Source organism: Columba livia, chromosome 7 (assembly GCF_036013475.1).
Source record: "Columba livia isolate bColLiv1 breed racing homer chromosome 7, bColLiv1.pat.W.v2, whole genome shotgun sequence".
Lineage (NCBI taxonomy): Eukaryota > Metazoa > Chordata > Aves > Columbiformes > Columbidae > Columba > Columba livia.
Window position 1 is genome coordinate 2,529,275 of NC_088608.1, and position 288,358 is coordinate 2,817,632.

The 288,358-nt window shown below is 40.9% G+C and overlaps 3 protein-coding genes across 17 annotated transcripts; 1 reads left to right on the top strand and 2 right to left on the bottom strand.

Moving 5' to 3' along the window:
* Positions 1-24,271: 24,271 nt before the first annotated feature.
* MBD5 (methyl-CpG binding domain protein 5) lies at positions 24,272-151,579 on the bottom strand. 10 transcript variants are annotated; one of them, XM_065070214.1, is made up of 16 exons: positions 151,099-151,578; positions 107,119-107,216; positions 86,333-86,468; positions 82,031-82,206; positions 77,414-77,471; positions 66,943-67,045; positions 66,365-66,499; positions 62,185-62,287; positions 61,549-61,729; positions 56,636-58,774; positions 43,103-44,131; positions 41,218-41,432; positions 38,309-39,517; positions 32,120-32,232; positions 27,017-27,092; positions 24,272-24,874 (listed from the first exon to the last, which is right to left on the bottom strand). In XM_065070214.1, the coding sequence occupies exons 7-16, from the start codon at positions 66,475-66,477 to the stop codon at positions 24,803-24,805; spliced, it is 5,250 nt and encodes a 1,749-aa protein (XP_064926286.1). In that variant the 5' UTR covers positions 66,478-66,499; positions 66,943-67,045; positions 77,414-77,471; positions 82,031-82,206; positions 86,333-86,468; positions 107,119-107,216; positions 151,099-151,578; the 3' UTR covers positions 24,272-24,802. The 10 variants fall into 10 exon arrangements, 9 of the variants coding, with proteins under 9 accessions (XP_064926286.1, XP_064926284.1, XP_064926285.1 ...); XM_065070212.1 differs by having other exon boundaries at positions 66,928-67,045; XM_065070213.1 differs by having other exon boundaries at positions 66,365-66,794; positions 66,928-67,045.
* ORC4 (origin recognition complex subunit 4) lies at positions 151,096-169,192 on the top strand. 5 transcript variants are annotated; one of them, XM_065070227.1, is made up of 15 exons: positions 151,096-151,160; positions 152,754-152,916; positions 153,614-153,685; positions 155,639-155,715; positions 156,940-157,030; positions 158,858-158,933; positions 159,313-159,398; positions 161,486-161,534; positions 162,428-162,579; positions 163,777-163,950; positions 164,276-164,362; positions 167,596-167,704; positions 168,111-168,206; positions 168,298-168,365; positions 168,878-169,192. In XM_065070227.1, exons 3-15 carry the CDS (start codon positions 153,629-153,631, stop codon positions 169,064-169,066), a joined length of 1,311 nt encoding a protein of 436 aa, XP_064926299.1. In that variant the 5' UTR covers positions 151,096-151,160; positions 152,754-152,916; positions 153,614-153,628; the 3' UTR covers positions 169,067-169,192. The 5 variants fall into 5 exon arrangements, with proteins under 5 accessions (XP_064926299.1, XP_064926296.1, XP_064926298.1 ...); XM_065070224.1 differs by lacking the exon at positions 151,096-151,160 and adding an exon at positions 151,688-151,813; XM_065070225.1 differs by lacking the exon at positions 151,096-151,160 and adding an exon at positions 151,763-151,813 and having other exon boundaries at positions 152,757-152,916.
* A 564-nt stretch (positions 169,193-169,756) lies between these two features.
* On the bottom strand, positions 169,757-230,845 carry ACVR2A (activin A receptor type 2A). Of its 2 annotated transcripts, XM_021297749.2 has the most exons (12): positions 229,088-230,845; positions 196,348-196,555; positions 193,988-194,097; positions 192,492-192,646; positions 184,687-184,710; positions 180,275-180,418; positions 178,865-179,008; positions 177,436-177,581; positions 176,601-176,715; positions 175,159-175,297; positions 173,898-174,028; positions 169,757-173,020 (listed from the first exon to the last, which is right to left on the bottom strand). In XM_021297749.2, the coding sequence occupies exons 1-12, from the start codon at positions 229,140-229,142 to the stop codon at positions 172,826-172,828; spliced, it is 1,566 nt and encodes a 521-aa protein (XP_021153424.1). In that variant the 5' UTR covers positions 229,143-230,845; the 3' UTR covers positions 169,757-172,825. The 2 variants fall into 2 exon arrangements, with proteins under 2 accessions (XP_021153424.1, XP_005499160.1); XM_005499103.3 differs by lacking the exon at positions 184,687-184,710.
* Positions 230,846-288,358: the final 57,513 nt, after the last annotated feature.

The following is a 288,358-nucleotide window of genomic DNA, read 5'->3' on the forward strand; positions in this document are numbered from 1 at the left end:
GACAAGAAGGACTTTCTGCTTCCTTTCTAGCAAGAAAGATGCATTTTACTTACTGCCGTAAGATTTTTTTGCTTTTTCAGTTAGCACAACAGAACAAAAGATAATACCAACCTTCTCCCTTTGTGTGCATGCTCTGTTCTTTCTCACTGCTTAAATAAAAAGAAGAAAGAACAAAACCGCAACATATTTACCCTCAAGGCGGCTCTTAGTCCTAAACTCATCCCGTTATTTTATTTCTACAAGCAATGCAATTTTTTAAAATGATGCCCTGTAGGATCCTGAGGTTTTTTGTGTAGTCAGAAAAGCCATTGCACATACATGAACATGGGTAGGACTAAAGTTTTGACTTACGTTACCTTAGCTTTAAGCCAGAACCATGCATCTTTTCAGTACATACTCTAATCTCTTGTAAAATATTACAGGTTTTCTGAAGAATTTCAACTGTAGAAAAATGCTGAACTATATTTGACCTACAGATAAAATAACTTACTTTGATGCCCAAATCAAGAACACAATGTCTCAAATGAAATTATTTGCTCAGTTGTTGATTTTTGACTTGTCTTTGTATTTTCTGTGTAAGATAATGCAACTGAATATGCACACACATACTGGATGGACCCAAAATACCGAAATTTCATCTGAACACGTATATCAATGGAAATATTAGTGTTACATGGGCTCAGGTACTTTGTCACATCCTTTCTTTTGGTTCTGCTTCTCCATAGTAGCATTTATTATAACACAAGGGATGCTTGTTCTCACTGTAGCCGCCTAAAGCCTGGGTCATTTGTGATGGTCTTTTTGCACGTTTTTCCATTGTTTGTTTTGTTGTTTTTGTTGTCATTTTGTTTTTCTAATAATACACATCTCCCTACATTAGTCTTACACCAAACAGAAGCGTCACTTATGGATGGTTATGTGAAGAATCCTCAATGTACATTATTGCAATCTGACAGGTCATGAGCATGTAATTGTGTGATGTTTCCTTATAAGTACAAGAAGTATTTTTAAAAAAAATGCATGGACAGTATAGAAACATAGATTCCAGAAGTGGTTAATAGCCTCTGAAAAAGCACAGTGTCATCCAGCCTTGGAGGTTGTTTGAAACCTTAATTGTATGGTGTTAAAAGATCACTAGAATTTTAGAGCACTGATGACTTGACCGTGAATACCCCAAAATAATCATCACAATATGATGCGTATAGAAGAACCGTCTTTGTCTTCTGCAATGTGCCAGGTACACGCTGCACGGGGGTTAGAAGATGCAATTAGGGGAGTGATGCTGATGGCTCTCTGCTAACAAATATTTCCAATGTCACTGCTACGGCCACTGTACCTTCAGGATTCCTGCCTTGATAGCGGAAGCCTCATTATAGGGGGTTTTGATCTCATGTTTAAGCAAAACTTCACTCGAAGGGAGCCTGAAAGTAGCCAGGAGGCTGGCTTAGTAACTTCAGCACAAGGGAAAGTGCTGAGCTTTCCAGGAGATATATGAATGGACGAGGGGAGTCTTTTTAAAGGTTATGAAGTCCTTCTTTCTCCCTGTGTCTGAGAACCCCTATTGAAGTGAAAGGAACCTCTGTCCTATTCATTTCAAAGGGGGTTTTGTCAGGAAAAAGAGCTTGATCAAAGTAGCTACTAAGCATGCTTAGTGGCTAATGTTTGGAGTTCAATGTATCAGCTGTTCCAAACCATTTCTATTTCAAATTATTTAAAGGGTTTAGGGGACTGGCAGCCTGTGCGTTTTCCTCTTTAAGGTCACCAAAACCTATCAGCCAAAACGTGACATCTAGTATGGTGTAGCTTCTGGGGAGATGTAAAGCTCTGAACGAAAATTATAGAAGTTGAAAATGAAGTTAATATCTTGAGTCCAACAGTAACAGACACCATATAAAACTAAATTAAAATGCAGCTATGAAAATAGACAATTCCCTAAATTATAATGGGAAGGTAAAATGATGAAAAATGCTTGAGCTGGGAAGCAGCAGGAAGCTCCTGATCTAAGTTTTATACCAAAAATATCCATGTCAAGAAATACATTTAAAATGAAAGGAAAGCGTGCTTGGTGTCTGAATGGTAACACAGGCATCGGAAGGGGGCATCCGCTCTTTAAAGGAACCTGGTGCTGCTGTTTCCTATTGTATAAACTCTTGGATTCTTAGTCAAAAGATAAATCAACTCTTTGACTGTGACTGCGCTCTTCTATGACACAATTCAACAAGCAAGTTAACAACAAAGCAATTACAAAACCAGATCAATTTGTCTTAGAATTATATTCCTTAAACCTGCAGGTTTATATGTCAGAGTACTTCCTTATGTCCTTATATGACACAGATACCAGTCACTGAGGCTGCAAAAGCTTTTTCTATTACGAGATAAAGACATTCAGTTTTACCTCGTAGGCTGAAGTTTGTTCTTCATCAACGTAGACATGCATACATGTACATATTAATATGCCTCACATAGTATTTATGCTGAGCATATGTGGAACATCGAGTAAAACCAGGCACCTGTACGAGTGGAAAACAGGAATCTGGGGTTAATTTTTAAAACAGGCAGGACAGAATATGAAGCAAAAATGATGTATTTGATAACAAAGTGGTAGTCTAGAACAGCAATAATTTTCACGAAGGGGTATGTAATAATAAGGATACTCATAGCTCAAATATGATATGTGTATTCATATTAAAGAAATAACCATCTCAAGAGAGACATCCGCTGAAAATCATAAACATTGAAAAGTCTACTGAAAGCATTTTGAACCTATTTGACATCGTTTAATGTTGAAAATGGTGAGCATAGAGGGAATCGGTGGTTCTTTTGGTATTTGATGGACAAGATCAGACAGGAGATGCCAGCGCAGCATCCTCGATGTCACAGTGTGTGATCTTGCAGACGTCGCAGCGAAAGTGTGACCTGAAATCACGCCGGGGCAGCTGGTTCAGTGACTCACATGTGGGTTTGGCACAACGGCCTGGGGCTTCAAAGCAACAGCTTCTTCTGTGTCACTAAAAAGAATTTATGCAAGTGAACGGAAGGAGATAACACCAAAAAGTGTGAAATACCAAACAGGTGCATCATAAAATCTCAGATTTTTATTATTTCTCTTTCCCACTCTCTCCCCTTCCCCCTCAACCAAAAGAAACCCATGTCTTTTGCACTAAACAAAACCAGATGATGCTCGGCAGGGCAGGGGCTGGTCCCTTCCTGGCCATTCTGAGCGGCGCTGCAGCTGCTTCTGCGCACACATGGCTTGTGTGAATGCTGCATGGTCATTTGTTTTACCACCAGGAAAAAGGCAACTTTACAACACAGTGGCCAGTGAAGAGGAAAAGACGGGTTGTGACTGGAGCTAGAAAACTACTGTCATAATTGGTACATAGCATGGATTGTATTTATACCATTACGTTTTGGGAAAAACATTAGGTCTTAAAAAGAGTGAGATTTACTCACCTAGAAAAATCTAGCCGAGAAAATAGTGAAAAACAAGTTTACAAATATATACAAATTTATCCCAAAGTCTCACACCTCAGGAGGCAAACACAAGATTTTTTAAATTTTTTTTTTAATCAATGTGTTGATTAATCAATGTGTTGGGAGCTCCTCAGCTTGTGTTAAAAAACAATACCCATCCTGCCACTTAAAGTGCCAATATAGTACGAATCACGGATCATTAAAAGCTGTCACAGTTTTTATTTGGAATTCTGTGAGAAGCTCTGCCCAGCAGTAAGAGCTGCTCCCTTTCCTCTTCAGAGCTTCACAATTCTGCTGGATTTTAGAGCAAGGGTAGAAGTGGGTCCGCTTTCTAAAAATAAATTTGCAGGCAACTGTAAAAGTAAGAAATCAGGAAATACCCAAGGCGTAACTTTTTATAAATACACTAAAAACCACATGCTTACCTCAGAAAAAAAAGAAATTGGTAATTGCTGTCTTCTGGAACAGTGGCCCAGATATAACGACTTTTCTTACCAATTGACAATGGCAACATTTTCCCTGCTCACCTAGTTCTGAGGGAAGCAGGAAGAGCTTTTTAATGGCTTCATACAGTGAAAATAGGAAGCAAGGTGCAGCTGGCAGCCAAGTCTCTCACCTTTGCCAGTGCAGTGGACCTTTTTTTTCCATCATAGTGGGGTATCTTTATTTGTAGCTTGATGTCGGGGTGCCTGGCTGAACCAAGGTGATCCCCCAAATTCCCCTACCACACATCATTGTTGTGTGTTGCAGTCTAAAGGCATTTCCCCAGGAGGAAAGACTGTACTTTTATTTGATGCTAATCAGAGGGGAGTTTATCATCACTTGTATCAGAGTAGCGTTGTCGTGTGTTCTGTAGTGTTGTCGTGTGTTCTGTACTTTCCCCATTTTTCAGGAAAATTGGACAGAAAGCAATCACAGAAAAAAGCAAAAGTCTTTCAGCAACATTGCTGAGCATCAAGAAACAAAAATATTGGCTTGATTGCAAGAAAAATCAAAAGGAAGTTGAAGCATTACAATGGCAATGAATAATGGTGCTACCGTTTGTAGTACACTGTCAGCACATAAATTCATAGTAATGGAAGTTTTTAGTCTTCTGTTGTAAGTTATGCAGTCAACATTCAGACTTTAAAATGTATTCAAGCTTCACGTTTCTCTGCTTCCTTGAAAAGAGGATTTTTTTTTAAAGAAAACAGTACATAAAGAAGATACTTTTGTCACGCAGACATCAGTCCTGGCAAATCTGACACAGCATTTCCTCTTCCAAATTGCTATTGATCACCATTCATTGAAATATCTTGTCATGTATACAATCATCTTGATAAATACACAAATGCTTTGGAAGACCTGCTTCCAGGAAAGTCACACATTTATACCTGTGATTGCTTCCTCAGAATCAATATTGCAAACTATGCTCAGCTGAGCAATTTATTCTTATTTAAGTGACTAATGATTCCACGCTGCTCCCTAAAAAGAGGGAGAAGTTCACCTGTCAGCACATTCGGCTTGTTCACTCTTTTGCTTTAGGTTCACAGCCAAAGTCTTTTTGGAAGGAGGAGCAATGTTTACAGTCGAGGTGAACCTCAATGCCTCGTACCCATCGCTCGGTCCTGCCCTGGAAAGCCCCACGTCAGGGATTTCATAGAATCACAGAATCCCAGGTTGGAAGGGACCACAAGGATCATCTGGTCCAACCTTTCTTGGCACAAGCCCAGTCTTAGACAAGCTGGCCCAGCACCCTGTCCAGCTGAATCTTAACAGTGTCTCATGCTGGAGAATCCACCACTTCCCTGGGGACATTATTCCCATGACTGATTTGAGCTGAGACTGATAGAGCTGAGAGGAGGCCAGTTTGGAGTAGGCACCAGCTCAATGCTGGGGGAAGGCTGAGGAACCGAGAAGAGGGAAGTTTGGTGCAAATGCAGATCTGCAGGCACTCTCGCTGTATAATGCCAATCCGAGAGCTTTTCTTTCAGTTATCTTGAGAGGATATTTTGACACAGCCGAGTCTAACTACATATCCCTCTAAGACTGAACTTGAACCTGGATGTGTAGAGCCTCCACCTTGTGTCCTGCCCTCAGGTTTGGAGTATAGACAGAGCAGTACCTGTTCACGACATTTCTCTGAACTTCACTAATCAAAAAAGGAAGAAAAGAGAAGTAGGAACTGAATTGTGGGCATGGGATAGAGCAGACATGGTAAGAGGACACTGGTGACAGTGAGGGGAAGGTGATGCCTTCAAGTTTGAGTTGCCATGTATAAGCCTCGGCAGCTTACAAATGCAAACAGTGGATGCATCAACGTAATATTTGTGGAACTCCAGTGAAGATATGTAGCCAAAGAGGAATGAGGAAGGCTGAAAAATGGTAAGTTCGTCATAAATATTTTAAATAAATTTTCATTGTGTGTAGAGATATAGTAAGAATGTTCTTTGCCCAGTGAATCAAATAACTGAGGAGGCCCAGAAATGCCCAGGCAGCCACCCAGGGTCTCCTAGACCTGCCACAAAACCAGCTGCAACTCTTTCACTTTCTGCCCAGGTTACCCTGCTGTGAGGCAACGCAAGACAAACTCCTGCCAAACTTCATTCCTTGCTGCTGAGGCTCTGAAGGCTCTAGTAACATTTATGCAACAGGTCCCATGCTTGGACATAGAAAAATCAAGGAATGTCATGGGCGTGATGGGAATTTCTAACCCCAAATTCCTGAATAATGCATATGGGATTAAAAATCAGGTCAGCAAGTGCTTCTGGCTACTCCAGGTGTAGCAAAAATCTTATAAGACAAAAGAATGACTGCGTTTGGTAATGTTTCTGGAAGTACCTGGGTAGTGTCAGTAATTAGTCATACTTAAAAACGAAAGAGAAACAAAAGAGTGAAAAATACTGCCATTATGTAAAGAGAACATTTCATCAGAGTTTTAGTATAAATCTTCAATTGAAAAAAATGCCAGTGCAGTAGTTACATTTTCAAATTTCAAAAAGTTGTTACATTTTCAAATGAATCCATTCCTATTTCCCTCCAAATATTCCGTGGTTGTTTGTAAATTAAAGTCTTTACACAGTTCTTTTATTGTTTTAAACATGCAGATATTTTTTTGAGCTTTTCCTGAAGTCACAGGTTAATCCTTTAGAAAACGATCCATAAAGCCTAAGAGTTGCAAGTAGTTTTGACCCCAACTAGTCTGTTTTATCCAAACTACATTTGTAAGCTACCAAGCTTTTTCCTCTGAGTGAAATTATAATTCAACATGGGCTGTGCTTTCTTTGATCAAAAAGAACAACAGATTTAAGTTTTCCTCAAAAGCAAAAAACTGCAGTAGAAGAGATAAAGAGATATTTCTTTGTAGTTCATGTACCCATCCATCTGGGATGTTGCCCACTCGGGGAACTTGATGAACAGCTTGTACTCAAAATTTAAATAATAATAAACGCACACAAAGTATTGTCTACCACTGACCCACGGCAACCCGTAAAGCAAAAGAAAACACTTTCTAATTGATTTCTTGTTATATTCAACACTGAGCCAATGAAACTTTTATGTGGTGGTTCTAGCAGGAAAGAGGTATATTACTGTCAAAGCAGAAAAACAAATGCATAGATTTAGCCCAATAGCAATTTTTTTGTTTAAAGCTTCGGGCTTATTGCAACGTGTAGCCTCCTCAGGTTATGAGGACATAATCAAGCTTTCTCTGTACTGTTTTACTGCTTTCCAGCCAAATATAATACCATATGGTAAATGAAACAAAGCAGTTATTCTAAATTACTGTTAACAAAAGAAGTAGAGAGGGAGAGAAACAATAGTTTGATACTGAGGATCAACATGGTGTGGAGAGAAGGTTTAGCCTCAGATTGTGGTAGTAATACTGAAATTAATCTACCTGTCAACATATTGGATTTGTCCCGTGATCTCAAGGACCAGCAGTTCTGGGATGGGTTGGGAAAGCTGTGAGTTACTGGAGCACTTCACAGGAACTCCGCAAACCCTTTCATCTTGCTCTAAGACGGCCCTTCTACTGTCCCTCTTCCCCTGGAGAAATTAGGTCTTTAGAACTTTCTAAGAGAGAATACTGAAAGATTGAAGGTGTCAGAGCACTCAACCCTTCAAACCATTCTTCAAAACATTTCCATGTGAAAGCAGATGACATGTGTCTCCAGGAACACCCCGGTCAGCCCAGCAGCATCAACTCAGTTTTAAGTCCCCTTGTGCTGTTAGCCACAGAGCTAAATATTGAAATACAGATTTTGAACTATTTAGATACGAGGAGGTCTGCTAAGTCACAACTAAGATGCAGGCGAAAGAGCTGTTGCCAGCGATCCTGGTTCAGTGGAGCAGGATGAAATCCAGCCAGTCCCCAGCTTCCAGGAGCTCAAATAGCTGCAATGCAATCTGAGGCGCAATCCTTCTGCTATGCTGGGCCACCTGGTGTCCTTCCAGGAAGAGCTGTTGAGCTTCTACCTGGACCCAATAGCCATACCAGTTCTTCTTTTAGAAAAACGGGGCATGGAAAATCCCATTTCTGCTTCAAATCATCACGTGAACATCATGTGGGTCAAAGCGGTGGCTGGTAACAAGCTGAAGTTAATTTGGAAGACTGAATTTCGTGCTAAGCACGAAAGTGATTCCTCCTCTGTACTCTGTGCTGTGATACTCCATCAGGAGAATTTTGACGTATGGGAACCAAGTCCAGAGGGCTTCTAAGATGGTCAGGAGCTGGAGCATGTTCAGAAGGAGGGAAGAGTTACAAGGGGCAACAACGGAAAGTGATTAATAATAAGGAAAAAAAAAACAAATCACAGTGAGTTTGGTTAAACTCGGCATCCCAGACAAACTGGAGAATCTTTTCCACTGGAGACACTTAAAACCCACTGAACAAAGCTTATATCAACTAGACCTCATTTCCAACGTGACCTTGCTCTGATTAGGGGTCACAGCTGCTGTGCTCCAGAAATCACTTCCAACCTCATTTAGTCTGTGATTCTAAACTGTGTTGCAAAGCAGAAGGAAAATCAGCTGCTCGGGCTCTCAGAGATTACCTGTATTTTATGCTGACAAATGGGAATAAAAGGAATAATTTAATCAAAAATACACATCTTGTTTGATAGGCACTGAAGCTCCTTCTCTTTCTCCAGGCCCCCAATCCCTGCAAAGACAAACTCCACCATCTCATAGCTCTGATCCTCTACCAATAAATGACGTTGTTTTCAGAAGTGACTAGGGTTGAATTCTCAGCCATGCTGATCTCCAGGGACTGGGAACTGAGGCTCCTCATGTGTCAAACAGCTTCTATGATTGAAAAATCTATTTTAAACGGCTTTTTGGTAATTTAGGTGCCTTTTTTGGTTCTTCCTTTTAGCATGGGCACAACTGATGTCAAATTAGCAAAAGCCAGTCCAGGACCTTAGCAATGCATTTTTCAGAGGCTTTCAAAGCAGAAATTTGTTAACATGAAATAAATCAAACATCAATTCAGTTAATAATTTAGACCCTGAATTTCTTGTATTTCTTGGGGAAACTGAAAAACACATTAGAAAAATATTTCTGCATGCTTTTTCTATCAAACTTTGCAGTACTTCTGTAAAAACTTAGTTTTACTCCCCAATATGGATAATCTAGATCTTAGCAAAGCTAAACCAGAAATTTTCTTATCATCTGTTTTTACCTAAAGGCTTCCCTAGGCCTCATTAGATTTCTGACAGACAGTATCAGTTTGGAGTAGATACGCATGGCAGCATATGTTTTGAAATAGAAATAGGAAATACGCAGAAAAATCCAGACAGGCAAGTCGTATTTTTTAAAAATTCATTCTTTAATATGACAAATTTGAAGGAGGAAGAAAGAAAGATTAATTATTGTTTTGGTTTTGAAGGCTTCTAAAGCTTCCTCTAATTTTTAGCTAATTCTCCTTCTTTCAGCCACTCAGCAATTTCGCACTGTCAGGTGTGGCTGAGAAAATTTGGTGTTATTGAAATACATTTGCCACTCAGTATCCGAGACACAGGTGTATCTTGCTGTGCCAACAAAATGTCTTTGTTTAACTCTATTTTTGCTGGAGTCTTCTGTGTGAGCAGATGTGGAGCACGCCCAGGAGTGCTCTGTATGGAATGTGTGATTGATCAGGAAAACCCAGCCTGCCCGTGCCTGCAGGTCTGTTTTACCTGTTCTAAAGGGTAATAAAAATGCAGCTGAGTTTGACCAAAAATAGGATGTCTTACCCTTTGATCACACACTACTTGCATATGAGTGTAGAATGACAGAATCACAGAGTCATTTTGGTTGGAAAAGACCTTTAAAATCATCAAGTCCAGACGTTAACCCACCCCTGGCACTGCCCCATGTCCTGAGAACCTCATGTCCGTCTGTCCAGCCCTCCAGGGCTGGTGACTCCAGCACTGCCCTGGGCAGCCTGTTCCAATGCCCCACAGCCCTTTGGGGAAGAAATTGTTCCCCAGATCCAACCTCAACCTCCCCTGGGCAACTTGAGGCCGTTTCCTCTGCTCCTGGCGCTTGTTCCTGGGGAGCAGAGCCCGACCCCCCCCTGGCTCCAAGCTCCTTTCAGCAGCACTGTGGAAGCAATGTACCTTCTCCTCAAAGAAACAGCCATTACGGGAGTTTTTACCATTGTTTTAAGCTTTCCTTTTTTATTTTCTGTCTTTGCTTTGGGAGTATCTGTGGTTAATGTGCAGGAAGAAGCCGGGCTGAAGTGACACTGAAATCCACAGCGTTACATGCTCAGCTCTCCAGGTCCTGGCTGTTGGGGGGTTCAATGAACACCCCCTTTTCCCAGGGGAGAATGGGGCTCTCCCAATCCTGCTCCCAGATTTGTACCCCTGAACTCACCTTTGAGTTGTTATGTGATGGTGAGCTTCAGACTCATGGGTTCCACTCTAACTTCAGGTATCTAGATAACCAACTCGAAAGATTTTTAATAAAACAGCGGCTTGCAACGTATTAAAATATTCTAAGTTGGGAAGTTATGGTTCCATGTACATGGCCTTCCTTTCCTGCTGACACCTCTGTAATAACACGTTTTGTTCTACTCTGTTCACCAATGGGAAAGGGAACAGATTCTCCCGATGACCAGACAGCCACAAGGAACCGCAGGTTCCTTAATAATCCCCACATCGCTGGGGTTATTAAATTCCTGATGAACAGCTCCTCAGGTCTCCATTCCACCGCGGGCAGAGACTTGGTCGTGTTTAACCAGCGCTGCAAAAGCATCTTGCTTTTCTCCAGCTCAGAAGGCGCGTGGAGCCCTTGTCTGATGCGGCACCGGGAGATTTGATGGTATTTTTCCCAATGGATCATGCTGTGGTTCGGCTGTAATTTGCCAGCCTCACTTCTGCATTTATCCTATTCCCTTGGACACATCAGCATTCAGCATATGCTTTGAATATATTAGAAGCTATGATTTTTTTCCTTCCTCTTTTAACTATACCTTTTGTCTGTTAGCAAATACACTTCCAGAGTTCATTTCCGCTTCAATGTTTCTGCATGAGCCAGAGCCATGGCTGGATCCAACCAAACCCCACTTCCATCTGCCCTGTGATTTATAATCTGAACATTGCCACCTCAGTTCCTGCCTTCCTTTATATTAAATTTTGCAAGAGCTCTGTTCAAAGTAGTTTTGGAAATGGTTTTATTTACATTACTCATTCTCTGTTTAGTTTTTCATTTCAGGTAAATTCCTGTTATCCTCATTCATGGCTGAGCAGAACGGCCCTGTTAATGTAAAGAGCTATTTGGTGACAGTTCAAAACATTCATTATAAATTTGATATTGGCATAAGAATAGGAACAAACAATATACACTTCCAAAAGCCAATATTTAAAATTAATTTAGAAAGAGACCTGACAAAACAAGTTTAATTTCAGATTGTGTAGGTATCTTGCTAACAACATCCATTTGTATTTTACCCACGCTGTTACTTCTCTCTGTTTTGCTTTTGTTGGGTGCAGAAGGACCCGCCTGGGGACTCCTGTCTCCTCTAGCAGCAGCTCTGCAGTCTTGCTGCTGGAGCTCAGCATGATGGCCCTTGGCCTCACCTTCCCCCTAAATAATTCATCTATGTGCAGATTAATACAATGGGCAAAGAACAGTAAAGAGCAGGATTTGAATTTGCTTAGTGCAAAACAGTCTAGAATAGGTCATTTTACTTGCAACTCGTGCTTTTCAGCAGTTAATAGTATTATAAAAGAATAGGTCAATATTCTTGTGCTTAACAGTCGTAGCTCATTTTATTTCTGTCCAAATGATAAAACCTAAACTAATGTATTTTGGGAATAAAGACTGGGCCTATACCTTGGACACAATTTTTCATTCTCTAGCTTTGCTTTGAGAAGTTCTCAATATAAATCCTACCCATACAAATCAGTATAAATCTTACACGCAAACTTTCCAAAACATATTCCAAAAGTATGGGCTTTAAGCAAGTGCTTAATTTAAGACTGACATGTGATTTGCCAAACAAATTATGACTAAGGCAACACATAGTTTGTTCAGTAGGACCAAAATTTGTTGCAGTGTGATTCATCAATGAGTAAGAGTGATGCTATCTAGAGTTTTAATCTAAGTGCAGATTTGAATAATGACCTGAGTTTTTGGAAGAGCAGCTAGCTAAGCAAGAAAGGAAGAAAACATAAAAATCTGTAAAGAATTCTGTGCTTGGTATCAGCACCTATTTTCAGCTAGATGAGTCAGTGAGCTATCACATGGATTCGCACAGAAATATCAAAGCAAATCCCACTTCAAACCCACACCACTTCCCAATATATACCTTCACTCATCGATTCCAGCAAACCGAGCAAACATATATTTGTCTGAAATTAAAGCGGAAGAGATCAGACCTACAGCAATAATTATTTTTTTAAAAACAAAGACTCTAATTTTCTGTGAAAATTCTGCCCAGGCTAATTTACAGCTGAACTGAGTAGAAATATGCAGTCAACAAGTGACATTTGCCGAGCTCAATAAGTGGAGCCTTTATGACATATCCAGAGATCCAGGGACGCAAATTGTGTTGCAAAATTGCAAAAAAAAAAAATTGAAAATTACAGAGATAGGAACTTGTGCAAATATTCTGTAATAATAATGATTGAAAGAACTACAGCTGTCATGCAAGGACTGAAACCCAACAGATTTCTTCAATATTATAAGCTTATTGGGATATAAATATGAGATACCTCTGGATACATGAGAGAAACATCATTTGTAGTGGTTCATATTTTGAAACATGAAGCCAATTACTGTGCTAGAAGAAAACATAACTCAATCTGTTACAGAATATTACTGCTAAATCACATCCTAGGAGAAGATGAAGCTTTGACAGACTTTCACTTTTCCAGAATATTCTGCAAGGTATTGCAAGTTGCTGACAGATGTAAAGTCCTCTGGAAATTAAAAGAAGGATTTAGGGCATGTTTTTAATGCCATATTCAGAACTGCAACATTTACACACTGGAAGATTAAAAACCATATTGTTTGACCAAAAACCCCTATGGACTTCTGCATCCTACCATCTTAGTACATCCTGCTTTTCTCCTACAGTTTATAAAACCCTATGACTAAAGATGTTTAGGACCTCCCTGCTATAAAGAGGATTTACCTGTGAATTCCAAGCAAATGAAGAGGAAAACTGAAAGAAGACACTGGGTCACCTCATTCTTTCTTTTATTTGCTGTGAGGAGATGAGTTCAGCTTTGGGCTTTAGCCGCTAGTCTCCTCACCAGGGAGCGAGTTTTCTTCAGTGCCGGACTAACGAGAACAGGTGATTAGGAAAGCAATTAAACACAATGAGAAATTGCTGCCTTAGAGAAAGCGATGTAGAAAAATCTCTTACTGGTAATGTCCTGGACGACAGTGAGAAGAAACAGTGGTTTGGTACAATCAATACCTCCAGCAACACAACACCAAAAACCAGCTCATCGGCATCTTCTGATTGTGCTTTGACTTGAACAAGCTCACACAACAAAGCAAACAAATTTATAAAATAAATTCCAATAACTGGAAACAAGTGACAGCCAGCTATACGCATGAGTTGATTCCAACTGGCTCCAAGTTTAGCTCAGATGATTTACAGGTATTTAGGAGAGAAGCGGCCATGTATGGGTGTTATCAGCATACTGCTGAGATGGCTTATCAATTACCAGGTGATTACCAAATTTGGCAACAAATGGCTGCCAAAATAAACAAGTGATTGGAGAAATTGCCACATGGAAAGAGAGGAGAGGGGTGCAGCTTGCACGCTCTGACAGAGCAAAAGCCGAGGAGGGACACGGTCACTGGCTGTAGATGTATCAGCGACTGAACATCCAGAGAGGCAAGCTGAACAACTGTGTCAGAACAAGAACAGATGGAGGAAAAGGAGCCGTGTGCAAACTCAGGTTGGAAATCAGAAGACGATTGCCACTGTGGGATGATGTCCCAGTCAGAGCAATGGGAGGAAAAAGTCAAACACGGTCTGATGGAGCTTGAAAACTGCTAAGGCTTGTTCAATGTTCTGCTTAGCATCGCTGGCCAGGGCTTTCCCACACACAGGAGCCTCAAGCCACTATTTTGGGACCAAAGGTTTTGTTTTTAAGCATAGTTTGTTTTAGCATTAAATAAACAAATATAGAGTAAGTGATGCATGCAGCTTGGTGGATTCCTCGATAAGAAAGTCACGTGTGCAGATTAAGAAATAATTTTCCTTTGGTGAGGGAGCCAAGGTGCAACGTCTCCTCCTGGTACAGGGAGCTGGAGCTGCACGGCGGTTGGGAAAAACAGGTCAGTGAAGGGAGAAATACAATTCCAAATTCAACATTGGTGGAATGGTGATTTCAATTTTCATGGACTATTTACATCCATTAAGCCCTGACACAGATGTACGAGCAGTAACTGTGGCGAGAGTCCCAGCTCAGGTGGTTGAGAGCAGGAACAAATTTAGCTCGGTTTACGTTGGAGACCAGACTGTGCTTATAACAGACTGCTTGGAAGATGCGCTAGGAGAAAATATTAGAGAAACACCATGTTTCTAAATTCCCTGAAAACTTGAATAGATGCAGTTGTCTATGGAGCTGAAGTAAGAGTCCATTCAAATTTCAAAGAAAGAAAAGATAATGTGCAACCTCAGTTAAAAGCAGCTATTTCTGAGCATTACAGACATAAAAACTTCAGCTTCATGGTTACTTACTTGAAAACACTGGGCCCTAATGCCTTTTTGCAGCAGTAACATTAGAGGTTTTAGAGGAACCTTGTTTTCTAACTTGCCTTTTTCTGAGAAATGTAAACTTCACGACTTTTTACTTATTCTTTGGATCCAGAAACAAGAATGCAAACTTCCTATAAGGAGGCACATCTCACCTGGGTTTTTTTTTATTGAAGGACAAAGCTGAAATAAACCTCTTAGATTTAGGAGGACTCTTAACTCATGGAAATTTTCAAGAAGAAATCTCCTTTCATCTTTTAAGGATCATTAGCAAAACCCAGCTCTGTAACACATTATTAGTCATGTTTCGGGAAGACCCTGAGTATTATCCATTCAAGATTACCTGAACGATGCCCTAACAGCTGGGCTCAGGGGGATTCGTACAGATGTCTGAGATGTCGTGATAAAATCTGCTTTCCATGTAAACAGGAACAGCGTGGGGCTGAAGGTACGGAGCACAAAAAACACTTGTGTGCCCATGGCAAGTAGTGAATGAATTCCTTGTTTTGCTTTGCTTGTGTGCGTGGTTTTTGCTTTACCTGTTAAACTGTCTTTATCTCAACCCATGAGATTTTCACTTTAAATCTTTTGATTCTCTCCCTCATCCCACCGGGGTGAGTGAGTGAGCGGCTGCGTGGGGCTGAGTTCGGCCCCAGCGGCAGGGGTTAAACCACAGTGTGCTGCATAGCCCAAACCTGCATGCCCCAGAGGTTAAACCCACACCAGCGCACACTCACATGCCTGCGACAGCCATCGTTATTTACATTTCCCTGCAAGTGCTCCTGCCAAACACCCCCCCGACGTGTGAGCATCTGAATCACGCACTTCTGTTTACAGCTTCTTTAATTAATATTCATTGATCCTTTTTGGAAAACAAGACCTAAGAATAGGCAGCAGCAGGATGGTGGGTAAGAGTAGAACAGCCTCCGGGCCGGCTCCTTTCCCGGGCTCGCTGCCCCGCTGGTCAGCAGCTATTTTGGAGAGAGGCACCACTCCAGCCATCCTCACCGCTCCACTGGGCTCTCACTTGCTCTCTGACCCCCTTCCCCAGGGTGGGAACGGTCCCTCCTCACCCTGGCACCCCTGGTACTTGCACACAGTACTGAGAAGGCTTCTGGTTCCGACTGGCTTGTGGAACAGGTACATTTGCTCTTCTGAAAGTGCTTGACATCTCCAAGGTGTACATCTCCTAAAAGTTCCAAGATCAAAATTAATGAACCTGTTACGCTTCGCTTTCATTTAGTAAACAATTGTGTTCATTTTGCTGCAGGTTTATCTATCCTCATGATACATTTCATTCACTCTGGCCATTTAATCCATTATTTTAGTAGATACTTAAGTCACACTTATCACACAGTTAATAAGAGTATCACTGTAGATAGTTAATTGCAACATCTTCATCTGAAAACTAATTAACGAAATGCAACATTCATGTCCTTTGGAATTTGGCTCAGTTTAAACCTCTTGCTAACAAAGCACAAGAAATCATTAAAAAAATATGCGGAGATGCTTTGAGGTTTGTTACAAACACACTTTGCTCATTGTACATTTAGGTGTTGCTTAATTTGAAATGATCTTTTTGGCCTCAGCTCTGGAAGAAAAATGCACCTTTTTAATCACACACACTGTGAATCACCTTCGGTGTGCAAAGGTGTTTTTACAAGGCTGAGGCCCTGGCCGGGCCATGGAAACGCTCCCAGCTCTGGGTGGGATCCCATCTCCAGGTGGCATCTCCTGAACAAGCCACCCGTGTGCCTGATCTGCTCTGCTGGGCACCTCTTGGCTTCGGGGACGTTCAGCCTAGATATAAGATATTTTTGCCCCTGAGGGTGGTGAGAGCCTGGCCAAGGTTGGCCAGAGAGGTGGTGGATGAACCATCCCTGGAGACATCCCAGGCCAGGCTGGACGGGGCTCTGAGCACCCTGACCTGCTGAAGATGTCCCTGCTCATGGGCTTGGATGTCCCTGGATGGGCTTGGAAGGTCCATTCAACCCAAATCATTCTGTGATTCTATGATTAGGAGGTTGAGAATGCAGGAACAGCAGAGAAAGCTCAGTTTGGGGGACAGACGTGATAACATCTTGTTGTACAGATTCCATAATTAATTTTAATTTACTTAATTAACTATTTAGTCTTCGGGGAAGGAAGATGAAAAGTTGCTTCATAAACTGACAATGGGCGATTGTTCTTGCTTTCTTATCCTGGAGGTATGTGGGATGATGAGAGCTATAGAAACACTTGGAGAGATTGATTATACGGAGTCGACAGGAGTCCCCCAGCGCAGGCTGCTCACGCGTTTGCAGAGAAATGGAGACGTCCTCGCCCCTCTGGAGTGCGACACCGCTCCCCGACTTCACAAGAAATTCAACTGGCTTTGTCTGGATGCAGCTACTGGGGGACAAACATGACAATTTTGAAATAAAAGAAACGCAGAAGAAATCAGACAAACTGGACTGAATTGCCCACGTCTTATGTTGACAAGAGCGATGCAATCCAAAATAAAAATTCAGAGACCAGTAATTTCTGATTTGAGGGCGGAATAGAACAGATTTCGATCCAGACCGCGTTCTCCCCACACATGGAAGGATTCTTATGGAGTGACTCAAATAAATGCCCAGTTTAAGGTCACTTAAAAGCACCAGATCAGGAGGCGATGCTCTGGAAACAGCAGCTCGTTAAACTTCTTCTTGGGTTCAATGTGTGGAGGCTTCATTTCAGCACTAAAATTTCTCCACAAAAGTGTATTTTTGTTTGAAGACTTACAGTTTGGGTAGTTAATAAAGCGGTTATGGATCTAACTTCTGCTAGGAAAATCAGCCCTTCATCAAACGTTAAATCAACAGACAACAGAAATTGGGGAAATTATGTTAATAAAATTCTAATGTGGAAATTCTAAATACTTTCCCCCAGCATACATAAAAATAAAGTGATATAAATATAAAAGAAAGCCAACAGATGTAGCGTCATATGGACTTGCTTAATGGCAACGCTTAGCCTTTCAAAAAAAGGATTTACATCTACAGTCACTACTAAAACTTGACATTTGCTTTGAATAATTCATCATTTGTTGCTTGCTGTGCTTTGCTGCCTTCCTTATATTCCCAGGTAATATGAGCTCCGCTGTTAGTGACCAGTTCTAACCAATGCAGATATTTTTGTTGGCACTCAGTAAAGGGTGACTATTTGTGTTTATCTCAGCCCATGTTCACAGTCCCCCAGCAAGAACCCTTTGCCTAGAATAGAAACAAATGCTCTGTACAGGTTTAATTTGTGCCATTACTGGGCTTCAGCCTAATTCTCCCGCAACTATTCCAAGTATTTTGACAGGAATCGTGTGTAGTTTGGACGTGTGTTTCCGTGCCTACACGTGTCTCATTTCAAGACAAACTCGTCCCACCTCACTCTTTCTGTGGATGCAAACGAGGTCTCTGTAGGGGCTTTTTCTCCAGAAAGTCGCCCCTCACTGCCCCCTGGCCCCAGGATAAACGGAGAAGCATTTGAGATACATCTGGATTCAGCATCTGCACAGACACTTGTCCAAGGGGGTGCCCTAATGTACAATATCTGCAAACACTATTGCCCTGTCGCAGGTGTTATTTAGGGTTGAAAATACCACGCTTGTACTTTCATAGATCTCCCAAAATTTTTACAATCTAATTTTAATTCTAACATTTTCCTGTCTATTTTAATTCTTCCATCATAACCAAGTTTTAATTCCAAACATTTAGGTCCTTTCAGGTTTCTTCTGGCACTTTGCAATTGTGAGAGAAGCACCTGATGCTGCTGTGGACCCGTTGACTCTCTTCCCTTTTTCTGCCTTTTTCTAAGGGAAAAGTGAGTTTATTCATTCACGTTAATGGGTCCCATAGCAAAACTCAAATTCATTTCAGTACTACAGCACATGCTGAAGGGCCTAAAAACTATTTCTTAATTAATTTAATCTTGCTTCCCTCTCCTGGAGACAGAGACTTCTGTGTTGTGCCCTGAAGACTTCACAAACTCAAATTACGGGTATATCTAGTAAGCCTTTCAACTATTTTCTATTCTACATAGTTTATCCTGCTTTTAGTTCAGCTTCCACTTAAAACATCACTTATATGATCAGGTTTTATTATGCAAAAATAGTTCTTGCAAAGCGTGCCAATGCAGCCTTAGGACTGTGGGATGAGAACGTAAAACTCTTATGTTTAATAACTGGAGTAGAGGAGGTGTCAGGGATACTCCGTGCTGCACTATCACCAATTATGGGTGTTCCTGCCCATCAACAGGGTGTGTAACGACGTCAATACTCGCCTCATAAGGGCCAATAACTTCCCTCATAACTTAAAAAGCCAATTAACAGAAAGGCTGTCATGACATTATCTGAAATGCCAAAAGCCTCAAATATCATCATTTATATAAGCTTCATTTTTTTTTGGTAAAAGAAATTTTTGAATTTTTGTTATATTGGTTGATGAAACTCTTGAAATGTATGAGACCAAGTCAAGGAACTAAAGATTGTCCTTTCGGCCATAATTAATCAAATTAGAATAGAATTTTTTCTTGATTTCTCAGCTATAAGTCTTCACTTTTTCCTCAGAGAGCAGCTCCCTGGATTGAGAACAGATAATGGTAAATCCCAATCCTTGTTGCTTTTATGACTTTTTATCAGAGAAAAAAAATCAGTGAGAGAAGCAAGAAATTATTTTCCTGGAACTGAAGGCGAGGAGTATTTCTACAGGAGTTAAGAATTGCTTCTCTTTCAAAAAGGCCTAAAATTATTGTGACCCGATGGGATGGAAACTTCTGAAGTGGGATGAAAAAGGTCTATTCTATCAACCTGGCTTCCATGGGAAAAGTTGGTGGTTTCCCATAGCACCGACTTGGCAACACCCCCCCCAGCCACGTTCACAGCTACAGGTACATGTGAATCAGAAACCAACTGTTTACATTTTTTTTATATATATATATATATATATATATATATATATATATATATATTTGAACCAAAAGCATTTATTATTTTATTCTTCTGTACTTTTAGGATTTTTTTTGGCAGCCTTAATTCTGGCACCTTGACATCTCCTGAAGATGAGAACGCTTATTTTTTCCTTATCCATACAGTCTCCCACGATCCCCGGTTTTAAATAACGGTTAATAGGTATTAAGGTGATCAGTGAAGTGAAATCATTAACTCCGGCAGGACTTACCTGCCCCAGCGCCTGGGACGCGGCTGCACCAGATGTTTCTTGTCCCATCCCACGTTGTAGCCAGGTCAGCCCACACAAAGCCGGACTCAAACTCAGGCCTGGCTTGCCCAGACCCGACTCATCAGTGTCGCATTCTGTCAGTAATTTTGAAGTGCTGGCTGATTCTGCACGTTTAGGGCTCTTTTCTGTGGCTTGGGGCAACCTGCATTAATGTTTTTTTGGGGTTTGTGCACAGGAATAAGCGTACAACTCTGTTTTCCCCACATTCTACTTCATCCAGGCTAAGTACATCAAAACCCTCCCCATTGCCTACATTTTTTCCAAAATAGGAACTCCCAGAACGAATTTATATATATAAAGATACATATATTTTTCTGTTCTAAATCCAACCCCTTATCTTCTCTTGGAATGGCAACTCAATTACGAACACTTATCTCACAGCAGGTAAAAACGTGAGAGATTAAATTTCTCCAGAACATGCTTTTGCAGGGATTATTTCAAATCATATCTGATATATATATATATATATATATATGTTTTTAAAGCAACAAGAAAAATCACTTTTAAGTGTTCCCAGCCAATAAATAAATTGTAAAACCCATCAGAGAGAAATGAACTTACGCAGGCCTGACCTCCCGCTGCTTGGCTTTCAAATGCAAAGCAAATATAATGTACGACTGTTCTGTTTCACTGTGGTTTACTCCGTTTTGCACCAAACAGCAGCTGGCAAAGGGTCACCAGAGGCTGGTGGGATTTTTGGGGTTTGTGTATTTGGGCACCATTTATTACAGCAACACAGAACCAGTTCCTGATGTCACCCCCAGCGTTATTGTACAACATGAGTGCAGGCTTGGTGTTTCATTGTTAGCTGCTAGTTCTTGATAACGCTAATCGATATACAATAACCAGGGGCAGAAATGGGCTCCCAGAGGTTGGGGGGTTCTCAGGAAGCCCCCAGGGAGATACATTTCTTATTTGTTGAAGTCTCCAAGTGTTTTTCTAGAGTTGATTTGACACCAGTGTGAACGGGGCTTGCAGTGAATTTTGGACTAAACGATCTGTTGATGTGCTTGGGGTTTTGTCCATCAGTTTAAAGCAATGGGTTAATGGTATATTTTTTGTGGAATCCTGAAATGTGAAGGTCAGCTTGCCCAGTTACACAGGTAGATACACCCACAGTGAGATGAGAGGAATGGATTTAACTGGGACGAGAAGGTCTTGGGTTGTGCGAGCAAAACCTTCAGCACCATCAGCTTCCTCAACTTACCCATCGGACGTCAGTGCCAGAACCTTTGGGGCGGGCGCGGGAGGCAGGAGACGGACAACAGGTGATGGGATCTGCAGCCTGAACTGGGAATTCTCTCAGCTTTTATGTGTTTTAATCAACCTCCACCTTGTTGGTTGCTATTTAACTGGACAGCGGTGCCTGCGGCCCCGTTTAAGACCGGGCACCCTGGGGTGGCATCCGGCAAGTACAGAGCAAAACGGAGTCCCTGCCCCGAAGAGAACATCACAGGAGCTGGTTTTTCTGGTGATTTAATCATCATATTGACAACTTTATCAAAAATTACAAAACTGATATTAAAAAAATCTCTAATTCTTAGTAAGACTAGAATGGATTTTGTTTTTTTTTTTTTTTTTTTAAAAATAGAAAAGCACTTTTCTGCTACTGCTCTTCTGGAATTCTCACATTACAACCCTACATAGCAAAATACAAACTGTAGCTAAGAAAGGTAGCGGTGCTACGGTCATTCAGTCACCACGAGCCCTCTAATACCTCTACACCATCCAACTCAGGGATTCCAAAGGGTATCACATTGCTCAGAAACCTTCTGCAAAGCCTTAGGAAATACCTTTAAATCTTAGCTTCTTTTTAACCCCTAAAACCTTAGACTGTGAATATAACAGACCTGGGACATAAGAGGTGGGGTGTTCTTTTGAATTTTTTTGTTTTAAACTATGCGGATGTTATTTTTGCAGCCAAACTTTTCCTGTCAGAAGTGAAAATAGGAAGAAAAGCCACTGAAATAAATGAAAATTGTTTGTTTGTTTGTTTTATGGTGTTCACAAAACGCTCCATAATAGAAAGAGGAGTATTTCCTTTAATTTGAACGTCATCCGAATGACTCAACCACATTGTCACCCACTTCGCAAAAAGAGAGCATAATAAATAAATAAATAAATAGACAAGAATACGTAACACTTTACAGCCTCAACGGATCGCGCCGTTCCCTAACCTGCCGAGATACCGATGGATGCCGTGGGCTCGCTTTACTCAGCCAGCTGGGTCTGGGCTGATCGTGCCATATTAATGACAAATAGAGTGCTGTTCCACTTTCCGCAATGGAGTATATTTTTTTACCTTTTAAATATAGGAATTCTCTCTGAAATTAGAAAGTAGGCAAAAAGTATTTTTTAAACTTTTCATTTTTAAGTCTTCCATTAGAAAAAATAGAGATTTATTAAACAAAAAATAATAGGGTAGAAAGAAGGGTTGGGCCTCCATCAAAAAAGTATATTATGCTTTAATGCAAAGAGAAAGAAATGGCTCTATGGGCAAAATTCAAGTACGAGCGACCAGTTTTTTAATCGTAAAGTAGGTGCAACATTTTTTTAAAATGTCACAACACCGCATGACCTGTAATGCTCACAATATTTACATTGACTGCTTACATGGATCCATAAAAACTCTAAAAGAGAGAAAAAAAAGTCGGTATGGACTGAAACAAACTACTCCTAGACCACAGCAACGCCATTAACCCAGGAAATCAAGTGCACTAAAATACTCTCCATAGTCTACTGATGTAAGTCTACATCGGTGAGAAAGTACAAACCTAAGGAGCCCACGTGCCTAAAGAAGGGTCGGTCAATACAAACTCGGCTCTAGGACAGAAAGCAAAAGGAGAAAGAAACGAGCTGGAGCCGGGCGCCCGCACACCTGCACACGCGCGGCACCGCGGAGTGAAGCCCGCGCTGGGAAACCCACACCAGCGACTCTCGACACGCACACAGCGACTCGGGACGGGAAAACGGGAGCGGAACTACACCCCCCCGCCAAAAAACAATAACAAAATGAATTTTTTTTAAAAATGAGGAAAATCGATCGCTTCACACGAGCTTGCATGGAGGACGGTGGCGTCACGGAAAAGACAAATGAACCCCACGGAAGGAAGGAGGGAGGGATCCAGGCGCCGGAGCTGGCGTAGCCCTCGTGATGTCTGGGGCCAGAGGAGCGAGAGCCCTCGGGCTGAGGTGTGACAGCCCCGGTCACCCTGGGGGAGCCAAGGGTCCCCATGTCCCCAGGACAGTCACGTCCTTACGCAGGAGTTGGGGATGGAAGAGGAGGAACCAACCGGGATGCGGGCACTGGCTTCTTGGGATGCTGGTCACTGCCAGGGAGCTCCAGAGTTGGGAATTCGGGGGGGAAAATAAAAAGAAAAGGGAAATCTGAGGTACGTGGTTGGTCCCGGCTGCCCAGGTCGCGGTTACGGACGCCACCGCGGCACCGGGAATGGTGAGCTCAGAGGTATTTTTGGGAAGCCTTGAAGACAGAGGGTGCTGCTGCTTCCATCACCATTGCACCACCAGCAGTGTTAAAAAGATAAATGAAATAAAATGGAAATAATGTTTGTGCTACACTTCCGTTCATTAATTTTATAATGGCTCATAGCTTTAGACTTTTAAATCTGTAGTGTATTAATTTTTTCTACATATGTATCACATTTCTCACTTCATATAACATAAATAATTTGGTTAATAGATTTAACCTGCACATTTCAGCCACATTAATATATATAAGAATCTGTTAATGGTATAAATAATTCTTTTTAAATAAAATAAATCTGATATGTTACATAATACTGATAAAAATTACTGTTGCTAATAGTTTTGTAAGCCACCCTTGATTATTTGTCTCGATACTGCGAGCTGGACACTGGAATGCAGTCTGTGAAGGCTGCCGACCCAAACTGCAATCAGTGCTGATCACACTAGTAGGGCAGGGCCTCTGCCCCCTTCAAAGTGACCACGCTGCTCAACGACCTTAGATAACTTCAGCTAATAAACCTAGGGGGCTTGAGGGGTCAACGTTATGGTGTTTAATTTATCAGGTGGCTATGAAACTTTACCTACAGAAATGGCTGACTAAAATAGTCCATCTACTTTTTTTTTGTTTGTTTGTTTTCTTCTTCTTTTTAATAAAATCTACAGCATTCTACTTGAAAAGTTAAGTAAATAAAAACGCAACCGGCAGTTGCAGCCTTTGAATTCTGAATTAAGAGCCGCGATCCCACACCCCGTTAGGAATCTGCGAGGGTCATTCCCAACACACACTGTCCATGGACACTCGGGGGCGTGAAGTGGATGCCATAATTAAGGTATTACATAATCATGCCTTCTCTCTGCTGTTAAATACAAAAACAGCATCTTTTACATTATCATATAAAAGCATTTAGGCTGTATTTTTATTTATCACTTTACACTGGTAGTCTCTTGTATGTGTACTCAATAGAAACCAAAGAATTTTGTACACTATTTTTTGTACAATAAAAGATAAAGTGTGCATTAGGTACGCTTGTACATGACAATATTGTACAATATTTACATTTCAGATATCACCATGAAATTCTGTATTATCTATATACACAATGAAAATTTCTCAGAAACATTTGGACTATTTCTTATAATCACAATTTTAGTATTATAGAAAAAAAAAATTCAGTAATCATCTGACATCGTTACTGCAACCATTCGAGATTTCTGATTGGCTTATCCAGCAACCGCTATCCCTCCTAATCATCAAAAATATTGTACCACTAATGCGCGTAGCACCCTGGGATGGTGTCTATCTGTCTTCATATAAATATTGATATAACCACGTCTATATCAATACCTACACACAGACTTATGTGCACGTTCAGTTTGATAAGTACTGGACCAGTAACAAGGACATTCAATGTTATCTAGAGATCTTCCTCCTCTTGGGTTTTGGAGGCTTCACTTGTCTGTCTCCCTGGGGGATTTGGTGGACCTAAAAATAAGTATATTTAAAAGTTAGCAAAGAATATTGGTCAAAGTAACCAGCCAGTAATACACGAGTTACAGGATTGCTCGAGGTGCTGTTATAAAACCGTTCTTATTATCTCATGGAAACATGAATTCAAAGGAACTTCGAGAACTTTAAGGCACTGGGGAGGAAAAGGTTGATGCTGCAGTCGGTGCATCTCAAACCTCTGCTGCCCTGGGGCTACAGGAGTTGTGAAACCGCACAATCGGCAACAAAACTGCAATTATGTCACATTATTAGAGAGAAAACTTCATACATCATTGTGACAAGAGCGATAAAGTAGGTGGTGAGAAAACAGTGCTCACAAGTGGAAATCGGAGCAGTCAGACGCGGTTTGCAGCAGCATTATTCAGGAACGAGCTGTGCTTGTGTAAGGAACAAACTCTGTCTTCACCTAACTATTGAAAGGAAATACTCAATTTCGAGTTGAACGCCGGATTAACCTGCGCTTGGAGCAGCTTTTGGCCACGGGCAGCTCGGTAAGAGCGCAGGCGGAGCAGGGCCGGGTGGAATGTCACCCCCATCTGCCGGCGGAACGGCCGCGGTGCCGGGAAGGAGTTTGCAGCTCCCAGACTGCAGCCGGCAACGGGCACAAACCCCAAACCGGGCAGAATTCCCTCCTGGTGACCAGCCCAAATTCCTTCAGACCGCTACATTTATCACGTGTTCACCTGCTCTTACCAATAACGCTTTAATTATCTGTTTTGCATGCGCTTTTCATTTAAAACGTAACTGATGTTTGAATAGGAGTGGTTAAAAAAAACTGCAAGCGACTAAAAAGATAACCAATGATTCCCTACGATTGTTTCTAAGAATCATGATCTTTATGGAAATAAACCCTGATCACCAGTTTGTGACCAGATAATTAAAAGATAAATCAAGGCTGTGCAATGACACGCAGACTGGTGCATCACACAACTACCAGATCAGCAAATCCCATCGCAGCAGCTTCCCCAGAGCCCCTTTATATCGCAATAAAACGCACATCGCACCGTTTTTAGTGTTAGTGGATTTAGAGGTGAAAACAAAGGTCCAGTGCAAGGAGAGCGGGGGTGGAGCGGACACGGGAGCTGCGTGTGCCAAACACATTCCCTGTGTTTATTTGGGACAGACCTGCAGACAGATCCTGCTGCACTTGTCCTTCCAAAGACAGGAGGACAACACGTTTTAAACCACAACTCAATCTCATTTTGTACAATTCCCAAGTTTAAACAAAAGACTTGATCTTGTTATGACTTATGGCAGCCATTAAAGCTACTGAATAATTATTTAATATTCCTTGGTGGCTCTGAAAGCAGCTCTAAGGCTGCAGTTCTGGGCACGTTTCCTTTTATGTCGCTCCAGTAGTTTCCCCAAAGTTTTACCACTTCAAAACTAGCCCATGTATGAGCATCTTCAGTACTGAGCGTCAAGGCATTCTCATATATTCAAGTGTTTTATAATTAATAATTTGAATAACTCCTACTATGATAGGTTAGACATGCTGTGATAGACTTTTTTCATTTTAAAATGTGCTCCAATTGAATTACAGACATATATGAAAATGAACGTATTACATAAAACAAATTTTGTATTAGAAAGATACTGAGACGACACAGTAACAGTGTCAATATTTCAGAAAGAGCACTGTTAGACTTGATATTTAAAATAATCTTACCTTACGTGGCAGTATCTTTCATTTCACCTAAGGAAAGCTTTACTCGAAGAGTTTTACATTGGAAAGAATGATGCTTTTAAATGTGCTTTCACTATCCCGCCACTCAAACCGAAACACTAATGAGCCTGACTTTGTGGCACTGGCCAGAGAAAACCCTTGGAATATGGGCAGGACTGGAACTGATCCCAATATTATCAGGTTGCATGAGTGACAGTATGTCCTTTGTAAAGTATAATGTAACTGAAATTCTACATATTTTCCTATTTTTCAGAATATTTGCAAAAGTTTTTTAATACAGGAGAAATAGTGAAAATATCACATTCCTTAAGAAAACATAAACAACATTTACGTTAGAAAGCACCCCAACCCAACGCCCCCATCATCTTCAACTGACGCACATGCAGAACCACAGGAAAAGCAGATTATTGCTAACGTGAAAAGAGACTTACATTCCCAGACATTTTGTCTAGTTCGCTCATGGCCTCGTGTATAGCAGCTTCTAAATGGTTATTTAGCTTTCCACTTCTAGGAAGAAAAAAATAATGCCATCAGTTCATTCTTAGTAGCAGAAGAAAACTTTAAAAAATTCATTATAAACACATTGGATGTATTCAAGTAGCTGTAGAGCCTCCCAGCTTGTTACAGCACAAATCAAAATATCCATGCGCGAGCTGCAAAGATTTCCTCTTACCCAAAGCACAAAGTTAAATATCCCTTCTAACTTCACATAACCAGAGGAAAATAAGTCATATTAGTCCTCAAAAGTGTTGCTAGTTTTGCACGGAATGACAGCACATCAAGGGCAATGGTCAAGGTACGGAGATGACTTTCTTCTTCCAAACAAAAAGCGGCCCCAGCTCACGGGGCAGCTCCGCGCACATCTGGTTTGACAGGGACATTTTTGATGTAACGTGTATTTTCCAGCGAGCAAAGAGTACCTGAGCATGCGTTACTACTGTTTATTGACAGCTTGTTGAGGATCTGTGCTTAAAATCAGATATAGATATATTTATGTATATATATATATATATGTATATATTTAGACAGGCCTGCAGCTGAACAGGTACATTTAGAAGAGCGATGAATGTGAAGAGAAATGGCTGAATATGGGATGAGCAAGAGATCATCCTGGAGATGAGAGGCGTTATGAGCATATACATATATATTTATATATATATATATTCTCAGCAAAAAACCAAAGTGCAGTTATCTCTGCTTTGGAGCTGCAGCAGCAAGGGGAGGAGGAGGAGGGAAAGGAGGGACAACAATGGCAGAGAACAGCCCATCCCACCCTAGCGAGGCCGCCGGGTCACTGGGACTGTCCCACACAGGAGGAGACACTTTCTAAAACCTTCCCTTTTAATCCAGAAAGATCATCACATCAGCTCGGACATTCTTCCCCGGACTTCAAGATTCATAGCAACTAAAAGCGCTGGCAAAAGGAAGTAGCAGAGCTGCCACCCAGCCAGCTCCACGCTCCTTCCGCCCAGAGTTCAGCAGGATGATTGTCCCACCATGGGCACAGCCGGGAGAACAAAGCCAGCAGATCAGAGGGTCTGGTGGTCGTTATTCTGGTGACACGTTCCCTAAGAGCGTTTTGCATGGGGCAGCTGTGCTAAACCAGGGCATGGGTTGCACAAAAAAATCCAAAAATCAAAAAGCCTGACTGACCCGGCTGCGCAAAGCGAAGAACCACAGGGCTGCAGGCGCTGGTGGAGCTGCACGAGTTTATAGAAGGCTTTGAATGGTAAAGGGGCTTCTGCAATTTTAAAACTACATATCCTGTTGTAGTTTAAATCGACTGGAGAAATGATGAGATAAACCGAAATAAAGATTCTCATACAAAGCCTGACGTCCAGCTGGGTTTCTGAACTGCTTGAGCTACACGGCTTGCGAACCCAAGCTTTAGCTATGCAACTCGGCCAAGTGAAGGCAGCCTTGGATATCATAAATAATGAACAAATATTGTTTAGTGGCAGCATAACTTCCTAGAAAGGTAACACAACTCTATTTACAACACAGCTATATTAATAACTGATAACATCACTGACCTGCATGTCATTTAGAAGCAGATTTCAGATGTCAAGTCACCTATACGTGATGCAAAGTTATTAAATCAACATTGTGCTCTATGAGCAACCCACTCTCGTGGTACCTATGAAATTATTGCTACTAGTCAAACCAGACATTTCAAAGTATTTAAAATACAAATAACCATTTGAATTGTAGTCTCAAGACACTGCTGCCGTGTTCACTGTCCTGTGAAGACGATGATCAGCCCTGAGCAAATCAAAGTTTCCGAAGTGCCCATCACTGAAACGCCCGTTTACTGCAGACAAACACTGCCGCTAAAAGCCTGAGAATTTGACATCAGAGGAACATGCGCATCGGGTCTCTAGTGATCCAAAGCAACCCGTGTACATCCCAGTTTTTTGTCAAATTGCATCTAGAAGATTCTAGCACCAGTCTGTTCCTCTCATTAAAAAGCAGCTTATTATCTCTTAGAAAACCTCTCCTGGCCAACAGCTCTGGAGAAGGATTTCAGTTCCTTCCCTTGGGGAGGATAACGAGTCACCTTTTGTCAGAAAGGTTCTCTTAATCCTCCTCTTCCCTACTCGGGCCTATTCAAATTTTACCAAATTGGCTCATTTCAATGAAGTCCGAGCACGTGTTGAGCTGAAGCTCCCCCTCCCAGTGGACATAGCCCCGGTGTCACCTTGCTGCTCTGGGCAGCTCCCGCAGCGATAACGGGGACATGTGAGCGCACCCACCCTGCTCGACCCCAACGGGACGGGACAAGCTGCTACTGGAGTCCCACCAGGAGAGTCCCACCAGGACTGGGTCAGGATGGAGAATGATTGGGGCTGGAGGTTGGAAAGGTGCTGGCAGAGATGTCCTTCCCTTACTGGAGTCCTGGTCAACTCTGAACACTGCTCATGTCCAAGAGGAAGGAGGTCAGAGACAGAACTCCTCAACTCTACGAAGCCACCGCCCAAACGTCATTCTGAAAGAACTCGGGACGGATGGTAGAGGTGGGGACGGCAGGGATGGTAAATGGCACATGCCTGACAAAAGAGAAGGTAGGTGTGGGAAATGCCACACAGAGGAACCAGAAACCACAGCAGGAGACACTGGTGCTGGGTGTGACCCATGGAAGGTGCTGGGACGGGAGAACACTTGTGGACAGAGCAATACAGATAACTACAGAGCTTGGAGAGAACAAAGAGTAGAGCAGACAAGGCTGTGCTAAGGGAAGACCAGGTCGCCAGCAGATTGTCTTCTAGAGACCATGACCAGACAGGTGAGGAAACGGCCACACCGTGACCTGCTGGAAGCAGGAAGAGCCGGCTTGGAGAAGAACGGAGCGGCTGAGACGAGAGGGAACCCAGCGGGGCTGGGATGGCTCAGCGGTTGGTTCCGACAAGGCCCAGAATAAATCCCAGGTTACGGATTAACCCCCCGGCTCGGAGGTAACCCCAGCAAACACCTCATCACAGCTACACACAATGCGCTGGATCACACAAAGCTCCGTGCGACACAGAGAACGCTTGTGACTGTGCTGACCACATGTGCTACTGTGACTTTTTTGTTTTCTGTTGCCTTGTTTAGAAACCTGAGAAACTAAATAACAAACATTTAAAAAACTTAAGGTTAGGTTAAGATTTACAATTCACAAATACTGGATTTAGGGTGCAACTTGATTACCTGCTTATTATAATACTGGTTTTAGCTTTGCACATATTTTTCATCTTTGATTTAGTTTTAATAATTTTATGTTTAATATATATTACAGGAGATGGAGTTAAGACTGTGCAGTGAAGGAGATTACTGCAGTAGTCCTGTTGTAACATCTGCTGCCAAAATTGGGCAACATACGAGGGCTGAGAGACAAACTGTAGGAACGCAAAGGATAATTTCTGGGGTTAAGGTATCTGAATGTCATTTTGAGGACCTGGCCGATCACCCTGCTCTGCTAAAGACTCTGGACCTGTGTGATGCTCGTCTACTCTGTCTCAACATAAATCTCTCCCGGGTTCCTTTACCCCTGTCATCTTCACTACAGAAGCGTTCAACTCTGTGCCAGTACGCGGTACGTGTACATGCTGAGTACTTACAGGTAGGAAATAGGAGTATTAGACGTGTAGCAACTAGACCTAATGTTAAGTGTTTTAAAAAATCTGGACCTGTGTGTAACAAGATGCTACAGAGACACATACCAGAAAGAGACCATGGGAGAGAGAGAGAACTTTTTTGATGAATTGAACAACAGTACACAGGAAAAGGAGGAAGAGTCCAGGAAGAAGTAACAAAAGATTCGAACTATGAAATAAGCACAAGTCGAAATATGGAGAAAAAACCTGTCTGGGGTATTTGTTTTCTCGTGTTTCCTTATGGGCAAGAGATGGGGCAGAAGCAGAAATGCCACAAAAAAAGGCGGCTGTGTTCAGCGGGTCTGCAGACCACCCTTGCAGTCTGCTAAATGCACAAATGCAAATCAGAGCATGGGAATTTTTCTTAAATTGTACTGGTTTTTAACACCTCTTTACACTTGCTCCTGGTGTCACCTCGCTTCAGTCACTTATTTCGCTTCAGGGACGCGAGCAAATAACTGGGGAGGTGCCAAAAGCCCTTTTCTGTTCTCCCCGCGTGCCCTGAAATGCCAGGAAGATATTTTGAGGACGATCTTGGAAAAAACAACCAGCGACATCGTCTCATTGGCATAAAAAGATATTTCTCTTAAGCGCCGCGCGACATATAAATAGCAGAAAAGCTTACGCCTTAAAAGGAGCTGAAGACAAATAATTATTTAATTCCTTTAAGCCTGTGCTTATTGTGCTGAAGTATTGCAGCTGACTTTAAATTCTCCCACACAGTGACACATTTTCACTGCCACAGTAAATAAGCAACAGCAACCCCAGCACAAATCCAGACCATTTTTGCTCTTCTATCCTTTCACAGCTGCCCGGGACGTTTTTCTCCTAAAGTCAACGCTTTCCTCTTTCTGTCTGTGCTGATGCTTCACGTCCTAACACTTACTGTTTCACAGTCTCTGTATCCTTGTATATTTGTAAGTAAAAGCTAAAAGGCAAGATAAAACCAAGCAGTTCATAGTGTCTGACACAAAGCTCTGGATAAATACAGCCAGACCCCACAGACTCCAAAACGCTTCTCGGTAACGCGAAATAAAGGGAATTTATCTGAATAAACGTGTGCTCTGCCTGCAGGAGCTGCCAGAGGGACAGCGGAGACAGAAAAGCTGCTTCGGTCACAATAGTTTTGATAGAATAACTTTTTCTTCTGTAAATTAGAAATCCTACACTTGAAAGCTCTAACAAGCAGGCTGACATTTTACAAAGGCTACTGTAAATATCAGAAGATGCAATAAAAATGCAGATATCAAAGATCACAGATGATTATCATAAGCAACAGGAGGAATGCAGAAGATGAGCTCTTCAGTTTGGTGGACCTGCTAACTCTCCAAAATGAGAGTCTTGGGCAGGAAAAGATTTTAATTAATCCGTTTCACCGGTAAATAAATGAGTTTTCCTTACTTTCTGTTCCTTTTCCTGGCTCGGCTGTAAGCTTCCAGACCTTCTGTTAGTGTCTTCAGCTTCTCCGGCTCCACCTGAGTGAAGGTATGAACACCAAACCACATTACCCAGACCTGCAATTATTAAACACCACTTTTACTTTACTGCTAGACATGCATTAGTATGGAGCCTAATTTTTGCTGCATCCATAAGACATTAACCTTCCCAGCAAAGAATAAATTAATGTACGGCCATATACGCCCCCTCACACATATATGTATAGGATTTCTCTACACGTCCACACCACTAGCAATAAAAATACAAAAACCCCAAACCAGGACACTTAAGAAAACAAAACTAAGGAGGAAAATACTATTTTTTAAGCTTTGTCTTTATATTATTAACACTGCTGTTGAAATCCGATGTTTTGTACTCACATTTTACAAATGTATTTTACGCCTGGAATGCATTAAAACACCAAGTTGCCCAGTACACGATGTGATTTTTACAGATGGGGTCAACACAAAAACGCTTCGTATCACCTCAGATCTTTGGGTAAAACATTTAAGGCCCCATTTCAGCGACGCTGCTGGTGCCACGGCCAAGTTCATTCCCGTCTCCGAAAAGCCACGGTCCGCGCTTAAGTTAAAAAGCTCAAGGCCTTAAACAGGATGAGCAGCTTTATTTATGAGTTATGAGTCTGAGTCTTAGCTAGAGCTCGCCTTAGCCAGCTGATTTATTGCTCCAGAGAAATGTCTTTTTAAGTTTTCTTACTTAAGGATGGTCTTTAGCGACTTGCCGAGTCAGGAATGAACTTGAGCACGTGCTCAACAGGGCTGCTGAGCTGGGATTGAAAATGCTTTAACTGGAACTTGACCTTCTCCTGAAACCAAGCAGAATTATCACCTTTTAAACAACTTGTATACAAAGCACTGCGTATAATCGCGGGCACCACTGGGAAGGCACCTGTCGGCACTCGGATAAACAACACAAACGTGAAAGAAAACTAATTATATCGTCCATATGATCTCATCATTTGCATTCTCAACACATTAGTCCACTTAACTCTGCTTGTTATTTTGATTTGGCTCAGTCATTTCTGCTTGTAAAAACAACAAAAGGCATTGAAACACATCAATTTAAAGAAAACAAATGGACAGACTCCTTTTTCTTGGTCATTATTGCTACATTTTGCTTGGCTTATTTTTTAATCTTTGCATAACTTAACAAGAACCTTATAATATTTCATTAAAAAGCACAGCTTGTATTCTGATACAAGGAAAATTAATTCAATAAATACAAATTTATTAAGCGGGCCTGTATACAACCCAAGAAACAAATTTAAATGCAAATTCCCTTTAAATGCAGCCTTTCGATTACTAAATCATTTATCTTCACAGCGAAACCGCATTTCAGACGTGACAACGTGAAGTTAATGAGTGAGCAAGATGTCAAAACCTCGTGAAATAAGGCCTGATATAATAAATGTTTAGACCAAATTTCACACATCTTGAACTTACGCATCCGATAATGAAACTGGGGAATTACTGGCGTTTCAGGAACTCACAGGACAAGAGTCATTATTGATTAAAATCTGCAGATGGAGAGGCAGGAATTCTGTTTTCATTAAATAGATTCAATTATGCCGCAGACGGCAGCACTTTTCCCTTTTCCCTTTTACTTACTGTTCATGTAAGAGGGCAAATACTTCAAATATTTCCAGACTTTGGCAACATACAAACACTAAACGGGAAACTTATATTTTTCAAGCTGAACAGAATTAAAGAGCAATAACATGAACATCTTGATCCTCTACCAAGGAAATTCTACTACGTGTCAGAGTTGTCGTGAATGCCAAACTGTACATCATCCATATCCACGAGATATATATATGTGTATACAAGGAACAAACTTTTTGAAGGGTTGTATATACCTGCTGTGAGATATGTAAGAAAATTCAATGCAAAATATTTTTACGAAGAGCTGATATGTCTGGGTAACAAGGGACTTAAGTGACAAAAAGGAATCAGTAGCATCATTTTGTTAATATAACACCGTATTGGAAGCAACTCTAATGGATATATTGGAATTAAGAATATAATCCGCCTTCATTTACAATAAGCCATTACAACACTAAATAATACATACAAAGGGGATTTCCAGGCCACTGATAAATCACACCTATTGTCATCGGTAGAACTAGAAAAGCTGCGTTGACACAACCTGATTTAATCGATGGCAAGTCCTGTTGCCAACAACCCTTGCCCCATAGGAACCCCCATGGAATGCACTAATGACAGCAACTGCTCCTCACATGAACCCTCGCACTGTTGCTCTCAAAGCCTTGTTTTCCTGTTTAGGTGATTTGTATAATCATCAAGTTAATTACTTAATGAAATACACATCCTCTGCTTTGGGATGCACGCAGCTCCAGGCTTGCTTCTTGCCTTTGCAGACACTGCTGCTGCTACCGTTGCACTTCCCTTGGGTTCTGATTTAATTTTCCAACCCCAAAAGGCGGCGTTCACGAGGAAACGAAGGTGCCGCGTTCCTCTCTTCTCCTCGTACGGGAACACCGTTCTAGCTGCTCTTCAAACAGAAGCGTTATTACACTTAATACCCAAGTCTTTTAAAGGGAAACAAAAATCAAATTATGCACAATATAAAGAGCAGACAATATACAAAGTACCGAGAAATCCCAACAGCATAGCACAACTCATCTTACAATATAGGTTAACATTTGATTATACAAATACTTTAAAAGTAGTTTTAAGAAAGCTCTGCAGAAAACACAATTTTCACAAGTAGTGCTTGTGACTCGCAGCATGGACTGTGACCTGCCGGGCTGTTTCTGAAGAGCAGAATTTCTGAACACCATTTGTTTCCGTGTTGTTTCTTTTTGGTTTTCAAGGGTTTTTGTTGCTCCTCCCTTCCTGTTCCTTTCTTTCCTTTCTTTCCCTTTTTTTCCTTTCCTTTCCTTTCCTTTCCTTTCCTTTCCTTTCCTTTCCTTTCCTTTCCTTTCCTTTCCTTTCCTTTCCTTTCCTTTCCTTTCCTTTCCCATTTCTTCCCTCTCCCCTTTCCTTTCCTTCCCATTTCTTCCCTTTCCTTCCCTTTCCCCTTTCCTTTCCCTTCCCATTTCTTCCCTTTCCCCTTTCCTTTCCCATTTCTTCCCTTTCCCCTTTCCTTTCCCATTTCTTTCCTTTCCTTTCCCATTTCTTCCCTTTCCCCTTTCCTTCCCTTTCCTTTCCCCTTCCCTTTCCCCTTTCCTTTCCTTTCCTTTCCTTTCCTTTCCTTTCCTTTCCTTTCCTTTCCTTTCCTTTCCTTTCCTTTCCTTTCCTTTCCTTTCCCATTTCTTCCCTCTCCCCTTTCCTTTCCTTCCCATTTCTTCCCTTTCCTTCCCTTTCCCCTTTCCTTTCCTTTCCTTTCCTTTCCTTTCCTTTCCTTTCCTTTCCTTTCCTTTCCTCTCCCCTTTCCTTTCCTTCCCATTTCTTCCCTTTCCTTCCCTTTCCCCTTTCCTTTCCCTTCCCATTTCTTCCCTTTCCCCTTTCCTTTCCCATTTCTTCCCTTTCCCCTTTCCTTTCCCATTTCTTTCCTTTCCTTTCCTTCCCTTTCCTTTCCCATTTCTTCCCTTTCCCCTTTCCTTCCCTTTCCTCTTTCCCTTTCCCTTTCCCCTTTCCTTTCCTTTCCTTTCCTTTCCTTTCCTTTCCTTTCCTTTCCTTTCCTTTCCTTTCCTTTCCTTTCCTTTCCTTTCCCATTTCTTCCCTTTCCCCTTTCCTTCCCTTTCCCCTTTCCCTTTTCCCCTTTCCCCTTTCCCCTTTCCCCTTTCCCTTTCCCCTTTCCCCTTTCCCCTTTCCCCTTTCCCCTTTCCCTTTCCTTTCCTTTCCTTTCCTTTCCTTTCCTTTCCTTTCCTTTCCTTTCCTTTCCTTTCCTTTCCTTTCCTTTCCTTTCCTTTCCTTTCCTTTCCTTTCCTTTCCTTTCCTTTCCTTTCCTTTCCTTTCCTTTCCTTTCCTTTCCTTCCCTTCCCTTCCCTTCCCTTCCCTTCCCTTCCCTTCCCTTCCCTTCCCTTCCCCCGAAGCCCATGGCTGTACAAGGTGCTATAGGAGTGTTTGAACACGTATACATTGTCACCATACATGGGCGTTCCTGCCTATTTTCACCCCAAACCAGAACTACCAGCCGGCACATCCCCACCTTCACCTCTTGCATTTTCTTGCATCCCACCTTTCAACCTCAACTCCTGACCTTGGAACGGTCGTTCAATCTCTACTTCTTCATTGGCAAAAATTAGATATACTTGTTTTATTTGGAATTTAAAATGATGAACTGAGGCGATCCATTCCGCGAGGCTTCCCGATGAAGAACCTGGCACAGTCTCTCTTGCTGCCTCCATGAGTGCCTCGGCAGCATGTACAGCAATGTATGGATTTCCACACAGCAACCTATGGACTTCCACAGTCTGCTTCCCCCTCCTTTGTGCTCCAGTATACAATAAAGTCCGTGCCACTGCATGTAATATTACACAATGCTTGTATCACGTATGTACAAGGCACAAAATTAAAGGCGGCAGGTTTGCACAAAAGCAACTCTATATTCTGGTATCCACGAACCAGGGAGTAAACTTAAATTGCTAAGGAATGCAAATAAAACAATGTCACGCCTTTACAGAAGTTATAAAAAATATGCTCTTAAATTGTACCAAGACAGTCATATAGATACACAGTTTTGTGAAGTTAACACATAAATGCACACTTGGAATGTACGGGCGGTGTAATGACTGTATTCCTAATTCACACAGGATGGTAATACTGCGCACCTCCTCATTTTCCTGATTTGTTTAATCTTTTATAGTCTGTGGCCTCTCTCGTTTGCCTGTCCTTTATAAACTGAATTGTAATTTGGGGATTTAACCTTTATAGGGAACAAACTTAAGCATTCAAATATTGTTACTGAAGTACAGTGATTTCTCTAAAGTGAATACTTTTGTTACTCAGACTCTTTAAAACCTTTGTGACCAAGAAGATCAACAAAGAAACCATCTGTGAAGAGAGACTGAAGTTCTCTTGAAGTTGGGTTGAAACCATCCTGGCCAAGCATCGTACCAGGTATTTCCAGTACCGATGGCTCTAAGACCTGTTGCCGTGCTTGGGGAACGTCCACTTGCCCGTGGGGCTCAGGTAACCCCGCGATCACGACCGTAAGACCAGCGGTGGTTGCACCAGAGACACCAATTCCAGCTCCAGAAGGTCCTGAGCTGGTCCCTGGTGGTGCAGGAGGACCCCTGTACCTGCTGTTGGCCCAATTTGGGGAAAACAAACACTTTGGTCCAACTCACTATCTCCACTTTGTGTTTCTATGACTGTGTTGTGCAATATCCCCAGCAGGTATATGGGGAAAAACGCATAATTTTAAAGTGATTTGATTTGTGTCAGAGGTAAAATGTGATTTCATTAGACCTTTCCTTTCTGCTTGAATATTTTGAAAATCTGCATTCTAACCCAGCACTTTGCATATGGAAGAGGTGAAATATTTTCTAAGAACTACAAAAATATGTTATACAAGTAACAGAGATCAGAATTTGAAATACTTATCTTAATAAAATAACCAATAACTCCTTGATAACTGTGTTTTCTGTGTATTCTCCAACAAGCGGGTGATTTGTCACCAAAAAAAGAATGGATTTTACTACAAAAGAACGCACTGGAACGCGTTCCTCACTACTAAAAGATGGTCAAAACCTCCTTTCCAGGTGGAAATGGGCACGCATTTCCTCTTGAAGAGCGTATGCGTCAATCACCAAACTTTTACTTATTACAGACCCCTCAATCTGATTCGATCAGTTTTCAACACTTTCAGGTATCTCCACATCAGGTTCTTTGGACACAGCCAGAATTCCAACTAAATACACCACATAAGTTATACAATTTTTGTTAAGAACATTTTTTCTGTAGCAAGTCTTTTGTGCACAAACCAGTAGAGCATAATCGGGCCAAAACAGAATCTGTTTGAAGGCACTGGTAGAAGTTAGATAACTACGGGAAAAATTCAGTTCTGCGAGCTATAGTTATGACAAAAAGCAATTTGTACTACTAAAATAAGAGACAAAGAAAAATAAAGAACGGACTGAGATAGGTTTGAGAAAAATTGGCATGGGCATAGGTACATGTGTGGATAGAGAGATATATAGATATGTGCATATATATATAAATATACCTTCCCCTCCTCAGCGTTTTGTTGACATGAATTGTGAACTTCTTCTTCTCTGACTAGTTTCCCAGGCCATGAAGTCAGTCCTTTGATTTGGCCCCAGACCAAGTCGCCAACGTTAAACGTCCTCGGCCTGTAATGGATCAGCTCGTTGGAAGAAGGGGAGTCGGGGTTCCTTAGGTCATCCTCACTACTGATGCTTTTAGCATCCGAAGGGCTAGGCACACACCCGTTAATGCTTTTGGCATTAAAATCTCCATTGTAATGGATGTAGTCTTTCACTAACGAACTTTCCAAGCTGTTTGAGGAACTTGGAGATTGCTCTTCCAGAACCAGGTCTTGTTTGGAAGTGTTCAGCAACTCCCCAAACCCCCTGTTCTGCTGAGGCCTGTTTCCGTTGATGTGTGCACATCGTTCCACAGTGTTCTCCAGTCTTTCCTTAAAACTCATCATAGTTCTTTTGTAATTGTTATACCTGAAATTCTCCTCCAACATTTTCTCACTCTGACAGTTTCGCTGTGACAACAGAATCTGATGCTGCTCACCTTGCAACAGCGGCAGTGTGGAGATGTTATTGGGCCTTTCGTGACAAGGACTGCTATGGATGTGGGTAGAGTGCTCTAGAAACTCATCGCATTTCCACCTATTTATCTCACTGACAGGACTCTGCTCCCCTTCCCACTGTTTTTTGGGCGTGTTACAACTTGTTGATTTGTAATATTCATACCCATCCCCTTCGCTGGAATTTTTACCGTGCTCTGAATTCTTCAGCACTCGCGGTCCTCTCGCGTTCCTTATCCTACCTTCGTGATCAGAAACGGCGACGTTTCTTCCGTGGATTACCGCACTGACAGCACTGGAGAGATTTAACGGGTCGCCAATTGAGGCTGTGAAGGCACTCATGGCACTCAACGCTGGAATGGGACTCATCTGCGTGGTACTGCTAACGGCGGTGGTGATTACCACTTGCATTCCTTTGCTCGCAGCATCTACAACCGCTTTGTAGATGGCGTCCACCGCCGTATCGCCCTGAGCAGCGATGCTGAGGTTGTCCTTCGCCTGTTGTCCGAGAGATGGTTCAGTTCTTTGCTGCAAATCACAAGATGTTTCTTGGAAAGGAGGAAGCATAGTGCCGGAGCTCTCAGGAACCGGGGCCATTCCCATCTGCGTGATCATCCTCTTGTTCAGGACAGCAGCGTCTTCCTGCATTCTCACCTGGAAAGAGTGGAGGAGAAGATGCAAATTGCTATTCTGCCTCAAGTTCCATTTCAATAGATGGACTTTGTTTCATTTTAATAAAAAAAAAAAAAAATCAGGATGGCCAGGGTGATTATTCGTTACAGTACGTAATTTTGCGTTGGTTATGTATCAGTTATGAATTGTAATGCTGGACAAGCTAGACAGAAAACAAAACCCCCGTAATATAGCAGAAAACAAAACCACTGGCTGTCGGGCTTTGCCTCATGGATCAAAACAGATGCCTTGCATGAAACAATATAACCTAGCAGGCACTGCTGAGACTACATGACCATCTCTTTCAGAGCATTTTCAGGGGTTTCCTCTCCTCATTGAAGCAGAGCACTCTCCTTTTACCTCTCAAGACCTAAACAGCTCCACCAAGGTCAATATTTTGGTTCTCAACCATTCTCTTTTGCTCCTTCCCAGACCCTAATTTTGCTTCTTTCCTCCCTACCGACTGTCCTTCTGGGCTCTTCGTCTGATCCTCATTCAATTTCTGGACTACAGACTCATCGCTCTGTCCTTCTATTTTTCCCCTTTCCGTTACGTGCTTCTCTCACGGGATCTTTTTGTGCTTCAGTCCCTCGTCCCCCACACCCGCATCCCTTTGCACTGCAGCTGTCCTGTCGGGCACTGCCCCGGTAAACCCCAACCTTCAGGTTAAAGAAAACGTGCTTTTGATATTTCTTGTCACAGACGAAGGCAGTGAAGACGATGTCAATAATAGCGCTACAACAAAACACTGTAAAAAACAAGGGCAAATCATTTCTAAAAGCTCCTTTGAATACTTATTATTACTACGCATATAACTGAGAATCTGAAGAAAAAATAGTGATGAAGCTACGAGAATTCATTCAGAACTGAAGAGAGGCAACAGGCAGCCAGAGGACTGTGATTTTGCACCAGCAGTGAAACATCTACGCAGAGAAAATGACACGTCGTCTGTATCTTAAAGGGTAAAAGCCCTTTCTGGCGCTACCCGCAGGCTTCTGCCTTCACGTCTGCAGCAAGCACCGCAATACCGAGCGAGAGCAAGTACGCATTGTAACTCTGGTTTTATTACTTATTTTGGTTGCTATGCTTCCTGCCAGCGTTAGTACAACAGTTCAACTTGCATTAGGAAGAATCGTCTATTCAGGTGGACAGCAGGGAGGTCCCATTTTTGCTCAGTTTTTCATTGGATTTTCATTCTAATGCCTGTTTTCTTCAGTCTGTACAACCCACATCACAGCCAGCTCCTCAACAGCAGTGGGAATATAAAAGGACCGGTACATACAGCCACCTATAATCATTTATTAAGTTTCTAATTACTGTAAAATGGTCTGAATATTTATTTCTCATCACTGAATCATTTCACTGGTCTAAACGGGAATTTATGATCATTTCTGTGGAACAGAAAACAACTTTGCTAAAAATGTATAATAATTGTCAGAACATACATAGCATATTGTTTTCCAACACATGCAGCATAATGACTCTTCCTATACCAAATTTCTAAGGAAGAAGGTATAAAATTTCAGTAACAAATGGTACTGATTTGCTGAAAGAGGCAAGTGTTGTATATACCATATTGTTTTAATCACTCAGGAAAAAAATAAATCAGACTCTGGAGGATATAATTTTACCTATTGAGAGTTGCGTATTTGTTTAAATATTGATTTCATTTTGCTTTCTACCTGGAAATTCTGGAACAGACACGCCATGGGGTTGGGGTTGTTGGCTGGGCCAGGAATTGGGGGCTGGCCCGGGAAACTCTGCATGTTCTGGTAGCCCTGGAGAAGGTGCTGCTGCTGCTGCTGATTCGAAGGAAACATCTGATTGTTGTTTAATAGCGACTGGAGATGACTCAGCTGATGGTTATTCAAAGTAGTGTTTATAGATGACATGTCACCTGGAATTCAAACACAGGGAAACACAAGTCAGGAGAGGTTTTAACACTCTGGAGGAATTTCCTTGACTCTAATTTTAAGCGGCTGCTAAACAAATGCTGTAAAACAACACTTCTCCCATCAGTCTCCTAAGGAACGGTCCTCAAGGCACGTGTCCCCTGCTCTTTATTCCTTCATTTCTCTGGGTTGCTTCTTTTGCCTCTGTCTGGGCCCTTTCTAAAGGTTCCTGACAGGGCTGCTCTGCCCTTGGGACAACCAAGTGCGGCAGGAGGAGCCTCTAGGATATTTGGTTCCTGGAATCAAAGTTTGCAAAGGGCGACTGTGTCCAGCAGGGCTGGGGGGGGGATGGGGAGCGGGGCAGAGAGACAAAACCAGTTTTAAAAGCCACAAAACTAGTTTGTCATTAACTACACAAATGAGCTGAGGCTTCCTGGAGAAACATTTTACATTCCACAGAAACATCTTGTATTACACGAAAATCTCACTTTACGTCAAAATTCTAGTTCTAGCAAAAGAAATACACTGGTGAACCTGACTTTAAAATGATAAAGTTTATAAGCATATCCACTTTCTAGGATTTTTTTTTTTTTAATTTAAAAGCTCACATTGTTCTTAACGTTTCCATTTGCAGAATCATTGGTTAGTCGTATGTGACATGGCAAATGTAAAGTCGAGTTCATGATAGCCACTTAGTAGGTAAGTATGGGGTAATAAGTTAAAATCTGATCTTTGCCACTATTTAACTCCTCTTACTAGTCCATCTATTAAACTACGTCGTCCAAACACCAGGAGCACTAACTATATTACCTATTCTTGGCAAAATCATCAAAAGAGCCAGGGAGAAAAAACTTGTATTTCATGGCTTTTTAATCACTCGTTTTAGAATGTAGGTGTTTGTTAAGTGAGATACCCTGCGTTTCTAAACTACGAGCTAAGGTAAAAAAAAGATATATGAGAGAACAGAAATACACAATAAAGGCCTCGAAGGGCGACCTTCCTCTTTGGACTGGTGCAAGGACCTACCTTAAGTGCTCTATGGATTATTTTTCGGGGATTGTGCTCACAGTTTGGGCACTTGTGATTTGTTTGGAAAGATGCACTTGGCCATTTTTCCACTTTTCCCCTCCTGCGCAGCTACTCGTACTAACCCTGTGATGCCACACGCGCTGCAGACGGAGCAGTGCAGACGGAACACTGCAAACGGAACACTGCAAACGGAACACTGCAAACGAAGCAGTGCAAACGAAGCACCGCACCCCAGGTGCACCTGTGCTTCTACTACTTAAAGAATGAGCCAAGTCCAATCGCTTACAGAATGTCAAGGTGTATATAGTATGTCTAGGTGGCATCTGAATTAAGGATGGAATATAAAATAGTTTCCAAAACCGGTATGAAATGTTACTGAATTTAATTAGGGGTTGGACTAGATGACCTTTGAAGGTGCCTTCCAACCCAAACTATTCTATGATTCTGAATTAGAATGTATTTTAGATTTCTTACAACAATCCTTGTGTTTTTCCTCAATAAACAAGCTGTACCATACAAAATCCTTACAAAAAAATAAGTGTGATAAAGCGGAGTCTTAAAGAATAGAACCTCGAATGCAAAATTGCCCCTCCCCAACCCTCTTATATTTTTTTTCCTTTTATATCTGTGAAGAAATCGAACTTACCAAGCAGACCTGTCCCCAGCAGAGGGTTAAGTAGCTGTGGCACCACAGAGTTACTGTTGAGTTTAGCTGGACCGGATGCGTTCCCAGCATTATTAGATATGTTCAGCAATGTTTCTGCCATGGACACCACTGCTGTCCCACCACCCAGGGTGGACACCGACAGTGCTGCCACCGCGGAGGATGTAGTGGTTGTGGTGGTGGTTGCTGGGGAGGAGGTGGCTATGGAAACCTCTGGATGATGAGCGGTGGTGCCCGACGCAGAGTTCAGGACACCTCCCACCAGTTGGGGGTTCAAGGCCATTAATGCTGAGGCCCCCGAAACGGCCGGGAGGAGCAGGGGGTTAGAAGTAGTGTCAGAGCCCGCAAAGCTGGGGAGAGGGTTGCCCAAGGGGTTGGGGACAAGGGTCTCCACCCTGCTGCCTTCTGCCTGGTTGCCGGGCAGATGGTCGGGAGGGGCCGTCATCTGCGGGACGGAGGGCAAAGGGTTATTCTGCTGCTGTAAGAGATCTGAGATGGCGAGGTTGAAGGATGGTAGGGGAAGCATGGCAGCTGCTTGGGCTTGGTTCTGAAGGAGGGTTGCTAGAAGCTGAAAGTGGACAGGCTGTAATACCTGCCCGTCCACATCACTGGAGAGAAAAGCTAAAGCAGCATTTACATTCGGGTTGAGAAAACCTAAAGGGTTGAGGTTGACCTCAGACTTGCCTTCTCCTGCTGAAGGCTGTAGTATATTTAATAGATTCTGGTTTAGGAGATGTTGCTGATTCACTGGCAAAGAGATAGGTAGAGAATTGAGGAGGTTTTGATTCAAAGAATGTGGAAGATTGTTGTTTGAAGAGCTGTTCTGCGGAAAATGAAGCGAGTGTTCGTGGCCAGCAAAGGGGAAATCGCTCCCGACGGGCAGCTGGCTCTGAAGCGGGTTTCCAGCCGCCGTAGTGACGATAACGCCATCCTGAAGCACAGATGTTGTCTTGGTGATGGCAGGTTGGCTGGTGCCAGCTATGGCTATCGATGATGATGGTCCTGAACCCCCTGCAATGCCAAAGAACAAAACTGTTAACAGGGTATTGCCTGTTAGGAGACAATGTTATGAAGTAACATGGTTAATCCAAAACACTCATGTTTGGTGCCCACGTGCAGGAGCAGCCGCACTGGAGTACTTTTCAAATATGAATGAATCTGCCACCAGCCGCTTCCGACACTCGTGCTGTGCTGCAGCCACCAGAAATTGTTTAACTCTACATAAGTATTTCCCTTTCATTTCTTTGTGTGGGGACTCAATAGGATTTAATTCATCGCATATTTTGATTACCATAAACCTAAGAGCAACCATAACTAATATGGTTAGTTGTGGACCTGTATGAAATAACTCCTGGGAAGAAGGATCAATGGGAGACATGAATGATGTTGGGTGACAGGCTGTGAGTACATGATCTAAACGCAGATATGAACCTTATGCTCTTCCATTTCCAGCTCTATTCCATTCAGAGAATTATTATTTAAAGCATTATTTTGGACTCCTGAAAAAAATAATACAATGATGGCGATTACATGTCATGATGATGCCTACGATAAAATCTAATGAGCAAAATGTATTACGGTCCAGTTAGGTTAGCAGACAAAAAACCCAATAATTGATAAAGTATAAATAATTGGGGTGGTCTCATTGTATCCATCACTTGCAATGAAAAGAAAGACCAAGTGGGTTGATTTACTGTGAGGGGGTTACATGGAAAGGGAGAGAACAATAAAGTTTATTTGGGTATTCTTATACCCCTTTACCAAATGTGAAGTATAAAATAAATGATTCATTGTCTTTTAGTGAAGGCAGAGATTTGAACTGACAGTGCTCATACGCAAAAACCATCGGAGAGGAGAACAGGAGAATCAAGGCGAGTGAAAACACCTTGAACTACGCCTGTCTACATTATTCATAGTGATTACCTGCAAAACATTCAAGTATCAAAATTATACACTGCCTGCATATAAGAACTGTGGAATTCTAAATGCATTTAACTATGGTTTCGACGCAATAAAACAATCTTCCATTCTCAACTGCCCAGCAAATACAGCTCATACGGTGGGGATCAGAAGGTATCGATTATCAGAAAGTATCAATTCTCATTTTTCTAAACTAGTGCTATTTGCAGAGGGATTTGCAGCTACTCTGTTGTGAGAACTGAATCAAATCTTGACATCATCCGTGACTTAAAACACCAGTTTTCAAGCACTGTAACCTTACAGTAACTCCAAAAGGTACAAAATGAACACGCTACATGAGCCATCATGTTGAATTTAAGGGAGGAAAGATCACACCTTCTCCCAAGTACCGTTATCATAATTCAGTACAGAAATTCAAAAATAAATCAACAAAAGATAAAGCACAAATTGTAATAAAAAAGCAGAGGATAACCTGCTCTGCTGGGGCGAGAAATACATTAACAAAGCAATAAAAGCGCTTTCATGACAAGTACATTTCTCTGGGCAGCAGTTTGGAACAACAGGCCCAGCAAATACCTTGAATATACCTGGGAAACTGAACTAAACTCAAACATAACTCCACATCTTCCTTTTTTCCCACTAGTCTCTGATATATTTTAAGTTGCGTTTCTAGAAAATAGAAGAGTCTTTACAATCTTTGTGGCTAAAAGCAAATTCTTTTTGGTTCGCTGGAGAAAACGCTCAGAAGAGCTTCAAACTCTTGTGCTGGGCGGTATCGGTCAGTATGTCACGGAGCCCACAGCCACACACATCATTGACTACCCCGTTTCCCCCAAATATATTAATTTTTGCTCCAAAACATATTGCTTTTTTACATGCGTAGCTGCCTGGACACTATTTAAATTGACTTTTTAAATGAACTGTAACTAGGGCTTATTTTTGGAGTAGGGCTTATATTTCGATCACCCTCAAAAACGCTGAAAATCATGCGAGGGCTTATTTTCAGTTAGGTCTTATTTTCGGGGAAACGGGTTATCAGGTACCTGTTTGCTCACAAGAAAGGTAACTTCCACTTTTGTTTTGTTTTAATCACTATCAAGAACTGACACTCCAAGGATTCAAATATTAGGAAAAAATCTCCAAACTACAGATTTAAGAAATACCGTAATAAAGTCATTTTGACCCGTTTTAGCGGCAGAATCAGCTGTCCCACTCGCATGACGTGAGACGGATGCCCACCCTGGTTAAAAATACATACGGCCTCTTCAATAATGTTGGCTGAAAAATTGCTCATTGAAGCAAAACTCTGTCGCTGCACTTAAGGCGAAGCTCTCTGGCTGTATTCTAGTTGAAGATGGAGCAGGTAATACCCGGACATCCTCAGATGGCTATTCCCCCATTTATTAATGACGTTAAGTAATAATAAATGATAAATCAGGCTGCCATCCGCTTGCTCCCTGCAGGAATAGCCTGATACACTGGACTTCCAAAGCATGAGTTCATTTCAGGCACTATTTTTTTGGAAACTCTTTACTTCTGTGATAGGGGAAGGACAGATATACAAGTTTCTTTCCTTGGTAGCTAAAGGTTTCCCTCACTAGTAGAAATCACATTTGATGTGTTAAGCAGCACATTTTTAATTCAGACATGAGGCCACTATTCTATATATAGAGCTCTCATGAATATAAAACCAAATTTTGGCAATTTGGACCTAATCTCAATTTCTAATTTATGACCCTGTTTTCCACTCCGCTCAGGTAAATGACCACACAGAAGAGTATCTGGTGTGAAGGAAACCTCAAACTTGGAAAACTGTTGTTAGGTTTTGCCGAACAGTGATTTCTACCCCCATCAAACACAACTGCTGGGGACAGAACCTGGGACATCTAGAGCAATGGGCACTTGTCCTTTCTCCTAATTAATTAGGCAATTAACTAATTGGGGAAAAAAATCTCTTGATGAATTCTGAGTAGGAGGAAGAAAACGTATCCTGATTTCCATCCACACTTGAGAAGTTTGGGAGTTGAAGAGGTGATGAGCAGCCAGACTTCAGCAGGGAAACGAAAACCGGGGCAATATTCTCCCAGGTTCTGTTCAAGCCGCCTCACAGAAAGGAGTCGGTGTAGGAAAGTCCTCAGCTAATTTACAACTGCATTCTGGACAAATCCATCTCCAGCAACAGACTGCACTGCCAAAGTATGTTTTCTGGATCTCTTCCAAAACACCATCTCCAACAAGTCAATATTCTAGATGAAAAAACGCATGCAAACCCATTTGCATTAAAATATAGTGCTGCCAGACATCTTCTGAATGCTTGGCCCCGATCCCAAAGACAAAAATCTCCATTGTTTATTCCTTCCCCTTTATAAAACATGTAGAATGTCCATAACTGTAATTGATAGAGCTGCTACAAAAAGGTGCAGAAGGCCACCTGCCTCTGGGAGGCCCACGAGAGCACTTTCCTGCTCCACTTTCAAAACCACATCTCCAAGATCCAGGATGAAGATGAGCGGTCCTGGCTTTTTTGACTTGCGAGGGGACCAGGTGCAATGAGAAGACGGGGATGCACAGCGTCAGCAGCGTGACGATGAGGAGAGTTCTGTGAAATAGCTTGGGAAAAAGCAATGGTTTAAGCTGCACTGAGCGTACAAGAAAAGTCCTTAGCAGGGACCTGTTGTTTCAAACCAAAGCGTAGCGGTGGTGGCTGAACCATCCCTGGAGACATCCCAGGCCAGGCTGGACGGGGCTCTGAGCAACCTGAGCTGGTGAAGATGTCCCTGCTCATGGCAGGGGGGCACTGGATGAGCTCTGAAAGTCCCTTCAACCCAAACTGTTCTGATTCCATGATCTGGAAGTGACTCTGGACGTCCTTTGAGGTCCGTCTTTTATTCAAAGTGATATCTAGACCCACATATTGTATTTATTAGAACTTTCAAAGAGGGCAGGATGACAGAGGAAACCCGCTGATGGATGCCAGCTGAAAAAGGATCCCCACACAAACAGGACCACAGTTCTGACCTGAGTGTGTCCGTCAGGCCTGGAGAAGGACCAATGCCAGAAGAAAAGAAGATGCGCCGCAGCACCAAAGAGTCGAGACAGTGAACCAGCTCACCCAAAACCCCAATACAAACCGGTCCGTTGTTGCTGTATCCAGGCTCCAAGATGACATTTCGGTGGCTTTTGATAAGAAATACGAAAAGGAGTTGAAAGCTAAAAGGAAATGACGAGGTTTTTTTAACAAGTTTCAAAAACCGTGGTATTTTGAACCCTGGAAACCCAATGCATCATAAATGTTGGCTCAGTAAACAACAATCCTTAATAATGAGAAGCTCTTAAGAGTAAAAGCAGAATGAAAAAGAGATGAAGGAGTTGGACTAAGAGTCACGAGAGGCCAAGGCGAGCGCCGGTTCCAGCTCCGGCAGACCCAGGCGCTGCCAGCCAAGGGAGCCGGCCCAGCGCCCTGGGGAGGAGACACACCAGAACGCGCTCAGTAGCTCTGCTGTTCTCTTAGAGGGTCAAATACGTGTTTGGGGAGCAAATCAATGGAAACTGATAGGACAAAAACTTTAAAAACTATTACTTTGTGGGCTGTAGTGCTTTATTTATGAGCATTTTAATTTTGTTTTCTTTTGAAAGCTAATTTATTTTCCTGTGTGGATTTTATCTGTGTTCGTATTTTTTGCAGTATGATCTATGTATTTTCCTAAAATCTCCAGTTAAATCATACCAATCAGAAAACAATACAGCAAATAGTATTTTACACTGCGTTTCTCTGTAAGAAACTATTCATTATGTATTCTATTATTTCAATAACTTCAACAGTATATTGTTGGAATTTGTGGATAAAACAGGTGCCTTAAGCACTTGGGAATCTGAAAGTGCAGGACTTGCTCATTAGTCATTAACACTTAAAACATTTTAAGAGCTGAGAACAAATAGACATTATAGATACCACTTTCTCAATTCTTACTTTTCTGCGTGTTCAATAAAAATGCAACTAGCTTTATTTTATAGTTGATATTTTCTTTATTGCTTTTAAATGGAGAACATTTGAAGCTTTTGAAAGCCTTGTCAGAAACTCAACCATTAACTCCATGGTCATGTAATGAGTTTCTCCAGCGCCCCATCCTGTCCTGGGCAAAACCCAGCGGCTCTGGCACAAAATCTCTGTGAGATCCCTCGGGAATGGAGAAAGTTGCCCCGTTTGCCTCACCCTGAGACGATGAACGTGTGAAAGTACAAACGATCACTGGGCATTGTCATTACAACTATACCTGAAACCATTTGTGCAGCTTCCAGCCCGCAGGGTCACCAATCACTGCGGGAAGCCTCTAGAAGCTACTGCAACACTAATATGAAATAAGAATTAGTATCAACTTAGAGATACGAACAGCTAGTTTGGATTAGTGACAACATTGTTATACTAGTGATTTTAAGAGGATTAACTTTCACAGCAGTTTAATCGCTGATGGAAATGATATGACCTCATATTCCTTAAAAACTGGAGACAACATGTTCTTTAACTATGTATTCCATCACTTACGATAAACTTAGAACCAAGAGCTATAAATTTTTATAATTATATTCTCCATTTTCTTTTTGGAATGGAAAAACACCTAAGATATTTATCTGGTATCACATTTACTATAGTGCCTTCCATTCCAAAGAAACCGTAATTCAGCAGTTAACTGCAAACCACTGTCAGTTACTCTCCTTATGGAGATCGCGCATTCCCTCGAGACAACAGAGAAATCACAACGGACCCAGAAATGAAACATGCTCAGCCCAGCAGAACCAGTTAAGAACGTATCTGCGCAGGATGTAAACCAGACCGAACCGCCTGCAACATCCCGCTGATCAGGGCAGAACCGGGGTGTATCGCTGCCAATGGCATCCTGTGCACCACCACGTTTCCCTTCTCTCCACTTACAGCAACCTGTAATGTTGGCCCCGTTCCAAACAGCGGTTTTCTAACTCTCGCTTTAACTGATTATTTAAGGATGGAAATCGGTGAGCGGTACAGCACGCATCCTGCATCTTTTGAGAAGTCACTTAGCCACAAATGGGTCTGGCAACATTTTGGGAGAAGGGTAAAGAGCGCAAAGCAGTTTCCAGAAAGATTGGGAGCTGCCCACTCATTCTGTTTAATATTTTTCAGAATAATATGCGGAGAGCTAAATATGTACAGGAAATCTCATAGAATTAATTCAAGTTTTCCTTCACAATCATAACTTGGCTCAATGAATCACAGAAGAGTTTGGGTTGAAGGGGCCTTCCAAGCCCCCCCAGTCCAACCCCTGCGACGAGCAGGGACAGCTGCACCCACATAAAGCTGCTTAGAGCAAACAAGACTATTTTTTCTGCATTTTTATTATTTTTTACAAATCCTCCAACTGTTATTAAGATAAATCCCTAGAAAAACGTATGGCGGTTAAAACACTAACCAGAGAAGAGTCTGGTCAACTAAAAGACTGTGAGTTACCGGCAAATTCAAATTGTAAGAAAGAAAATAACACAAGAAAAACACAATAAACATTGATAAATAGATGTAATTTAAAAAGAAAAATCTATTCCACTTCCTAATTTTTCCTGTATTGTAAACCTCACAGTTGCAGGTATGTTTACGTGACCCTATAGAAGTCTATAATGTCAACAATTAAGCTTTACCGAATATGATTGTGGACGCCTGCTAAGTCAGCGGTTCCTTTATGGTCAGAGAATGAGAGTGGTTTTGTGCATAAATCTTCTATACGGGGTAAAAAGAGCAAATAAATGAGAATATTCATTTCAACGGCAGGGTAGGGAGCAGACTCGACATGTCTCATACTTGGAAATCTTATTCTTCATGTAGAACATCTTCCCCATTCTTTACAGTTCTCACTTGAATAGGAAACTTTTATCTCGCCAAAATAACAACACAGAGGAAAATAAGGTACAATGTTGAAAAGTAGTGCCAGATTTGAAATCACAGTGATTCCTTACGATCACATCCCACTCCCAGTGGAGAAAAGTCCCTCTGTATGTTTCTAGAAACACCAAAACCCCAAATCAATACAACATTTCAGTCAACTTCATAATTAGGAGAGTAGGTGGTTGGCATCCTGTCCAGGGGTGATTTCAGTTTAATGAGACTTTTCTCAGATGGAACAGGCCCCATAAAGGAGGCCGGCCACATACTCTTCTGAATGCGAAGTCAAAAAGTTTCTACTCTGTGATATATAAAAGTAATTTTGAGGAGTAAATCCAGAGGCTCGCAAACTAGAATATGCCACTTTGTTCATATTTAATGTGATATATTCTAAAATACCCCATTTTCTTTGATGCATAGGAAAGAACATTACATATAAGTAAGGGCCTACATTATGCTGATGACTGCCACTGCATCCGACAGCACTTTTAACCTTTTATTCATGTAACATTTTTTGCTTTAGGTTCCTTACTTCATCAAAATCCAGCTGCAACTGCAGCATCGCTCCTTTCCATCTACAGCATTTACAGTCACAGCTCTGCCACAAGATAAGGGACAATACTTAGCCCAAACTAAAAAAAACAAAACAAAAAACCAACCCCAACCCCCCCCATGTTCACACAAATTATAATCTGAAGCAATAATGTTCATACCACAGCTCAGTCTCTGCACAGAAGGAGATTCCACAGCCTCCCTGGGCAGCCTGGGCCAGGCTCTGCCACCCTCACCCCAAACAAGTTTCTTCTCATATTTAAGTGGAACCTCCTGTGTTCCAGTTTGTACCCATTGCCCCTTGTCCTGTCACTGGTTGTCACTGAGAAGAGCCTGGCTCCATCCTCCTGACACTCACCCTTTCCATATTGATCCCCAGGAATGAGTCCCCCCTCAGTCTCCTCTTGTCCAGCTCCAGAGCCCCAGCTCCCTCAGCCTTTCCTCACACGGGAGATGCTCCACTCCCTTCAGCATCTTGGTGGCTGCGCTGGACTCTCTGCAGCAGTTCCCTGTCCTGCTGGAACTGAGGGGCCACAACTGGACACAAGATTCCAGGTGTGGTCTCCCCAGGGCAGAGCAGAGGGGCAGGAGAACCTCTCTGACCTACTGACCACCCCCTTCTAACCCACCCCAGGTACCATTGGCTTCCTGGCCACAAGGGCCCAGTGCTGGCTCATGGTCACCCTGCTGTCCCCAGGACCCCCAGGTCCCTTTCCCCTACACTGCTCACCAACAGGCCGTTCCCCAGCTTACACTGGATTTCATTCATTCAATTCATTCCTCAGGAGACAGAGCTCTGTGCTACAGGCAAAAAGCAAGACAAACTACAACTTTACAAAGGGCAGAGAAGTGGGACACGTCTCCACGATCATACCCCATGCTGCTGAAAGAGAAAAAAACAAAGGTCGGTCTGATTTGAAGGTAATTTTTCTCTGAGCTGTAATACAATTATTAACAAGACAGTTTCCACTCTGCGAAGGGAAGGCAGTCCCGGATCGCTCCAGCCAACTGGGCAGAAAAAAAGCCTGTCTTTGGGAGCTGAGCCTGGCTTTGAGGGGCTGAGCCTGGCTTTGAGGGGCTGAGCCTGGCTTTGAGGGGCTGAGCCTGGCTTTGAGGGGCTGAGCCTGGCTTTGAGGGGGCTTCTTGCCTCCCGGGCTTCCATCCTGAGGTCTGAGCACAATCACCCATCGCAATTTTGGGGCCATCCTTTGAAATCTCTAATATTTGTGTATTTTTCACAAGGAGCTATAACCAGCCACAACACCACATCCTAATTCTGGTTTTCCCAGCTGCACAAGGAACCAGAAGCATCCTCAGTTCTACTCCGTATTCCCATTTTTATGTTTCCAAGGATCCACCCAGCTTCTGTTTATTTGTATTTGTTTGCAACATCACTGATCCGACAGTTCGCATTATGTCTGTTAAATCACAGCCTGCTCAGCTCCTTCTGTGAGTCACCGTTCTCCAGGGCAATGTTCCATTCCCAATTACATTACACTGTACTTGCCCCTATTAAAATTGGTATTGGTCCTGTGCACTCCTCCCTATTTAATTCTATTTCACTATTTTCTATTCTGTAAATTTAACCAGTAGAAATTACTGTTCTGAGTGTATGGAAGGATACAGCCTTTGTTTGTCAAATCTACCCTTTATTTGTCAATACGAATATTCTAGACCTTAAGTTAATCATATTTCTGATGTTCTGCTATTTGAGACAGCTTATCTTTATTTCTATTTGCTACGGGTATATTAGCTCCCTTGATTTCCCTTATCAGCTGTATAGAGCTTTTACTCCCAAACATTTTTCACTTGTTTGCATCTCTCCCATCATTTCTGCCTGTTGCATTCATAGCAGGATTTCACTGTTGAATATTCAACACTCACACAGAGATTTTCTACGCTGTGAACTTCTGGACTAACGGCACATTCTGACAGCAAGGAAAAGAGAATAAATAACCAGATTCTATAATAAAATACATCACACAACGACGCAGTCCATTTTACAAAAACAACAGACACATCCACAGAGAAGCAAAGTGGCTTAATGAATAAATATAAAAGCTGGCAATCTGGATTCTACCTTCGGTTTATGTTTGAGGGCTCAATTAATGAGGAATACAGCGCCAAAGGTTAATAGAAATATCAACATCGCTCATTAGAAAAAAGAAGAGTCTAGAACCCAGTCTGCTGGTAGAAAATGGACTCTGTTCAAAGGAACAGCCCTAAATAATATGGACAGACCTACTGCTAGCTCTTCCTTTAGGACAGCTGTTATTGATGGGTGTTTGTAACCCAAATACAACAGAGAGATTGAAATTCTTAATAAAAATTAATTGAGCATGACTGGTTTTCAAGGGCTCAAACGTGGAAAACGGCAAAAGCTTTCTACTGCAGAAACAGAAATGTTTATTTCTGTATTTATTCATTTTTAATTCCATCACACTCATACTGAAAATCACCTGGAAACTGCGGAAGAAGAAAACAAAAGCTACAACAATAAAATTTGATCCATGTGGTTAAAATATAATTAAAAGCTTCGGCAATAACCAGCTCTCTAATTGTGGTGATTCTCAGTATTTTTTCTCTCAGGAACTATTTTGATTAGTAGCTATTCTGAGTGCTGGCACAGCAACAGCAAACAGATTTAGCAATTAAAATACTTTAAGAAAAAAACCCCCACAAACTCCAATACAAATGGATTAGATTAATTGTGATGAGAGGAATTCAGCCCCACGCCGCTGTGACGACCCAGGCAGGAGCGGGGACGAAGGGCCTTGCTTTGGGAATAACACAAAGATAATGGAATCAGAAACCTCACCTTAAGGAAGAAAATAGGTCTCGAGGCTTCTAGTCATCACAGACATTACTAAAATAATTAAATGCAGGTTGGGTGTGTTTTGCAAGCAGCAAAACTAAAGGAAAAAAAACCCTTCCGTAGTAAGGAACGGAATATGATCAAATGTGTCTTTGCCTATGCAGAACTACCATTTATCATTTAGATTAGGAAAAAAGTGTCAGTTTATGGCCCTATAATTATATCGCTATACCTCCAGGGTATAAAAACACCATTTTGTAGAAATAGCAAAGCAAATCCCAGGTGGGGTTATATCCATATTACTATTCCTATACCGATGAGAACCAAACTGGCTGTTTAGGTGGAAACCTTTCTTCACGGGGCTTTGACGCGCACAGATTTGTTCTGTCGCGTTTGTCTTCTCAAGAGGAAACCCAGTTTGTCTGAAGACCAGGCCTGGCGACGCAAGGGAAGGTGCTGATTAACTTGTCTTTCTCTGGAGAGCACGTTAACGTGCTCCAGTGCTGCTCCCCATGGAACTCAACAGAGGTGGAAACCCACCCAGTTCCTGCATGAGGGGTTCTGAGGCTGCTTAGTGGGACGGGGAAGCGAGCTGAGGGAGAACCAGACCTCTGCTCTGTTCCAAAGAGAGTACAGAGTCTCAGAAGAGACAAACTGTGCCAGGACGACTGGTGAAGGGACTTGAACACAAGCCCTATGGGGAGAGGCTGAGGGAGCTGGGCTTGTTTAGTCTGGAGAAGAGGAGGCTTAGAGCTGAGCTCAGCACTCTCTAGAACTACCTGAAGGGCAGTTCTAGCCAGGTGGGGATTGGTCTCTTCTCCCAGGCAGTCAGCAATAGGACAAGGGGCCATGGGCTTCAACTCTACCAGGGGAAATTTAGGCTGGAGATTAGAAAGCAATTCTGTGCAGAGAGAGTGGTCAGGCATTGGAATGGCTGCCCAGGGAGGTGCTGGACTCACCGGCCCTGGAGGTTTTTAAACTGAGATTGGCCATGGCACTTAGTGCCATGATCTAGTCAATGGACTGGAGTTGGACCAAGGGTTGGACTGGATGATCTCTGAGGTCTTTTCCAACCCAGTCCATTCTGTGATTCTGTGATTCTGTGAAATCCTCCTCTTCGTCAGTGTGACAGGGCAGACCAGCCACACTAGGATTAACAGCTGCTTGCTTGGGACACGAACCAACAACATAGCCAAGGAAAAGAAAATAAAAAGATCTTATTTCCCCAGGAATGGAGAGAAATCCTTAAAAGTCACCAGAAACTGTGACCGGCATGATATTAGAAACTTCTTTTTATATAATTCAGTTTTTATATTATTCTGTTGTGTATTTTAAAGAATAAACAGCTCTCTTGGAGGAAGCTCAAGAACATGTAGCAGGTTCTTTCTTGGGCCAATGAGCCAGACCACTTGCACGCTTACAGTCGCTTTTCTCTGACCTGCTGCAGCCCAGCTGTGATTGCATCGAACACGCGCTTTGAAAGTTAAGCAAGCCCAAAGACCGAAATACCAAATGGAAGGTTTTCTTTCCACTTAAGAAATCAACGTTGTACCATCTTTCAAAACTGCATACTTTGTTCAACCAGTAGCAGTTAAATCAAATATAGGTTTTTGAGCTGCCTCCCTTTCCTCTTTAAACAGCAGCATACCTGTTTCCTCTCCCAGTCTTCACCGATGAATAAACCAGGAAATCTCTCTACCTTCTTCCAACCGAATATACATTTCGTTCAACCATTTAATTACCAGCTTAGTAAAGTTATCGTGACAGAGGCAAACACAGACTTGTCGCTCCCTTGCGCTGTCCCTGAAAAAGGTTATTTTGTAAACTTTTGTACTCCTGGTATCCGCTTCGATATCTGATAACATGGGATTTTTAATGCGAGCAGCGAAGAGCACATGTGCAGCCTGGCCACGGGCTGCCAGCTGAGCCACAGCTTTCTATGGCTGAAGCAGCTGGGCATATTGCAAAGAAAAATGAATTTATTTGGGCAGCTGAGCAAAGCTGAGGCCTGACTATGTACAGAAGTGCATGGATTTTATATACACAGAGTGTGTAAGAGTTACTAAAAGCAAGGGTTGTCATGGGAAGGAGGCATGGGTGAGTTTGTTCAGGAAAAGGGAGATATATTGTAGTCTACCCCTGTCTTTTTCTTATCCATTTTATTTTTGAGTTTCTGGATACCAGCATGAAATAGGCAGATTTTTCATGTTGGCAAACTCGAATTTAAAAAGTGGATATGTAAAAGGAACCCATTTAAAAATAGCCATCATATATTTCCAAGCAGTCGGACATAGGGGTACCCTTTTAGAAGGCAACGTACCTGCTTCAGGACTGGTTTGATTACAGCTGCTAACAATGCTGTTTGGTATCGCTGGAGTGGAGGACGCCTGGACTCTCGACTGAGGTGGGTTCGGATGTAATGAGTTTCCTAAAGCCATTCCTGACTGCCCGAGCATCCCGCAGCTCCCGCTGGCCTGCATCTGATTGATCAAACCTGCCAGATGGTTGGTCGTGCCCGGGCTGGTGCCGTGCCCAAAGTTAGTGTTTGCGTTCTGGCAGTGCACACCTCCCCCTCGCAGCGGCAAACCCTGCGCCAGCGAGTTCTGGAGGCTGCCAGAGTTCATACCGGTGTCTGCAAAATGCATCTGGTTACCAGAGCAAGGTATTTGAGTATTTGAGCTCCCACAACTGGTAGAACTATTGCTGCTCACGTGAGAGCTTTGACAACTCATGGACTGAAGTAGCTGGGACATAGAACTGATGGGAAAGGAGCTCTGACTTTGCTTTCTTATCAAATCAGATCCAGCTTTGGAAACCCCAGAACTGTCCAACTGAGACTGTCTCAGCAAACTCAACACCGTGGTGGTCGGCTGCTTTCTTTTTCTCAGCGGGTCTTTTTGCTGAGACATCAATTTATCTCTCAGTGCTGCTCGGCCGCTTTGCCCTTCAGTCGTTGGTAGAAGCACGTTGGCTGCAGGAGGGAACATGGTATTTAAAGTGCTGTGTCCTTCGTTGTTGCCACTGCTGGCAACAGGTCCAGAATTGCTACTGCTATTATTGTTGTTACCAGCAAGTTTATTTTGATTTGCTAGCTGTGCTTTGGCTGCTGCTGAGAGTAAACTACTTGCTGGAAAAGAGGCAGCGTTGTGCTGGTTCAAGATCTGATTTAAAGGCATTCCCAGCAATCCAGGCTGACTCTTCAAGGAACCACTTCCAGCCGATGCAGTAGAAAAAACTGCATTGTTTGGAGGATTTAGTACATTACTCATTCCAGCAATTAATGGGTTAGGGATGTCCTTGTACTGATTAAGTCCGTCATGCTTGGTGGAAGGGCTAGATGGCATAGATGGTCTCGGTGACCCTATTGTTGACCTTGGGGACCTGGGGGGAACTTTAATACCACTACAAGATGACTGTGGTCCTACTGGAGGCAGCAGGAAATTTCCATGATCTGATGATGTGGAAGAAGAACGCGATCTTTGGGGAGAAGCCTCGATCCTTCCGATCCCAGAGCCCATCATATGAACTGGGGACGTGACTGGCGAAGGAGAGAGGGAAGTTGAAGCAGAATGTTGAACTCTTTGAACATGAGTGCCGTGGTTCATGTGACCGGGTTTGACAGTTGGCAAAGGAAGGTTACTCGGCAGAGGGACGACAGCAGGAGGCATGCTTACATTCATCACAGGTACCTGAGAGTGGACGTTTGAATGGAAAGTAGTTGGGTTAATGATAACGGGATTCTGATTCACCGGTTTGCTAGGAATAGGGTCAAGTATGCCAAGTGGATCCTTTTCTGATGTTAATGGCTTTTTCTGAAGAGCACAAGAAGGCGGTGGAGGAGGCGGGGGTGGGCCCTGGGGCGGTTTATGGTGAAACATTGCTCGCGGTATTTCCATACCAGTCGAAAAATTACACATGGGTTTTTTCATTACTGGGCTTTTTGTGGTCAAGGTTGGGGAAAGAGGTATGTTAGTCCTTCCAGCCATTGCGCAGGATGACTGTATGGGGGAACCATGTAGCATTACTGACGGTGGAGACAGAGGTGTCCTGTTCATGTGAATAGGGCTGGAGTTGGGTGCTCCATGAAAACCGGGATTGTTCCTTGTGAAAACATCAGGGCTTCCAAGCGGGTCAGTCCTAGGAGAGATTGAGCCATCTCCGTATATCTGGGATCCCGATGAAGCTGGACTGGGCATCCCACCATGACTGCCGCGATACGGAGACTTCTGTCCAAGTTCATTACTACCCAATCTCTGCCTAGGATAGACAGAATGAAGTTCTTGTTGCTGGCTTCCAGCCATTTCTTGCACATAAAGCCTACCCATGGCATTAGATGCCCCTATCATCAACTTGAAAGGAGTCTTACATTCTGGCATCACAGAATTTGTAATTCCTTCATGTGATTTATTCCTCATTGATCTTGGAGTTGCCGCTCGAGTAGGAACTACTGGAGTTGCACCTGAGAGCAAAAACACAACAATTACCATTTTGAAATCCAATATCACGCATTCCAGTGCAAAACTACAGCGTGTGAACGTACTCAAAAAAGCCAGAAAGCCTTTTGGCTAAATAACACCCGACTCACCAAGAGGTTGCTGGACCGGTGCGTGCTACCTTACTACAGAGCGCAGCTGTACAGACCTTAACTCCACAGCCCTTTTTAAGCCAGCATAAATACGGACAGCTTTCAGTCTTGTGTTTCTTAAGTCTCAAGCACACTTGCTACTTGCTACCTACATTAATTTATTTTAGCGTGCTCCTTCTGAAACATCAATTCTTGTACATTTTTTATAAAGCCCCTTTTTGTCTTTTTCTTCTACCCATCTCTCCTCCAGCGTCCTGCTCCTGCATCTCCAGCATCACTGCTGCTGTCGCAGGGAAAAGGAGCCTCTGGCACCATCTATTGAGTACAGGAGGAACAAAGCCCAACAAGGCGTTAGGCTCATTTCTCCTGGCCCTACAGAGAGGAGGGTCCTGCCCCAAATGCCGGCCCTGGGGGGGATGGATGGGGAGCTGTGCCACACGACCTTGGCCCTGCTTCAGTTCAAAAGGTGAGGACATACATTATATTGTGTCCTGTATTACTTTATCAAATTAAGGCTTTTCCTGCAGCTTTTGCACCAAGCTTTGCTTGGGCGAAAACGCCGAAATTAAGAAGGGGCTCTGCCTTCTACTTCTGGTTTCACGATAAAGGCCCTGGGGATATTTGCATACGCAGACATGTGAACTCCTCTGCAATTGAAAAATTCCCTGTAAATTCCAGTTTTGAGACTAGAGCTTCCTACAAGCACAAGACGACTTTTTCTGCCCGCTAATTTTAAAACATTTATTTCAGTGCTTTGCTTTAGGAATAGCATCACGAGCAGCGCCCAGCCTGGCGGCCTTTGTGCCAGTTCTGCTGCTCTGGGAATCCGTAATTCAGCTTGCAGAGCGAGCTCAGTAAAGGAAAATGAATGTGTTCCCGGCGTGCAGGCTCTGAATACGCAAACATAAACCTGAGTAACGAGCTAAAGATTTCATGTTCAAATCAGTTCAGAGGTTCCTTTAAATACCGCTACTCACAAGAACCCGATTCCGTTCTTCCCTTCAGCCCGGCCCTCGGCCACAGATGGCACTGACAATCCTGCCTTCATCCTATTTGCTCAACCAGTTACATCACGACAGAAACAAACATATTACCTTTCCCAAAATACAACCAAAGGCTCATTTAGGGGACAAAGCTCGAGACTGAGCTGTAAAACAAAATATGTACGAGAACTCTCACCTTGAATGCTGGACCTAAGCAAAGGGTCAAATGTAAATGCGCATAAATGAAAAGGCAATTTATTGGGAAATTTTCCTCTTCTCTTAGCGCACAAAATTCTGATCAACAGAGAAGGCAAAAACACAAAAATGTGACTTGTATTTCTAATATTTAGCTGATTTTCCCTCCTTCATTTTGCTAAGTTTTTGAAACTATTACTAAAATAGAACACAAAATAAATAACATGGAAAATGCATAGTAATGTTGGATATAGCACTGCTCATTTAGAAAAAAAAACCTGCATTGCGAGAAACAATTTAAACAAAGCTTTAAAGTCATGAATAGCGATTTCGAAATGCAAGAGCCCATCAGTACTATGAACAGCACTGGTACCACAGCATTGTCTACACAGCTGAAATGTATTATTTATGTTTGTACTCTTCAAATGTTCCACTTTGAAGCCAAGCTCCAGAGCGGTTAGCAGTTATTATCACAGCAGTACAGGGGCGCAAAAGATCTCCCAGATTATCAGGGGCTGTTTCCCAGAAGTTGCACACAGAACATATCACCATAAACTTGCCAAGCTCTGTCTTAAAAGTAACCTTCCCTCCTTTGGCCTAACCATTTGGATTTGTAGCACTGCTGCAGAACCTGTCCCTGTAATCCTTACAAAGTGCCTCATTTTCAGTTTCTATGCAACTTCATCAGCTACTCCTGCTCCATCTAGGTCTCCTTTCTCACTAATGTACAGCTGACAGCTTTTTTCCCTGGTCCCCAGGTGAACAACCTTACAATTACCAGGATTTGTTGCTCTACCTTTTCCTTCACTCTGGGTCTCTATGATCCCCCCAGGTTTTCAAGATGTTTCGATCTTGTTTGATCATTTTTTGTCAACTTCGTCCATCAACAAATTACCTCATTTTTTGTTGATATGGAAAATTAAAATGCTAATCCAGGTTGGTGCCCAAAAATAATCCTTGAGAAATTAGGGTGGAGATCTTCTCTAGCTGTACCTTCTGCCTTGCAACACCATTTCCCATCTAGCCAAGTCCTCAGCCACATTCTAATCCCGTTATAATCACTTTATTCTGCTTCTCTAATTTCCCATGTGACAGAATATCAGACATATTACTACAGTTCCAAAAGATGAGAGCTAATGTATTTTCTTTGTCTAGAACAATCTGCTATCTTTTCCAAGAAAATCATGCTCTTAGTCTGGGATGATCTGCTTTTTAGACTCCTTTTCTATCTACCTACATCTCTAATTACTACCTTTGTTTTTTCCTTTAATCTGTTTACTATTGCACCATTGATAAACAAGACTTATGGGGGTGTTTTCGTAATGATGTACGTTCAAAATTAGGTAATTAAATGATCCTGCATGATTGTACTTAGTGCCATGATCTAGTAAATGGACTGAAGTTGGACCAAAGGTTGGACTTGATGATCTCTGAGGTCTTTTCCAACCTAGTTGATCCTGTGATACTCACTTGTTCCACCACCAGGACTAGTTAGAACGAGCGAAGGATGCGGTGCTTCCATGCTTTTATGAAGTGCAGCCACAGCAATAATTTTCCTTTTATGTATGCATAGTTTGGTGACATCTTCGTCCGCTTTAACATCTTCGGCAGTTCTCTGCTTCACAGCAGCTCCAGGATCAAAATTAAAGACCTGAGAGGAAAAATTCTCATGTTTAAAATAATGATTCTAGGCAGCAAACTCACCAAATATACCTGAACCAGAAATGTGACAGAAAGTTGGATTTGCTTGTGTTTCTTACAGTTATCTGACTGCGCCTACATCGCTCAAGAGATGAAACAGAAATCAGCGTCTTGTTCTGATTCTCACATATGATCATGTGAGAATGCACTATGGTGGTGGTGGTACGTTTCCAATTTAACAGGAAAATGTTAAAACCCCATAAAAACCAAGTCAGGTCTTTCCCCTGAGGGGAGAAGGCAGAGGAAAGATTCATTTAGTATTTTAAGGTAAATCTTGGGGTATATACCACTTATCTCATTTTATATATATGATCTGAACAACGATTAAGTCATAGCGTAGCACATCAGCTGACATAACTGATAAGGATTATAGCGCAGTGATCCCAAAATGAAGCTTTTCGTTACCTTGGGAAGAACGAGAGGACATTCTAGGCCACACTTGCATGTTCCATCAGTCAGCAAGTAAGTCTTCACCTGCTCCAAGCAGGATAATAAAGACCCACTGGGACTGCAAAGGAACAGAAAGATGAATACAAGCTATTTGATAGGCCAGGAATTCCATCTACCATTCTAACAGTTCACGTAGAGTGTTCAAAATAACATAGCTAAGATTTACTATTTTTTGTTTTAATAGTATTTATTGCTTCTAGTGAAGAACTGAGATGATACTTACCAAAAACAGCCCGCAAAACAACATTTTAAAGGAAGATTTTACTATAGAAAAACAAACACTGCAAGTGCAGAGAATATAAAGGAATGGGGATTATCGATATTTACTGATCACATTACAGTCCTAACTACACTAAGATTAGTTTTCTCCCTCCTCTCTCCTATAAAGGCACAACAGTCACTGGTACTTTTTAGGACTGAGACCTAATCTTAAAAGAAAACTGATAGAGAAAAGGCAGAACAGGAACAGAACTGATGTTGCACCTCTTGGTTGCACAAACAATTTGGTGTCATTCAGCTAAAATTTCAACCCTCTCACTGAAAGCAAGAAAAATGACACCAAGAAGCCCGTCCAGTGAGGTTCTGATCAGCTGCACTCGGATTTCTCGATCTCCCACCAGAACATCATTATCTCCATAGCCAGAAATAGAACAGTGGAAATTCTGTTACACCAAAATCACTAATTCATAAGATGAAAAAGTTGTCGTGTCACGAGCCTCTAACTTCTGGATTGCTCTTTATTACTGAGCCATCTAAACTGTTCAACAGGGAAAGAATACAGTAATTTCTGAGGACTGGCTAAAACCCTGGTTCTTAGCGGCAGCAGTAATAGCCCTTCTTTCACAAAACCAACTTCAGCGCGACAGTTTGGATCAAGAAAACAGCCACGAGCCAGAATTCCAAACTATGACAAACTTTCCTATGTAAAACCCAACGGGTAAACACCTAATTCTGCACAACTAAGTCACATCTAAAGCAACATCTGCAAGCGACATTTAAACTTACGCGGACAGTTTAAATAAGTCATTTATTTGCCAGGCCTGCCCTGAAATAATTGTTTTACTGAGAACTGCCCAGGTCGAACACGTGTAACAGCGACAGTTCTGAGGATAAGCAAGATAAAAGAGCGATCTAAAGAGAATGGTGTGGGCATGATAGGTAAGTCAGAAAGCCAAACCTTCACTATCTTAAATTAAAATATGTAGGAAGCAGGGGGAAATTACTCTTTATTTTGTTGATTTATTTAAATTCCAGCTACAGTCTGGTTAAACCATGGAAAACATTGGAATTTGCTCTACACCATCCCATCTACAGCCAAAATCCCTACGGCCGCTGTGTTGAATGACTTCCCTGGGAATCCGCGCTGTGCTTGGGATGCTGCTGTATTTGCGTTGCTAAAAGAGGCCTGCAGAGCAACGAGAGGAAAGCTGCACCTCACACTTCTTTTTTCCCCCTGTTTCTAGAATTAAGCAATCTCCAACACCCCTCCTTGGTGTGCACTTCGCCTGGGCACACGTAACCACTGAGTCTGTGGCACGTGGGACTCAGCATCCCTACTGCATGTATGTGCAACAGTTATTTGTCCACAAGAAACAACCACATTAAAAAAGAGGCCGATTTTTCTGTTTCTGCCGTGTTCTTGGGCAGACCTGCGTAACTACAAAGTATATTTTGCATGTAAAGGTTTTCTCGTATTTCTATACTGCAAAGGGTAATCAGCAGCTTCTTTGGTAAGGTACTACCACTGAGCTCATCCAGATGTGTGTGGATCGCAAAGAAAGAATAAATTATAAAATATACTAGGATGTGTTACTGACAGTTCTGAAATCTTTTTCTATTATTAAAGAGCGTTTCTCAGTTTATTCCACTGATGACTAAGCTCTAGAAGAGATCTAGGTTCTACTTTAAGGCTGTAGCACTTTTTTTACTAAGAAAAGCACCGAGACTCAACTCAATGCTTTTACCAGGTAATAAAAACTAGTTAATTAATGGATTTAATCCAAAGCAACTGCGGACAGCTGATGGAAAAGCATTCCTGTTTATAAGGAAGCACAAACACTATGAGTCCTTATTCAGCTGGGATCATCTATTCTTGTTAAATCATGTCGGATCTTAATACCTACACTAATTTTCCCTGCATAGCTTTGGAGTCAATACTGTCTGACCTTTCGTTCTCTCGATAGCCGCCGTGCACCCTTTCAGGCGGTTGTTGCTCCAGAAGGGCAGAGCCGCCCTGGAGCAGGTTACCCACGGGGGCTGTGGAAACGCAAACCTGGAGGTGCAGCTGGGGAAACCAAGGGCTGACCTGAGCCAGTGCTGCTGCTATCGCTGGATTATTGACTCCCGTCCTTTCCAACCACCACGTCCCTGCGCCTTTCAACAAATAAGAAGGTAAGAGCCACGGACCACACCAAGCGCATTGTCTATCGTGTTCCCTTTCACCAAAACAGCGCGGAAAAGGTGAGCAGAAAATTGACCATTGGATTACAGAGAAAAAAAATCCATGGGCAAAGCTTGGGAGGAGGGCAGAAAGAAAAATATAGAAAAGCAAATGACTGTCAGAATGATACCAACATTTACTAGTCGATACACATGAAAGATATCTGCTTGAAGCAGCAGCACAAGCTTCACGGGCTGCTTCTTACAGCCACGCAAGACCAAATTCGGATGCAGGTAAGATCATCAGGTATATAAAAACACCAGAGCATTATGCGTTTTGATGCCTGGATATAGAGATGATAGGGAAAAACGAAACAAAAAAACCCACAACTTTTTTTGTTGGTCATTGATTTTTAACTAAGGCAGAGGCCCAGTAAATTACAGCTTTAATGAGAAATACAAGGGGAAGGCAATTTATCTTTAACGTGCGTATCGCCGGCATGGATTTTGTTTGATTCTGCTAATTAAGAATACAAACAAGAAATCCCGGAATGCATTTGATCTTTTATGGTAGAGCTTAGTGTAAAATCGGGGTATGTTTTGACTCATTATTTGGTATTGGTAATACATAAAACGTTGTGAAAAAGTGGTTCTTTTAATCACAGAATAGTGGAATAAGACTAAACAAATAACCGACTGGTAATTGTTTAGGCTTCTGTGATGTAAACCTGATGTACCCGTATTTCGTTAAAGCTGACTTTGATCTTTTTTCCAATAACATTTAATTTGTAGTCTGTTTATCTGAATGTATAAATTTAACAGTAATTTCAAGAGATTTCTTTGTGACTGTTCCAGGGTGAAGCAAAAGAATCCAAGAAGCTAGCAAAATAAACACACAAAATACCTAAAGCTCCAAATTTAGGCTTGCGTTCCGTTTTTTCCTACACGAGAAATGTGAGGAATGTGTAGTAGTAAATCTTGCTGGAGAACGTCAGTGACGCCGAACACAGAACCTTCACAAGGCGTATAAAACCCGATGCTTTCTACAGCTACTAAGCAGTTAAACCACTTCAATTTTGTTACAACAGCGAGTATGTAAACCACAAAAGTCTAATGGAGATCTGGAACATAAACCCAGGAAAGAGTTGGGGAAGAAGAGCGAATGGCAGGATCTGCATGAACTGAAGACTTGTGCTGACAGAACAAAGTCCCACTCGACCTCACCCGCCCTCAACTCTTCACATGCCCCATCACGGCGTTAAACTCCATCAGCAAAGTCTCAGAGAAGTCCCGTGTCGGTGCAAGGAAAACACAATGTCTGTGTGTATGGGAGGAGGAAAAAGACAGCAGAGATTTCTCATGGTCTCAGGTGTGGCTCATAACTAAACATCCGGTTGGTTTCATCGCAAAAGGTTTGAATAATAAAGACATTAAGTAAGGTTAAATCTGCTTCTGCTCAGCTCTGACATACGTGTGACAATAGTAACTCATAAAGAACTATTCATGCCTGAAGCAAAACGTATAGTAAGGATTATGAAATTTTCAAGACCAAGCAATATTAGATTTGAGAGTACATTAAGGGCATGCAAATGGCACAACTGACTTAAGTGGATGCCACTAACATCAGCAGAAAAAATGATCTCGTGCTTCCAAAAGCACAAGCCCTCTGAGTTTTCGAGTACAAAAGATTAGCTGAGTCACTAATTTACCACGTTCTGGCAAAACCAAAACCAGTCCCCACCGGAGATAACGTTACCTGATATAGAGCACTCCGCTTTGGTCCACCCGCCGCTGCCACCCAACGGGAACTTGCACTGCTGGTGGCCCTCCATCCGTGTCCCCTCCGTCACACTCCTTTCCACCATTCATTTTTCTGTTTCTGTTTATGAGTCTTCAAAGATATCAACAGTAAGATGATATCCTTTTACTACAAGTCATCATGGCCTCCCAAAGAAGGCCGTTCAGTACACTTTTCCCCAAATTGTACAAAGTGCATTGGGAGGCTCCAGCTCAGTTTGAAACCAAGTCCTTAAAAGTGGCCATTTTTGTTAATGAGTCAGTTTCCCATTATAATCCACATTAAATATGCAATGTTTAACTCCTTATATATTCATAAGGATGAACTATATAGATAAAAATTAGTGCTTCCAACTTGGGAAAATCGTAATTCACCAATCCTTTGTTACCTGTCAGAAAGGAGAATGGGGAAAAAGAGAATTTCTAGTTCAACAGCATGGCTCCAAGCTTGATGACTGTCTAAATAACTTGTATTTTGTGAAAGCTCGTCTCATTTTTATAAATATGAGTCAGATCTAATACCTCCAGGTATTATACCCTTTATATGCCACATTCTTTTTGTTTTCTTTTTATCTTCCATTCATGATCCAAGTTGTCTTCTTGAGTTTCTTTCATGACTCCCTGGCTCCAATGAAACAGCCTGAAAAATACAGATATAGAAAACACATGAGCCATTTGCAGCCCAGTTCAGTAATTCACGGAGATGTATAAAGCTGCATCCATTTCAAAAGCTTGCAATCTAAATTTTCAATGTCACTAGAACCATCAAAATAAGGCTTAGCCTTGTCATGCCAGCACACTCTATATGTGGGTGCAACAGAGCTACGTCTCAAAACCTAATGGAGTACAACTATTAATAAATAGAAAATGTACAGTTTGGGTGCATTAAGGGACGTATCTTTTAATTGAATAGTTGCACGTGTGCTTCTATTCTGAATTATCAAGAGATAATTAGCTCAATTAGCGCAATTTAAAATTGTTTATAAAACCAAACGGATTGAATTTGAAGTAAGCTGCTTTCAGGACCGATAGTATCCATAAAAATTTGAAACTCCCTGCATTAAACTAAATTAAAATAATAATTTCTTACAAGAAAATTGTAAAATAAACAGGGAAAAGCCAGCATTGTTGCACTGATCTCTGCATACTTATGAAACAATTGAATAACATAAGTAATAACTTCCTCCATATGACTATACTGTATGAACAAATATTCACACAAGAAGCTCAGAATAACCACGATATTCCCCCAAAGTGGTTTTTGAAGCTGACCAGGTGAGACTTAACTCTTGAGACTGGACGTTTTAAGGCGAGACAAACATGGAATGTGCAATTAAGATAGGAAATACATTGGAAAAACAACAATCCTTGAACTCAACTGGAAGATGGCACTGACGACTATCAGAGTAACAGGTTTTATTTGGAACTGCATGTCAGTTCTGTGTTACTCCTAATACCAAAGTTATGCTAACATTTTAAAACATAGTCAGTGTTACTATAGACCTGACTGACTTTAATAAGAAAAAGTTTTTTGAGATAGAAATGGAACATAAAGGCTTAGGATCCTACAATTCTACAACAGCTACCAACAGCATGTTGACATCTATGTTTAACTGTAACAACAGCTCCTTCCTTCAAGACCACTAAAGGAAGACCACAGAGGCATAAATATAGTCCTCAAAAATACTCCCTTACGTATGCTGACATGGTACATTCTCTTTAGATGTGCTACTTATAAATGTAAAGTCCAAAACGCTACATAAAGAAAAACACAGCCATGGTATTTACAAGAAGGAGGTGGAGTGGGAAGAAGCTGGCTGGACATACCCCTGGGACCCAGGTGCTGATATCTAAAGAATAAAGAGGGCAATTTTCAGAATAACCAGTGCCACTTTCTGCAGTACAAAACCCTCTAGAATAGCCCAGCACTGTTTTGCAGGGATCTGTTTCAACTTTCCTGTACTCTGGAGCACTCGGATAGGGTGTAATCCTTGGCCAGCCAAAACTAGGGGAGGGATGATGAGACTATCAGAGAATAGTTTGGGTTGAAGGGCCCTTCCCAGCTCCCCCAGTGCCCCCCTGCCATGAGCAGGGACATCTTCACCAGCTCAGGTTGCTCAGAGCCCCGTCCAGCCTGGCCTGGGATGTCTCCAGGGATGGTTCATCCACCACCTCTCTGGCCAACCTGGGCCAGGCTCTCACCACCCTCAGGGGCAAAAATATCTTATATCTAGGCTGAACGTCCCCGAAGCCAAGAGGTGCCCAGCAGAGCAGATCAGGCACACGGGTGGCTTGTTCAGGAGATGCCACCTGGAGATGGGATCCCACCCAGAGCTGGGAGCGTTTCCATGGCCCGGCCAGGGCCTCAGCCTTGTAAAAACACCTTTGCACACCGAAGGTGATTCACAGTGTGTGTGATTAAAAACACGCAGTTATCTTCTAGAGGCGAGGCCGAAAAGATCATTTCAAGTTAAGCAACACCTAAATGTACAATGAGCAAAGCGCGTTTGTAACAAACCTCAAAGCATCTCTGCATATTTTTTAATGATTTCTTGTGCTTTGTTAGCAAGAGGTTTAAACTGAGCCGAATTCCAAAGAACACGAATGTTGCATTTCTGTTAATTAGTTTTCAGACGAAGATGTTGCCTGGGCCAGGGTCTCACCACCCTCAGTGCTAAAATTTCCTCCTTAATATCTAGTTGGAATTTCACCTCTTTTAGTTTCAAATCACCCCTTGTCCTATGGCAATAGGCCCTGCCAAAAGGTCTGTCCCCATCTTTCTTTACAGGCGCCTTTTAAGGAGGAGGTGACCAGGCCCCAGGTGACCAGTGAAGGTCACACGAAGCACCTTGAGATCTCTCATATGAAAACAATCCGCCCTTTAATCTCTACATTTGGTGCACAGAAATAGGATTTGGAGAGCGCTTGGTAACAGTTCAGGACTCTCTCAGGTTGTCAGTTTAGAAGTTTCAGTGTTTGATTGGTTTTACCCCAATTAAGAAGGCTGAAGATGACGGTTCATCAAAACTAAGACAGAATTCACCTTCAGGTGAATTATTGCATTATTGCTGAATGCTGCATTGGCATTTGTATTGTAGGCCCCATGCACAGCTAAAATAGGTAGATAATTTCCCCATTATTATTAACAAGAATTAATTCTCTGTAATACAGTAAAACCAGAATCAGAAAATAAGTTATTTAAAATACTGGAAGCAAACGGTGCAGAGAAAGTTGCTCCTCTCAGCCCCGTCTCGCTGTGGCTCACGTTGCTATTTAGGGCGATTGCACTGGATCCATTACGAGAAAATAATAGCCATCAATTTCTTTTTTTGCGCAATCAGCAAGAGATGCTTTGAAGTAACCTTACATTTCTACTGTTTCTGCAATGCTCCAGCTCAGCTAACATCCGATTCCATCACCACCATAATACTTATTATCATCTAATCAGATAAACCATTTTTCTATACTGCACGTAGCCTGAAATAATACGAAAAGAAGCAAAAGAATTCACTTAACTGCTTCTGCTGTGGAAAATATTGAAATATTTTTATTCAATACAATGAATTGGAATAAAATGTCTGCTTCAATCATATACCTTCCATCAAAGTTTATTATTTGTATGACTTTTTCTTGACGAGCACTAGAGGCTAAAGAACTGTAAATAACACAAGCACTAGAGTGATGTAAACAGTAAAAATGAATCAGAGCACAGGTATGATGATGCATTTTCCATTCTTCCCCAGGTACAAAACCCACTACGCTCACCCTAAGCAGCAAGCAGTGAAAAACGCTATTCACATCACCAAAGTCTGACCTTTCCTCTTGCAATTTACTGTGCTCATAGGCAAGTTGGGGTCTGCGAGGACACACCGACGTGTCTGTGTGCAATGAACTGCAGACAAGAGGGCTCAGGCTCCCTGGAAGCTTCTGAGGACACGGCTCATCAGTGTGTAACCAGCCATGGTGTAGTACACAGCTAATCAGTGAGTAACCAGCCATGGTGTAGTACACAGCTCATCAGTGTGTAACCAGCCATGGTGTAGTACACAGCTCATGAGTGAGTAACCAGCCATGGTGTAGTACACAGCTCATCAGTGAGTAACCAGCCATGGTGTAGTACACAGCTCATGAGTGAGTAACCAGCCATGGTGTAGTACACAGCTCATCAGTGTGTAACCAGCCATGGTGTAGTACACAGCTCATGAGTGAGTAACCAGCCATGGTTTATAGGAGAATGCTCACGAAAGTGAGATTTTTTCACTAAACCCCCACGTAGTCCTCTGTAGATTTCCACAAAATGCAGGCAATAAGATACCAAGTATATATTGTAACCATTGCGTATTTCTATGAATGGTAAAAGTAAGAGGTTGCATTGATGTTTTGGTACGGAAATGCTTTGCTAAACCGCTCGTGCAGAGCTGCTGTGTGTTATTTTATTTAACTGCATAATACTATAGAAAAGTTAAGCATAGTAGAGGTCTCTCCCAGAAGAGTTAATCTTCTTAAATCCGATTCAACAAAGGACAACTTTTACATTTTCCCAATAAGCATTTATCAGCCAAAAAAAGAAAACGGAGCTCAGGAAGGCAGCAGCGAAAGAGAGGACGGGGGGCACTTAAACCAGGCTGGGTCTGGCTCTTTTTCGCCCCATGGCGTCAGCTGGTATTACAACACATTTTATACGATAAAGCAGCATAGACGAGAAGCTGCAAGTTTCAAGGGACAAGTGGAGGGGACAGTGGCACAGCTCCATCTTGAAAAAGCCATTTACAGCCCAGGAGGGACCAGCCTGGCCGTGAGTTCTCTGACACACAGAGCATCCATTTGACCACTCAAACCTCCACATTTCTTACTGGTCTAGAATCTTCCAACTCGATCGCGGAAAAATCCCGTCTTCTGATGTCCCATTTTCCTCTTCTCCATCAAAGTGTTCTATCTGAAGTATCTTGGATTGGGATAGAAAGTATTCGGATTTTGGACCAAATCCAAAGCATGTTGGACACTGGGTTCTATCCAAAGGCCTGATTTTCATCAACCCATGTAATAAATACCTCTTCTCTGTAATCTCATAACAACTCCAGACAACTCATGTTATCTCACCACGAGTAACACAACTTGCCACATCTAAATCAATTACTTCTTTTTTTCTGCGTGCCAAGACATGCCGTTTCCATTTGTTTTGCAGTCCGGTTTCATTACAATATGCTTAAAAATATTTCATTGGAGAACTATGCAAAACTACACTGAATTGTTTCCCCCTTTTAGTCCCCTCAAACCCCGCCCACCATGGAAAATTTCTGCTTAATTTTCATATGCTGAAAGTATGTTTTTGATTTTTAATGCAACTGCCTCACTTTTGGGAATGTTGCATTCTAGGAAGTCTCTGCACATTCAGCTATTCATGTTTAACAATTTTCTGGTCAAGCGGTAAAATAGAAAACTTGGTACAAAGTAATCAAAAACTTAAATGAGATACTCATAGTCAGCATTCAGATCTATCACATATGATATGAACTCCAATGCAACATCTATTTTATCAATAAGTGGACATAAAGCCAGTTAAGACCAATTCTGACAGCCCAATGTTGCAAAGACGCTCCATTACTCTTTTCTTACATGAACTTTTAAGTGTGCCTAAAATGATGCCTCTCTGACGCACAAAAGCCAGTTCTTACCTATAGAATGATCAGATTTTGGGTATAAAGTTTTGCAAACATACACAACACGCTGCCTATAGATATAAATTGCGATCTCACTTCCCAGGCTTTCCTTTCAAACACAGAAAACCTACAAGATACACTGAGAAGCAGAAATGCCCCCAAATCACTGTCTTAGGGTTTTAGAACTAACAGGAAGTTTTAGTGTATTAAAGAGCATTATTTTCAAACCACGCAGGGTTAAAATGAGTTTTCATTTAGTTATCGCTTGCACATTATTAATCTGTTTAAGTCCATAAAAGAAATTAGTTGGGATTCTCCCGTATCATGTAGTAAATACAAATGTTGCATCATGTTTTGGGAATGCTTTTCCAGTTTGAAAAGCAGCAATCTCTTGACTAATTCGATTGGTATTGAATACTTCGTGAAGCTCTATTTTTAGGCGAGTGATTCAACAAACAAATGTGCTTAAAGCATAAAGGAGACCTTTCTTCCTTCAATCTTATCTCATTGTAGTGGTACCCAAGACTACAGCACAGCTGTATACATGATATACTCTGCCTTTGGTTTGAGAAGTCATCTCCACCTTGCTCGTAAATACAGAGTATTCAGAGTACATTGCAACAACCAGAAAATTGATCTCTGCTGAATGACTTAATTAAAATGATACATGTTAAATTGCCCCAGTGCCGCATTGGTTTATACCAGTCCATCTACCTTTGGTATTAAATTATTCTGAACTGTATCAAGGATGGTTTTATTTTGTACTGTAACAAGGCCTACGTATTGCTAATTTATACTACTTTTGATGCTGTAGAACTTTTTAGGCTCAGAAGACCCCAAATATAACCACCCTATAAAACGACAGCTATTTGGATGGATTTAGTCAGAAACAGAAAAAAATAATAATAAAATCGAGACTCCTGGCCACTGTGCTGGTCTCTCAATCCACAGTCAATGACCTGTACCCGTAGCCCACTGGGCATGACCCAGCTCAGCCTCGCTCACCTCCATGGGGATGGACGGAATCCTGCAGTATTTGGTTTCCTACGCTGCTGGACCAAAGCCAGCACTGCAGACCCGCTAAGTAGGAATCTACACTAATAAAATGACTTTCAGCTGTGTCATGGATAGATAGGGCAAGATTCTCATGGAGAAGGGTTGAGTTATGTCCACACCAAGACAGGCCTTGAGGTGCTGGAGCGAGTGGAGAGAAGGGAACGGAGCTGGTGAGGGGCTGGAGCACAAGTGTGATGGAGCGGCTGAGAGACCTGGGGGGTTCAGCTGGAGAACAGGAGCTGAGGGGAGACCTTCTGATCTCTGAACTGCCTGAAAGGAGCTTGGAGCCAGGGCGGTCGGGCTCTGCTCCCCAGGAACAAGCACCAGGAGCAGAGGAAACGGCCTCAAGTTGCGCCAGGGGAGGTTGAGGTTGGATCTGGGAACAATTTCTTCCCCAAAGGGCTGTGGGGCATTGGAACAGGCTGCCCAGGGCAGTGCTGGAGTCACCATCCCTGGAGGGATGGACATGGAGATGAGGTTCTCAGGACATGGGGCAGTGCCAGGGGTGGGGGAACAGGTGGACTCGATGATCTTGACGGTCTTTTCCAACCAAAATGATTCTATGATTCTATTATTTCCTTAGTGGTTGGGTTGACAGAGGGGAGTTTTGTTCTGGGTTTTTTTTGGTGCATTTGTTTTGTCATTTCTCTCTTAGCTTGTTCTACCCCTTATGTGGGCTCAACTTTGGTTTTAGTTTCCTAAGATAAACAACCTGAAGTCCTGTGATACTCCAAGAGATGGTTGCACATTAGACAATCTCCATGGAGAACTTTGCTTTTGCTAATTGTAGAAGTTGTTACACTATTCAGCTTTAAAGAGAGATGAACTGCTTTAAAAGTATTTGTAAATAACCTAGAAAGAAAAGAAGATACTCATGTGGAAGAGAAATGGAATTTCTTTGTAATGTAGTAGTGTCATGTTGACTTGATGGTCTTAAAGGTCTTTTCTAACCAAAATGACTCTGTTCTATATTTCAGCTGATCATTAAGAGCACACAGTAGGAACCTCTTCTCTTGGAGCATTTTGGCCCAGCATGCTGGTAACTACTCAGAAGTTGTTAACCCTCACATATGATATCCTTCCTACCACATAAAAAAAGTGGAGTTCATTGAGCTGCAAAATATCCTCAACTGAGGAGATTTAACTGCGTCATTAACAGTTGTCCAAGCAATGGCTGAACTGGGAAGGAGCGCAGTTCTTCTAGCATCCTTTATTTAGTGTACGTCTAGTACCAAACCCCAAAACTGTAACACATCGATCTGTACAAATCCCAGAGTTGGGAGCAACGGAGGTTTCCACCTTCAACAAGGGAATGGAGAAGGTTAACCCTTTCAAGAACCTCCTTTGTGCACTCATGTGCACGTCTGATTACACAGCGCATCTCCGAAAGGGTTTTGACAAAGAGCAACGCTGAACTACGCAACAATCAAAAAAGATGGCAGGAAACAAAAGGATTTTCTTTGTGAACCTCGGCTCTGTCTACTCAGTCAGAATTTAAGAAATACAATGGTCCATAGAAGAATACAGAGGAGTCATAATGCTCCTTCAGGCCTTCCGCCACATTAATTTATTTCTTTACAAGGGAAATAGGTCAAACTGCGCGCATGTGAGACAGGCCTGTTGTACTGCCAAAACCATGTAAGCAAACAGGATTCTTTACAAAATTAAGACGAATATTTGTATGCAATCTAAATTAACCAAGATACTACGCAGGTACGAATCATGTCACTATTATCAAAACCTTTCTTAGAAAATATTATGAAACACAATATTACCAACCTAAATGTTAATAAGAAGTGAAGCAACATCATTACATCAACTTTGCAACTTTAGGGGAACTCTCAGAATAAAACGAGGAACTTGTATATTATACAGTGTCCATCCTCAGCAACCTACAGATCCAGGAAAACCAAACCTGGGCTTGGATGTTTTCAATTCTGTTTCTAATGGCCAAAAGCCATTCATACATTTCCTTTTCAATGCTCTTGTTTCAATCTGTGGGCACAAAGCTTTATCAATTTTACACAAACTGGTTATATTTGTTTATTCTGTGAAACAACACAGCAAGTACAGTGTTACACGGCAGGAAAGAGTGGCAAAGCAAGGTTCCTAGCGAGGAGGTTAAAGCACTGAGCTTTCTGTAACATAAGGAGAATTTATACTTGAGCTCTTTCCGAACAGCTTTTCTACAGTTCTTTTAGTTCTCTCTTCATCACGCAGTGACGATACGTCAGCAGTTCTGCAACTGGGAAGGCCACTTTTGGGGGGCTGTTTTTGAATAGGAATTTCTGTCTCCTCTAAAACCATCAGAAAGCCACGGTTGTTAAAGTATTTTGCTTTCGTTGACGTAACACTTTTCCAGAATTTAGTACTTTGGAACAAGCAGGAGTAAATCTTAATCTTCTGTGGCTTCGGGGATCTTTTATGGTTATACCACTGAAACTTCTCTACAGCAATTGTCACTCTGTGAGCTCCATAAGAAACTATCAAGCTCTAGAAGAATCTATCCAGGAAAGTTACCACGTCAAGAAGAAAGCTGACTGCAAAATGTGGATGAAAAGAAGTGATCTGTGCCTACAAGAGAGAGAATTCAGACCTCGCGAGACTTACTGCCAAACTGAGAGGACAGCAATGGAACAGAAAAATCTGCTTTGTCACAGTGGGGTTGCTCTCACCAACATAACACACAGATTCATTAGAAAATGGCCACATTTATCCAAAAAAGGGATAAGGGAGTTAAATTACCAACAACTTAAAACTCTAATAGCAACACCCTGATTATTATGAAATGATTTAGCTATAAATAATTTAAAGTTTCAGCCTGAAGTTGAAATTACTGCAAAGGGAGATCCAAGAACACGAATAAACAAATACTCTTGTTTCAAGCTTCCAAAAATCTGAAATTATTAAATATCGTTTTATAATGAAGATCATATGAATTTCAGGAACATCTGACAGAGGATGCTCTTAAGGTATCTAATAAACAGATACAGAAAATAAATAGGTAATAACTATTTGTGAGTGTTCAGTTCTACTTGCAGCTTTGCTGTATGTTATTGACTCACTGGTTACAAGGGACATATACATTGGGGAAAACAAAAAAGTGAATTTTAAAAGAATATTCCAATGTAACTATTTCAAAACCCGACCATGAAAAGTCAATTAGATTTTAGATAAGCAGTTAAAGAAAGGAAAAAATGAAATTGCTGGAAATATGGTGAAAGGCTCCAACCTGCCAGCATAACAATTACCGGATTAGCCCCGGATCTCCATTAACCGTGCAGGGCGAGCTCAAAAATTAAGCAATAAATGGGAAAAATGTAAATCATACTCCCATATCTCAAACGCAGAGGGCCCAATAAACTCTATAAACCTCCTTTGTATCAGACATCTCAAGTTCAGGACGCAGCAATTTTTAAATCATTTGAATAATTCAGACTGCGTTTCTGCGCAAGAGAATGTCTGAAACATAGTAGGATTGCAAATGAAACCTGTAAATGATGCTTTTGTGCCCAAGTAATAAGTCACATGACTATACTATTTTTAGCCAGATGTCTTTTTTTCTCCAAGTGCTATTTTTTAAATTGTTTACTGAATTATGTATCTCTACTCAGCAATTTCCCTCATGAAAATACTCTTAAGATATTAAAAAAATATGACAACATAAAAATCAGCTATTCAGACAACTTAATGCAAACTCTCCAGCCTTATCTGGCACTAATGTAACAGTGCTCGAGCGCCTGGGCTGCCTCTGAGATCCAGCCCCATGTGATAGATGACTCTCTAGCATTAGTAGATTATTCCTCACTGTCTTGCCATGATATACTAATTGAATGTGTAAGTATTTGGAGAATCTGGCCCTGCTGGTTTATTTAAGACACAGACAGCTCTGTTGTCTAAAAGAGGACTCAGAAATTCAAAAATAGAAAATAAAGTGGGTGATTTAAATCCTTTTAAATGCCTTCACTCCGTGAAAATTGTGACAAATACTTATTTATTGATATACGAGATGTCCATTAATTATACCTTCAATAATTTTTAACTTAATCTCTATGAAGATTCGTATCCATGACCTTTCCTCCTATAGCTGCTTCTACTTGCACTGCGCTGAGTCAGCTGCTTTATCAATATACCATTCAATTTCAAAAGGCTCTTTCTCAGCCCTCATATTAAAGCTTTGCATTTGGGTTTGTTATTTAAGACGTATGAAATAAACGATGCAAATAAATAGTACTTTTTAATATACTAATTAACAGTAAGGCAAACGATTTAAAAAATGAAAAAAGCCTGACCTTTTTCCTCATTAAGCATTAGATTAAAGGTGGATATGTTCATCTTGTTCATTCCAGGCTGAAAAACAAAGAATTGGGTGAAACAGAAGATAAGCAGTTATAACCAATATAGTCCACTTACCATTTAAAGATTTCAATGTTAAATGATTCTTAATTATTCCTTCACATTTATAAACACTTAACCAGAGAGGCTGCTTAGAATAGAGTTTCTCCTTTAAAACACTGAAATAAATATATGTTTCCATCAAACATATTTTGTACACACTTCATTTCCATAAAACACCATGAGCACAGAAAGAATTATATTTAAGAAAATGTTAACGTACAGCTTCTTTTTAAAAATAAATCTACTCTCAAGTTTAAACAGCATTGGAGCAACAAAGACGATAAAGTTCTTGACTGTACACACATCACTAGTTTCACATAAGATTTGGCGCTTCATGAGTGAAAAACCTCTTTTCCGTCTGCTTGTCCCGTCCCCTTCGCTCAGAGATTTACTTTTAAGAAAGCCAAGATATTATACTTTTAGCCTACTAAAATGAGCCAAGTGTCTAAATGCTAGAGTCTGTGTATTTTGAGTTGAATTTTTATATGATGATTATCAGACGTACTCACACTGACACCTTCATAAGGATAAATTTCATTGCCCAGTGAACTGTGAAGACTGTGGTCTGGCTCCTAGAAAATTCAGGGTTTGTTTTTATGATAATAAAAAGTGTTCTATTCTCTGCTTCAGTACAGGGGCTGTGAAACTCTCCTTGGAGGTGTTTTGCCATCCAAACAGGACATGGTTGGGTTCAACGGAGAGCAAGACGGTACCTGGTAAGGATGCTCAGCTCCTGTCTGTATCCATGGCTTTGCTCAATCCATGTGCTATAAAACCTGATTTTACTGCGTGTGCCATAGACTGCACATACCCTAAGCTAGACAAAAAAGGTTTGATTCTCTTCAGGAGGAACTAAACAAAAGGGTGAATCACATTCAAGCTTGACAAGTAAAAGAGAATTGCACCAGCTCGTCAAAGCAGAGGAAAGAAAAATGAGAATGAGGACCACAGGCACCCAGAAATTAAACCCAAGCGTCCCTTTTAGGATGTAGCACATCCAAGAGTTGAAGAACAAAGCTCCAAAAATATGAGAACCTGGAAAGCGCACTACTTCATCCCAATCAAAGGACCATGTGTTGTGCTGGATATTAAGTTAAAATTCAAACAGTTCTTTAGTCTCTGAATAAGCCTGAAAAACGTCTCTGGAAATGCAGACGGTAGGTGCGTAACACTGATATTTAGCATGTTCTGGTGCCACGCTCCAAAAAGTGAGCGATTGGAAAAAATGTAGGTAAAGAGCCATTTGGTCAGCTCTTCATCACAACATATTTAAAGCTTGATCAAAGTAACTGCATTTAGTAACACAAATATATTTTATCACCAAAAAACCTTCATAAACAGCACCAGAAAGTCTTGGCAGAAAAATCTCAGAAATATGACATCAAGTTCCAGACAGGTCCGACAGGTTCCCATGTCTGTTGTGCATGTATTTATTTCTTAGGCTATTCTTCAGCCCATCGTCTGAATGGGGATCTGAATTCAAGGAAATCGGTGGCAAACTACCAAAGCTTGCAGAACCCAAATTTCACTCCGTTTTAAATAAGAGCTTTTCAAAGCATTTTATTGAAGAAAAAAATCCTTTGGTTCATTGTGTTGTAATGAAAACCACGATAAGTAAAGACTTAAATACTGTATACCTCAAACTGAAGTATGTTATCAGTAACAGAAGTTTGCAGGGAAATAAAACAAAGCGAATCCCACAATGAAGTTGACAGAACTCGAGAAACTGAGGATCCGAAGAGGGGGCTCAGGAGAGAGCTCTGCTCAGCCCCTGCCACTGGTGGACGGGCACAATTACCGAGGTGTTCTCTGAAAGCTGTTTCCTTATACATTTTAAAAACTACCTATCACAGATTTCATGCCAGTTATAGGTAAAATATCCCAGTTTTCATCCACAGTTACAGTCAGATACGAGGCAAACCAAACAAGTTGGCACCATTTTCTCTTTACGTCTATCCTAAACGATCCCTCCTGCAAATTAAACTATTGAAATGTACAGAGCAGCTGCCACCATTGCTTTTATAAAAACCTCTTATCTTTTTAAAGCCTTATGCCTGTCCTAGAGTGTTCTCTTTTTTCCCTAGAATAAACAAACCCAACCCTTTCAGCTGTTCTTCACCAGTCCTGCTTTCTAAATCTGTCACCAGCTTGTTGCTCTACTTTGTCGTCTTCTGGCTAATACAAATGTACATTTGCAGTGTACATTTTACCTATGGTCTCACTGACACTGAACACACACCGAGTCTTGTGTCAGACACTGTTACGATACCATCTGTAAAAATTCCCAGCACTCTAGGAATGAAGATTTGTGATTTTAAGTTCTCCAGCTGCCTTCCTCTCCTAGAGGGTTCATGCAATGGAAACTCAGAAGCTTCTGAAAAAGGTGTTATTTTAAATGTATTTTCTCAAGCAAAACGTGAGTGCAGAAGGTAAAGCGGTATTTTTAAGGAGTGAAGAGATCTTTATGGAGGGAGAAGCTCAAGCAGAGAAGGTGAAAGGGAGATCTTAGTGCTGTCTTCAACAAGCTAACATGTGGCTAAGGAGAAGATGGGCCAGACTCTCCTCTGATGTCCACAGCTAAAGGACAAATTGCAGCCACGTGCACAACGTGGAAAGTTTTGAATACTTATGGAGAAAATGATGGCTCTAGGGGGATCTTCTCAATGCGTATGAATACCTGAAAAAAGGGTGCAAAGCAGACGGGGCCAGGCGCTTTTCAGGGGTGTCCAGCGATGGGACGCAGGTAACAGGCACAGATAGAAACACGGGAAGTTCCCTCTGAACATCAGGAGACGCTTTTTTACCGGGAGGGTGATAGAACAGTAGCACAGGTTGCCCAGAGAGGTGGTGGAATCTCCATCCATGGAGATATTGGAAACTGATCCTGGGAAACGTGCTCTAGGTGACCCTGCTTGACCAGACGGGTTGGACAAGATGATCTTCAGAGGTCCCTTCCAACCTCAGCCCGTCCGTGTGACCTCCCGATGTCCCTTCCAAGCACTATCACTCTATGGTTACACAAGAATTCTGTCTCAGGACATCCCCAGCGACCGGTTTTGCCAATATCAACAGGAAGCGTTACACAGCGCTTTAGTAACACACGTGTGAACAGCTTTTCACCCAACACTATGGAGAAAATAATCTCTCAACAATTTAGTTATCTCACAATCCAGGTTTTCTTACAGACACTTGTCTTAGAACCTGTTCACATTGCAGATTCACCAAATTAAATTACAGCATCAAAACAACATCCTCCTTGGAATGCCATGAAATCTGAAAGCCTCTTTGCAGGCATTTAGAATACAAAGTATGGAAGCCAGAAAAACAAATATCTCTAAATATAGCCACAATGTTATGTTTCATAGGTACCATTTACAATTGCAAAGGAAAAAAAAAGGAATCAAAAGATCTTCCAAATGTCCATAAAATCCTACCAAAGAAGACTGCTCTTCCGTTAGCTCTCTCTACTGCAACGGACAGGTCTCTAAAAAATAGAGATTCAAAAAGAGTGGCGAACATCAAGTATTCTGAGTTAATACTATACATATCAGTTCAGGGGTGATGAGACAGAATTCTTTATTTTCTCTGAAGAAGAAAATACTGATAAGAATGAAAATGTACCAATGTTTTCAAAAACCTTATTTTGAAGCAATGAGTATAGTATAGATACTACAATGACTCATTAAAATGTCCCAACAATCTATTGTACGTTAACACCACTTTATTTCAAAATGAAGAAGTACACATTTCTTCAACTGGGGCATTTCAGATTAGGGATCTCTTCAGTCTTTTCTGGAGGGATTTAAGAAAGCTTTGGAGAAATCTTAAAGCTATGGAATTAGCCTGGTATTTATAGCTCCGTTTCCCAGTGTGTTCTTTGAGCTTCCTGGGACGCTCTTTTTCTCCATCTGCTGGTTGTTGACATGGTATAACCTTATATTTTGATTATGAAAATGCATAAGAATAAGAGCATTTCATTTCCCATTTTACTGTAAAGTTTTGGCTTCGTCTCAGGGCAAGGCAGCTATACTTTGCTACTACAATATAATCTAGGTCAAGAATGGTGCTGCATATTTTCTGATACAGATAACTGGAGTTCTATTGTTTAATTATGTCAAAATAGATTACTACCAATTATGATTAATACTCCATATGAATCACACTGTCACAAAATGGTAATTTTCTTACCATTAAAATATTGTGCTTCATATGCTGTTTCAACACAATCTGGTAAATCTAGGTCGAGAATGCTTTTTTCTTCTTTGCTCTGTTATCCGAAAGGTCCACGTATGGGTGCACTGTCTATCTCCTACAAAGATCTGAATCGCTAAAGTGTTTACTTTTCTTTTTCAGCACCATTAAATGTCGAAGATGTCTGCTGTACTTCGGATTCGCTTTTTCAACATCAGCTCAACCCTTTTGTGTTATACTACTTGAAATACACTTCGTAAAAAACCTTCCTACCAGTTTCTCATCTGGATAAATGCATTGTTTTACCTTTGCAAACTTACCTACATTACTTCTCATGGTCTTGCTTCGAGTTCCCTTGGGGGATCTTTAGGCTTCTTAGAATCTGTGATGCACTTTGAGCTTTGCTTTAGACAGTCTCCTGTTTATGTCTCGACAATGGGCTCCGTCCATTGAGGCTGGGTCCTCATCTGAGGAACCCTTGCACCCCACGTTACATCTGTGGAGACAGTCGTGTTATTTAAATTCAACAATGAGCCAAATGGTTTGATTTCACTTTTCTTGATTGCCTTCTAAGCCCTTATTCAATTAGTTCTTAGTATAAACTCTAATCACGTTTGCTTTTAAAGAAGGGTCTGACTGGAATTGATTAAAAAAAGGGGTACTTTTACTATATTATGGTGGTTCACCAGCGAGAATGAGTAGTTTTCCATGAGTATATGGATTTTATGATGGAACTAATACGCATACAAAAAAAGGTCACATTTCAGACAACCTGAGTTGTCCTGATGCACGCTAAAAACCTTCACCTACAAAGGCAACAAGTCCAGGCTTTCAAGAGGCTTTTAAACCCTGCAAATGACCTCGGTTGTGTAAAAGGTCCACCAATATTGCTGATGAGCTATTAAATTAGTCTTTGCACAGGTACACAGATGTTGGTGAAGCCCCAGCTGAAACAGAACCTGTGGTATTCCACAACATCTGCCTCTTCTTGACCAGTTTCCTCCAGAATCAGCAGCAAAAGGTACCTGCAGTCCTGGCTCGGGGTTACTCCAGCTTTCATTGTGCCAGTTCCAATTGCTCTGACGCTGAAAGGAATTAACAGTCTTTGCAGGATTTTAAGTCAATTAATTAGTTCTTTTAGAGGTGAAATGGATTGGAGCTCATTAGGTTTAAGGCATATCCAAAAGAGCTCACGTGGGCCCTTAAAGCTTCATACCTGAAAACCTGAGGAATTGGTAAGGGCACCGTTGGGGATTACAAACACACATTGAATAATCCAGAATTACTGGGGATTTTATTTTTTTTTTTTAAATAAATCATTGATTAAAATAGATGCCACATAGCCAATCAATACTTCCTGAATCCTAAAGTCTACTGAATTTGCTCTGATTTACAGATCACGTATCTGGAATCTCTTTCAAAGCCTTTTGTCATCCTAGTAAAGGTCTCGGCTGCTGTTCAAACCTTCTCCCCTAACAGAAAACACGTAAATACAAAGTGTGAAAGAAAAATTGCAGATAAGAGAAACAAACAGGACACAAGCCCAGAAGTCACATCAAGTACAATAGCTGCAGATACCAAAGACAGTGTTATTAAAAGATCTCAGTTAAGTTTATAAGCAACCCCTTTTTGCGTTCTTGGTGCTGACCTGCTCCTTGGCTTTCACTGACTTTGTTAGTACCAACAATTCCACTGAGTTATCAGTTGATCCGCACCTTCCCAATTTAAGGGCAAAATTGGGGCACAGTGTTTCATAGACATGAGTACAAAGGGTGCTGGTTGTTTCAGAGCGCAGCCAGCAGCCCAGCCGGGCACCAAACACTTTTCTTATAGGCAAACAACTACCTTACATGCAAAAAAACCTATCAACTTGCTTAAGTTCTTCCCCAACCAATCAGACTTTAAAAATTATGCCCCTATAAAATTGCTAATATATGTTTAGATTTGCTTAAAGATCGGGGCACTAGACAGTTTTCATGTTTAAGCACATTTAATGCTTCCGAACATTACAGGACTTACCTGTTCTTAATGCTGAAAGTTTTTACATATTTAGGATACTAACAAGGTACATCCAGTCCATAGATATTATTAAAATCATTAAAATAAGAAGATAAATAATGAAACACACAAAACAACAAAACTGATGTTACTGCTGTCAGTAAAATAGAGGCTCGTCCCCTTAGTTGAAAGGGTTAAATGACCTAGTTGAACAAACAAAATTGAACGCTATGGATTTATAAATGCAAGGAGTCATAGGAGTCTAGATCCTGAATCTATATGACTGGCAAGGAAAATTCCAGCATGTTAGCAGGTGAAGAATGGAGGTATTGACGGGCCAGAGCTGCGGTACGGGTTCCTCACGGCCAAGTCAGCCTGTGAAAGGAGAACAATACAAACCTCATGGGCTTCGAGGGACACTGAACTCAGCAGGTTGGGCTCCTACCAAGGGGCTGCAGCTACCGGCTTCAGCTTATCAACAAAGCCAATACCAACGGTCTCTAAATTCCTCTAAAAATGTTAAATCTTAAAAATCAAACAAAAATGGCATCATTTCAATGTAAGAACTCCTTCTCCAGTTGTAGAAATGACAGACATTTTTGTTTCTGCTGTATATAAGCTGCATAAAATATTTCAAAGAATGAACATCGATACGTAGGTTTGTCGTAAAATCATAAACAAAAAAGAACTCATGGCTTCACAACATAGCTCATCTTCACAGTAACAAAACAAATAGAAAGATGGTATAAGCTACCATTAAAGAATTTGCATACAAATATATTTTACATCATCATTTCACTATGGATATTACATTCTTCCGATAAAAGTATTTATTAACGTTTAAACACATTGAAAGGTATTGATAAGAGACATTTTTATGAAGAAGTTCCCTTGAGCACATAATGCTAATCACAGCAAACACTGTAAAACTAATTTACTGGAAACAATTTCAATAGATGGATGAAATAGCCCAAGAATGAAACCCAAGTCATACCAGGGCTTAAAATAACTGGGTCATGTGGGCAGCACAAAGGATTGAAGCAGCATCACTGAAAGAAGCTGCTTCTAATAAAGGCCTCAAGAAATCTCCAGAAAAGTGTGAGTACAACGAATTCAAACAAATACCCTGATTTTTAACTTCTAATATCTAAACAAAATAGTGACAATAAATTAGTGATAAAGATTGTTCATACTGAGTGCATGGAAATGGAAACGCGTAAGCAAAGCTGTAATTAAAGTCTGCGTTGAAAAAACAGCCGTTACCTTAATGATACAGATGCCATTTGCAAAGCTACCGGCACCACAGGGACAGATGACTGGTTACCTGGTACGGTTTGCTACATACTAAGCATACAGAGACTGCTGGTGATAATCAAAAGGCTCCTATATGAGGAGCCAAGAGAATTTTTGTGGCTGATTCAATAGGTCCTACATTGATTGCATTGCCCCTCCTCAAAGTCCTGTGTTCATTCTGCTTTTAACCAGCCTTTCCCTCTTCCTTTGCCTATTAGGAACTCCCAGTGATAAACAATTAAAAATAAGTGTATGTAAAAACTGCAAAAGATTTTTTTTCAACTAAAAACCCAGACAAGTGACACTGGAAAAGCACTTAGACTTCTATTTAGTGTATGGAGGTGAATGCCACACTGTCTTAGTTGTTATTGCACCACGCACGAAAACACCGGTTTATTTTTACCATTCAGAGCTAAGTCCAGGACTTACACAGTGACTACAATATGTCTATTTCTCAATTGCATGCATATCCATAACAATGAACTTCCCAGCGAGTTCTCACCAAGTTGCAGGGATGCAATGGGGAGTGCGTTTCTGGGGAAGAGCCATCTGTTTCTCCAGTGCATGTGCTGTCTGTTGGCTTTGGGAGCTTTCTATTTACATAACAAGTCTGTCCTAACAGATTAAAAAAATCCTGTCCCCGTCTAATCTCTTAAGATACATACAATATTCTTACAACTATGGTAGTTGATGCGTTTAAAATAAAAGATACTCTACTTTTCAGAAGAAAAGATGAAAAATACCAAAAAAACGATCTCCCAGCACCAGAAGCAAACTCAATAACTTTTCAGTTCTGCGCTGTCACAAGTGACAGGCAGACGGTTCCTTTTTGTCTGCAGTGAGGTTTTAAATTTAGTTCTTCTAAACCAATTGATTATTGGCTCTTTCTCAGGTTATTCTTCCCATTTACCCTGTAGCATAACTGAAAAACACTCCTCCAAAAGAGTATCTTCCAAATCAGAGCCGGGGGGCTCCGCGCTATTAAAAAAAATGGCAAAAGCTTAGAGACCTGTTTGCAAGCATCCTGTCTGATTTTGTCTGGATTTATTGTCAGTAATTGCGATTTTCATTTTGTTAAGTCCCACAAAATGTTATTTAGTGACTGCACCATCCTCCGTAATACTAAAGCCAAACACAGTGTCATTAATTCCTAGTGGTGACCACCAGATAAACCACACTGCCGGTGACACCAGCCTACTGAGAACCCACTGCTATTTGGTGACTCCTCAAAGAAAACAGAAGAAACAACTTAAAACATTTAAACCCCCATGTTTCCTATCCATATATATGTGACAGGAAGAGAAAGAGCAGCAGGGAGAGAGTTCACTCACGTCAGATGGGGAAGACTGCTGGAGGTGATCCTCAGGTTTGCTGGGTTTCTGAGCTTTTGGAAGGAATTAGAGAAGTGCTGTTTTTTCAAGTCTTTACGTTTCTTCGCCCGTTTGGTTGTGATAAAGCCTTTTCTTCCTGCAACAAAACACACGTTGCGCTAAAACTCATAGAAAGACATGTTATCAATAGCTGTACTTCACAGAGACTGCACAGCTTCCCTACCCACAAGTGATGGAACAAAATTGGTGAGTTTACCTACATGCTCTCAGTGGTCAGTGAAGAAAGGCAGAGTCCAAAGCGTGATTTAAAAGAAATTAATCTAATGTGACCCTCAATACAGCTGTATTCTGAACCGTCCTCTAGAAGCATCTCTCTGCACTGACAATAAACACAAAATCAGACCCTCCACTCCTTCACACTTCTACAGAACTGAAGGTTAGAGAGCCAGAGCCCACACAGCTGGGGAGCGGATAAAACGGCTTTTTAATGAGATGTTCTTGAGAAGATCTACTGTAAAGCTTCAGAGAACTAAAACTGTTAAAAAGATGCTCAGTTTTGCTTATTTATATCTAATTTATAAACACACCTCTCTCTTTCCATATATAGATTAACAGAAAAAACCCAAAGTAGCTTGGATACCACTGATAGTTTTTAGACTTGTAGGCATTTGCCTTGTAGAGTTTCTCCTAAAACAAACACAGCTACAACTAATTCTGTGACTTGACCATGTAACGGAGAATCATGAATTCAGCCCAACCACCGCCTTGTATTTAATTTTATTCCCGGAACCAACATTAAGAGCCGGTGGAAATATCTTTGCAGGATTACGCTTGGACTAACTTATCCCAGGATTTCCATGTTTCACTAGTGTAGACCTGGAACCGCGATCAATCCAGAAGACCTGGCTTAAATGAGGGCTCTGTTAGCTCCTCAGCAGAAGGATTGAAAACTATGGGGACAGCTGATTTTTTTTCCTTACTACTTCATTTTCCTGTTCTTGAGGAGGAAATCCCCACGCTGTAGCCCCTTACCCATGTTACAAGGCACAACTCAGCCTTTGCTCAAAGGTTCCTCCTGCTCCAGGCCAGGTGTCGCTGCTCCCACCGCTCCGGTGAAGCAGATAAAGGAGCCGATTTGTGTGTTTCTGCTGGATTAGTCTTAACCCAGATCGGTTCCCTAATCTGTGCAGCCGGAGGAACGGCGGGACGGGAGCGGGCGCTTGGCAAGGAGCGGCACACGGGCACCAATCAAGAATTCCAAGGGGGAAGAGCAGCGGTGAATTTGGCAGTTCCAGGTGCTTAAGGAAATGGAATATGTTTGCTCATTCATTTTATTTCACAACACTGCCGTACTGAAAAGTCTCACCTCCTGTTTTCATAGAAGGACTTGAGTATATTTCACTGTTTAAATAAAAGTAATACTTAGCTGTCTACAGATTCAAAATGTATGATCCTAATTCTAAATTTTAACTGTTATAACACCAAAAAATAGGGAACTAAGTCTAAAAATGCCGTTTGAGTACCTGACTAAAGTCCTCATAAGGCTGCTGGTAAATAATAAACTTGCTTCCTTACCAATTAGAATACACATCTGTTATCTGAATATTTCCTAGACACCGCATCAGGAGAAAACGAAGTTAAAATATAAGAGTTGACATGAGCAAACAAGAAGCAAACATCCTACCTTCCACAACTACCTTTGTGTGAACATACAGCCTGTTCCAAACGTACCCTTCTTTTGTATGACAAGTTGGCCATATTAATATAACTTCAAAAATGCTTTTTAGCTGCCTAACGACATGATATACCAAGGAAAAAGCATTGAAGCCAAAAGAAATACAATAACAGACAAGTTTTTTAGCGAAGCCAATTTAAAAATAAGCTATGGCTATAAGGTTAACATACTAACACATTTGTTTTAGGTATGTGATATATAGCTGTAAGGTTAACATACCAACATATTTGTTTTAGGTATGTGATATATAGCTGTAAGGCTAACATACCAACATATTTGGTTTAGGTATGTGATATACAGCTAGAAAGCTAACATGCTAACGTTTTTCACAGATTTGGCGATGGTGGCATTTGAGCGGATGCGGCTTTGAATAGAGAAGTTGTAAGAAGGGAGAGCGCCCAGTTTTGTGTCGCCAGTTACAGGGGGAAACAACGTATAACATCTTTTAATTGGCAAGGGGAGAAAATCAGAGACATCAATTCAGTCAATAGTCTCAACCCTATAAATCCTGCATATCTGATACTTCCATAAACAAAGTGCCAAGTACTAATAACATATCTCACAACCAAATAGATGGGTTTGTGAGTGGAAAGGGAATCACCCCGGGCGCCGGTCCACGGATCCGGTTGCTATGGCAAGGATCTATTTCCCACATTAAACAGTAACGTCTTTCCTGCTTCACGTTCTTGATATTTCAATCAAGTTAATACTCAAGATTTGGACCTGTAGGGTGTGGAAACTAAAGGTTCTCGCAAATAAACATACATTCCAATTTATTTTGGTTTGGTGAAAAACATCAGAATTCAAAATTAATACATAATTTAAAAATTATTTCCATTCATCTGTAACAACGCATTTTAAAAACCTGTGGTTTGTGTCCACTGGCTACTTTGCATGCCTCTTGTACATTCATTTCCACTTCCTAGCTCACAATGGAAATGTACTCCACTTTTCTCCATCACTGCTCTTTAATTTAATACAGAGATAACTGCGAAACTGATGAGAACTGAGATGATAAATAATTTTAGTGCTGTATAATACCAATTTACCTTTTACCCTCCTTTTGTTTAAAAAAACCCATTGTTAGAGGTACAGCAGAATATATTAGTCAAAATGTTATTTAGTCATTACTACTGTAAGCTGACAAATGACTGAATTTCTTTCTGTACATGTCTCTACTTTAAACTCAGTGTTATTTCAAAAGGTGCGTGACAGCCACTTGTTTGTACAAGAACCATCCAGTGGGCACAGGACCACGTTAATCCACTTTCTTCTTGATTTCTATGGCTACCATAAAGTCTTAACATTGAAAAGATAAATACATAGAAGTAAATGCCTTTAAGAACATACCACAAGCAGCTGAACTGTTGAAAAAAATACTTGGATAAACAGACCAACAGCATAAGGAGCAGAAGACAAGGATACCTGGACTTGGAGATGAATATCTTATCCAAAGCTTCAAATTCATTAGGAAAGAAGAAATTTAATCTAGCAAGCACACTAACAGTTTATATTTTTGCCCCATGATACTTTATCTTCACATAATAAAGTGTCTTCTTTTAGACATGATATTACGCCATTGTTTAAAAGTAAATCCTCCAAAAAGAAAATGACATAAACTTTTCTAAACTGTGTTATTTCTTAGTTTAGAATTCTTGGCGCAATTCTCCGTAACTGGCAAATCTTGGTGTCCAGCTCAGGCTCTGCATCGGTTTTCTTCTGGTCTGGACTCAGGTGAGAGCCAGTGCCAGGGCAGAGAAATCCATTTGCTCCCAATTCTGAAATATTACATTGTACGCCAGAAGGCTGTGCTGCCATCCAGAGACCTGGACAGGCTGGAGAGTTGGGCGGGGAATAACCTGATGAAATTTAACAAGGGAAAGTGTAGAGTCCTGCATCTGGGCAGGAACAACCCCAGGTTCCAGTACAGGTTGGGAAATTACATATTAGAGAGCAGTGTAGGGGAAAGAGACCTGGGGGTCCTGGGGACAGCAGGGTGACCATGAGCCAGCACTGGGCCCTTGTGGCCAGGAAGGCCAATGGTACCTGGGGTGGGTTAGAAGGGGGTGGTCAGTAGGTCAGAGAGGTTCTCCTGCCCCTCTGCTCTGCCCTGGGGAGACCACACCTGGAATATTGTGTCCAGTTGTGGCCCCTCAGTTCCAGCAGGACAGGGAACTGCTGGAGAGGGTCCAGCGTAGGGCAACGAAGATGATTAAGGGAGTGGAGCATCTCCCTTATGAAGAAAGGCTGAAGGAGCTGGGGCTCTTTAGTTTGGAGAAGAGGAGACTAAGGGGTGACCTCATTAATGTTTATAAATATATAAAGGGTGAGTGCCACGAGGACGGAGCCAGGCTCTTCTCGGTGGCCAACAATGATAGGACAAGGGGTAATGGGATCAAGCTGGAACACAAGAGGTTCCGCTTAAATTTGAGAAGAAACTTCTTCTCAGTGAGGGTGGCAGAGCCTGGCCCAGGCTGCCCAGGGGGTTGTGGAGTCTCCTTCTGTGCAGACATTCCAACCCGCCTGGACACCTTCCTGTGTAACCTCATCTGGGTGTTCCTGCTCCATGGGGGGATTGCACTGGATGAGCTTTTGAATATACTGTGATACATCTGACGTTCACAGAGAAAAGAATCACCTCACCCAGCTACACGAACACCACCACATCTGGTTATTTTTCGTTGTTACTACTCATTTATGAAATAATTGGAAAATTTTAAAGAAACTGAACACAGTGCCAATGGTTTTAACATGGTGAATTTTACTCTTTGCTTAATTAGCGATGTACCCAAAGTCCTCGCCGTAGCAGCCACTTCCCATATTCTTTGCTTCTATCCTCCCTCTATGGCCAACGGGTGTTCATCTCCCAGTACAATGATAACCTAAGTCACCAGACACACTGATTTCATTAGTTAGTATCTCCATAACACCTTACAAGGCATTAAATGTTGTGGTGTTCCAGACCTGGGCAGCGTGTACAACAGTGAGTATCCTGTGTGGAACTGGAAAGGCTGAGAAAGTTCAAAAACATACACAGTGGAGGAAGCTCATTTCACTGCCCAGCTGCCTCCTTCACCATCAAGGAATATCCATCATCGCCTTTCCTCTAAGTAGTTCTTTCAAACTGACGTTGCTACTAATTAATACTACTAATTGTCCAATTCATTCATAAACTATCAGGATGGTATTTTAATAATCCCCTGACACAAGACTCCTAAAGCACAATTCAGTTTTTGGAATTCTAATTCTTTTCTTGCTAAGGTTAATAGAAGGTTTCCCACTGAGTTTAATATAATTCACACTGGATCACCACTGAGTCTATATTTATATAAAATGCCCTACTATTTCAACGTGTTTGATCATTTAAAAATTATCCATCTTATTTATTCATAGATAGAGATCAAAATTCTCTAAAAGTTTCGCCTAGGATTGAATGATTTTTCAGAAAGCTTTGATAGATTTTATGAAGTCTGCTTTTACGGTATCTCTAAGTTCCAGGGTACTAAATACTCAACCATGTAAAATTACTAAGGGCCGAGTTTTAGGGAGGGAGCAGGCAGGGCTGCCGCGGGACCTGGTGGTGATTTCTGCCGCACTAAGGCATCTTCATTTTCTGGCCGGCTGTCTCATTGCAGTGCCTTCTAATTGGAAAAAAATAATCATCAAATTGAGAGGCAATGATGGCAGTATTAGCTACGGCTGACACAGACAGAGCATCACTTTAAACATCTCCTACAGCAGGCTGATCATCCGAGAGCGGTAAACTGATGAGATTCTGATACCGCGTTCGATATCCTGACAGGGATGCTCGAGCGCGTACTCAGCGTTTGCAACACTGAGAGTCGGGGTGAAGAACAACCTTTGCTACTCAGCTCTTCATCACCGGGGAAAACAATAACTAGTAATTTCCAGACCACGCGTAAGTGGCCGCTGATACTTTCCTACTCAACACCAGCTGTGTGACTGCTTTCCAACTTTCCCCATTTGCAGATCACTACGAATAAAAAGGTTTCTATCTTCCAATTCCTATTCTAACGCAGTACTTTGCAATACAGAATGATGCAAGCTGAGGAATAACAAGCGGCCAGAGGCACGGAACTGGTTTGCACACTTCATCATACAACACAGAAGTGATAATTTTTATTTGGTAAAATTCCATGTTGGTTGTCACTCTGAGCAATTCACCAACAAGAACGAACAAGGAGGGTTCCCAAACTAAAAGTCAAAGTTGCTGATGTATCAAAGTGTCAGCCAGTCAAACCACAAATGAGAAACCAGAGGAAATATCACCGCATTAAAAACTCATGATAATTTTTCAGAAAAAAAACTTATTACTCAGCATTGTAAGTTTACTATCCCTTTGGTTTATTGGGATAATTAAACAGCCTTTGGGGGAAGAGGATGGAAACTAAACTAGAAAGAATTGCCTTAGCAACTCCACCCCTCAGCACTTCCACAACCACATTTTGTCCCACACCTGCTCTACAAGCATTATTAGACTAGGACAGTAAAACCAGCATTTCAAGTTGTCAACGTCTTTGACAGTAAATCAACGGTAGGAGTCGGTAAAAAACAGATTTTACAAAGTTACATGCACATGTTGAAGGATTAAAGATAGAAAGCGATTGCAATGACAACAAATCTGTTACAAAAATAATCACAGATTTATGGCCCTTTTCTCTAAGTTTGTTATATTCCAAAATCTAAAATGTCAATTCAAAATATAAAAATTCAAAATATAAATATAAATTGCATTAGGTTTCTTGCTTAGGGAAGCAATTCAGTGAGTGGTTGTATTAATCAAGAAAAGTGCTCAATGTGATTGAGCAGCCAACAAATGAGTTGAATGAGCTTCATCTCGGTCCTTTTCACATCAGCAGAGGACACGGAGAAAAAGGAGCTGAGAACACAACTTTCAGTAGTAGTCAACAGACAACTTGGTTGCATGTATTTCTTTATTTTATTTTATTAGAAGATTTTATGTAAAATTTTCTCTACCACAAAAAACCCAAAACCTTTCAAGCCGAAGACGCTTCTAACATGCAACAGAAGAGACTTCAATTGTTAAATACCTTCAATTGCTTCGCAAGTTTTCTTAATTTAATAATTAAAAATCTAAGTGTAATAGGAGTATAGCCTTCCAATGTTGTATGGATCTAATAACAGCGAATTACACAGTGTCAACTGGTCTAATTTGATGAATAGGTTTTTTTGCTCTTCACAGAAACCACAGGTAAGTGCCCCAGTTCCTTCATTCTTAGCATGTTCTTACATTATCTGGACTTATGTTTAAAATAAGAGAGTTTCTGACCCCTGATGCTTTTGTTTCTACTTCTGTACTTGCAAACGTCTCTAATATCAAAGGCAGGGAGGCTGGTAGGAAGGAGTTAAGAGGAGCTTCCGGATGACAGAATTCATTTCCCAAAGAGAGTACGAGACAGCCGTTCAAGGAGAAAAACTTTAAATTCCTCCTGAATTACGCTAGATTGAAATTGATGGGACAATCAGATCCCCTGGCAACTACTAATCTGGTAGATAAAAAGATTTCTATTCTAACCAAGCGCTGAGATCCTCACAGTGAGCTGAAGCCTAAGGACCAAAGCGCATCTTCATCTTCATGCTAACTTGTTTCAAATTTGACAGCTGTACGAGCACACGGCCCCGTTTTTTGGGAGCATTGCTCAGTGGCCATGGTCCAACTATTTGGACTGCTTGATCTGCCAACTGCCTGTGCCCGTGGTTACGAGAATTGCGTATACAAAGAATGTGAGGAGATTTAAACGAATACCTTTCAGGGGATGGCAGGATGTAGCTGTGCCAATGGAGACGTTTTCAGGCAGCTTTTCTGAAGGTATGAATGTGGAACCACACGGCAAACACAAGTAAACAGAAATTAGGACCCCAAATAATGATATAAAATTCTACTTTGACCTTCACTTTGGATTAACAAGATGATCAAGAGGTGCGATGAACAGGATCCTCACTGGAGGGATTGAAGACTTGCAGTCTCGGCTCAGCATAAGAGAAGGTCAGGCCAATGCAACCACAGAGACACAAGATCAAGCTATTCTGCAAAATGGCAACGTGCACTTCTGCACTGGGAAATACCCATTTCAGCTACCGCTCAGTTTCAGAGAACAGATGGAAGCACAGTTTGGCCAACAAGAATGATTTCAGAATAACTCAATAGTTGCTTCAAAATATCAAGATAACCTGAAAACCAGATAAGAATGCCTTCGATCTTCAGTGACCTGAGATCCGTGCAACCTCATGTTTAACACCCCAATCTTTAGTGCCAAGATTTTAAACACTTTCAAGAGTTTTCTGTTCTACGGCATCAAAGTTTTAAGTAGCCTCATAATGTATTAAATGAGGAGTACATCAGCATACTCATCTTGACCTTCTGTGCTAGCAGGTACAAAGAATGGTGTTCAAGCCCTCAACTCCAGTAGCTACAATCTTTTGAGGGTTATGTTCTCCAATACTTCTAGGAACATGCACCTCATTAAAACTAACGACACCCCAGAAAGTGACTCATCTCACACACAAAACAAGAGTTGCAGGGGAAATTCAGAAAGCAAGCCTGATGTCCTTTATAAAGCCAACGCAAGCACTATTAAAATTAGCTTCTAAATGCGTTGTTACACCGTGAAGCGCCAAACCAAGCCATAATGCAGAATACGAAAACTACTAAAAATTCGTGACGCTGTAAAAGTTCATGTAGGTAACAGTGAGCTGTTACTAAGTGAAATGATCGAATTAGTAATTTTTAAGTAGGGTTCCAAACAGTCAACACAAACCAGACCCAGTCTTCTGAATTATTTATTTTTTGAACTATAAACACGTCCTCTACTAAACTCCCCAAATTAAGAATCTACTCATGCAGCATCTTGCACCCCAGGGCTTCACAACCAAGCAGAGTAAATTTACTTAAGGTAAGAATTTATCCTAAAACATACAGGAACTGTAGTAAACAGAACCAGCAAAATCATTTGTCTGCAAGTGCTGTTTGTCAGCCCAGCTAAGCATGCTATGGTAAATATGATAGTGTAAAAGAACTTGGTACTTCGGCACCTTCAGGTATTTTAGGCAGCAGGTAAAAATGAGCAGTTTAAATCAAGGTTTTTATTTCTTTAAATAGACTTTTGTTTATTCTCCTAAAGAAACCTTTAATACAGATAATATGAATTCATAATATGAATAATACCCTGGCATTCCTCACATTATCATCAAGAACTATTGCTACATCCATGCACCATAATATATCAGTATTTCTTCCCACTGGATGTAACCAAGTCATTTTGTGGCAGAGTCTCTCAGCACACAGTAAACTATCCTTTCTGCTTGATCAGCTGGAGTCATTGTCTTAGTCCAAATAGAAATCCCACAGCAAACCCTGCATCTGTTATAATCATCTAGAGAATGGGAGCCCAGACCCTTGCAACACAGGTCGCAAAGATGAAAACACTCCATTTATGTCCAGGAGTTAAAGACCACAATTGTTTCCAAGTGGTCAGGTTGCACATTGGTTTTCTAAACTCATTAAACCCCACAGTCCTGCACTTGATTAATTGCACACTCTTTAGCATCTCTGTATAAATGTTTGCACTATGTTTGATAGAAATGCATTCTTGCAGCATGCTTTCCAGATGCTATTTAGGAGTAGACCAACACATAAAACCAATATGAAGGAATAGGAGTTTATTTTAATCCCCACTTTTGAATTCTTGTGCAATCAGCAATAGAAGATGAGTTGGAGAGTGCGATGTAAGCCGCTTGCTGTGGAGAGTCTTACCAAGAAATAGATCCAACGCTCCTTCCCAGCAAAGATTCTTCTCTGCCCAAAATGAGTGTAAGTTACTATAGGCACAGGCAGGAACTGCCACTCTAAAAACACACTGACAAGACAGTTTGAGATATGGAAGTTTTGGGAAGTTAAAATAAACCAAAAATATGAGGCGGTAGGTATTTTTTTTTTAATGCCTATTGTCATAGAGTAGCGCTTTAAAAAACTTAATCCATGAAGCTATTTGGAACTACAGCAAGATAATTTCACACATGATGCTACTCTGGAGTTTAGGTCACACATACCGACATCACGTTTTGCACGAGTTTTGAATATCCTCACCATTAGGTTTGACATCCATAGAATCGTCTGAGGTTGAGCCGCATGGCAATGTATTACATCAGGCTGTGTTTTAGTAGCTGCAACGCTGCAAGCTTAGCAAGGAATTTGGGATTTCAGGTATTTTGTCTTATTGCAAAGACACTCTATGTGCATCTACATACAGTAACTGTTATATCAATGGAAAAGTTATTCAGTGATTTACAAGCATAGCACAATTATCAATTTCAAAGCCTATCAACTTGACAGGAAGTTCTGGCACAGACTGTTTGCAGGTTGGATCCCATGGAAAACCTGTGTTGATTTCCTGGGACAGTTGATTTTAAATTGCCATGTTGCAAGATTTACAAGAGAACCATAAAGATTTCTTGTACTATTAACGGTTTGATTTCCAGCACCCTAGATCAAGGCTCATCTTCTCTTTCCACTATATCAAGTGACTTTAACAGGGTGAAGTTATCAGCTGTTAAGCTTCTTTCTGAAGCATTCTTTGGAATGCCGCAAAACCTGGTAATTTTCTAAACACCTAATGAGCACAAGTTTCCCCAAACTGATTTACTCAGTTATATCTCCTCCTGGGTACACACTGATAGATTTGCACACTGGAAATATGCAGTTTATGTCAAAAGCCTCAGTATAATCTGGGACTTGAAGCACTGAGAACCACCGTCCTACCACTACACACTTTACTCACCACCACACTATTGAAATACCCATTGAGTATTTCACACAGAATGGAAACCTTCTCCTGGGGAGCCATCGGGAATTTGTCGTTGTTTCTGACACCAGTACGGATCGGAGTAAATTAACACCCGTATGGGAAAGATCTCAACCTACATCCCAAATCTCTAAAGCCACTTTTGGACTTGTACGTGTGAACCACTGGAACAACAGCAGCTCAAGAGACAGTCTGAGTCCTGAAAAGGCCTGGCCAGAGGCCTTAAATCGTGCACTCCTGTGCGAATGCATCCAAAAGTATCAGATGTGAAAACCATCGAAAGCTGACTCTTAAAAAATTGAATTAATAAAGAATGGTAGGTAGAATTAGCTTAAGTAGTTATGAAGTGTCAGTGGTAAAAAGCATACAGGCTCTGGAGATGACGAACATTCGCATTTAAAACTGCACCAAGACAATGTATTTGAAGATAAGGTAAGCGAAAATTAGATAAAATCTAGTGTTCTAAGATTGCCTTGAAGGTGTAGCACATTTGTAGCTATTTTAATATATTTTCTTTAGAAGTGCAGATTAGTGTTTTTATTGTACTCTTTTGCTTGTCTTGAAAATATGAAGCAATGACACGGTCAGACAGCGATTTCTGGAGAATATGACAAATGCATACAACAGAGATTTAGACAGATCTCGATGTACCAGGGGTCACCCCTCCATTTACATTGGTTGGCCAAACCTTGAATCTAGTAATTGATAGAACTTAAATCCCCAAGTTGCAGAAGTTATGGAAAATCCTACTAAAAAGATAACCCATGTTTATTTTCTCTACGAAATCTTCACCAGAAGAGTGTATTATTCTAGATGAAATCTTCACCTAGAGTTCATATTACAAAAGGTGCTGCAAAAAGCCCTAAACACGTCAAATCCAGAAGAAGGGGCTGGTATTTCGAGTGAGATGCCTGTTCCGATGTAGCAATGAACCACACTGCAATCAACACAGCACTATGAGCAGAACCGACACACTTCCGCAGTTCAGGAATTGGTTTGAACACTGACCGTGCCCTCCAATCTGTCTGCTTTAAAATCACCTTTCAGTCATCACTAAACGACCACGCTTCACTGAATGATAAAACATATAATTCAATCCTAGATTAATGTTTTAAGAATTTCGATTACTATCTAAACAACTAATTTACTGGGTCAGTCCAGTAGATACTCTGTATTTTTTTCCTTTCAGTGAATACATCCCATTATCTAAATATTATATGAACTGTAATCTATGCTAAAAGTGATTCTAAGGAACACAGCTCTGCCATTCCAACACGTAAGGAAGAACATATAGACCACCCTGGCAACCCCTCCTTGGCTCCTTTCAGCCCCTTTGCCGCAATGCCGACTTCAGCTCCCAGGCTGAGGGTCTAAACTGGTTTTACTTCTTATAGACTTAGTTTTGGATTTAGGAATTGATCACAGAGGAGGGAAGTCAGACCCTTCTTGCCTTCCTGTCAAAGATGTAATTCCCCTCACCCTCCAAAAAATCCTTAAATTCTATTTAACATTGTTTCTATCTGCAATTTAGAGGATAAAGCAACAAGACGTCAGTAGGAGAGCTTGAAACTTAGTATGCTATCCATCAGTTTTATGCTAGAGATTCATAGCAAAAGCACACTAGGCTGTGTTTCTTAGAACACTGTTTGCTTGACCATTTTCAGGTAAATGGTTTTCAAAAGCTTTTCTCAATTTTTGGGTTTTTTTTTTTTGCAAATAGTGCAAGAAAATGCTAAAGCACGTGTACAGCTAAGGGAGGTGAGGAAACCAACAACAAGAAGCAACAGCACAATTATCAAAGATTTAGTGCTTATAAACAAAGAGAAAATATATAAGTCCTTCAAGATGAAAGGTAGAACAGTATTAATTTTTGATAAAATGTGATTTCTTACTGTTATAGGCAATTAAATACGGAAACAGTTTTCTAGGTGAAATGGTGAGGAAGGACAGTGTAAATGAACTGGTTCTTACAGGATTTCAGGTATGCAAAAATATCAGGGCTATCCACTGTCTGTATTCATGACAGACAGCAAAATCAGCTACATATTGGTAACGTGGCATTTTCTAAGTAATACCGTCTAAATTAGCAATATGCTGACCTGCTACACTGGAAGAGAGAAGTTTTGCTGTTGCATAATAAGAATGAATTTGCAGTGTGATTCAAAGTGTCCCTTTGCAGGAACAACAGCACCACTGCTTCCAAAAAATTGTTTTCCAAGGATCACAAGCAATTTTAATAAATATTTCTGTTGATATAACAGTTGAAGACAGGTTACTAAGGTGTTTACACTTAAAAACGGTATAAAGGTTGGAAATATATTTAAGTAAAATGTTGTACGGATCAATCTTGCGCACAGACAACACGATACACCAGTATTGTCTGAGTTAATGCTGAATTCATCATGTTTTTCAGCTACAGCAGTTCACTCATCTTCTGCAAGTCAACAGAAATACTGTCATTAAACTTTAACCAGGTAAATTTTCTTACTTTCTCCAGCTGCAAAATTTCATAGTACACACAAGGTGCTGGATAACTTTACCAAGATCACCTGAATATGAATATTTGGGGATTATAAGTCCATAGAGAGGCCAAAAGTTGCCATGTAACTACCAGCCAAGTGCTCCCTTCTACTTTCTAAAACAATCCAGACCTTTATCCCATGTTGTTCTTAACTAATTGTAGAGACATTATATGGGAACATAGAGTGTATTTGGCAGATATCTCACTCTTTCACATCTACAGAATACAAAAGGCAAGGACTGTGACTAATACCAGTATCTATCTGTTGAATTTCCTTTCAGACTATGTAACACTATTTCTTCTTCAAGAGATGAAATTGTGTAAAAAAAACCCAAATAACATCTGAAGCATATGTGTCATGGGTATATATTTAATTCTATACTACGAGAACACAATATAAACTGGAAACTACTACATGAGAACTCTATTGAACACAAAAAGTATCTTCCAGCCAGAACACCCACCTGTCAGACGAGGCCAGGCTGCCATTATGCCACTGTCAACTCTTCATTTCCCTACAGAATCTATGCTATGGGAATGTCACTTGCTGTCACTCAAATGCTTAAACTATGCCTGACATACAAAGAAAATTAAAGGAAAAAAAGATATAGACCTGAACCAAGATAAATGTCTACACTAGAAAATGTATAAAACTTCCAAACAAGAATTAGTAGCATAAGCAAAAATACTAGGTTAGAATTATTTAGGTGAGGTTAAATTATATATAAGACAGATAATGTAAATTATACAGTTTTTGTTGTTCTGCTTTTACTGCCGGTGCCACGTCCCCTTCTCCATTGCCTGTTCCCTTTGTCAGGACAGCAACTAAATGACAATTCTGTCACGTATCTACCCCCTCATCATCTATTATCAAACCATGCGCAAGATTCAACTGTGAACATTTCCACGTATCAACAGTATAGACATAATGACATTGTGTTTTCCAGCATCAAAACAACGTGTGTCTCAAAGACAATTACAGTTACTCTGAAAATTCACACTGGGATCTATGGCCTACATAGTTTCAGTTCCTGTGTTAAGGACTCGATAGATGGATGGAGCTGATCAAAAAAGATGACATCTTTTCACTTCTCATGATACCTTTCAAATGTAAAGCTTAGTTCACCCCTCCCTTTCCTAAGCTCAAGTATTTCTGTTCCCACTCTCAGAACGGTGTGTAGAAACCTTCAGATACTGAGGGCAAACACCCAAAGAAACTTAACGAATCCTTTGAAGAGATGTAACCTTAGTTTGGGAGACTAAGTTAAAGCAAACTGTGGCATATTAACCATCTTGGTGGAAGTCCTACCTCCCATTAATAGTGTTCAGGCATGTGGTGAAATGAAAATAAAAGTCCTATTTTGCATGGCAGCTCTGGTGTATCAACACAGCTATTCAGAGGAAGAGCGGCTCTTCAGAAACTCTGGAGGAGCTTGAATTTAAAAGCATCACTGGTTCACTGAATCAAGATCCTTCAAGGAGCAGAGAGAAAGACGTTGGAGATTCACTGAGCTGGATGAGCAGAGACCAGCTGGGGTCGGGATCTCCCATCAGCAGAGACACAGAGAGGCCTGTTCAGGATCTGAAAAATGGCAATGCCTCGCTTAAAGATAATTCAACAAAAGCAAGAACTGGTTTAATTTCAAAGCTCTTCGTTCTCATTGTAAGAAAGCTCTCGTTGCTATACTTGGTCTATATAAATGGCAGCTCCTGGTTGTACAAGGCCAGATCGGACGTGGATAAACGCTGGTGATCCAAGCTGAACGTGCAACTTCAACCCAGGGCTGGATGAGAAGCTGTGGCAGCGTTAGAGAATTCCATTCTTGCTGAGCGGGAAAGGGCAGCGAACAGCCAAGGAAAAGCTCCTGTGCGCTGAGACGAGGACAGAAACGGAACTCTCCTCAACAGTTTCAATCATGATAGTGGGCCTGCAATGATGTTGATTTATAATAATTGGAAAATAAAACAAAATTAAATAGCAAAATGGAAAGAAAAAACCAAACCACCTACAGAGCATTTCAGACCACCTGCATGTAAAGAAATGTCTTCGCTTTTCATTAAGAGAGTTGGAATTTACTACCCTTGAGCTTCTTTTGAGAGCACAGCTATTCCAGAAGAAATTATGAACACAAAAATCAAAGATCTCAAATTGATTCGGTGTTACAATGGAAAAGAATAATTCAGTTTATCTTAGATACTACATTCTGACTACATTCTTTTAAACATTTTATGTAATTAACAAACAACGACAGTAGCTCTTGTCTGGTATTTTAAACCCACGGCTCTTTAAGAAAAAGCAAAGACGATGTGCCTTTTACTTCACAGGAATTTCTTGATTTATTACAGGAAAACAGAAGCGCAGATATTTGCAAAACTTTCTAAATAATAAAAACCCCCAACTCTTTCTGGAGACATCCAGGTTACCGTGATTGGATGAGGCCAGCCTTAGGCAACTAATTCAGAAGCTGTGTGCACGTACGCCTGACTTCGATAAGAAAAATTATATACTAAAAAAGATGAATGTTAACGATTTTGCCATGATGTTATTAATTATGGAGAGAGGCACTGGAGTATCAGAAATTTTTGCATTGCTTAAATATTTAACTTTGAAATTACAGTTAGACCACTGAGCTTGATTAATTTGGTAACAATAAAAGCATGTTGGCAATATTTGCTTTTGTTCAGGGTGCCCACTCTTCCAGTTTTTCAAAATGGAAAGGCCTTGTAGTTTGCAATATTTATTTATGGAATCTCCTTCCAGAAAGAGTTCAAAAAGTGAGCCCATATTTCATCTGAAAATGGTTTTGGAAGGACCAGCTGGAAGGTAAATGGGGTGATTGAAAACAAACTTCTTGCTCTGGTAAATGTGAAAAATTTGACACAAGCGGTACAAAATTTTGTGCTAAGGCATATTTAAATGTACTCTAAAATGTACCTAAAAGTAGTGATATTGTAGAGCAACATTAAAGGAATGGCTTTCTTTTTTCCTTCAAAATCCTTTCAGTAGTTAACTCTCAAATTAATAAACTTTCCATTTATTAAATTGAAGAAAGTACAATTAGTTTATATCTTGCATTAGAGAATGTAACTTGGGATTTCACAAAAAAACTAACCGTTCCATATTAAAAGCTGTGCGAGAGGCAGAGAATTGACTGTTCTCAGAAAAACACCACGGCTCCAGAAAAGACAACTGGGCTCCTTGGTTATAATGAAAATTCAGGAGAAAGCGTCCGTCAATCCGACCGCAGGCTGCTCCAGGGAGAAGAACAACGCGACACGAGCCCGCTCCTTCCCCGGCTTACAATCACTGACACAGTAAGAACAACTAGTTAGAGACACACTGAGAGACGCCAGGTCATTCATTATATACTTCAGTATAATTAAACAGCCTTATAAATGGTGAAGTTTGGACAGTGAGAGGCCTGATTTTGTGCAGTGATATATTGCGAGTCCCAGAATGATGCAGTTCAGGAAGTCCTCAAAGGCTACGTGGCTTGCAGCTGGAGATGGCACAGGGAACTAAACATGTTATTATTTTATCACACAGTATAAAATTCCATCTAGAATAATTTCCCAAGTACTCTTTAAAAAGCTAAACCAAAGAGCAGATGTAAACCTCACTCATTCTTAAGTTTGCATAGCCAGTTTCCTTTCTTATTAATGCTGTATGTCTCCATTATAATGTTGCCCCCTTCTATGTGATTAACAAGAGAAAAGTATTATGAGGACGAGTCACATATTGTTCTGGTTTCTTTCACATGTTGAAATAAATATTAGAAATCAGTAAGTGCCAACTCAGTTTACAGATGAGGAAAATCCAGCGTTCATGCTGAAACTGTTATACACACATGAAAACATAAATAAAATATAAAAATACCCATCAATTCAAACCATTTTCTGACACGGTTTAAAGCTTTTGGAAACACGCAGCTTTGGAAACGCAGAATGTCCATGTCCACAGGCGCTATGGCAAGGACACCGTTTGGCAGCCGTTGGGTTGTGTGTAACCCTCCCAGCACGGCATGCAGCCTGGCCCGGCTCCTCCACAGCACTCACAGCCACAAGGGCTGTAGTAGCCACAAGGGCTGTAGTAGCCACAAGGGCCGTAGTACAGACGCTGACGTGCAGCAGCTGCCTTAGAGCATGGTTAGGAAGACGTGCAGCCTTCCAATCCCATCTGCGTACACTCACCCTGAGAAAACGAGGTGTAAAGCTGGAGCCAGAGTGGAAGCGTAATTCTGGAGAGTAAGTGAAATGAGGGAAGGCTGGTGCTGTGTGAGAACGGAGAATGAACTTGAAATAGAAACCTGCTGACACTAGAAATCACTTGGATGAGGGAGAATGAAAACAGAGATGCAGGACGTGAGACATCCAAGGAACTGGGATAGGAGTGCGAATGGCTGAATGTGAAACCGAGAATCAAGAAGAATGAAATAATGACTTCAAAAAACACATGCCCAGGCCAACAACCCTCTCAATTCCTACGCTCCTCGGGGTGAATCACTGCTCTTGCTTTTCTGGCTTCAAAGAATCATCGTGCATTGAGATCCCCAGTTCTGCAAGTGCTGGAAAAGGTATCCAAACCTCAGCAGCCCAGCAAAAGAGCTGGCGAGGAACGCTCCTACAACTGAAAAGGCTTCTGCAAAATAACTTGGGTTATTTTGATAAATAGATAAGAGATAGGATTTTGCCACAAAGTCTCAGAGAAAACCTGTTGCTAAAAGGTACAGTAAAACATAAAGGGAAATTCTTAATTCCATCTGCAGAGCAAGGTTTGAAGATTATATAGTACAAAAGATCTGGAACAACACATCCAACAATTAAAAATAGTAGGTAGCTCCATACCAATTAAAAGCCATCTATTTAATGCAAAGATTTCCTTCTATGGAGAAAAATAGCATGTTATCATATAATTAAAGAGTGCACGATAATGTACAAGGTACAAGTGGGTGAACCAAGGTCACTAAGGTTTTGAAGTATTAGACTGCAAGCGCAGTAATGCGTATTAAATACAAAAAGCCCCTGCATTTAAAAATAGATCAAATGGAATAGAAACAGTGCCTGCACATACCTATACAGCTGTGAACATTTTCCTATCAGCAGACGAAAAGAGTACAAAATAAAAGCTAAGATGCCAAGAATGAGAACTAAATGCTGGGTTTTTTTATTTTGTAGAAGCATTGTGAGGTTTATCCACAGGTACATATTAAAACTTTAAGGAAATAACTAGTAAAACATTAACCTTACAGAAAGAAATAATTTCCCTGCCCCAGTTTTTCACACAGAAAAAATTGTTTACTGTTCACCCAAATGCAAACTTTGATAATTATTCCCCCAAAACATTTGGTTTTCCTTTACCAAGTGTTGCAGGTCCCGACTTCAGAACAACTAAAAACATTCTCAAAGGTCTCTCCTTGAAGGAAACAGTAACAACAAAACGAACCCCAAAAGTTTAAGGTCAACACGGCAGGGGTAGAAATAACCCCCCTCAGCTCAGTACTGTTCATATTTTACATGAAAAAATGTCTACTGTTCTGGGGCTCCAAAAAGGAAAAAACAAAGGAAAACCAAAAGAGAACTGCCTTCATTTCTTTCTTAATTTGAGCTTCCGTCTAACAAACAGATACTGTTTGTTTCCTTATTTTAGGTCATACAGGTCAGTTGTGCGTGCTGCACTTTTTAACTCTTTCCCAGCTGCTGTTTTCTCTGGCACCACATGAGCGCTGAGGAAACCCAGAACAACACAAACCCCGACACATCTGCCCGTGTCCACTGCGTATGCTGATACACAGCAGTCACACGAGGTTTTAGCGCCCCTGTTACACCTGGCCTGAAAAAACCCTTAAAATGAGAGTTTCACAGGAGAGCTCTGACTTATCACAGAATCCCAGAGTGTCAGGGGTTGAAGGGCCCTGGAAAGCTCATCCAGTGCAATCCCCCCATGGAGCGGGAACACCCAGATGAGGTTACACAGGAAGGTGTCCAGGCGGGTTGGAATGTCTGCACAGGAGACTCCACAGCCTCCCTGGGCAGCCTGGGCCAGGCTCTGCCACCCTCACCAGGAACAAGTTTCCTCTCATATTTAAGTGGAACCTCTTGTGTTCTGGTTTGCACCCATTGCCCCTTGTCCTATCACTGGTTGTCACCGAGAAGAGCCTGGCTCCATCCTCCTGACACTCTCCCTTTAGATATCTGTAAACATTAATGAGGTCCCCCCTCAGTCTCCTCTTGTCCAGCTCCAGAGCCCCAGCTCCCTCAGCCTTTCCTCACACGGGAGATGCTCCACTCCCTTCAGCATCTTGGTGGCTGCGCTGGACTCTCTCCAGCAGTTCCCTGTCCTGCTGGAACTGAGGGGCCACAACTGGACACAATATTCCAGGTGTGGTCTCCCCAGGGCAGAGCAGAGGGGCAGGAGAACCTCTCTGACCTACTGACCACCCCCTTCTAACCCACCCCAGGTACCATTGACTTCCTGGCCACAAGGGCCAGTGCTGGCTCATGGTCACCCTGCTGTCCCCAGGACACTATGTAAAGATACTGACGGAACAAACTTGGTACTAAGTTTTCACCGTGTTGCATCGCAGGGTGTTGCACTCCAGAAGAAAAGAGCGTCAAGGGGACCACGACATCCTAACACCACAGCAAGTTTTATTCTCCAGATAAACAGCTAACGAGAGCCATTCAAAGTTCAGATTCGAGAACTAAGTAACTATTCATGAACTTATCCAGCCTCTTATTCAACAGCATTTTACACACTTCGGTTTGAAAAGCCCCAGATGAAGTTCAGAAATGAAGCTGAACCCTCATTTTGGACCTGTCTACTAAAACAAAGAAAAGCAAATATGTAAATTTCTAGTGAATTAAAGTGTCCCATTAGGAGTTCAATTATGTTCTGAAATTATGTCTTAATTGGTTTGCTCATAGACGAGCTAACAGCTAACCAAAAATCTACTGCCATATAATCATCACTAAATTCCAGATATTACTACCCATTAAATTAACAGCAGATAATGAGTGGGAAATTAGTTCTATTTCCATAACAGAAATTCTTTTTTCCCATATTAGAGTGTTTTATGTATTTAGTTTCAAAAGAGAAAAAAATACACGAAACCCTCCTGAACATCTAACATTCATTTTGATCAGAAGTCCGCACATTCCAAATAAACAGGACAAGCAGATCGCACGCCAGATTCATGTCTCTAATATTTAAAAGAAGTCATTTTTCTAACCTCCTATAGAAATCTTCAAGAGACTGACCACTATTTTACTTTGGGTGCTGTTGGCTCTGTTTTTCCACATAACTTCTGTCTTTTTGAGGAGCGATCCCCATCCCCATTCTTCAGATTTTAACAGCTGAGGTACTCCTGGTTCTCCTCAGTATCACACACGGTTATTGCAAATCACCTCTAGTTCAAAACACTTATGAGAAAGAATAACAATAAATGCAGAAAAAATACAAGCTAAGGACTCATTCTCGTAACTAAAAGAAGGAAAAGAAACCAAGCTCCATCCATACAGCTTATTTTTCACATTAGTAGGATAAATAAACTTATTAAAAAGAATTACAACTTTTGGAAGCGTGGTCAGGCCGTTGAACTTCAGCTGCTGTTTAATTCTTGTTATTTTGGAGGTCAAAAATTTATCTAACTTATCATTTACATATAAATGCATAATACAGATTACTTACCTTTGCTGTCTGAAGGAAACAGATTTCAAAGATCTTGTCTGTAAGTGATATATTCTTCAATATTTATGCCTCCAATGACCATCATCGTCAAACCGGATCTAAGAAGGACCACAAAGCTGTACATAAGCCACACGCGTTGCAACTAGACTGAAGATTTTGAACACATTTATTTACTAAGAAGGTGCAAAAATTGTGTGTTTCATACAAAATGTGAATTTATTAGCTGCTGTTAAAAACAAATGGACAAGCACCAGAGCCATTACATGGGAAAGCATTTACCTGCCTGAGCCAAAAATTACTCCGCATTAGTATATTTAAGATTAAATACACCAAGCTTGGGAAATTCACTGTTATCACATGGAAATAACAACAGCAGCGACCATCCTGCTAGTTAAAGATTAGAAACGCCAAATGAAATGACACATCAGTATTGAAGTGTGTTCTATTATAAGCGCGAAGTTTATGACAAGTTAAACTACCTCCCTAAACTTCGTAAAGCCAAATTGAAGGTAACGTTAAGACAGTGTCCCTAAAAACGCCAATTATAGTTAAAATTCAACAGTACAACCATAGAGCATCATTTATTCGAGCTGTTCTATTATTTCGGTACTGTAGGTATGGAAAGATGACTTTTCAGATTAAGAAGGAACCCAACTTGGAGCAGAGGAAAAGCTGCTGCTGCCTCCTGGCAGCCACAACCCAGCCGCAATGCAACCCCAGCCAACACAGCAGCTAATTCACCTTCATTATGAATTGGTTTAGAACACAATTTATCCATTCACCCATTTATTTGCAGGCCTGGAATACCTGACTGCCAGCAGTCTTGATGTGTAGAAAGGTGATGAGATCACTTAGCAGGCCCTGTAGATGAGTTATTGCTGTTTAGAGACAGAACAACTAAATACTTCTAATAGCAAAAATGCAAGTTTTTTGCAGTTTACAGAAAAGATATTCAATCTCAGTTTTATGATAACGCTTCACCTGAATTGTCCATGTTTGTTTCTTCTGAAGTAAACCCAACGCCCTCAGCTTCTATCATCTGAGAACAGACACCTTTCATATCAACTAATGCCGCAAAAAAGCAAGTTATTGAACACATTAACAGGTACTCTCTGCTCTTTCTACTGCCTCCGAACATTTAAAACCCTTGTAGAAAACATAACTGTCAGATCAGTCTCTGAAATAAAACTGCATAGGTACCACGATGATGCTAATTCTCTTTTTCTAATGAAAAAATCTGAAAAATAAATTGGATGTACACTGTGCTTTGGTGCTTGACAAACTGAGAGCTGGACTGGTACGGGGGACGAAAAACACAAATACAAAATGACCCTATTAAAGCCTTTAAAAGCTATTGGGTAGGAACCGAGAGCCTGAAGTCACTAAAGAACCCAATCTAAGACACCAAAGTTTGCTGAATTAACATTAAACCCAAAGCAATTACTTTGAATTCAATGGGTCTATGTCTCGTTCACCCACGACATCTACTCCTTTGGTCAGCTCTGCCTGGCTCAGGCTGCACTTCACGTGTTCTATATTGCAATGCAATAAAGTCAGAGGAATAAACGATAAAGTGGCGCAGAAGCCAAGGCAGAAATCAGCACCAGATTTGGTGAATAAGTTCAATGTGGAAGATGCTCTTCAGCGGTTCCAAGGCAGAACAGGGAGAGCTTACAATTGAAGTTGCACTGAGAACTGGAGGAAAAAACACTTCTTTTTAAAGGGAGAAAACAGAATATGGAGCAACATAATAAATGCAACATTTCATTGCACCATTTACAACAATTATTCTTCAAAGTGATTCAGAGTCTGAGGCTTGTTTCACCTAAAAGCATCTTTGTGTATTTAATGAGGTGCTGAGGCTTTCTATCAACTGCCCAAACGTAGCTTTCAATTTGCTTAAGAACTTGAACCACCTACAAATCTCCCCAGATTTTTTAAATGACACTGAAAAGATTCTTTTTTGTTTTTTTGCCTGACAAGTAAATCATTTTCACTTCGCCTTTAGTATTAAGAGACGAAATTTTCTTCGTTGGCATTGAACTGCACAGCCAAACTCCAGATATTTAAACTCAGCTCTCATTGGAGATGTTACTCCTGATCAGATTTAATCACAACTAAGTACCATTAATTTTGTTCTCAAAACCTCTAAGCCTTCTTGGAGGAGTTTGAGCACCACACCACATCACATCACATCACAGGGAAGAAGTTTCTCCTGTGTTCAACCCTGCGTTGGGAATCTTCCAAACCTCTGGGGACCTGTTCGCTTTGCTGAAAGCCACCCAATGTTTCATTATTTTTTCTACATGCAATTTTATGATCATCACCCTAACAGCCAGAAGGAGTCAGTGTGACCTCATCTTCAATTAATCTGAATTTACCAGTGAAATGAAAACACCTTCTTTTTAATAACCCATTATCTTCTTTATAATCTCTGATTCTGGTACATTGGCTGACACTGATGCAAAAAAAGGCACAGCTACATGGCACTAGAAATAAAGGGATAGTCATAAAGGGACGCAAACCAGATATTTTCTGTCTTAAAGAAACCCCAAATTCTCTGCTTTTCTTTTTTAATTCTCTAGCACCTTGTTTTGAAAGTTGTTCCTCTAAATATCCTGAAGTATGAAGAGTTGGTTCTACAAGATCCTGCATCCTAGTCTGGTGCCAGCCCACCAAACATATGTCTCTGCTCAAATGTTCAAATCTGTTTTGACTCTTCTTTTTTTCAATTTCTTTCTGGACCGGGGACAAAACATTTATTTAGATACAACTCAACATTTAGTATCTTGTGAGATATGAAACTTTCTAAAACTCAAATATATTTTTGTTAATGTATTCCCAAGCAGCAACTTCGAAGATGCAAAACCGTCTGAACACATGACAATCATCATTCAAATTAAACGCTCGAAAAGCATTGGGGAAAAATAATAAATTGTTTTTAGACATTACTTTTCACACTCACGGGTGCTACTAAGTCTTAAACCCAACAGATTTATTTTTAAGCTAAATATTTTATTGCATAGCTATGCAAAACCATCAATATGTTTCTCCGATATCTATTAAAAAATGTCTTTCCATTTGTTCCCAATGTAAACAGCTCCTGTACCCTGTTTTTGTATTATTTGTATTATATGGTAGATTTTCTGCTCTTATTGACCCAACAGCACAGATTATTGGTCAAACATTGGACAAAAATAACCGGAATGCAGAAAAAGCCGCAGCACAGGGCACCCTGACCCCCGCCGGGGTTTCTTTACTTGGGTTTCCATGAGTTGCGGCAACTGTCCCCAACCACCCCCCGCCGGGGCTTTGCTTTTAATTACAATATCACAAACGCAAACAAAAGACGCTCTAACCTCAGGGATTAAATATTTGCATTAGTTTCAGCAAACCAGCTTCTTGAAAGAGCCAACTTCTGCACAGGCAGAAATCCAAAGGAGCGCTGATGAAGTTACTGGTGTCACTTGAAATCACACGGGTGAAAAACACGCCTGAACTTCATCTAGATGTTTTGACATTAATTGAAACCCATTAGCTTGGATAGGTGCAAAACATCAGACCATCTTCTTTTAGATAAGGGATCATATGCAACAGGCTTGTTGCATATACTACATATACTACATACACTACAAGGCTTTGCATCCTCTATCAGGCATTTGCCTATGGGAGGTCGGATTTTCTTAGTTGTAAATAGAGGAAAAAAAACCCCAAACTTGCCATCATATGAAGATTATTTCACACTAAGAAAAATACATAGAAAACATGAGAAGTTTCAGGATTCATCATATATCTGCATACAGCTACAAGAGGGTAACTCAATGTTTTTTAAGGACAAATTCAAGGACTAGGGGACTTGAAAAACTCAGAAGGGATCTTGGTTTTGCAGCTCTCTATTTTTCCAGCCATAAACAGAGACGTACGGCCTGTCCTGGGGATCACACCTGATGGGCGGGGGAAGAGGAAGGAAGAACGGGAATAAGCGTTGCCCAAACCAGCCCGCGACCCCTTCCCGGGGCACAGCCTCTCCTCTGCTTTTACAGCCCGTGAGATGGTTCGGCTCGGTTCCAAAGGCACAACAGCCTACAGGAAACATGAAGAAAACCACCCCGATTTCTTTTTTGTCCCACAACAGCGCAGAAAAGGCAGCCTCAATATTTTACTAAATTAATAGTTTCAAGCAAGAAATAAATAAACCGAGTCTGTGTTGGTTTCTTGTCAGAGACGAGCAAGTGAGAACTAATGAGATTGTGTGACAGATGATTCTGCTCCAATATTGTTCTAAGAAAGAATTCTACTCACATTTACTTACACATATAGAGATAGATATGCTATATTAAGTCTAAACCATATGTGCGCACATAGAAATATTATATTTATAAGCATATAAAAAAAGCATTTTCTCTGTATGTATTAGTTACACTGATACTTTATTTTTTAATATAGTCAAAATACCAGTACTATTAGAAGTTCTGAGAATCAAAACAATATTTCCGAGAGAAAGAAAACCCCACAACCCTCAACATGACACTACTACATTACAAAGAAATTCCATTTCTCTTCCACACGAGTATCTTCTTTTATTTCTAGGTTATTTACAAATACTTTTTAAGCAGCTCATCTCTCTTTAAAGCTGAATAGTGTAACAACTTCTACAATTAGCAAAAGCAAAGTTCTCCATGGAGATTGTCTAATGTGCAACCATCTCTTGGAGTATCACAGGACTTCAGGTTGTTTATCTTAGGAAACTAAAACCAAAGTTGAGCCCACATAAGGGGTAGAACAAGCTAAGAGAGAAATGACAAAACAAATGCACAAAAAACCAAACCAAACCAAAACTCCCCTCTATCAACCCAACCACTAAGGAAATAACAGAATCATAGAATCATTTTGGTTGGAAGAGACCCTCAAGATCATCAAGTCCAACGGTTAATCCAACCCAAGCACTACCCCATGTCCCTGAGAACCTCATGTCCGTCTGTCCAACCCTCCAGGGGTGGTGACTCCAGCACTGCCCTGGGCAGCCTGTTCCAATGCCCCACAGCCCTTTGGGGAAGAAATTGTTCCCCAGATCCAACCTCCTGCCCATGCATGACGTTCTGCCACAACGTCATTCCCGAACACGCCATCTAGACTTCTCTTTCTTCTTCTCCTCACTCCTTTGCTACGGCCTCGGCAGCAGAGCCTGCTCTCAGACAGCTTTACAGGGGCACACAAGTTGTGCCTCATTCAACCAAGCACAGAGAAGCTTTTCCATCAATTTATTTCCCATCTCAGGTGATGCTCAACTAGGATCTGCACCATCCGCAGCCACAGCAAGATGAAGAACGTGGGATTTAAACTCCATCTCTCATTCATGTAAGTTAAACAGCGGAAAAATGGGGGGAAAGCCCAGTGCTGCCCTAAGAAAATTATTATCCGCAGCAAACTAGGTCATAGAAGTGAGTAGGGTTTACTAAATATATACTTACTTTGTAGTTAAGCAACTACTGACAAAGCAATGAGATTTACTCATGCTTCACTCAAGTACTGTTCTGAATTGTGACTAATTAACCGCGCAATGACCAGTCACACATCCCGCACCCACATCAGCAAATCCGAACAATCTCTCAACAAAAATACGGGTTTGACCTTTTTAAAATGAATAAAATACTTTGCATCTATATTGCCATTCATCCAAATGTCTAATGTATCTATAAATATACTCTCAAATGTAATTCCCGAGTCACGTGAAGATGATACTTTACTAACAGAAACTGTGGCAGAGTCATTTTTAGTGACCTCCTCAAATTCTTGGTATGTTGATGACACACTTGGAAACAAAATACCATATTTCTGTCAACTCTAATCTCGTGGTTATAACACTGCAAAGGGAGTTGAAATTCTTCTGAAAATGTAAAAATGCGTAAATTGTTAAAAACTAATGAAAGAATTAGGAATGCTACCTGTTGTTCGGGTTTAGACCGAAGAAAGAAAACAGGAAAATATAACTGTGTAAGTATCATTGAGCTTCATAACATGACGTTCTTCCTCTGCTGCTTAGATCCTTCCCACAATATACCCCTGCTTGTGGCAGTCGCTATAACCCAACAGCATTTTATAGCCCTGGGGCAGCATCTTGTCTATAATGAATCCATAGAGAACTGAGGTCACGGTAATAATTTCTACAAACACAGAACTAAAGACTGAAGGAACCGCATTCTAGAAACATGGCCACAACGCTTTAGCGTCTGAATGGTGATTTCCTATAGATATTTGCATTTAAAACCTGCAAGGATGTTACAAGTTGGACTGAGGTCCTGTTTTGGGTTGATTTTGAGTAAAGTGCATCCTGACGTTTACTATTATAAAATAATCCGTGTTCTTGTGCTTTCAAACAGTGAAGAGCAGAAATCATAGCAGTGAATCAGAACACTGCAAAGAGGACGCCATGGAGCAGATAGAACACTGACTGATAGAACAGAGACTTTATTTTAAGACGGAAAAAACGGCACCGTGTTGAGCCTCAATTGTTGGAAGAAATATTCTCCTCCTCCAAAATTAAATTAGAAACATTTAGAAGCACAAAATGCTGTAAATGTAAGAACGTATGAATTTGTGATGATTACACAGCAAAAGGAAAAAAAAAAAGGCATCTCTTCAGATACGTCTCTTGTTTTATTTTCCATCTTCTTTAAAGAACAGAAAAGGCAATCATATGCAACAGAAAAATGGTATTAATTGGCTGATCTTGGGATGGCTTCCATTCAACAGTATTTTTCCCATTCTTTTAGCTGGAGCATAATTATTCAGCAGGAACTGCCCGGTTTTCTACCACATTTCAGATACCACCAGGCAGAATGCTCAGGAGCAAACTGCTCCCACAAGAAGGACACCAGGACATCACCAAAGCCCCCCAGCACTAATTCTATATGGTGTTAAGTAGAGAAACAGTCCTTTTTTAATGATACCTTAGCCCCTTTTTACCAGTTCTGCCCAGCTATGGGTATCGCTATGGCCGGGGCTTCCCCTCCATCTGCACCAGTCCCTGTTCACCTGGTCACTGGCATTTACTTGACTTCTATTCATAGTTAAGCAATAATTCCTGGTGAAATTGTAAGTAAGACTATATGGATGTTTCCATGAATTCATAAATATCTTATGTATTTTTAAGGAAAGGAACCAGAAAGAAGGTCGACGAGAAGTGTTTCTGTGAAATCTCAGAATAATAGTTACTAGGTTTCAGGGGCCTTTTCTGCATTTTAACTTCAATACTCAACTGTAACTCTGAATAATTTCCCAGGACAAGAAGCATTTTTTGGTCTGTATTTTAACACCTGTAGTTTTACAAAGGATTTCTCCTGTGATGGAACTCCCAGAAACAAACTGATTCCCAAGTGCCCCCAAATCCCACAACATTTAACAGAGCAATACTTCTTCCTATTAGCAGCGCACGTTCAAACTGAAACCCAGTCAGACACACGAAAGATTTTTCTCGAGACAAAGAAGAGTTACAAAAAGCATCAATTCAACAGCAAATAACAGAAAACAAACAAACAAACAAAGAATTCTCTAATTGGTCAGGTAAGCCCGTATAGGCTTTGTTTTAGCTTCTAATTACACTAGAAAAACGTTGGGGAAGTGATCACTTGAATCCTGCTGTTTACCTTATTTAAGGAGAATGGTACTCACTCTACAAGTAACATCCACAGAATGTTTCATCTCAAGTATTGGTCATATTTACTATATTTTTGCTCCTCCATTAATACAAGATTTGTAGCACCACCATAATGACAATGCTTTTAAAACAAGACTGTATACGAGTACCAAATTCTGATTGATTACTATCAAGAACAATGAAAACCATCTTCCAAAACTTCGTTTCTTCCTTTTGTCAAACGTAGAGCAGCTGCTATTTAGCTGATGATTTAGGAGAGGCTACAAAAGGCATCAGAAGCAATTTAGTTACACAGGTCTAATTTAATAAAAAAATACCTTGCGAGATGATTGTATTACTAAGAGCAAGGAATTTATCTCCCTTTTCTACTGTGTGCTCAGCACATGCAGATCAGACCCGTGGAACCTGCAAATCACTCGAAGAAATATCAGAATACTCCTCAAATGGAATAATGTAATTTTTTTTTAAATAGCAAATTTATTTCAAGTTATGCCTGTATTCTTTCCTAGGCTAAATAAAATATAAAATCCCATTTCCTTCCAGCTCACTGTGCTGCTTTCTTGAAAAGCAGGTTTTCCAGGCACATTAAAAAGAGAAAAGCCGTGGCAGGTTTTTGCCTTTATTTTTTTTTAAAATAACAAAAACCATAATTCTGGATGGACTTCCTAATTTTTTCACCTCATTTCCCCTCCAATACATTTGGCTGCCTGATGAACAACACTGGTTCGGTGTGTCAAATCTGCCGTGCCGTTTAATCAGCTTAGTGCCATTGTAATTTTGCGCTATTACCAGAGCGGACTCGGGCATCGGGCAGGGAGCTCTTGTTTCCGCAGGGCTCTCAAAGCCCGTTTCCAATCCAGATAGCCAGCCATCCCAAGGTTCTCCGGGCTGTCTGTGCTTTGGGAGCTCAGGCCAACCCCATTCCCACCGCTGAGGCACGTTGGGTTAAGAAGTCATTGCTTTCTGCGGAGAAAGGATGAGCCATGGCAATGGAGGCACCTTCTGACTGGCCTTTCCAGCTCTGAAGATGCACCCAACGCAGCTTTAAAAATTCAGGCTTTAGGCTGCCATGCCTCCTGATGTCTCTGCCTTTATCAGTTTTGTCTCCATCATTATTCCTGCCATCTTATTTTTACTACAAAGAAAATCTTTCAGGAAAGCTGCCTGGTTCCTCCCAGGGGTTTGAGGCACCTCTAGCGCACGCTGACATCTCCACAACAGGCGCGCAGACAATTAAGCCAGAAGCAGATAAAAAACAGTATTCCCTTCCTACTCGGTTGAAATGAGGTTTGGAAATTTTTGTTCAGAAAAAGACCTTGTTAATTTTTTGAGATATCTCCCAAGAGAACCGTAATCAGCAGATCCCCGTTTCACAGTCACCAGGAGGAATTACCAGGATTGTGTCGCTTAACTTCCTTTGGATCCAGATATACCACGTGTGCGGTTTGTCTCTTCACAGTCTAAGAGCAGAAACGGTATTTGTAGTAAATACTGTTTTATGGAAGTAATTGATAAGCCAGGTTTCTCTCTAAGATGGAGTGTCCGCATTTCCAAAGACCCTCCCGGGGCAGCAAGGAGCCCAAGGACAAGTTGTGGTTTAGATCTTAAGGAGCGATTTAACTATTTTTGTTATGTTGGGACAAAATGTCACCTAACAGCTCTTGTTTGAACCTGGAGCAAACCCATCCGAGGCCTGGGGCCAGGCTGGTCCCCGCTTTCACCCAGGTGACGCTTCATCACCGGCTTGGAAGTGACGACTGTCAGAACATGAGAGTTCAGTTGGAACATTGTTCTAATTCAGAAAAGTGCAGGAAGGGGAAAATAAAATAATAATAAGAAGAAAAATTCTAAGTTTACCGCTGTATTTCTACAAATGAGACCAAGGTGATATCGATAGCTCTAATGATTTCAAACTATTTGAGAAATAGCTTTCATCTTCAGCTCCCGCACTTACAGGTTTCTTAGAAACACTGCATATTTTAACAGATTTCTTAATCACTTTCTAATGGTTGTTTGGGATACGCAGAGGACTGAATATCTATATGTGAGAAAAAGCAAGATCCAAGGGTACTTTGCATGTCTGTCCCCAACACCAAGCCTGTTACAGAACTGCTGCTCAGCTGCACATTTCCCACCTGGCCCCTATTGCCCCAATGTGCCAAGACAAATACTTGCAGAGTAATGCCAGTTTAAACCACTATTGTCATTTTGATTTGCAAGACTTTAATGACACTTGAGATAATACTAGACGGTTTTTAAGGAAAGATATCGAAAGCTTAGCTATGAGTATCCACGTCAAAATAATGATGCTGTTCAAAACTGCCGTCTATTTAACCCATTTTAAAGTTTAATTTCAGGATTTTGGTTTTGTTACCTTGTGTTCGTGGTTAACAGAACACAAATACATACCCCTTCTTGCTCTTTTACTTACTTACTCTAATCTCAAATTAAATAGTACAAATTACTAGTAGAATTGCCATCCTAACCAGTGGTAAATACAGCAGCGGCATTTATGTGCATCCAAAAACGAAGTCAAAAAATGCTATAAAAGTTCAATAATTTCTTCTAATCTTCCTCTCATCGTCTCTACCAGCTGCAGCCCAATTTTGACTCTCACTTTTTTCAATTGATCTAAAACTAAATCCTGGACCAGGCAGATCTCTCCATTCCTACAGAGTCCCACAGACCCCCAGTCGTCCTTTCCAAGATCAGAACTGGGTCCTGCAAAGCCGGCGCCGTCGGCTCGCGGATCTGCGCAGCGCCCGGGCAGCGGCACCGCCTCTCCCAACGATGCAGAGATCCGCATCCGTGCCTCAAATGTAATCGATTCTTTCCTATAGCCATACGAGGTTATTTTACACTAAGTGGTTAAGCTGAAGGAAAGAAACAGGAAAAAAAAGAGGAAAAAAGGGCCTTTGTCCTGAAACAATTTTTTCTTTGCTTTCTTTGGAAGAGTCATCTAAACCCCACTACTGTTGCAGAATGCTCTTTCATGACATTTAGCCTTAATCTTGTCTTTCTTCATCTCACTGCTTTATTTCTAGCTATAAGTCCCTACGTTACCCTAAATATTTCCTTTTTATCTTCAGTTGTTTATAACGTCAGAGATACGTAGGCTGTTAAGACTTTTCTTGCTTGTTCTCTTTTCTTAGCCTTTTAGTAACATTATTTCCTTAAAGAAACCCAATAAAGGCACATTCAGGTACCTCCGATAAATAAGGAATCCCACCATTTTAGCCCAGAAGTGGTATCACTAAATCACTTGGTATAAATTTCCACAAGCCCAGCTATTTCCTGAAATCCTCAGATTTTGATAAGATAGGTGCAGTAAATAAATGCAAACATGAAAATATACAAAACTGATGTCATCAAACCAAGAAACCAAAATGCTGTTCACAGAAATTCGAAGCATTTTTGCTGTGCAAAGTAAATACACAGTGATATGGTTTTACACAAAATCAACGTGGTTAAATGTCTGTATGTTCATAAATAATCCTGGCCATTCGAAAATGGTGTTATGGCAATAACCTCAATGCGGAGAAAAAGTAAACATCACAGAGTGAATGTAACTTTATGATCTATGAGAAATTGGTATCAAATTTCTGCATTTTCACATTCGACTGCTGGTGTTACTACTGGAGGAAGCAGTTCTACTGTTTCTGCCCCACAGCTCACCCTTCCCACAGCACCAACACAACTAACCACACCAGCAGCTGCCCCTTAAAACAAACCTGTTTTCTTGATGTGCTCATTATAACTTGAATTAACTTCCTGCTGTAATTCATGGTACAAAAGCTCATGCTGGTAAAATGCAGGCATCAGTTTCTCAGAAGCAGAGCACACGAAGGTACCCATGGAGAGATAAGGCCATATGGAGCAAAAGCAGAGGTGGGGGCCTGGAAATGCTGGAGTCATCATGGGCACGAGCCAGAGTCGCCCATAGTTAATGTGTGTTGACATAGGGCAGAGTACATTTGGCCTACGATCTCACTTTTCACTTATTCCACAGAAAACTGACACTTCCCATAGGTTAAGATCACAGAAACGTGGTGTTTGGAAAGGGGCTCTGGAGGTCTCCAGTCCAAGCTCTTGCTGCCAGAAAGTCTGACTAGATCAGGATGCTCAGGGCATTGACACATCATTTCACCCACCTTCGAAAATGGATTTCTACCGTGTCTCCGGTGGCTGACCACCTTCACGGTGACTTTATTTTCCTTCCTTCTACCTGGAATCTCCTTTTTTCCAACTTGTGTTCATTGCGTCTCCCTGTGCACCCCAGGACACATCTGCCTCTGCCTTCTCCAGCCTCTCCAACCAGGTGGAAATGCGCTTGTCTAACTCCCCCTCCTTGGATGACAACCAACTCTGTACGACTAACAGAGGTAAACCCGTAAGTCTATCTCCTGTTCATCTTACAGAGAGAAAATAGGCCTCATATACTGTAGAAATGAAGCATAAACACAGAAAAGACTGTACATGAGGTGAACAGGCGAAGTTCAATAAATCTCTTTATATCCAACCAACAGCCCCATTTCAGGTATTTCAACTGCTCCTTCCACTATTCAGTACAACTACACCTTAACATGCAAATAATTTTCAGTTGCTACTGCCAGCTCAGCAGGGGAAGATTTAAGTCTGGATCTTCTTGTACCATAACTTTTCATTTCTTGGTTGTCAAGGTCTGAGATATTTGGAATTCTGTGAACTGTAAGAGCAGAGATACTGCCAACCAACCTCAGCAAGGTTTGATTTTTCTCTTGAACCCCAAGAAAATGTTTCTGAAAGTAAGTCAAGTCCTTCCAGGCAGCGGAGGTTACAACGCCGGTTTGTTGTTGAGTCCCACTGTTGTCATCAGCAAAAGCTGCAGACGCTTAGGTCTTCTACCACTTTTTGTAAATAATGTTGTAGTTTAATAAACTTAATCATCTTTGGTTTTAATATGCTTAGAAGGTAAAGTTGCTTCCATATTAGGGAGGAAAATAAAAAAGAACACAAAAAACTACAAAGGTAAATGTTTCCACAGTCCCTTGCTTCATTTGATGCAGGTCCCTGCTATGTCTGAAAAGGCTCTGAAAACCCACCCGTCCATTCCCTCTGCCTCCCCCTGCTAGCATGGCTGTTTACGGGGTCCTACATCGGTGTCAAAGTCATTAATACAAATAGTTAAAATCAGCGTTAAGGCTGTCATTGAACCACGTCACCCTCATGCTACCTTGAACTATTCCCCTTTCTGCAATACCAAGTCATTCATTTTTAAAAGCCTTGACGAGATGGATAATTCTTGTAGTATTTTCTACATTCTGGAGTTTAACTAGAGTTTCTAATAAAAAATTATATCACAAAGCTTCACTGAAAATGCTTTACAAGAATGGTACCATTCTTAGCTGAATGGGAATTCCCCATGGAGAATAACAGAGTCTAAAATAGCTCCACGATGTAAATCCCATTTGTTTCCCTGGGTGCTCTCATCTGCCTCCTGCTACATCAGCAGCACGTACTGAACCCACTCCCGCTTCCCTCAATGTCCCTCCCCAGCTCCTTCCCCAACAGTTCCCATCAGATATTTCCTGAATGTCTCAAGAATATTGACTTATCTCCCCAGAATATACTGAATGATCAGAGCATCCTAAATGTTGTCACAGGAGGTTGTAGAGGACAGAAGCACAAACGCCTTCAAAAAGGCACCGGTAGTTATGGGCTGCAGATCCATTAGTGACTACTAAAAACACACGGAGCAAGTCCAAGCTTCATTCTGAGATGCCTGATGCTGCCTGAGGTTCTGATAATCAATGAAGTCTGTCTCTACGCAGAAAGGGTCAGAGATGGGCCTTAGACCTGACCTGCCCAGCCTTATTAATTTATTTCTGTGACTTTTTAGTCTCCTCTCTCTTCTCCAAGCTTTGCTTTTCTGCCCCTGCAGCCTCAAACTGATCTCTTATCTCTGACCACAGTTGTTTGGGCTCCTCAAATTTCTCCATCACCTCATCCCCCAAATTAAATCACACTCACATTCAACTGCACATTCTCTCTATTGACATGAGTTCTTCTCATCACCTCTTATTTTCTTATTTTACCACAATAACAATCTCAAAGTAAAAATACCACGACTACCTCATTTTAGTCTGGTAAAAGTTCCTCACATTAGGAACATCTTGGCCTAATGCACTTTGAGTTCTCACATCCAATATGATTGTATCTTCTGACTTGGACCATCTCTACATTTAACCAGTTGTGCCCCAGGTAGAAAAGCTAAAGCACGCTCCATCACTACTCTTACATCACTTATTTTCTTGCTGGGTTCCCACCGAGAGCATGAATAAGGAACTGCAAAAGAACAACCAAAAGAACGCGACAAGTGCAAACTGCACGACACGCTCAGTTTGCTGCGGGGATGGAGTTGAAGTGGCTGGTACAGGTAGATCAAGTCACTAGGATTGCCTGTCTGCCTGCAAAACCTTCGGCCTAATTTTCCTTCACATGCTTATTTTAATGTGCTAGACAGGCTAATACTGCTCAGAAGAATCAAACTCTCTTGGTTGTAACTTCAGCATTGCTTAGTTAAATGTCTGGACACTACCTGGCAGAGGTTTAGCAAAGCTGAGCTTGATAGCTGATGAAAACAAGCCTTGAGCCCAGATAGAAACAAAGACAAGAAAATTCTGTTAAAATGAAAAAATGTTCAAGAAACACTGGGCTATTTTTAAAGTTTTCGTGGGTAGAAGATTAGTTCATTAATTACTCCTTGATAACACAGAACAAATTCTGAAACAATCAGCCCAGGAATGCCATGGTGCTTCCAAGGTTCTGCTCCACAAGAAGGTTTTACAGCCATAGTTCAATACCAGCCTCCCCATAAGGCTAAAGTGACATAAAATACTAAAATATTAACTTCAATTTTTACATTTACGTATTATAATGGTAAAGTGTAAAAATATTCAACACAAGTTGAACTTGTAAATACGAGAGCAGATCAATGGAAATAAAGGTGAAATATTTACCAGTATTACGTAGTATATCAAAGAACAGGTAAAAAAATGTAACTGAGGTTGTGAAAAATAGGAAAGTGGGTATGTTCAATGTCAAGGCTTTGAACATAAAGTGAGTGTAGCACATTGGGTAAATGACAAAGAGAGTTACAAACTGGCAACAATAAAGATTATCTAGTAGAGATACTGGATTGAGAGCGTGGAAGCACAAATGACTTAAAAGTCTAGACAGAGTAACTATTTATTGTATTTATAAAAGTTTCAGAGACTACAGGCAGATGCTACACGGGCACCAGACATCTTAAAAATGGGCTTTTCAATGAGAAGAAGCTGTGGTACCCAAATGAACGCAGGAGATTCGTGAAAGGCTGCAAGAACACGCGTGGCAGGAAAGACGACATCAGGAAAAGGCAAGCCGAACCAAAATCACAGAGCAGCCATCCACCAACTGCTAAAAGGCTGCTGAAACCCTAAAACAGACTTGCTCTTCAGAAGAATCTCCCGAGAAAATTTCAAATTATGGCTCCAAGTAGGGTGAGGTGGCTGGAAGCTTCACACCAGCACACCAGAGAATTCTCATCCATCAACATTTCCTAAGATTCAGAAGCAAAATAGTTTTGTGCGAGAAAAAGCAACCTGAGAACTTTCGAACCTTGTAGACAAAGAGTCCCGAGTTGTTTTGACAAATCTGAAACTTCTCACAAAAAACCCGAGACTACTGAGAGCAGTAAGTGGCAACTCTTCCTTGTTTGCAGAGGAGCTTTGAAGAAGGTCTGAAGGATCTTCCGTCTCACGCTCCGCATCGCTCCCTCTGAGAATGCAGCTTTACAGACAACACAAAGTGAGCGGCTGCTGGTACTTCACTGAAATGCAATCTCTCACACTCGCAAATGTCATTTATATTAGCATATTCATAACCTAATATCAGAATTATCATAACCTAGAGAATTATCTTATTTCTAAAACTTATTAAATTCTATAATTTAAAGATCAATCTAAACAAGCTTTGGCTGTACAAGAATTCTTAACTTAATCAATGAAAAATTCAATGAATTAATGGATGGATTTCTTCTAAGTAAATCTTTGAAATTTGGTAATCAGTTTGTGACTGGCCAAACACGACTTGCACTCTGCAGAAACACAACCTTGCTTTCAAAAGCTACTATGAAACTGCGAGTTCTTGGGATGCTCTAATATCCCAGATACACTCTCTTCTGCGTCAATACAGCTTCAATTCCATTAACAAAATATTCTGCTTAACTTTCAAATGTCCGGTCTTGACTACAAAAATATATGTTTTTAAATATATGAACAAAGTCATCCTACCATATTTAGATACCTCTAATACATTTTCTGAGACTGCTCCCATATTCTTTAACATCGCCACTTCTCAAATACCATCGCATGTGAGAAATTAAGTGCAGTTATCATAAACATGAAAGAAATACTGATTCATGCTTACAAAAATGGAAATGACGTTTACGCAGATGCAACGCATACTATTTATTGTGATATTAAACCACAACTAAAATAAGTCAATTCTGTGAAGCAGAACAGCCTTCACAAAGATCTGAAGGCTCAAATTATACTTTACCCAGAAGAGGACGAGGCTCCTAAGGAACTAAAAATATCCTATCATGATACTGTGGGTCAAAACTCAACCAGCGCCCTCCTCCAAATAATGTGTTTTTCTAAGAGGCAATGGAAGGACTCGTGTGGTTCTGCCTTGTACATGGCTGGATGCAGTCCTACGATTTTAATTACAGATTTTTCTTTTATCATGGCCTGTTTTAATTACTTTGAACAGAGCGTTAAGCAGGAGAACTGAGGTGATATCTGTAGGCTAAATCTCTCCTGGCCTGCTGAGTGCTGACTGGGCTTTCTGCCCTGAGCTTGGATGGCTCCTCATTATACAAAGGTATATCTTAACAGCTTTGATTAAATCATCAATGAGCTCTGGAAAATGCCCCATTGTAATACGTCCAAGCATACTGAGAAGCTGGAAGGAAAACGCAGGATAAGAAGCAGCCATTGACTACCTATTGTTTTTTGCTGCTGTCTCTGCAGTTGACCGTGGGCAACTTGGCCGCCCAAGCTACAGAACATCACCTCCCGAAAAATGAGCCCGTATTCCACGTCGACAAACAGAGCGTAAAAACTCAACGTCACACATCCCTGTGACTTGTGTTCTACAATTCACTGCCACACCACATGTATTTGGTGGTATTTCCACATTTACCACGGGTAAACATACAAAAACCATTCTGTAAACCATGAGGTTCTATTTTGTTTCTATCTGCCTTTCATTTTTATTTTATTCTATCCTATTGGTTGGATATTTAGTTAATCAAAGATACTCAGACAATGTCTTCTATTTTGTCCCGTACAGGCCATAGTTTTGCACCTGAGGATGTCCATAGACACACGAATCAGAAACACCTTTAATTGCAACTCCATAGTACTGGCCCCAAAATTGCTGCCTGAATGAAGACATTCGTGGGTTTTTTTGAAGGCAAGCTGACTTACTCACATTTCATTTAATTCAAGAAAAACAAATATGCTCTCTAAATTCTGAGGGCTGTTCAATTCTGAAGCTACTCAATCTGAATAGGATCCTGTTTCAGTTTCCCATAATAAGTTCCCACATCGCTTTTATATCTGCCCAATTAAAAATGTGTAGAAAGCTGAATGATTTCAAGCCAGAAACTAAAAAAAGCTGATTTTAATCATTAGCTTTATCATTTGTGATAAGTGAAACTACAAAAATAACTAAGTGTTTGGGCTGTACACCCGATTAAAATCTTCTATTATATATTTGCACCTGTTATAGTTTGGTTTCTTAAATCAGAAAAAAGGTTCCATTGCAGAATTCAACAAGAGTGAATATAAAGTCATAGAAGTTCAGTATTATTCATATTTTCCTTTTTGATTTAACACAACCGTATTCCCTAAAACGATAATATCCTATGATAACAGAGACATTTTAGGCAAAGTCTTGAACGGTCTATTCCAGAAACAAGTTTGGGAGCTGAAAAAGGCCAAGTTTTATAATCCACCTATGACAACAATTCCTTCTCACCTTTAAGCGCGATCACCACTGCACGGGGTGGGATTCAGCTTCAATTTAAGCATCCAACACACAAAGACCAGTCAAACACCGCGTGGAGCAGCAACTGGAGGCCAGGCAGGAGACAAACATTAAAAATCACAGCCTGCTTCCAAGCAGGCACTGCATCCGTCTTTCAATCTGCATCCCATTGCCATCTTCCTTTGTGTGTGACAACAAGTTAGAAAAGAAAAGCTAACATTTTGTATGTGGACATTAGAAATTCAAAGCGGTTTTCAATCTTCTTAAACATAACATCAAAATATGCCTAAATGGTCATTTACCTGTATATTCTCAAAACCAAAGATGTCTGGGCAGGTCAGTCACTTCTAGGGCTCCATCATGTGCGCGTTAATATCACTTTACACAGACTTTAGCAGAGACTCGATTCTCCATTTAATCCTTAACTCCTAATCATCTGCTAGACAAGATGTATACAAACCATCTATATAAACCATATGGCGCTGTGCAAAGGCGGAGCCGAACTGAATGAACCGCAAGCCCTTGCCTTTTCTGAGCACATCTGTTGCTGCGGCTCCTGACGGGACGGCACCAAAAGGGCTCCCGCCCGGGTGGGACAGACGGCAGGACAGACGGCAGGACGCATTTTGCACATGTTGCGCTCGGCTGTAATCAGCACATTCAGAGCCCGCCCGGCACACAATTTTGGGGAAGCCAGCCGGGTTTTTGGTCTCTTTCCTTCTCCCAGTTCTTCCCATGACACAGGTCTCTGCTACCGGTTTACCTTAGCACACGAGACAGGGACCACGTACGCTGTCATATAGACAGTTTTATTATTTGCAAAGTTATCCAGAACTGGAGGACAAATCTGAGCTGTTCTTCCATTAAACTCCCCCCACAAACCCCCAAACAAACCATGTCGAGACTTCTCTAATTACATACTCAAACAGGGAATTTTTACCGTGACATTTTCAGTATTCACAATGATGAACTTCTGCAATACACTCGGAATATGACAGAAAATCATTATGCGAGTTCAGAAGTGATAAGCTTCTACCCTTTTTGGCACATTTTAGTTTTGATAGCAGTCAATTTTTGCCTCATTATAAATGGAAAAAGTAAAGATATCATGAAAAGGCCACTTAAAAGCAAGACAAAATAAAGGAATGCAAATTTATATTGGAGTTACACAACTGCCAAGAATGCTCAGAGCCTACTAATCTGTTTATTACTTGTATATTCTCCTCTTTGCCTCAACAGCGTGTATGCAACACTGAAAACTTCAAAAAGTGTATTTTAAAAGCTGACTTTGAATACTGTGAGCATGAGTCAGACATAATTTACATGGCTGAAATTTCACTAAATAACTTTGAAATTATACCACCATAAACCTTGTCAGGAATACTTATTTTCAGCTTCTCCGTGCATTCAGTTCCTGCAATCCTGAGCCCTCTATCCCAACAGGAATACATTTACTGCTCTGTGGAGGGTGAGGCGAGGCTGCCATCAGTCATGGGGACGGCGCAGATGCAGGAGGGGGATCAATACAACAGCGCAGGGGTGACAGCGCTGAGAATACGGCTCAGCCTGCGGAGCCCTGGACCTTTCAGCACACACCATATGCTCCCCTGGCATCCCAACACGTCTTTAACAACCACACAACCTTTTCCCACACAGATTTTGTTTAGCCAGCCTGCTCCGAACACACCTCTTTTTGCTTTTCCCCAATGAGCCACGCAAACACGAGCGAGCGGTCACAGGGCCCCGGTGGCTGTTAATCACGCACTGAGGAAAAGGGCTGAAAGCTCAAAAAAACCCAGCTCTTCCTTCTGGAAGATCCAGTCGAGCTGTGGGTTGGAGCAACACGGAGGGGAACATTCAGAAGGAATTTGCGTCTTTATCTCTCGCAGTCACAAAAGGTCACAAAAAAGCTGTTTGCAGCCTGACAAACACACCGCAGTGGCCTTCCAGCATAGTCAAAGAAGAGCTTCCACGTCTCCAAAGGACGACTCAAGGCTCCGCTATTCCCAGGGAACTCATGGGGATGCGATAGGATCCGTTACCCTCTAGTGAGGCACAGACAACGTACGTTCATTCTTAATAAGTTATTCTCGTGCTAAGGTAAGCATGTGCAACACTCGTAGAGCAGAGGAAAGCCAAATAATAAAAGATATTTGTAAAGGATGTGTTGACTCTGAGGAAAGAGCAGAAAGCTTTTTTTTTTTCTTTGTAAAGAACAGATGTGTTTTATTATCTACCATCAGGTAACAATTAGTACTCTCGAGGCCAATAGCCAAACCTGCAGTGATTAAAGTTCTTCATCTGATGACCATTCAATCCTCCCACAAACTCAAAGTCTGTTAAAATAATGAGCAACACCAAAGAAGTCAAACAACACGCATCTGGGTTGGGTTTGGGTGTTTTTGGACAATCTGCATTGACCAACCTACATTTTGGTACTGTTGATTTCATATTTTCATCTTTTTAGCTGAGCTGTACTTGTTTGTGTACGATCTTACTTTTGCTCAGTGAAGACCAATACTTAAAATACATTTAAATAAAACCCAGCAGTCTAATTCAGTATTCTAAGTATCAAAAAGTAGTATTCATTAAAGCATTACTTTCCAGAGATGTTAAATAATCTTACTTTGAGGGTAATTTTTTTTCAAACTATGTTGATATCCGATATTATTTAGACAGCAGTGACAACCATGCAGAACACATTCTGCTTTGAAAGTCTTTTCCTTAGATTTAAATCCTATTCATTAAAAAAAGCTTCCTGAATTGTCCTTCCTTACTCAGTTTGCAGCATAAAACTGTTGAAGAGCAGCAAAAGTTAGCCTTAGGATTTTTTGCCGCTAATTCCTCTCATTAATATAGTGATGTGCATAATTATGGTGGATGTACTTGCCTAACACCTTCATTTCAAGAGGTGTTGAGTCCAGGTTTAAGGAATGGCAACAAACATTCCCTTTTATTAGACCAACTCATGGTTCCCCTTTTAGCTCTGACAAGGTGGTTTTCACAAGCTACATTCGCCATCTCATCCACGAACAGAACATACAATAAACCTCCAAAACAACACGGGTATAATCATGCTGCCTCCTAAATCCATTGCAAAATTCTCACTAATTAATCGATAAGTTATGTCCTCTTCACCATACACAGAAATAACTAACGGAAGAGTATGAATCTCTTACATGATGTAGTTGGAAATGTTTATCTGAGCCACACGCTCATATTCTTGCCACTTCGTCTTCAAGTTCTAATTAACTCATAGCTTACACAGAGAGTAGCCTGGTTGTACTCCCTGTCCACACCGGTATTAAAGTAACGACAGGGGTGTTAAGAGAGCTCAGAACATTTGCCTCCTCTCTTCAGTGTTTTGTTTCTCATCCTTTCCATGCAGCCAACATTCATTCCTTACATATGCACCTAATCCCCGAGTGAAAAATACGTACGAGAATTCCTCAAGTACCTTTTAAAACCGATATATTTATAAACAGTTGTTACATAAGTACACCAAAAAAAAGAGTCTAATTGCTGAAAAATGAAGGATAGGTGATAAATCCTGCTCTTCAAAGATTAAAGGAGATACAAATAACGGCAAGAGGACACACTTACCACAGTACCTTCTAAAATATCTTTTATTAGACTATAATTCAGGCCAGAAATAACAACATAATCTAGCGTTCGGAGATTACAGCGGGAACAGACTTCTAATCCCAACTCTGACACTGACTTGAGCAAGTTATTTAATCTCTTTCAGCTGCCACTTGTCAAATGACATATTTTTTCTCTTTGACTCTTAAATCACCATGGGGACACATAAATAGATCCGGCTTTGACATCATGAAAAAAAAAAATCTATAAAAGATAAACAAATCAGGTGCTCTGAAGGTATCATAAAATAAAATAATTACAGCAAAGGATAACAACCTAAGCATATCAGGATGCAACTGGAAGAAAATCCATAAAACAGACTTCAATCACTGCTGTTATCTTGTATTGGTGTTTAAAAAGAAAAACACACAAAGTGAGCACATTTGGCTCTCGCAGCTAACACTAGCAACAAACCTTTATCTATATTTTTGCAGGTAACAAAGAGAAACCCATTATAAGTGATGAAAAACATGGGAGTTGCTTCTCATTTCAGCCCAAGATACAGTAGAGAACTCAAAAGATTTAAAGAGTTAAGCACAAGAATACTTAGAAGCAAGGTATTATGCTCAACGCTAGCAACTAACAGGTTATTTATTCCAGCCTGGAACTGGAACAAGCTCCCCAGAGAAGTGGTGGTGGCTTCACAGTGCTCAAGAAGTTTGGGTAAGGCTCTTAGATATTGGTTTAACTTTTGGGTTTCCTGTGTGGAGCCAGGAGTTGGACCCAACCCTTCCAGCTCAGGTATTCTACAATTACAGCATCCGTCTTAAAGCACAAGCAAAAACCATGAAATCTGGAAAAGGACACGTATGAATCGCGGAGGAAGCACAGCTGCTAATCCTACTCACAGAATTCCCAAACAGTATGAAATTGAGATGTTTGTCTGAATTTTCACGTTGCTTGCAGTGCCTTGAAGAAAAACAAAACCCAAACCCCAGCAAAACTGATATAATAGAATCTTTTTATCCCTGCTGTAGCTTTTCCACTCAGCAAGGTCTGAAGCAGAAGCAACGATTCTGTTTGTATTCCTGGAAACTCTGCCTTGCATTGGCTTGCGTTCTAAAGGTTATCTTTAAAACCAGAAGTGTTCAAAATTGGTACTTGCAGGCTAATACACGCTCCTTTGCGGATGGGGCTGATGCTCACGACAAAGCCCCCTGTTTGAAACAAAGGGAATAAGCAAGTACAGGTTTTGAGGTTCTACTCACTTGCCTCTGCTTCCCTCCCCCCATTTTTTGCCTTTGCAGGTAAAAGGCAGCCCTGGCATCCCAATATAATTTGGCCAATTTCAACATTAGCACTGTTTAGTACAATTTTTGTCATATAAAGCACCATTTGCATAATGTTTAATTAAACACGTGACTACAGAAAAGAATTCAGATTTCTTTCTTTCAATACCCTACAAAATTATTCCTCTACTGGCACATCTAGATAATTTATGAAAACTTACAGTCGATTTATTCCATGTGACACTGGTAAACAAATTAATGTAGAATATAATTGCCTTTGTCTCTTGAGCTCAGAATTGCCTTTTAGCGATATTTATCTGAAATTATGATCTACAAAAGAAAATAAATTGTAATTGAGCTTCTAAAATTGATCATATTTAGAAGTTGACAACTGTCACGATTATTAAGCTGGATTTTCCTTCTCGGGGAAGCAGCACATGATGAAGCATTGCTGCAAAGGAGGCTGCTTTTGTGCTGTCTCATGTTTCCTGCAGCATTGTACTTGCAAACAATTCTCTACATTTATTTATTTCTTTATTGCATTTGCAGAAACTACTCTTCTTTCTCCCTCCCAAAGCATACAAGAAACCCTTGTTTAAACAACCTTTTTCCTACCGCAACACAAAATAATCAGATCTTTGTAACACCTGATCCATAATTAACAATGAAAACCAAACGAAACAACTAAAGTTAAGAAAAAATCCTCAATCATTATTATATAATGCATATTGCCTCAGCAGTGTTGCTACACATCATTGAAAAAATCCTGAATACAAGTAGTACTGTACAAAACTAACAATAACCCAGTTGGCTCACATTACCTAAAACAAAGTTTGGATCGTGGTTAGTTGAAAAATGATGACGACATGAGCTATGCATTCCTGAAAGACCTATATATTTGCAAAATTCCTATCTGTTTAAAACGTATCTTACAGCTATACCAAATGACACACACAAAACCACCCCTATACAGGTATAAAACACCTCTGCTCAGACTCTTCTTCTGTGAAGCAGCTCTAGCAGAAAAAAATCATCATAATAAAATCTCTTTGTATATTTTAAGCTGAAGATACAAATAAGAAATGAATGCCCAAGCAGGACAAAGTTACATTTCAGGTTATTATTTTTACCTGCAGGTCTTACCTTCCTATTTGCTTATCTTGAGATTTACAGCAATAGAAATGCATTTGAACCTGGAAGGGAAAGTTTATTTTCTTTAAGGAAAAAAAAAGTGCAGAGTGGAGGATGGGAAAGGAAGTAGGCAAAAAGCAGGAGGTCTGCATATTTGCCACTGAATATGCACGTTCTTCAGTCAAACTTAGCTATTTTTGCCTATAAATGACTTTTTTCTTTTTAGGACATAATTACCATAGCCTAGAATTACTGTGGACACCCATGTGGGCACAAGAAGCACATTCTTAGGCTTGGGACTTGCCCCCAGAGCCAGCAGAGTCCGTGCAGGGACGTCACGATCCTGACCGTGTAGAACAGGACAGCTCCGGCTTTTGGACACATTTACCTACGCTAAGGTGATGGCATCACTGACATCTTCTAATTAGGTATTTTATGACTGTATGCATCCACGTTAATTTTCCAGTTCCCTGACACCAAGAAAGCGCTATTTCTGCTTGCTAAACTCAGGAAGAATCACAGTGATCAATTCCTAGTGTTCTCAGACAAAGCAGCAAAAAGCCTTTTGCTCTAACACTCCGGATTCACATTCATTCTCCCTTCCTTGGGCTGGGCTGTGGAAGGAGAAGCGGGAGGACTCGCTGGGCAGAGGAAATCCAACTTCAGGTGTGCCCACAGTAACACAGGGTGGAACTGCAGACAGACACACATGACCTAGTTTTAATCTCACTCGCTCGGGTACAAACAGCAACGAAAAGGCAGCAGCAAAAGCGCCCGTGAGAGCGGCTGGAGCATGTTGGAGCCTGTTCTGCTGCAGGTTTTTTGTACCCAAGCAGCTTTTTGTACCCAAGCTAGTTCGAATACGCCTAAATATGCTGCAGTCACACCTCCCAGGCCCACAAATGAAGACCTGTTGATGGCTCTTCTCCCAATAACCAGGTGATCCTTAAAGAAATGGAGCTTATGCCCTTTCCTTAAACTATTAGTACAATGTTAAAGGTTCTGCCAAAGCCTTGAGAGCTCGATGTACCTGGGGTCTCTCTCTCAGGTTACAACGACAGCCAGAAGAAATTTCCCATGGGCCAAATCTGAGATTCCAGTTGTGTGACAGATGGACAGGGAACTGCCACGATAACAAACCCACAATACACAGACTGGGGGAAGCAGCCTGTGTTCAAGTAAAGGATTCAGAACAAAGCCAGCACCTATTCTCGTCCACATGGATTGAAGTACTCCCAGCAGCAGCTCACAAGTCGGGACACTGTTCCAGTTACAACAGCTGTATTCACTCAAGCATTCTGAAAAGACAGCTCCAGGTAAATAAGTGATCCAGAGGAACTTTTGTAAGGTAATCAATAGAACCCAGACGGGGGATCAATGAGGATTACTTCATTAACACATCTGAACTTTTCCTCCAGAAGGAAAATAAACAAACTACCAAACAGTAAAATCCCTCTAACCTTACTCCTTATACAGACAAGAGAAACCTGCTCAGATACACCTCATTTTAATGGAAGCTGTATTCACAAGAAGTCCAGACTCCACCATTCATCCAGCGGTATAAGTTTCCAGCTCAAGAAGGGACCACAGCACAAACCCAAGTAACTACTTTGAGTTTTTCCATCAGAAGTATGGCTATGGTTAAGAATCAGACATGCCAGGTAATAAAAAGCAGTTGCCAGAGCTTCAGTTTCAGAAAGATCCTGGCACAAAACTTCTCCGGGTTTACAAAATCGTCTTCAAGATGCACTTGCAATGTCTCTTTCCAAATTGTTGGGTTTTTATGACTGACACAGAAAGCAAAGTCTCCTTTACCTATTAATTTACAGCCATCACAAGTCAGAAGAACCCAATTCATTCTCTGTCAGGAACATCAAAGACGTCTAGTAGGTAGGAGAACTCCAAACAGTCTTGCAGGGTCTCTTAAAGAGAATAACACAAATATGTAACCTGGGCCGTAAATACTGGCACAGGCTGGAGAACTTCCATCCTGCTGCCTCTGTAGTTTGCAGGTCAAGTTCTAATCTAAAGTCAGACGTATGTTCTCCTCTGCATTTTCCTAGAACAAGCAACGGCAATTTTCTAACACTTATAATCTCTACACAACCATTTTGCTGTATCTGAGACGTACCACCATCAGTAGTAATTTTTTAAACTGTGGGAGGATACCCAGCCATCATTTTGTACATGCATCTTTACTTCAGAAAACTTTCCCGCAATGTTTCGTTTGCAATAAAAAGGTTTGTTTTAAGAGGAAAAATTCCAAATGGAGACAACCTACTTTAATTCCAGCAAAACTTCCTGCGCTGTACAGAAAAAGCAATCTGTAAATATCCACACATAAAAGAAGAAAACGCAATACTATCACTCATCTCCTCCATGACCAGGACAATACAGACACTCTCCAATGTGATGATTAAAAAGCCCAGGAGATGTTTTGGGTGCTGATGGATGGAGAAAGGCCACTTCCCAAAGGACACATAGAGGACAATCAACTACTAAACCCAAGCTTAGCAAGCGAGGTTTCATTCTGAACTTACTGCTAATGAAGCAGGCTCTAAAGACAGACAGTGCAGAAAATGCACTAATTATTTATGAGTATAGATACTATGACTTCTGCAGAACACAATTGTACCATTCCTAAACGATACCTTGAAATGCTAGACAGACAATTCAGCCACATCCACTTTCTCTTCTTCCCAGTGTCCAGAAACAGCTGCAAAAATTCAAAAGCTTTTAAAACAAGATTTCTGGTTTTTGTGGGAGAAGGGAGAGGATAAGCATTATTTCCCCAAAATTGTGTTTACAGATGAACCTTCACTTACACAGCAGAGTGGTATGTTGATCTCTGCTTTTGTACACTAAGGTTTAATGTAACATTTTCCACCAATTTTTGAACAACTTGTGAGAAAAAAAACCACTAAACCCAAGTCACAGTTAACTCCTAACTAATGGATTCACCACTGTATCACTATACTTCTGTAGTTTCTATACTGCATGTTACATTATGGAGCGAAGCAGCCGCAGAAGATAAGGCACCAAGAGCAGAGACCATGCGTTCCAAATACTGTCACAGTTTGCTGCAGGAACAACAGCCAAGCGTCGGGAGCTCCCTTGCACATGATCGCTCACCTTGGCAGCAAGAGTCAGCTCACATTTCTGCAACAGCGAGTAGCAAACAGTTACCCCACCTGAGTACGATCCTGGGGTTAGCCCCAGTAAGCCGGAACTTACAGTCAAAACTGGAGCTCACAGTAGTTTGATTGGCAGCTGATGAATTTTGCTAATTAATGCAAATTGCGCTAACTTGATACATCGCTTGTGGTTGAATTCCCATTTAGAATATGCCGATAGTTTTCCTCACAGACATGTTTTGCCCCAGACTTCGTATCATCAATTAGTAAAATAAAAGCATGTACAAACATGTGGTTTGGATTAATGATTTTTGCATAAATAGGGAATGTGTGCAATTTGATACATTAAAGTATTTCTACAATGGCCAAAGTGTTCTAGCTTTCTTATCTGCTCATTATTCCCTTAATCTTCTAATGGTGAAAACCAGCACTACTGAAATAAACCATTTCACCATTTTGCATGATCTATATGAATCAGCCAAACTCCAGTTGTCTATTCTACAGTCAACCATTGAGAATAAAATGCCCAAGAGCTATTAAGAGTTAAGATGTGTCTATGACTTTGAGAAAACCACCAGAAATACACGTTTCATAGAATCACAGAATAGTTTGGAGTGGAAGGGACCTTCAAAGGTCATTTAGTCCAACCCCTGCCATGAGCAGGGACGTCTTCACCCAGCTCAGGTTGCTCAGAGCCTTGCATTTGTTTACTTCAAACACAAACACAGGTACGGGCTGATCATACTGCCGTACAACACTGAAAACGTGCTCAGAAACCGAGAAGCCTCTTCTGTGGGGAAATGACAAGTCCAGATACTCCTCCTCTTCCAATCTCTAGTACGGGGAGTTTGAAAAGCTCCTCCTGGATTTCTAAATATAGCCCTCATGATCAGATCCTGCGTGAGAGGTTTGGGAGCAGGAGCAGTATGATTTCAGACTGGAACGGCAAAAACAAGACACAGAACAAGTCACAGTACTCCTCCGAGTCCTTTTTAAGGTCACCAGCCGTGGGGACAACCCCAGAATCCGACTCAGTGAGCCGAGAGAACAGCCAGAAGAGAAGCAGCCAGCCCTACAAGTAAGAGGTAGCTGTAATCTTTATTACGGTGGAGTAAAACACGGGTGGTGACTTCTAGTTTTGAAGCTACAATGTTACAGTTATGAGGGGTAAGTAACAAGTTGGATGCCCTAAATTACAAAGGTACTAGGAACACTGTTTTCCTCTCTGTAGCAACTAAGATGGACCCAAGGAAGGGCAAATAACACATATGTAACTATCGGTAAAAATCGGTTGATTTTAGGGAGTTTGCATTTATTTAAAAACCCTAGAAAATAACAACAAATCCCACCAAAAAAAACCCACCAAACCCAAACTAGATTTACAAGTCTAGCAAGTATTACTGCATATTTCTGTAAACTTCCATGCTCCCTGTAACTCTACCACACTGGTAACTCAATAGTGCTAGATAGTTATTAACATCAGAGCAGCGTCTCGGTTGGTCTGAACACGTCCAGTGGGTGATTTAAGCAAAGAAGGACCCTGAAGCCACACGTGGTTGGTCCTCAGCGGGCTCGGGGAGCTTCGGCAGGAGACTGACTTTGCTGGCAAACCTCCGAGGCCTAATTCAGCATCCCACTAACATTACTTTGGCTCATTTCTGTCACGTCCAGTGAAATTCCTGAGTAGTTTACGAACCCTTTGTAATCCCCAATAAACAGTTCAATCATTAACAGCATTAACAACCTGTGTATCACACAACAAATCATTTATGGCCCTCCTTTTCATCTTCCCTCGTTGGTTGTGGCTTTTCACCTTTTCTGCCTCTGTTGGTGTCTTTGTTCAGTTGAATTCTTTGTTCATTTATGCCTTCTGGTGGGGGTGGGGAAGAATCAGAGTATTTTTCAGTTAGGAGATGAAAAGAAGCCTTTTGTTCTGCTCAGATTGATATTTTACAAATTTGGTACATTCTCCCTTCCGTATTTATTCTGGCTTTATAATCTAAAATGGTCAGAGGACAAATGGTCCTTTACAAGGTGCTCCCAAACCCCTATAGCAAAAATTTAAGATATCACTTACTTAAAAATAGAAACTAAGGTCTAAATTGGTGGATTATATCATTGATCTGGGCCCTTTTATCTGTGCTAGAAAAACTGGAGAATAAATAAATCTAGTGGAAGCCTCAGTGCAGAAAAAGTCCCTGTTCTAGACTCCTTGTAGGATTTCTCCAAGGGCACAATTTTACATCCATTTTTGGCTTACTACGCTATTCTAATTACAAACATATCAGTGGACAAGAAGCTGGAATACTTTCCTGTGTACTTTAAGTTTAATGCTTTGTCGTATTTTGGCTTTTTGGAAAACATGATGTTATTTTAAATTACATAAGAAGAAACCAGAAAACGGCACCCAAACTTCTCATGTCATTATTAAAAGGTCTAATGGTTTGTAATACCGGTGCATAAAAACAAAATAAACCATGGCTAGACAAGAGAACAGCACATTCTCCCTATCGCTACACTGGGTTTTCTCCTTCTAGATGGTCGCACGTGTCAAAGACACAAACCTAAAGCAGGTTCCTCGCTCACCTGGACCTACCCCATACTTGGAGAGTTGTACCCCCTTGAAATGTGCCTTTGTACAGCAGCATCTTCTGTGCACATCACATTAAAACAATTTGGCATCTGCTTTCGGTGGTGCAGAGCACAGCATGACACAGCAACACGCATCACACTGGCTTAACAGCATTCGAATGGCAGGTTTTTATCTTGAAGAATAAAATGCACAACTGTCAGGTCTGTAACTAAAGCGTGGCCCCACCAGAACCCTGTGGTAGCCATGCAAGTGTAAAGTAGGCAAAAATCTGAAACAACACTGGAATGTTCCTCTTCAACACCGTATTGTTCAGGATGTCTGGGCCTACCATTGCCATCTGTGTGAAGTTGTTTGCCAATGCAACCTTGTTGCATCTCTTACTGGAAGAGAGTTACTATGGCTTAACCAAGACCTGTGGAACCAAACAGTAATCTTCACAAGTGAAAGTTCATTAACAGATATGAAAGTGATTAACCCAGGGAAGACCACCCCCTTCAAAACCAGCTACCGCTCAGGATACATTTGGTTTATTCATAATTTGTTAGTAAACTGCTCAATAAAGTGCATATTGAACATGACATATTTAATGAGCATCTCCACAACTGCAGAAATGACAAGTTCTTAAAACACAAGGTCTGAGTCCCAAACTATCGCAGCCTGGATCATATCCACCTGCTTTCAGGCTGCTGCAGTATTTCTCATTTCCCTAGGCAGACAAAGGATAAGCGGAATACTCTCAGAAAAGTTCCATGTATGACTGGCTTTCTTTACAGAAGCGCTCAGGTATTCGTATCCGTATGATTTCATCTCATTTCAACTGCCTTGCATCAGAAGCCAGTTACAGAAGCTACAGTAGCTGCTTCACAAAGTTCTCAAACTCCCCTCTGAGAGGATCCAGTGCCACCTACAAGTCAGAAGGGGCTGCCGGAAAGCTGGCTGTAACTCTCACAAAAATCTCTGTAACCTGCTGAAAAAAACAGTTCAGCCCTAAGAACTTGCAGCCCATCCCACAGCGGCAGAATCGGGGTTTGACACGAGCTGGAAAAAGGCAGAAGTGAAGAACGTAATTGAATCATCTGTACCTTGGCTTAAAATAGGTGATGGCAAACACTTGTGCAAGAGGGCTTAAGGACGACAAACAATCTTTCACAGTGTGATAATTCACAGGCTGGCTACAGCAGTTACGACTTCAGAAAGCCAGCAACAATAAAGTGCAACTGCAAGCCACAGCTGTACACATCTGGGCTACAGACAGCACAAAGGTTATTGGGCTGTGCAAGCAGGCTCCATACGTGTTTGCACATATGTAAGTCTACGCACAGGCAGGTTCTGTAACATTAATATGCCCTGATACAGACCACATAACCTGAGGTGGTCAGTATCAGCCGAGCACTTTTCCGGGGCGATCCCATGCACCTAAAATAACATGTGATTTTCTGTGAGAATGGCATCTGACTAAAGGATTATGCTCACGATACCTGCAAGCCTAGCACAAGTCTCAACTGGCAAGGACAAGACAGATCTTCCAGTCTTGACAGCTTCGGCACAGCTCACCTGGCTCCACCTGCTCCGCTGCTCCACACGTACACACCCCACGCTCTCCAGTGTACGTTCCTGAAGCATTAGCAATTCACAGGGCTGGGAGGACAGCTAATATATATATTTTTTAAATGCTGATGTCTTTTTGACAAATTCACTGCTGGAGACCAAGTAAAACCCAGCTGAGAAATCTCCGCGGGGTGCAGAGAGAAGACTGGTGCCATAGGTGGAAGGAGACACTTGCCTAAACACACGGCTCACCTGCCAGACGGAACCGAGCTGACAGATTATGACATGAACCCTCTGGCCAAATGACCCTTCACTAATTCTATCAATACTGCCCAGGCCGTCACGAGAGGGGCCAGTTCTCAGGAAAACGTACACAAATGTGGGCAGCAGGAGAGGGAGGAAAAACACTCCCCAAAACCAAACACGTGTGTGACGTGTTAAATTTGTCCACTTCATCTGTTGCCTTGCTATCATTTCTCCTTAATGATAAATTCACTTAAAAAATAGCTAAAAGCCTATTAAAATGTCTATTTCAAGACGTTAACATCCACTTTTTAATCTGCGTGCTCAAAACTCTCTCACAGCACAGCTGAAGGATTCCAGAGTCAGAAGACATCTAAAGCAAAACCAGTTTTGAACCAGGCTAATATCTCAAATTTCCTTTGCGCTGGTAGCTCAGTGTTCCCTTCACACCCTGGCCTTCCTTACCTACTGTTGGCTGAAGATAATCTCTTCCAGGCTTCTCAGGAACCTCTGTGAGCACACTCAACTACTTCCTTTTCTCCTTGAAAATATTTAATAACCTACAACTTTGTTCTGTGCCCTACTTGTAGTCTATCGTTTTCTTCCTTCTTGGATCAAATCTGCTAAAATAAAATTTTATGGAGTGTCAATGCAACAAAAGAAAAACTATAAAGTTCGTTCTGACAGCTCCCTTTCTCAAAAAATGTAATCAAAAAAGAAAGAAAAGAAAAAAAAACCCTTTGCCCTTGAAAAGATGAATTGAATTGCCTTAGGTATTCTATAGCTGTGTTTATGAAAAAGTTTTTTTGGGCGCTAAACACACAAGTCTCTACAGAAATGGAGAAAGTGTTTTGCCCAAGTCATAAACTTCTTTTTCCATTGCACAGAGAAAAATAAGCTCCACTCCGCCTCTCGGAGAGGTACAAGCCCCATGCTCCTCAAAGGGAAACAAAACCTTGACAGAACATCTTCAAATCAAGTAGCACCCCCCCCAAAAAAAGGCACGTATGTATGCACACGAACTTAGGCTATTCAAATTTAGGAGAGCAATTATCATCTTTACAGAAATACAGTGTCTGTCCAGAAAGGATTTTAAAGTTTTCTTACCCAAAATCATGTTATTAATATTTAATATTGTAATGGGACATAATATTAAAATAAACTAAAAAAAATACTACATAACAATGTATGACTCTTACTTTTCTATGTAGAAAAGGCATTGTACTTTAAAATAAAGTAATAGTAAAAGTCATGTAGAGCTCCCAGGTTATAAGTGAAAATGAGGCCAGTACTCTTAAAGACTTCACTTGTCCATGTATTTACCACTTAATACTTCATACTCTCCAGTTACAGAAATTATTGTCCTCGCTTTTATCCAAAACAATTAAGTTTGGCCGTAAAATTTTATACTAGTGAGAAAATAATCTGACAAGAAATATTGTCAGAGATGAATCCAGTTGCTGAGCACGTATTTGTATTTCATGCAGAAGAGGCATTTTCCCTTTGTCAGATTCCCCTCCAACCTTTCTGAAGTCAAAGAGCCAACTGACGCGGGTAGTACTCTAAAATCTAAACAGAAAACCAAATCCTCCCAAATCTGGTTTTCTAAGTTAAGGCAAATATTTATTAACATATTTTTCATGAAATGCTGAATCATGGGGAGAATGCATAAGTAACTCATTGCTAGTTTGCAAAGAATTTTTATTTCAGCTGATTGAACAAATCCCCTTTTCCGGTTTTTGGCAGAACTGTATTAGAATATTTATTTAAAACATTGTACAGCTGTTGCAGTTTAGAGAAAAACATACATTTAAATATTTGGGGACAGGTTTGTGGGGTTTTTTGTTGTTGTTTTGTTTTGAACAGGCAAAAAGTAATCAAAAAATTAAGTTAATTTCTTGTAGGTGCAAAGATAGTCCCTTGCAGCAAAGCTAAGAAGCTAACATAGAATAATATCAGCCATTTGAATTTCAGCTATCCAATAGAAATTAAATTTAGAAATCAAGTTTCTCTCATTATAAGAAGTCTTTTTACTGTTCATCCTAAATTACCACTTTTCTTTTTTTATTCATTATTGAACTATGCAAAATCATCCCCCTGTATTAGGTCCAAAATAATTTTCACAGAAGTCATTGAAAAAGAGAAATCCCTCATTATTACTATTCTTCTATGTTACAGTAATACCAGAGCTCCAGTTATGATTGACAAATATGCATAAGCAGCACATAAAATAATTTAGTCAGCCACTGAATTCAAAGGGATCAGAGAATCATTTTAAAAATGCAGACTGTTTAATGCTTACAAAATCAACACATCTGGTTCCGACTTCTGCTCAGGTTCCTCAAGACATTTTGTTCCTATTTCTGTTGAAATACTTAATCACTCAAAATACACAGAAACCCACGTTATTTAAGAGATACTCCTTTCCTCACTAAGGTATACTGAATTTATTTCCTATGGCACAAGTTGTACTTCAGACCATTATCTCAAACGAGAAAACGCTAAATCATATTAAAGCTCCTGTTCAATGAAAAAAACCCCAAAATCAAACAACTTTTCTGGCTATACTCAATAGAAAAATGTTTGTTCCTGTACATGTAAGTCTAGAAATATTTATCCAAAAAGGATAATGCAAGAAATGTAGAAAACTATTTTCATCTTTCTATTAATTGTAAACCACAGGCTTCTGCTTTTCTGGAATAAATTCACAGCCTTAAAACTCTAAAGATAAGAGTTAAAACAAAGAAGCTAAATTCTCTACCAGAATGCATTTGCTCAAGTGTAAAGCTAACAAATGCTAACATTTTTGGCAACACTTCCGCATTTCTGAATCATTAGGTAGTCAAACTATTTTTTGATTTTGCTTGCATGATGTTGGATTAGAATAATCCATATAAATCAGTGGTTTTCCCCTCACTAGGAGTACTCTATTTACTTCTGGTCATCCGATGTCAAAAGGATGCTTAAAAATATAGGGAGGTTCAGAAATAAATAACAAAAAGGACTTGCATCTACAGCCGTGGATTAGAATTGTTTACTCAAGAGACGAGTAAGAAAGAATATAGTCAAAGTAAATAAAATAATGGCGAGGCAGGGAAGGCATGCTGAGCATTTCAGCCACCCTTTTCAGAATATAACCATGGGATGTTTTTCCTGAGGAAAACTTCAACGCGTAGGTCTCTGTCAAACAAGCTGTTTATGCTACGGAACCAGCAGCAATTGCTTTCCTCCTACCAAGACGAGGAGTTTGCAGCCACCAGAGAGGACTGAAGCGCGACAAAGAAGAAAAAGCTGAGCTCAAGTCATATATTTAGTTGCGTAGAGACTTAACTTGTGGAAATCCAAACATCCAGGCCAAAGTCCTCAAAGATATCTCTGGACTTCTCTTCTGCTGACACCAGGTATCATTTGAAAACTGCGGGGCTTGGTGTCCAAACACGCCTGATGACCCAAACTGTAACAACTTTAAGCTCTTCCAAGTCTGGGCGGTCGAATGCCTATTTATTTCCCTTTTCAAATCCCTAAAGACTGCGATTAAGCAACACTTTCTAGTTGATACTGTGTGTGAAAATACAAGCCATGGGGCTTCATACTTGTGTCTTTGGTAAGGTTAACAAGATTTTTTTCCATCAACTGTCACCATCACGTCCGTTACCGAATCTCCTTCCCTCTGCCATGGCAAACCCTTCATGCACAGGCACATGCCCCTGCACACCAACCTCTCCCCAAAGTCCGCTCCTTCCTAACGTCTCACACTCGCTTCCTTCCTACTCCCGCACCACAAGGCCCCTACGGAAGCTTTCAGTTATAATTCTCTGTATTCTTACAGAGAGCAGAACACCAGCTTCCCTTCAAATAAACACACCTCACATCGAATACCACAGTAAGTCGCAGGAGGACTTATCCACGGCAGCACCTTGCAGCTCCAGGGAACTCGCCTCTCCGGTGAAGCGGGCTTCACCATCTTGTGTTTGCACAAAAATACCAATGTTTCTACCTAGTGATGCGTTCTCTGAAGTTTCAAGCTTATTTGTGGCATTCCAAACTCACTGTGCTGCTGACACACCGAAAAACGCCGAGCTGAGCATCAAACATGACTTGCAGACCAACTAACTGTTAGTAAGTTCTTAGGTATTTCTGTTAGGGCAAAATAACCTATGTGAGTGAAGCAAAAGTGAACAACATGAGAGTCTATGCAAACTGAGGATGGAACAATTATGGATTACATTGGGCAGAAATTAAAAAAGTAGTAATTATTGACAAATTTTTGATAAACATACAAATTAATATCACCTAATCCCAAATTACCAGCTCTCTATGGAGACCTCCAAGACACATGCTAACAGGCTTTTTCAGGCCCTACGCTAGGATATTAAATAGAAGTCTCTATAAAGAGCTTGCTTTCAAGGCAACAATAACTTTGCGATATCTTCAATTTAAGGTTCACCAGTTGTCAGTAATAAGTTTACATTCACTGATATTATAATGAAGATTTTCATATATTGCATGTGAATTTTGACTACTCTCTACCAAAACAGCAACTAAAAAGTATTTCATTTTTTCTATAATAGACGCTCAGAAACGTTCTAGACATACAGACACTGTAATTCCAGTGCGCACAAGGTATTACAATCATTTGCAATCATTAGCCAAAGATGAATATTAACACTTTTTTTACTGTTTTGTTAAATGCAATTATATTAAAAATCAGTTTAACATACTCCCAACAGTTCTATTATGGGATGTATCTCAGGTTGGTGTATCAAACCCACAACTTCAAAAAAACCAAAACTGAACAAGAGTTGAAATTATTTTTATTCAGCATAGATCAATATTTGGAAAAAGTCGACTAATTGTTTTCAAATATAAGAAAAAATGCAAACAACTAGTCTACAAAGTTTATAAATTCATTCTCTGACTAAACTACATAATAACTATCAGAGCAATAACTGTAAGACAAACAATGTAGTTCCTACACACAGGAATACCTTTACTGGCAAAAAAGTGTGTATAACTTTGTTTTACATTAAAAAAAGACTTAAAAATTATTATCTTCTAATCTGCTGTTTATTTTTCAGTTGCAGGGCTATGCTCATTACGTTCTAGCTCACCATGTGCCTACAGATTCTTAGCAGGGCTCCTACAGCTGATAACGACTTGAGTTGCAAAAAATGACTGAGACTGATTTATACCTGAAGTTTTTCAGAAGCGGAGCTCAGGAGAAAGCCCAGCAACACCCACAAGCACAGGAAGAAGGGGAAATACGTGAGGGGATCCACCAGGAATCCACATACCAGGTGATTAGGAAGCTGCCTAGTGAGCAGCTTTTGGGGTCGTTACATGGCTAGAACTGCTCATTCCCCAACACCTTTGTGAAGTTAGAACTCAAAAAGAATTCAGGTTTAGGGCTTAATCCGGCACCCACGGAAGTTAATAAATACTTTAGCACTGACACCAGTGAAAACAGAATAGACCCTTTATTTTTTTTCTCAGTATAAAGATTTCATATATAGATTTTTAATAACAAACTATGAAGAGCCCAAATATTTTACTAATATTAAAAAAAAACCCTAAAATCACCTTACATGGCAATATCATAATAGCCCAAATTACATGCCTAACACACACGTATTTCTCAGAGAACAACAACTTGGCTGAAGCGCGATATAACAAAGATGTTACGAGAGTAGTGCAACTTTCCGAAAAAACATCAACACTACCACAGCCAGCCCTGCAACTTTATAGCTAGTACGCTCAGCACAGATGGACAAGTAATTTTTAGAAATGAATCATGCTGCAAATGATTTTACTAATTTTAAAACAGAGGTGAGGAACCAATAGCCTACAGGCCAGATATGGTTTGCTGCTTCAGTTCAGATGGCCCACAGACACATACGTGCATTATTACTTAATAATACCAAAGCAGACTTGAAGGAAAACCATGCGCGTTTTAAAAGGCTCCAACAATTCACACATTTTTAAATACGTAATCCTTAAACCCAAACATCGGCCTGAAGTTTAAAGTATTACATGAAATCTATTTTATTATAGTTAGCATTTTTTTTAAACGCACAAATTCTTGAGTTATTGTCCACTAAATATAGCACATTCTTGCTACCCTGAGAAGGTAGGACTTCACAGCCCTCAATATTTAATTTACCTAATACAAAGTCAGTGGTACTTTGAGTGTGGGCAACAGCCTGTGCACTGGCTGTGGTAGAACAACTTTGATACCTGCTCCAATATAGAGGAACATGCTCTACAGCCCTTATTTAGGACAAAACTTCCACTGAAATCAATGACTGGTTTGCCTTGAAAAGCTACAGTCCCAAATACAGATCTCAGTCTTTCACAGACAGCTTCTACCATGTGCAACACATTTCTGAATCCCAACATGCGTGCAGGATTCTAAATACAAAAAGAACAACAAGTGAAAAATTAACTTCTTGAGAGAGAAATCACAGGCCACCACTCTACTTTCATCCTTTCTGCAATTATTTGCAGCTGCCATGAACATATTGATATTTAGTAAACTGAAGGCTGCAGCTTTAATTGAAGTTTGACTGCTCTGAAGAGCGAGCTGCCCGGCTCTAATACCATCAGCAGAACAGAGAGGAGAAGCATAAACAAGCCTTTTAACTAGATTACAGTTCCTACAACGGCCAAGAAACCCTTCGGCAACAACGCCTGTGCGACAAAATGCTAAAGGAGGAAAAAAATATGTTTTAAAAGAGTATTTTTAAAGAGCCTAACCTTTCCTAAGGTAGTATGAATGAGAGTCTGCTGAGGAAATGACTAAGTTTTCAAAGGGGGCTATCCTTGAGAAACATGGGCTGATCCTTCAAGAAAAAGAAAATCAAAAGCCAGAAAACTATAGAAGAAATGGTTTCAAAACACAGCAGTGTTTTCCAAAGGCCTCTTCTCTTAAGACTTCAAAAATGCATCAAGAAAAGTTACTGAACTCTGAAATACCAGCAGATCTTATCGTATTGTACATTTCAAGTTGCCACGCTCAAGAGCCACACGACCAGAACACGTTGCCTCACCGATTTACACCATCACGTCTGCCTCTTAAATCTCATCCTTCTCATGATTTGCTTTAGCCAAGCTTCTTCCCCCAAAAGATTATGAGGGGACAACATATCCCCCTCCTGCCCCCACATCCATAAAAGACTAAAGAAAGTTCTGTTCTTATATATATATATATACACATATACACACACATTTATCTTGCCACAGGTTTCTGACTTCTTTGTTTCTTTAACCAACAAGATGTCATTTGTCCACTTTTGCAGTGTTTTCTTACAAAAATAGAAGATACTACAATTCTTCCTCTCATCAAGGAGTTGGATGAGAGGATCCAGCAAAAACATTTTTGTGCTTGTTTTCTACATACATATAAAAGAAATAAAATTCACCTCTTTAAGTTGACAGTATGCTTATATAAAAAAATGAAATAGATGCGTAAGTCTTCACTGCAGTCTTATATATAAATATATATATTTAAAATATATAGAAATTAAAAGTAGATTAGGTGCAAACACAGTCAAGATATAAAGCCATTGAGAGCTGCTTGTTATTGTCAATGCTACAGCTTGAGTCCTACCAAAACACACTAAATTTGTACTCTTTCTAGTGGCACTAATCATATATATCCGTTTATATACACATCCACACGTGTATAAATATATGTGCATGGGTATACATATAGGTATATGAAAATATACATGAGGTACACGGGTAAAACCCTAAAGGATGAAGACAAACCCAAGTGTTTTAAATGTTTTTATAAGGAGTTTAGTTTGTCACAACAGATAATCCTCAATAATGTGTTGGCAATGATCTACCAGGGTTTAAAAATAAAGGCTAAAATTGGCAAACTGGAAATGTAATTTACACGCTTTTTGAAACATCAGGCAGTATGAATAGAAAAAACGGACTATCTGTATTTCTGACCTGTCGGCCTACCTTCTTTTGGCCGACTTCTCCTTTTCTACTAACTTAGACTGCGTTTGTTTCCCCTAGCAGCGGGGTTCAAGGCAACATTATCGCAAGCCTCTCTTTATCTAAATGTTGAGAATATCACCATTTGATCCAATAGGATTTGTTGAGCAAACAATTGACAACTGTTCTAGTTCCCTCACTTGGGAATTTTTCCTATCGAGGCCACGCTACTGGCACTGCAAACCACGGGGCCTATTATTAAAGATGCTATTTACATTTCAGATTACTCCTCCTCCAGTAAGTCACCAAAAAAGTTTGGAATTAATGTCACTGAAAATGTAGACTCATCAAAAATTATGAGAATATGTATATTGTATTAATCCTGGCCTTCAATCTTCCCTCATATAGGAATAATGTAATTAGCATACTGCTTCTATAGGTCTTAGCTACCAGATACTGTGACAAGATTATAATTTTTAAAATACTATTTGCTTATTTTAAAATATTTCCTATAGAAGATATAAAGAATTAAACAAGAGTCGTGAGATGCTTTATTCTTTATTTGATAAAGTTATCAGAGACCTCAAAAAGAATTTCAGACTTTCTACCATTTCACTTTTTAAGTAAATTTAAAGCTCCTGAAGCAGAGGTTTTCAGAAATAAAAATCCCCAAAGAATGAAGTGCCAAGTGTCTCTTGTGCACCTCCAGCTCTGAGTGTTGCTCTCTACAATGTTCCTCAGCTCCAACCCAACGAACCGACGCTCAAACAGCTCTCCAGCATTCGTCCCTATGTCACTCCCATGGGAAGGCCGGGAGGGAATGGAGATTTTTGTGATGGCAACACCTGTCAGGCTGCAGATCAACTGAGACATCACCTCATTTCACAAAGCTCTATGAATAGCCAGCTCGTGGTAATGACTGATTCCTGCTGCCATGTGCCAGATCAAAACAACAACCTGGAGGTAAAAGGCTTGAAATACAGATCTTTGGAGCCACACAGTTGCTTTAATTTTACATACTGTAAGTATCTGATTTTTACACTTCTTTTATATACTGTTTGTATATAAACATGCATTTGTGTATGTAGCTAAACATATATGCATATGTACTCATAAACTTGATAAGTTTGTAGCTAAGCAGTTTTAACAAATTTTACCTCCATTTAAAAACAGTACAAAGTCAGAACTCCCTTCTAGATTTATCAAAAAAATAGGTATCGCTATAAGAAAGATCTTGAAATTTGAAGAGAGAAGAGTCAGCACTTCTTAATTTCTTAACTGATGCTTTTTATTAGCATCCCCCTTGCTTTAACTCAACTTACATAGCTTTCAGGATGCTTTAATTTTTATCCGGCTCCAAGGCTCTTCCAAAATTGCATTCCTAATACAGGCCTTGGTTCCTGTGCCTATTTGAAGCTGATTGGGCAGTACTATCCCACTTAATAGTTCCAAAAACAATTACAAAGAAAAGGCAGTGAAAGCCTGTGGTTTCAAACATTCAAATAACTCTTAAAAAGAATAAGCAGGTCCTTAATGACATAAGAGCATTCAAAAAGGTATCCTGTATCTTTTTAGTGTTGAAATCAACGGTACCTTTGATACTTCCATTGGGAAAAAACAGAAACTAAAACAGGGTCCTTAAAAACCAACCAAACAAAACCAAGCCCACAGACAACTGAACAAGCCCGAAAGAAGAAACAGAACCCCCCGCTTTTCAAAAGTTTTGACAGTATTTTTGAAAAGGAAGCTCAGATACTTTCAAAATTTGTGTCCTGAGCCATTAATAGATGAGATTCCTCTCTTGCAAGCTGCTTTGTGCATGTGGTCTCTTAAGCCCATAGAACGACAGGCTGACATTAGTGGGGCTCCAGATGGGCATGGGGGCCACCCACCTGGTCCACTGCTTTCCAGAAAAAACATCCACGACGAGCACTTGCTGCTGATTCAGAAACTAATTTTGTCGTTATGGACTGTGTTCGAGTTACTGATCTTTCGTATACAACGAATCGCCACGAATAAAAGTAGGAAAATAAAATAATCTACTGACAAACCAAATTAAACAAGCCAGCTGAAAACCAAGGCACCCCATTTTTGAGTGGACTGTTACTTATGCCAAGACCTTCAGTACTTTTCGACAAGAAGACTGATTCCTCCACAGCCAAAGAAGCACGAAAGGACTGAAGCAAAGTTAAATTATTGAAAGTATTGCATCATAACTATTCTCTTCAAACATCTGCTTACCTAGTCTAAATAGAAACTAACCCATTCATCTACAAAGAAAGGTAGGACAGCAAACTCCAAGGAAGGGCTGTTAAAGACAAACATAAGTCTGGCCCAAACAGCATCTTTACATCTAGAAACAGCCTAGGTTTTGCCATGGGTTCCTTGCTAATTCAAAACAATCTCTCTGACTTAGTACCTGGGAAGCCACTAACGTGGAATACAGGAAAATAATTATTATTTTTGGCCAAAAAGAAAAATAATTGGAAAATACAAAGTTTTCCTAAATGAAATTAGCAATTGTAAATACCCATTCATAATAGCAGCAAAAAGAGCTTTAAAAACCCAAACAAACCAAAACTGTATTGCCCTTCAGTTATAGCTGCTGACAGCACACAATCCTCCCTGACACAGGTTGAGAGATTCAATTCTTTCAGTTCTTAGAAGGTTGTTGTGACAGCAGCCAGAAGCCCCAAATTAGCGCTGGACCCCTTTGTGCTCAGCGCTGCAGGATTTGCCTCCAACACAACCTGGGACCCCAGCCCCACCAGCGGCTCCTCAGCATGGACCTTCCCTACCCAGTTCCCCCAAACCAGCGATTGTCTTTCCAGCACAGGGGCTGGAGGCCTATGGAAATGAACGTTTTATTACTTAATTGTATCTCTAGGATTTAAAGCAAGAGAAGATTCTGAATTATTCTGTCCAGCTTTAGCATTCTGTTAGAGTATTTTACCGAGCAACCATATTAAATCAAAACACAGCTATTTTTAACACTAAAACACAAAGAAATTAAAGTGTTAAATGCCTGTAATAAATAATACATCTCATCAGCTGTAGGCCATGAAAGTTGCAGGCGGATCTGCAGCTCTACATACATTGGGAGCATAATCCTGAAGCAGCTATAGGTTTCCATGTACGGATGAAAGTAGATCAACGGTATCTCAGGTTGAGAAAAGCAGCATTGTCACGAAAGAAATAAAATATAAAATAATAAAACAGCGTTCTTTTTTCCTGGTCAGTCTTTTGCTGTCCAACTCTTGCCCGTAGTAAACTAACTCAAAGGACAGACACACATTTAAAAACCAGAGTTTTTACACACATATCTGCTGATTTTGAAGAAGATTATCGCTGTTGAATTTTTTCACGTGTTTAAAACCAAAGTCATCCTGTTTGCACAAGCTAACAGAAAACTAGCAGCAAACTACTATAAAGAACTACAGTCATGGCTGTGGCCTTCAATTCTTCTTCACAGTGCCATTAAGTATCAGTCCAACTATATTTTTCTTTCATTCTTTCCATGCCACCAAGTCACGGCTTTCTCAGACTCCAGTGTGATCGCAAACCTGCTGCTTTGCACAAGACACGAGTGTACAAATTAGAAATGGGAGACACCAAAGCATTTCAGGAAGGCTCTTTATCGCGGGGCTGAGACGACACACGCTCTCCGCCGACCACCGTTTAACCGCGATGCCCCACCAAAATACGTACTCATGGCCCACTCCATGGTTCAGCACGCTCCACGGTAATTCATAAACTGAGCGCTCAAACCGCCTTTTTAAAATTACCGAGCACGTAATTAAGCTCCAGAAATAAGCGGACAACAGCAATCTCAATAGAAACATCCTACTTATGTAGAGGACTCTTATTTCAACTTGGCATTAATGCCCAAACTCTTACTTCGGGATTCTTACAAATCTCTACAAGGCTTGTTCCAACATTCCTTGAGTTAGGCATTGAGTTTGCCCCCTTACATTTCAATCTTTTTCACACACTTTGACACGTAACTTTCCTTTTAATCAGTAGAAATAACGGTCAGATCAGCCAAACAGCCCTACCTGACCTAACAAACCAGCAACACCGCCAGCGCGAACGGAGACATTTGGCCTTCCCAGCAGAAGGCCACGGAAAAACACCTCATGATATATATATATATTTGAGCAAACCAATGACCAAATATAGCCGGCCACCACCGATAACCATGGACCGCTATCGAACAGCAAAACCAATCCTGCCAACACCGGGTTCTTGGACAGCCCCTGGAAGTTGAGCTCCCCAGCGGGTCTTTGTACGGCCGGGGCCTTAACGACCGCAGGGGTTTAACAAGTCAAATAACGGCCTGAAGCCACCGCAGGGAGCCCGGCCGGGGGGGAGCGAGCCCCGAGGGTCCCCCGCCGCTATCCCACCCCCCGAAGCGAGGCCAGCGGCACTTTCAGGACCAGCTCGGGGGGCTCAGCACCCACCGCAGCCTCCCCCAACTTTCCTCACAACCTCCAGCCCAGGGCTCGGTGAAGAAGCAGCCCCCAGGGCGGCGAGGAGAGCAGCAGGGCCGGAGCATCATCACCCGCGGCCCCGGCGACAACAAAGCTCCGGCAGGACCGTACGGGGCGAGCTGGGAAGGGGCAGAAAGTGACAGGCGGGCGCCCGGCGCCCCCTCCCCGCCGCCCGCGGCCCAGCGCGGCCGAGCGCCGGGCCCCCTCCCGCTCCCTCCCTGAGGTAAACAAGCGGGCGGCCCCGCCGCCGCCGCCGCTCCCCCCTCCCGCGGCCCCGCCGCCGCCCCGCACTCACCTCAGCGGCCCCCCGGCGCCCGGCCGGCCCCGGAGCGGCGCAGGCGGAGACGCACACAAAGGGTAATAAAGGGGGAGGAGGGGAGCGCAGGGGGTGGGGGCTGCCCAACTGCCTCCTGCCGCTCCCCCGCCGAGCTGCCTCCCGCCGGGGCCGCCTCCCGGCCGCGCTCTCCCTCCGCCGACGAGTCCGCCGTGTGTGTGGGGGGGAAGAAACTCCCCGGGCTCCTCCGCTGAGGGGAGCGGGGAGGGGGGGGGGAGTAACTCGGGGGGGGCGCTTGGCACCGGCCCCCCGCGCCGATGCCGAGCGGAATTAGCGGCCTGTCCCTTTAACGGTATAAATAACGGGTCCCCCCGCCCCCCCCGCGCTCCTCATCATCAGCTGCTGCTGCTGCTCCGGCTGCTGGGGCTCCGGCGCTGCCGGGGAGGAAGAGGGGAGCAGCCACTGCGCATGCGCCGCGGGGGAGCTCGGGAGGCCGCGGGGAGGGGGGGAGAGGGAGGGACGTGCCTTCCCACAGGGCCGTGCGCGCACCCGGAAAGAGATCCGGCTGCGGGGCGGAAGGAAGCGGTGGGGAGGGATGGGGCGGAAGTGAGGGGGCGGGAGGGAGGGGGGAGAGCCCGGTGTCACGTGGGGGGCGGCGCGGGGGCTGCCGGGAGCGCGGCAGTTGGGCGGGGCGCGGCGGGGCGCGCGGGCGGCGGTTGAGCTGCGGCCGCGTCAGGTGAGGGACGAACCGCGATCCGCGGGGCCGGTGCTGGGGCCGCTGTGGGAGCGACCGCTGTGGGAGCGACCGCTGTGGGAGCGACCGCTGTGGGAGCGACCGCTGTGGGAGCGACCGCTGTGGGAGCGACCGCTGTGGGAGCGACCGCTGTGGGAGCGACCGCTGTGGGAGCGACCGCGGGGCGCTGGAGCGAGTGGAGAGGAGGGAGCGGAGCTGGTGAGGGGCTGGAGCACAAGTGTGATGGAGCGGCTGAGGGACCTGGGGGTTCAGCTGGAGAACAGGAGCTGAGGGGAGACCTTCTGATCTCTGAACTGCCTGAAAGGAGCTTGGAGCCAGGGGGGTCGGGCTCTGCTCCCCAGGAACAAGCGCCAGGAGCAGAGGAAACGGCCTCAAGTTGCCCAGGGGAGGCTGAGGTTGGATCTGGGGAACAATTTCTTCCCCAAAGGGCTGTGGGGCATTGGAACAGGCTGCCCAGGGCAGTGCTGGAGTCACCATCCCTGGAGGGCTGGACAGACGGACATGAGGTTCTCAGGCTGGTTTATGGTTGGACTCGATGATCTTGAGGGTATTTTCCACCCAAACTGATTCTACGCTGCCGCCGAGCGCCGCGGGCCCCGGGTTGGCTTGCCGGGGGTCCCGGCTGCTGCTGTCTCTCCTCACCGGGGCTCCTGTGCGGCGGGGGCGTCCGCCCGGGAGCTCGCACGGTGCTCGCGGTTTTCCCGCTGAAAGCCCTCGGTGATGCGGCGCTTCGGTGGAACCTTCTGAGCCCTCAGTAGAAACCGGGAACGGGGACGCTCCTCGTCCGGTGGTCTCGATGCTCTTGCACTTCTGCTTGATGAATGTAATGGTTTCGGTTGAGCCCCTGGGGCTTTGTGTTCCTGTGCCTTGTGCTCCTCTGCATCTGCCTCCCTAGTGACTGCTGCTTTTATGTATTTTCCAGCAGCCAGCCTGGTCCTTTGCAGGCACAGCTTGCCGTGCTGGGGATGGAGGATGCTGCCTTAAAATAGAACGGGCAAAACGGGGAGAAGGGGGGGACGGCTGTGTGGAATAAGTGTAGATTGCCGTGGAGCAAGTCTTGGAAGCTTTCTGTTCGCAGGAAGAAGGCGAGTTGGTTTTTATTTATGTTCTTTATCTGGAGAGTCACTGTGGTTATTGTTATACGCTGCACCAGTTTTAACATGGGTAGCCAGATGTCCTATAAAAACTTAGTTGTGGCTTAACATGTTACCATGTGCCTATAGCTTGTTCCAGCCGCAAAAAAATAAATACACTGTTTCAGACCATCTTAAATATGATGAAAATGAACACATTACACTTGGTATTTGGTCAGAGAAGAAGGTGTTCAAATGTCATTTGTTAGAACAATGTGGAACTTGTGTCTCGGTGGAACTTGGCCCGTCATTTACAGGCTTGTGAACAGTATCCTTGTCCTTAAGGACTTTGGTAGAAAAGCTTGGAAGAACACCTTTAATATCTGTTGCATTGGGTGCAGTTTGCATTGTGCTGAAAGGCATCCCAAAGCAAATGCTGTTCAGAAGTTGTATGTAAACATGGGTTGCATCCGATCAGAAATGAATTTAAAATGATTTGAGTTTTTTTTTTTCACTAGTAATATAAACTACTGTATTTTTATCAGTTAAAAGATACTCATTACAACTGAAGTGCTTAGAAATGAGCAACTGTCTTGTGTTTGCTGTACTACATTTAGTTTGCTAACATCTAAGTCGAGTTTCTGACAAATATAATTATCTGGAAAATGGAGTAATTTAGTATAACTTATATTCTCTTTCTTATTTAAAGATTAAAACTTCTGCAATGAGTAAACGTAAGCTGAAAGAGAACAGTGGAGCAAATGGCGAGTGCATTTCACAGGTTAGTAACATTTTCATTAGCTGACTTTGGTTTTAAGTTATGAAACTTTTCCATCCTCTGCCATCCCTGTCATTCTGTAGTTTTTTACTAGACCAGTTGAAAAGGCATGTGCAGATACTTGATGTCAGTTCTAGGACTGTAAATGGGTTTTGTATTTAGGTTCTGAATGCCTTTCAGCTTCTCGGCTCATGTTTGCTGGCTTCAGGTGTTACGGTAATGATCTGCAGTTTGGAGTCTTAATAAAAATGGTAAAGAATGGTCTTGCGCTTTTACAGGTGTTTGTGGCAACGGATTTGCATAAATCTATTTTTATTTAAACAGAGTCTTTATCTTCCAGTTTGAAGGATGAATCAGAATCTTGCAGACTTATTTTTTTAACAGCTTTCTTCTTCTGTTTTTCCAAGTGTCTGCTTAAAAACTGTGATGTGTCATGTAGTGAAGTACCACTGATTCAGTGATTTCTCATATTTTAGTAGCTTTCTTTCACTTAACTACAAAATCTCTTTATTGGAAGAAAACCTTTCCCCTTGTGGATGGACAATGCTGACTGTTCAGATAGATTGTTCAGTAAAACAGAATAAATCTGGAAATTAAATCAGTAGGACTTCAGTAGAAGAAAAAGTAACTGAACAGTCAGGTACAAAAGTTCATATTAGAAATTAATTCCATTCATGAAGTGGAATTTTTAGCAAAATAGATGTCTGTTGTTCTTGTATCCATTTTCATGATTTCTTAGGATTCAGCAGAAATGAAAATGGGCTCAGTTAAGAGTTGCAGCTGAAGAATGTAGAGAAAAACCATATGGAGGGAAGACGAGCCAGCTCAGATGAAGAGAATGGACAAACAAGGACACAGAAGTGCACAATAATGATACAGTTGGGTAGTTGGGTTCTAGGTCAAATAGACATTCACTTCAACTGAAAGACAGGGTGCTCAAATGTGATTTTAAAGGAAAATCACTTCATTCACAGTTCACTCTGAAATTATTTGACAATGAACACTTCAGTTGGACACCGAGCATTACCAAAGGATGGGGTGCGCAGTGTGTTAGAAGAGCTTAAAGGAGGGATGAGTATAGAGTATAGTATAGAGTCCTACACATTCTTAAAAATTGGGGTTGTCCAATTTGTGTGCTGCTAGTTGGGTGGTGGGAAGAAATCTGCTCTGAAGCTGGAGGCTGGCTGTTTGGGGACTGAAGATACTATTTGAAGTAACAGCTCTTAATGTGAAAAACAGAAGTCAGTGTATCTAAAGATATCTCAAACAATACATCTGCACTAACAGTTAAAATAACAGTATTCAGCATGCAGTTTGAAGGGCTTTGGGACTTTAGTAATCAAGCTGGACGGGCTTCGTTCCGTCCTTTGAAAGCAAAATGTTAGCTTTGGTTTTATACGACTTCCTACCGCACTTGCAAACTTCTAGGAACAAGATATTTGAACTGAATCTTTAAAGAACCTGTGAGCTTGATACTCCGTAATGTTTGAAGGTACTAGGCTGCAGTGTTGTTGCCAGTGGTGCAAAACGTGTAGTCCTGAGGTTTTGGGGGAATAACTAAGTGGGTGATTTTTTTAAAAATCAGCTGGTAAATGTTTTCTTGCCTGTATTGCACAATAAGTTAGAACCATGAAATAGATGTACTCCTGCCCTAATTTTGGTGACAAGTATAGCATCCCCTTGGGATTATGGAAAGAAGCTGTAGCAGAAGGGACCAAAGACAAGTGTTGCTATCATTGAATTCTTTTCTGCTACAAAAAGGGTGTTAAGTATTCTGCCTACTGCATCTTTATTCTTACTTTCAAGACCCTTATATCCTTGATGACAGTGAAAATGTACGTGTTACAGAGTGTAACATGCATATTTTACTGTTATGTTATTGCAGTACTTACATTGTTGGTAGATTCTGGTGTTTGAAGCACCAAACTTTCTTTCTGTCTTGTGTTACATTTGTAGGTGCAAAAAATTTTACGTGAAAGATTCTGTCACAGTTATGCCACTGGAAAACCGTTTGGGACTGAACAGCAGCACAGGTGAGTGAGCAGACTCAAATAGTGAGTAATTTCTACTTTAACCACGGCAAAAAAAGTAGTCAGATGCTAAGTCAGGATTTGCTGCTACCTCTGTTTTCCAAATGACTTGCAGCATAATGCTTGTTTGCCTGAAATTTTGATGAAGTTTTTATACAACTGTTGCTTGCTGTTTTGTCAGGCTCTGAGTTTTGGATTTCTTGTCCATGTTTCAAATCTGTAATTCCTGAAACTCTTTTTTGAACCTGAAAGATGCCTAAAGCGCCTATTCTAAGGCTATGGTGTATGACCTGACCAAGCGAAAAGTTGAATTCTCTTGTTGTGAATCTGACAATTGCAGACTGTCTTCTACTTCATATGCCTCCATTATCTGGAGAGGAAACAGGATGAACTTCCCAGCACTTAGTTTCTCTTTCCCGAGTTGTGTCAGGGCTCTTGGCTATAGTTAGCTCTGAAATAGTGAACAAAACCACGTGCATTTGCTGCAGCTGTTCCACAATAACTCTATCACTCCTTTAGAAGCGCTTGCACGATGTCAATATTCTAAGGAAAAAAACAAACAACAAAAAAACCCAACAGCCCCCTTGCCCCATAATAAATGTGTGCATTTGTACTAAATTGATGTGTCAGTAGTTATTACAAGTACTTTAAATGTGATATGAGGTGATAAGTCTATCTGAAGAGAATTTAAAGTTGTTCTTTTTGCTTTCTTTTGGATGGGAATAGAATATGAACTTGAAGTTTGGTATAGCTGTTACTGTTCGCAAGCTTTAAATGGCTAAATTTAGCATATGGTCACTTTTATGAAGATTGTCAAAATGAATAAGTTCCACTAGATTATTAATTTTTACTGCTGTCAAGGTTTTCTGTCAGTCTGTTGGCCAGTCTTCCTTTTTCACGGGCTATAGTGGCATCACAGAAAGCAATCTATTTTTTTTTAAGCAATAATTATTGAAGTCTGTCCTTTTGTGGTGGAGAACCGTAGAACTTTATGAATTTGTGATACTCCTGACTTTTGCATGTTTTAATATTTTAGAATATTTTAAGGGATCTGGTAACTCAGCCTTTTGTACTTTATTGTATTACATTTTGCATGCCCTGAGTGTTGGCTTTGAGAGCAAGTTGAAATGTATCAAGTTTACATTATAAAGTTTCTTTGCATTTTCCATAGTTTCAGGGTGTGTTGTCTGGCTTGATGTTTTTAACCTATTGCTGTTGTCCACACAGACATCTGCTGGAACTGCTGAAACGAACTACAGTTCACGGAGAAAGCAATTCTGCACTCATTATTGGAGCCCGAGGATCAGGAAAGACTGCGGTATAAACATGTATTAAAAGTCTGTACGAGGTCAAACTTCACTGAGGTCCTTGAGCTTTTGGAGCTAAATTTTCATCTCTGACTGTTTTTAAAGAGAGAATTGTTAATTGTTTCCGTAGAATTTCAAAACATTTGCTGACCTCTAGTGAGCTACTTCTGTTGGATAACAATATGGAGAAATTGGTTTACAGAATCACAGAATGGACTGGGTTGGAAAAGACCTCAGGGATCATCCAGTCCAACCCTTGGTCCAACTCCAGTCCATTGACTAGATCATGGCACTAAGTGCCATGTCCAATCTCAGTTTAAAAACCTCCAGGGCTGGTGAGTCCACCACCTCCCTGGGCAGCCATTCCAATGCCTGACCACTCTCTCTGTAAAGAATTTCTTTCCAATATCCAGCCTCAATTTCCCCTGGCAGAGTTGAAGCCCATGGCCCCTTGTCCTATTGCTGATGCCTGGGAGAAGAGACCAATCCCCACCTGGCTAGAACTGCCCTTCAGGTAGTTCTAGAGAGTGCTGAGCTCACCTCTAAGCCTCCTCTTCTCCAGACTAAACAAGCCCAGCTCCCTCAGCCTCTCCCCATAGGTCTTATGTTCAAGTCCCTTCACCAGTCGTGTTGCTCTTCTCTGGACCCGCTCCAGCACTTCAATCTCTTTCCTGAGCTGAGGGGCCCAGAACTGAACACAATACTCCAGGTGTGGCCTCCCCAATGCAGAGTACAGGGGAAGGATCACTGCCCTTGTCCTGCTGACCACGCTGTTTTTGATACAGGACAGGATACCGTTGGCCTTCTTGGCCACCTGGGCACACTGGTGGCTCATGTTGAGCTTCCTGTCCATTAGTACCCCCAGGTCCCTTTCTGCCTGACTGCTCTAACAGGTTTCTGATATTTTTCAAATGCCGAGTTCCTGGTGATTTTGTAAAGCAGAATAGATTGATGTGCGGCTGACGAAACGTTGGACCCGTTGGTCCTCACAATGACTCGCAGGAGTGTGCGTGCTTTGGAACTCGTGCCTGTCTTCACCAGGTTCCGCGACGCGCTACGGGTACCCAAACCATGCAAAACGGAACCGTTTACTTTCAGAACGAGCTGCGGTTGTCGTTCAGTGATCTGACTACATCGTAGATTCTGCCGCCTTTCATCATTTCCCCCGCGACAGTTCTGTGATGGTTCTCACCGCAGAGTTAATCTTTGCAGCTAATCCAGCTTTTTGCTTACTTTTTAAAAGTGACGCTGCTGGTGCTGTTGGGTCTTCGCTGTAAAAATGACTGAAAAGACATCAAAAAACTGTAAAAAGAGCAGACTGAGAGGTAGATTTCTCCATAGCTGTTCATAGGTAGAAAATGGTAATGTATCTTAATCCTATTTTAAAGACGTCAGAGAATGTTGTTACTTGAATTGCTAGGAGGTAGAATACTGAGTGGTAGTTTTAGTTTGTTCATGACAAGTGTAGGTTTGGTATTTTAAAGTAATTCTTTTTAGTTGAAGCATGTATCTAACTTAAGTGTTGTATACTTTAATATTATGCAAACACTTAAGTCTTTTATGTTTACATGAGTATATAGTGTAATAAATAGGTTGGTTCTTACTGCAGAAAGTATTCAAGAATGAAAAATTACAAAAATTACTTTGGAAGTATTGCTAATAGCTACAGCAAGCAGCCTTCAAGCTTTTAAACACAGCTGAATAGAAATAAATTGATAAACAGTAAACATATCCAGGATACAGGTGACACTGTTTCCTGTCTGGTAATATCAATTTGTACACTATTTTACTGTTAATACATTCATCTTACAAGGAAATGATGTATTTTTTTTTCCTAGTTATTAAATCACGTCTTAAAAGAACTCAAGGAAATAAAACAAGTCAGAGAGAACCTCTTGGAAGTTCATCTGAATGGCAAGTAATGCAGCATTACTCAAATGTTATGCTATATTCAGTTGCTACATGTTGTGTGTACTGAACAAAAATTTTGGTTTCAGCAATTATAATCAAGCCCCGATTATGGAAAATGAGAATGTGAGCCCTGAAACACCTTTCTTCGTACCTCCCTCTGTAGAGTGAACTTTTGTGCTTTTGATGACTTTTCAAAATGTTAAAAATTGGTTCAGTTGTGAATTAATTGTTTGAACTAATTTATTATGTGTTCTAAGTTACTGTCTATTAGTTTTTGAAAAGCTGGGAGGTGGAGAGAAGCTTCTGGAGAAGTTTCGAGTGGCTGTAGGTGAAGGGGTGAAGGAGACCTGCCAGTTCTTCACGGAAAGTCGTTTTCTTTCAGGCCTCCTGCAGACTACTGATAAAGCGGCCCTGAAGGAGATCACCAGACAGCTGCAGCTGGAAAATGTGGTTGGGGATAAAGTTTTTGTAAGTATTAACTTTATTATACTCTTCACTTACCTCCCTCAAAAATCCTTGCCTGGAAAGCTAGCTTTATAGGATGCAGCTTGTTGAGACTGAATGAGCTTTGAGAGTCAATTAGCAAAATTGTGGTGGGCCGGCTCAGTCTTCTCAGGGCTTTTAATTTTAAATTAAATATTTTTAAATTGAGTATTTTAAAATATTTAATAACTGGTGGCAGCAGTGACCTGTGGCAGCATTTACCTGTGAAGACCCTGATTTACAAACACTTCAATCATGGTGTTCTACACAGGTGCTGAACGTTACGTTTTGCTAGTTGAGTGACATTAATGCATCCTGATAGTTTTTCAAAAACCATCAACTTTGACTTAGAGAAGGAACAAGAATGAAAAGAGTCTCTTAAAATTTACTTCAAGCCTTTAAATGAAACAAACGTTACGCATTCCAAAGAGACTTTGTTCAGAGTGAGTGGTACAGGATTTTGGGATCATCCACTGTAAGGTTTTGAGACAAAGAGTAAACCAGTTAATCAGCCAAAAAGCAGTATCTTTAATATATTTGCAACCTTTTCTAATTCATAGGGAAATATATCCAGGCTTCTTAAAGCCTTTAATTTTGCACAGAATTTCTTTTAGAATATTTGTTTCTATTGAGCTTTTCCCAAAGAGGAGAAACTCTTTTACATTAGTACTAAAGTCAGTAATTGAGAATAACTGGAGTTCTTCAGATTAAATTTCTCTCGTTTGAACGTGAAATAACGAGGGTCCGTGACTGGAGTTCCGCTGGTGGTTGCCTCTTATTTGGTGCATGTTCTTGAGGGACCATCTGGTACCACAGAAGGTCCTTCTGGGTGTCATCTCCTGTGCTCCCAGGCAGGACCTTTGAGATGGGCAGAGCTTACACAGTTGTGAGTCGTGTAATAACAATCCGAGTGGCTAAAGTGGAACGATGAGACGGGAGAAGGGTGGAATCTCAGTAAATGTGGTTTATTTTCATCAGTTGCATTTGGAAAGCTGGAGACATAACATGTTACCACTTCAGTTAAAAGAAACAAGAGAACTAGTAGAGACAGCGTGGAGTACAAGACGAAATGTAGGCTGTAGTCATGAGGTTTTATGGCCTTTTGGAAGTGCTTGTTTCGTAGACTGTGCTTTGGTTTCTTATTTATCCCAAATGATTTTAGATACAGTGACTGGAAAACTGTGGTCATGAGCTAAAATTTTCCCAAATACAGCTGCAGTAATAAAAGGAAATAACAAGTATTTAATTTCAGTGTAGCCATTTGAATGAGTTGGCTCTTCAACAGAGAACTACAACAACCTTACAGGGTCCACAGTTCCATTACCAAAAACGCTGAAAGCAAAACTAAACTTAAATATGCTTAATTCCCCTATTGTCTTCCCTGTTAAAATTATTGTGGAGTACTACTTTAAACTCTTAGCCATCTAAAATCCCTTTGGTTGCACATGGCCATGGAAACGCACCAATTTGCAGGAAGGTCCTTTTCTTAGCTTCTTCAGCTCTCATTCAGAGAGTAAATTGGCTTTTCTGCCTCCTTTGATGGGGCTCGTGGTCTTCAATGAGAGTTATTTCCCATCTCTCAACTTGTGTACTTCAGAGCGTGTAAATGTGCGTGTAACTGAAGCAGGATGGTCACGGCGATTCATTGCTCGTGAATGTCTGATGTTTTTATCTAATAAGGTTGCAAATTAAAAAGCTGCCTACTGATCATTCTCAGCGGAACACGTTAGGTGGCAGTTTTTGCATGTGTGTAGATGGCAAATGAGTATAAAGCTACTTGTAATTTTAGCTTGTTGTAGACATTCTTCTGATCGCTGCCTGAGGCAATTAGCTGGGGCTTTTCAGATGGGTAAAAAGTGGATCAATGTACAGTTAACTATCAGTTTTCTTGGCCTGAAGAGGTCGTGATGATACAACATGAAGTAACATGGTAAATTTTCAAATATGCACTGGTTTTGCAAGCAGGGGTTTAGAAGGCAATGGGCTTCGTTACATGCCTGAACTTGATGTAGTTTCGCAATTCTGAGAATGACACTGAAAATCTATTGTGAACTTTTGTCTCCTCTGTGTAGGGCAGTTTTGCTGAAAACCTTGCGTTCCTTCTCGAAGCTTTAAGGAAAGGTAAGTGCTAGTAGCCCTTCTTCTGAAACTCTGTGTTTGTCACTTGGCTAAAAAATGAGTGTACATGTGTTTCTCCATCTATTTGTACAAGTGGTTTGAAGAAATCTGACCCAGGAATGTGTCATGGTTACAAAATAGTGTAAAAAAGATGTAATACTAGACATATACCTAACATAACTGATGCCATGAAGGCTTGCATGTGATGGTCAGCTATGAAGGGCTGAGGGAGCTGGGGCTCTGGAGCTGGACAAGAGGAGACTGAGGGGTGACCTCATTCATGTTTACAGATATATAAAGGGGGAGTGTCAGGAGGATGGAGCCAGGCTCTTCTCGGTGACAACCAGTGACAGGACAAGGGGTAATGGGTTCAAACTGGAACACAAGAGGTTCCACTTAAATACGAGAAGAAACTTGTTCCTGGTGAGGGTGGCAGAGCCTGGCCCAGGCTGCCCAGGGGGTTGTGGAGTCTCCTTCTGTGCAGACATTCCAACCCGCCTGGACACCTTCCTGTGTAACCTCATCTGGGTGTTCCTGCTCCATGGGGGGATTGCACTGGATGAGCTTGCCAGGGCCCTTCAACCCCTGACACTCTGGGATTCTGTGATTCTTTTATCCATCTGGATAAAATAGTGTTGTGGGGTTTTTTTGGTTTGTTTTTCATTTGCCATCATAGTCTGTCTTCCCTTGCAACCAGAAATGATGCTTGAGAGAATACTACAAAACCTCACTGATTTTCTTTGTGTATTTTTCCTTTTACGGCTGTGGCAGTACGTGTGTGGAAGGAGGACTTAGTGAAAAGCTTAAGGAAAAGATGTAAATCATTAAAACCGTGAAAGCTGTAGAGATGGAAGTCTGGTGTTACCACATACTAACTCTTAAAATTGCTGTCTCAGGAGATCGAACAAGCAGTTGTCCAGTCTTGTTTATACTGGATGAATTTGACTTGTTTGTTCATCACAAGAATCAGACACTGCTCTATAACCTCTTTGACGTATCCCAGTCAGCGCAGACTCCGGTTACAGTTATTGGACTTACGTGTAGACAAGTAAGAAATTGCGTTTTCTCATTCAGTTTTTAGCTGCTTTAAAGAAACTTTCGTCTTCTCTCCTGGAACCTTATTTAATTTACTACAAGATTTTTTGCAAGAATCCATTTTTTCTGACTTGAATTGGGAAGGAGGGTGAGGTAGATTTAAAAAAACAATAATAATTCATGCTTAGAGCAAACTTTGATGACCAAAAAACTGCAGAACCTTCAGTTTCACTGCTAGAGGAGCAGGTTTACATTTCTGAGGGGACTCAAGCCTGTTGTCCTGTATCACTGCAGAAGAGCCGTATGTGTCCACCTGACTGTTCTATACTACTGTATCATTACTGTCCTGACTCTGGTATCCTCCTCACCCCTAATTTCAGATCACTTACTGCTCAGATTTGGAATCTGAGGCTGTGTCATGGTCATGATGGTACCTGTCACTGCTTATTTTCTTTTTAAATCACTCTTGCGTGTGACTTCTAAATCAAAAGGGGTCTTTAGATTTTGCACTGTTGGCTCTATGTTTACTCTTTTTGGTGAGGAATTTCAGCCTTTTTTTTTTTTAGTGCAAGTAAACCCACCAAAACCAACACACAAGAAACCTTAAAAAAACCATCTAAAATTGCTAGAAACAGGGCATGCAACCATTGTGTCCCAGTAGAAGGTTGGGGAATAGGACTGTGTTTCTCTGAATGACTGAATCCCACATCTTGTTTCTGATGGCAGCCTTGCTTAGTTCTGCCTGATAATCTCCAAAGAGAAATATTGGCTCTTAAGGTGGTTTCTTTCCTTTTTAAAGCTGGATTCTTTCAGTGTGACAAAAGGCTTGTGAACTGACAGCTGCCAACCTGCGGATCTGCTGCACAGACAACTTGTCTGGAGCCGTGATAGGCTGAAACATCTTGAATGCAGGCTTAAGTAACTGAAAAATTTCCATAATCTATGGAGAAATTGTGCTGGGTATCCTAGCAACTAATTACCCTGGATGATGTAGCGCATCACATGATTTGGGTAAATGGCTAGTTGTTAGGCACATCGATTATCATAATTAGCAAAGGTCTTCTTAGAACATTTGAAGCCTGAGAATATAATAATATTGTTTTTTCCAACACAATTTACTGTGCTGTTTTCTCTTGTAGTTTTTACCGTAGCAAAGAACACGGTAAATGTGTCTGCTTTTAAATGGTTTTAATGTGTTTTTCTTTACAAGGATATCCTGGAGCTCTTGGAGAAGAGAGTAAAATCAAGGTTCTCTCACCGACAGATACACTTGATGAATTCCTTTAACTTTAAACAATACATTAAGATATTCAAGGAACAGCTTTCTCTTCCTGCCGAATTTCCTGATGAGTCTTTTGCACAAAAATGGAATAATAATGTCCAGGTATTTAAAGCTCTTTATACTTAGTTATAGTAAAACTTAGACAGGTTTGTAAGTGTAAAGCCTTTACCTAAGATTACTATTTCCTTTCACCAGTCGAGTTTGATATGGAATAAATCACATTGCGATAGAGAATCTTCACTTACTGAATTAGGAGATAAAATTGTAAGTGCCACAAAAAAGATCAGAAAGTTAGGTTAGGCTTGAAGTATTGCATGGCCAAGTGCAAGACGAGCTCTTTCCTGAAGGTACCTAACTGGTATTTTTTGAGCTGAGTGCTGAGATGATTAAAATATCACTTATGGGGTTTGTTTTCTTTCTTTTTTAGCATCTCTCAGAGGACAAAACTGTGCAAGACGTGCTGCAGAGCCTTTTTCACTACACCAAAGAGCTGCGCTCGCTTCAGTTGCTGCTGGTATGTATCTAGATACGTATATAGTATCTTCTTGATTTGCAACAACAAACAAAGGGTAGACAAAACCTGTGTTATTCGTGTCAGTTGTCTGAGTTTTACCTGAAATATCTTTTTATTGAGCTGGCTTTTGACAGTACTGGTTTCTTGCATGCTTTATCAGTCCTCACTTTATTAATTAATTAAAGTATTTCCAATTTCTGTAGCAGCTGCATTGTCAGGGTGTACCGGTTTCTATCCATTTTGAAACCAAAAGTGCAGGTGAAATACTTTCAAAATATTCTATCTGAGATTGTTTTTGGTTGCTGGTGAATGCTGAAAACTGCCTGTACTAGAACCTACTTTTTCTACCTTTGGGTCTGTTGTTGCAGCCAAATATTCCTCCATTCTTCCTCTTCCACTAAATCTGTCACAGTACTGAACCTGCTTCTCTTCACTAATGTCTCTCTTAAAATATCCATACATTTTGGTGCCATTTTTTGACTCTGGCCTCATAGTGTATTCTCTCATCGTGGTGCTCTGCACTCCTGACACTCTTAGGCTTTGTTGGTGTTCCTGGCCCGGTTTTTGAGCTCCTCTTGGATAACTCCCTATGCACGTTTTGATAGAAAAGCACACGGTGCTGCTTTTGGAGTAACGGTCACTTAGGGCTCAAATATTTGTTGTTCTCATCCTTCTTCCTGCTCCTCCTCCTGCCTAAGCCGTTGCTCTTGCTGAGACGCTCCTGAGGACGGATCACTTGCATTTTTGGATCCTGGATACCTCTCCTGTAAGAGCGTTCCATGTATCGATGGTCTTATTATTCACATGGAGAAATGTTTTTCTTTTCTTTTATCACTTCCAATGTCGTCTTCTGCAGAGTTATCAGATTATCACTTCACGAAGTGCATGATTAGGCACTGCTTTGTTTCCCATATACTGTTTTGTGTATGGAGTGATGCAGGATGCCCAGATGCTGCCCTGAATTTGTCCATTACCATGATGCTGGTCCAGGAAATGCCATCTTAATCTACTAAACCTTGAGGTGCTGGAAGTCTGAGGCTCCTAATCCCTAGAAATACTGAGACAGAAGTTAATTGGCATCGAGGGCCTGAGGAAGCTGAGGAGTTCCCCTGGGTATGTTCACCCTTTGCCAGTGATGGCAGGGGAGGGAGGAGCCTCCTCACTGCGGGGAGAACTGGACTGTGGCTCCCCGGTAACTGTGAGAGCAGAGTCTGTGCTCGGAACGTCAGAGCTAATGCTGACACTGAACTTCCTCCTATTGCAACAAATGAGCTTGAGCTTAAGCTGAACGCTGGTCAGGTTCTCTTGGATAGTCTCTTTTTTTATCCACCTCCCTCCCTCTCATTTTTTAACACAGTAAGAATGCGCTAACATTCATTACAGAAAACAAGTAACACTGATTTACCACCTTAAAATACCTTTGTGCTTCTGTCAGTGTGCAAAGCCACTAAATGTACCGGCTTGTGCTGTGCGCTTATTCAGATTTGAACCTTCAGCGCTGTGGTGATTGTTCTTGGGCTCTTCAGCGCTGAGAGCTTTTCCCGACACAGAGTTTATAACCAGTCTGAAAACAAGATCCGAGACTTCCTGCTCTGCTGCTGAAACCAGAGTCCTCTTTTTGCTGCTCCTCAGTTTACTTCAGTTCATTACAAGATCGCAGATTATTTCTGGTTTAGAAATCTCTGTGGCTTGACGGAGTGCCAGAAGAAGAGCTGGCGGCTCTCAGAGCAGCTCCAACGCGTGTCGGGGCTGAGGCTGAAGCTCATGATTGTTTTCTTTAGCACGTTCTGAATTATTCCTTTAGAAGGGGTCTTTTTCACTCATAAAAATACATAATACAGATTCTCTTGTAACTCTTTTGGTGAGAATTGGAGCTGATCTTGCTGATTATCTGCTTTTTGGGAGCAAGGCCTTGTTTTCAGTGCCCAACTATTTTTAAATTCCATTTAGTGCTCCCCATCACTTTGCATTGCGAGATGGACTCTTGGCTTTTCAGTGGAAACTCAGTATCTGGTTCACATTGCACTAACCTAAGCGGTATTGCGCAAAACAAAGCTGGGAGGAATTGAACGAGTTTTTAGCCAAGGAACGTTAGTGATTGCTCACAGGGATAGAACTCGATAGCTTGTAACTGAGCTGGTAACATTGAGTTTTCTTTTGGTAAATGCTGGTTCATTATCTGCCCCTGGAGCTGGGGAAGCGGAGGCTGCTCAGTGTTCCCATCTCTGTTCCGTGTCCTGACCACATTTCACTGGCCCTGCCGCAGAGGAGCAGCGACTTAAAGAGATATTGCTGCGTTTCCTCAACTTCGTTCCGTTTCGCATGTTTGTTGGTGACTTTTGGCTGTTGTTTCTTCACCTCTCCCCTTCTTCCCTCTCCAAATTCCCTTTAGTCTTTGTAGTGTAAAACCTCATTCCGTACCTTTGGGAGTCTGGATGCTCACGCAGTGTTGCGAGGCTGTAAGGAGAGAAGGAGGACTGGAAGAGGCTGGTGATGGGCAGCGTTGGATGTTCTCCATGAAGCATCTCAATGAAATGGGTGAAATAAATAGCTTTTCATCACACAAAGTTGGAGGTAGTCATGAAAAGCCATTTCTTTCCTGTTGAACAATGTTCAGTGACAAAGTATCTCCAAGGCAGACAGTCAGAGCCCCGTGCCTGCCGCTGTGTTACGGCGTGTGCGCCATCAATGGCTTTGAGCGACTGGCGTCAGAGAGGTCACTTCACTGGCTCTTTATTAACTTGCATTTGTTCAAAACTCACTTGCTGTGACAGCTGAAGCTCATTAAGGACTCAAATTGCAGCTCTCTGAGGCTTTAGCTGATGCTCCGAAACCGAGAGGCGCCTTCACACCCTTCCTCAGTACTTTGAGTGCGCTGTGGCTCTGTGTACAAAGTTATGTGTGTAAAGCAGTTGTAAATCATTTCTTGCAGCAATCGCTGCAGTATGCTAATCCGTTGAAATTAATATAAACAAGTTAATGAGTGTTTATCTCCTCTAGTGACGAGGCTTGAAAGTTTTAAGCCTGGAAGCCCCTCCTGGCCAAATGGAGCTGTAGCTACCAGCTATTTACAAGGTTTTCAGTCTGAGCCTACTCTGTGTGTAGGGTTCATTCGTTAATGTTTCCAGGAGGTGACTCCAGGGGAAGTGTGTTCTTCTGCATTCCATCTCCAAGCAGAAAGCATGTCTGGTAATTAGTAATTAAATGAAAAATGTCTTTTGCTTTATTTTTAGATGCTCGCTGTAAGTAACGTTACTGTGCATCACCCACTCATCGCTGCGTCAGATCTTCACGAAGCAAGCAAGCAGTATAGAATGGACTCAAAAGCAAATATTGTACACGGTAAAGCTCAGCTTTTCCTCCTGAACGTTTCTTAGGAGCACAGAATGTGTCAGGTCCCTCCCTGGAATCCTTGCGGTGTGTCAGGGACACACAGAGATTGTTCTGGTGCTGCTCTGAATTCTTTGTCAGGCCACACAGTCTGCAGTGATGGTTTTCCTTTATGCCTTAATTTCTTGCTTTCTGACGGAAGCAGCGTGTTTCTTCATGTTCTCGCTTCAAATGTCTGGAAAACACATGTCCTCTTATCTAGCCTTGCTGATTCTGGAATTCTTTTACAATATGAAGATACATAACAAATACGTGAGGCCTAGAGCGTATAAAAATAGAGGATAAAAATAATATATGAGCTGCTTGTGTTTCTTATAAGCTTATGAGAAGTATTTAGAGCTCTTGTCTTTCCCTCCAGGTTTGTCTGTCCTGGAAATCTGCCTGATTATAGCTATGAAACACTTAAATGATGTTTATGAAGGAGAACCGTTCAACTTCCAGATGGTTTACAACGGTGAGAGAAATGCATGAGCTTTACAACCCCTAAATCACTTCCTTTCCCACCAGTAACTTGTTTATTTTTTCCTTTCTTGTGACTGATACAGAATTCCAGAAGTTCATACAAAGGAAGGCGCATTGTATGTACAACTATGAGAAGCCGGTTGTCATGAAGGTAAGCCTGAAATGGCATTTTATTTTTGCCTCAACATCTGAAGTGCACATGGTGGGACAAAGCTGATGCTGTCACTCGGTGAGCGTGACTTTGCTGGGCTCTGCTCAGGGACTGCTCGTAGGACACTCTGTGGGACATAATCCTGCATTTCCAGTTCATGAACTGATCCCCAGGACCAGCAGTTCTCTGGTCAAGGCTCCTGGTTCTGCAGCTTTTCAGCTGAGCAGCCGTGGTTTCTGATTCTACATCATCCAGTTGAACTGGAGGTGATGGAAAGTCTGTACACCTGTAATCGACTGTTCCAGTTTGTATCTCACTGTAACAGTCATTCCCAGTCGGTCACACCTCCACCAGATTGCAGGGATCATGTATTTCAGAAGAAAAGCGCAGGTGCAGTAGGGCTGATCACTTCATGTCTGGCTGCTGAGGTCACACCAGAGGTTTCCATCAAACCAGCGTCTCAAAACCAGCAGTACGGCCCAGAATGAAATCTTCCTTTTCTGTATTTTTAGGCATTTGAACACTTGGTGCAACTGGAGTTAGTAAAACCACTGGAAAGGCCGTCTGTCCGTGCGCAGAGGGAGTACCTCCTCATGAGACTGCTGCTGGACAACAACCAGATCATGGACGCGCTGCAGGTGTATCCCAACTGCCCCACGGACGTCAAGCAGTGGGCCGCCTCGTCCCTCAGCTGGCTCTGAGCTCTTTGGAACTTAAAATATCACTTTCTGCGTCATCAAAGCTTTTGGGGTTAACTGTCACCTCCAGAAGATGTAATGTTTCCCCACGGTTGGGTGTTCAGGTTAATAAATTTTTGTAAGAAGGTTGCTGTGTTTGCTGATGGATGGGGGATCTTGGTTTTTAAGGAGAACTGTAGTGCTGGGGTCAGTCTGACCGGCTGAAGCGCTCCGTTTAGCTCAGCACTAACGGTTCCTCTCTTCCACTTTGTAGAAACCAAAGCGCTTTGGCGTTTCTCTGTTTTGGATGCAGCGCTGGGTGCAGGCTCAGGGGCTGCGGGACTCGCACCGTACCTTCCAAAACTCAGATCCATCCCTATCGCAGGTTGCAGCTCATACTCACTCAGTGTTGTTGTTCGGGTTTTTTTTCCTCAAATTTAACTTGACATAATAATTGAACATTTCACTCCACGTGGCTTGAGCTGCCAAGTGGTGGTTCTGTGCAGAACAGTTCCCTCTGGAGCGCTGAGCGGGGGCTGCCCTGGACTCTGGCTTCTACAGCTATGTGCAACGTATAGAACATATACGTGCTTCCAAGGTCACCACAGTGCCAGGTCTTTCCTTTTTTTCCAGAGCTTGCCTTGCAGCTTGAGAATCGCTGCAGGAACAGGCACCTGCCTCTTCTCCCACAGCGTGACACTTTGAAAAAAGGCATTTGTGAGTCATAGTAGTCACATTTTTATTTTAACTTTTTGGGGGAATAGGGGAGAAAGAGTATACATTTTTATTTGTACAATATTTAACAATCAATCACTTTATTGAGGGCGTGGGGGGGGGTTGGTTTTAATACTTGCAGAAAAACAGCAAGTACCTTTGACAGTAGTACAACAACCTGTGCCCAAAACACTGACAAATACAAAGAGTAAAGTTCAAATAATTGTTTACCAAAATCTTGAGAGGTAACGAATATGGACTGAAACAGCATTAAAAAAAATAAAGGAAACAAAAAGTACTGCTGGTTGAGTATCTGAGGTAAATGATGTTCCATCAAGGATGCTACTTGAATCGTTTTGCCCATGAAGGTGTATTGCAGCGTCCTGCATTTTGTACCAAGTGTTCCTAATAAAAGGAAATGTATTAAAAAAAGGTTAAAAAAGTGAAGCTGGAAAAGGAGCAAACGGGTAACCCTGCGTGTTCTGGTGAATGCTCGTGTGAACAGGGAAATCTTATTACTGTCTGCTTATCAATTTAGCACACCAAAAGGTGGGATTTGAAAACGACACCGGCCTTCACCCTCCACCACAACGTAAAGAGGAACACTGGGCTGGTTTCTCAGGGGGGCTGTGGGCACCGTTTGAACAGATTTGGCCTGGATTTCAGGGCCAGGGCTGCGACCAAAGCCGCATCACTACAGGATGTAACAGGACAAGGGTCACTGGGACTAACACCAGAGTTTCCACCAGCAGCCTAACTCAGTCCTGGCTTGGGTGCATTAAATGCTCCAGAAGTAAACCAAGAAAATAAGCATCGAAACGCCCCACGAGAACAGCTGCACCCAAGCAGCTCTGGGGATGGTACTGTTGCCAATTAAAAAGCATTTAAACTGTCACCATCCTGTTCACAGTGACATTAATGACGCTGTTAAAAAGCAGGAGGAGCACAACATGTGAGCAATAACCAAAGGCAGGTTGAAAGATGAGGGTAAGTTTTAGCTCAGTGTCCCTGGAACCCGCAGCACCTGAAGCTTAAAGGATAACGCACAGGTGATGCACATTTTCATACATGACCAATTTTTGCACCACATCTGGAATAGGGGATTATTAAGCCACCTGCATTGACTCCATTTTTGCCACTAAAGGGGTTAGAACTCATCGGAACACAGAGATCTTTAGTGACATACAAACGGACTTGGATTTGTTCACAACTCAGCAGCTGCGTTCATGTGCTGCTGCGTGCGTAAAGTAACATCCCTGGATTAAAAAATGGAAGCAAAATTAAAGTATCAATCAAAGAAGTGGCCAGAAACTGGCTGTTTCTTTTTTTTCTTTCAATAGCCAAGCTGAGCACCCCCCGTTCATCCAGGTGAGAACAGCGCTGACCTTGGTCTTGTTTACCCACAACGCCTCTTATTGTGCCCGGAGAAATGAGAGGAGCTTCTGGCTGCACATTCCAATTTTCAAGATAACGTTCGCAGCGAGCTGCTAACTGCGACATTAAAACCCTTCAAAAGACACGGACTGGCTGGTGTAAAAAAGGATGGAATACGCAGCATACTCCCAGCTATTCTCAGGGCTTTCCTCTAGAGGGTTATAAAGTTTAGTCTAAGTGAAAATTTGTGTAAGGGATCAAATAAATGTAATGAAACTGTTTGAGAGAAGCACTTTGGCACCTGTGTCCCAGTCTCTGTGATGTGACCGTAAGGCATGAGCGCTGAACTCAGAACAACACGTTTTTCCTCATTTTTTGAGTCTGCTGCGGCCGTTGGTATTCGTTACCTCTACATACTCATTGCATATTTTCAGCTGTAAGCATAACTAAATCATCCCTGAAATCGGTAAGAGTTTCCAATCTAAGATGTGTGGCTGGAGCTTCCCACGTGGTTCTAGGCCAGCCCTGCGTACCACGGCCACCAGGTTGTGCTCCCGTCCAACAGCATCGAGCTGCGCCCAGAGCCCAGTTCAAACCTCAAACAGAGAGTCAAGAATGTGGGGAAAACGGAGCTTCCTGAGGTGATCCTGAAACAGCGATACAGAACCCACTGTTTAGTGACCGGAACACGCGCTTTGCACAAACATAAATAGGAAAAAGACTTCAAAAAAGAAAAGAATTCAGAGCTTTCCAGTGTCACAGCTCACAGAAAATTAAAAAAAGTCATGCTTAAGTTTTCAAATATTCCTCAGACACAGCAAACCTAAATAGTATTCAGTTAAATAAATGTATGAGATACTCTGGGAAATGGAGGGAAGAGAAAAGCTTTAAACTAAAACAGGAAGGAAAATTTTGTTTCAATAAACAGCACTTTTTTTATACACAACAAGCTAGTACAAGAAAAGGCTAAAAACACTGCTTTAGGAATGGCCATTTACTGTTGGCATGAAGCATAGCTTACCCTTCTTAAATAACACAGTGAATCTGAAATACATCATTTACAAAACATGGATCGATTTATTATTCCAATCTGTTAGTGTTGTCAATGTCAGGGTGTAGTGGAGGTGGAACTGAGGTATACCTTGTTGAGGGAGGTTAAGTAATACTTGGAAGCCTCTTCGCTATATCCCACTCGATTACGTTTGTTTCTGTACACCGAACAGCAGCACACTAAACATTCACAAGCTGTGTCATATTGGCATTACAATAGTCATTTTATAAACAACAGCAAATGCAATAAAAACAAGTTACCCTTTTTTTTTTTTCTTTTTTTTAAATCTGAAATGAAATGTTTGATTTAAAAAAAATAACAGTAGTTCATTTAAGGAATTAGTCTCTTCTGACAGGTATTAAGAAATCGGACGTCAGTTTTTAAAACGCTTGATTAGCCAGCGCGCGGGTCCGTGGCCTTCGGTTCAGTTCCTCGACAGCACGTTCTGGTTTCTCAGTGTCAGCAGGGAATGAATGCAGAAAGTCTCACGGATCCAGGGAAAACGAAGGAAAAACCCCCTCCTGGGGACGTTCCAGAGAGACTTACCGTGCTCTTCACACCAAAACCAGCGCCGACGCGAGCCCGGCGGCTTTAGCAGCTCCAGTGCAGAGTCCTGGCGGTCAGTTCCGTGCCCAGTGCAACCATCATAGACTGGATTCTTTGGGAGGAAAGTCAACGTTTGTCACCATTGTGACCACAGTCACGATGTCCTCTGTTGTTATAATGTTAGTTAGTTTTTGCATCTGAATGATCCGCTCTTCTACGCAACCCGCTGACAGCCTGGCTTCCGCGTCGTGATCCCAGCACTCCTCTATCGTCTCGCAGAGCATCGCCATGCCCTGCGAGCAAAGCCAAGGGAGAAAGAAAGAAAAACAACCCCAACATCAGTCTGCAGAGTTAGCAGCAGTTCTATTAAGGTGAGGTCACTGAGCAGTTCCAATAGCAAACTGCGTTTTAAGGTGAACCTGCCCACTTTTAACCAGGAAGCTGTGAAATATTTGTTTTGAAACCTACAGGGACTTATGTCTTATTTATTTTGCACTACTTAAACAAATCCTTTTGAGCATATAATGTTGTGGTCTGCCAGGAAAGCCCTCGTGGCGTTTTAGATCTGGCACTAAAAGAGGTGAAGTTCATCAGCAATCAAATAAAACTTCAATGCCAAACCCCCAGTCCAAGAGGGGATTTCTGTCTGACTTCAAAGCTGATTCAGTTGCAGGAGCAGACGGTGACACACGCTCGTTTTTGTTGCACAGACAGCGTCACCCATGGTTCCTAACAAGCCATGTTCTGAAAATCCAGCGCTAGGAATAAGCAGCAGCGTCAGCACAAGGCTCCGCCACTCACCCCATCGGGAAACGGGGCTGTTCCTGACCCAGCCCACATCTTCCCACCCGACACCACTTCCGCAAAGTTATTACATTCAGTTTGTAGCATTTCTGTAGTAAATCGATACTTGTTGTTTTTAACATGTGCATTCAAATGTAACTCTCAAGAATCTCTCTGCCAAAAAAGTGAAAAAAAATCACTTTCAAATCACTCAAAATGCGAGAATATTTTAAGAACATATTAGGTTACAGTCCATTTAATTCTTACTAGAGTTATTAAACTTCAGTTCTTCCTAAAGACAGTATTACGAGCACTACACGGGATTAACAAAATTTGAAATTCAAATGGTGGCAGAACTTGGAAGCACTTGGTTGCATAACTACTTACAGAATGCTTTTGCCAACACTCTCTTAAAACAGGTCTCTTCTTTTTATGAACGACAACTTCCTGCATGTCTTCGAGGGAGGGATGCTGCCCAATTTCTTCTTCAAATGGCAACATGTACTCATCGACTGGGCCTATGGATAAGAAAAATAAGTTAAAACTCACATTTTTCTTAGGTTTTTAGGGACATGGTTTAGAGGTGGAGTTGACAGTGCTGGCTTGATGCTTGGACTTGATCTTAGGTCTTTTCCAACCAAAATTATTCAATGATTCTACAAATTTGCTTCTAAAAAAAGGGGGAGAAAAGCCAGTGGTTATGTTAGAAATGCAGATCTACACAGCGCCGAGACCCGGGCAGGCTGATTGCCAGCACTGACAGCTCCTTTATGTTCTGGGAAAACAACCACACCTGCCAGATTTCTCCTCTTGTCCAGCTCCAGAGCCCCAGCTCCCTCAGCCTTTCCTCACACGGGAGATGCTCCACTCCCTTCAGCATCTTGGTGGCTGCGCTGGACTCTCTGCAGCAGTTCCCTGTCCTGCTGGAACTGAGGGGCCACAACTGGACACAATATTCCAGGTGTGGTCTCCCCAGGGCAGAGCAGAGGGGCAGGAGAACCTCTCTGACCTACTGACCACCCCCTTCTAACCCACCCCAGGTACCATTGGCTTCCTGGCCACAAGGGCCCAGTGCTGGCTCATGGTCACCCTGCTGTCCCCAGGACCCCCAGGTCCCTTTCCCCTACGCTGCTCTCTAATAGGTCATTCACCAACTTATACTGGAACCTGGGGTTGTTCCTGCCCAGATCCAAGACTCTACACTTGCCTGTGTTATATTTCATTAACTTTTTCCCTGCCCAATTCCTCTGCAGGTTCTGGTGGGATGCCTCTGTTACCAAGGTTAACCTGATCTGAGCTTCTGCTTATGAAAGGAAGCAATAATTGATTGGTGCTGAGACTATCAGGCTGAATTCACAACAAGCCACCAGTATTTTGAGTTGCACAGTAATTCTCTCTCTTCCTTACCATCAGCAGATGCAAAACGCAAGAGGTGTCCATGTATTGGGAAACTTTGACCTGGGATGCCAAATACTGAAGAGACTGAATTATAAAGTGACTACGTGATGTTGGTGTTTCGCTCACTTCCTCACTACACCACCCCTTAATAAATTTTATTACATACACATAATCTACCTTCCAATTTCCTGCTTTGAGTACACCTCGCAAATGCCCTCAGCTATTTCCCCAGCTCCCACGCGCTGCTTACCATCCGCGGCGGTGCAGCGCGACGCCAGCTCCCAGAGCACCAGGCCCATGGCGTACATGTCGATGCGCAGAAACGCATCCCTCTGGAAGTTGATAGCACCTTCGAGAACCTCCGGGGCCATGTACCTTCGGGTACCCACCTTGGGAGAGAGGGAGGCGCACACGTTCGTACACTGAGAATCAACACGACCACGCTTACCGTTCCACCTGGTGCTGATTATAACATACATATATATATGTATATGTGTGTGTGTATATATACACACACACATATACATATATATACACACACACACATATATATACATATATATATATACACATATATATACGTATATATATATACACACACATATATATACATATATATATACATATATATATACATATATATATAATAAATACTGTAGACCAGTAGTATTTTTTGTCAAAGATTAGAAACAGCCATGGTTATCGTGGCTGGGGACTAAATCTTGGAAGTGTCTTGTATTCTTATATTCAATAGCAGGTAAGAAGAACTAGAAACAATCATAAAGACTGGGCCCTATAAAGGATATTCATGAAGCAGGAAAACATGAATATATTTTAAAATAACACACCTGTATAACAATTCAACATATTTCTCGTGGCCATTCCCTATTTTCTTCCAGATCACAGGAAGGCCACTGTTTGTTCTGATGTCACAAGTATTATAGTTCCACAAAACAATGTGAAACTTGCTTATTTTTCTTCCCAGGACAGAAGCTGCAGTAAAATACCAAACCCAAACTAGCTCCTCAAGTGCAGTTCACACTAAGAAAGCTGTATTAAACCCTTGCGCTTTCTGACCACCATCCGTGATGAAATTCTGTCATCTGAATAAATCAGAGCTTACATGATGTCTGAACAAGATCTACTCCACTATTTAAAACTTCATGCTTCTCCTAAGCAGTGTTACTGAGCTTATTTTTGTCACTCAGACATAAATTGTGAAGTTCTGCCTAAAATTAAATATATTTACTTTTCCAGAGAGCATGATGCTCTAATCTCAAGGTTGTTATTTCATTATGAAACTCCAGGGATGACCAGTGATTGCTTAGTGCTCTTGTCATTTCAGAAAAGTGACTGTTCCCAGGTCAGAAAGTCAGAAACTGGTGCCAGTATAAATTCTCCATTTCTGAACAGTATCTCAGAACAGTTAATAAAATATGGAAAGACGACTCTTTCTTGTCCAAAGAGAGCAGCCAAGTAATGAGATGGAGGGGAAGGCTGTGATCTGTAATATCTAAAGAATCGTTTAATTTTTAGCCTGTGAGAAGACAGCACAGATTGTCACATCCCTAAAGGTCACCAAGAGTAAGGTTGATGCTGCAGTATCCTGTGCACGAAGAATGTCTAAACCATCCATTTCCGTTCACATGCCGTTAGCAGTTGTATCATTTATGTAAATAAACCCGTGTTTACCTGTCCATGTGTATCCCCTGCAGACTTTCCAGCCTCAAACTTCAAAGCTAGCCCAAAATCCGCAATACAAGCCGTAAGGTTATTTTTCAGCAGCACGTTCTTGCTTTTGATGTCCCTTTCAAGATAAGGAAGAAAATCAGACATCTAGAACATTAATTGCTACATAAAGTTATATGGAAAAAGTAATATAGAACACAAAGAACATTGTAATATGAAAGGCAAGGAAATTCTAAAGAAGCAGTCCATTTAAACAAAAGAATAATAACAAAACCTACGAGTACACTTGCAGACCTTTATTCTTATGTAAGTATATGAGGCCACAATTAGAAATATCATTTTCTGCTTAGGTTTAAAATACATAGAGATTTATAAGCATGTACGATACAGAAATAGAATTAAAAATGTCATTATTGCATATTTTAATTACAACTATATTTCTTTTGTTTAAATAATAGGAAACAAAACACTTCGAAAAATAGGCAACAATAGGCATAAGTAGGTGTTTGAGTAATACTGAATGCCTTCGGACAGGCAGTACATACCTAAGTGTTCAAGTTGTTTAAATAGCTACAATGCCAGTTATTTCACATACTGCAGAGGGTACTTAAATAACTAACTGCATAAAAAAAAGAATTTATGACATAAATCACAAACACCACAAGCAGTTCTATAAACTGATTTTTGCAAGGGCCAAGCAGATTTTTCTTATCTCTTGCTAATCCTGGAAGGAAGAGATTACAGAGTAACTACTTCAATACTTCCTATCTATCCACGTTTCATATCCTTAAGCTCAAAGTTAAATATTAACCATGGACATATTTTCCATGTCCTGTACCTGTGTGAGATGGCAGGTTTATGTCCGTCCTTGAGCCCCGGAATATCCTCGTGAAGATAAGCCAAGCCTCGCGCCATGGTCTGCGCGATGTGGCACAGCTCATTCCAGGAAACCACGTTAGCCTTGAGAAAGTCTGTTAACGAACCCTGCACAGCAACAAAAGGAAAAAAGGCAATTACAAGATCAATTTCGTTCTCATCTGGTTATAAAGAAACCCTCCATGGGCTCCGTCATTACAGAACATGACACGCCGGTCTGCCTTCCTCTGCTTTCTGATAGGCCTCATAATTATAAATGTACATATATGATCAAACTGCTGATTTAAACAACAAAAAAATAACCTTTGCATCATCCTTTGTCCATGGATAGAAACAAGATACATTTCGGCATCACCTCAACACACAAATGGTGCAATGAGCTCGAGGTAAGCGGAACACTTGCCAATAAACCGCGCTTAACTGCCAGCCTAACAAACGAGAGCTGGACTTAAGCTATTGAAGTTATTTCTGCAGACAATGCTGCTTTTCCGAGAATTTATTATCTTCCAGGCACAGGAATTACAGGTTAGATTCACCTGCTGAACTGTGTGTGTCCATTCTCTAAGACCTTTAATTGATAATCTACGTCTTTTCTTACAGACCAACAATAGTATTAATAAACTCCAGTTTCCCAATGAGTGAAATACAGACTCCGAATAAATATGAGAGATAAATATGAGGAGATAAAGTAAAAATCTAGTCTACACAAAGCACTTCTCGTCACCCTCACTTGTGTAGCCCACTCTGCACACACGTTTTCACAGATTCTCACATTGCCCAGTATGTGAGATGCCACATGTGACCGTGAAAAGCCAACGCGAGGGAAAGTGAACAAAGCACCAGCAAAATAGGTATTTTCCATCAGAGTCATCTCAGATGCCATCTTCCCAATATTAACAAGATTTAAAACCCTTAGACAAAATAAAAACAAAAAAAAAAGGCAATAACCTTTCAGGAAGGCAAATGAGTTGGATATTATCTACCTGATTGTGATGTTAAAAACCTTAAATGTTTCTTACTGTGGTTATCACAAGACAATTGACACATTACTTTATTCTTATAGACACAAATCATCTAACACAAGTAAAACTGAAATAAAACACCACAATCTTCGCAAGATGGGAGTTTACTTAATTTAGGCAGATTTAGACGGGGGATATTAAAAATTACACACTCTAAAGAGCAAAAAAGCAGAATGCATTTTGGTTTGCTTTCTGAAACAACTCCTCTATGAAGTAAAGACTGATGACAACTTTCTCAGCTGGATGAAAATAAATTTAAATAAATTCATATCCAATGAAACAGAAGAGCTAAGAATAAGCAAACATGATTTTAAAATTTGTTTCGTAACTGTCTGGAGTTGGCGTGTATCTGGAGTGGCGGGTATCTACCTTTTCATGGAACGCCGTGATTAACCAGAGATCGACGTCGATGCTGGTGCCTCGCTTCTCTGCCCCGATGAACTGCAAAATGTTGTCGTGCTTCATTCCAGGTAAACTGTAAATTTCATATTCGTTCTGCCACGACTGTTTGTCCTTTAAACGAAAGAACACAAACCACGTTAATACCATCATAATGAGAATAAGAGGTATTTTCCCTGACACAAGTTTCTTCCTAGAATTTACTTTGCATTTGTAAGTGACCTGTCAATATGACTAAACCTTTTCTTTTTGGCAAGACGGTATTTACTACCTAAAGGAAAGAAGCATAGTGTATGCTATTAACATTATGAGGCTGTCTATTTAAAAATTACAAGTGTTTAGACTAATAACAATATTTGTGCTACAAAATACTGACCTAACGTACAGTGAAATAGGGAAAGAACCTGTCTTTCTTCACGTATATTCAATATTCACATATAGTGAAAAATAGCCTGAAAAACCTGTTGTAAACAAATATCAACTATTGAAAAGAACCTCAACTATCAGAGATATAAACCATGGAAACACAGAAAGCTGGAGATCAGGACCGGAGTCTACATAATGCAAATCATTACAATTGCTTTAATATTAAGAACATGGCTCCATTTTTATTCTTTATTAATCTACAAGAACCCCATTAAGAATTATAAATAGGTTTTCCTTCATTGAAATAATGGACAAAGTCTCAGATTTAATTAATGTTGTGTTGCTGGCTGAAAGCAGCGTTAAATAAATGCCATTTCTCGGAGAAGAATAAGAACCTGCAGATGTATTTATTCAGCAAGCCAACAGCTGGTTAATCACCAGAAAACACAAGCGCTTTTCTTCACCTCATGTACCAGCGGGTGTTTTTAATTAATGTAAAACCTATCCTAATATCATTGTGTTTGATCGCTTTGTATTTTTAACAAGACTAGATCTTGAAATTATAAGCACAATAAATTCTAGAACATGGCTTTCAGAGGGTACTTGCTGGGGAATAAATATCATTTCACTCAATTGAGGCACATTTAATTGGAACAGTCACCTTATAGGTTTGAATATCAGGACATTCCTTCTAAGTACAATTTAATTTGAAAAATATTAAATTCTTCTCAACTGATGATGTTTGATAGCTGCTTTAAACTATTCATGCTAAATACTTATATTTATGACTAGAAACATATATACATTTGACACAGTTTGTTCCAATAGTATGTTTGCTGCATTAAAATACTTTAATTCAATAAAAGTCCACCTGCATGCTTTTCAGCTCAAGACATTTCCATCTAGATTTCTAGTATCTATTGAAAATTCTTTAAAATAAAAGCCTCTTATTGTTATTAGAAAAGCTGGTTTAACAGGACGATATTACAAGCAACACCAAGAACCTCTGCTTACCTGAACAGGGAATATTTTGACTGCAACATACTCATTTAGTAGCTGAGCTTTCCATACGCAGCCAAATCTTCCCCTGGCCTTGATCTCTAGTAACTGCAGCGGCTTCAAACCCATCAGCGGTGAGGGGGGTGGTGGTCCAGGATCCTGAAATCAGGTGAAAACCATTAGTTACTTCTGCTATTATATGATGAAAGCACTAGACATAAAGGCTGCTGGACTGGAAGAGACTCATATCATGTACCCAACCCTCCTTGCAACAAATTCCCCCAAACCAACCAGAACCCAAACACCGACCCTTCTCCACAGGGAAGGCAAATGAGATTGTAAAACATGCTCGGAATTGATGTGCAAGCGACAGCAAAACAATTACAGGATAAGTGTGTCTAACCAGGTGTACAAGCACAGCAGAAATTAAGGAATAAAGACAATCAAGCTTTACTTGTTACTTATTTTTAAGAGATAGAATTCAGTGCCTTTGATACATGAAAGGGTTGGAAAATACAACTGAGGCAGAGCTTCTGTACAGCTCTCCATGTGACCACTGATCTTGCTACAGATTTCAACTATTTCTCCTCCTAGACAAGAAAATGTGACAGCTTATTGAATATCCTGTATTTTACACATCTCTTACCCATTCTTTATTATACATGCCATCTGAATATAAGATTTTCAACTTTATTGTTGAAGATGTGCATCTTTCTGGGCCGTCCTTTTCTCTCCAGTCTACAACGTTAGATTTACCTTGTATCTATATAAGCATCTTTGCTACAAGCAACAAATGCATCAGATCCATTTACTTTCACATCGCAGAACGTTACCAGAGAAACATCATCTCTCCTGTCTGACCCGTTTTCTGCAGGAAAACGAGCCCAGTTCTGGTGTGCAGTGGTCACTGAGCACAACCACCAATACTGTCGCCATCTACCTCCCACCCCCCCCAAAATTAGTATAAACCACAGCTTATTCCTCAGTCCAGATTTCTGCAGAGAAGTGCAAATGTCAAGAGGGTTATGACCAGAGATGGGAAGAGGGTGACCGGCTGCTTTTAGGGGCAGTGATGGTCTGTGGAGACCACAAATTGGGCCACAAGTCTCAACACCTCAGATAAAAGAGAAAACCATACAAATGAAAGCCAAGTATCGCTTTTAAATTATATCAAGAGTGCAGAATACAACACAAAACCCCCTAAAGTCTGCTGTTCAAAACCACATCCAAAACGTACACTAGGCCTCTATGTTTTTCCCATGTCACAGCTGTTTTAATGAGCAAGAATGAAAACCACTGGAGTAGTTCCTTCTCCAGAATGAGAGCACTCAATAGTTAAGTATTTGAGCACTTCAGTGAGCAACGTGAAAGTCATGTGTGGGAACAACTCTGGGTTTAAGTATACTTTACTACTGTGTGAATGGGGACAAGCACTTCTGTAGCCAATACAAGTTCTGAGTCGTTTCAGCGAAGGAATAAATAACTATTATCTTTTTCCTTACTAAGCAACAACATCCTTCAAAAAGAATGAGTTTCATAGAGAGACAGATTTATAGCAATTTAAAGAAACCATAATCTAATCCCACGAATCAACTGTAAAGAAAACACAATGCTTGAAATTCAATCAGAGACACACTATAATATAATATTTGGAAAAAAGTCTGAAATCCTTTAGCAAATACGACAGCTTAAAGTTGTGACATCAGAACTGCAGGGTTTAAACCGGACAAACAACAATGCAGACAATGAGGTTTAAGAGTTCAGGTTTCCCTCCCGTGCTGCCCTTCATTCAATGCCAAAGCCCTCTATGAGTATTTGGGGCGTCAGGGAAATAACTGTCCTCAGTCTCTAGTAGTTACGGTTACAAGTGAAACTAGAAAAAAGACCCCAAATTTACTCCCCAAAGCCAAACGCCTGCTATTTTTAAGAATCCCGAGTGCTGTGCAGCATCCGGGCATTTAACATCAGGCAAACAGACAACTGCGTAAAGTTTTGAACCTTGTGACTTGCCTGAATTAAAAGAACAATTTATGAGGCGTTATCCCAAATCTCACTTGGCTTTAGTGCCCAGAACAACTCACTTACCAAAAAAAATCTGCTGGTATTCTGAAGCAAACTATGTGAATTTTTTCCTTGACCATCCAACAGGCGATCACCACTACTTCTCAAAGACTCCTCAGTAAGAAGTGGCCAGTGAAAACTGGGGTTCTTACTTGCACATGAGACCACAACAGTTTTCGTACACCCAAATTTCCTATTTCCTAGAAAATCCTGGCATTTCAAAACATTGTCCCACTGGCTCATGGACCAACCTCCTGTGGTTCCCTCCACATTCCCCTCTCGTGTTGAAACACTGCTGTGAAGTCAAAACTTCCACACCCACACGCGCAAATCAAAACAAGTCCAGATTTAAAATGCAAAGTGTAATTGCCTTCTGTTAACATCGCTAAAAAAATAGAGTTTTCCTTTTTTTGTTGTTTGTTTTCCTAAACAATTTGGTTAAAATTAACAGGCATTTACTCCAAAACTCTAGGCACTATTTTTACACAGAAACATTCCTTGATAGTATTTTCAACTCGTTCTACTTCGAAGCAAAAATGTCTAACGTGTCACAGGCATCATCATTTTTGTAAGGCTTTTTAAAATCATTTTTGTGGCGCCAAAGATGACGACATCATGTAAAGATATAATGCAGATATCAAAGTCAAAGAGCTTGCCACAGTTGTCGAGAAATAAATAGTTTATAATAATTTCCCTGTCCCTTTCCTTGGACTGACTCTGGTTCTTGTTGGACCATGTAGCCAATCAAGGCAATATGCTCAAAATTACGGATAATTAGTTATGTTGTAAGGCTGTAAGGTTTTCAGGTGTCAAACAGGGCTTTTTTGGTTCTGGTTTTTACAGCTGGGGTTGCAGCTGGTAGTGCATTTGGGTCACACCAGCAAAAGAACAGGGGGGAAAACAATGATTAAAGAACGGCCACTTCCAGAAACAGGTTTCTCCAAGTGTCCCCAGGAATGGTTCTCATCACAGAGAAGCTAAAACAAACAAGAAACTATAAATCCAGTAGAAATATGACCAACTGAAGAGGCGGTTTAAAGAGGAGCCCCAACAGCCATCGGCTCTTGAGCTGATCTCCAGTCGTGTCTCTCATACGGCAACTGGATCGGGTCACTCACCACAAACAATCAAGGGGGAAAAAAAGACCAATTACGGAAATATTTATTTGCTGACTCCAACACACAAACAAGTTCTCAAACTTCCAGAGCACACACAAGTTTTCCTTGTTAAATGGTGCAATATTTCCCCTTGGCTAGATTTATTCTATGGCTTATATCGTGAACACGGTTGACAAGTTCTCAATTAGTCTGACGAGTATCTTGGCTGTTTCCTCCCTTTCTAGCATGGGACTGGTTTATTTTCAACCCGAAGATCTGCAAAGTTAAGATCCAAATACAGTAAAAGGAGTCAGAACCCTAAAATTTTGTTATTATTCTAAAATTTATTCTGATTTTTATCAAAATGTGTTTATTTTAAATGGTGACAACTTTTCTCTTTTTGACCCCACAAAATCCTCTGTTTTATCATACACTGCAAACATATTCCCCAAAATCATATAAACCAAGTAGTTACTTGTAGGCAGGATACTTCAGCTTCTTCCCTAACTGAAATTATGGCATTTGAAGCAAAACTGTAATACAAATAAAAGGAACTCTGATCCATCTTTATAGATGCAAGATATTCAGGACAATATTTAAATAGCACCATTCTATTCTCTTCTAAGTTACACTTACAAGAGATTTCAGCTCTTAGAGACAATGCAAACTGAGCATTCGTATTACAATTCCAACTCTGATTTTTTCAACATTCAGTTTCAAAGCTGGGCAACAATGACCAAGTTTCTCAATTAACAGTTTTCAGTTGCTTGTAATTTCATATGAACTCTCAGGAATTCATAACAAGTTAAAATAACTTCTGACGAGCGAAAAAGTCAAAGCAGAGACTTAATAGTGAAAAAACATTTTTTTCCCCTCGGGTATTTTATTCCTCCGAGCTCCTGAATCACACAAACCCCATCCCATCCCATCCCATCCCATCCCATCCCATCCCATCCCATCCCATCCCATCCCATCCCATCCCATCCCATCGCTCAGGACCGGAGCCCGAGCTTGTCTGGAGATGAAGAACCACAAGCTGACCACACCTGGCACATCTGATCATCAATCCCTGCAGATATTTAACTGAACTGCCTGAGAAATTAGAGGAAACGTTAAGAAAACTCTGAACAGCAGACTAAATCTGTATTTTTCAAACCACGCATGCTTACAAATTTCTTGTTGAAAGTAGGGAGAAAATTCATACCAAAACAACTTCTTACATGTCCACAGAAAGTTCCATAACCATGAACAAACATCAATGCATCTTACCTCAATCATTATATGAAAGGCGTGCTTGGAGAGAGGGGAAAAAACACAGGCAAAAGAAATTACTATTTATACCAAGAATGGGATGAAAAAAACAGCTCATAAGAGACAAAATTAATTGCTTGTGAATTAACAACAAAAATATTTATGAGGATAGCAACGCTTTCTTGTACTAACTACAGATCATTTAAAAGTCCATCATTGATATTTTAGCGAAGAAAAAAGGGCAAAAATAAAGATTATCACACTGACCATTAGCTGAATTGATCTTATAATTAAAACCAGAATTGTCCATTATAAGTATATTAACAGTTACATTACTACAAAACAGCAGATGAACACATGCAGGGAATTAGACAAACACAAGTTATGCAAATTGATTTCTTGTTATGCTGACAAGTGCACAGCAGAGGGCAGCGCTGGATTTCTTAAAACACCGCAACTGGTACTAGCTGGGAGAAAACATCACTTTTTAACAGCTAAGTTATAGCTGAACCTAATAATCAAATAGGTCATAATATATTAGGTCTGTATAACTAAAGTGAACCAATAAATCTGGCGTGCTAGAGGTGTAACTGGAACAAGCGAGCCTGAAAGCACCACAGCCTGTATATATGAAGGGAGATGACAATATTAAAGATTCTTTCAGACAAGCCACATGAGTTTATGGGCTCGGAATGAAACCCATTCTAAAAAGCCAAGTCCTGCGGAACCGTTACTGTAACTTTCAGCACACTGTAATGACACGAGCTTGTTTGTGCTACTTCTGTCTCTTTTTTATTGAAGAACCGCATTGCCACCCAAGCACAGCAGCTCTGCGACACCTTCCTTCCTCCTCCCGTACTTTTCCCTAAGCTATTTGCTTTCTCCTTCATAATTTAATCAGATACGTGTTGCAAGAGTACGAAATCCAAGCACTTGGAGTATCCAGCTGCCACGTAACAGCCATCACCCTTTTCTTCACCCTTTGTGTTTAACATTGTCAGGATGCTACCGAGCGCCGGGGCCAACAAGAGGCTTTTCTCTGCGCTTGAGAACTGTCTAGCACGCACTTAGCATTATCTGAATAATTAATAATAGAAGGGCTGAAGTATTTCTTCAAGGCTAGATTAGCTGGGACTCAGATTTATAAATACTATAGTAGAATATGCTGTCAGTGACAGAGCGCTAAAGAACGCCGGAGCCCAACAGGATCGCTCCTCCTCTTGGTCGCTCCAAACCATTAACCAGGTTTAACCCTTAAACCAAGCCCTTAAAACAGGTTTTCAGAGCAGCTCATCATCTTCTCCTTCGAATCGCTTTCAGCTGCTGGTTCCTGTGGAATGGCAGCTATTCTACATACACTTAGAAAAACTACAAACCAGATTTTGCAGCATAAACTCCACAAACAACGAACACAGTGAATGAAAGAGGCTCCTCCTCCCAGCACCCCAGGTTCCTTTTGTCAAGTGAAATAAAAGCATTACTCACTCTGATAGGAACAGAGTAATAGAAATATCTCTGTGTGCTCATATTTCTACTAACTCAAGTAGTCAAAGGACAACAACAACTAAAATTCAAAAGCATTGCTTAGTCAAACATCTTTCCAGCGGCTGTAAAAGATTTATTAGTCATTTTTTCAGGCCTACTTGCTATTGAAATTCTCCAACTCCTGAGCATTATGTAAATTCCTCAGAAATAAGGAAGAAGATCACAAATCCAACCTTTTTGTTCTTACCATAATGAGAAACTGCAAACATGAAACTCTGAGGAAGAAGAGTCCTCTCCCCTGCCTCTCACTGCTCCCTTAAGGGATCAGCTTCCCTCAAACACTAATAAATCACACACGCGTGAACATTTTCAAAGGGATTTACGCACATCATAGACCTTCTGATTTTAAAATCATCGTCCTTCCCTTCAGACTCCAGTGCACCACCTCAGACTTGTCACTAGAAATGCACAAGTCACCAGTTTCAGCAGTATCAGGCGATTACAGAAATGCAAATATGTGCTTACTTATTTTCAGGAATTAATACGACTCAGAAATAAGAACTGAGAGCTATGACCCCCCCCACCCCCCCCAAAATAGCTATCATCTACACAAATGTATATACACACACTACCTTCCTATTTATACTGCCTGAAAACTACTTCTAAAGGTTTTAACAGATATTAGGGAAATGATGGTGATATTTGTAACCAATTAGACCAAAAAAACCAAGCAGTCTGGTCTTTTCCCAAATCTGGGCTACCCACAAGCATATTCTGAACCTCAGACATGTAACAAAATCTTTATAAGCTCAAATTATTTGATTACAAGTTTATTGCACTGATTCCTCCATTTGTTCCTAACTAGTACGCTAAATATGACATCTGTGTTTAAAGCGCTAATATTATATTGAATGTTACTGTTTATGATGAATGGATGACAGAGAGAAATTCAAGATAAAGGAATATATAGCTGCAAAAGCCTTTGGTGTCTTGTCAGCTGTTAAATGCATATATGGCAAGCCAGCATTTCTGAGAAGACACACAAAGTGCTGCTGATATCCAACTTTAGCAGATGGATCCACACCGTCTTGTACCAGCCTCTCAAACCCACTCCTAAAACTAAACCAATGTTTTAATGAGCCAGGAATAAGGTACGGTATTGCAAGCGTGCAGCTTACAACACAATGTCCTGCTTGAATAAATGCAAAAACACAAAGTGACTTGAAGTTCACTACAGAAATCCATTTGAAACTTTTTAAAAATGTTAATTGTACTTTAACTACCAAGTTGCCTTTAGGCTGCCATTTAGGATAAGACACCGTAAGTTTGCACTTGTATTTTCTCTCCTCTCGAAGAGTTAAAAAAAATAGCTAATTCATGGTTTATTTAAATGGAGATAGCTTGTTCTGAAAGCAAATTGAGAATTCGGGAAAGTACTTTAAAAACAAATAAACTATCAAGATTTAGAACCAAAGTTTTGGACGCCTGGTTGTATACTGAGCATTGAAAAAGGATGCAGCACTTTATGTACTTGTTTTCAATTATCCGTCATACAAATCTTCCCTCTGTTAAAGAAGGAACAACTTGGATTATAATAGCCCATGAATTCTAAAAATGTAAAGACTCCTTATCTAGAATAGCTCTCCTAGTGCATTCTCACAGCATCCCTATATTTGTGGGGTTTCTTCCCTTTAAACAACCTTATCGTGGTTGAGCCTCACAGTACCACAAAGGACAGCACCGGACCTTCTTCCTGCATCATTCCAGCTATTGATTGGAATCAATTAGAGAAGAAATTCTTCTTAGTCCTGAAGACATGGACTGCAGTAGTAGAGAATGCAAAATCACTCACACGTCGAGCAGTCCAAATCCTGAGATCCTCCAGCTGTTCCTTTTTAATACCAACACTGCCACTCATTAGATGTTAATCATTCATCAACCACTGATAGGTACCCAGCCTTAACTCCTTCCTAGCGAGCAACAAGCTTTAACTCAGTCTTGATCTATTTTTTTAATCCTTGTTCTTCCTGAGCTCCAGCTTCTCTTTGTTGGTCAATCTCTTGTCCTATTTCATATAAGCACCTGCCATTTCCCCCATATATTTTCAAGTCGCTATTAATCTCCCTAGGTTTGGAATAAGTCCTTGTAAAAACACTTCTCTTTCTGATTCTTCATTTTTCAACTGTTATGATGCTTCTATTAAAACGTCTGTAACGACAACAAGAACAAAAATGGACGAAAAATGGAAAAAACCTGAACACTTGATTTAATTTCTTTTTTTTCTTCTTCGGCAGCCAGCTGTAATAAAGATAAAGATTATCCCAGAAACTTTGAGTGCACCAGGCAGACTGTTTAATGTGCTAAAAGTTAATTTAGAGAATAAAAACAACACATGAAACTCTTTTCTAAAGCCAACCATAAGAATTTTCCCCTTACTAACTATTTGAAATCACACCATTCAAGTTACACCCATCTCCCCACTGAAATCCTTGCACAGGTCTGCTGGCCCTGACCAGATGTCCGAGGTCAAAAACCACAGCAAAAAGCAGCGTGAGTTTAGTTACATGTTCTTTTCTCACTAGTTTCCAACCCCGAATTTGGTTTTCCGTGGCTCCACATGCAATCAGACCTGCAGTCAGTAGCTCACAATGTGTCTGGTGTTTGCCACTGCTACAGATTTTCCTCCAGCGTTATTCACCTCATGTGATACTGTTTTCAACTCTAATTTCTTACAGCTGAAAATGAAATAAACCCATGATATAGCTACAAAGATCTATTCATATTTGGGTGTCTTCAAGAAAAGATCCACTGAAGAAAGTCCGTCACGGTTTTGCCATCCACCAAAATCACAAAAATTCTGTGATGCTCAAAAAACTTTTGAGATCAGAGGGATGCAACGATCAGTATCTGGTTTTATTTGATACATGTGCTTCAATTATTCTTAATTCTCAGTTCACACAGCACATGACTTTGATCAAAGACAAGGGATGGTCTCCATATATATAAGGACCAGTGAGGATCATTCATATGTGATTAAAAGAAAAAATCAAAACCAAAGCATATAAAAGATTATTGTGCTTAATACAGGGAATAGTGGGTGAAAAGCTTAAAGGAAGGGACATACAGGATGTTAAAAGCAGATGTAGTTGGTTGTTTGAACTACATCACCCTCCTCTCTTTGAGAAGAAAGAAATGGGAGTTCCTAGAACCAAACCACGGACACTCCAACAGGCGGCAGCAGGTTAAGGGAGTCATTCCAAACGTTTAATTTTCTGGTAACACCAAAGAGGCCTAGATCAGGGCTTGCTTGCGCTTAGAGATTAAAAACATCAAGAGTCTGTGACCCAAGTAATTTCAAATGTTTTTGAAGAAAGCACAAAAATAGGTTATGAAGAAAAGTGACATTATGTGAACGTCTAAAGCTTTTTTCCAACCTTCTCAACATATGACTCTCATTTTAAAAACAACACGAAACAAAAAAAGCAACTCTGTGATCCAGTGAGATATTCATAACTTGTGCACCCAACAAAAAGTACAAGAGGTTAATGTCTTTTTGCACAGTTCAGATGTAAAATGCGTGGAGCCACAGTTCTTCGAACCGATAAAAACCACAAGTGTTACTTGTGTCAGTTGTGCCGTAAAATAGGTTATGGTCCTATCTATCAGATGGCAGAGTGGTAACACCACGGTTGGAATTAGCTCTGACTGACAACTCTGGCCCAAGCTCAAGAAATGTAAAAACTAAATGAGCATAAAATATCATCTCCTTGCCATCCGCATCCACATTGCTACCAGGAGTATTAGTAGGAAGAAGAATGAGACGTGTAAGGAGCAAACAAAAAGATCTACTGCTTTCCAGTCTTAAAACTGAACGTACCAACTAATGCTACTACATGACGCTTTAAAATAATTATCTGTACATTCAAAGAGAAGATAAAGTTAAGCGAATCCAGGCAGCTGTGAACCAAGCTCGGGCGGTGCAGGAACCGCCTGAGCCGTGCGTGTACCATCAAACCATTTTACTCTCAAAAGAACATGAAGTGGTTTGCATTGTTTCAGATACTTGTCCTTTATATTTCAATACAGGTTCAAAAATTTCCTCTAGCTTTTTTTTTTTTTAAATATTCCAAATAGTTTATTTCCCTTTTATCCTCTGATTTTTTATTTACTTCTCCCGTCTTCTCATTCTTCCAAATCATCCCATTCTTCACTGTTTCCACGTTTTTATCTTTTGCTTATTCCTCATCTATCCTTTAATTTCTACTGGAAGAAAGATTGTACCGGGGCGTACTGAACCTAAACGCTCCCTATGCCTTCCGGGAACAGAGCAAATAAAATGAGATAACCTTTATCTTTATCTCACACAGAAATCCCTGTTTCCCAGTGAGTAACTCCTATACATCTGATCTATCCGTGCCACCATTTGCTACAGAAAGATTTAGAAAAGAATCCATTTGCCAACAAACTCATGCCCTAATTATTAAGTATAATATTAATATTTAATATTTTAATTGCATAAATATTTAAATGTTTGTTTCATGGTTATACAATTACTAATACTTTTCCCTCTCTTCCTGCTTCCTCTGCCTCCTGTTCAAATCAGCTCTAATCAAATTTAAAGTGGGAAATACTGCTCTGCTGCATATGGGAGAATATTTATACATTCTATTTCCATAATAATTTCATTTAGTTTTTCAGGCAGAAGTAGCTGTTCCTGACTTCCCACATCAAACCTTAATGCCTATTCACCACAAGATAAGAAAATCTTATTACACCATAACCAACTCAAGCACCAACATATACTTATCCCAGCAGATACAATCTGAGCATTAACAAAACAGGTTATTACCCTATTTATTAAAAACTTATGACGTGTCCACTCCTGTACCAAACACAAAAACATGCAAGAAAGGAACTGCAACAAAAAGGAGGAAGAATACAAAAACTGGAGTTCTTGATATCTCACATGTATTTAACATTTGCTTGGTTTTCTAGCACTTCAAGAAATCTAAAAACTAACGGATAAAGTCTAGAAAGGAAATTACACGCTGAAATCCTTCACACAACCAGCAGTTCTGAATCTGATCTTACACTGCAGACTACTAAGTTGATGTGAAGTCCCAAATATATAAAAACTGAGATGGATGAAATAATTATGCTAACAGATTGCGTGAAGTTGGAGGATCTGCAATACTTTCCGCAAGGACAGCAAACATACTTCTTTCCTCTAAATTATGTTCTTTTCATTTGGCAAGAACATATGCCCGCTGCCTCCCCCCAAATTTTTCTTATCTATTACTATGAAACTGAAACCAAAACAATTTTATCTATCACCAAAGGCAATCCTGCTTCCCGGAACAATCTCAAGTCAAACAAAAATATCACAGACGCTAGCAGTACAGAGTAAAGACACGGAAAACCTTTTTAAATGCCATCCTACCAAACAAAAGTGTTTTAATTTTACGTAATCACAAATAGCATCATGGTATCATCATTGTATGAGAAGTAACATATTCTGAGTGCTTGCTGCGCTGAGCTAGGAAGCTTAAGTTCAATTCCTATCAGACATAACTAAAGGAAGATGTATTCTAGTATTAATTGTAATTACACCTCCAGAATCCAGCTGGAGCCTGACAAGAGCAGGAACTGTGCACACGCAGCCAAAAAAGCTTTGTTTTCATGTAACATGGCCAGTTGACATTTCTAATTTGGAGACCGCAATCTCATAATATTTTTTAAGTCAAACACAAACACTTCTAAAACTGAAACATTTGAAGACAAAACACAAATGAATAAACAAACAAGGAAGGGGAAGAAGATGACAAATCAAAGTGAGGCCACACACTGAGCTAAGCCCTGGAATGATGCTCCAACTCAACATTTTCTTTACATTCCCTTTAAATGATCCCCATAACCCAGCTCTGTGCTGTTTTAAGACTAGCTAAGCTTCTACTAGTTCCTATTTTCTGTTCACTGGAAATTGTTGTTATGAATCAGCAGGTCTCCTTTATTTTTGTTTAAAGCTCCGCTTAACATAAAGCACAAGAACCTGAGCGCAGCTGCACTCAACTTTCAGACAAAAAGTCCTTTTAACTACAGGGGAGTACAAGCTTCCCACAGCAATACTGTGGCTTGGTCACTGCAAATTTTCCTTAGTTTAGTTAAAGGAGAAGTGGGTATTTAAGTAAAGCTTAATTTTCTGTTTTTGCAGCTAGCAAGCATTAGCATCTCTAAATGAAGAAAGTACCACAAAACTTCAGCTGTGACACCCCTTTCTCTCCTCTTCAGAAAGTGGTTTTACCATTCAGAAAGCCAAAAATCATAAAGCAGTGACTTACTTGGGTTGGAACGAGTACCGGAGGATACGCCAGCTTGTGATGTCTGTACATCCAAAAGGAAAAGAGCACGATCACTGCAATTCCCATTATAGGAACCAGCGAATAAAGCAAGGTATTGAACAGCGGTGGCTTCGGTGTAACGGGATTGGAAGTTGCTGGAAAATAAACAAAGGGCACAACTTAAGAGACAAAAAACATCCAGTGCTTGAAATGTTTCAAATCCCTATTTTCTAAAAATCCTTGCAATTGGCACAACAGGCTAACAACACTTGGTTAAATAGAGTACTCTAATATCAACAGACATATTTAAAAAAAGCAGCATTTTGGAAAATGCAGAACTAACTTAGATCCCCAGATTTATCTGCCCATCTTCTTTTCCGCTTCTAAGCTCTGCCCATCTACAATGTGGAAGAGGTGTTCATATTTTAAAAAATCACAAGTATGCTATCACCTAATGAACGTAAAAAGAATCAATACAGAGGTTTAGCCTTTGGAATGCATACAATAGCAGGTCATTAATTAGTAAACCAGGCCAGAACTAATTAGCCAACGTGTCTGTGCGGTGTTGATTTGCTGACAGCAGCAGTTCTCTGGCTGAAGATGCTTCCCCAGGACCCCCAGAAAGGACCCGGAGCAGCCACAGAGCCCTGGGGCAAAAGAGTGCAATGAGAGTGCAAAAAATGTCAATTATTGCCTGAGCAGTACCACTGACAAACACGACAAGAGTATCTCTTGGGTCAACAAAGGCTATTTTCATCTCAGAGAAAATGTTATTTCATCTCATAAACAACTTCCTCTGGCTATGTGGTACACAAGACATTTGCTGTTTTCAGTTCAGTTATTAACATTATTCAGTTTTCCAACAAAGATTAGATTCTTGACTGGAAGAAGAGATGCAAGAATAATCAAATCATCTTTTAGTTACTGTTTTTTAAAACAATTATTTGTTAAGTCTAGCTATCTGATTTTCTTTGTAACCTGGGAGGAAATTCTGTCTCCCTTTTTAAAGGTTACTGTGTTGATTTACAGAGAAACTCAAAGGTCCAATTAGTTTAAAGAAACAGCGAGAGCATCGCTTCAAGAAGAGCAGCATCCATAGGCTGGTACACGGATATAAGGATGATATGGCTTTTAGCCTAGTGATTTATAGACACTTACAGAAGCTTAACTATACAATTAAGCTAAGTTCTGTATCTTAAAACAGCCTATTATTTCAGATTATCCTTCCTTCTCACCCTTAGAAAAGAGCTGAAGTACCTTTTATCAATTCCAATTACTTCTGGTCTAGAGACCTTTCACGACTGAAGAAATGAACTGGCAATTTTCTGGGCTCGTTATGTGAACACACAGAGCTCTAGCACCTGGGAATCAGAAACGGCTGGCAGGGAAAAGTGCCCACAACATCTGGAAAAGTCTTATCTCCTCAACATGCCCAATATTCAGTATTTCTGAGCTCTGCTAAGCAGTTCTTGCGTAACTGTGTCAGACTAACTTACGTTGCGTGACCTCCATTTCTGGAAAGTAGAAAAAACGTTCATTGCACATGTTGCCTTCACAACAACAGAAAAACACTTCAGGGCTGTCTTTCTTCTCTATGCAATCATTCCTATAAAAGAGAAAAATACAAAACTTAATTATCTTCAGTCAGGGTGGGGGTTTTTTGTTGTTCAAGAGAAAACATATGATCACATTTAAAATTTAAAGTGATCTTCACTAAGTCATCCTGGATAACACACTACTCAAATAAGAGTTAAATCTGAAGAAACACATTGAAATGTTGTTCATTATTTTATATAAATATTACAAGCGAACCAGCACATTTTTAGGCAAAGTTGAAGAAAAACACCAACAGGCTGCGTTTCAAAACCTGACAAAAGTACTGAAGAACAGTTCACGATCTGGATTTGAACAGGACGGACAAATGATCGAACAGCTGGTGTTTAGCCATAAACTTACAGGACAGGGCTGCACGGAAGTGGGAAGGAAAACATCCAATGTTAGTTTAATTTTAGAAAAAGGAGAAAAGTTTCTGCAGTTTTTCCCTGCTGACTTTATGCTCAGGACAGGGCCCATTTCACTCAGTGAATTAACTGTGGAAAAGTTCTATTAATGAATAACCCGAAACTATTCAAATCAGGAAAGAAAACCAGGAGTCAGGCAGGAAACAACCCGAGAGCAGGCAGAGGAAAATCTGAAAATCCTGCAGAAATATTACAGCTGAGGATTTAAAAACAGCTCAAGATTGTAAAAAAAGTTTTGGATTCACCTTCAAAAATCAGGTTATTTTATAGAAACAGCATCTACAATTACACTGTACTGTAACTGCCACAAACCATTTATTCTCTGATGTTCTTAATCAGCTGCTGTTTGGAGTTCATAGAGCTGTAACTGCCTGGTCAGGAAAACACTATTTGCTCCCACAGATAAGATTCTGTGTAATGGATATTTTAGACAAATATGGCAGTACGCATTCTTATGAGAAATTACAGTTAACGAGGTCTTGGAGCCAAAGAAATTTATACTCAGTTCTCAACTATTTCCTGACCATCCTTCCTGCGTTTTATTTCTTCTTCCCATTTCTTTTCTTTGCTCAAGGCAGAATTTAATACCATTTTGTTAGACTTTTCAAAGATGCATGGGAAACAATGCTACAGCATCTAATTCCATTTCCAAATTGAAAAACAAAAATAAAACTCTATTTCCATTCTAGAAATTTAACATTTGGCAGAAATAAATTTAGTTCGGAAACTGTAAATCCCCAACTTCTGCAGAGCTACAACTAGGAACAGATTAAAAGAAACACCATTTTCCCATCCTGAGTGACTCACAGTTACTAGATACTAAAAGCAACAAATAGGATTTCTTTAGATTTGTTCTCTGCCTCCCAGCACAGCTGATGTCAATCACGCTGTGCAAGCAGGCATGCAGATGCTTTGCTGCTTCTCTGAGAAACGTACATCAGAATTACTGTTCAACTTGGCTTTAAAGTGTCATTAAAGGAGAAAACATCTTAGTGTGTGTGGAAAGTTCATTTGGTACAAATGGCTGTAATGACTTCTCTATTCAGTCAATATTTAAGAAACAAGAGGAAAATTTTCTAAAATATTGGTAAAAATAATTTCTAAATAAATTTTAATTAATATCTATAATGTATTTATTTTCTAAATTCTCTCCCTTTCTAAACAATATAAATTTAGGTCAGATAAAACTTAGTACAGAACTTCAAAGAACGAGAACACCGTTTCTTAAGAGAGTCATGACCTTTACTCAGCCAATATCTCCCAAGCCCCAGCTCCCGCTGTTACTGCTCACAGGTACTTGCTAGACCATCTGTTAGAAAAAAATCACTGCAATTTCAGAACATTCGACATCTCTAAGAAATGCCACCGAGGGGAGTCTTTTCATAAATCAGCAAAACACTTCAGCATTTAAGTAAAAAGCAGATGCAATGTGCTGATTTTCCCACTTCAGAGACTTTGGAAAAGTGACCTATAGAATTCTGCATTCTGGTTTCAATAATTATATTTGCATTGTTTGGCAATAACAAATCATTTAAAAAAAATCTATTATTACTGGCCTAAAAAGAATAAATTAAACACTTTTTTTTAAATATATAGTAAGTAAGAAGAGATTAAAATGTTATTCTGGAAATAAAATAAAGTACCTATATGAAGTCAGGTCCCTAAATAAGGGTGAGCCGATAACAAGCATGTGTGTGCATCTAAACCCAAGATAACTATCCACATACTAGGGTATTATCATTTGTACCAAGTACTGTTTGCAAAGGAGAGGTTGTGTAAACTATGGACAGGCAAAATAATGAAAAAGTAGACAACGTGTAGGAAAACTCACTCACCTGTCATAACAATTGATGTCATCCAGCCAGCAACCTTGCTTCACAATTTCAATTGATCCAGAAATATTCTTCCAAGTAGCAAAACAGTGTCGTCTTTTATCTTTATCACCATAACAAGGTTCAATACCACTGCGATTTGTTTTATCCTTTTCCCAATTAGCGTTGTAGTAGATACACTCTTGTGTTTCCGATCTGCCGAGTATGGCACCTTTTAGGAATGAAAAGTAAACCACAATTAAATGGCATTCTGAAGGATGAGACATATGAACAGTCAAAGCCAGGAGGTACTAAAATATTGGACGCCACTTGCAACAAGGCGTTCTCTCCCCTCTTTTTTAACGAAGAAAGAAAACATCTAAAGTTCATTAAGCATTCCAAGTGTTGAAACATAAAACAAAGATCTTCTGTTACGTCAAACAACAACTTGGAGAACTTATCAAGATTTGAAGAAATGAAAAAAAAAAAAAACAAGCTAAGGCAATACTTTTCCCTGAATAGCAACAGCAGAGAAAACTTATAATTCTGAACAGCAAAGATCCAGTTATAATATTAGTCAATATTAGCTAGCAGAATTTACCAAAAGGCATTCTTCTCTCGTTACGTGTGCCAAAAAAGCAGACAGTGTATCTTAGAAACCTACGCTCAACTACTGCAGTTTTAAACCATATTTTCCCCTAGCTTTCATCTGCGATGCAGCTTTTTAACACAGAGCACTGAAGTACAAAACACACTATGTTAAAATAGCCTATTTTATGTCATTCTGATTTGCTGAGGGAGCAAGTGGAACGGAGACCACCAGGTGTGACGCTTAACTCCTCATCTCCAGGGAGGGCACTGGTTGTGTCCTGGGTGGTCCCACAGATCCAGTCTCTATTAAACCTGCTGCTGAACCAGAACAGACTCACTGACCTGCCCTGAAACCATGTCAGAGTTTTTTTTTGTCATCCCAATATTCTTAAAAGTCTCTGAACCTTTAAATTTAATTTTGTCTTATAAATTACGAATGTAATGCCTACTGACAATGTACAGCAAAACCCAGCAAGTATTAACAGACTGAACACCTCAAAGTGGAGTGAACTTCATGGTTTTAATGTAATACAACGGAGCTAACTTCATAATTTTAATGCAATATAAGGCACCAATCTGGTTTCTGCAAAGGTAAAGGTTGTTAAGGATGCAAACCCACTAACAAAAACACTGGAAGGGAGGCTTTTACTTCTGGTTTTATCTTGTCAAATACTTCTAAGAGTGCATCGTCAATCTTCATGCAAGCTTCATCATTTAACATGTACTACAACATGGAAAAGCAGAGAGGGAGGTGGAAGAGCCAGAGCCAGAGGACTGGCTTCAAATCTGAGGAAGGGTCAGAAGGACGACAAAGCACGTTTACTTTGCCTGTCCAACCATCTGATATTTTCAAGAGACAGGTGCTGAAGATCAGATTTAAACAGAAAAGGGTTTCCATAGCAGTTTCATACTTTCTTATTTGTATCACCTCCTTTATTCTTGTATATTCACAATAATTTTGATACACTAGCTATTGCTTTCTAGCCATACCCATGCTTCTCATTCTACACAGGGGTATCACAAGCAGAGCGGCTTGAGCCCCGACTCCTTTTGCGGGATGAAAGCTTCGTCACCCAGGCACTCTACTCAACAGCGCCTGGGGTTCCATCACGTAACACCTCCCCAAACACACGCAGCTGACAACAAGCGAATTTTTCTCAGTGAACACACCTGACTGTACAGGGAACAAAAAAGCGGCACCTCTCAGGGTGATGAGAATGATTTCAAGCTGGAAATTGCTGCCGTCTTCTTGAAACACAGGATGTCAGAGCCAAGCGCAGCGCTGACCATACCAGGCATCCCACGTCGCCACCTTCAGAAACTTCTGACTTTGACGCATTCCCAAAATAGGCAGAGAATTCTGCTTACGCTTTTTGGGAAAGAGCCTGGCTGTTCCACGGGAGAAAGGCACTAGCCAGCTGGTGACACTGCGAGATGCAGCATGTTAACTATTATATTCTTTGTGCTGCGATGGCCTGACCTTTACAACTCCCAGCTATGGCAAGAAACAGATGAGGCAACAGATTGAACAATTTGGTTCTGTCAGTGCAATAAAGCAGAAGTCCTGGATTTATCTCATACGTGCCATTCCTTTCCTTCTGCTGCCAAGCCTGGCTTTGAAGGACCAGAGACAAGCTGAATTTGATGAAATGCTGAAACTACAGTAAAATTAACTTTGCACAAACATTCTCCTTATACATGACTTCTCTAGAGTCAGGTTTTCTTACGTGTTAATGCTCTGCAACAGTTCAACGTTCGCAGCTGCCCGGCAATCCCACTGTTGGGTTAGTGTCTTTGGATCTGATAGGACCATCTAACATAACACCTCCTCTGCAAACATCCAGAGTGGACATTTGCAACAGGTCTGGCCAGACTGCACTGATGGGTGGACACACCAGGACAGTCTTGGATTCATCTTTAGAAGTAGAAAAGCAGGAATGTGAAACAGGGAAGGGAAGAAGAGAAGGGGATCCACACGGAACAGGCAGCCCTGAGCACGACGCACAGAGCAACATCTGCTCACAACCAGCCTTGCCACCCCCTCCATGGGAATCAGATTCTTAGAGGAGAAGGGCAGCTGGAATTTACAGCAAAAGCAAATTTATTCAGGTCCCAGTTTAGGCACAGTATGTCTGTAATGGAACTCCTATAACCACTCTGAACGCTTACAACATTTTTCCATGTAAAATTGTCAGGTCTTCTGGAAATCTATTACTGAATCTCAAAAGGCAAAGTGCTGCTGCTGAAGGAAGCCATGGAGTACGCTACTGACTGAACTTGGAGTATAAAAGAGGAAAACACGTTAAAAAGGCAAAGAATATTCAAGTCTATAATAGGGTTTAGTTTTGGCCTGTTAAGACAGATGATATTTAATATATGCTGTTATCATATTGCAGTTAGTGTGCTGCTGTATCGCTATACATTTGTGTTCATCCCTAACAGCTGCAGTAAAAAAACAAAACCACCATTTGCTAGTGAACTTCTGAACCGCTGTTAATACAGGATACACTGTAATTGTCAGCAGTACAGAAACCAATTTTATTAGAGCGCACATGTGCAGTCTGGAAAACCTCACCTTAGCAGCAGTTTGGACGAACTACCATTTTTTCAAGCAGAAAGACTATACGAATTCCTGGAAAAAAAAAATCTAGCCATTTTTAACTTAAAAAAAAGAGGCAAACAGTGAAATCTATGCATAGCTAATAAAAAGGACTACACTAACAAAGCCCTAATTTAGAAAGACATTACTGGCCAAAGATTCTGGATAAAATATTAATTCCTTATTACAGATACCACTACATCACACCCAGAAGGAAAAAGAGAGATACAAGCTCCTGGGAGTTTACCATCCAGCTTTATTTAGTAAACCTGAAACTGAGCAACGCAACACCACTGGTCTGTAATGGAAAAACAGTTTCATGACATTCTTAATAAAAAGTCTGAAACGTGACCATGATCATGTCCTTCATTTCCTGAGAAGACGTGAAGACAGTCCCATCCTCACCCCATCCCATGGTCCTACTCCCAGCCCCAAATCCCTCTTTTGCAGCATATTTGGTTGGTGACACCACAAGAAGAAACGAAGTCTTCCAGTCAGAGGGAAGGTGAATGCGGGACTCCACGCTGCTTTTGGAAATCTAGCAAAACTTCTAAGCTGAAGGCATGAAAACTGGCAGAAAGGCTACAAAAATTAGTTTGATAGCGCTGAGATCTAAAACAAAAACCAAAAAAACCAACCACAACTCTTCTGAAAGCCAGTCTATGTGTGCAGATTGCTCTGCACACCTCACACAGCCTTGACTAGAGGGGAACTAAAAATGTCATTTTAAACTTATTTCTGCATGTCTTCCAGCACCAGACAGAACTACAGACTTTGTTTTCCATCTAATCTGTTTCTGAGATGCAAATGGCAACACTGAAGTTCGGGAAGAATAAATCACCTGTGTATTTCATGGCTGCACAAACCACCCAGACAAGTCCATTACTCTGCACTTGAACTTGGTTCTGTCGTATACAGCAGTGACAGTATTGGTAAGGATTTATATGTTGGAATACTCATGTGACAGCAAAGATTAATTTGAACTCATTCTGAGCACTGAAATCCACAAACTTACAAGGAAAGGGGTAGTTTATTAGAATAAACTAGTTGAAGAGAATGGCGTGAAGCACCACAGGGACCGGACATGTGTGTTACTTAAGAGACAGAACGGCCCATTCACTAAAGGATCTGAATTGTAACACGCTGTTCTGGAGGAACAAAAACGGATAGAAAATGTAGCATAAATAGCAACTTGAAAACACTTCAGTTACAGTACAGGTATCTTTTTCAAGTACTTGTCCATATATGTTATTCTGTTTGCCTCCACAAACCCACAAACATATCTAAGAACGGGCTACAAATATATACTAAAAAGGCCCGGCTTGGATGTTTCCACAAGCAGGAAGGAGGTTTTTATCATTCTGTACTTTTTCTGATAACACCAAGGGGAATGTTTCTCAAAGGCAAAATAAAGAGGTTCTTTTCAACCTAATAAAACAGAGTTACAACAGAAAGGACCTATTCTATTTTCCTTATACACACCTATATACCTCCAAACATATTTTGTAGACCTTTAGACAAGTGTTAGTCGCATTATCACTGTTCTCAATGCTCGCAGGTCGAACAAGGACTGTACTGCACATAAAATGAGCCAAAGTTCATTCATTAAATCCAAACACAACAGCAATTAACTTAAGCAATACAAGAATCAGGAAAAAGACAAAGCAGACAGTAAAGTAACAAACCACCTGAACTGCTGCCACACTGCCTTATACAGAAAATACATATCTTTTAGACTAGAGTTTCTCCTTGTCCTTCTCCTTTTCAGAATGTCTGACCAAGCGTTCACTGCGGGAGAATGGAGAAACGCCACCAAGTGCTGCTATATATTTTGCGATTCAACAGGGGTCCTACAGTAAAACAGGGAGTTTTAGTGTAGCTTTTTGTGTAACAATAGCTATATCAAACTTCGATTCTCCAGGACTATAGTAGGATTAAGGGGATGGGGCAGAGAGGTAGGGAGTATCAGGAACCCTCTATTTTTTTAGATATCTCATCATATACTTGAAAAATATTTCCATTTTTTGGCAGTTCCCACCTCGCCAAAATGGAAAACTTAAATACAAGATTCTGTGACTCTCATTTTAGAAATGGTGGTGGCAGAACTAGTGGAAAGCATCCTTAAAGGTGAGGCCAGAATTCAGGGAAAAGGGTGGAAGTAAAGATGAGGAACCTCTGATTTCAATTGCGCAGTCTGAGAAATTCCACAGTTCCATCCAAAGTTAAGTCTCATCTGAGTGGTCAAAGAAGACGGGATTAAGGGGGCAAACACGATACGTGGAGTACTCAGAAAGAAGCCACTGCAGGAGGTGGAACAGCGGCACCTCCATCTCCCTGAACCCAAGGCAAAAAAGAAGCTGAAATTACTCTTGCAATACGATCTCCTCCCTGCAGTCCCTCCAAGCAGTTTGTTTTATTGTTAGAATAAATTAATAATGTCATAACAAGATTTTGTAGAGAACTTCCATGTTCTGCCTTGTACTTCTGAATACCTCTTTAAGACTGGATTTAAGGAAGTGGGGAAAAAAAAACAAACAGATTTCTGGTGTCTAAGTTTTCCAAAATCATTTCAGAGCAAAGCACGTGGCAGAAAATGGAGAAGAAGAGCCAGCTGACAGCCAGATTCTTTAGGCAGAAATGATGGTGCCTGTAATGACACAACTGGCACCTATAGCATCAGCTGCCTCTGAAATAAAGACTGTCATCCTCTGGGAATCTCTAGAAATCTCAAGCGCTGTTTTTCACACTTCTTGACTTCAAGGAAACACACTAAAACACAGGCTGATGTTTTCAAGTTCAAACACGCCATTCCTGTCACTGCAAGGTGTGAGCAGCACGCAACACAAAACTTTCTCATCCACTGTCTAATGATTTTGTAGGGGAAAAAGCTTGAAAGATTCTGTAAATTGTTTGGCTTTTTGAAGCACAGCCTTGGGACCACACTCAGCTCATACGTGCTGGTAGCTTTTATAGATGGCACTGGTCAAACATCCCCTGCCTGACACAACAGAGAAAGTATTACGAGATGATAAAAATCTACCACAACAAGTAGCACAGGGCTCAATACTCACCAGAAGAGTTTAAATTCTACAAGACGCAGAGGTTGAAAAAAATAGACCAGGGACTAACAGGCACTAGTGCTAGAAACAGGCACAGTTTCCAACTAGGACCACTTTCCTCTCCCCAGCATCAAACCCAAAACACAAACAAAAAAAATCAGTAAACTACTGAAAATAATCACAGTAGCTGACCTCAAAGGAAAAGCTGTTTCAAGGAAGCCAGGATATAAAAAGAACTGAGAAAAAGGAACACAGCTCAGATGAAAGGGATGCAAGGGTCCCTTCCCACTGTTCCCCCCATGAATACTGGCCTGCAAAACTATGTGCAGGTTTGAATGTATAAACAAAACTCAAATAAAACCTCAGTGTTTGAGACTGAGAACATGAAAACGTGGGTTCTGACTATCCAGACGGTATCATCTACAGCTGTCTCCAGATGAAGCTCGGCTCAAGTAAGGCAGCTGCTCATCAAGTAGCTAGGGAAGCTATCCCACTGCAGGTAACACCATTTCCACCGAGTCTTAGGACACTGTTATTGAACTAAAAAAGTAAAGCACTTCACCAGTAGCCACGGTCCCAGACTAAAGCCTAAATCAACCACCTAAAGATATCAGCACTAGATTAGGAAGATCTGAAGTGTTGTGAAGGATGACTATCATGCTGGCGGTGGCCACCAGCAGAATTTCTATTTTGAGGCCTGACGGGGAGTTTCCCAGCAGTGATCTCAGACACATGTCACGGTTGTTCATCTGATCGGAGAGTCCCGAGGAAGCGGGATCCTGCAGCTCCGGAAGGTTCAGTGGAGACTCCATCCACCACCAGGGCCTGAAGGTGGCTCAGGAGATGGCATCTGGCTGCTCTTCATACCCCGCTCTATCATGCTACATTTGCCAGAGGCAAAATAGGGGCCACAGAGAAGTCTGTTAACTAAGAAAAAATGGTTTACCTTCAAATAATGCTATCTTGACAGCCTAGAGAGAGAAGCACAATTCTTCCCTCTCTACAGACCGCATAAAAAAAAAAAAAAAAAAAAAAAAAAAAAAAAAAAGGGAAAAATATCAATATATATTTTCCATATGGCAAAAGGGAATCGGTTTGCAGATAGCTATAAAAAAAAGTGGGGATTTCTCAAGGAAAATGCCAAGGCCAAGTGTTTCAGTCTGCTGCCCACCCTGCTCTGAGCAATACGGCAATAACACGTGGTATTTCTGATGAAAATGATCCTTTCTTGGGGTTGGTATTTGTAGAAGTTCTTCCATGAGCTATGAAACCTCGCAAAGAGCTTCCTAACCATGAACTATGAAACATTTTTTAAAACTTTCTAAATGACAGTTCAGTCCTGCAACCTCATGGAGATGGGAAATTCTAACATATTCATCCCTTGATGAAAAAGCATAAGAAAAAAAGCTTGACAGGAGTTCGGTTTGTCTCTAAATCTCCTTATCTGATTTGACTGTAAGGCAGACAATATCAGTAAACAAAATTTTCTCCAACTCTCTTTCTGTAGCTTTTATTTCATGCATCTTCCAGAACCCTCTTGAATAATAATCAGCATCAACGTTCAGCAAGTCTATATAATGAGAAATAAGGCTGCCTCCCTGCAAGGAGAATCCCTTCTGACCCCTCACAAAAGGCGCACAGAAGAGTTAAGTCAAGCAAATTACAAAAATAATTATAATACCTTTCGCCTTCCAAATCAATCAAGTTCAAGGCAAATTTTTTAACAGTTTGCAAAGAAACCGAACCGCACACCAAGTCAAATAAAATCAGTCAAGACACCACGAGGCACGCATCCAGCTTCACAGCTGATGTTTCCTCTGTGCAATACATGCCACCCCACTTCTTTTTCTGTCTTTCTAGACCTTATACAACTATTTAAAAGACAACAGGCCCAGCGTGATTCTGTCTTAAACTCCGATCTCAAAGAGCTCTCCCTGTGGGTGTTGTGTCCCAACAAGCAGTAACACTACAGAGTTATCCTTCATATCCTGATGAAGCTATTTACACTAAAATCTTTTTGCCATCACTATACTTTTCTGTGGTTACAACCAAGATCCCAGATTAAACGTACTTACAAACCGTTTTCACCTTTTTTTTTTTGGTAATTAAAGCATCAGCTGTATTCCTTTGCTGAACACTGGCCCAGAAAACTTGGAAAGCGCTGAGCTCTGTGCCTGGCCTGGCTCAGCTGCTGAGCCCACGGACCCGGCCTAGCAGATCCAGACAAGCTCCAGCTGCCCTTGGCCAGATGGCAGCGAACCAGTACGAAATACAGGTTCCAGACTGGTGTCAACGGGAAGAGGGAATACCTCGGGCACACAGGCAAATACAACACCACGGTGGGGAAAACACAGGAGCCAGCATTGAAAAATTTCAATCCTTTAAAGGTTCACCCATTCAGCTGAGCTGGAAAACCTTTTTGAGCCCTCCCTTATTTAACTCTCCAACATATTTATGGAGAGTCATCAAGTTTAGCTTCAGTCTTGATTCCACACAGACAGTGATCCAGGGGCTTTTTTCTATTCTTGTTTTCATTCTCCTTTCCATTTCAGCACCTCATCACAACAGCAGGCCTTCCCAAGTTCATCTTTCTCACACAGGTTGGCCAGAACTACGTTCAGTTCTCAAGACATTTCCAAAGACTTGTCCGGTATCAATATTGTTTTGATTTGCGAGCAAATACTCCTTCAGGAGCATTTTAGGATCGGATGCATCGCAGCCAAATCACATTAGGAGCTCATGGTATCTGTTACCACGCAAGATCATGGTTTGAAATACATTTTTAAGTGGCAGTGCAATCAAAAAGAGCAGATTCTGCTGTATGGCCTCCCAAAGAGCTGAACTGGCAGAAACGAGTAATTCCTTCCTTCAGCCACTAAACTCAAATGTCAGACTGCAGCATTACACATCTGAGTAAATACCTATCATCGTAAAAACGCTAATGTGTTTTTGACTGCTGAACCCTCCTTCCTAAAGCAAAAATATCTGCATAACCTCAAACATTGCTGCATGTTTAATTCCAATTCTACTGTCCAGTCTTATTAATATAAAATTCCAAACCCTTCCTACATTGAAAGAATTCTTAAATTTGTGTCTTTATGTTGTGAAATCAGCACTGATTATAGTGAAAAGTCTGGCAAAGCTGCCTCTTTACCTCTAGCTGAACTGCCTATCACTTGAAATGAACTTTCTGTTTGTCCCCTCTCAGGCTGCCTTATTTTGCTCGCTGTATCAGAATGTGATCTGAAGATTATGTTAAAAATCCCATTCACATAGCTTGAATCAGCCCATAGCTTTATGGACAAGAACACTGTTGGTATGAGGAGCACATACCGTCCTCGCTTTCAAGCTCCTAAGTCAACTCTTCATCTCCAGCTCCAACCACAGCAGCTCAGCTCTGGCAACCACAATCCTCATCCTCAACAAAGACCATCTGGGCATCGACTGAGGGATGCAAGAGAACAAATATAGTTTTTGTTTCAATACCTAGTTCTAGAGAAGATCAGGGAAATCCAGAGTCCAGCTGTCTTATGGAGACTTCATTAAATAAACACTTGCACCACATGTAATGCTCCTAATTTAAATACTCTTCTTACTTTTAACCCCCATCACTACCTTCCCGTACTCTAAAGATACTACAAAGTGAGTTTTTCCTGTGGAAGTGAGAGCTGGCAGAATTTCATCAGCAATTTAAGATTCACAACAAGATTAAAAAAGCAATGGAACAACAAAGCAATTTCCTAACATACCTCAATATTAGACAACTCTTCTGCTCCATTTTAAAAAATCCTTATGGATTCTCATAAAGCACATTTTGCTATCCACTGGTCTTTTTGTGGTGTTAATATACATATATAAATTATTACTAACTGTATCCAGGAAAGTAAGATTGACAATTGAAGAACAAATCCAAAAATGAAGTATTTCAAAGCCGAAGGTTAAAGTCAGGCTACTACGTACCAAAACTCAACTTATTCTGCACTTGTTGTCAGGGCTTTAAGAATAACTGACTGCAAAAGGGAGCAATTTAAAAGTACGTTCGTAAAACTCTTACCAGAGTCCTAGAGCATAACTCTGTAGCAGTGACTTTAAGAACATGCTACATATTGGACAACCAGCACATTTATTGTCATTAGAGCAGCTAAATGCAGCGGCTGCTGCAACAGCTGCCATTAATAAATCAGCACTCATCTAATGTGAGAATCAAATCAATGCAAAAGTAATCCAAGAGAGTGGCTTTTATTTATTTTACCTGCCTACAAGCACTTAAAAATAGTTTATGCTTTCATGTTCAGTGTTTTTCTTAAGGAAAAAAAGGCTGTTCTAAGGCTGTTAATGTGAAGCAAGGCACACAGATACTTGAAAATATCGTCAGAGCTCAATGCTACATGAGCTAAGCCCAAATAAACACTGCAACAGTGTCCTCTGTACTAAAAGGTAACTATGCACAAGCTTCTAAAGTTCGGCCCTGATAACATGGCAAAAGAAATATTAATCTCTCCAGAAAGTCTTCTCAAAAGAAATTCTGAAGTGGATGCAGATTACTGTTATTCTTCGACCAGAAAATGCTGCCGAATTGCTATAACTTAACCTATACGCTGGAAAATTTCAAAGAAGAGTATGGAATCACTTTTTTTTTTCCCTTATCAGAGTGAATATCAGTTCAGTTCTAGTAATTTCTAGATCATCTCCCTATTCCCTGAAATGCACAAATACAAATATTTGAAAGATTATAAGTATAATCTACCAACATCAAGTAATTCCAAAAAGATTCAATTAAGGAAAAAAAGACTGAAACATTTCTGGTTAGGTATGAGTAACAAAAATTTGATGTCCATCTACAATATCTCACTTTAAAAAAAAATACAAAATACCTTTTAGAAACTCAAAACTATTGATGGAATTATCTCTAAGTATGAAGATACCGAAGGTATGTTTTAAAGGCCTTAAACACCTAAACATTTAATAATTAATATATCAAATTAAATTCTCATTTAACAACCATGCACATGGTAAAACCGAAGTCAACAAGACTGTGCTTCACTGTATGTTTGTTATGACAAGTATTCAAAACCACACTAAAAACCTACTCTAACTGGATTCTTTGTTTTTAGCAAGTCACATGTTTGATAACACATGAACAAGCTGAATTTTGGTACCACATCCCCTGATCATATAGCCCACATCTGACACAGTACAATAACTCCAAACTATTTAAAGAAGTTAATTGCATGCAAATCAATGAAAAAAATGCTTCGAAGTGTTCAATTAAGCCAGTTTTGCTTCATTTAATTTGGCAAGAAAGCCTTAGAAATCCATTTGTTACAAAATGTTGTGTAAAATGTTTAGCGTTAACTTTTCAATACGCTAACTCAAAGTATTAAGATACTTGACCAGAATTTTATTAAGAGCTTACTCTCAAGGAGCCCAGATCTGTATGAGAGCTTTACACAGCTCCCAACTACAAAAGCATCTCCATTTAGAAGGGCAGCTCTGGTTCGGCCAGTACATCGGGTCCGTGCAGTGCAGTTGAAAGGTGAGCAGGAGGGATCCCACCGAGACGGGCTGTGACAGACTGGAGAGGTGAGCCCGAGAACCTCCTGAAGTTCAACAAGGCCGAGTGCAAATGGGTCGGGGCAACCCCAATTACAAAATTAAGAGGCTGGGTGGAGAATGGACTGAATGCAGCCCTTAAGAGGACAACTGGGGGCTGTTGGTTGATGAGAAGCTCAATATGACCCGGCAATGCATATTCACAGCCCAGAAAGCCAACCGCATCCTGGGCTGCATCACCAGCAGCGCGACCAGCAGGTTGAGGGAGGGATTCAGCCCCCTGGCTCCAGAATTCTAAGACCCCACCTGGAGAACTACAGAGGAGGCTCAGAGGCTGCAGCAGCTCTGCTGGGAGGACAGGCTGACAGTTGGGGTTGGGAGAGGAGAAGTCTCTGGGGAGACCTTAGAGCAGCACCCAGTACCTAAAGGGACCTACAGGAAACTTGGAGAGGGACTTGTTACAAGGGCATGGAGTGACAGGACAAGGGTGATGGCTTTCAACTGGAAGTGGGAGATTTGTATTAGATAGAAGGAAGAAATTTTTCCCTATGAGGGTGGTGAGAGCCTGGCCCAGGTTGTCCAGAGAGGTGGTGGATGAACCATCCCTGGAGACATCCCAGGCCAGGCTGGACGGGGCTCTGAGCAACCTGAGCTGGTGAAGATGTCCCTGCTCATGGCAGGGGGGCACTGGGGGAGCTGGGGAGGTCCCTTCAACACAAACCATCCTGTGATTCCGTGTACTGGGTAATGCTTTTAAAACAGGGAGAATCCAGATTTGCTGTGTGAGACTTGTATGCAAATATTTTACTTAATTTTCCCTTGATTGCTATGTCAACAATTAGGCAAGATTACAGATCTCCATAATGACAACCACAGTCTAATATAAAAATATTAAGTTTTGTTACAGAATTATAAAAACAAAACAATCATACATCATTGCCAAGAAACAACAAAACCAAAACAATTTTATCACCGTATAGCTAAGGATCAGGAAAAAAAAACAGGTAATGGCAAAGTACAGAGCAACGCACAACTCACTGCCTCCTATAATAGATTTACAAGTGTTCTATGACAGCTAAGTATTATTTAGCTTTTATATAGTTACTTCTCCATCTGTTTTGAATAGCTGATGAGTACATGGAGCCATGTTCCCAAACTTGGATTTAAGACACCACTGTGGTCCAGAAACTACAAACTTTTCATAAACAGCTCTACCCAGACTTACACAAAGGACACAGTGGCGGCAACAACAGAAGTTATAATAGAAAATAAACCTTATCTAGTTTAATATTTAATGGAATTAACCAAAATGTTTTACTGACTGACCATCATATAGTTTGTTAGTACTAAAAGGATTTCCATCACTTAAAACTTCCCCATAAAATATATCAAGTTCTCAAATTAGTCCTACGCAATCTTCAACTGATAAATAAGCAAACAAACAGAAAACCCGGTTATTCAAGAATCATTCATGTTGTAATAGGTGTGGACAAGCAAGGAACTGACCATCTCTGAAAGCAGCGAAAGATTTAATACCAAAGCAAAGATCTGAGAAACTCGCTGCATTCAGATCTTTTGCTCTGCCATATACTGGGCACATCCCACTCCCTGCCAAATTTTATTCTCTTCAGGTACTTTACTGTTGTGTTGGACCCTTTTTCACAGCTTGAAGCTGCCCAGTTCAATCACCCTGAGCTGGGAGAGCAGTGGTCAGGAACAAGAATCTCGGTAGAGTAGAATGAAACCCATATTAACAGCTCACTAATATCAGAGCCAACAGAAACACAGATGACTGCAGCACCAAGATCAAAGAAGCTACCACCTTTCTTTAGATGTATATCCAACAGGAGGGAAGAAACCACTTAAAAATGTTAACCTGATTCACTCCCTATGGATTTCACTAACATTTTGAGTAATATTTGCTGTATCTGAACTCAAATGATAGTTTAAAGACTTTCAAGATATAAAATACCAATTTTTGCTACTTGCTGAACATACCAGAATGTGTAAGTTTTAGAGTACTCAAAGAAGTTACAAAGTATCTTTATATATAAGCATATATACATACAGAAAACCAGTTAAGATACTTTCTGGCATTCGAAAAAGGAAGATGATAAATGTAATATAACCAGTTTTAATCAAGATCAAAGCTGCAGGAGAATGCAGACAGACAGTCTAGACTACTTTACTTCTGAAAGCCTAAGCATATAAAGCAACATCTGCAAAGAACATTAATCACATTTAGTCCACAACCTTATCACCTCCCAAGCAAGCAGAAACAACTTTTACTTAAAAACATATGCTTATATATGACAAGCATTTTTAATTATCTTTAAATTAGATATTTATCACTGATTACAAAGCTATTGACTTTGAAATAAGCTAATATAATTTTAAACACACTTGCACAGTTCCCTGGATAAAGGACTTGGGGATGTAAAGGACAGAAGAAAGTATTGGTAAGGAAACCTACTGAACAGCAACAGAATTCTTTTTGAACTGTTGGTATGAAATTCTCTAAATACCGAATTAAGTTCCGATTTGTTTTTCTGCATTTAAGACTGGAACTCAGCAGGCAACAAAGTGTAGGATATTTATTTTCTGTACACAGTTCTCTTAAACTAGCTTTGGGAAATGACCTGAGAACATAAATAATCAGCCTCCCTTTGATTTTCTTTCTATTAAAAAAAAGATAATCATCTTGCTTCTACATTTTTAAGGGGAATTAAAAATTGGAGAGGTGGTGCACATATACATATAGAATATTTATGTGATTTAATACATATCCTTTAATGCAAAAATAATCTATTCCTTGTGTACATTTGTTTGTTCTGCTTACCTTCTGGTTCTTTCTCATTTAGGATTTTGTATAATTGCTAGCAGTCATTGAATTTCTTTTATTGAAAGTGTCTTGCATTAAAGTTTTCCCTTCTGCCAAAGTTCTCACATATGATCCACCCATCAACAAGAGTCTGGGAGAGACATGCCCACAAGAAAATCCATCATTGTATAAACCTGAGGCAACAGCTGTGAAAATTTACATTTTAAGTCCATAGGAGCAAAGAACTGCAACCAGTAACTTCTGCATCAAGCTCACAACTTCTTAAGCAACCCCACATCCCACCAGAAATCCTACTGAAATGTAGCAGCAAATTCAAAACTTACGAGTCTTATTCAAAATCTCAGTGTTAAATATCTCAGTTTAAAAACGGACACTGTATGTAATCTCACCTTCATCACTGAAAATACTGATTTGTAATATTTATACTTTCTAAGACCTTTAGTCAGAAATCCCGCCTAAGTGTAGATAATGTCCAGACATCATGCCGTTACTTAAACTGATTTGGATTTCTTAGCCCCTCAATAACACAAGATTCATAGACAAAAAGATAATTCTTGAAGAGCATTTTTCTGAATCCTTCCCAATTTGTCGACTTCACTTTTAAAGTCGCAGCTTCAAGCAAGGCCTTTTTCAGCAATAATCCCACCAATGCCACAGTAATACTATCTCACACTAGGGCGGTCAACACCTCATTGAAGTGAACATGGCAAGCACCTGCATTTTATTCTTCTTGCACCAGCATCAGTAGCATCCTAAAGCTCTGCAGTATTTCTGTAGTGCTGTAGTTCATTTGACTACGATCTATTTGAAGAATTATCTACCTTTAGGCCGACCCACAACTAATTTTAACTTTAACCTCCTAAAAAATGCAGTTTAACAAGGAGATATTCTGCACACCTTTTGAGACCCTACAGCTGTAGAAAACAAGAGTGCGCTGAGAAATAACCTAAAGTACTGTGGTTGAAGTTCATTGCTTCCTCAGGAAGAGGAGATGAGAGTTACCAGGAGAATCCTGCAGAGCTGCCAGGGCAGCAGCCTGCTGGCAACAGCACCAAACTGAAGCAGATTAGGCTGCCATATGCAATGAGTATACAATAATATAAAGCACAGTGTGAGGTTTTTTATTTAACTGGGCTACCTCATAGTGCCACACTAAGGAAATCTATTTTCTGGCCAATTGTTCAAGTTGCTTATCTGATATATTCCACCACAATATTATAAGTTAAAAAAAAAATACATCTAAGTATTCAGGTAGAGAAGGAAATTTTAAAGTACTGAAAGATCATGCAGAGGCTTTCTCAGAGCTTGGCTATTTATCTTCAAAAACACGGAATCAGTTTTGGCTGCAGAAGTTTTTACTGTGTTTAATTTTGATTAGGTAAATTTGATAGAATAACTAAAGCTAGACAGACTACTTTTGTTTTGTACCTAGCAAATAAAATTTAGTTTCTATCATACTGCAGTTATATAAACTTCAATGTTTTATCATCTTTTTTTTTTAAATGTCAGAATGAACTACTAGTCTGCTTCTTTTTTTTTTTGTGGAATAAGGAATTAACCGCATAGCCTAGAAGCAGGAACACTGTGGCTATACAAAGACAGCTCGGGTTTTGACACTTTTCATCAAGCTGTGACTGGAAAAAAAGAAATCCAGAAGACCGTGGCTGAATCACAGATGTACGTGATAGAAAAAAACAACACAAACAAAAGCTTTCAGGTGCAGGTACTGCACTCACTACTAGAAGTTAATTTGTCTTCTAAATTTAGACAATAATTAAGAAAATGACATGTATTGACCTGAAATCCTGAAGGCACTTTAGGAGATGATTTTGACCTTATTCTTCTTATTCAAGAACACAGTGAAAGCCAGAACAAGGGTGTTGCTTCTACACTAAAAAGCTCTTCCACACTCTGACAAAGTAACAGTCTTAAATTTGATGATTAAAACTTTAAGTTCCATATTAACAGAAGTCTCAAACAGGGCTCCTTTAATATGTTTTCCATACATACTCCCCCTGCCCAGAGGCAAGGGTACCAAGCTCTGCTGCCTATGGAAGGTAAGAGGACAAAGTCAGCAGGTACAGTCCATTAGTTTACTTCTGACAACACTTGCCAGCAGTTATCTGCTAAGATGTCTTCAACGACACTCCTAAGAAACCAGTAGAATTTCAGTAAGAGAGGAAAATGACAATTTTTCAGTTTTGCTGCACAAAAGATTAAAAAATAATTTTCCGTTATAATTCTGCCTTTTAACGTCATTCTCTACCAAGCACAAATTCACCTGAACTTTCCAGTCGACACCTTAAGCCATGGCAGCAGTTACACAGTCGCCAACAATAATGCCGGTTTCTTACAGGACTCCCTAGAACCAGCATTCCACCCACTGCACGTGGAGGCAGGTAAGAGGCAAAGAATACTTCTTCATGGACTGCACCATGGGCAAAGTAATAATTAAGTAATTATTCTGAGTTTCTGGTTTCACAGCATTTTGGAAAATAAGACTAGGCCTACCCCGTGTCAACTAAGGCTTTGACAAAGCTGGCAAGAGAACTTGTTGAATATCCACCTCAATAGATGCACAAAGGATGAAGAATCTTTCCGGATAATCCATGATCTAGGCGTGGTAACCAGAAAAACAGAATTTTTAACCAAAAGTTCTAAAATGTGCAATTCTTAGGACCAAGGAAAAGATATCTATACTTGAATCAGGAGTACAAGTCACAGACTATATTATTATACATAAACTAGTTTTGATCTATTTTACTCAAGCAACATTAAAGATGAAGATCCAACACATCAAAGCAACTTTACAAGAAGACAGGATACTTACTTTGAACTAGCCTATATGATTTGCAATGTCTTCACTGCCACTATGACTAAAGTCATCCAGAACAATCAAGTAGCACATTGATACCGAATATGCTGACACTGTATGATGCAAGCACACCGAGTCTGAAGAGAATTCGGACATTAAACCCACCTAGGATCGATAATACAAACTCACAGGGGCAGATTAGCCCCCAGAACTTCCTACCAACCTACCACCACAGACTAAACTGTTCAGAACCTGCCTGACTTGAACCCTCTGACCCCCTTCAGGCCCTAAAGACTACTTTCAGGATGATGCAAAAAGCAGCAACTAGAGAATCATGAGCTACAATTTAACTTTCAAAAACATATGGTAAGTGGAAGCAAAGTGAACTTTGCACGAGATTATAAGTGCTGATTCAGCTCCCTCTGTCCTGCCACAGAAATGCTGGGACCAGCAACAGGCAGGCACTGGAAACCCGTCCCAAGGAGGGGAAGGATCCGCTCGCTTGTCAGCAGGACTCAGCACTTACACAGGGTCAGCTGGGAAGCCAAAGGGAATCTCAACTACAAGAACTTATTTCATGTTGCACTTTCAAAGACATACACGTACAGAAACTCCAAAGTGCAAACACCGAGGCTAGAACTTTTCTCCTATTTGGAAGAGATGAGAAAACAAATGTTTTTGAACAGTAGATATCTTCCAGCATTAAGGTGCCAGCTCAGTGTAAGAACACACACAGGAAAAAACAGCAGGTTTGCCTGATTTTCATCAGAAATATCCTTTGGAGGAAAATGATTCAAAAGCATCAGGAAACATTGACTGTAGGTTTAAATAAAGGCTTTTCATAGGAGTATTCGGCAATCAGGAATGATTTGATCTGGAAGTTCTACCCAGCCCAAGTTTAAGCACTTCCGAACAAACTATCCTCCCTGAATTTGTCCATCTGTGAGACCATTTTTCATTTCCACGTGTTCTGAAACAGTGAGTTCTACAGTTCAATTATCCATCATTAGTAAATGTACTTTTTCTGTTTAAAGTACCTTCATTAATCACTTCAGTGGATCTGATGTGAAGCAGATGGCCAGCAGGCTCAACAGGAAGAAAAGAGAAGTTATCAAGGTACTCAGCCCCAAAAGCATCCTTAAGTGCAATTCTGTAGTTATCAGCCAGAGGTAGAACTGGCATGGATTGGGACAGAGAAATTACTGCTAAGTACTTGTATCTAGGGTATTAACTTCAAATTCCTAACCTAATTTAGAAGAGAATGATGCTTAAAAGCTGAATCCTCCAGTCTGATGCTTGGAATTCTTAGTACACTTAGAAAACAGAAAACAACTAAGCAGATTTCAAGTTGTTCACATTTAGTTTAGATTAAGTTAAATATGCACTCATATTTAACTTTCTATTCCTAGTTATTTAAAACAAACAAACAAAAAAAAAGCAGCATCCAAAAGAACTAATTTATTTAATAGTAAAAGAAAGCTTTTTCAGGCATAAGGTAATGGACAGAACGATGATGTATTTCTAGTGCTGTAATTTCTTAAGATAGCCAGAAATCTCCATTACACCAATACTTATTTTCTCAAGAGAACTTCCAAAGTTGTATTTGGAGTGTCTTAGACAGAAAGGGAAGTCATGAACAGAAGTTTAAGGGCTTCTACTGCCAGATGTTGTCTTTGATGGAGGAGTGCTTCTGCTTAGCCAGAAACAGGTGTTTCTCTCGTCTCAAGTGAGGAATTCACTCCACAATAAATTCTCCTGGCAGTACAGAACACAAAAGCTTCAGAACTGCAAAAAAAAAAAAGTTATGGAAGAATTCTCCTATCTTGCCTGTTCAATGTGTTTCTTCTGCAATAGTCAAAGACTACTTAAACAAGTACATAAAAAGCTGTAGATCAACAGGATCAAATAAGAAGAAAAATGGGTTGCTTTTCACTTTTGTTTGTATTTGTTGTTGCTTTTCCCTCCTTCCCAGGACAATTATTACCTACATGCACTCAACACAACCAACAGACATTTGCTGAATCAGTGGCCAAAGAGTAACAGTGACTCAACCTTTCCCGGTAGGACTCTTAGGAGTGGTTTATTCTGTCCTATCACGAGTAGCAAGACTGGCGTTTTAGAGAGAACACAGGGAATCCTACGATTTCCTGACCTACCTTCCTTATAAACAAAAGCTTCCTTGAAAACCAACTCAACAGGAGAAGGGCACCTACCTTCATCCTGAATACACTTAACAGGAATGTTCTAGAGTTAAGGTGGATGTAACATTCAAACTGCCTTTGTTTCTCCTCTTACATTGTTTATTTGACTATAGTACTATTTATGCAGAGATACCAAGATTGGTAACACCATGAACCCAGGTTCCCTGTACAGTCAGTGGGAGGGCCATGGGACTCCCAGCCACAGAGAGTTGCCCTAAGCAAATCAGTAGGCAGCCCAGCACATGAACACAAGTTCCTACCCACAGAAGTTAAGTTTCCAGACTTGATGCCTCCATTCAACCCATCCTTCCCAGGCCTGAGGCCAGCCACTTAGACTACCAGTATTTTCTTTTAAGAAATGCATGTACTAGAGAAGACTTCACTCTCCAGTAGAGGCAGCTACTGGAAATTCCACATAAAAGCTTTTTGTGTAAAAGCTCAGCAGTTCGGAAGTGGGGGCTCAGGCTTCTATTACCTTGTCAGCCTCAGAGCATCCACGATGGGCTGCAGATCACCTGACCAGGGAATTTTACAGTCATTCACTTCCATTTGCCTCAGCCGCTCTGTGGCAGCCACATCAATCCCACCAGGGCTCTGCCTCCTTTTTGCGCTAATAAGCTGTTCCAGAGTGCCAAGCAGGCTGAAGACTAGTCTAACAAAAAGACATAAAGCTCTTTCTGTGTGTAATGTTCTGATTCTGCTTGGAAAAGGATACAAAGAGAGAGCCAGAGTTCTCACTAACACCTCATCTGTCTGACTCTCTGCTTCCAGTGCCATTATCTTGTCCTTTCTCCAGAACTTACCAGACTTCTCTACAAGACACTAAAGCTCCTAAAATTCCAGCACACTATTCCAGCAACAGATAAACATTTTTGGGGGACTAGGGGTGGAGCTGAGTTGAATAGAAATGTAGAGTTAGGCCTCTGCTTTCTGGGAGCACTAAGTTGTGTTAACCTAGATGCCCTCAGCAGAAGCCACCACTTCAGGGAAGAAAGGGTTTACAAGTTCTGCTTTGTTTAAGTAGAAAGCAACTTAAACATCACGGTTAATTGGAAACAGACAAAGGAACAGGTTACTGGAAACAGCAGCCTGGGCCTTGGAACAGCTTCTTCCCTAAAACAGAGGCAGGTTTGGGACGGAGCTGGAGAAGACCACAGCTGGGAAGAAACAGAATGATGGGTTTCACCTAACGGCCAAGGTGAGATTCCTCCACGCTTCTGAAACTCACCTGGGCTTCTAGTCATGTTTTATTCAGAATTTCAGAATACTGCTGGTGGAAAATACTGTATCTCTCACTTCGGCTGTCCATACTTGGATTTTAATACAGAAGTCCTCACGTAGAGCTTCAGGGTATGTTAAAAGCAACGTATCTGAACAAAGCCTGAGGCTTCCTTCACACTCGAGTGTAACACAAGGCTTTAGGTAGGTGCCCTAAGACTTGAAATTGAACTCTACGTTCCACAATCTCAACCACACCTTTCAGGAAACGTGCAGATCTCCCTGCTTTATGGCTTTTGTCAATTCAATGACTGTTTATAACTGTTCTGTACTCCTGACCCCCCTGGTTCCACCAGCTCGCTCATCTGCCTTAGAGACACAATATTTGTAACGGTAACAACAGGACCAGCTCCTGACAAGGAGCCCGGTTCTTGCATGCTGCCTGGCAACTGGCAGATGCTCACAAGACTGAGTCCTCTCAGACTAGAGAGACAGGGATCCTGGACATAATTGCTATGTGGCCATTTAGCTAAAAAGTTGGTTATTTTCTTTTTTTTTTTTTAAAGTCACTGGATCAACTATTTTCTGTAAATGTGATTATTGGTGCTGTGTTCAGTGTTTTGAAGTCAGTACATTCAGTCATTATCAAATGAGGTTCATTATTTTAACAATCTCTCCTACATTCTTCCCCCGTCGTTTCTAGAACTTTGAGTGCTGTCTTATCTCTGCTCGTATCTGAATTTCTCAAGTTTTATGCCATAAAGTTTTATGCCTCCCTGCTCAGAACAAGTTTCTAGGACAAACTGTGGTTAAAATTTGAGTACCATAAACTAGGCACTACTAAGATTATGTTGCAAATAATCTTTCCAAATTGTTTTCTTAAGCTTGGGATAGATTTCGATTTTACAGCCTATAGTACCAGTCTGAACCTCCTATGTCGTTTCTGCCTCACTGTTACCAGTGAACCTGGGAGTGAATTCTATCACCTATTCCCGTGAATTCCTTTGCTTGGAGAAAGACTCAACTTCTTACTCCACATAACCTCCTACCATGTGGAGAACACCAGGGACTTCTCAATAGAAGGAAACCACCCCCGGTTTTGATTAAAGAAGGACAAGCTGCCCAAAATGACTGCATTAAGAGATAGTGGCTGTCAGCTTTGACAAGAGATGCAACTGAAATAACCCTTTTGGACAAGTGAAAGCTAACTGGCTGTTTTATGGAGCTTGCTGAACAACAAAAAAAGATGCACTTTGTTGGTTTACTTAAAAAACTTCATTACTGAATCTGTTTCAAAATATCTTTTTCTCCTCAAACATCCTGTCTAATTATACCATTGACCAAGCAAAATCTGACACATGCTAGATATTCAACTTGCTTGTAATCCACAAGAAGGATTTTGCAGTTGATTAGTAACATTCCAAGACTTCCTATCAAAGTCTATGACCTATTGGTCAGTGAATGTGTCAGTCCCTCCTTAAATAATGGATTTCTCAAACTAGCACATGCTTGTCTTCAAAAATGTTAGACTGGCTATGACTAGAAGGAAGAAAGTGGGGAGAAGAGCTCAGATGGCAAACTGAAGCTCCTTCAGAACATGCCCTGGCAGCATGTAAAGTTGACCAAAATGAAATTCAAACACACATTTACCCTCATATCTGAAGAAACAGGAGCAAGTCTGTTAGCACTCAGCTGGTGCGATTTTAACTGCCTGAGCCCATGTGCTACACATTGTTGAAAGCAACCTAATACTTTGACCAAGGTGATTGTGCTGAAGTAAAAAAATGCCAATAGGTTTTCTGCCCAGATACCATCACTCGTCTTTACTTTAAATGAAAGAGCTTCCAATACCAAAATATTTTTATTCATGGTGAGAGAATTACTAAATTCAGAAGCAATACTTTGGCAAAGCCATGTTCTAGATAATTTTCAACCAGCAACAAAAGGTTCAGCCCACTCTATCAGGTGTCATTCTGCTTCTGAAATTGTAAGGTAAGATGTTTCACCAAATTCTAAAATTTATTCAGCATTAATTACATAAAATCCAAATGATTCTATTTCTGTTCTCATACATAGTTAGAGTAAGATTGGCATCATCACTTCGGTACATATTCTCACCACTCTTTAGACTCAAGATTAAAAAAAAACACCAATCAAACAACGCACCACCACACACAAAAAAACCCAACAAAGCAACAAACCAACAGCCAAATAACAAAAACCGAATTAGTTTTATGGCTGAATCCTCATGATGGGTCATTAGAAGATAGTTCTCCTTCGGATACGCCATAGATGATTCTCCACAAATCATAATTCTTCCTAATTTGAAGAGCTGGATTACTGATGGGTTTTTTTGCAAATTATCTCCTCTACAGCCTCTGTGTACGTGTTCTCAAAGGCAGAGAGCACCTGTCACCACAGGTTCAAACCACATTCAAATGTATTTTCTGAATCATTCCAACTACTTTATTAAAAAAAAAAAAAATTAAGAAGTTATACATTACAGAAATAATTACACATCATCTGGGGAAACAAAAGAAGGATTTAAGTTCAACTTGTCAAAAGCACTGTTCCCTCATTTAGAGGAGACAAAAGCCAAGTAAAATGAATTTTGCTTTATTTGCCATCCATCAGAATGTTTTTAAGGCACTGGAAGAACTACACCTGCACTCTGGAGCATCACGATTTTTTGTGAGGGATCCACTCCGTTTCTGCTGTAACAAAAAGCAGGACCTGAGCAGTCTTGGCTTCGCTGAAAGCCTCTGATCCAACTCAATGTGATTCAGTATTTTTTTCAAGTGAACAGCAACAGGAGACTTTCAAACTGTCAAGTACTTTTTCTTTCCATGGGAGGTTTTCCAGAGTGTTGGTGAGTTACTCCTCACTACTGAGTTTGGGGTTGTTGTTTGACTTCTGGAGGGCGGAACTTATTAGGGGGCAGGAATGGGAGCAAAACCATCCTGTGGTTTTAAATAACCTTCTCACAAAACATTCATGGCTCAAAAATCTTTCTCTTAGTACATACATAGCACATACACATTAAGATCTCACTGCTGATTCATATTATTCTAAACCGGCACAGTTAGATGAGACTTAATTTGCTGGGGTCTGTCCCCCACCGTATGTGCCACCATCTGAAGTTCAACAAAATGTAATCGAACCATAACATTTCAAAAAGTCATTTAAGACAACCTTTTTGACAGGTTTTGCGTTAAATTTAATGAAACACAATTATGCCTACAGACAACTTGCAAAACAGACCCTTTCCTAAACTAAAAATCAGAGAATTAAAATGAGAATAATTAACCAGTGGTCTTTTTTTAAAGTAGTTTAATAAATTATGAGAAATAATTCAAGCAATTGTGTGCAATTTAAATTTTTTGCAACTTTCACAGCCTAAATGTTTTTCAACCTTGAAACAGGGAAATATTTAAAGAAAACTCTATCGTGTAATTGCCATGAGCTGAAGAGAACTATCTGTACCCTCTACTGACAAACACTACCAAAAATGTCTAAAATTAACAGTTACTTACTGCAAAGTTTAATTTTGTGTCATACACTTCACACTATAACTGAGAAACAAAATTAAACCACTTCCCTGTTTATGCGGATCTTCCTCAAAATTCCTAGAAGGAAACAGTTTTTCAAGTTGATAAAATGATTGGTTCTATTTAAGAATAGCTTTAAAAAAAAAGAGATTAAATTTCAATGTACTTGTTAAAAATAATCTCCAAATCACAAGTTTGTAAGTCACCAAAAGGAAGCTGCTGTCACTCAGGAGGACCTGAACAGACCAGAGGGGTTGGCCAACAGGAACCTCACGGAATTCAAGGACAAACGTGAGGTCCTATGGACAGCGTACCCTCTACAGCGGTACAAGTGGTGACCGTTACACGAGGTAGCAGATCTGCCAAAAGGAACCTGGAGGTCTGATGGACAACACCCTGCTTTGAGCATGATGCTCGAGGTGGCCTGATGACCCAAATCAATCTATGCTTCTATGTGTTTAAAAAGTAATTTCAAAGAGGAAAGAACTGTTTCTATTCAGAGCCATAATTATGAAGTGATATTAGAAAAAAAGAGAAAAAGAAAAAGGAAAGCAAAACAAAACCACCAAACAGATAGACTGCAAGATTACAGTAACCACCAAATGCACTGTTCCTGCATCAAAACTTTCAATCCTCATTTAAAACAACAATAATCTTTACATGTGAAACAGGCATTGCTTCTTCAAAGCAAGTACCTGTGCTGCAGATCACAGCAGGTCCAGGGAATGCACACTTTCGCTATGTGTCACAGACCAAGCACGTCCATTCCACATTGAACTTGACCACGGACCTCCTCCTCCTGGTTCCGCGTTCTTCTGGCCCCAAACCAGGTTATGCCTTGGTTTGTTGTTTTGGTTTGTTTGGATTTTACTGTTTAGGTTGTGGTTTTCTTTCTCCTTATTAGTTTTTTCTTTTATAAGTAGGACAGGTTTCGAACTGAGTTGCCTTACTCCTTTCCATTTTTTCCAGAATAAAAACTGCACACAGCCTTAGCCTCATAAAAACTGCGATATCTTTCAGAAAATATGGAAATAATATCCTAAATAATTTTAACCACTTTCTCCATTTCTAAAAGGGATGGATGTACCATCCAATGTAAAAAGTCAATCTGCCACAAGAAACTCTGCAACTTCAGCTACAAAAGCTTTTTCCTGGTGAAATGACTAGAGGTTGAATGCAGCTCATCTAGGAATGAAGGACGCAAAGAGTTAAAGCTATAGGAAAGCAACAAAATTTAGAGCAGTATAGATTCTTATTCCTAGTTATAAAAATAAATACAGACATTTGCTGAAAACCAAACCTTTAGATGAAACTGGATGTCTTAACCAACCTTTCCGGTATCAGCTGTAAACTGTATCAATGTTAACAATTAAAACAGTAAAACTTCCCTCATTTACTGTCATCATTACAGATACAGTGGAATCTTCCCAACTGTGAGAATACCTCATTTAGGAGCACAACAAACTTAGATTAGAAAGCAACACCTACTGTTTCTAAATGCCAAATACAGTATCAACAGCTTAGTTCATACCTGTATTGAAGTTCAGGAAAAAAATAGAATTTGAGAAATATTCTTGGCTTTCATTTTAGTCAAGATCTAGCATTTCTAAAATGTGGATTCTTCTCAAGTATCTTGCATTCCAGTCAGTTCAATTCACTATAGGCAATGTTTCTCTCGTATAATAAAAGTTTGAAAAGAGGAAAAAAAAAGTATTTTGGCATTTTTCACATGCCTGTCACAGTTAAGAGTATATAGGGCTTTGCTTTTAATTACATTCCGGTTTCAGCATTTTAAACTGAATTACCACCTAATTATAGCTTCATATAAATCCTTAAAAATATAAATTATGCCTTAACAAAATAAGGAAGCTCAAAAGGGGATATCTAACCATTTGAGCTACTTCAACAACACGCAGCCTTCTTGCCATCTAAAGGTATTCAACATCATACGAAGGCCAAATCAATGTACTTAAACAGTTACTAACAAGCCTTCTCAGCAAGTAACTCAAGAAAAACACTGAAATTCATTCCAGTTTTGGACTGACTCTGCATCCCGATTGAAACAGATTATCTTGCACCAATTTAACCAGATATACAAGTGGGATACAAGAATACTAGAACTTTTACAAGGCAAGTTTTTAGAATTCAGCAATACTTAATTCATCCTCCGAAAAACCAATGAAACATTGAGCTGGCAATATACACAAGCGTGTAAAGTCATCAAGATTTCAAGTTTCACAGCCGTCACTGGGACCTTTGCTGGCATCAATACAATTGTAACCACGTCACTCGCTCATTTTCTCCATAACGAAGTTTCTGCCAGAAAGCAAGAGCAGCTCTGTTCATTAGGACCATCACAAAGGAAGTTCCAAAGACACAGAGGTACAGGCTGCCATCCTGCTCACCCTTCTTTGCTTGCCAGTCCGAAAATCAGAATAATTCGGGAGAACCATGGAACAGAAGAAAGATAAAAAGAAAAGGTATATTTTTTCACTGAACTACTTTATTTTTTGCAGCATCACCTGACTAGAGGTGGGTACAAAGAAGCACTTCACGCCTCCAACACCCAGCCTTGGTAGATCCCATCCTAACCCCACCACCAGTCCTGCCTCCAGCTGCTCCTGGCTGCAGGAACAGGTAGTCTTCCCACAAATGCTTCCTTCATTTCCAAGTGTTTTTCAATTCCTCTAACCACATAACCAAAGATTTATGCCTCCAGTTAGGAAGCGAATTGTCTATTTTTTTTTTTTCTAGCCAGACTACTTGCTTCCAATTACAGCGTTAACTAGGAAACGCAGAAGAAATCCATGAATGTTGACCTTTCTCTTCAAGGGTTACTTTACTGTGAAGCTATTAAGGAATGGTGCCTTTGCGATAATTGCTGCAGTGGATAAATCCTTCTTCGCTCTCTTCCCACCAAAAATTGAAGTACTTGATGCATCTAATGTACGTTTGGATGTCTTAGCCACACAGATATGCAATGTAAACAATATAGCGGTAAATATTCATTTTCTGTGGGATTAAGCCTAAATATGCTCTGCTGTTTGGCACCGTAGTCACAAACTGCCTCTAAAAAAATAAAAACCTCCACCACCACCCAGACAGTGTAGGGGAGAGAAGATAAGAGATGCCACATAAAGTCACTAGCTTCCAACAACATTTCAATTTCCATATGGAAATAACAGGAAATAAGATGTACTGAATTTTAAGCACCAAGGCAACAAAAACACATTAAGATTTCATCACACAAGAACTTGGCTGTAAAATTCGTAATTTTCTTGATCTTTTTAAAGAGTTCTCATTTTCAGGGACATCAGATAGCTAACAGACCATGTATTCTACCAACCAGCTCAAGCAGACATTTGCATTAATCTGCTTCTGTTAATTAAGTGGTGGAAATGCATCTCCCCTTCACCAAGAAATCTCCTCTACAATCAGATTCCTTGTCAACCTCTATCTTTTTACAGCCCATGTTATAATGATTATTCTCCAGATGATTTCCCAAGGATAAGAACACAGGACTACTATTACCTTGGCTCCAAATCATATAGATCTTCCAAAAACTGCTTTTATATATCATGTCCACCATATCTGTCTATGAAAAAAGTGTTACTACCACCTTGTAAGGGAACCAGACACTAGACATATAAACTTCATAATGATGATGATTTGAAATCAGAATTCGATTCGATTTTGAAGACAAATAAGCTATGGGAGTTGAAAGCCAGGCTTTGGCAAAACTAGAAGCATAAAAGGTTGGACAATTAGGTAGAATCGGTAAGCATAAAAAACACTGGAATTACTGTTATTTCCACACCCCCCATCTACAACTAACGCTATGACAAAAATGAACCTTTATAGCTAAACAAAGAAAAAACATTTGCCTATCCTCATTTGCAAATTGTCCAAAACCACCACCTAAGGAATTTTGCCCTCAAATTCCAGAAAGGTGAGAGGGAAAAAAAAAGGAATGATATTTAAATAGTTTGCATCAAAACCAGCTGAAAACTATTATTCACACTAGCAGAAATTATCTTCTTGCACCCCCATATAGCATAGAACAGCTTTCCCCTCACACAGACCACCCCCCAACTTAGATGGCATCCAGCATTTGAAGACAAACTTATTTAAGCTTTTTCCATAAGAAAATACTTGCAAATAAATGCAAATAAACCCATGACAGCAGCATCTCACCAGAAACATTTGTCAAGCAGAGTTCTACTAGAACTAGGCTTATATGTTCTAATATTGTCTTCGCACAAGTACAGCTATTTTTCATAACCCAGAAGATTTAGGGTTTGTAACTGTCGTTAAGTATTAACAGATTACATAGAATTAGTAACAGAATTTTGATCTGTAATCCAAGTTATAACATCAAGCTGGTGCCATGAAACTTTGTAAACTACACAATATTTACAGTTATTTAAATGTATCTATGCTTGAAAACAGTATAAAGTGGGCTTACAAATGCTGCTCTCAACAGCAACAAGAGTGCTGAGGTATGGCCCAATGGTAAAACACATTACACGAAAAAGACTGTACACTCTTATAAAAAAAGAATCTTGAGCAGAATTTGACTTTAAAAGCAGTACCAAGACCTAAGTGTTTTATTGCTCTGCCTGTGCAATAAAGGGATTAGAGTTCAACCACAATCATGGACAGCTCGCAGAGAACATACCAGCAGAGACAATTTCACAAACAATACTTCTAACCCTTTGGCAGGATTTTCAAGTGCTACCAAATTAAAAAAAAAAAAAAAAAAAAAGTAAAATAAATCAAAGGATAGCAAAAAAAACACAAACAAACAAAAAACCCCAACCAAACAACCAACCACATTATACTAGCAAAATTTAAGGAAAAAAAAAAATCTCACCTCCCACCCCTCAATTCCTCCGGAACACCAAACCATTCAGTTTCTGAAGCTCCAGCAGTATCTTGAGCTTTACTGTTCTATCTAGACATCATTCTCACTAATAATTGGTGTGAGACAGGAGAAGAATAAATTAAAAATCAAAGCATACAACATTCTCCGTGCAGTGAAAAAGCTATTTCGACTACAAAGGTATCTTTCACATGCCATTTCCTCTAGCAAAATTACTCAAGAGCTTCTGAATGGCTTGAGAATGATCTAGAATTAGGAAAAAAAGCACCAAGACTTCTGATGTGCTTCGTTTTGCTTAGGTGATTTTTAACGTGAGTTTTAACACACATGAGTCTTGTCCCCTGTAAAAGACTTAAAGCTGTGGAACTACTTTGATCAGGAACCACCCAGGTACTAAAGACAGAACAGGTAGCTCAGGAGAGACGATGGTTTGGGAAATACGGAGCTTAAGAGTAACAAAAGGAAGCATGAGGTGTTAAAAACTACAGCACCCCCAACAGAAGATTTTGGTTAAAGGCAACGCACTACTTCAACATCTCCCACATTTTTCAGCTGCATAGGGTATATATTCTGAAACATCAGAGAAAATTATGAAAGTATATATTCTCTGTTCCCGAAATGTCATAAAATCTCACTCAGCAATCACAAAAACCAGATGACACAGAAACACACTTCCTTGGGGGAAGGGAGAACACAGATAACATCTAAGGAGAAGTGTTCTTTGATGAACAAGCTATTTATTTACTATTTTTCCTTTTTAAGCTCACCTACAGGAGAGGCACAGGAAGCACATTCAATTGTTCAGAACTATTTTATTATTACTTCAGGATCTTCTGTTCTTTACTAAATCAAAAAATACACAGCGGTTTATATAAAAAGTATATTAAAGGGCACATGGAGAACTTTGACCCAGGCACTTTGTTTTCATGTTTAGTTAATATGCATTCATCTCATTCTCTTGAGTTAGTACAAATAGGCACAAACCTACACCCACTTCTATCCAAGCATCCACAAATATTTTAAAGCCTAATAACAAAACACAGATGCTCTTTTTCAAACATCTTAGTCAGAAATGAGAAATATTTTCACTCCCTTAGCAAAGATTATTAGATTAACTGGGAATTCCTATCCATTTGGAGCACATTTGTAGGATCTCCTACAGCAGTTTCTAGCTATTAAAACAGAATGCCTCCAACCTGAAGACCACTTCCACACCCACCACGTAGGAAAAAAACACCACATTTTCTCCTATTTAAAGAACACTGGTATTAATCGGCTGTGAAAACAACTGCGGAAAATAGTTGCATATAAAAATAAATTAACAAATACAGAAAACCAACACCTCCCCCCTGACACACACACTCAAGAGCAGCTGGAGACTCCAGACCAGAGAAAGACAAACCAGACATCTGCACACCTGAACTCCAGGATTTCTTCAACCATTGCAATATTCTTTATAGCCTGAGAAGAGATTTTCAGACTAAAGACTGGAAAAGAAACAACTTGGTCTGACAGTAACACTAGAATCAATTGATCATGTATGATTTCAAACCAAAACAAGTCACAGAAAAGAAACAACTTAGCAGAATGCCTGTACTTCACGCTAAAAGCTTACATAATCTTATAATTTTGAGCGTAAAACCAAAAGCTTGCTGTTAAATCTATTTATTTTGGACCTACACCGGGACTGCAGACACTCCAAAATTTTAGGCGAGTAGAAAATAGTTTAATAATTGTTAAATACCGGAACACTTAATGTGTAATACTGGAATAACCACCAAAACATTGTCATTAACATCAGAAGCAGTCGGAATTGCAGCCAGTTTCCTGCTCATTTAGCAAAGATTAATTCCACCTTCACAGGCAAGAGAAACACCCGTTTTGCCTTACCAAGAACAACCTGAACAAGAAACGTTAAAGAAAATATGGCTTTTGTTGCTTAAGTGTTCTTTTTAATAAGTAGGATACATGAAGTCAACAAGATCACTATTCTGGGCTCTAGGCAAACGGATCGTAGAAGGACGTGGAAGGCAGAGACAGACATGAAGAGCAGATGGCACCGAGTCTTGAAGAAACTGTGAGGGGGGGAAGAAGTTTCCCTACAGAAAATATTACTGAATTAAAAGGAATGTTGCTCGAGTAACTTAAAAACTGCAAGACAAAACTGCCAGAAGAAACCCTGGTTTGTTTCAAAAAAGGAACAAACCGTATAGCCTAATAAAAAAAACACAGACCAACGTTCTGCCTGTCCTTAACCTGCTCTGTTATTTCTCGAGTTAAAACAGAAAGGATTTTTTTGGTTTATTTCTGGCAGCGCTCGCCATTTCACAGCACATTTAGCGCACACGGAATTGATCAATACCGCTACAGACATAAGACTAGACTATCCATTTACTAACCACAAGAAAAAGTCCTGTTCAGCAAAATCCTGTACATTATCACCCTGGAATTTTAAAAGGCATTGTAGTACGGATCTCATCCCTCCCTCACACCGATTACAATGAAAAGCTGGGCACTTGCCTGCCAGATTTCAGAGCAGCACACCGCGCAAGAACGCTGAAAGTCTATTTAAACCTCAACAGAGGACCGTATACACATTCAAAGCATAAGCAGAAAGCGCCAGGCTTGCCATATAAACAAATATTAGATCCACTACACGGATCATAACAGATTTTTTTGGTGAAACTGCTGGAGCTTCAAGCAGGAATGTACCAACTGTTACCCCAACCACTGGTTGCTCCCATAACATGACCATTTTCCTCCTCCTCAGGACTCAGAGTTGGCATTTGAAATCCAACTTCTGCTGTTTTAAAGAGAAAAGTAGTGGCTATTGTTATTTTTTTTTTCCCACTACAAGGCAGAGACGCATTGAGTAGCGAAATACAAAGCGTTACAAAATATTGTTCGGAAACTGAAAATCCGCCTTCTCAGGCTCATTCTGTGCATACATCTATACACGCACACACCCCTTCCTATCATTAAAGGACGAGCTGATGGTTTCAGAGCAGTACCTATTCTAAACTAATGAAGCATTAATGAAGATTGCCATTCACCACTGAAAGTCCAGAGCAAGAGACCTAATTGAAGTTAAGATCATTTCCATTCAGTCTTATTTAAGAAAAACAACAACGACCCCCACACACACCAAAACACTAATAACTGCATTGCCAAATGACTGTATGTGACACTAGGTGGTTATGTCTCCCCATTTGTTCCACACAACTGATCTGAAATCCAAGCGCTGCACGCGTTTTAAGTGCTCATGTTATATGCACTTCCAAGGATAACGATAAAACCAGCTTCTGCCTTTAATCACTTCCATCCCCAAACATTTGTCATGTGAAAAAACTAAAGATTTCTCCTCATTCACACTAATCCACAAAGTTACATCAAGCGTTCAAGGGCTGACCTCAAAGCCTTATGTTAAAAACGGTAAAACCAAGAACGTTCACTTACCTGAAGAACAAGAGATAAGAAAAACAGCAAACGCCAACTTAGTAGCAGCTCCCATTTTCCAATGCTGTTAAAACATTTAAGTGACTTTAAGTATCCAGTTTCCTGGGTCCTGCAAGCTGGAAAAATCTCCCTTCTTGCTGAACCACTATAAAGCAATCTATAGCAACATTTCTGCAGCAGACAAATGTTCATGAAACAGTAAAATCAAATTTCTTTAGACACCGACGATCTCCCTCCTGCTCTTTCTTGCTAGAATCCGGGTTGAGGGATGGGTATATTTGGAACCGTGTTTCAAAACACACGTGTCATTTGGCTTCTGTACAAAGGGTGGCAAAATTTAATTCATAAAAGTACGCTACGAATCCACGTTTGAAAAAAGAAAGTCAACAATGGAGCCGCTGGACAGGCCGAAGTCTCTGAGCACACTCCAACTTGGCCTTTCCACACCAGGCTCCGTGAAGCATCACTCGTGGGTGCCGAGCGTCGGGGAGTCAGATCGAAATCTGTAAACACGATGTTTTTAGTCCTGGCTCCTCTTATACAACATGTAGTGTTTGGAAGAAAAGTAGCTCCATTGCAGTTTCAAACCTCAAAAGCCTCCAGGTGAAGGGGAGGAAGTTTTGTCAGTTTTGTTTTTTCTTTTGATGAAAACTACATTTAAAAGGCAAGCCACCAGCTGCACGTGGGCAACACCTCGGTTTTCTTTAATAATGCTGAGGGTTTTAGCGTAACCCCGGAGAGGAAGAGGGGAGAAAGAGTTTGAGGGCAAACAAACCTTCGGGCTTCCCGAAGAAGTGGCAAATCTCTAGTCCTGCCGCCCGCCGGAGCCGCACATCTCCCCTTCTCCTGGGCCCGGCAGCACCAGCACTCCCCAATCCCAGCAAGATTGCAAATTCTTCTAAGAGATTTCCATCCCCTTCCCCCGCCAAGAGGCTATATTTGGTATTTAAACACAGAAGAGCGACTGAAAAAAAAATTAAAAATATATATTATATATATAAAACGCAGTATCCAGCCGCTGGGGAGGAGGGTGATATATTCTTTGTGGCGAATCCTTCCCTGGCCGCCGTGCTGCTCGGAGAATTGTGCTCCGGGAAGGGAGGAGGGCGGGGGATGCGGCGGCCGCTCCTTCCCCCCGTGCAGCAGCCGCTCGGTGCCTCTTTCCCGCTGGATGCTCCTCTCCAACTCCTCAGCGATTTCTTCCTCGCCCGCTGGTCAAACGCAGAAGCGAGACAGTCCAGCCCCCCCGCGCTCGATCCCGTTCTTGCCTTTTCCTTCTTTTTTTTTCTCCTTTTAGGAGGAAGGGGCGAGCGGCAGCAGGGGCGGGCAGGCAGAGCCTCCTCCTGCCTCCCCCACCGCGCACCAGGCGAGCCCCGGCCGGAGGGCGGCGGGGGCGGGAATCCCCTGGGCACCCTCGGCCTTAATTCTGCCCCCGGCTCACTCCCGGCTCTGAGGAACCCAACTCTCTCGTCTCCCGGGCGGCAGAGGCGGCGCGGCTGAGCCCAACTTTGTCCCTCCAGGAGTGCAGTTTAGGGCTTGGCGAGGAGAAAAGGCCGAGCCCGGGGGTTCTCTCGGGGCGGCGGCGGCGACAGGAGCCGTCTCTAGAGTCTTCCGAGTCCAGCTGGCAGCTCGGAACAGCCCTCCGTACCCTGCTGCTGTTGCTGCTCCCCTGTGGTAATTTCATATCTACCCATTCACTTGTGTGGCGTGGAGAACGGACCCAAGATGGCGGCGCCCGGGCGATTGTTTTTGTTTCCTCTCCTCCTCCCCTCCCCCTCCCCCACCCTCTTCCCTCCTTTCCCACAACCGCGGCCGCCCGTCGCGCGACGCCGGGATTGACAGCCACGCTGCCCACTCACGACCCGTCGGCCGCCGCTTGGCCCCGCCTACCTCCCCTTTTCCCCGCCCATCCCAAAGCGGGCGGAGCGCGCTCTTCCCGCCCCTACCTGCCCGCGCGCCGCCTCGCGGGTGCGCACACGCGCTCCTCTCTGGGTGCGGCCCTAGCGCCGCCCGCCCCGCTCCCGCCCGCGTCCGGCCCCGCTGTGCAGCGCCAAGGTCGGTGCTGGTCGGAGTCTGTCGCCTCTCGCCTCCGTAACGCAGTTGTGTGTGCGTGTGCGTGTGTGCGTGTGTGTGTCCGGAGGGGCCGCGGTCACGGCCGGCAGGTGTGAGGGTCGGGCTGCGCTGTCCGCCGCCACCTGCTCGCTGCACCCGGCCCCGCCGGCGCCGCGGGGGCAGCAGGGCTGGCGCCGCCCGGTCACACCCCCCGGGATTGTTAGTGCACCTTTGCGGGGCTCGTTCTTGGTGCTGGGGAGCTCTCCTCCTTCCCCAGGTGAGGTGGGGCCCGGCAGAACAAAACCGCCGTAAAACCCGGCGTGAGAGCCGGTGTGAAGCTGTGAGTTGGTACCAGCGCTGTGTTTGGGTGGAGAGAGGTTCTCCTGCCCCTCTGCTCTGCCCTGGGGAGACCACACCTGGAATCTTGTGTCCAGTTGTGGCCCCTCAGTTCCAGCAGGACAGGGAACTGCTGGAGAGAGTCCAGCGCAGCCACCAAGATGCTGAAGGGAGTGGAGCATCTCCCGTGTGAGGAAAGGCTGAGGGACCTGGGGCTCTGGAGCTGGACAAGAGGACACTGAGGGGTGACCTCATTAATGTTTACAGATATATAAAGGGTGAGTGTCAGGAGGATGGAGCCAGGCTCTTCTCAGTGACAACCAGTGATAGGACAAGGAGTAATGGGTACAAACTGGAACACAAAAGGTTCCACTTAAATTTGAGAAGAAACTTGTTGGGGGTGAGGGTGGCAGAGCCTGGCCCAGGCTGCCCAGGGGGTTGTGGAGTCTCCTTCTGTGCAGACATTCCAACCCGCCTGGACACCTTCCTGTGTAACCTCATCTGGGTGTTCCTGCTCCATGGGGGGATTGCACTGGATGGGCCTTGGAGGTCCCTTCCAATCCCTGACACTCTGGGATTCTGTGAAGCCATGAGTTGGTAACAGTGGTGTGAAATGCCGCTTTCCCAGCTCTGCCTTCGCCCCCAGCCCAGGTGCCGCTGCTGGCCCCTGGTGGGACATGGTGGTGGGTCCTGTGGTGGCCACGCTCCTCAGGTCCACAAGGTGTTTTGCAGCTTCACCCTCAGACACCATCATGTCAAGAAAGTCCCTAAATCCATGTTTGTACCTACATAGAGCATCAGGTGTGGTTGACCAGGTGTGCCCTGTTCACCCTGAGCAGGGAACTGTGCTCACATGGTGGCCATGCTGCCTTCTCTTGACCTTTACTTGCTCAGCCTCCTTCAAATCACAACAAACTTCTGTTTCCTATCATTGTCCTTCAGCTGCTGCAGTCTAGGGGCTTGCAGTATTTATTTGTAGGGGGATAGCTGTCAGAAGTTGCCGAAACGGGCACAACGTTGCGTTGTTTTACGTGCTGCGCAAGAGCGGAACAAACAGCCTCTGCTTCCAGAACGTGGGTATGAAGCAGCACATGTTCTTGGTTCGGAACAAAGGAGGGAGAGAGCAGCAAGGGTGAATAGTTGCTAGTGTTCTTGCCTTTTGGGGAAGATGTGTATGTTGGTGGTACTTTGTGTCCCTCTAGATAAAACATTTTGGCACATTTCTCCCTAAAGAACAGTAGTTCTCCTCCTTTGTATGTTTGGTGAGGCTCTCTATGCTTTTTTTTTTTTAAATGGATGCCAGAAAATATGAAAATGAATGAAACAGAAGACGTGTCTCAGATCTGGAGATCAATGTGGGAAAGCATAAGGTCCTTAATGTTGGCCTTTAATTTCTTCATTTTTATAAAGGGCTGTGTTTGCATAAGCAAGAAGCACCAAGTTCTCTGAGAAGTGGCAAGTCGTTTGCTAACCACATATATAGAGTGATTTCAGAGACCTTCCTTTTCAGATGGCTTGATGGCATGGTCTGGGTGTTTGGTGATGTGAATAGTAGGTGGTACTGGATTGGAAGGAATATTATGGATAAGATATTTCACATATGTGAAGATACGGCCAAGTCGAGCTGAGTAACACTGCCAGGCTGTCAGCTGTGCTAATTCACTGATCAGCAGAGGCATTCAGTAACCAGACCTGGTGACCGCCACCAGCACTTGGGTTCAAACATGAAGAAATGTGGATATTTCAGTCTATTTATAATGAGGTATTTACCAGAGTTCTGAATCAGGATTCGGGCATCCTTGGTGTTTCTCTGCCGTGTTCGAACACTTACCAACGCTAAATTCACACACTGGCAATATTTTGGATGATGTAAAACATCCAAAAAGCAAAATAAGATGTATGGCGTTGTGTACATCTTGAAGCTTCAAGACATGTGGCAACACTTTTTGTGCCATCTTTTATCCAAGTATTTCAGAATGATTTACAAGCATTAATTAAAGTATTACAACACTCCTACTTAATCTGTAGTTTTTAATATTCTTCAATAGCAGAATATTTAAACATGACCTGTTCTGCAGGTTGTATTTTCACTTGGCTCAGCTTCTTCAAAATGCTCATCATGTTGCCACATGAGTAGGAAATTATAGCTAAAAATATTGCTATGTACGTGTGTGTGTGAATATATATATACTTCCCATTGTAGGTATTTGACTTTTTATTTTTTTTTACTGACAGAACGTAAATTATGCTGCATATTTTCTTTACCAATTATTTTAAATGAAAATAGAATAGATATGTCATCTATATAACACCATTTGCATGAATGTCATAGTAAGGAGGGGTGTCTTACTCAAGGAGCTTATTATTCTTGAGCATGGGTGGTTTTTTGCTTGCCGGATCCCTTGAGCAGAGTGATGCCTTCTGGCCACCTAGTAAATATTACAGAAACAGTAATAGCGTACGGTTGCTCCTGGCAATCGCATGTTTATCAGGGCCACAGGAATGACAAATGAAGCTTATCTTTTTGTCTTTTCCTCCCCAGTATTGAGGCCGAATGGGAGCATGGCAAGTGGTGTATGGATTCGGTAGAGTATTGGTAACTAGGGTCAGACTTCCACAGCGCTCCAGAAGCATCGGGCTGTTTTCAGCCCCACTGGTGCTGCACGTAAGCCTTGCAACCTTTGTGGAGGTACCTAATATAGCGTATGAAAAGAAATACATAAGGAGAGGTACGAATATGCTAATTTTTGGTACGCAAACAATAAAAGATAGTTTTGTTGCATGGATGCAGCACCGTAACGTTGTTTCAGTGGTATCATTATAAGCACCATGTAAATAGAGCTATCTATGTCTGCGTTAGGGATTTTCTCCCTTTTAATTACATTTAAAAAAATAGGCAATGTGGTACAAACACTGCATGCGTGTTAGCAGAAATGGCCTGCCATTTTTGTGAGGTACTTGATGCGAAATTCTTGAAGGGCTTTGGGCTTTCTCTAGGCTGTTGCTTTTATTACTAGTAGAAGGATGAGTCTTATCCCTAATAGACATAGTAAATGACACAGTTGCTGTCTCCTCTCTGTTTGTAAATGTCTCTCTGCGTGCCTTTCTCATGCAAACTTTGGGGGAGTTTCCCATTTTCTACCCTTTGGCATTTCTATTTTCCTTTCGCCTTCAACTCCAGATCTTTTTCCGCTCCTCTACGATCAATCTGTCTATGCATTTTTAATGAATCATTTACTGTGTCATATGAGCGCTGAAGATACAGCATCCCAGACTTGGGCATCTGCAGAGAGCTCCTGTGCAGGGGTAGCAGCAGTAGGGTGGAATGGATGTGATCTTAGTTTCCTTCTTTCGTCCGTGTGGGATGGTGTAATACTTTGCCTAGAGGCAGCACAAATATAACTTTCCTTCTAGGGAATAATGAGAAGAATTAAAATCCAGAAATGTCTCATTTTTCTCTGCAGAGCCCTGCTAGAAATGGAGGATTTCAGCCCTGCCTTTGCTCTTTCCACACTTAGCGCGGAATCGATACTCTATGCAGAAACAGCATTATAGGTAAGAAGCTACTGTGCAAGACTCATTCAGTGTCCATATAAGCACTTTTGAAATGTAGAATGGGAAACATGGGCTTTATAATATCAGGAGTAACATCAACAGATAGAAGCCTTGTCATTGTCTCATTAATCCTCCCTTACGGTCCGAGTAATTCTCCCTTTGAAACTCTGAAGGAAGAGAGAACCACATTTCAAACGCTGACCTTACATAGCGAAATCAAAAATGACCAAACCAGCAGAAATGGATTGCTGTCAGGGATCTCATCTGGACCAGCCAGCTTAGCTTTCCATGCCCTGGGAAAAAGTGCAAATGCTGGAGGACGGTCTAATTTTTTTAAGAAAATGGGAAAATAAGTGTCCTAAGGTTATTTTGAATTTCACAGGAGTATGCATAACTACAAGTTATTCATTATTTTGCATTTTTATTGGCTCTGTTCAAAAACTATTGAGATGCTTTACAGTTAAATGGATAACGCAGCTTTAAACCATGAGAAAATGTAGAATTAATTAACCTTTTCAATGCTGATGAACTGAAATGAAATCAACAGCTTACCTGTGGTGTGCTTTTGGGTTGGGTTGGTATATATGTCCGTCACAATTTTCTCCTTTTGTGCTTGTAATCAAACTTAGAAATGTTACATGAGGTTGTTGAATCCAGCTGATAGCCACAAAGTAAAATACATGCTGAAATAATAACAACCCTGTTTTGGATTCAGGTACAATGGGGTTTGCCTGAAGTGTGTTTGTTTTATTCATGTGAGCAGTTCTAATAACTACAAATGAATAGGATTCGGCCAGTAGAGTGTTACATAAAGCTATTTCTATAGCGAGTTTGTGTGACAAATTCCTCTTTAATGTAATCAGGTGGAGCCTGTAGACCCACAGAAGATGAACGTTTCCCTGCTTCAAGTTTAAAAACAAGCAGACACATAAATAGTTTTACAGAAATTAACACTTAAATACAATCTCCATCAAAAAATTTTCCTTCAAAGCTAGTTTTATACTAATTATTACTTTTCCTTTTTGATCCGCTACCCAGACTTTTGTTTCCTTAAGATACCTGTGCGGAGATTCAAAAATATCTAACCTGTTTTCGGGGAGGACAGAGCGATGTTTCTTTCTGGGATTCGCACTGTCTTGTCAGGAAAGATCATCCGACTAGAGCTTCCTGTTGTTTTCAGGCGCTTCATTGTCTCTTAGAGGCAGTTTGTTGTGTCACAATTTTTTATTACTGTGACATTTATCATGGATGATTTAGTGCATGTTTCGTAGTAAGATTACATTTTCTAAATATGGTACTATATTCTCAATTTATACTATACAATCCTTCTCTTGAAGTGCTAAGAAGAGACCTAGATGAATTCTTAAAACCCTGAGCTGTGCTATGAAAACAATGTTCTTCAGGTCTGTGTAGAGATTTTCCTTCTCAGAATATAGTATGATAATTTATATACCCCTTTCTAAACAAACTCTGTTGTAGTCACAGGAAGCAAAACCAGTGTAATGTTTTCACTCTGATTTTTGATGAATTCTGAACATGTGTGACAAGTGTTTTCTTCTGCTGCAGCGTCCTGACAACGATACTAGATTTTAAAGAATGTATCTGTCACACTCACTTGGAAAGTCTTTATATGTACGTATATTGGTTGATGAAGAATTACATGGTTTAGGTTGACAATTTGTAATTGAACAGTCACAAGAAAGAGGAAGATAAAGTGGCCATATGGGGAGAGATTGTCTGCTATTTAGAGTATGAAGTTGTGTGCTCTTTAGAACTATTTTGATAATATGACTTTTGGTTCTTTTGAAACATGAAAAATGCTTGAATAGATGTAATTACTTATGATGTCTTTCAAAATACACTAGAATCTTTCTGCAATGACTGAAGAGTGGGATCAGGAGAGTTGTTTAATTTTCCAAGTTGTGATGTGTGATTTAAGTTCAGAGTTTAATCAGAAAGTGTACATGTGTATTATTTTTGTTGAACGATATTAGAGGAGCACAAGAAAGTTAAATGCACTGTCACAGTCGATGCTACAAGTAACTATAATGCATGTATGTTCTTCATAAGCCAAAGAGGTTTTATCGAAAGTGTAGCCAAAGTTTTCATCTATTTCTTAGTATCACAAACAATTTATGGGAGCCTGATGAAAAGCACAGCATTAGAGTCAGGTATGTGACGTAGGTTCTAGAGAAAATTAGATCTGTTCTGCTCATTGAATCAAAATGAAACACATAGACAAGTGCCCCCGGGGTGGAGAGCTTTAAGAGAGTGGGCTTGTTATCAGAGCTGTGACGTGCAGTTTGGATTCAAGGTTTAGCAACAAGTATATTATTTTTTAAAAGAACAGACCACAGAGCTTGTCCTTTGAGTTTTCATTTGAGCCCCAAATCTTAAAAAGCGAATGCTTTGAGAAGCAAATCGGAGGTTTGCAGGTCCCGATGGCAGTTGGCTGCCCGGAGGAAGAGGAGGAGTGATGGCCCTTCATGAGTCTTTGGGTCTGTCTGTCAGACACGTCCTGTTGTCCCACTTCAGTAACTTAAAACCTCAGTAACTAGAATGTTCCTGGAAATATAATTTGATTCAGTGTAATGTCAGAGACAAAATGAACACTGGGGAAGACGGGTGAGTGCCAGTTTTGGGTTCAACAGATAACTTTAATAGTGAAGTTCGCAACAGTATTGTTAAAAGAACAATGATGGGAGGTGAACTTTTTGAAGATTTAGATGGATTAGAGGGTACTGGAGCCCAAATGTTAGTTACTGTTTTTGCTAAAATGCTGATAAATAGAGGCTCTAAAATGTAACTAGTTGGTTTCAGAAAGAGGTGGCAACTGGGAGTCAAGTATCTATCAAAAAACCTGCAGATATTTGTTTTGAAAATGGGTCATTTGGAATTTTAGTAAAGAAATGTGAAGGTCCGTGGTAACGAACAAGCTACTAATAATTTTGTGGTTTATTGTGGCTAATAAGTGAAGAATGTAGAATCAACCCTTGCAAATATATTATGGGGCAGAAGTTTTTGTGCTTGTATGGGCAGCAGTTCCAGGCCAGTAAAGCCTTCCTGCAAAGGAAAATGGTTGGAATGTGATTGGAGACCCACTTCCTTGAAAGAAATTTGGCCACTGAAGCTCCTGCTGCGGTCTGAGCTTGACTCAAGGGGCAATAGTGGTGGTTATCATTCCTATTGTGAAAGAGGAACAGCTACGTCTAATAAATACTGAAAAAGAGTAAAATCACGAGAGGAAAGGGAGATTCCAGAGCTGCTGTTGTATTTATGGTGGGTTGTATTTTCTTACAGCACAGTGAAATATTTCTAATTGATAGATAGCAGGAAAATCTATTATATCAGTGCCTGGCCAACGAGATCTGGCAACATTAAAGGTGAGAGCTGCTGTTGCCTCTCAGTGTTTCATCTTAAACTGCATTTTCCTCAGGCCCATTATAGTGTCTCCCTTCTCTGATCCACCAAGTAAACAATTCTGCTTTTTACTGAAGGTGGTTTTATGGAAATGTAGTGGGAACCCCAAGGAAGTCAGAAGTGTGACTCTGGGACAGCGCAGCCTAATAAATATGAATTGGTTCAAGTTAATACGTTTTGCTTTCAGCCCATAATCAGTGATTTAGGGGTTTCCTAATTTCTGCACAGAATTTAAGCAGCGTTGAAATAATCCTGCCAACGGGAGCTCAGCCTGCAGCGACCCCTTTGCTCCTGTTCACTGTTACCAAAAGCACACCTCTCCCCAAGTGCTAGAGTTCCCGAAAATGTGGCACATTACATGTTTCCATGTAACAGGTATGCAAGATTCCCAAATTTCTCCTGTTTGAGATCCATGGAAGGATGGCTAAAGTTTATAGACTTAGAAGTCTCTCAAGGAACAGCTACTAGCTGTCCACTTCTTTTTTATGACGAGAATCCAGCTGTATCATTTCTTTGGAATGATTGTGCCTTTGGGAAGCTGGATGGGGTGAGCCAAGCCAAGGCCATTTAAAGTTCAGTAAGTAAAACCAAATGATCTTCTGCAACCATCAGAAAATCCCAGACTGCTGCTGTTCATACATGTGCTCAGTTGTTGACCAGCTCACCCGACAGCTAAATCCTTTCACAGCTTCTACTGCTGAATAGATTTGAGGTAGATTAATCTACAAATTCTCTTAAAATAATTACAATTCAGACACTGAAACATGAATATTTTCATGGCTGAGACAACAAAATCCCGTGTACTGAAAATAATGAGAAGTTCTTCCAGGTCAGGCTATTTTGAGTAAAAGCTAAGCTTTTTACCATTTAACCAGGAAGTTTTGTATGTAGCAGTCAACCTTTCTAATAGAAAGGCTCATTTTTTGCCTTCAAATCCTTTAGACAATGAAAACATACTTTTAAGGTTGTTTTTTTAGTGATACATAGTGCATACACCCTGATTTAGGAACATCAGGTAATTTTTATAATACCGCAGTGAGGAAAGTATCTTTATTTTATATGAAGGGGTAGAGAAACTGAAGTCAACACACAGAGATGGTAGGTGCCCCAAAGCATTTGAATGATTCCATTTGAACACCATTTAGAAACTGTTAGTCACTTCTGATAACGAGTGTATTGGTGGTTTAGTGGTTACTATATATTTGTTAGCTTGATAATGAAATTTCTAAAGGTTTGAAATGAAAGTGGGGCCTTTTTGGCTTCAGATTTGTACACAAACAGGGATTACCTCAGTCAGAAGCCCATCATTCCTCTTTCTACGATAATTACTGGACTAACTAATGGCACAGCGGTAGAGCTGGAGGTCCCTCTTTCTGTGCTGTTCCCTGAATTATGTCTTTCTTTTTCCAGAGAGGTTTATTTGGTTGTTTCACCACTATCACAGTCTGTTTTTCTCCAAGTCCATGAGAGGTTTTCCCTTCCAGTAAGGTGTTTCTTGAGGGCCACAAGAACCATTGTGGAAAAGCCCAGTTAGACCATGTCCCAAAGCCTCTCAGGATCGACACTGGAGGAACAGAAACTCTCAGGCGCTTGACCAGCAATTTGGAAGTCAGAAGGTGGGTGCCAGCGTGTCTAGTATTTCAATATCAAGGTGGATTAAGAGCATTAAGGAAGCTTAAACAGCTTCAAGAGAGAGATTCCCATGGTTTTGAAGGCTTATTCCACTGAAACAGTTGCTTGGCTGCAATTTGGGTTGAAAGATGAGAGTTTTTCTCCTGGCATTCTGCATAGCACTGCCTAGTTTTACTTTTTGTATTAAGCTTACTCAAAGTTTGAACATTGAGGTTGTGCTGAGTGTTTCACCTTAGAGAAAGCTCAGACAGTATTTCTTGCCAAGTTTAATGGACGTTGTCATGGAAGTTTTCAGGCGCTGAGGCAAGTGAAAGGAAAGAGGCTTTTTTCTTCTTGTTTGCTTCGTGTTTTTCTTTTAATAATCTGTTACAACCAATAGTCCCAATCTGTATTGGCGTATAAGTTTTATTGTCATTAAAATATCAGGCAACTCACCGAGTAACATAAGTAGCTGCGCTATTGGAGGGAAGAACTAAGACCTGGTTTCATCCGTATTACCGAGCATGGGAGTATTTAATAGAACCTTGTTGCCTTTTGTAGCAGTGATGGGAGAAACCAAATTAGAACACAAGAACAGAGTCTCTCCCTCTCATTTTCCAACTAAATAATACGGAATCATTCAGTTAATGACGGTTTCTGAAGCAGGTTTAATGAAGTTAATACAACCGAGCTGCAGTGACTTTGTGCAACTATGGAGCATTTTTCAACTCAGTGTATAATATATATAGTATGCTCTCAATTGATTGTTTGCTGTGCTTTTTCATAATTTCATAATGGAAATTATCCAAGTATATTTAGGAATTGTATAAATAACTGCTTGACTTGTGGATCATCTTAGGATCATCAGCATGACACCGCATCTTCTAGCAGCCTAATATCAGTAATATATGATGGCTGGAGAAAAAGTACTCATCCGCAAGATTTGCATTCTATAGTATTGACTGTAGTGAAGAGTTATTGTCAAATATTTAGTAAACAAGCTTCAAAATATTCTAAAACCCCTTTTTAAACTATTATCTTAAATAATATCATGCTGTTATGTCTAAGCCCTATTAGATGATTCCCACCTGAGATGTGCACAATATATAATGTATGTCTCTGTACGTATGTTAGCAGATGATTATTCTTCTACATTACTGCTTTGCTTAAATTCTTAAGATGTGTACCAGATACGGGCATACATTTTTGATGTAGACTTTTTAAATGTAACTAGAATGTAATTACAACCCTTTTACAAAAAAAAAATCTTAAAAATATGTTGAGAAAATGAAAATAATATGTGGCAAAGGAGCCAGCATGAAGTTATTTTTTAATGCTAGTTCTGATAGATAGCTTCTAATACTTGGAATAACTCATACTTTTGGTAGAATTGCTGTGTCAATACAGCAATGAAGATAAACTGTTCGAACAGATCAGCCACTGTAGAATAGACTGATGCAGTGAGCTTGTGGTTCCAAGTAAAGACAGCACTTGTGAATATGCACGTTTCCAGTCCAGCTTTTTGGGAAATAATACAAGATGAGAATTCAGATTGTCTGTAGCAAGCATTTATACTACAGTGAGGTGGGAATGGGAAAACTGGAGTGTTGTTTCCATCCTGATTCTTCTGGTACTTGTGCTGTTATTTCAATTTGCCTCTTGGCTGCTTTTGGAGCATTGGTGGAAATTTTAAGCAGGAAAGTGGCCTTGCTGTAGAGAAGGGAAGTTGCAGAGGACAGAGGCTCAAGGAGGATCAACAGTGGTGGGACAGGTTGGGGTTAGAAGTGCAGAGAACGCACCAAGTGCCATCAGCTTTCTGACAGAAGCTGCACTGCCGGAGGTCTGGGAAATACATTTATCATGTTGTCATCAATCATACTGCAGCTTGATGCAAATGACTGGGGAATCAGATTGTTGTCCTTGCCATTGGAAGGCAGAGTTAGGCCAAAATTTATGTGTTTTTCAAGCTGTTACAGCAATTTCTAAGCTCTCCTCTGTCAGGCCCCTATGCAAGGCACATGGCAAGGCCATTTATATGCTTTAACTATTCTTGTATTCTGGAATGGCATGTGTGGATTATTAGCAGTGTCAGACTATAGCAGGTCTTTGGTTACATTCATGCTGTACTGCCACGAACTCTTTAAGCCAGCGTAAGCCAAGAGATGCTGCCCTGCCCTGCACAAATGTTCCTGCAGCTGCACGTTTAATTGATCGGGGAGCTGATTTGGGTTAAAACCAGCCCAGCAAACAAACTGAAACAAAACGTTAGCTTTAAACTAGGTCCTGAACCCAATTCATTCCCAGCCTCACAAATATTGACGTTGGCTCCAAGGTCCTCACCTTCCTGCTGTTGAGACCACAGTGAGTGTGAGAAAAGAATCCAGGAGCCCCTTGTTTGATGCAAGGGCTGGTTTAAAAGGCTTGTGGAATTGCAGCTGAAATTGTGGCTCCTCCCTAAACAGCCAGACGTTCTCAAGGAGGCTTCCTGGTCGTCTTTTTGCACCCTGACTTCCAAATGATGTTGGAACCCAGGCTGTGGCCTTGGACTAATTGTAACTCTATCACCTGCCTTGAACCGTTTCACTCTAAACAAGTTGTATCTTCTGTGATCCAAACTGTGTCCAATCAAAACATGTTTCCACACCCACTAAGATATTTTTCTGCCCTCTAACAACCTCTCACAACAGGTATTTTCTATATTGTTTAGTTACATTTGGTAGTCATGCAACAAAACAACTGGAGAAAAACAAGGGATTTCAATGAATTGTGCTTGTCAGTGTTACAACCTGACAGTTTAAGTAGCTCGTTCCTTTTCTCCAAAACTGTGCTAAGATAATTTATGCGTTTTATAAGTGTTTTATCTTTGGATTACAAAGAATTAGAGTTTCACTCATCCCAAATTACATACTAGAAAATGCATTCTTGTCTCATTTATTACATTGTTGGACATCAGAATAAAAATATGGATCATGGTTAGTTGCATTCACTCGTTAGTCTTACAGGTCTTACATAGTACTTATGCATACTGCTCTATTTCTTGGAATTTCCGAGCCAATTACAGCTAGTTTAATAAAAATTAAATGCCTATTTTTTGGCTAAATTCTCTTTAATTTAAGTAATCTTTTAGTACAATGCAAATACTAGTTATGCTATTTTTCCCCCCTGTCTTTCCCTTTAAGCCTGCCAAATTTAATGCGTTATGCGCGAGTGTTATTCATATCAATCCCAATTTGTATTTGCCTGCTTGGCGCTTCGATCTGATACATTGTGAGCCTGTGCCGCAGCTGCTGCTTCAACCTGACCTCGGATCCTCGAAGCAAAGGATGGAAAGAGGCAGTTTCGTGGGGTTGGCAAAGGTGTCCCTTGCTCAGCTCCACTGGAAAGTCTTCTCTTCCCAGCTGTGGTCTCTCTTTGGAGGTCCCATCAGGTGCCCTGACCAGTGTGGACTTTATTTTCTATACAGAAAATCAGCGTCGTTTCTGTCATGGGCCGAATGTGGGTATGGACGTGGCAGAGTTGCACTACACCCTCAATTAGTGGTTTGGTTGGCATGATTTTGAACAGTTAACCTAAACATCTGATCAAAACCTTCTTCTGAGGTGCGTTGAGTAAAGCACATCACCGCTAACGCTGCAAAGACACTGCAAAATCATTAATTTCTTCAGCTAATATCGAGGAATTAACTCCTACACGCCGCAAAGCAAAATTTGGGAATGTGGCTTGCCACGTGAAATTTAGACGATGTGGAGAAGATAAAGGACTAATTATGGAGGTCGACTGCCAATTCTGTTTAAACTGGAAGTCTCTTCCTCAAAAGTAACCAGGACACTGTGTTATAAAAACCGTCTTACAAAATTCCATGGTGGAATGTGTGTTAATAAGCTCCTAACGTGCCCTACGTTATGGTTGCTTGTGTGTCAGTCACTGATTGTTTCTAATTTCACTTTATCTTGGAGCAACCAAACTATTTCTGAAATTTTCTTGAATGTTCTTTGATTATAATGTAGTAGAAGGTGAACAGGAGTGGGAAGATTTTTAATCTTGAAAATATTTGAAAGAAAGAAGTCTGGAGCTGTGTGAATTTGCAGTTCATTCTGATTATTGAAGGGGTTTGGCTTTTCTTTTGTTAGGAGTTTGGGACCTAATAGTTGAAACTATAAAAGCCAAAAAATCATTGAGTCTCTGTAATTTTCTCTGGTCTCTCCTTATAGCACCTATGTTATTTTATCTTTAAAGTATATCTAGGAGCTTTAAATAAGAAAAAGGTAAAACCATTGATCATTCCAGCTCAATACTTACATCGCAGTTTGAACTGAAGCTTCTTAATCTAAATCATTACCAAATAAATCCTTTTAAAAGATAGAATAGAAATAGTATTAACATAGCTGAAATGTCAGCAATTTTGAGCAGGGCGGAGCAGGTACCAGTGCTAATGATAAGGGGGATGGAACCTGTTAGTCTGGACCTGCCAGCCCAGGCAGGGCCTCCTCTCTAATAGCGCTGCTTTGATTAGGGAAATAACAAAACCCTTTTTATGTTGAGTTAGCTAATGGTATTTCCTTTGCAAGGTGTGAAAAACTAGAGGAGCAGATTGGTTTTCCAACAGGGCAGAGAAAAAATTATTGCAAAGACAGGGATTGACTTCTCCTTGCAACGTTAGATATGGAAACTCGAGTTGCAAATGCACAACTCCGCACCGTAAACGTTATGTGCAATTCAAAGAGGGTTTGGAGGTAGAAGGAGCCAGAGATACAAAAACTGTTTCTTCAGAGCAGGTAGGAAGCTTGAAGCGAATATTTCCACTTAAAGGAAATTTCATAAAACCAAAATTTCAATCCAGATTAATTTCAGCTCCACTTTAGAATCCCTTTAAAGCATAAGGAATTCTTCTTATCTTAGACAACTTTAAAGCAAAGGTGGAGTTATTTTTATTTCAACTCATGTGAAGTAGTGTGAAACAAAACCTGGATGCTTAAATTATTTTATGATGCAGCCCTTAATTATCAGAAACTACATTTTTAATAAGTTACTACAACCTAAGGTGCATGGAATGCTTATAAATAGAAGTTCGGAAAAAATAATGCACCTCTCATGGGTGCGGCGCTGCAGATTTGGCGGTTGGTTTCTAACTAGTATTCAAGTGGCACTCAGAAGCAATACATGAAATTAAATGTTAATATGGGGTTTTAGTAACTTGTAGCTATTAGTGTGGTGTAACAGGGCGTCTGTCACAGAAATCCTTCTCTCTCCTGGTTGCGATCTATATCTATAGGGTTCCATACAGGTTTTTTTTGCACTGTAAATGCTTTTCTGTGTCTATCATTCACTCCTGGTGGTGTGTCAGGAGTTACTGTTGAGCTGCTTCGCTTTACCGGCATCTTTTATTATGATTTTCTGAGCTGGCACTTTATAGATGCTGAGGAATTAATGTCTCATAATGATCTGAAGTTTGCTACTTGGAAGTCAGAATTTTTAAACAGGAGACTTGGCAATAGATGTGCTGTAGCAGCTCTTAACAGTTTAATTAATGCTGTGTTATGTATGCGTTTTTTTTAAGTATATACTATTTGGAAACACTACTTGAAATATAGAAAGAAGGAAGTGTGCAGCCTCCCCAAGTGATGCATGTTGTTGTGTCTGTGCGCTCTGTACATTGGGAGCGTTACATTTGCTGAAGTTAATGTGTTGAAAAGTAACAAGTTACTTTAGTTAGTTAAATGTCTCTTTCTAGAGGAAAATTATCATAATGGTTACTTTTACTAAAAAGCAATTACTGTCATTGTAACAATCAATCATATTTTCTTCTGGAAGGAACTTTACCTAGTTCTGAATGCATTAAAATGTGAGATTGCTCAGTGTTAAAATGAGCCGCAGAGCCAACGTACTTTTGGGGAGAATCGAGTGGAAGCTCCGGTCATATGGTTGTCTTTAAGACAAGATTTTGTTACAGCTGAGCTTGATTAAACCTTAAGCAACAAGTTCCCATGTGCATTTACCTCTTGGCTGCCAGAATGTCCGAGGTTCTCCCCAGCAATCTGTAGATTCTGTAGACAAAGTCACTTTCAAAGGTCTAGAACGACGACATTCAATATAAGGTAATAGTACCCCAACTAACTTCAAGAGGTGATTCTGTAATTCTAATTGCCATATAAATCAATTATATAATAGATTATATAGCAGATAAATAAGTTTATCTACTACTCAAAGCTATTTTCAAGACTATTTTTATAGGAAATGTCTTTCCTTGCACAGAATACTTGTATCTGCTCTGTCTGCAAAGGGAATAGGTACTTAAATTATGATAGGTGATAAATAGTTTTGGTGCTCAGCTTGAGGTGTCCTATGTAGAACATAATTCTTTTTTTCAGGCTGTACCGTTTGCTACAACGTGCAAATTTGGGTCAAATCGTACACCCGTAACTTGGGGCAACATTAATTATCTCCTGAAATTTTTGGCCCATCTTGTTTAAGTTTGAACTGATTTATTCTAAGATGGTGGACCTAACGAGATTTTTATAATTTCAGGTTTTTTGGCTGTCTTTATATAGATGCAAAAATAGCATCTTCATTGAAAACAGTTGCTAAAAATGCGTTGTGTTTACACACATGGAGATTCATATTAATATATGATCTGACTGTGGTAAATGTATTATGATAAACATAAGCATGCCATACATCCCCAGTTTTAATTGGTTCTGTGTTGGGTTTATTTTGCACAAGGAGTGCCATAGGTTTCAGTGACTATATATACCCATCAGTAATAGACAGATCTAGGCAATTTTCTGTTTAAGATATGAATGTTATTTTAATTTTGCCAGTTGTAGTTAGGTAAACTATTGTTGTAAGTGTATTTTTAATATTTCAGTGTGTGCTTTTCAAGCTCTGTTCAGTATAAGAGGGTGATAATAGTATGTGTGATTGAAGCCACAGCATTTTCTTGTCGGTTCATTAAGAAATGGCAAATTTTGCCCCAAAATCTATACTTTGGTTTTAAAATCTATATATGAAAAAGTGTTCTGGCTGGTATTCTAGGGGCCTTTGTTAGATTTTGAAGATATTGCTCACCGAATATCCTTCTCTAAAACATACCTTGTACTAAAAACTCTTCACTTAGTGTCTCAGCGTTATGGGTCCCATGGTAATATGAAATACCCCAAAATCTGACCCAATGCCAAATTGCTCTGTTCCAAGCCAAATTCATCACAAAGGTAGCGGGGAAGCAGCCTCGATCAGCTTATAGCATTAACCTAAAAACGTAGGAGGAATTAGGAGAGGTATGTGTAGGGTTTTAGGGAATCGGGGAGATTGAAGGGGCCTCTGGAGACCTTCCCTGGGCCAGGGAGATGGAGCTGAGGGTAGAACAGGCACCCGGCGCCTCCTTTGATCACGAGACAGGAGAGGAATAACGTTTTGTGGAACGACACGTGAAGTGACAGGGGAGAGAAGCATTGCCAGCCTTCAAATAGAGCTTGCAACCTCCATCCAACAGCAGGAAAGCGCTTTAAAGTGTGCAAGGTGTTTAGTCGGTTGCTATAATAACTAGATTTGTAGGTTTTAGGGGGTTTATGTGCAACATATATCTGACAAGCTCCTCATTCCATTTCTAGACCACGTGTACAACCTAAGTGTGTTTTTAATGATTGTTTTCTTTTAATTTCACTTTGTTAATGAAAGCTATTTAGTGTCTTATTTAAACAAAAATAATAGGAGACCATACATATTTATTTTATATATAGAATAGTCATGGTAACTTTATCAATATACACATATTGTAAGCATGTGTAAACTAGGTAATTGGATTCATACTAAGAACGGAACATTAAAAATCAGTGCTTGTCATTCTTAAGTCGGAGGCCAAAAATAAAATCATTTCCAAGGCTGATTGAAAAAGCTGTTCTGTCTTGAGAATAAGTGATGCTATGGATGGTAAAACTAATCAGAAAAGGTGGATAGAAAGTGTAGGAACTCCTTGCCCAGCTAGACAATTTTTTCATGAGATTAGAAGATAAATGCTCTTTTACGTACTCTTGTTCATCGAATTCTTCTTGACTATGGATGGCTATCAACTCATTGCAATTCTATTAAGCATTTTTAGATGAATATAAGGCATTCTGGAATAATTGCCTATTAATAACTTTGCACAAGTCGTCCTATTAGTATTGCATTTTATTGTTTCTATCTTGCAATATATTCCTGGAATAGATAATTACTTCACTGATATAATCATAGAAATGATAGTATTGTCCTTATGTTAGAAAAATGGAGGTTAATACAAATGATGTTCTAATTAGAATTCTGAAGAGAAGTTGGCACACGGTTGATTTTGTTGGCTCTGAGCCTAATCTTGTTACGTTGTTTTTAACTATGAAGAGAGTGGGTTTAAAGATCTCCAGCAGTGCAAATGAGATAAGGGACTTATCAGGAGCTTAAAGAATCAGAAAAGTATAACTCCTTCAAAACAAATTATGTAAGAAACACAATGCTTCAAAACTTGGCCTAAACCTTCTTTAATGTAAAACAATGAGAAACAATTTGAATTTCTGGTGTCATTAAATAGAGTTGGTCTTGTACTACTTAGAGTGCTACTCTAATTGTATCATCACTTCTGTGTTTAAGTAGCATAATGGTTTAAAACAGTAGTAGTGTGTTGGGTTTTTTTTCAATTTTTGAAAGTGTTTTAGTACTTTAAGTACTAAAGAATCACTTCACTTCTACAAATAGACCATAGAATATCTCAAGTTGGAAGGGACCTGTGAGAGTCATCGAGTCCAACTCCCTAAATCCACGTAACATTCATCGTGCAGACCCTATAGCTCTGCTTGGTGAGACCGTTTATAGTGTTGGTTGCTGGGACTTCAAGACATTTATCTCCCAATCTATTGATGTAGTTGGCTGCTGACACAGGTGATTCAGACCCGATTCTTTTTGTTTGTTTAATTAAGAAACAGCTAACATAAAATCTCTACCTTCTATGGCCATTTGACTGTACCTAGGTTATTCAGATTTAATGAATTATGTGGCTAATTGCAATTGCTGAATACATCAGATAAATAGACACAAGCATGGGCCGAGATAGGGATGTGAAATTCCAGCATCTACACGGTGTAGCAAGGAGGAGGAACAGCTTGTAAGGTGCTGGAGATATTTTCAGCCTTTAGAAAGGCTGCGGTACGGGACAATGCACTTTCTAAGGACTCTTTATGTTGGAATACTTATCAACCTGCCTGCATATATGCACTTTAATGTTGTATCGCAAGGCATATACTCCCCCTCAGATGCAATAAAATAGTATATATAAAATAAAACGTAAGCAAATCAGTGGTAGTGAAGACCTTCCTGGCTTTATGCAATCTAGTTCACGTCTTATTTGAGTAACAGTAATTATGCTTTGGGGAGTTACTAATTTCTACAGAGTCTGCTTTTTTGTGTTAAGGTGCATAAAATGTGAGAGAGTCATCAGCATTTAAGAATATATTTTCTTTTTATTATAATGTGTTATTTTTCTTCTTCGGGTTAGATGTGATTCATTACTGTATACAAAACAGTAACATTTTTAATTTGCCTCTTCTTGTTTTGAGACAACATTCAAACTGTCCATGTTAATGGCTTAATTTCAGTTCCAATCATTTCTCTTTGTTGAGAAAAGGGTAGAACCATACCACAATTGTACTTTTTTTCCCATAGAATAAACCAATTGTAGAGCTGGAAAGTGTGGAATTTCTATAGGCAGAGTTTTGTTTTGTGTGGAAAATGAATGCAATCAGTTCTGTTCATCTCTTCAGGACTTGGGGTGGTGCCTGTTTTGCTTAACTCCTTGACTTTTCATCTTAGAGCATCTTTAAGCGGGAGCCAGTTCAGTGTAGATGTTCTTAACCAGGTGGGATTCGTTCATCATTCCAACCTGTGCAGCCAGGTCTGCAGTCCATATTCAGCCTAATCAGCTCTTGGTTGCCTTGGTGGTGGCTGCATGTGACATCTTTTGCCTTTTATTAGAGTGTTGCTGTTTTGTAACCTTCTATGCATTCCCATATGTTGGTAAAGCATCCCATTCTCCCTTATTGTTTTCATTTTAAGTCACTTCACCCTTCAAGAATCATTCACCTGAATTCCCTTAGGTCTTCTGATACAATCGTCATTTAATGCTGATTCTTTGATTGTGTACAATACCGTTGCCAATTCTTTGATTAAATTTGACTTGCAACCAAACACCATCTTACCATAATTTCAACATTTCTTGGTATATACATTTGTGGCAGACTAAATAAATCTGTGTCCTTGAGTGGGGATGTATCTTCCTGGGAATTCCCTGCAGAATCGTATCAAATACATCTGAGCAAGACACCATGAAGCAGGAGTATCTAGGAGGAGGAAAACTAGGTCAGCTGAAATGATGACGGAGGCTGTTCAAGAAGGCCTGGGCAGGAGGATTCTGATCTCATACCTGATCTCTTCAGGCTGGATAACCTTGAAAGTCAGCCAGGCAGGCTCCAAATATTTTTACTTGCGTGTTGTAATTAGGGAGACTATGGGAATATTCCTACGAGCGAAGCAAAATGGACCGAGCTACTAAAATCTTAACTTTGAATCACTGCTTAGTACAGATAATCTTACAGTTCAGTGCAGGGTAACTTTGGCAATTAGAAATTGTTTTACGTGACCAGCATCTTGCATTGCCGATGATGTTACCTAGGGAAGAGGCTGCCTACAGTGTGAGGTCTGTTTGTTCAGTAGTACGTACAGGATTTACATACCCTTTTCTCCATCAAAAAATATATATATGTTTTTTCTCTGCCTTTTTACCTTTTCCTTCTGTCACTCCTACAGTTTATTTTAAACTTTAATTTATACCAAGCTTCTGCTTTCTCTATCAATATCACATCATTATTCTTATCTGATTCTCTTGATAATTTGTTTGCACTGGAATTCTTGGCAGTGAACTAAGAATTTCATTGTCTACCTACTCTCTTTTCTCTTGGAGAGTATAATAGAGTGGGAGGGAGAAGCCTCACGGTAATATTTTTATATTTGAAATGTAGCCGCACTTTATATGCTCCTACACATCGTGCTACTTATAGATAATGAAACAAGTCTCATCTTGTGGTCTACTGCTTTTCTATTTTTGACTATTTTGTTCTAATTCTACTCATTTCATCTCAAGCGCTCTCATTAATGCTGCTGCTCTTTTTCTTCGCCTGCCTCTTATTATTTAGAATCAACAAGTGTGGAGGAGAAAACATCCTTTAGAGACACCAAGCGCTTCATCTTCTGCACCCATAGAACTCCGTCCGTTTGGAAGGATCTTGGGACCTCGAAGGTCCCACAGTCTTTCCTGTAATAAATCCACTAGTACAACTGTATCTTGTTAGAAGTCAGTGGAAATTTGAGGAGAAATGCAGCGCGTCTGCTGAACAATTACTGATTTAATGTTATCATGCAATTTTTTGTTATGCGTATTTATAAGCCACTTTAAGTCAACAATGATAGCATATACGAGAAGTAAATCAAATTTAGTTTAAAACCAGGTTATCATTGGCAGAAGAGATTATTTTTAATTGTTGTTTTTTTTAAATAAGAAAAAAATATGTATTTTAAAAAGATACATAGTGTATTACGAAATAGAGCTCTGCTAATGGCAGAAAATCCTGTTTCGCATCCATCATCTTCTACCTCAGAGATGATTTGTTCTATTGTGAAGTGCCTGTTTTGAAATAAGTTTGCTGTACACTTTTCTTCTTAGAGAAATTCCCTTAGTTTTTTTTTTGTGGTTGCTTAGATTTCAGAGTAAACTGGGGGAGCTTTGATAACATTTAAGGATTCAACTTCACCTGAATTCAGAAGACACAGCAACACGAAACCCTCCTGTGTTGCTGGTCTTTCTCAGTCGTTTTTGGGAGTTGGCACCTGATAAAAAGATCATGTCATGTGATTCACGTAAATATTGGAAAACCAACTTAAAATTCAGAACTCTTATTGATGTGGTTTTTTATCAGGAACATTCAGTCAAGCATTCAAAACCATTCATTACAGACCAAATAAAATATACCTGGAGGATAATTTCTTATCTTTGACTTAGTTAAGTTCGACTGTGTTTTCTCCTAAAAAAATTGGGTTAGTAGAGCAGTAGAGGGACATTTTGGTTCTGAAATATGTAATGCTGATGTACAGAAATACTCAGATTGGGTTCTTTTTTGCTCTATCTGAATACTTACAGTTATTTAGATGCATTAAACATTTTTAAATGGCTGGTCTAGGGAAGATTTTGAAGTGTATTTAAGCTAATTCATTTGAGTCTCTTTTCCCAATTAAAACTGCAAATGAGTAATTTTTTGGAAAACATTTAATGGTAATTTTTAATGTTTAAATGACTCTACACACTATGTTGGAGACTTGTCAAATCCATAAGATTGTTTGTGATAAATATGGAAAGATATAGTTTTTTATGTCTAGATGTAGTGACACTCTTCAAATAACCTTAATGAGATCAACTCCAGTGTAACTGATTGTAGTGAGATGTGGATTTACGAAGTAGGTGGCAGTTAATTCTTTTGAGGGTAAAACTAAGCACTTTTCTTCTCAAACCACATCAATGCCGTCCATATTACTGTCTGTTCTTATTCTTCCCTAATTCCCCACTGCGCTTGCTCACGTTGCTCATCAGACCTTGTTCCACCACATCCCAAGCCTCATTGAGCAGAGATGGTCTGTTGAATATCAACGACTTCACTGCGTAGCTCCAACCTCCTAACGGGAAACATCTTTAAAACAGGAAAAATATACCAAGCGGTGAGGCTGTTTCTGTCTGGAATTGCGAAGGTGAGGTGTTGCGATATTCACATCGCTTCGGTTTCTGCCTTTCCGTTCACACAGGCTGTAAAGCGTTGAAGCGGATGGTGATGGCTCTTGAAGACCGTGGCTGTGCTTTGGGTTTGACTTGTCGTGGCCAATGGAAGGATTTGTGCAGCATCACTGACTCAGCTCATGAAAAAGGGCGTTTGGTGTTCAGCAGCATGTGGAATTTTCTGGGAATGATATCCAACACTAGTTAGATATTTTTCAGGGCAATATATTTGGTGGATGGTTTCCCATTGCAGGTGGTGGCAGAGACGATAGCATTCCTTTCGAACTTGAGTTTCTTTGTTCCCGGAATTGTATATTAGCAGCAAGATGTTTGGGAGATGCAATTTTCTTTTTATGTACCACAGAACCCTGATATGTTAGTAAACATATCCTTAGTTCCAATTTCATTTTTTCATCTCTAGCTTATTTTTTCAGAAGAAACACTTGTCATATCAGTTTCCTAATGATAAATAAATCTTAATTTCCTGTAGCGTATGTGCCAATCTGGAGTAAACCCCTACATGCATTTTCAGAATTTAATTCAGTTTAATTTGAGCTGTTTGTTCAGGGTCTTTTGAGTCTTCCATGTCATGACTTAAAATACCATATTATGTTTTCCCCACTGTAAGAAAGCTTTTCCTTTGCAATAGTTTTTCAGGAAAAATCTCATTTGGAATGAAAAAGAAGTTCTAACTTAGGAAAAATAAATGACAGTTTGGGCCTTGACTTATATGTAGGGACACAGTAACTCAATGTCATTAACAACTGAAAATTGCACAGTTAATTACAGGTTTTTAAAATATACCATATAGTATCTTGGCCATTTTTGTACTAAGCAGCTTTAGATCATTATGGGGTTTGATACTTAACCTCTCTTGTTCACTTCTCCATCTTTAGAGCTTTCATGCGTGTTTCTAAAAGCTAAAATTAATCTGGTACTTTATTTCCTCCTACAGAAATAAAATAGTATAAATATTCTCTTCACATACCAAAAGTTTCAGTATTAAAATTATTCTGTAGGCCCTTTGTCAAAAAGTCTGGCAGAATTAATTAAAACCTAATCGGATGTCTTCACCAAGTGTTCAGGTAACAAGGTGGTGCCTGGAATGAAATCCCTATCCTACAGAAAATGAGAATACGGTCATGAATTCAGGTGAATAAATTGTAAATCACGCTCTGCTTCATTTTCTTTTACTTTTGCAAAAGCAGCAAAACTGTACTGCTGTGGCCAGATGGACCTTTCGAGCTGCAACTGAGATTATGAAGAGGTATTTCCACACCTCCTCCTCCCTCCCTTGACAAAACACATACACTGGTTTCTTAATCCAGTTCTGTCAAAATGGCTGAGTTTAAATTGAAGTGAACTATTAATGTGTATGGACTATATGGTAGGTTGGATGTTTTTGATGCAGGTGGATCAAAGAGCATTTGCCTGTGCGGTTGTGTAAGTGATCAGAGAGGATGAATTTGCGAAGACTTACAGGATGTGCTTCTGGCCACGTTCCGTTCATCGTTCTGGTGGGAAGTCGCTCTGCCTCCGCACCTCTCACCTGCAAATTCCACAGTAAAGGACCAAACTATCTCTTTTATAGTACAAAAATTATAGTCTGTCATGGTGTGCACCTGTTGTGCAATGTGGTGCCAAGCTGAGCTGCCCAGGTCAACTGAACACAGTGTTAGAATTCTCTTGTTTCTCATGAAGTCGCGTTTGTTCTGCCGGAGCTGTACGACGCGTAAGACCTGCCCTGTGCGCAGCGATGCTCTTTGCCCTGTAAAAATACCACCGCATTCAGAGTTTACAAGTGACGCAGCTGCACGGCATTGTTCAGCGTGAGTAGAACTACACAAAGTAGTACCACGTAACATAAGCTTGCGTGAAACACCGCGCTCGGTTTTCAATATCTGATATCAGGGTTATCCTGTTAGTCACCTGCGTTTTCCTTTCTGAGCAAAACGCGATGCTAAATACTGAAGTGAAAGCGCACTTTGGATATTTATAACTTGTTTATCAAATAAATTAAGGGGCAGTTCTCAGTTTCCCTGCCTGGCCCTGCTGTTGTGCGCAGAGGTATTGGTGTCGCTGTGGCCAGGAGGCAGTAAATCCATTTGTTCTGCTGTTTCCTGGGGCACAGCTGTTTCAGCTCACTGGGCTTTTTTGCCTGTCTGAGATCTTCTTAGGCACAATGACTGATTTACTACCCCATATGCTCTCTTTGGTATTTCTCCACAGTATATATCTACCCAGAGTGACAACCTTATACTGCTGAGTTTACCTGTAGGTAACTGCTGCTTTTCTCTCATTACACTTACAGTCAGCGTCGCTCTCATACGCTTTTGGTGTGATAGATCGAAGCTGTCTTTTTACAGCTGTTCGATTCTCTGCTCCTTGGATGCTCTGAGAGGACTAGAGATGAGAATGACGAGGCAGCCAGAGCAGTATTTCTACTTTCTCTCTGTCACGCAGTAGGAAATCTACTTGGTAACCACAAAGAAATCATCAGCTTCCCGTCACAACGCTTCAAAGCCAACTTGGGAGTAATGGGGAAATTTCATGGCAAGATTGACTCCTGCAAATTTCAACTTGAAATCTGTGGATAGATTAGGAAACGTATTTTTTTGTTCAGCGTTAATTATGATTTTTCATTTTGCTCCAAGGTTGAAAACTTTTATATGAGAGATCTTTGGACCAACGTATCACATGTAAGTGATATAGTGTTGTTGGTCACTTTCGAGTGCTCATTTTCCCCTATATTTATGAATGAGATAACTTGTAACTGTGGCTTTTAACTCTGATTATGATTTGTTTTTTAGCTATAACTGTGATTTTTAACTGTGGCTAGCAAAACATTGGTTTATTTAAAACAGCACCATGATCTTACGAAGATTAGACAGTAACTTGAGAAGGTAAAGTGAGGAGATAGAGTGATCAAAATTATGAAACAACTGCTCTGTGAAGAGAGATTGAATTGTTTGGGATTCTTCCACTTTGCAAAGAGAACACTAAATGGAGAGCTATGGAGTGGGCCTATACATTCGTGAATAGTGTAGGAAAGGTGCACAGAACATCATTTTTCACTATACAATAAATACACAATATACAAGAATCTTAAATAGCACAGAATTAAATTTTGGAATACAGGAGGTGGTGGAGGCCAAAAGCATGAATAGGTTTTGCAATCACTATCAGTGGCTACTGGAGTGAAACAAAAGCCTTAAAACCACACACAAAACAACCCTTCAGGGTACAAAGTCTTGTTGAGGAAGATCCTCACTGGCTGATTGCAGGAGACAGGGGTGTTAGGGCCTTGGTGACACCCAGAGACGGGATAATGTGTTAGAGGAACATTACTCAGACCCAAATGATTGTGTGTCAGGGACATGATAATTTTATGGTTTATCATTGCTTGCATCACTAGAACCATTTTTAAAAAAAAAAAATTGAGTTTTGCTGATTTCAGTCCATATTGTCAAAATTTACCCAAAGTCTTTGGTCTTCAGCTCAGTGTTTTTACTCCCAATTTAAGCTGTTCTTTGCCTGCTTAAACACAACAAAGGGAAATGACTCCAAAGGAGCAGCAGAATTGGGAGAGATCTGAGAATACAAACAGCCTGGGTGTGCTGCAGGATTCGTGCTGTTGTCTCCTTCCTTTACAGCTCCGCATCATCCTGGGATGGAGCCTCACGCCTCCCATTTTCACATGTTCTTTTGTATTGCCCTTCACCGTCTGGGCCGGCAAGCGCGGAGAACCGCACTTGATTGAATTGACCATCAGGTCGGATAGTATGTTGTAGCTGCAGTGAAATCCACACTTAAACTGGACCCTTGCAGCACTGTTGCCAAAAATAACAAAGATAACAGGTGTAAGTAGCTATAGGATGTATCGCCAAACGCTCGACAGTCGCACTTTGTTTTTTCAGTCGTTGTTTTTGTGCGTGTGGCCGGTTCCAGCGCTGCAGTACTAGCCATGCTATGAATGACTCGGACAGGGCTTTTCATCCCAAGAGTTTTTGCTATTGTGCAAACTGTGACTCGCTCTGGTTGCCGAAATGCAGCCGCCTTTGGCACTGATAATAGTCTGTGACGGTTCAAACTGAGATTTTGCTGTACTTGAAATTATCGGGGGACTTTCTCAATATGTGCATTTGCTGTTATTTTGCTGTTGCTTAGGTGGTGAGAATTTAGTAATTCATAAGCTCTCTAAAGCCCTGATTACTATTCAAAGGGTATTATGCCTCAATATTGTATAAAGTTTGTCAGTGTTTCTTTTAAATATAGTGGAAAATTTAGTATTTTTCTGTTGGTTTTGATGGTGCGTCTTGTTGTTGGGATTGACATCCCTCAGGCCAGCGATGGATTGGTGGAAACATTTACATAGTGCTTGTATTTGGACTGTATTTGGATTTCTTTCTTGTGTCGGAGGGCAGAGGTGGTGGCTGAGCTCGCGTTTGCTGCGTTGATGCACATCCTGGATAATCTATCACATATATTTCACAAGACCTCTCAAGTTTTTGTAATATTAAAAAAAATTATCAAAGCTTTGTGCCTCAAGTAATCCTGTAAATCAGGATTAAAAAGCCTGCTTTTGAGCTGAGTTTTTGATGTATCTTTAGGCTTACGCTACAGCTTTCGCCAATCCTAATTAATTGAATAGCTTGCTGGATATTTTTTTAGACAGCGTCGCATCAAATAATTAGCCAGACTCAAAATGCCCTTTCTTTGCTTCTAGGCAAGAGATTAAGTATCATTCTTTAAAACTATGAGGAAAATCTCTGCTCCTCTAGTTGGAATAGTGATCCACTGTCTTTCGGATGAGGTCTTGAAGTGGCAAGTTTTGTTGGTCTCTGGAGAGCTGGTTCAGGACCGTTGCTGTGAGAACTGCGCTAGATTCTGCTCTTCCCCACTAAGTGTATTTTGGTGGCTGTGTCCACCTAATTAACACAGCTCCATTGATACCATTTTGAATGAACAGGTGGGAGACCTGAGTTTCGCTTTTATTAGCGGCCTGTGTTTTGATTTACCCGCACTTAGCACAGGAGCTGGGACATCTGCCCATAGTATGTACTTGTTGATGGTTTGTGTACATGCAGTGCTTTATGATCAGGGTGAGATACTAATTTAGTCCTCCACTTCTATCATTTTACAGCATATAGCATCATACCTGATAAGTAATTAGGTAGAAATGGTCAACTTTCAAATTGTTGACTTTAAAAATCTCATCTTAAATGCCATCAATCAGAAAAACACACTTTCAGCTACATAAAAAGTTCTATGGCAGTTTTTTCTCCTGACCTGAGGGGAAGGGCTTAGTGCCCAAAAACTCTCTTTTGTCTGATTTATATCAGTTGATGTAATATATATTCCTCTCCTCGAAAAATCTGTCTAGCTAATATAGGGTCACTAAGAAAGGTACTTTCTAGGTACAGGATGCAAATAGTTACATAAGAAAATGTCTTCAAATCATGGAGAATTAGCATTGTTATTATGAATTATTATTTAACAATGTAATTACTTTGAATTATTAAATAAGGGTTAAGAATAGAATATGAAGTCAGAGCTGTCTTATAAGAAAAAATATGAATTCCTCAGCATCTTATTTTTAATTCCATTAGGTTTAAAGGAGAGTACTGTACAACTGTACATCTTGCCCTTGGAAAATGGCAGAGAAATTCTGCTAGAACCATGTAACAAAGCTTGTCTCTCCATTGTGGCTTTTTTGTTTCGATAGAGTTAACCTTCCGTAGGAACATTTTTTGTGAGTTGTAGTTAGCATAGAAATTAATTACTATTCCACCTTTGCTGGGAAAGAAAGATCTGCAAAGGGAAAACTGAAGGACTCGTGCAGGAGCTGCTGCCTGGTGAGCACTTTACAAAGGCATCATTTGATCTTGGGCTTCATTTCGTGTTACAATTCGGAGGCTTTTGCAAAGCTGTGTCTGTAGAAAGACTCCACGGTTTAAACAAGGGGTGGAAAAAAAGGTTCACAGAATCACAGAATGGACTGGGTTGGAAAAGACCTCAGAGATCATCGAGTCCAACCCTTGGTCCAACTCTAGTCCGTTTACTAGATCATGGCACTAAGTGCCATGTCCAATCTCAGTTTAAAAACCTCCAGGGCTGGCGAGTCCAGCACCTCCCTGGGCAGCCATTCCAATGCCTGATCACTCTCTCTGCAAAGAATTGCTTTCTAATCTCCAGCCTAAATTTCCCCTGGCAGAGTTTAAGCCCATGCCCCCTTGTCCTATTGCTGATGCCTGGGAGAAGAGACCAATCCCCACCTGGCTATAACTTCCCTTCAGGTAGTTATAGAGAGTGATGAGGTCACCTCTAAGCCTCCTCTTCTCCAGACTAAACAACCCCAGCTCCCTCAGCCTCTCCCCATAGGTCTTATGTTCAAGTCCCTTCCCCAGTCGTGTTGCTCTTCTCTGGACCCGCTCCAGCACTTCAATGTCTTTCCTGAACTGAGGGGCCCAGAACTGAACACAATACTCCAGGTGTGGCCTCACCAATGCAGAGCACAGGGGAAGGATCACTGCCCTTGGCCTGCTGACCACGCTGTTTTTGATACAGGACAGGATACCGTTGGCCTTCTTGGCCACCTGGGCACACTGTTGGCTCATGTTGAGCTTCCTGTCCATTAGTCCCCCAGGTCCCTTTCTGTCTGACTGCTCTCCAGCCACTCTGTGCCCAGCCTGGAGCGCTGCAGGGGGTTGTTGTGACCAAAGTGCAGCACCCGGCATTTGGCCTTATTGAACTTGATCCCATTATGTCGGGGTCTCCCAGCAGAGCGGGTTGTCTGTACCTTTTCCACTACGAGACATGAGACGCTGTTGCGTTGGCAGAGGAGCCGTCGGCGGTGAGGAGCAGCACTCGCTATGTGCAGTGCACACCAATCTACCTTGGATTCATGACCATTTCAGTTTTATTTGTTTTCTTGCTATTTACTTTGGGAAAAAAATGGCTTTGGAATCACAAACTCTTTTTGCCTCAAGTTCGTTCATAATCCTGTGATTCTAGGATTTGTGGATTTAAGGAAAATATGCTTAATGTTGTACTATTCCTTATAATGTGCTGAGTTAGTAGAAGTATGGCAGGTACTCGCATTTAGATTTCCTGAATGTGTAGCGTTTGGAAACCCCATTATAGCCAATAAGAACTCTCATTGTGCCCATGCAGCTATGAATATTTTCTGGGGTGTCATATACAAAATAGGGCAAACTTTTGCCATATGGACCCTGTTCTATAGTTGATGGGATCTGTAATCTGTTGGTGGTATGGTAAATGAATACAGAAATGTAACGAGTTCCCCGAGCCAGGATTCCTTGAGATCCATTGGGATATTTCATTTTTCTACACATCCTCATACAAAATTAGATGATGATACCAGCGGTTTTCCTTTGGGTGGTACAAAAATCCCATTAACTCAGTAGACCCATCATAGATAGAAGTGGCTTTAAAGGGGAAATTTGAAGAAAAAAGTGCTTTCGTGTTACAAGTAAGGTATATTATCTGTAGCCATGGAAGTATAGAACTAAGTGAGAAGACATTTATATGGATTGTTGGGAATTGGAAACTGCTTCCCTACAGAAATCTAGCGTAGTAGGAGGAATATGAAATAACTAACATGCAAGTTTTGTTCCCTTGCATTCTTGAGTATTGACATAAATGTGAGAAACCAACTGAGCAACTTTGCTGCAGTTCCCAAGTTTAGGCTTCGCATCGAACATTTGATGTTGTGGATGGTTTGATTTACTTCGGTTTAGAATTGGCCAGTCCTTTCTGGGGCTATAGCTGGAACTTGGGAGCAGATAATGTAACAAAATAATACTGATGCCGTGCTGTTCGAGTCGCCTTTGAGGATGATTTGTCCAAGTGCGAAAGGAGTTCCTGAGTGAGGAAAACAGAAGCAGTGAAAGGAGGACAGAGAGTCTGTATCCCATGGATTCCTGCACATAAGTGTAATAAATAGTTTATTTAATTCGTGTTCATTACAGTATACTGGAGTCAGTGTTACTCTGGGGTTCGCATGGAGCAGAGTATCACAGAATCCCAGAATGTCAGGGATTGGAAGGGCCCTGGAAAGCTCATCCAGTGCAATCCCCCCATGGAGCAGGAACACCCAGATGAGGTTACACAGGAAGGTGTCCAGGCGGGTTGGAATGTCTGCACAGAAGGAGACTCCACAACCCCCTGGGCAGCCTGGGCCAGGCTCTGCCACCCTCACTGAGGAGAAGTTTCTTCTCAAATTTAAGTGGAACCTTTTGTGTTTCAGTTTGTACCCATTGCCCCTTGTCCTGTCACTGGTTGTCACTGAGAAGAGCCTGGCTCCATCCTCCTGACACTCACCCTTTATATATTGATAAACATTAATGAGGTCACCCCTCAGTCTCCTCTTGTCCAGCTCCAGAGCCCCAGCTCCCTCAGCCTTTCCTCACACGGGAGATGCTCCACTCCCTTCAGCATCTTGGTGGCTGCGCTGGACTCTCTCCAGCAGTTCCCTGTCCTGCTGGAACTGAGGGGCCACAACTGGACACAATATTCCAGGTGTGGTCTCCCCAGGGCAGAGCAGAGGGGCAGGAGAACCTCTCTGACCTACTGACCACCCCCTTCTAACCCACCCCAGGTACCATTGGCCTTCCTGGCCACAAGGGCCCAGTGCTGGCTCATGGTCACCCTGCTGTCCCCAGGACCCCCACGTCCCTTTCCCCTATGCTGCTCTCTAATAGAGATGTATTGTCATCTTTGAGATGTAAACTCCGTTTCCTAGCTCAGTACCTCTCAGCTACATCAGGCGGAGCTTAGGGTAAGAATTCACAGCACAGATGCAAATAAAATATAAATAATATAAATATTTCTGTAATAAAATGTAGCTGGTGAGTCACTACTTCGATGAAAAGTTTCAGCGAATGGTATTTTTAAAAGACAAACAGTGTGGGGGCTGGGGGAGACTGAAGAACTATGGACATAGCTGGGTTTTTACCATTTTTTTGCGATCATTCTGTGTTTTCATTGCGATGAGTTCCAGGTAAGACTGTGAGCAGACGATCATGTCAAGTGTCTGAAGCCGGCGCCGTTATTTGCTCACCACGATACAGTTTCACTTCAAAAGCCATGTGGCCATTTTTAAAGAAGAGTATTTCCCTGTAGACAGCTATACCAATCATCCCTGCATAGCTGGAGCCAAAATAGTCCTAATATTCTCTTTACTGCTACTACAGTATCCCTGAAAATGCAGGATGAGATCATAGCGGCATTTGGGTTATTGGTTCAGTTTCCTATTTCTTTCTCGATCTTTTTTCAGCCCGCGCTGTCCTTACACAGTGACCTCCTGGGGTGCACACATGACCGGCTGTTTACAGGCTTCCCTGCGCTCATTTGACTCATTTCCATAACCTCAAACAACGGTTTTAGCTTTATGGTGTATCAGAGGCTTCACCAGCGGTTTGCTCACAAGAATCCAGCCCTGAGATAATGAAACGGGGCAGAAAACATTTCAGTCAGGATGGATCATCAGCTCATAAACTAATGCCGGTACAGTTTGTTTTCTTTATAGTTCTATAAGTTTTCTATAAAGAAACACTGTGGGCGAGTTATTTTATTTTGCACCAAGCGAGGAGCTGAACAGAATCAGTTAGAAGAGCATGAAGTGCAAGTACAATGGCAGACCCCAAAATAGAGCTAATGGAAGAAGTTAATTCACACTGATGGATGTCTTGGGATAGTAAACACTACAACTCATAGTAAGTTAATTGCCTGATAGGATGTTTTGATTTTCTGCTATAAATCAACTTGTAATATGTTTAATATTTATAATCCCACATCATTATAATGTGCTGCTTTGCATCTCAAGAATTTTGGGGAATATAAGGTGCATTTATTCCCTGGTGTGAGAGTTCCAGCTGATTTTTAATGTTCTTAAGTTGCAAATGCCTGGGTGTCATGAGATCTTTTATGTAAAAAAATATAGCACACTGTTCCTATGCCAAATATTCTTTTGGAAAACTATTTTTGTTCCCACCACCAATAGTAACAAGAAAATACTACACTATGAGTTATTTTTAAGCGGATGGAAATAGCATCCGTATTATTTCAAGCCACCGATGTATAAAATCTTTGCAAGAAAAGCACGGCCACTTGTTTATTGCGTGTTGTCTTCTCACGTTTCTTTATTCTTAAATTTTAGAAAAGCGTCACACGAGCAGAAATTGCCATTCAAGATGATTTGTGAGCATCACGCGTTCTCATGTACCAAGAAATTATAGCTGTGTATGTAAATGACTATGATTCTTCTATACTGCGACCGAACAAATCTCTGCACGCTCAACTCTTAGGTGCTGTGATCTGGTTTGTAGGACAGGACAGTTCTCCAAAACACAATCAACCTCGTGGGACAGTCTTTTCACTGTATGGACAGAAACTCGATGCCAGCCGTGAAAATGGGCACGTGTTGTTTTTTGTTCATTCCCTGCGTTTTACGGGTGCGTGAAACGGTGCATCAAAAAAGGTTGTGTAGGTTATGGAAAGGCAGAATGTGTCACTCACAGCTCTGAAGTAAATGGGGCCAAGTTTTCAACCACCTCGTGAAGGGTCTAACAAAATTGTTCCTAATGTGCAGTTGCAATAGTCGTGTAACAGTTTAGCGTGCTGCTTGTAACAGATGAGAATTTTCTTCCAATGGCATGTCTATTTACTTCTTTTCTCTTAAAACCCCTTGATTAGATATAAATAATCAACAAACGTCAGAAGGAACCAGTGTTTTCTAACATTTTGTGTAGGTAGAACTAAAATTTAACTAAGCCCTCTGTGTTTCCACTGTTATAGTCAGCTTAGGACTTCAAAGACAGCAGAATTTATACCATATGTGTCAGTAGTAGCTTGAGAACTTCTTGGGTAAGAACTTAAATGTGGCCACAATGTATTTTTCACTAGTAAAGATTATATTATTATAATTATTTTTGCTAGTTGCTGGTATGCTCTTCACTTCAGGAGTAGATGCTCCTAATAGCATTAAAAATAAATGGTCGACTGCCTTTAGTAATGTGAATTTTAATTCATTTTATAGATACTTTTTATATGTAATTAGCTCCATTCCCTATTCTATAGACAGAATTAATTACTTCTACAACTAGTGAAGTAGTTTTTGCAGTTACTCTACATTTGAAATACAGGAAAGAAAATGTGTTTGGCTGTACATACAGAAGTTAACCTCTAGAATAGCAGACTGTTTATTTGATGGATAACATTTTTTTTCCTCCCAAAGTGTGTCTAATGAAATCCTTACAAAGCAATGCCATGCATTCGACGCATGTCCCATAATTCTCTTTGGAGACAGTGCACAGCTGCTGCAGTTAGTATTAGCTGCTTCTTATGGCTTGGTATTTTCTTTCAATAAAAATCCCAGATGGCAGGGTGTCTTTCACACCATGATTGTAAATATGAGCCTGGTTCAGGTGAAGAGGTGATGTAAGTACATGTAATTCTACTTTAAGTACAAAAATCCCGCATTGAGCTCAATTACTGTCTGTTTTTCTGGAGTCCTTGAAATGTCCAGACGTGATCCAGTGACAGCAGTGGCGTGAAACGTAAATTGTGGTGCATCTTAGAAAGGACTTTGGCATCCTTTACCTATAAAAATAATACCAGCTCCGCAGGGTTTAACTTGTCGTGCACGTGCCTGGTTTGTAGTGCAACCGTTCCAGCTTTTGCTCTGTGTTCTCCTTAGTGTATTAGACTTGTCCAAACGTCCCACGTGTCTGCAGGGAGCTGGTTTCCTTCTCCTCGCACTGACACATCCTCTTTGCCTGGGAGGGGGAGACTCGCGCATTATTTGCACAGAGCTTCTGAGCTGCTATTTTACGAGTTTCCTCGTTGCTAATTTTAGGGTGAAAGCGCAGTGATGCCAAACATCATCAGATTCATCTGGGATTCTAATTTCGTGGCTCCGTTGAAAAAGAGCAATTAGAGCACATCTGTTCTGAAGAGCGGGGTGTGATGAGGACTCGAGTCCCACTCGAGCGAGCTCCGGCGTTGGAAGCGAGGTGGCTTCTCGTGCCTTTGCAGCAAGAGCTGCTTGCACAGCTTGGTATCTGGAACATCACCTCTGAGGATGCCGTTGTGTCACTTTAGGGGCCCAAACTCAAGGTGCGAAGGCAGTATGGTCAATATTACCCACGCACCGTGCTTTGTTGTGATGTGTAGACGCGTCCTAATAAAAGATCGAGATCTTGCAGAAGTCCGTGACGGAACCAACAAGCATTTAAGCGGTTCCATCAGATTGAACCATGTGTTGCTGTCTAATACCAGCTCAATCTACATCCAAGTTAAGCAGGAGGATATAGAAACAGGGTCTGATGGTGACTCAGAAGTGGAGGAATATAGAATAGGGACTGGCACGAGCACGAGGCTTATTATGGGACTATGATTATTATTAGAATTAGTGCTGGTGGATACAAACTTTCTTTGTTTCTGGACAGTCTTTTAAATTTGTGAATTATTGCAGTAGTGTTGGTGAATTTGCAAGCCAGAGAAATTTGCTGAGAATGTTTAATTTGGTTGATAGTATAGGACTATACCTGCCATGTGTTTTCCAGGCTGTTTTAAGTACCACATGTATTGAAGCTTCCAATGTTTCTTTTAAGTAGCTTTCTCAGTTTAAAATCCCCCACTATCAATAAATATAACAAGTCTACCTTGAAGATAGTTTCTGACAGTATCTTAGATTTCTCCCTCCCTACTCTCTAAGTCAACTTATTACCCCACAAAGACAATGGCACAACTCCCGTTGAGTTAAATACAGCAATTTCCGCACTAATATTTATACCACTTAAAAATGTGTAGGCAGTACTCATTTCCCCCCAATTTACTCGTAATTGTGTTAAACTATGGTGTCTATAGCTGAGGGGTTTTTTCCAAAGTTCTAATGATTTTTCTTTTGTCTCTGTTCACTTATGATTTTTATTATTCTGCCACGAATCCCCTGTCATTAATTTAAGTCTTTCAGGTAACGAAAAACCTCAGGTGGAGAATCAGCGAATGCAAGTGTGTATCGCTTCAGCTCTTTATTTTCACTGCCAAGCTCAGTTACTAACTCATGGAGCTGCTATTCACTGCTGCCTTGCTCAATGGCTTTTATTTGTTTTACTGCAAAAGCATTTCAGATCATTTTCTCTACTTTTGTCTTTTTGCAAATTTTCTAAAGCGAAGGGTTTTTCATGCTGTTCTGTCAGTTTGCCTTCTCTCTCATTCCTTTTAAAGATGTTTTTATCTCTCCTTAAAACTGCAACATCTTCTGAGGGATTTTGTTTCTTACTGTTCATTTTTATGTTGGTTACTTTTTATTTTGGGACACGTAATAAAAGGGCTAAAAATCCAGCCTCTTACCAGTCTTTGTGGAACAGACTAGACGTAACAGTTCATTACATTTACTTTTAATTACTGCATTTTTGCATTCTATTTACTAGCAACATGTATTTATTTTCGGTCTCTATGTTTGTGTGCAGACTATGAACTTGGTATTGGAGGCATATCCAGGGGATTTATTTAATATAATTGGGATTGGAGGTGTTTAACTGGCCTACATTTCCATTCCAGGGTATAGAAGGATAGTTGCATTTTAGTTATAAAGTTAGCGAAGATAATAGATGTCTGTGAGACTTTCTGTTCATCACTGGAAAATGTTAATTCTTGGCATGTTTGTTGATTTGATATCAAGGAAGTTTCCAAATCTGCTCACTGCTTCAAGACAAATGTCTTCAGTAACAGGAACAGGCAAGTGCCCATTTATCACTTTGCTTTCTGTTCTCTACTGGTGTCTCAAACAGGTAGGTAGGAGCCAGCTCCTTATGCCTTTGGGATGCTTGGTTAGCTAAACGACAGCATTATGTACTTCTGATGAGAAGAATAATGGCTGCGCGTCTCTGCCATGTTGTCGGCACGTTAGTCCATCACATCTGACAAGCTCACTCGTTCTGCTTGTAATCTAAATGAGAAAGCGAACGCAGCTATTTTGATAAACAGATGAGAATGCTTAACCACCCTCAGCTATGGAGCTTTCTGTTGCAAAAATGCAGTTCGTGAAAGCGTCTTGGAATTCTCACCTCTATATACAGCTGCCAGACAAAACAAAGGCCTGGCTCTTCTCTTGGTCCTGTTTGCTGTTCAGATTTTGGGAGGAATCCCCGGTGAATTGAAAGGGCTTTGAGGGGAATAACAAACTGACCGGATAGTGGCTGGGTTGTGCACAGCTGTACTGCCCAACTGGAGGAAGTTTGGCTGCGGCCCCTGCTCCAAATCCAGATGGAGCAAAGAGTTGGGATGGGTGGCCTCTGAACCAGGTTGGTCACATCCGTCCCATCGTGTCCGTCTCTGAGCAGCATGTGGCAGCTCTGTTCACCTAAGATACGCTTTTGAGGAGGGGGCACAACCTGAAAAGATGCCATTTTTGCTGCAGTACACCAGGATGGTGCTTTAATTACATGCCACCAAAGTTACATTTTCTGTTTGCAGTATCTAGACATTTAGTGGAGAATGAGGACACGCAAACTGGGAGGACTGAGGAGGTTTGGAGTGCAGGGTCCAGGGCTGATGGTTTGTTTTCCTCGCTGACTCTGACAACCGTTACTGAAGAGAACTTTGCCCAGAGCTGGGGCCATGGTTTGTCCTGGAGAAATCAAGCTGGATTTCTTCAAAAGCAGATTGAGAGGAGAATTAAATAAGCGACGTGGATGAACGAGGTGCAGCGCTTGTGCTTGCACTCTGTAATGTGGCAGTGCAGGCATATCCATAAAATGATGTTTTATGTCATCAGGATGCATTTTAAGTCACTTCATTGCAACTGCCGTCTTTTCTTCAGCCCCCTCTGAGATCCTACAGAGAACTTTTTGCACAAGAGCTTGGTTGAACTGAAGGTGATAGATCATCCTTGTTTCCGTGGATCCCTGATCGACTGATGCGGTATCAGGTTTTACTGAGTATCATCTGTGGCCTCTCCAGGACACATCTGCAAGGAAGAGCTTTGCCAGTGTCTCTCGTCCTCTGGCCACTGATGTAGGAGAGAAGGGAGGAAGATGAGGCACTCGTGTTTGGAAAATGGCAATTCCGTGGATTTTTCAGCCATCTGTAGGCAGCCGAATTCTTGTGCATCTTTCCTTTTGAACCACCACCTCATTACTGAAGAGGGAGGGAACTATCGAACTGTAGGCTGGACTTGTGGCTGAGGATGAATAGATGTTTGAAGGAAAACTTCTTGGCTATGTGGTTAAATGCTTTACTGTCTAACACAGAAATTTCTTCTATTGTGCATAACTTCACTTTGCGATGATGCTGAATTGGGCACCTCAGTTATTTCCTTTCTCTGTTCTTGTCTTCCAAATCACCTTCTCTTATAAAATGCTTTCTGCTTCTAATCGTTCTCCATTCATATCCTTTCAAGATATTTACTATTTATGCTATGGGTGAAGAGCTAAGCGAATAACTTAAAAACAATGTCCCCGAAACCATGCATTAGTTATCTCTGAAGGAGGTATTGATGCTATTACTTGAGGAATTTAACAGCAAAGGCTGAAAATTCTTATTTACAGTTCAAAGAGGAATAACCAGAAGCGCTCCATCCATTTTGTGTATGGGCAAATTTAGATTTTGAGTCTTCATTGTATAGATGTATGAAATTTAATCTACCACAGGTTTTGTTTGGCTTCTCTTTCCACTGCTATTTTGTTGCTCTGTCATTTTTAATTGAAACAAATCTCTATTTTGGGCAAAGAAATGCATTGCTTCTAGGTTTTTGTGCTGTACAAAGAGGTTGCTTTATAGGTGTGATAATTTCATCTAGGCTTACAGTATGAGAACTCAGTTTGTCCATGTAATGCTGGTCTGTTCTTCATACATGTTTTTAATTTTGGTAAGCTACTTAAACTCCTCTGCTTCTAATAATTTTTCCAGGAATATATTTCATACTGAGGGATTTTTAGCGTGGAGCTTTTTGCTTTCCCAAAGCTCCATACATCTCTAAATGGGGTTGTTTATGAGAAAAAAGTTTGGCAGCTTCAGTATGGGTGGAGTGCAGTTTGGATATCTGTCTTGAGAAACAGGAGTTTACATAAATCTTACTTAGCTAAATTGTTGGGTGAGAGCCAATTATGTAGAGTAGAACTGCTTTTGTAAATCTTAAGCCGTGTGCCTAAACTTGTCAGGCCTCATGGAAATGGTATCATTTGCTTTCCCTTTCTCCCATGTTCTTCGTGCTTTTGCATATTCTCTGCAAAAATTCTCTAGTGCTTGTAAGCAGAAAAGCTCTGACAAGTGAGATCACTTCAAGTTGCAGTCGACTAATGAACTTGGAGTAATGTTCCCTGTGGTGCTTTGGAGGATGCCTTCTTTGGTCAGATTGTGACCGAGTTCATTGGGTCTTCACATAACGCAATGCAAATAGGAGTTTTTAGTTGTGCATGGGGTTTTTTGTTTGGTTTTGCCCTTCATGACCACTCTAAATGTCCCTTGGCTTTATCATGTCACACACAGTTCTCCCTGTTAATGTTACTCTGGCTTCCTAGCTGCTTTGCTCATCATTCACGGCCCTTTCTCATGTAAGCTGCCCCAGAGAAAGATTCCAGATTATTAGCAATTATTTTGGCCATTGCCAGGAAAGCCGGTTCCTATCACCCCTGACAAGTGGCTATTTGGGTGTCTAGATAGGAATTTGGGGTTTCACACATATGCAGTTGTATACCCCTCTAATCACAGTTGTTGGCGGTCTTGTGGAATACTTTGATTTTTAATAAATAGTTATATAGTGCCTGATACTTCTTAATTACTTGTAAATTAATTATTTTAGTCTAGACTCCGTATATCCCGTCAGGACAGTAGCCTACACGTTCTGAATATAATCTTATTAGCTTCTTTGAAGCAGTCTATAACCTCTTTAAAAATACTTCAAAATGTAATTATTTTAATTATTTTTAATCTTACAGGATACATTGCTAATTATTCCTGATATTATAGATGTATTTTATTACAGGGGGTGAATTTTGTCCGACTAGTTTTGGGGTTTTAATTAAAAGTTCTAATGGATTTATTATTAATAGCTTTGGGCTCTACTAACGGGAATACTAATCACCTTTTCTCCCCAGTATTTTCCATGGGAGAATGGGCAATCAAATAAAACCCTTCAGTCCTTCTCAAGTAGCTGTTGAATGGGGTGATCTACAGCCTTCCATAGGAGGCCGGGGCTTGTGCTGCCTCCCACAACGTGCAAATAGCGTTTGATAATCAAAGCTCCGATACAGAATTTGTCATCTACAACGAATAATTCTACTAGGCAGGATATTGCAAACCAAAGGGATGGGAGCTTGCAAACAGGTAGGGTTGTGAATGTAATTTAATTCCCAAACTCGCAAGTAAATTCCGGCCAATGTAGATTCTGGGAAGTTTGAATAGTACATAAACCAGGGCTGCAGTCTGAACCAGAAGGGATGGGCCATTAAGACATGGGAGCATTGACACTCTAGCACTGCATGTTGGACACCACAAACGTTTCATAGGCTCCCATAACTGTCGTAAAATCCCTGTTAATAAAAAAGACTGGGTGATTTTAAAGCTGTACATCGCCTTATTGAGGCCTCGTATTGCTGCGCGGTATTTCCACGCAAGTAAATGATGAGTTAATTAAGTACTTTTCCACTTGTGAAATTGGGTCTGTTCTATGGGTTGTAATCAAGCGAGTAAAAAGCTTGGAGTAGCGAAGAGGTGACAGTCTGGGGGTGGGGGCAGAAGGTGATGACTGTAAGATTTGCTTATAAAGGACAGAAAACCACCGTGCAGCCTTATTTTAGATATTTGACAAAATTAGGAGACACAGAGTAATCTGTGTAATGCTGCTGAGAAAAACAGGAGTAACTAAAATATTGTTCATCCTGAAGATGGGAGTAGTTTGGCAGCCTGCGGCCATCTGGTTATAGTCAGCGTGTCCGCTTTAGATGATACAACGACCAGAGATACTCCGGTTCTTTCCATTCTTTCACCTCTTCTGGACGTTCCCATGAAGAAAATGCTTTGAAAGAAACGCTGGCAATTCTGACATTTTGCCACATTGCACAGTGATTTCAAACAAAAAAAGAGAAAAAACTCAGAAAACTTTACTGTATTAAGATATATTTTGAGGCTTTCTGATAATTTTATGATTTAAAGTAGCCCAAGGGATATTTGGGTGTCCAAATCGTATTGAATGCTCATAGGAAAAATAGCCATAAGCACTGCCATTGTCTGCTTTTGGAAGGGGGTCGAGCTGCCCAACCTGCACATCTGTAGGTGACCGTATGTGTTAACCTGGGCTGTCACTGTTTCATGGTACTTGTACTGTTTGCTTCTAACTTTGTATCTGAGATGAAACCCAGAACATGCATCACCTACACATCTGAATTCAGGGGGAAAAAACCCCAAAAACCAACAGAGACAGTCCTTTAACAAAGACAGTCCTTTAGGAGATGAGTTCTTTATGAATATAATAATTCTGTGCTAAAAGTATATTTATATTCTATTCCTCTAACGTTGGAAGCCAATTGAACAGAAATTTTGCTTCAGCAAACCAATTTACTGATTAAAAATTGCATCCTCTGCCTGTCACCTACATGACGGCGTATTTAACTCCTTTCTTGATTTCTCTAGACAAATGCAAAGTGACATGTTAAAGGAAGAGCAGCTATTCTGGCACTCGGGACTTAGAGCACTGACCTGGCGTGCCCCTCGTGGCCTTGGCACTATAAGGCAGATTAGTGGTTCGCTGCGTCTTTCTGGTCATGTGTTTTTCATTGGAGTTCTAGATATCGTATTCACACACCTTAGGAGCCGTGAAGTTAAAATTAAAACAATTTGCCGGCGTGTCTTGCAGTGAGGGACTGAAAATCCCACTTCTGTGTCTGGGTACCAGACAATGTTTTGTCTTTGGTGAAAAATGATAAAAATAGAGGGAGGTGAGATTTCTGAAGAAACTGTGGGGACCTGAGCTTATACCTTTTGAAACAACTCAATCCAAAGTATCAAAGGAATAATTAGAAAATAAGGTAGTGTTCACATGGCTTCAAAAGCTCAGTGCAAATATTTTTGAAGCTCTGAGCTCAAACGCTGCTGTACCGTATAATGTTCCGATTGGAACAATCTCCTGTATGAGTCTCTTTCCAGTAATAAGGAGAGCAAATTTCTTTTTAAGCCAGTGGGAGAAGCGAATTTATAGTTATTCCTTGCCAACTGCTGGAAAAGCTGCCAGCTAATCTGTTTCTCTGCTTTTTGTGTCAAAGTTGAAATCTCTCTTGCCTTGAGCTGAACTCTGTGTGATTGCTGGCGATTTGCTCTTGTAAAAAAGCCCTCCGAACTGAAGACCTCATTTTCTATAATCACACCATTTGTAGTGGAGCCCAAGAGCGTTGTGAAGGGTAGAATATGGCAATTACTAAGAATTCACACTGACCGTTAGTTCAAACTGTCAGGGACAACAATTACTGCCTTTTGTTGATTTCAATGTAAACAATTAATTTTTGTTTAATGGAATTTGGTGAACTTTGTTGGTGAAAACCACCAGCCATTGAGACCTGTTGGACTTGGTGTATATCCAATGTATGTTGCCAGAGGTGGGATTTGAATTTGAACGGCGAACCGTGTCAGAATGGCCTTTCCTTACCAGGGTGATGACCGCTCCATGCCAAGGGACTTCTTCCCTTCATCAGCGCCTTCATTGGGCTCTTGGTCCTTCTCTTTCACTTCTCATAGAGCTTTACCTGTATTTCTGCACGTTCTGGTCCACGTTCTTGCATTTTCTTCCATACTCACATTCTGATCACTGATTTTCTCAGGAGTCGTGCTTTCCAATATTGATCCAGCTATCTTGCGTGGCAACCAGCTTTCCTTTCTTAGCACTTTTTAGATAGAAAAGGTGAATTTGGGACAAATTCTGGATGCTGTTGGTGCTTGGCAGATTGAGAAAATACCCATTCTCTTCCCTGTTTGTCACAGACTGCCTTTACAATTGAAGAAAAGCCTCTAAGTTTTGTTATCTAACAGAGAGATAATGTTATTTTTTGTAGTACCTAGTGTATTATAGTATTTGGGATTAATTATTTAAAACATGTAAATATAAGACAGGCGAGAATGGTTAGAAGCCATGGCTTCATCTTTTGTGAACAGCACTGGTCAGGAGCATTGCAAGAAAGGGGAAAGCGCTGTAACATAATAAATAATAGCGCTGCATGATGTTCCTTCACCTCCATAAATCCATCTGGATTTTTCGTGTGTGTTCCACACATCTGAACACCATTGCAATGAAAGGGCGGCTTGTACAATTCCAGCCCTTGCGAGCGATGGCTCCCCCGAGAGCCCTTTCCAGTGTTGCTCTTGGCACAGCCCTATCCTAACCGGCACAATTTTCATCAGGGTATTTTGCGAGGTTAATATTAAGGCTCCTTATAATTCGCTAATATCTTTCTCCTAAAAAAAAATAAGATTATCTTTAAAATTCAAGTGAAAGTATCCCTAATGTTTCTCAAAAATCTTTTCAAACTTTTAACTCTACCTTTTTAAACAGAGTTTAATAGAATAGGTGGTAAAGTCAGCAGCAGGATCATAATCACTGTTTTGGTCTTTACATTCCAAGTTCAAAATACCAAGCAATGTACAGAGCGTGTCTCGGGATGAGGTGTATTTTCTTTTTGAGACTGTTACCTGAACATGTCAATGCTCCTACGCACACACTTGGGAGATGTCCCTGTGTTAATCACATCCTTACAGGTGGTGGTGCTGGCTGCAGGTGACAGAATTTGGAGCAGTTGTTGGAAGACTATTTTGAATCCGAGTTGCAGAGGGTGGTTCACGAGGCAACGTGGCATTTTGGTTTGTTCTGTATCTTAAAAACAGAAGGTGAGTCTGGTTCCGAGTTACACAAAATCCTCTGGGGAGAGCTCACAAAGAACCGAACCGTGTTATTCTGAGCATACATTAACATCCCTGAGCTCTTCAAACCAAATACCAGTCCCTTCACACAGGGCTGAAATCAATATGCACGTAGTTTCAGGAGTTATCCAACAGAAAATGTTGGAATTGATGATGTGTAAAAAATGTCATTATCTTATCTGATAAATTGTGCCTGATGTCACTAATATAAAAAACCTTTGTATTAAGAAATACTTTGATCATTGATTGCAGCGTCCAACAACACTGTGTGTGGAAAGAACCATGAATAAACCAATAACTGGTTAGAAACAACTGTGCTCAACGTTTATGAAATCTATTCCTACTCACAAATACATCCTGATCTAAACCCTCTTCTTTCAGATGTGTTGGTTTTGATATCATGGTTAGAAGGTCTTACTTTTAGCCTTGACTGAGGCGTATTGTGCAGCTTTCTCCTTCTAACAGTAGAGGAATTGAACCTTTCCCAGCCCTCTCTGGGCAGATTTTGCACATCCCATCACATACCTGTCATTAAAAATACACATTTATTCCTCAGCTGACAATTTTTCCTAGCAGTCAACTTCTGAGTAGTAGCAGACGGTTTAAAGGCAGCATTCCTTTTGTTAAAAGCCTCAATCATATCAGGTGTTATTAAGGATAATAATTACCTCTGCAGTGTTAGAATAGTGCTCCTGCTTCAGAAATTTAAGGTGTGTTTTGCTACTTCATTTCTGATTTTATTTTCAGCTGTTTAGATGTGAGTGTGGAAGTGGGGATTAAAGCTGTAGTGACCCAGTTATAGTTATTGCAGCTGTTAAGCACCGGTAATTTAAAGATAGGCATTTAGTATTTGGGAAAATGAGTGAAACCTTTTTGTTGGCAATTCATCATTGCAATCTTCAATGGTCTTCATAAAAATTAACACCTGACAATTTCTCTTTTTAAATGTTTGAGATTGTTCATTTTCATTCATTGTGGATGCAGTATTTGTATTAAGTGTTAAAGAATATTTAGAATCATATTTATGTTTATCTTGACCATATGACCATATGTACATGCAACAGATGTCTCCTTCAACTCTTTAATTGCCCTCTGGCTGCAAAGGTAACCTCTGGAATATAAGGGGATGTTGTGCAATTGTACTGTATGTGGATAAAGCCCCAAGTAATAAAGGTTCATCTCAAATGAAGTGTTAGCTTTGCAGACATTATGGCGATTTAAATGTCAATGGAGTTATTTTACTTCTGATCATTTTAGTAAAAGCATCCAGTTAATGTGCTTATCCAGCATGGTTGGTTATTCCGTTCATCTGAAGGGACATTCCAGAGGAATAAGGCCGCAAGTTTTAAATTGGGGATGGTTTCATCATCTAAGCAGCAGGTTGCATTTCCCAGACTAACATCTAGACTCTCTGGAACCGCAGGTTCAAACCCTGGCAGACGGCCCTGCCAAGGGTCACGCTCGACACTCCTTTGGTCCCCTCTGCTGAAATCTCACACATACAGCGGGAATAAACGCTGAATTTCATCCTCTGATGGTGGGGTGGGTGTTGACAGCAACTTCATGAGGCCCTCAATTGCTCCTGTTTGTCTTTGAACAGTAAGAGGGAGGAGAAGGGAGACACAAGGTACATTAGATGGGGGAAATGTGCACTGAGGAAATGCTCAATTTCCTTGCCCTCCCCAAAAATAGGAGAAAGCTGAGAAAATAGATAAGAGTTTTTGATCCAGAACCTGACTATCTTTGGAAGAAGAATGTGGGAGTTCAGATGCTACCTGAAGTCAGTCTAGTTATTATTTGGTGTTCTCCTCCTAACAAAAAACCCCATCAGCACCTCAATCAAAACACCCTTTGGAAATTGTAACAAAATGAGAAGTTTGAACTGTGCCAACACCTTTGCAGATGACCCTTTTTTGAGTAAACATTTTGACAGAGAAATTAAGGATCATCTTTGATGAATAGAGCCAGATTCCTGGGCTGCCCAAGTGACATTTCATCAACAGCTCATGTATTGATTTTAATCTCCTTTGCCTCGTGGTTTTGAAAGACAATGTGAAGAGCTGTGGAGCAGCCCAAGGGCAGCATTGTCCTGCATACCCAAGCGAAAATGGGCAGTAGTTACTGCACAGCGAGGTGTAAATGTGTGTCTGCTTCTGTACCATTAATCAAATGGTTCCATTCATTTGGCGTTGATTGACATCCAGTAAGAATCTGACTATACTTATCAGTTCTGTGCTTGAGTGCTGAACAGACAGATTTTATATAAATATTTTAATGTATCAGATATGGTAGTTACAATGAGTATTTTGACAGACTAAAACAAGAAAATATTTTAACCCTGCCCCATCCCTGGAACTATTGCTGCTGAAATGCTCTTTAAGTAGGAGCTGCAGTGTCAGAGCATTTCAAATCATCAAGTATCACTCATTTAAAAAAATAAAATGAATGAAATATAGCCATTCTCAAGATTGGGGACAATTATTATTAAGCATATTGGGATAACAATGAGTGGAAAAAAGCCCAGACACTGAAGATTGCTTAATGTTTCCGCAGAGGAGAGAGACATTTTTCTTATTTTTTGCTTTTGTTTGGTATTTATCATACAGCAGTTCTTAATCGTACCGACTAGCGCAGGACTTTATGTCTATACTGGAGATAGCTGAAGGGCTGAATGAACATTGATACGTCTGAAACTGTGGCCGGAATAACGACAGGAGGCAAGTTCTCGCTAGGTCTTCACATGCGCCGAAATAAGCAATGAGTAAAGGACTGAAAAAATAAAAAGTGTGTGTGTGACAGCAGCAGCTTTTCAGAGGAGCATGGAGACCTTATTGGGGCCTTTCAGTCCTTGGAAGGGGACGATAAGAAAGGTGGGGACAGACTTTTTAGCAGTGCCTGTTGTGACAGGACAAGGAGTGATGGTTTTAGACAAGAAGAGGGGAGATTTGGGCTGGCCATGAGGAAGGAATTGTTGCCCTGAGGGTGGTGAGAGCCTGGCCCAGGTTGGCCAGAGAGGTGGTAGATGAACCATCCCTGGAGACATCCCAGGCCAGGCTGGACGGGGCTCTGAGCAACCTGAGCTGGTGAAGATGTCCCTGCTCATGGCAGGGGGGGCACTGGGGGAGCTGGGAAGGTCTCTTCAACCCAAACTGTTCTATGTTTCTGTAATCATTTTAAGAACTGTTGCTATTGCCCAGGTGGCATTGATTGAGCTGTCTCAAGAGACGTGGCTGCTCCCCAAAGGCTTTGGCAAAAGTCACAGAATCCCAGAATGTCAGGGGTTGGAAGGGACCTGGAAAGCTCATCCAGTGCAATCCCCGCATGGAGCAGGAACACCCAGATGAGGTTACACAGGAAGGTGTCCAGGCGGGTTGGAATGTCTGCAGAGAAGGAGACTCCACAACCCCCCTGGGCAGCCTGGGCCAGGCTCTGCCACCCTCACCGGGAAGAAGTTTCTTCTCATATTTAAGTGGAACATCCTATGTTCCAGTTTGTACCCATTGCCCCTTGTCCTATCACTGGTTGTCACCGAGAAGAGCCTGGCTGCATCCTCCTGACACTCACCTTTTCCATATTGATCACCATGAATGAGTCCCCCCTCAGTCTCCTCCAAGCTGAAGAACCTCAGCTCCCTCAGCCTTTCCTCACACGGGAGATGCTCTACTACCCTAATCATCTTAATTCCTACAGATTTTCTCAGTTGGGCAACTATTTTCCATTAGATTTGTGTTGGAAAGAAAATGACAGAGAGCAGTTATGCTGTAGTTTGATTTGTAAGGAAAATTGTGAAAAGGGCTGGTGTGATGTAAGGTCGTGACTGTCTCCTGCAGCAGCCCGAGCCCAGAGCTGACACCCCATGGAAGGGACCTGCGGTGTGTGTGCGCTTTGTGCCGAGCTGTGCGAGGATGGATCAGCTCTCGGCAGAGCCTGTGCCACAGCCAAGACCTTACAGCATCGCAGCCTCAACCTCCAGCATGTGTCCGACCTCGCCGAGGAGGTGGGTCCTGTACAGGGGCTGGTGTGGGAGGGGAGCGAGCAGAGTATCCGGAGCTGGAATGTGTGCAAGGAAGTAAAGCAACAGCAAGCACACGCTTCTGGTTAAATAGACAATAGAATAAAATTAGTCTGGAATAATAGAATAACCTCATTGTAGAATCATAGAATAGCTTTTATTAGAAAAGACCTTTAAGATCATCAAGTCCAACTGTTCACCCAGCACTGCCAAATCCACCACTACCCTATGTCCCTGAGAACCTCATGTCCGTCTGTCCAACCCTCCAGGGCTGGTGACTCCAGCACTGCCCTGGGCAGCCTGTTCCAATGCCCCACAGCCCTTTGGGGAAGAAATTGTTCCCCACATCCAACCTCAACCTCCCCTTGGCAACTTGAGGCCGTTTCCTCTGCTCCTGGCGCTTGTTCCTGGGGAGCAGAGCCCGACCCCCCTGGCTCCAAGCTCCTTTCAGGCAGTTCAGAGATCAGAAGGTCTCCCCTCAGCTCCTGTTCTCCAGGCTGAACGGTAAGAGGTGTTTTGCAGCACAGTGACAGTCATTCCCAGACTTTGTGCTATACAATAATATTATAAATTAAACAGTGATACCCAGTTGTGCATATGAGTGATCCTTATACATGATCGAGTAGAAGTTCTCACATGTCTTCTTGTATTCTGAAAAGTTTATTTTATCAATATAGATCCATTTTTGAGAGAGTTTCATGCTTGGGAAAAAAGTAATTTTTTAGAAAAAACAATCTTACATTTCTATTAATAAAGTAATAATTCAGGCTTTTAGATTATTGCTCCTACATTTCACTATAAATGAAAATTAAACAAACTTCATCCTGACTAGAATTAGTTGTCACAAAAGTAAAAAGCTAAGGAGAAGAAAAAGCTGTTAAGAGATTTGAGCACACAACGAACAAGACCTTTTAGAAGAGATTAAAGTATGTGACAAGCATTAGTATTTCAAGGTGCTCGATCTACTCCTGGATTGATGTGCCTCAGAATGAGATGAGGCACATTAAAAGCTGAAATCATTCAAGCTGGTGTGAGACTGAATATGAGCAATTACCAAATAGTTAAGCATTAAATAAAATGGATGATTTTGTGAACTTGCGGTACAGAAGGCTTCTTTGTGTGATCAAAGGTCTTCGAACGTTTCCCTTGAAATAGGAACTTTATGAGACAACACTTATTGTGGAAGCTGGGAAGTCTGAAAGGAACAGTTCCAAGTTTAATGTTGCCGTCTCGCGCTTTGTGTGGTGAGAAAGCATTACTCACTATGAAAAAAAAGCACATTAAAGTGTTTAAGTTCAGCATTTCCGTAAGCATTAGGCATTTAAAAGTCGCAGGAATACACGTTTGCAGGTGAGGGATGCTGGTGGAAAAGATTGCCAGGTACCTCTGTGATGCTCCAGTAGTAACCAAGACTTATATGCAGACTCCATTAGGAGGCTTTTTCTGCATTAAAGAGCCTTATTCCTTCTGAGCATTAAAGCAGAATCCTCTTAGGTCCCGTTCAAACAGTTTGTCTGGACTGTAAATCGGACATAGCAGTTTTACAAAGGGTTTTAGCCTAAAGGAGGTATAACTGTGATTAAACAGCAAACACAGCTTTCCAGTGCTGTGGCTGTGGCCCTAACTGGGAACCGGTACTGGCGCAGCCACTAAAATGGGCTGATAAAGTGTCCAATTAAGAAGAAAAATGAGAATTGAAAAAGATATTTGTGAATAGTTGTAAATGAGGTACTGAGTGACAACGAGGGGAACAATTCTGCGTCGCCTCATTTCCGTGTTTTCTTCCAATAATCAGAGGAAAAGTGGATCTTTGGAAGAAGTGCGAGTGTTCTTGCTGGTGGGTTGGTTTGCTTTCACTGAACTCAGCCAAAGTTTTGACACTAACATAAGTAGAAGCAGGCTCAAAGACCGTGAAATCCTATAAACTCATTAAAAAGATACAAACATGCATGTGTACTGAAATGTTAAAAAAAAAGTCTAATTAAAACTACTTTAAAAGTCACATATGAAATCAGAGTGAATGTTATTCAGCAGGCTGGGTGAATAAAACACTTCCACAGCCTTTAAAACATCAAACTTGAATTCATCATTGCTGGGTTTGGTTTCAAAAGGAAAGTGTTTTCTGTGGTTTCAGTCTGTGATTCCAAAGCAAGTTCTGCAGTGATAGGAGGATGGATGGAGCTGGTTCCTACGGCTTCCCCTTACAACTCTCTGCACTTTGGGCAACGTGGCAAAGTTCCTTCTCCTGGTCACAGTGTTTATGCTTCACATCGCTGCTTCTCCGTCCGGATTCACTGCCTGCCCGTTGCTTACTCAATCCCAGCTTCCAATTTTGGAGCAAACTGTTACAACCAGCAATTTGAGGCCCTTTTCCCTCATTCACGTTTGGCAGGAGTCCGGTCAGCAGCTGTGTGAGTGTGGTTTTGATTCGTTTCCTCTGAACTCGTAACTTGTACACTGAAGTCCACAGCTAATTATAAGTTCCTCGTAACCGAATGAGCTAATAAAGAAGGAAGAAAAAAATCCTTACTGATTTTCTGCTAGTTCAGACTCAGGAATTGATTATTTCTACTCGGTATTATTAGCAATTCTAGTGTTTATTTGCATTCTGAAAATTAGATCTTCATGGCTGAATGGTCTTTACTATAGAAAATACCAGGTCTGTCCTGAACTTTAGAAATATTTTAATTACATGAGGTACCAATTTGATGGATTTCAGGACTGAAACTTCGTCAGACCTGTAAGTCGACTGTGCTCTTTAACATGAGATGTGGAAATCTCTCTTGGACTTCCACATTCATTTTTGTCAGATCGTTGAACTTACCAAGTTCTTCTAAAATCTGCCAACAAATTACATGATTCTCTGTACTCATTCACTTGACATTCTACACTTTGCACACACTCCACATACATAACCTGAAAAATAAGCACCCTTGTGATTTCACATCTTCAGCCTTTGTGATCTTGATCGGGGAATTGAGTCCTGTGAGTGTCACGTATTGACTCGGAGTTTTCGGAGCGGGGCTGGATGTGCCACTGGACATGAGAAGCAAAACGGAGAGAGCAGAATAGCCTTTAATTACTATAACCATTGATTCTTATTTTACAGGTAGCTCTTTTCTATCTAGGTGAGTCAAAGAGAAAAACTAACCCATGTATCTCATTGAACATTTATATATTTTTCTTGCTCACAGGGACATTTGATTAGGTTGGCTTAGAAGGGTTGAATGTATTTCTTTATTATTATTATTTCAGCCTGGTGGATTCCCTGCGGAGCCAAAATGAAAACAGCACAAGCTCTCAATGACATTTTAGAGTTCGCTGTATATCCTGTTAATGAGAATCATGCCCTAAAACTACTTTCGTTTCGTGGCTAAAGTTAAAAATATCAGAGTGGGTCTCAGGACATTCATGTGGCTTTAATCTCAACATATTTATCATAGTTGAGTAATCCCAGTGTGTTTTAGAAGCAAGAAGAAATCCAGGGTTGCTCAGAGCCCAAGCAGATCATCAGTTGTGCTACAAATTATTTATGAAGCAACCAGAGTTGAACATGTGAAGCATTTTGCTGTAAGGGCTCTCAGATGTTTCTGAATGCAACCAATACATGGATGCAAACCATCAAATCGGTACATGTAATAATAATAATAATAATAATAATAATATGAACTATTGCTCACGAGTATCCCATCAGCACATGGAATCATTTTTTTGGCTAAACCCGGATTACTACTGGATTTCCCATTCTTTGATCATAGATTGAAACTCATCCCTAGTACAGACATTTACTGATTAAAAAGTCTCAGTCTTGATCTTGAATTCTAGTTTTCAAGACTGGCTCAGAAACCCATAATGGAGTTGTGTGTGATATTTGGTTTGCAGTTGGAAATTAAAAACTTGCATTTTGAAAATAATCTTTAATAATCTTTTCTGAATTCTGGATCGATGCTAGATATGGAATCACATTAAAATCAGCTCCAGAAGCAAATGTTGAATACTTTAGAGGACGGGTGGCCCAGATTAAGATTTTAGTTATATTTTCTTCTAGGAAACATTGGAAATTTGTTTGAACTGAAATTTCTTGCTGGCTTCTGCGCATTCCCATTTCTGCAGGACAGAAGGCTTAATGGTTCTCCAGCAGAGTTTCATAGCCAGGAAAAGGGCGCAATTTAAGATGACAATCCATGGGAACGTCTTCAAAACATCAGAGATTAACTTGTAGCCAAGTAATTTATGATAATCTCTTTTTTACATTTTTTTATGAGATCTAAACTTTATAAACTTTAAACTTTTGTTGAAAAATTCGCACTTGTGATTCCCTCTTAGAGTAGCTGTGCAAAGTTGATGCTTTTCCGTCGCCGTGTCGTGGATAGATCTCAGTGAACTGTGGTGGGTCTAGAGGAGCTACCGCTGGACGTGCTTTCAGTATCTGTTGAATTTCGTTGAATTTGTTTGAATTGGTTGAATTTTAGCAGGAAACATCTGTACCATTTTTTTGATGAGCTACAGGGTCAGAGTCTTATTGGTGAGATAGTGCAACCCGGCCTTCGGTTGGGCTGGTTGTCTTGTTCCTGCCTTTGTCTGCAGCCCTTTGTTTTAGGTAGTTCTGAATGAGAGAGAACTTTCTAGAATAGATCTATACCGCTATACTAAAGGCTTGTTTTGAAGAGCCAGCCTACATTTGCTTTGTATTATATTGAAATACAGGAAGTTATGAATGAATTTTAAATCCATTAAAAATGCTATTGCTCTACATTGATGAGAAGTGGCATTGCCGTAGGATTCAAGAGCAGCTTCCGAGAGATTGTTGTGGTATCTTTAGTCTTGTATTTTATGTAAAGAGATAAAACATTATTAATCATATGCAAAGAAGGTGTCATAATTCTCCTACTTCCAAGCATCAGCATTTCATCTGGCAACGTCAGTACTTTGACATATGACCTTTCTAAACAGGATAAGGCCGTTCTTGTTTGTTTTCTCAGGAGTTGGCTTCTTTAAATCAAATCTTGTATCTCAATTATTCTCTATGAACAGGTTGTGTCCTTTATAGGGTTTATTACAGGAACATTACAATAATATGATATTCATGTATTAGCGCTTTGTAATTCACAAAACAGCCACTTTGTGGGTGAGAATGAAATTTGCACTGTACAGTCCATTCCAAATAATAGATGTCGACATGAGCTTCCATTGCAGCGCAGGTTAAAAGGAGCAGAATGGAAACACACTGTGCTAGAACAGGTTTTTAACTAAAAAGGAAAATACTGCCCAGTTATTCTGGCATATGTTTTTATTTATGGATTTGTTTCAGTACTTGAACAAAAGGGGTGTTATTTGTGATCCAAATCAGCGTTTCTTTGGCACTTTCCATGGAGCTCTTGAAACAAAAAACAGTGTTTAAATTCTGTCTTTATGCTTTGATCTGACGTGAAGTCAGTAGAAAAGCTCTTATGGATGTTATGGAAGTAGGTTGAATCCCTGTGAGAAATCTGAGAGGAAAACTCTTTTGTTTTATAACAAAGGATATTAACTCTAGAAGTATTCCCAAAATATGTGGCATTTGAATAATAGATAAATAGATATAATTCCCACTGCCCCTCAGTTGGCTCATATAATTTAAGCACATATCAATAACCTGACTGCAAAGTTCTTGCTATGAGAGGGAATGCCTTTCAAGTTCCTGATACAGTAATCCAAATTTCAAAAGTGATATATAAAAATAACAAATATAAAATAAATCTTTATGCTTAAAATAACATAATTGTCTGAAAGGTAAAATTGAGGACTGTTGTCTGTCTTCAGGGACTGTGATCCCATTTATTTTTCCAAAACGTAGGGCAGTATCTTACACCAGGAATGTCGCGCTGCTTCATTGATACCTTTTAAAACTTGTTCCAATATGTTCTCACCTAGAGAGTGTCTGCGGTGAAACCAGAGGCCTTCAAATGTAACCATTACAATTTTGTGGAGGATGACACATCTATATCTCTCTGTGTGCATATTTCTGTAGGCTGGGTCTATACATTAGATTGGCTATAATTAATAGTATCAATACACTATTGATGAGTAAATTTGATTAGTTCTGAAATAATCTCTGATGCCAGTCTTCAAGTTAATTAGTGGGCCCTACTTCTTGTGAAAAAAGCCTTAATTTACGTACTAGATAGATGGGTTATAACACCGTGCCTGCCAACCCGTCTGGGCAGGGCTGATGAGAGTTGTGTGAGCGAAGGAGTTCGTCAGGTGTGGCTGGTTAGAGCGGCCTGGTTTGGAGAGCTACCTGAGGACATGGGATGTTGGGTTTAAACTGAAGGAGAGAGGTTCAGGCTGGACATGAGGAAGAAATTGTTGGCCCTGAGGGTGGTGAGAGCCTGGCCCAGGTTGGCCAGAGAGGTGGTGGATGAACCATCCCTGGAGACATCCCAGGCCAGGCTGGACGGGGCTCTGAGCAACCTGAGCTGCTGAAGATGTCCCTGCTCATGGCAGGGGGGGCACTGCAGAAGCTTTGCAGGTCCCTTCAACACAAACCATTCCATGGCTCCGTGATTGAGGAGGAGAGGGAGAACGCAGGAGCTGCAGCCCCAGACACTTCTGCAGCGTGAGCAGCCTGGGGAGGGAACTGCGAGCAGAGGAACCAGCTCTGCTGTTTGATCCCTTCTGTGCTCAGGGGAAAACATGGTCTTGTGTTCTTGGAAACAAACGGGGCAGCATGGAAGAACTGGCTGCCTCCAGCAGCAGCTTTCTCTCAGCATCAGGAAAAAGTCTAAAGGCTCATGAACCTGAGCTTAGCCCTTACAACTAAAAGGATGACAATGACTTTTATGTGTGCGCCTCTGATTTTGGATATTTATCCTTTTTGGGCGTTATGATGTTCACTGTGGAACTATATCCATCCAAAAAAGTTGTAAGGAGGGTCTTTTCCCCACTGTGGCTTATTGTTCTGAAGCAGCCAGAACTCCGTGGTGTTCCAGAGCTGCACCTGGCAGAGTGACGCTGCTTCTGGCACTTGCCATCCCTTCTGCTTCTCTTGGGGGAATATTTGCAGAAGCAATAATTCTGTGCTCTTCAGGCATTCCAGAGGCGTTTCTTGGAATATCTCCACGCTCAGCACACAGGAGGGATGCAGATAAAGCAGCTCTTGCTTCTGCCAAAGTCGAGGAGAGCAGAACGAAGCCCATCATGAGCAGGGCTGGGCTCGTGTCACCGGTGGATGCCACCGAGCTAACGCTGGCCCATCTGGCTGAGAAGTGTAGGGTTGGACTGCTGATCTGTTTAGCCAGGGGAATTAGAGCGCTCCAGAGCTTCCCTTTGGTTATTTGCTTCATCATTAAACACAACCAGGGTCTCAGGAGCGCCAAAACCACCTTCTCACCGAGACAGACCCTCACAAGCTGTAGTAGTGTATTTAGGATGGAAGCAGACTTGCACTTCTGAGAACAAACACATTTTCCACATCATTTAGTTCATTCTTGCTCCGGCTGTTTACTGGAATAATTTCCGATGCTGTGGACAAGGTTAGCAGTTTGAATACACACTTGTTTGTGGTAAAGAATCCAGCTCTTTGTATCTTGTGGAGAAACTCATCAGTGCAAAGCACTTGCTTTTGGAATGTGTTCTAGTATTGAGGAGAGGTGGCTGCTCCCTGATCTCTCAGCATCTGAAACTTCACACTAAATCGACATTCCCTGCAAACCCACTGGCTTCATGTATCCAGCAGCTGCAGGGGGATCCGAACGGAACGTTGACGGGGTGCCTTGGACAGAAAGTGAAGACCACTGGACTTGTGCACACTCAGCAGCTCTTCAGAGGTGGCTTTGGTCTGGAACCCACACATGGGGACGTGGGAGATCATCTTCCTGCTGAGCATCCTCGAAGGGTTCGGAACAAACGTCTGCAGAGAGTTGTCGTCTCCCCTTCTCATCCTGATCTCAAAGGGATCCAGACCAAAAGACTCCAGATGATGGACAAGTATATGAACAGAAAGAATTCATATGGAGTATGAAAGCAGAGTGTGGAAAGCAAAGCTGTATTATGTGATAGGTCCCAGAGTATAAACTGAAAAACTATACAAAATCTTTATTTATGGGTTTTGAATTTAGTCATCAAACTTTTTAACTCCACAGACAAGACAGATAAGATTGCTCTGGGAAAATGCTTCCAGCATCCAGCTCTTTATATATATAGCAGATGGCTCTACAAGCATACACACAACTTTACTTAGAAATTATTTTTGTTTGGAACCAATTACTAAATATATCGTAAAGTCACTTACATTGAAGCCAGGTTTGCAGTTGTTAACTTGAGCGTGGTAGAGGGAAGCCAGCATGGGAGCATTTATCGCAGTTCCATTTTTAGTTATTTTTTGCTTTTGTCTTCTTTAATTTTGTCAAAATCTGAGTGGGAACAGAGACAGGTCTCAGATATATCAGGCAAGCCCAATGCATGCCTGAAAGTGGAAATTCAGTATTCCGTAACTGGAATTTAAATTAGACAACATGTTTAAATTAGACAAATATTATTAAATGAAGCCCTCACAATATAAAACACAAGCTGGAAAAAGAGATCTGTATTTCATCTTTATCCCTGCAAGTCCCTCTGTGCCACTGAAGTGAAAGAAAACCCTAGAGATAAATGTTCAAGGAGCAGACTGACAACTGTAATGAAGTTCTGGGGTACGATTGGAGAACAGTGACCTTCCTTGAGATGGCTGGATGAAAACAAGAGGTAAAATGTGTCTCGTTGTTGACAAAAAGAACACGAAAGAGCTTGTGACCTGTACTTTTTGATATCTACAGCATAAGTACTTTATAACAGAAGTGCATTATACTAAGTATTTAAATTAGTTGCAAAAAATATTAGTATTATATGGACAAAATTGTCCACATAAAGCTGATATATTTCTATATCCATCTGATGCTTAAATATTTCGATGCCTTTAAAAATTTTGCTTCTTTTCTGTCATACATGGTATTTTATGAGGCTGAATTGTGCTCACAGAACAAAAGGAAACAAAGGAAATGTATTATTTATAAAGGTCGTTCATTATAATGATTATGGAAAGGCAACATGAACACAGGGAGAGGTCCCGAGTGCACTGGAGTAGGGACAGGGGAGAATAAGGGGCAGAACAGCAATTCTGGCTTTTGAAAAACATCTCTTGAAATATTTCAACTTCTTTTTGCTGGAGCAAAAAGTGCAGGAGTAGAAAACGTTACACTGCTTATAAGCCCTTCTTCCATTTTGTATTTGCATTTCTGCCTTTAAAAAGACCATTTTTATTTGAGGAAATTGTGACATATATCGGTGGCATGACGCACCACTAACGGGTAGAAGCTTTGTATGACTAATTGAAAGGTTTGGGCTGTTTCATTTCCATATAATCAGTGAAGCAGATATCTAAACAGAGCAGCTAAAATGTGTGTTAAAAACTTGAAAGACTGCCTTTTTTTTGGAAGCAGTCTGAAAACTGCTTTTGAAAGCAGTTTTTGAATTTTCAGGAGATTAAATTCTAGTTTGTCCCTTCGGGATAAGTGTCATTTTCTTGTGTGCTTGTTTTTGTTTTTCATTCGTGCCAAACACTATATCTCTGGTTCAATATTTTTATTAAAAAGTAGGTTCAAATATAAATTTTGCTTTGGCAGTCTAACTTAGCTCTGAAGTGTAGAGCCTTAGGTGTGGAGTCTTGAATCTGGGCAGGAACAACCCCAGGTTCCAGTGTAAGTTGGTGAATGACCTATTAGAGAGCAGTGTAGGGGAAAGGGACCTGGGGGTCCTGGGGACAGCAGGATGACCATGAGCCAGCACTGGGCCCTTGTGGCCAGGAAGCCAATGGGACCTGGGGTGGGTTAGAAGGGGGTGGTCAGTAGGTCAGAGAGGTTCTCCTGCCCCTCTGCTCTGCCCTGGGGAGACCACATCTGGAATCTTGTGTCCAGTTGTGGCCCCTCAGTTCCAGCAGGACAGGGAACTGCTGGAGAGAGTCCAGCGCAGCCACCAAGATGCTGAAGGGAGTGGAGCATCTCCCATGTGAGGAAAGGCTGAGGGAGCTGGGGCTCTGGAGCTGGACAAGAGGAGACTGAGGGGGGACTGCATTAATGTTTATAAATATGTAAAGGATGAGTGTCAGGAGGATGGAGCCAGGCTCTTCTCGGTGACAACCAAGGGGCAATGGGTTCAAACTGGAACACAAAAGGTTCCACTTAAATACAAGAAGAAACTTGTTGGGGGTGAGGGTGGCAGAGCCTGGCCCAGGCTGCCCAGGGGGGTTGTGGAGTCTCCTTCTGTGCAGACATTCCAACCCGCCTGGACACCTTCCTGTGTAACCTCATCTGGGTGTTCCTGCTCCATGGGGGGATTGCACTGGATGAGCTTTCCAGGGCCCTTCAACCCCTGACACTCTGGGATTCTGTGAAGGAGAAACCTCTTTGCTGTGCAAACACAACCCTAGATTCTCTTTTCAAAGCATAGATAGCGTGAGATACAAAATAGCTTAATGAGATCTGCATGTCTTATCATAGAA

What these genes read in the sequence shown, in the direction of transcription:
- ACVR2A (XM_021297749.2), bottom strand. Translation starts at nt 229,142, where the DNA reads ATGGGAGCTGCTACTAAGTTGGCGTTTGCTGTTTTTCTTATCTCTTGT. An exon ending in AAACCTGCCATCTCACACAG is followed by an intron (nt 176,716 to 177,435) that starts GTACAGGACATG and finishes TTATCTTGAAAG; the next exon opens with GGACATCAAAAGCAAGAACG. An exon ending in GCGCTGCACCGCCGCGGATG is followed by an intron (nt 174,029 to 175,158) that starts GTAAGCAGCGCG and finishes TCTTATCCATAG; the next exon opens with GCCCAGTCGATGAGTACATG.
- ORC4 (XM_065070227.1), top strand. Translation starts at nt 153,629, where the DNA reads ATGAGTAAACGTAAGCTGAAAGAGAACAGTGGAGCAAATGGCGAGTGC. An exon ending in GAGGATCAGGAAAGACTGCG is followed by an intron (nt 157,031 to 158,857) that starts GTATAAACATGT and finishes TTTTTTTCCTAG; the next exon opens with TTATTAAATCACGTCTTAAA. An exon ending in TCTCGAAGCTTTAAGGAAAG is followed by an intron (nt 161,535 to 162,427) that starts GTAAGTGCTAGT and finishes TTGCTGTCTCAG; the next exon opens with GAGATCGAACAAGCAGTTGT.
- MBD5 (XM_065070215.1), bottom strand. Translation starts at nt 66,477, where the DNA reads ATGAATGGTGGAAAGGAGTGTGACGGAGGGGACACGGATGGAGGGCCA. An exon ending in TAGTCCTGGTGGTGGAACAA is followed by an intron (nt 58,775 to 61,548) that starts GTGAGTATCACA and finishes TTTTGCTCTCAG; the next exon opens with GTGCAACTCCAGTAGTTCCT. An exon ending in GTCTGTTCCAGAATTTCCAG is followed by an intron (nt 39,518 to 41,217) that starts GTAGAAAGCAAA and finishes CACTCTTTCCAG; the next exon opens with GTGAGAATGCAGGAAGACGC.